The 283047-nt window shown below is 36.4% G+C and overlaps 1 protein-coding gene and 1 pseudogene across 1 annotated transcript; one reads left to right on the forward strand and one right to left on the reverse strand.

The window, feature by feature from the left end:
* Positions 1-247: 247 nt before the first annotated feature.
* Positions 248-229019, reverse strand: LOC150102040 (synergin gamma-like). Its single transcript, XM_090400155.1, has 13 exons — positions 228743-229019; positions 196139-196310; positions 189065-189198; positions 188256-188467; positions 173738-173890; positions 161575-161763; positions 141078-141316; positions 121069-121489; positions 105371-106531; positions 72880-72971; positions 30877-31033; positions 19190-19338; positions 248-2694 (listed from the first exon to the last, which is right to left on the reverse strand). The coding sequence occupies exons 1-13, from the start codon at positions 228757-228759 to the stop codon at positions 2455-2457; spliced, it is 3336 nt and encodes a 1111-aa protein (XP_090256281.1). The 5' UTR covers positions 228760-229019; the 3' UTR covers positions 248-2454.
* On the forward strand, positions 224276-224394 carry LOC150102041 (5S ribosomal RNA; annotated as a pseudogene).
* Positions 229020-283047: the final 54028 nt, after the last annotated feature.

Raw genomic sequence — 283047 nt, forward strand, 5'->3', positions numbered from 1 at the left:
CAGAACTGTTTATCAATAATAATATATAAGTATGTATGTATGAAATATAACCTGAATCAGAAGCTTAGCCGTGCATACTTTATTTTGGAACAAAGTGTTCTGATCACTTAAAATTCTGTCCCAAAATAAAGATTTTCATAACTCTCCATGAGCTTATGTATGTCATAATTGTAGCAAATAATGTTAATCATCTTGAAGAATTCACGTTTTCCAATATTAACTAAAATAGAAATCCTGAATGCCGAGGTTAAAAGAAAATAGTTTATATTTAAAACCATTCTAGAGGTAACAATTAATTACTATGGCAACAATGAAAACAGATATACATCAATCAAATCAAATAAAACAGATTATATTTAAAATAACTATTGAAATAACAACTGCTATGACAACAGCAGTAACAGGCATACGTTAATCAACAGACAAATGGCCATCTTTTATAAATAACCAATACTAATCTGGATACCAATTTAAATATCACTGATAACAAACATTAGAAGGCTTAGTTAGCTCTTTTATGAGTGACTGTCTTTTTTTCTCTTTAACTATAAACCCTTAAGTACTTTAACCTAAAATACTCTTCAAATAACAATCTTTCATTTATGTATAAAGAGGAAATATTCCTAACTTTTAAGTAAAATTGCCCATTTAACATAGTTATATTAATTATATTCTTTACAAAACTGAAATCATGATGTTGGCAAACCACATTTCAAAGTTAATTATTATACTGATGTTCAATGTCCATAAATTATCACTAGTTCTAAAAGAAAGTTGCCCTAAATTTTTAATTTTCTTGATTTTTTTTTAGAGCTAGGACAGAAGCTTCAAGGTGGGAATAAGCAGCTCAAAGAACAGCCATTTCAATTAAAAACAGCAGCAGATACCTGATTATCTTGATATATATATACACATTAACAGCAACAATAATAAAAAGAAAAAAGTACCAATTCTTTTTGTTACAGCATTTCACTTAATAAATATGTATATAAATAGCAGTAGATGACTGCCAGATTATCTTGAATACATACACACATTAATAGCAACAATTAAAAAAAAAAAAAAACTACCAATTCTTTTTGAAAGAGCAGTAAATTAATAAATATGCATATTTCTAAATATATACAAAATTACTAATTTGAAACATTTGAGCTCCAGATTCCTAGAGGTTATGTGGTGAAATCATTTGTTATAATCTAGAGTATATAACTGAAAAACAAAATCTTAGCAAAGAATGGAATGAAGTATATTATACTTTTAATTAATGTTAACATGGCGAAAATGAGATCACATAACTGACAAGCATTTAAAATGCAAATCAGATAAAAGAAATATTATATGCATTGGAAATGAGTGATGTAATTTCATAAATTAATAATATGCTTAAATGAGATTAAATGTAGGCATTCCATATCCTTTAGTCCAGGATATGGAATGCCTACATAAATTATGAGAAAATAGTAATAAGTTAATTTGTTGCTAAATTTTCTTTTATTTTTCAAATTTAAACTTATTAATCTGCATATTTTTTCTAGATTTATTGCCATTTTACTTTTCTAAGTTTAAAAATTTTAAACTTAGGAGATGATAAGCAAGTTATTTAAGAGACTAACAAAAATATTTCCATTCTTCAGTTTTCAGTAAAGGACAGTTAATATGTACTGACTGATAAGGTGAATCTTCATCCATAAATGTTCTTCATAATTTGATGCAAATGATGCACTCTGCATCACATCTTTTGATGCTTAATGATTTAGATGAGATACAGAAATTTGTTTTGAACATTTCAAACCAATGATTTAACCTGGAGGTAGAAATTATTTGGAATAATATAAGACTAAAATTATAAAGATTTTAAAAATATGTAAATCCCAGATCTAGCTCATTAACAGTAATAATACAGTTAAATATTGCAAAATACTTTTTTGAACTGTACATGTTTATGAATTACATATATTAACTGTTACAGACAACTACGGTTTGCACAGGAAAATGAATACAGCACATCACAAAATTAAAATTAATGTGAAATATACAGATCTTCAGAGAAGTTGAAACACTATCGTTGATTCAAATTCTTTAAAAGTTACATTTCCATAATTCTATACAAACTGATATAAATAGTCACAGGATTTGTTAATTCTGCAACAATGACTATATAAAGTCCTCTATTAGAAATATTCTGTGTTTGTCTTTAAAAACTAATTCACAGCATTCTGAATAAAGAAGACACAATGATTAAGGATCTATTAAATTTTATCTATGAAATTTAACATTAGATCAATAATCATTCTGATAATTAAACTCAGTCTGTTTAAATGAATTCACAAACATCAACCAAAGATACATCCATTAAAATGGGATGGTTTTGATTCTAGAATGTGTACTGTTTAATTTACACATGTAAACAAAATTTATATTCAAAGGACAACATCACAAATAACATTGTATGAACTAAAGTAACTGTGGTAGTGGAAGTGCAGGTAATAAAGGATCAACACAATTGACCCAAAGATTGGCACAAGTGGCATGATATTGACGTCCACCATAAGTCAGTTTGTAATAGTCTTCATCTTTATCAAAACTCTTACTTCTGACATCTACACTAAGGAGACATACACCACATGCTTGAGTTGTATTTTCTGGATCAGAACGTAACACTCCACTTGAGAAATCCAGTGCAGTCTCTTCTGGCTAAAGAACAACAAGTGTATATATGATAGTTAAATTATCAAAAATACGGTATACTTTAACTTCAACTTGCGTTGAAATATACATACATGTCAACTTCAAAGAATGAAAGATTTGAAAATTGTCCTATTTCAAATTTTGATAAATTTGGAGTTTTGCTGATCCTTTAATAATTTTTTTTTAAATTCCTTCTTTTCTTTTTTATGTACAATTTTATTTGTGAAACACAAACAATGTAAGGAAACCTCAATTTTTTCCTAATATTTTTATTACTGACAATTTTATTTGGGGAGCATTATAATTACAAGAGATTAAACCATTAGCAAAACCTCATAGAAAAATATGCACATCAGACTTTATGTGGCATCTAACTATGAAAGATTAAAAAAAACCTGTTGTACATTAGTAATGTATGTGTACTAAAAGCTTATATAATTCATAACACCAGCTGCAGACACCAAACATGGAACTTTTTCAAGCCATTTCAAATAAGGAGGGTTATGGTATCAAACTGGGGAATGAAATTCATTTATTACCTATAGAGAGTAACAAAACATTCATATGCATGGTGAGATTTAAACTCATGGTTCAGTGATTAGAAATGCAGAAGCAGTGTCCATTGAGCTAAGCAAGCTGCGATATGAACTAGGCCAACATAATAACAAAAATATTTAGAACAATTTAGCACAAGCCAAAATTAGGATTTATTGATTTACTACTTGTTATAAGGACATCTTCAATAGGGAGGGGGAGAGAGAGAGAGTTACAAAAAAAGTAAAGCTACATTCAAAAGGTAATGTGCATCACGTGTTTACAACTCCATTCTTGATTCATCTACCTACTACCATCATCACTGCAATGAGAGAAGTAATAATCACATATTCACAATCACTATATACTGAATTATGTTCTCACAGAAGGTTTAAATTTCCTATTATCTTCTTTATTAATAGGAAAGAAGAGGAATTCAGAAGTGAGAACAGCTGATAAACAGAAAAGGAAATGCCAGCTATTCTTGATGATCTAAATAGCAAAAGATGAATAACAACCATACAGAAATGTTTTAGGAAAATCTGAAGTAAAGATCACAGTATGCACCCGAGATTTCTATTTAGGACACTGACTAAATTAAAGATGAAAAGAAATTATAATCTTCTTCAATCTTTTATATCCAAATGCAAGTCAACAAAGTTTGCATGCGAAGTTTCTTCAAGACTAGTCTACTAATATATAGAGGCTAATGCCTTCACTTTAATTGCTTAGTATCCCATAATAAAACCACACATCCTTTTGGATGTGTATGATGCTATGTAGTAGTAGCATTATGGAAGTGCTACTACTCAGACCTATTTCGACCTTAGTGACAGTCAGACTCAGAAGAGATACCAAGGTTGAAGTAAGCAGAAATCATATATATCCCATATACAAGTAGTGAAAATGTGTAACAAGTTATTAAAATATTCAGGATTAAAGCTAGGCATTGAAAGTATTATTTTGAACTGGGTTATAAATTAAATTAAAGATGCCAAGAATTATTATTATTATTATCCTAAGACCCCCCCCCTCCCAAGGAGTCAAAGAATCATCTAGGAAGTCCCTTTGTCATGCATGCAGCTCATCATACGAGGGTGGTCTGAAAAGTTCTTGGCCTAACAATGAAAAAACTATTAAAAAATTACAAAAAAAAAAATTTATAACTTCAAAATTATTTTTATTTTTCGACATAATCTCCCTTAAGACTAATACATTTATTCCAGCGATGCTCCATTATCCTGTCCCTATAGTGATTCTCAGTAAGATTTACAAAATACCCCTCTACAGCTGCAATCACCTCTTGATTCGAAGAAAAATGCTGACTATCGAGAAAGAGTTTAAGTTTTGGGAAGAGATGGAAGTCATAGGGAGCCAAATCTGGGGAATAGGGTACATATACCAAGAATTCATAGTGCAGATCCCTTAATTTTCCCATTGCCAAAATACCTTTGTGGGAAGGTGCATTATCCTGATGAAAGTTGATTTTTTTCTTCTGCAAACCGGGTCTTTTCTTATGAATTTTTTTGTCGTCTGGTTAAAAGATCAGAATAATATTCCCTGGTTATTGTTTTATCCTTTTCAAGATAATTAATAAAAAAATGCCTTTAGCATCCCAAAACACAGATGCCATGACCTGCTGATGGAACCGACTTTGTCTTCTTTGGCACTGAACAACCAGCTTCTGTCCACTGTTTTGACTGCGGTTTGGATTCTGGTGTGTAATGGTGAATCAAAGTCTCATCCATAGTAATAAATCGACACACAAAATCAGTTTTATTCTAACAAAAATAATTAAAATAATTATTAAAACAAGAATAATTAAAATGCTCCAAGCACTGTTGAGAGATTTTCATGCGAGTGCATTTTTGATCTGCTGTGAGCAAGCTCGGTACCCATCTTGTGCAAAGCTTTTTCATTTGCAATTCTTCATGCAAAATATATCCTACACATTCTTTTGAAATGCCTACAGTCTCAGCAATTTCACACTTTGACTAGCCAGTCAGTCATCTAATACCATATTGTGCACTCGATCAATGATTTCTGGTGTTGTTACAATTTTTGGACATCCTTCACGTGGATCATCTTCAAGGCTGGTACGGCTTCGTTTAAACTTGGCAGTCCATTTCTTAATTATCAAAAACGAAGAAGAGTTCCCATAAACTTTTATGAACTATGAACAAATTTCTTTTGGTGTTAAATCTTCTTTTACAAAGAATTTTATAACTGCACAATACTCACTTTTATCCATTTCAAGTGATCCAGACAACAATTTTGCTTCAGACAGCTGTATAAAAAAAAACTACTTGATAGAATGACTTGCAATTTCACATGGTTGCTTATAACAGATGTACCGACTTAGAAAAAAAAATCTTGCCAATAGTGTTACCATCTATGGTTGAGGCCAAGATCTTTTCAGACCACCTCTCGTACCTTGCCTTACACACATTCAAATTCTCTGCAGACATCACACTCTCAGGCAATGCATTCCAATCATTCACAACTCTCTGTACAAAAAAACCTGCTTCTCACTACCTTGCTCATATTCTCCTTATACCAGGGATGGCCTCTCATTCTTCCCCGATCTCCAACCATTTTATGAAAAACCTCTTCAACATTAATCCTATAGCAACCCCTTTACACCAACTTGTACATCTCTATCATATCTTCTCCTCTTCCTCCTATCCATCAGACTCTGTAAATTGTATCTTCTCAACTTTTCTTTATAATCAATATTCCAGAGATCAGAAATTACCTTAGTCAATCATCTCTGGACCATTTCCAACTTTCTCTTTATCCTTTTGAAAACCAGACAACCAAATCTGTGCACAGTAGTCCATATGTGAGCTTCCTTACAAAAAGGAACCCAAACCTCCTTACATCTACAAGTCAGTGTCCTCCACATCATTCCCACAATTCGTTGTGTTGTACTCAAAATTTTGGTCATGTGTTCTCTAAATTTTAGATCCCATCACCCCAAGATCTCTTGCTAACTCCACCTCCAACAATATATCCTCACCAAGTATAAATTCTACATCCCATCTTTGTTTCCCAAATATTAAAACTTTACATTTTGCAACAATGAACTGGTATCCCCACTCCCATGCCCATTCACTCAATCTATTACTATTATTATGGGCAACTCCAGGGAGTCATTAGACTCATTGAGGGAGGCCCCAAATCATATTCATCACAACTATTCGACATTCATACAGTATCTATCATATCTCGCCTTAAACTCATTCACTGTCACAGCATCCACCACAGATTCAGGGAGCGCATTCCATTCATTCACTACTCTAAAAGTAAAGAACCCAGCTCTAACACCTTTACTTTTACTAACCACACTTTTGCCCAGTTTCCATGGATGTCCCCTAGTCCTCCCACAACCAGCCCTGTTCTCAAAAATATCCTCTGAATTAATTTTATAGAAACCCTTCGGTAATTTGAATGTCTCAATCATATCTCCCTTCCTCCGCCTATCAACCAATTTTTGCAACCCACAAATCCTCAACCTGTTCTCATAAGGTTCATTCCACAGACCTGGAATCATCTTGGTCACTCGCCTCTGGATCCTCTCCACCTCCTCCCGATCAAGAAGAAACCTAGGTGACCAAATCTGAGCACAGTAGTCGAGATGGGGTCTTATCAAGGCTCGATACAGAGGAACAATAACCCGCTTGTCTCTGCATGTCAACGTATTCTTCAGCAACCAAGTGATTTGATGAGCTGATTTGGCCACTTTTGCAATGTGTCCCCTAAATTTCAATTCCTTATCCACCAACACTCCTAAATCTCATGCCTCATCAATTTCCTGGAGCACGGTTCCACCAATACAGTAAACTGCCGCCAATCTTTTCACCCCAAAATGCATAACCTTACATTTTGCCACATTAAATTGACATCCATTCTCCTTAGCCCAGACCTCCAATCTATCCAAATCATCCTGCGAAATTTTGACGTCGTCTGCATTCACTATTGCCCTACCCAATTTCGCATCATCTGCAAACAAATGAACTGTTCCTCTCAGATCCTTTCCTATATCATTTATGAACAAATTAAACAGCAGTGGTCCAAGAACAGATCCTTGTGGCACACCACTAGTCACAGGCCGTCTTGTGGACTCTACTCCTGAGTAAACCACTCTCTGATATCTCTCCGTCAACCACCCTCCTATCCATCTCACCAACCCTATGTCCATCCCCATATGCTGCAATTTACTGATTAGAATTCCATGTGGTATCCTGTCAAAGGCCTTAGCAAGGTCCAGTAGAATCACTGTAAACCATTACCCTTATCCAGTTCAGCTGTCACTGTGTTATAATACGTGAGCAAGTTACTGAGGCATGACCTACCCTTCACAAAACCATGCTGTCCCCAATACAGTATCCAATTTTCCTCTATCCAATCTTGTATTTTCCTCTTGACTATTTTCTCTAAGACCTTGATAATGATTCCTGTTATGCTGATTGGCCAGTAATTTTCAACAGCAGCCTTGGAACCACCTTTGTGCAGCGGAACTATTTTCCCCTCTTTCCACCCCCTTGGGACTGACCCAGTCCTGAGGCTTAAATTAATCAAAATGGTCAAGGGCACTGACAATTCTTTAGCCGCTTTACGTACGACACGAGCTGGTATACCATCCAATCCCACAGATGTATTGACTTTGAGGTTCTGTAATAGACTAGTTACCTCTACTTCATTCATCACAATTCCAGTATAAGCTGTTGGTTCTTCCATTCCTGCAAAGTCACCACCTGGATAATATACTCTTGCAATGTGCTTGCTCAGTAATTCCACAATATCGACTAATTCGGTTACCTCCCTACCCTCAGCATTTTTTAAGATCATTCTACCATGAGCATTTTTCCTTTTACTTGCAACATATTGAAAAAACTGTTTGGGATTCTCTTTAGCCTGCGTGGCCAATTCTGTCAGCCATGTTTCACTAATACCAACAACCTGTGGCCTGGAAGTGCCAACCATGGCCAAAAACTCTTCCTTCTTGTTCCTAATACTCCTGGCATTAGTGTACATGAATCGCAGAAGCCCATTTGTCCCATCCCTACTTTGATGCCTTATACTAACTATCCCATTCTGATTTGTTGTCCGTCGTACTCGCTCGGGCATAATACTCATTCATACACTTAACTGCCTCCCTAAAGTCTGCATATCTACTCCCCCCCCCCCTTAATAAATCTAGTTTCCCTGAGTCTGCACATCCACTTCCACATCATTCATCAATACTTTTTCAAGTCTCCGTACACCAACTCCATTCAAATGTAACCCATCCATCTTATATAAGTCCTTTCGCCCATCTAACTCATTCCACACATCCACAAATTCCACACCATTCTCCATGCATAACCCACGCATAAAGTCATTGGCAATTATGGCCGTCCTTCTAAACACTTCGCTGTCATACCGCGGTAAGATACTCACCATCCTAACTCTCTCACTCTTCTCTTTTGCAACCTCAAATAACTCCCTCACATCCTCTATCATTTCCATTTTGTCCTCTTTCAAATCATTCATTCCTGCCACGATTATCATCTCTTTCACCCTCTGTTTTTGCAGTCGATTAGATTCGCTGACGTCCTTTATGTTCGCACCTGGCTGGTACGACTTCGTTCAACTCTCAATTATTACACCTCTTAATAGCGAATCCCCATACAGCACTCGCTCCTTCATTTTATTGACGTTTACGAACATTCTATTATTTGCCGTCACAGACTTCCGCCGGTTATTTGTCGGTACATTCAACACACATTTTTCCATACGCTCCAGTTGTCTTTTAGCTCTGTGTATCACACCGTTCAAACAGGCAATTTCGCTACTCGTATTTATCTCACCATTTTCATTATCGATCAAATCATCCATTCTTTCTGTATTTCTACATTCATTTACACTTTCAGCGACGCTCTCACACCTATCTGGCACTACCATGCAATTCTCTAGCACACCACCATTTTCTACATTCTGACTATCGTTAACGATGTCACTCTTGACACACGAAACACGCTTGAAATCCTCATTCTCTTTACACTTTCTGCACATATTAACTCCACTATCACTTTCTAACCAGACTCCCACCGCTCTTCGCAAGGCATACATCTCACAGACAGAACATTGCATAAATTTGTTTACATCAAAACTCTTAAACAAACATGGCGACCTGGCCGCCATTTTTTTCTTTATCAGTGCCATGTGTACGCTATCTTATCTTAAAAATAATAATTAAAATAACAGAAAACATGCAAAAATTTCACAGATACACCAAGAAACAAAAAGCAAACAATACTACTTAAAATTCTAGTAAAATATCTAATGTTAACACAAAATACTACTAATCTTTTCAGGAGCTCTCGACAAGCCGACGATCTAATCAGTGCGACACCAGATTTCTATTTTCTATCACCAGAATCTATTTAAGTCTTCTTGTAAGGCAACATCTGCTCTACTCCTCATAATTTATCCCAATTTGTATCATCTGCAAACATATTGGGGAAGATATCCCCATCAAAATCTTCCCCAATATCATTAACACACAGGTTAAACAGCAATGGCCCTAAAACAGTCCCCTGGTCACACCGCTAACGACTTTCCTCTTCTGGGATATTGCTCCCTCATATAACTTGGTGATACCTATGAGATAGCAATCACCAGTACAATGCACTAGTCTAATATCCAACACCATTAGCTGTGGTTTGACTATCAACTTATCATGCAGTAATCTATAAAAAGCATTTGCAAAATCCAAGTATACTACTATTATATTAGTATATAAAGTTCCCAAGAAATTATATTCTTCTTTTAATCCTTTATCTAAGAGTAAGCAAAAAAAGTCTGTGTGTGAAATAACTTCACGACTGGGCACCTCGTATATAGAGGCTAATGACTTCGCATCACTTGCTTTAGTATCCCATAATGCAAAGCACATATGCTTATGGACATGCATGCATGCTTACACTTGAATAAATGATTAAACCAATAGTATAATTTCTTGGTATCTTTAATTTATAGTATAACCAAGTGGGAAAAACTTTGAACATCTATCTCTAATCCAGAGTATTTTAGTGATAAGGTGTGACACCTTTTGGCTACTTGTATATGGAAATATGACTTCTGCATTACTTCAACCTTGGTGTCACTTCTGTCTGGCTCCCATTGATGCCCTTTTGTATGGAAGTGGCTGCTTCCACTGAGATATGAGCAGCTCTGCCCAGTGACAGGTTTTTGCATGTCTCTGAGTGGAGCCACTGCTGAGTTTCCTGTCCTGGAGTGATTTGATTCAGGTCAGGAGCTTAGTAGTGACCGTTAGGGTCACTGAGATTCAGAGTGTTCATGTAGATCACTCAGAGTTTTTGGAGAGGTATCCCCGCACTTAAGTATACCTCAATAAAGGTTGAGACCAGTCTGGGTAGTGACCCTTCCCATAATGCATAGCATTATATATGTGCAGAAAGCTTACTTATCTCTTCTTTAAATTCTCACCAAATATTTCTTTCTCTGGGATTGATTTTGTACTCTCTCTATGTTGAAAGTTTTTCCACTTGGTTATACTATAAATTAAAGATGCCAAGAAATTTTATTCTTGGTTTAATCCTTTCTCCAAGTGTAAGCAAACAAAGTTTGTGCTTGAAACAACTGGGCAACTCATATATAGAGGCTAATGACTTCATCATTTGCTTCGGTATCCATAGGTCGAAACTGGTCTGGGTAGCGACCCATCCCATAATGTTTAGCATTATACATGTCCGTAAGGATATGTGCTTTGCATTATGGGATACAAAGGCAAGTGAAGTGAAGTCTTTATATATGAGTTGCGCTGCCCAGTCGTGAAGTTATTTGACATGCAAACTTTGTTTGCTTACACTTGGATAAAGGATTAAACCAGGAATTTCTCAGAATCCAAGTGGAAAAACTTTCACAATGTTTAATCCTTTATTCAAGTGGAAGCAAACAAACATGAAGTATCTTCACAACTAGACTACTTATACAGAGCTAAAGACGTCACATACTAAGGCAAGTGATGTAAAGTCGTTAATGTCTATACACAAGTAGCCTAGTCATGATGATACTTCATGTACAAACTTTGTTTGCTTACATTTGAATAAAGGATTAAACAAGAACACAATTTCTTGGCATATTTAATTTAATTTAAACCAAGTGAAAAAACTTTCAACAACTGGCTCTAATCCAGAGTATTTTAATAATAAAGTGATTTGCCTTTTCACTACTTGTACATGGAAAATATATGAACTACATTATTTCAACTTTGGTACCGCTACACCTTAATGGTACCCAGGGTCAGTCCGAGAGTATCTGATGCCCCTAGGCAAAGAAAATTTAGGCACCCCTATACATTGTCTCTTTATATATATTTTGTCATACTCACACAAGCACACGTACACCTACACATGTGGATATTTATAAAAATAATATCATTATGAACATTAAAAATATTTATTAATCAAAACCAATACATTTTTATACATATACGATTACTCTTCTGGATAGCAAGAAAATTATTACATCTTAAATAAGTCTTAGTACTCCTAGGCGATTGCCTAGGTTCACCTAATGATAAAACCGGTCCTGACGGTACCTCAACAAAGGTCAAAACTGTCTGGGTAGTGACTCTTCCTATTTATGCATAGAATTATACACACCTGAAAGGATGTGTGTTTTGCATTATGGGATGCTAAGGCAATTAATGTGAAGTCATTAGCCTTTATATACAAGTAGTGTGGTTGTGAGGATATTTCACCTGCAATTGGATAAAGGATTAAACAAGAATATAACTTTTTATAATATAACTTGACCTCTTTAATTAAATTTATAACAAACTGAAAAATCTTTCAATAAGGACATGGACTAGTCACTGTCAGCACTAGGTTTCAACATTAAGGATGTTGGACATTGGCTTGTGCCAATAAACCAACCATCCATGTAAATGTATCCACTTCCTTACATTGGAACATGGTGCTAGCAATGACTACTCCACGTCCTTGTTGAAAGTTTTTTCAATTGGGTACAGCAATACACAAGGTATTAATAAATAGTCAGGGATAAATTAGTAACCAGTGCCATAAACACTGATCTCCATACCATCCTTCAGTGGGACAAGGATAACCTAGTCACCTTCAATGTCGCCAAAAAGCAGCCTTGCCTTTTCTCTTGCAAAAGAGATCTCAGCTCACCTTCCCTCATCCTCAGTAATATATACACCACCAGAGAGGATGAACTCTCTCTCATTTGTTTCTTAAAACTTACATTATTGACATTTGTTATACTGACATGTTCTTCCAATCCCTCTTAGAACAAGCACATCACATCAAAAGCTTCCTCAGTTTCTAAAAAACTAGGCATTATTTTCTGTTCAAGAAGCTATTTTACACCCACCTAGCTATTAACCCTATATAAATTCCAAATCCATCCATTCTTAGAATACAGTACAAACATTTATGTCTTAAATGCATGACTTCAGCAATACATTACTATCATAACTGACAGTGTCTCATTCTGGCCAATTTTGTGGAATGTAAAACTCAAGCCTCAAGGAGGGAAGAACCTGCCAACTCCATACTCACTAAACCACGAGCTCACTACCTGTTGGTGTCCGATGCCTCCTTCACTATCTTCTTCCATCTTTCTTTGTCCAGTGCACAGTGTTGCAGTTTCTGCAAACATATTTCAAACTAGTCCTTTATGTCATCCATCCATTCTCTGTATGGCTGGATGACATACCTCTTCTGTTTACACCATCCATTATACCAAACATGAATGTCTTTATCTTCTGGTCCTCACTCATTCTGCAGATGTGCCCAAATAACTGCAGCTTCTGTTGTATAATCTTCTGCATTTGATACTCCTTAGCTTGTATCTTCAGATAGAGCTCTTCATTTGTGATTTTCTGTATCCATCCTATTCTTAGAATCTTCCTGTAACAAGCTCTTTCAAATGCCAAAATTCTTTTTCTTGATTCCTTATTTATTACCCACGTTTCAGATCTATACAGTAAATCGCAAAAGATGCATGTTTCTAGTACTCTTAGTTTTGTTTGCAGGCTGATCACTTTACTTTTCCAGATGTTATCCATGGCCTTAAGATTTGTTCTTCCCTTTGCAATCGTCTTTTTTACAGTCGAAATCATACGTCATTTTACTTCCCAAATATGCATATTGTTCTACATTTTTTATATCAATTCCATCCACTTGTATCTTTTGTTTCATATTCTTCTCACCAAATACCACTGTCTTTGTTTGTTCCAATTTCATAACAAGCCCAAATCTCTTCCCTTTCTCATTTAACAGTTTCACAGTTTTTTTGTAGTTCTCTTTTGTCTTCTTCAATAATAACAATGTCATCTGCAAATTTCAGATTGTTAATTCTCATCACATGTACTGATATTCCTTTTGCATCTTCCTTCATTTCATCCGTTGCTCTTTCCAAATGTGCGATGAAAATGCTTGATGATATTGGGTTCCACTGCTTGTTCTAATTGCTTGTAGTTTTCTGTCAATTCCATAGGATTCTAGCACTGCTAATGTCCCTTTCTGTTCGATGCTGTCAAATGCTTTCTGGAAATCAACAAAGCAAGTACATATGTTTTTGTTTATTCTTCTAGCTTTCTCTGCTATTAACTGCATTGTCAAAATCTGTTGAACTGTACTTCTATCTTTCCTAAATCCTACTTGCTCATCTGCAAGGTATGCTTCCACTTGTGTTCTCAATCTTTCTGTCAGTATCATCATCATACCAAGGTGACTTATCAAAGCAAATTGTTCTATAATTTTTACATTCTAGTTTATTTCTTTTTTTATATAATGTCACTAATATTGATTTCACCCATTCCTCTGGCATTTTCCCTTCCTTCCATACCATATTAGATAGTTGGTGCATTTATATAACCATACCTTTGCCACCATATTTAATCACTTCTCTAGTGATGTTATCATTACCAGAACTCTTGTTGTGTTTCAACTGTCCTATTGCTTTTTCTACCTCTCCTCTTAAAATGTCCACATCGTACTCATTACCTGGTGGCGATATCTACTTCAATTCTTCAATCAGTTTCCCAACCTCTATCTAAATCTAGTTTTCCTTCATATAATTCACTAGAGTATCTTGTCCACCACTGTACAATTTTATCTTTATTCATCAACACTGCCTTTTTCATCTTTAAATGTGATCTGTTTTGATTGCACCTTTTATTAATGGTTCTGATCATTGTACACTTCCCTAGTTCTATGCTCTCCATAGTGCTGTTCTATATTATTGCATTGGGCTTCTAACCAGTTTATCTTATCCATTCCGATTACTTTACACTTTCTTCTATACTGCTTATTTGTTTGTTCTGATGTATCCCTTCTTATCTTCAACGTTCTCTTCTTAAACACTAACCTCAGTGTTTCTTGTCTATCCACTTCTTCTTGATCTTATCTTCTTCTGGTACTGTTTCTTTAACTGCGTATTCTATCACCTTCATTACTCCTTTCACTCTTAGATTTGAATATTTTCTTTGTCCACACTGGAACTTCTTCCTATTTCTGCTTTACTCATTCTTGCCGTATCTCTTCATTCTGATGATGGGGTTTATATTTTCTTTTTAATTTCAATTTGATATTTGCAATGACTAAACTATGATCTGACCTTGAAAACTATACACTGATGTTATCTATCTTCTTTTAATCGTAATCATATCAATCATGTTCTTGGTTTTGCCATCATTTGATCGCCATGTACATTTTCTACACTCCTTTTGCTGGAATCCTCTGTTACAGATCATCATCTCGTGGTCCACAGCAAATTCTAACATTTTTCACCTCTTTCATTTCTTTCTGCAAAACCATATTTTCCCACGACACTTTCCCAACCATCATTTTCTATTCCAGTCTCCTTCAATAACTAGTATATCTTGCTTTGGTATTGTTTCTATTGTCTCTGTCAGATCTTTGTAAAATAACTCGATATCCTCATCTGTGCTGTCAAGATGTGGGTGCATATATCTGGGACTATTGATATATTAAATGGCTTTGCTAGAAATCTCACTACTATGATTTGTTCATCGACTGGTTTGCAGCCTAACAGTGCCTTTCTAGCTTTTTTGTTAAGAAGAAAACCAACCTCCTGCTTTGTGCTTAGTGTCATGCCTTGACCATATGACTTCATGCAGTGCTAACAACTAAAATGGTTCTAAATTCAAACTACAGGGTGTAAACAGAACAAGAGAGTGATAAGTCATCATCATCATCAGATCATTGGAAAACCAATGTTGCAGCCTTATGTACCCACTAGGACATAAGGCTGCAATGCTGGTTTTCCATCTACCCCTGTCCCTCGCAGTTGATCTTCCTTTTTCTGTCCAGCTCGCCGCCTTAATTTCGGATTCCATCATTCTTCTCCAAATTAATTTTGGATGACCTTTAGTGTATCTCCCTTCTGGTGCCCAACTCAGTGCTATTTGGGGAATTCTGTTTATCCACATGTGAAGAACATGTCCAGTCATTTCCATCTCTTACGAATCTTTTCATCTATTGACTTGGAGAAAGTTTTCTTTAAAAGTTCCTCATTAGTGATTGAATTTGGCCAAAAGATTTTTAAAATTCTTCTTAAACATCTGTTTTGGAAAATGTCCAATTTATTACTTTGTGCCTTGGTAAGATTCAGAGTTTTAGAGCCATATAGCAGTACTACTTGCACACTAGATTTATATATATATTAATTTTCACTTTAACTGTAATATTTGATGCTTTCCATAATTTATTTAATGACGAAACAATTTTGTGCTTTAGCAATTCTTTGTAAAACGTCTTCATTGGTGTCACCTTGTTTATTTATTATTGATCCAATGCATCAACAACAACTTCAATTGTTTAACTTAATTTCTTTATTTGATTTTTCATTTATTCACATGACCTTGGGTTTCTTCTTGTTTATATGAAGAACCACAGTTTCTGTGCAGTGAGCAAAGTCATCAGTTTTTAGCTATAAGTCATTTAACTTGGAGGACAGCAACACTATGTGATCAGCAAAATCAAGGACTTCCAATGTGGATGTAAAGTCTCAATCTTTCCTCTCTTTTGATGATGGAGTTTTTCATAATCCAATCAATTAAGATTATAAATAATAGACCAGATAGAACACAACCCTGCCTAACTCCAGTTTCAATAATAAAGAAGTCTGTAAGTTTTCCATCTACTTTCATGCAAGACTTGTTGCCATTATACATATTCTTGATAATGTTGAAGAATTTATAAGGTATTCTTCTAATATTTTCCAAAGTTTCTTCTACTATTGAGTCAAATACTATACTAAAATCGATGATGTTTAAGCAAAGTGGGACTTGAAATTCTGTACATTGTTCAATCATGTTTCTAAGAGTGAATATTTGTTGGATGGTTCCACACCAGTTCAGAAACCTGCTTGTTCTTCTCTTCATTAATTTTTGATTTCTTTTTTAATCTATTCATTAAAATTTTTGTAAAAACTTTTGCAGGAATTGAAAGCAAACTTATTCCTCTCCAATTTTTGCACTTGGTCAAATCTCATTTTTTTGGGATTTTTGTGATTACTGCTTCTTTCCGTTGGCGAGGAATTTTTTCTGTCTTCCATATTTCATTATATAACCTTTGTAATTTGGTAGGAGTTGCATTAAGATCAACTTTTAAAATTTTGGCATTGATATTATCATTTCCACATGCTTTGTCAGATTTTAGTGCCTCGGAGAATCTTTGACTTTACTCGACGAAATCTCAACTTCGGAAATGTTCAAAGTGGGTATTACACTAGTTGTAATATTTTGCACCTGTTGAGACCCTGTCGATTTTGGAGTCAATTGTCAATAATTGTTTGTCTCTAATGGATGAAGGGGTTACTTTTTTGTTACCACTGATTTGTTTTATAATCTGGTAAAGTTGTCTAATTTGTCCATTTTCTGCAGCATGTTGTGCTTCTTTTGCTAATTCATTAATATATTTTCTCTTGTCAGCTCTTGCAGCTCTCTTTATGGTTTTATTTAGTTCATTATAACGACTGCTATATACCTTATATAATCGTTCTGAATTTGTATTATTCATTAATGATTTAATCTGTTTTTCTCTCTTTAATGACCTTCCAAGTTTCTGCAGTTAACCATTCTTTGTTTTGCTTTTTCCTTTGTTTACCAATTATTACACCTTCAGCAACTTCATTGTAGGTATTCCTGAAGTTTTTCCAATATTCTTCTACTCTGCCATTTCCTCCTGTTACATGTTGATTTTCCTCTATTTCTAATATACTGAATCTGTTCTTTATCTCCAAAGCAAACATTTCTCCTGTTTCTTTAATTTTTCAATATCAAATGCAGTTCTTGAACTTGTTTTCTTTCTTAATATACTTTGAAGTTTTAATTTCAACTTCATCACTAACAAGAAGTTGTCGGAACCAACATCTGCACCATGTTTGACTCTCACATCAAGCATGAATATTATGAATTTACTATTGATAGCAACATGGTCAATTTGGTTTCTTTTATTGCCATCTGGCAAGGTCTAAGTTAATTTATGTATCTCTTTATGCTTAAATTTACTTCTTCCTATGACAAAGCTGTTCATTTCACAAAAGGATACAAACATCATGCCACTTTCATTTAGGTCTCCACAAGCCTCAAAATCTAAGGAGTTTCTTCTTTTAGCATGACCTTTTACCCACTTTTGCATTAAGATCGCCAATGAGTACTATCATATTGTGTTTTGGAATAGAATTTATTACCTTCTGGAGTTGTTCATAAAAGCATTCTTTTATTTCTGCATCATTAGTAGGTGTGTAAACTTGAACAAAAGTTTGATAAATTTGGAATAGAACCTGCTTTTATAACTGTCTTGTTTACTGGTTCTCATTTCATCAGGCTTTTGGTTACTTCTGGGTCAATATTAGCATAACTCCTTTTTCATATATATATATATATATATATATATATATATATATATACATTATCCACCACCAGGCCAGGCTAGATAACAGTCTTCTGAGGTCTTGCAAGTCACGTCTGTCACCAGGAGCATTTGTTCATCCAGATTTGTAGTTTCTCTAATTGGATAATTTTTTACAGGGAGGGGTGATTAACCTTTTGCCCAACCCCAGAAGAGGACCTGGGTCTCCATTTACTGCCTCTTACGATATGCAGGAGTGCAGTTGGGGTATTCTACTACCTGCCCCAACATGGGGGAAGAGTGATAAGTCAGTTCCCACTTAAGTTGTGATAAAATAAATCTACAAAAGTGTCATTAATATACTATAACCAGGCATATGATTGTCAGAAACACCTTGAAACTCTCTCTCTCTAGTCATACAGGTGGGCATTTTACATCCTTAATGAAATGTTTATTTTTATATAAAAAATAAAAATATAATTAAACTCATGATGAAGATAATTAAATTACTGTTTTCAGTTTTATATTTATGACACAAGTAAGAGTCTAAATCAACTTTTTCTTACTGGCTGTAATTGATGCAACCAAGTTTAGCAAAAAATACTCCTGATGAAGTAAAATTATTACTGAAGGATAAGGTAAAGAAATATTTTCATATTTTCCAACCTGGTTGCTAACTGATTACATACTTGCTCTCCAGCCAACAAGTGAAGTGATGGGTTTGAATCCTGCTGTACGCATTAATGTTTGTGATTGTCTTTAGGAAGGTGAAGTAGCTTGAAAAAGTTCCACGTCTGGTCTCTAGAGCAGTGCTTCCGGACTATGTAAAAATAAATAAAATATTACAAAAAATATATAAAATTGATAAAAATGGAAAAAAAATTCTTAGCCTACCCATATTATAGGTTTACTAACAACGTTTTGTGGGTGGTACCACACACACACACACGAGTTATTTTTTAATAAACTGCATTCCTACTTCTACCTTAATTTTTTTTTCTTTCAATATTACATAAGCATAGAGATATTTTAGTACAACAAAGAAAACTAACCAATAATGAGGAACCAGCAAAAAACACTGTTAAACTATTCCAAGCTTGATCAGTATCCTTCAGTATTTGTTGTAATTTATCATTCTGCTTTCCTGCCGAATGGGATGCTTGTGAGATTCTGCACGCTACTCGATACACTTCTATTAAATCTGAAACAAACCATTTGTTAAATATTTTAATTAATCTTGTTGTTTATTTTTTGACGGTATATATTAGAACACAGAATAATAAGTAAATAATTATTTATCGACTTATTGCTGATATTTTGCTGGTGTTATAACCAGCATCTTCAGAGCACAAAAACACAGTTTGTCACAATACGCGAAACTATAACAAAACTATAACAAAATTTGTTATAGTCTCGCCTATTGTGACAAACTGTGTTTTTGTGCTCTGAAGATGCTGGTTATAACACCAGTGAAATATCAGCAATAAGTCAATAAATAATTATTTACTTATTATTCTGTGTTCTAATATATACCATCAAAAAATAAACAACAAGTACGACGAACACGTCTTTCTACATGTTTAATTAATCTTATTTAATCAATGTGTCTAAAATTATTCAGAGATTATATCTTAAATATGAAAATAACATTGGAGTAATCAACACATGAAATATCAATGAAAAAGTATCATTGAATAAGTATCAGATTGACACAAGGTGTGACCTTTTTAAGCAATAAATACAAAATGTTATATTCAGACAATTACAATCACAGAAAAGGAGTAGTTACAGTATTGAACACACACTAAATATGAGGATAATTGTCATGAATGGCATTTAATATCAAGTAGAGTGATGCAGGCAAATATCAGAATGGGGAATTGGACAAAAAAAAAAAAGACTTATTTGTGCCTATAATCCCCCAGAAGATTCTACTAAGGATGAAGAGGAGAAGATTTTTGAGGCATCAGAGAAGACAGCTGACACAAAGGAAAGAGAAAAGTTAGTCTTTGTTGGAGATAAAAACAACAGGGTAGGAAAATGCATTACCAAATGCAAATGGAATTTGCATTTGGTAATGCATTTTCAATCATGGAATTGAAATGGAAGTGACAATGGTGGAAAAATACACTGAAAATGCTATGAAAGTGAGAATCAAAAGGGTGGGTCAGGTCATGAGATTGAAGTGATGAACAGAACAGAAAATATGCATGAAAATGTGTGCGATGTAATGGCAGGATTGAAAGAGAGGTTAAAAGTGACACAATTGAGAGAGAGAGCATAAAAGGATTGATCGAAAGAATAGTAGTACGACAGATGTAAAGAATGAATTGGTTATAATGAGGGAGAAGCTCAGTTATGCAGAGTGATACACAGGATGAAGTGAGAGCTGCAAAGAATGCAAAAACATCTGGTGAGTGGGTCAGCTGATATCAGAAAGAAAGAAGTGTGAGAAAGAGAAATGAATGCTTGACTAAGAGATAAGGAAAATTCAAGGAGCGAGTCTTATGACAATTCTATCGTAAGAAGCGTGAGTGGCAAGAGACTGACAAAATCATGCTTCCTGGATGCAAAAATTAATTATGTTAGTGAGGCTATTAGAGAGCAAAAGGGTAAAGCGAAAGAGTTGATTGTTTTGGCAGGAACAAATGATTTGAAAGAAGAAAAGTATGGCATGAGGGAGGACATGAATGAACTACTGGAAGTAGCAAAAGAAAAGAGTAAGAAAGTTAAGATAGCGAGTCTGTTGCCATGGTATGACAGAGCAGAGCTGAGAAGGAGGGCCATAATAGTGAATGAGTCAATGCATAGGTTATGCAGAAGGGATAACGTTGAGTTTGTGGACCAAGTAAAGGACAAGAAGTCCAATCAATCCATCGTGCCAGAACAGTTAATATCCTGTACAGCCTGCTGAGGGTATATGTCAGGAATATGATGATGATGAAGAAACACATACAATATCTAAGTTGATCATAACAATGGAAGGGCCTAGAAGATTCCACATTTTGTTTTTAAAATCAAAAATGTTTTTTTATAAATTTTATAAAAATGTTTTTATATAAGTTCAAGATCTTCTAGTAGAAGTAGCAAGTAAATTAGATAAGCAGGATATCTTATACAGTTAACAATTGGTCTTAATGGAATACCAGGTTTATTATGAACTTTGAGTAAAATATAATCTAGGTGAAAGAACACACAAGGTTTCAGGAATCAATAACAGAATTAAGTGTATTCATCTGGCTATAAGTAGAATACTCTCTGAGTAATACTTTTTTTTTTTTAATCATATTCTCTTTTATTATTATTATTATTATTACGGGCAACTCCAGGGAGTCATTAGACTCATCGAGGGAGGCCCCAAATCATTTTCATCACAACTATTTGACATTCATACAGTATCTATCATACCTCGCCTTAAACTCATTCACTGTCACAGCATCCACCACAGACTCCGGGAGCGCATTCCACTCATTCACTACTCTAAAAGTAAAGAACCCAGCTCTAACACCTTTACTAACCACACTTTTGCCCAGTTTCCATGGATGTCCCCTAGTCCTCCCACAACCAGCCCTGTTCTCAAAAATATCTTCTGAATTAATTTTATAGAAACCCTTCAGTAATTTGAATGTCTCAATCATATCTCCCCTCCTCCGCCTATCAAGCAATTTTTGCAACCCACAAATCCTCAACCTGTTCTCATACGGTTCATTCCACAGACCTGCTATCATCTTGGTCACTCGCCTCTGGATCCTCTCCACCTCCTCCCCATCAAGAAGAAACCTAGGTGACCAAATCTGAGCACAGTAGTCGAGATGAGGTCTTATCAAGGCTCGATACAGAGGAACAATAACCTGCTTGTCGACGTATTCTTCAGCAACCAAGTGATTTGATGAGCTGATTTGGCCACTTTTGCAATGTGTCCCCTAAATTTCAATTCCTTATCCACCAACACTCCTAAATCTCGTGCCTCATCAATTTCCTGGAGCACGGTTCCACCAATGCAGTAAACTGCCTCCCATCTTTTCACCCCAAAATGCATAACCTTACATTTTGCCACATTAAATTGACATCCATTCTCCCTAGCCCAGACCTCCAATCTATCCAAATCAATCTTGAACTTTTATCTTGAACAACAGTCTTTTCTTTCTGTTTTAATAATAATAAAATTGTTGTTTTTCTTCAGACTTCAGAACTTTAAATTCAGAAAAATAAAAAATAAAGATTAGGATGAGGTTTAGCATTGAAAAGATGTTTTAGGAGATGATGATGATGAGGGTTACCCATCCCTCCCCCACAAAAAAAAAAATCTTGCACAGGAAGCTTGTCAGAGCAATTGGACGATAGTTTATTGGGGATTTTGAATCCTTCTCTAGCTTAGAAAAGGCAACAATAATTGCCTCTTATCAGGTAACTGGAAACACATTCTCATAGAAAATTCTGTTGAATAGGTACAGCAGTTGATCGATGGGAGACTGCAACATTTGTGCAAAGCAGATTTTATTTCTTGTTTTGTGATAGGCCTGTTGTAATCTTACATACCACTCAGAGTACAGAATGTGTTATTTTTACATTTTTTGGAAGAATTCTACGGATAAGAAGATATTATTGATGTTTTGGAAAAATGTACATCCACTATGTTCATGGATAAAAAGTGATGGGATGGTATATATGCCTTTCATTTTCAGGATTTCATCCAAGGCTAATGTTCTAAAAAAATTATGTATTGAATCCAGGATTCCTTTTGGTTCTGATAGTAGATGTGTCTTGCTCAGGCATGTCTGAAAGATGATGTTTGCTGTGGTATCTGCAGAAGATACTTCAAGTTCTGTTCTGAGATTCTCTGGCTGCTGTGCAATTCACACTGTGCCATGATTTAGGGAAAAGTAGAAACCAATTGATGTTTTATAACCTGCAGTTACAGAAGGTTGTCTAATACATTCTGTCGCATGCATCACAAATAGTAGAAGAGCTGACTCAATCAGCTTGCTTACTTTTGCATTGTGATATCAGTGATGTAGTACATAACCCATGCAAGAAAAGTGGATATCATGAGGAAATGATCACTCTCAAATAAATTGTCATCAGTTGCACACTTAAACAGTGGGAAAAGGGAGGGTGAGAAGACAGTCAATGGTAATGAATGTTTGGGTAACATATGGAAGGTGTTTCAGAGAATGAGACTGTTGTTGAGCATATGCTCTACAACCCTTACTTTGATATCAGTTCAGGCACCATCCCACAGCTGTGTCCGTTTAAATCATCCATTTAAAGTAAAGGACTGCTAACTGCAATATAATGTCATCAAGTTATTTTGAGCAATATTTGTGCCAGGAAATAAGTAAATACAGAATACTGTTATAAGAGATCCAAAAGAGTCGCATGGCAACTACATCTGTTTGTATGAAGTGTAACTTGCTGGAATGGAATATGGTTGTAGTCTATGAGAATGATGCCCAAGAGACTGCTCCACCCATAGACTTTTAGATTATGATCTCACCAAATCTCAGATCAAAAAATTGAAGTCTACTCAGAAAGGTCTTCATGGTCTCCTTAAATCACAATAAAACTCAAACCCTTCAATTTTCATCTCCCCCAGATATATGGTTACCAAAAATACACAAACCCAATTCCCCCTAAAACCAATAACAGATGTTACAGATTTCCCCATGCTATAAATGAGCAAAACAGCAAGCTCTCTTACCTGATCTTTCTTAGATGATGTTCCTAAAAACTCTTATTAAAAACTTCTATTGAATTGAGAATCAATATTTCTTTAAATGACACCTTATTGCTTATAAAGGAAGTTTTTCTTCCTGATCTGTTTTCCTTTGCTATACATTCTGACTTGTTGGAGACCACACTCCTACCAGGCACGTCCCCCAGGTGGCAGATGGGGAAAACCCAAATGGGTTGCTTTGAATAAAGAGCTGTGGACCAAAGGATGTAGCAGAGGCATGGCAAGCTGGTTACATTATTATGCCAGTAACTTCCATGAGCCAGAGAAAGTCTACAAACCGAGATAGTGCTACTGCGTACGGGACAGCCGACGTGCCTACTCGAAGACCACATAGAGTAGGTGAGAAATCAGCAATGTGGTCAGCCAAGGACGTGAAACACATAGCCACCCTCAGCATAAGATCATTATACTGACCTGCAATTAGTTGCAATTAGTTCAGGCAAATTTTAAAAGACTGAAATGGGGTATTTTAGGTTTATCAGAGACACATTGGTGTGGAGATGGATTCATGGATTTACCAGTAGGAAGACTATACTTCTCAGGAAGAAAAGATAACATACACAGAGGAGTTGCATTATTGAGAAGAAACTTACACACTCAGTAATTGAAATAAAACCAGTGTCTCTTAGAATACTCACAGCCAAACTACAAGCTAAAGAAAAAGGTCAAACAATTAAAATAATCCAAATATATGCACCAGACAGTAACCATTCAGAGGAAGAAATAGAAAATTTCTATGAAGAACTAAAACAGGAAATAGAGAATTCCAAAAATAGAGAACTCGTGATAGTGATGAGAGATTTTAACACTAAAATAGGACAGTTCACAGCAGACAAAAAAGATGTGATGGGGAAATTTAGATACGGAGAGCTTAACGACAGAGGAGAACAATTACTCCTCTTCTGTAAAGCAAAGATCTAATGATTGCAAACACATTGTTCTATCAATGCCCTAATAATAAATATACATGGACATCCCCAGATGATAATATATATAAAACTGCATAGACTATATCATCATAAACAAACAATGGAAAAAATCAGTAAATAACGTACAAACATTAAGAGGCTTTGATTTCGACACTGACCACGAAATATTAACTGCCAGCGAAGATAAAATTCAACAGGAAAACAATATCATAAAAGAAGAAAACATCAGCCTATCAAAACTAAAAGATAGCTCAAGCAGAAGTCGATTTTTAGAACAGATGTACTTGAAATTAAAATCCTCCATCTTCCAGAACAGCGGAAAATACTGGGAAGAAGGAAAAGAAACAGTATTATCAATTACAAAAGACACTCTAGGTACCAAACCCAAAATAAACAAACAGTGGATAACCCAAGAAATCGTAGCTACAATAGAAGAGAAAAGAGAGGTCAAGATACTTGTAAACCAATAAAACAATGAAGAGAATAGAGAAAAATACAGAGCACTAAAAAATAAAGTTGATAACCTATGCAAAAAAGCCAAAGAAAAATGGTTAGAAGAAAAAGCTGAGAAATGTCAAGAAGCATACCAACCAAACAACCCAAAAGTCTTTCATGACACTAAGAGAAATTACAAAGGAATTCTCAGCAAAAGCAGTAACAGTGATAAACAACAAGATGACCGAAACCAGGAATATTGAAGATATAAGAAAAATCTGGTCAAACCATTTTAAGACTATCTTTCACCAAGAAAACAAAACTACAATGCCAACAATAGAAGAAAATAATGACCACCCAAAAATTTTACAAGAAGTTAGATATGCAATAAAACAGATGAAAAACAATAAAGCACTAAATCAAGCACTGATACTATCCCTACTGAACTGTGGTCATATGGAGGCAGTACATCAATAGAATATTTAACAATCCTATTCAATAAAATACTACAAACAGGAGAGATTCCAGATGACTGGAGAACTGGAAAGATCATCCCAATATACAAGAAAGGAGACAAAAGAAACTGCAGAAATTACAGACCAATCAATTTACTCTCCCACACCTACAAAATATTCGTAAGAATTATACAAAATAGATTAAAAAACACCTATGAAGAACTGATAGGCATAGAACAAGCTGGTTTCTGAGGAAACTATTCTACAATAGACCAGATTTTCACATTCCACCAACTAGCAGAGCTCAGCTAGGAAGACCATAAAGAACTATATTGTTGTTTTGTGGACTTTGATAGCATCAATATAAACAACATAGAGAAATCCTTCTTAAAGTTCTACTAGAAAAAGCAATAGACAAATATATAATACAGTTTCCGATAAAATATTACTCTAAGACAAATGCAATAACTGAAAAGGATACACTCAGAATAGAACCCATAGAGATCCAAAAAGGAGTAATGCAAGGATGCCCATTATCCCCATGCCTATTCAACATATATCTAGACGAAGTTGTAAAGAAGGCAACAGACAATATGCTTGAAATCAATGTCAATGGTTTAAACATAAATAATATCAAATATGCGGATGATCTCGTCCTTATTGCAAGAACCCCTAAATGAACTACAAAGGTTAATAAACAAGCTAAACAAAACCTATAAAACATATGACATGACAATAAATATACAAAAGACAAAAGTGATGAAAATAGGGAGGAACAGAACTACCATCTCAGTCACCCTAAATGGAGAACAAATAGAACAAGTAGACAACTTCATATATCTTGGATCAAAACTAACAGAAACAATAGATGAACTCAAAACAATCAAACACAGAATAGTGATAGGATGGACAACCATGGGAAAATTACAGAAAATCTGGAAAACAAACAAGATATCTAAGCAAGTCAAAATCAAATTATATGAATTAATAATTATACCAAGAGTCATTTATGGAGCAGAAGAGTGGACAGTTAAGAAAAGAGAGGAGAAAAAACTGCTGGCATTTGAAATGAAATGCTTAAGAAAAATAAAATACTACAAGAACACATTAGATAGAAAAGAAAACAAACAGCATAGTCAGACAAGAATTATAGTATAAAAAGACAATAATAGAAAAAATTAGAAAACAACAACTGAGATGGTTTGGCAACACTGCACACATGGACGTAGACAGACTTCCTAACGTCCTAATCAGTACTTTCCCAACTGAAAAAAAGAAGACCCAGAAGACCAAGATTACCTGGCTGAAATCAATAAAGAACATCTCCGGATGTAGAACATATAAGGAACTTTTTCGAACAGCATGGAAGAGAGAAGACTAGAAGATCCTGCTCTAAAGAAAACTCAACCCGTCTTAGACGGAAGAGAAGAAGAATGCATTCTGAATATTTCTCTTGGAAACACAAAATTTATAAGCTGAGGGTACCTCTATAAGTTCTCACCTCCCCCATTGCCAATTTTTTTATGGAATATTTTGAAAAACAAGATCTTAACTCATATCCTTTCAAACCTTCTATCTGCTTAAGATATATGGATGATGTTTTCCATGTGACCTCATGGCCCATTAGATATATTAGACTTTCCTCTCTCACCTCAATCGAGTTTACAATGGAAAATTTACAATGCAAGGCATTGGATCCCAATGATGGTGGTCTGGAAGATAAGATAGTAAAAGACTCAGAAGAAGTACAGCAAAGAATACCAGAAGAAAAGCATAGAAAAAGAACAAGAATGAAAATGGCCAGTACTATTAGGAGGTCCTCTCCACCTCATACAGATGCCTCACATGGAGGGAATTTGCCAATGCATGCTTCTTCATTCTCCCTTGTACCCTATGGCCTACAGCACCCAGTGTTTCATTTCATTGGCTTCTATCTCACAAACAAAAAGAGGAGCACGTCAATGATGTGCTCCTCTTTTTGGCTTCAATTTTTTTGTTATTATTAGTAAAATCTGTTTAGCTCAGTCTTGTTTCCTCTTTGAAAATACTACACCTTTGGCAACCAAAAAAATTAAGATATTTTGGTCACATGTGTCTTTGTCCATTTTTGCTGATGTCTAAATTTGGGGAAACAAACTGGGCATCCTTCACTGCATGCTTCAAAGAAAAAAATTAGCACCACTACCAACTATGAACACTACCAAGAGGATGCAGAACACAATATGTTGATAAGATGAATAACAGGCAAAGTAAAGCATATAAATAATATCAGAAATTATATGGAAAAGATTGTTTCTCAAGTGGCACTATGATAATCTGAACCACTGCAATGGCAGAAGCCAGATTTGAAGAGTAAATGGAATAAAACTGAAACATTGGACATATGATTCACAGTATAAAACCTTATCAAGTATAAAACCTTATCAGAAGATTAAATACACCTACAAGCTATTATTAGAATAACTGTTCTGACAGTAAATGAGCACTTGCAAACATCTGAATGATTACACATCCAATGTATGGACAAAATCAAGCCAGAGTATCATATCACACAGAGCTTTTTTTATCTTCTACAGAACCATCCAGTGAAAGCAGCAATAACCAAGTTAGAAATGGCAAAGATCACTTCACGCTAACAACGAGCTACAGGTGTCAATGCCAGAACAGCAACCACCTGGCAAAAGTCTTTTCACTTGGTTAGAAATGAAATTAAACTTGCCAAGTTTGCCTATGAAGTATCTTCACAATTAGGCCACTTGTATATAGAGGCTAATGGCTTAAATTGCCATAGTATCCCATAATATAAAGCACACCTCCTTCAAGAAGTATATTGCTATGCATTATGGGAAGGGTCACTACCCAGATCAGTTTTGACCTTTATCAAGGTCTTATCAATGGGATACTCAGACGAGATACCAAGTTGAATAATGCAGAAGTCATATTTCCCATACACAAGTAGTTGAAAGGTGTATTCACCTTATTATTAAAATACTCTGGAACAGAGATAGTTGCAGAAAGTTTAAAAAGTTTTCTACAACCTCCTTAATTTTCTTATGCCACATCAGCAACTGCAAAATCTCCACCTAGATGATACACCCTTGCAAAATGATCACTTATTAATTATTTCTTCTGCCTCTATTACCTTCCTACCATTGGCAATGATTCAAGTTATTTCTTCCATAATCGTTTTTACTCATTACATAAGAAAAAAATATTTTCTGGATTTATTTGGCCTGCTTAGCCAATTTTCTCTCATAACCTGATTTAGCCTTTCTTACTATACTAGTCATCACCTGCCTACACTTTGTACTGAACACGAGTAATGTGATTATCTTTTTCTTTATATTTGCTCCTCAATGTTCATTTTTTTTTCTTTCTCTGTAGCTCTTTATACTCTTACTCAATCACTTCACCTCACTTGGTTCAGGCTTCTCTATGAATGCTATCACATGCCATTCTAGTCTATGAATAAAATACTGACCTGCAGGTTATATACTCCCCCCCCCCTAGTGTAAAATTCTGGTACTGTTGCTCTATTTCTTCAGAATCCTGTTGACAATGGTGATATCCCCTGTAATTTTCAGATTCATTTTTGTATACTGGAATGATTAGCAATTCTTTCCATTCTGCAGAGATCTATTCTTTTTCCCATATTAAATTTATCATGAATGAGTGGTTAATTCACTTCCCCCCATATTTTATGAGTTCGGCTACTATTTCATCAGTACCCAGTGCCTTGTTGTCTTTGAGCTGCTTTACACTTTTTTCTACTTCAGCTAGTGAAAGTTTAAATATATTTGGGTGACAAGTATGATAAATATTCTGGTTAAATGATTCAGCAGATTCATCACAATTTAAGAGCTTTTTAAAGTACTCTCTCCACTTGTTTGCTATTTCAACTCTAGTGGCTAGTGTTGATCGATTGCTATTGTTGTTTTTATATGTGGGCCTGTTTTTTTGGTTTTTAATTTCATGGAAAAATTTTCTAGTATTATTTATTGTGAAGTATTTCTGGATTTCTTTAATCTGTTCAAGTAAAAATTTTCTTTTCTGTTGTCCGAACACAGTGAGTAAAAATATACATGCATATGAAAAAAAGAGACAAGTCATCTGCGAACCTGAGTTGACTTTTTATTCTTGATTTGGCCAAACTTTATGGCAAAAGAGGCATTTCAGAAGTCCTATGTAAATATGAGCAACACAATCCGGGATTGATGGTGAGACTTCCAAAATGAGTGATCAAGTTTTCTAATTACATTTAACTGAATTATCTATGATTTACTCAAATGCAAGTGACTGAAGTACTGCTTCTTCATGGTAATATTACATTTACTTTATGCAAACATTAACATTTCAATCTATTTTAATAAGCTTGTAATGGACAAAAAAATAATATTATACTTGTGATTTTACTACAGAACAATTTATTTACATTTCATCTCTGTCTATTACTAATCACATTAACTAAAAATAATTTTAAATGAAAGAATTCTCCATTATGGAGAATTTATTTATTTAAAACTATATATTAAAGATTTAAAATAATAAATAAATAATCAGCTAACATCTTTTATTCCCTTATAGGGAGTAGGTGAGGCCTTTTAACACAATCTATCTTCTGGAGACTGAGTGGGCAGTTCAATCTCCACTAATAGCCAATTAGAGATAGCAGGCCCAGGACTATCACTAATTATAAGTGGCAATTGATGAAGAGACAGGCAAGCAAGTGCTGCTATCTCTTGGTACCTAACACTAATGGGATATGTTACTGTCTGAAATAATGTGGGCTCTATGGTCGATTTTCTGTTTATGGGGAAAAAAATCTGAGTTTCCAGAAGAAAAAACCAGTGCCAGAGATCAACTAACTCAGGAACTGGTCGAATAAAGGCTTAGAAAAAGTACTTCCAGATGTGACCAGGCTTGAACTTAAATCCATCTTCAGGCGGCATAGCACAAAGGATGCAAGCACCACTTTCACTGAGCAACGTTGGCCTATATTAAAGATTTTAAAAATCCAATAACAGTACATGAATAATGGATTTAAATAGGAATTTCTAACAAATATCTTTTAATGACATTTAAATTAAGTAGAGAAAAGTGTTTAAGGCATCTAAAATATTCATTCATTACAGGTAATTTGAAACTTACTGTAATATATATATATACACACACATTTAGCTTACTTTTTACATAACCAGAACCTTCTTCAGTACTTAAGACTTCAGTGCCTACAGTACTACTACTCATTTGGTTGAATATAGAAGTGGCATTTTGAAGTAAATCATGGCAGCTCTGAAGACACTTTAGCCATTCACTGATATGTTGATCTTCATCTCGAGTCTATGAATTTATAAAATAAATTTTAAAAAGGTAACTGATTTTGAAAAGTGCTAACTCTGAAGAGTTGATTTATTGATGAAATTTAAGTATAGAAGTTTAATAAAGATATTTACTACCTCATAATTAGATGAATTTTTACATAACAGTGGCAGCTCAGTATTTTTGTAGCAAAATTATTATATTTCACTTATAAAACAGTTATTTCACTCCACATCATCTACCCAGATTAATAATAAAATATTAGAAATTGAAAAGAAAAAAAAAGATCTTTTATACTGAACTATTATTAAAATCTTAGCTTATTACAATTTTTTAACAAAACTGCTGCAGTGCAAAAAATTACTGGTCACTATCATCATCAAATTCTTCCTATGTTGCCCTCTGGGGATGGACAGGATCAATTTTCCTCCAAATTAGTGTTGTCTGGGACCCTAATACTATTGTCACCTATATTTTAAGCATATTTAACTGCATTAATCCACCTACATTTTAGTCTTCCTCTGAGTCTTTTTCCTGTCATCTTGACACAAACTTGTTCTGATAGTCTTTCCTCTCCTATTCCATCTAAGTGACTCCTATTATTGTATGTTCGGCAAAAATGCTGGGTTTAATGAATGCTATGCCTGTTCTGTCAAACAGTGACAACAGAAAAATTTTCCCATAGAAAAGACATGCAGAAACTGACCGTCTGTGAGACTGGTTGAGGAGTATGCATTTATGAAAGAGAGGATCATCAAATAGACAAACTGTTATGCTCTACTGGTTAGTGTTTTAAAGAGGGGGGGAAGGAATGGGAAAGTGTGAATGTATCTGCCTGTGTGGATGGACATCCTGTATACCGAAAAGGGCAGATTACAACTGGATAGGCATGTTACCAAGGCATCTAGAAAGACTAATCTATCATTAGTTTCTTTCTCGATAATAAAATTCTAATATTTTATTATTGAGGTGAGAGAGGAAGGAGTAATGTGTTTGGGCCATAAGGCCAAATGGAGAACACATCATCCACATATCTTAACAAGAAAGAAAGTTTGAGAGGGGCTGAGCTAAGAGCTTGTTTTTCAAAATATTCCATAAAAAAATAGCAATGGGCGAGTTGAGAACCCACAGAGGTATCCCTGCTTATAAATTTTGTGATTTCAAAAGAAATATTCAAAATGGATAGCAAAGGAAAATGGATCAGTAATATCAGGAGGAAAAACTTGTTTAATAAATGATAAGATGTCCTTTTAAGGGAATATTGGTGAAAAGTGAAGTGATATCGAAGTTAGTCAAAATATCCTCATTGTTTTAATATTAAATTCTCAAGAGAAGTTTTAAAATGGACAGTTTTTTTTTTAAATAGATATATAGGAAGCATTATGACTAATGAGGGGGTTAAAAGAGCCTGCTACCTGTTTTGCTAATTTATAGCATGGGAAATGTGTAGCATCTACTATAGGTCTTAGAGGGAGAGAGAGGGGGGGGGGGGAATTGGGTTTGTGTATTTTTATAACACACAAAATAAGAATATATTGTTGGTTACTGCCTGGTGATCCAGAGGAAGATGTGGAAGCCATGCATCAGAACATTGTGCTAATCTTTTGATGCCATGGATCAGAAGATTAGCACAATGAGTACAGGCCAGGCAGTTATCATGGGCGACTTTAATTAGAAGGTGGAAAGGACACACGGCAAAATATAAATGGAATTTATACAGTTACTAAGGGATAATTACCTGAAACATCATGTGTTGGAGGAGACCAGGGATTTCAAACTATTGAGTTTGGTAATAGCATCAAAAGATTCATATATAACAACAACAGCAACTTTACCTCTTTGGGAAAAGTGACCAGGCAGTCTTTTCCTGGGAGATTGCTTGCTTAATGTGGAACTACAAAGCTAGCAATAATGACCAACTTGGAGCACTGCATTGTCATAAGAAGCTAGATGGAATGAATGTCATTACTGCATGAGAAGTGGTCAGGGATTCTTTAAGCAGAGCAGTATCAGACTGCATATCCAGTGTCAGGAGGATAAACTGAGTAGGGATTAATTAGATGAGTAGCAATATAAAGCAGGAACTGCAAAAAAAAAAAAAAAGAAAAGAAAGCATTGTGAAAGGAATAAACAAAAATGTGATCAGCATGCTCATGAGCAGTATAAAGCAAAAGCAAGAAGAATAACAAGTATGGTAAGGAAGGCCAAATCAGATTTTGAGAGAAAATTAGCTAAGCAGGCCAAACTAAATCAAAAAAAGTTTTTTTTCCTAAGTAGCAAGAAAGAGAAAGAGTGATTATGGGAAGAATAGCTTTGCTCAGTGCTGATGGTTGGAAGTGACAGAGTGACAGAAGTGGCAGAAAAGTTACTTGCATGGTGATTGCTTAGTAATTAACTTAATTACTAAGCGTAATTACTAAATTAACTTAACCAGAGTAAATGAGGATAGATGAACTGATGGTACTCAACACACCGAAAAATATCAATGTGAATACAGCTGTGGAACTGGAAGGTATGTGTGCTATGAGAATGTGAAATGCAAAAAAAAAAAAAAAAAAAAAAAAAAAAAAAAAAAAAAAAAAAAAAATGCAAGAGAAATGGCATTGCTTCTGAGTAAGTTGTCTCAAAAAGTTGTCAATCTAAGTCTCAGCTCTGGCAAGGTTCCAAGAGAACAGAAAGAGGGTAAGATTGTTCCAATTGCATCAAGGTAGCTCCAAGACAGAAGAAGCAAATTACAGATTAAATCAATTAGTATCTCTGGAGTGATGGTTAAAGTATTGGAAAAGTTAATTAAAAGTAAACTTCAGGAATGGGTGAATAAGAATATGATACTCTATAGGGAACAATCTGGTTTTGTAAATAGTAGGACATGCCTTAGTTATTTTATTCACATTTTACAATAAGGGGTTAGCAGAATTGAATAAAGGAAATGGCTGCACCATGACATTGCCAAACTTTGTGAAGGTGTTTGACATAATACTGCATGGGAAATTATGACAAAAATTGGAGCAAATGGGATTAGATATGAGGTTGGTGGCATGGATAAGGATAGCTGACAGACAGACAGACATTAGAAGGTGGTGTATGGTGGAATGGAATCAAGATAGGAGTGACTAGTAGAGTACCCCATGGCTCTGTAATAGTGCCACTACTCTAATTTTTATATTAATGATATAGTGGAAGATTTAAGGAAAGGGGGAGGAGATATTGAGTTGTTTGTTGATGATGCAAAACTGGGGAGAGCAATAGTTGATAAAGGTGATGTACATATTCTACAGCATGATTAAAATAAATTGGCAGTGTGAGTAAAGGACAATGATTATTAATTTAATGTTGCAAAATGTAAGGTAATGCACTTTGTGATGAAAAGATCACATACTTTGTATCAAGAATTTATTTGGCTAGGGATCTGAGAGTGATGGTGGATAGAGATTTGAAGTTCAGAGGAAATAATAGCTCAAAGGATGTTGGATGTTGAAAGAACACACTGACAAGTAATTCACCTGGATTTCTTGGAGATCAGGAGATGGTGGAGAGAATTTGAAGAAGAGTGACCAAGCTGGTGATAGGTCTGTGGGATGTTCCCAATGAGGACAAACTGAAGATGTGTGGATTGCAGAATTTAGTTGAGAGGCAGAGGAAAGGGAGACATGATAGAAACTTATAAGTTATTAAAGGAATTCTATAATGACACAAAAGATATATTTCAATACATGAGGGATATGGGGAGAACAATAGATCACCCTGGAAGTTGTGTAAGATTGTGGTTAGTAAGGGTGTGCAGACCGGGTTCTTTGCATGGAGAGTGATGAATGAGTTGATTGAATTGCTAGAGGTAGTTGTGAGTGCCCTAATGGTGAATAAGTTAAAGGAGATGTGTGATACGTATTGTATGACTAATAGTTAGTGTGAATCTCCCATAGTGAGTCTCGGGTCCATCAAGATACCCATAGGATAGCCACTAGAGGACTATATAGCATGTAGTGTCTGAGGATAGCTCCTGACCAGAAGTGATATTTTGAGTAAAAATTGATGAATTTGCATAGTATTGTTTACTTTTAGTATTTTGACGTGTCTGGGTGATTTTTGTGTGTTTTTTGAGTATTTTAATAGTAAATTGATAGATCGATTATATGTGCACATGGCTCCCATAAAGAAGAATACAAAGATGGCGTCCAGGTCACCATATTTGTCTGAAAATCTTAACTTAAAAGACTTGATTCAATGTACCGTTTGTGAAATGTATACATCGAGGAGGGCAGTTGGAGTCTGGTAAAACAACGATTGTGGAGTGAATGTGTGCAAAAAGTGTAAAGAATGTGAGGATTTAAAGAGTGTTTCAGGTCGTGTGAGTGATAACATTGTCGAAAGTGAGAATCTAGATGACAGCGATATTCGAGGTATGAATGAGGATATTTGCGAGGTAGTACCTGATAGCTGTGAGAGTGGCATTGTAAGAGAGAATGAAGTTAAGCATACAGAACGATTGAATGAATCATCGGAAAATAAAAATGATGACACTGACGCAATGAGTGAAATAGCTCTATTACACGGAGCAATACATGGAGCAAACCAGCAACTGGAACATTGGCAAAAATTTTTAACAAGCATACCGAGTAATAATCGGCAAAAGTATGATAGAAAAAATAAGGGTATGATAGTGAGTATAAACAAAATGAAAGACCGTGTGTTGAGATTCCCTAGCAAGAGGTGCATTAGTTGAGAGTTTAACAAAATCATACCAACCTGGTGCGACCGCAAAGAATGGAAACGAGTCAATTAGAATGCAAAAACAGCGGGTGAAGGAATTGATAGTGGTAGCGGGTACAAATGATTTGAAAGGAAACAAAAAGGCTATGAGTGAGGATGTGAAGAAATTGCTTGAGGTAGCAAAAGAAAAGAGAGAGTTAGGATGGCGAGTCTGTTGCCACGGCATGACAGTGAAGAGGATAGAAGGAGGGCCATAATTGCTAATGACTTTATGCGTGAATTATGTTTGATGAGTAGTATGGAATTTGTGGATATGTGGTATGAGTTCGATGGGTGAAAGGATTTATATAAAATGGATGGATTACATTTGAATGGATTTGGTGTGCGGAGACTTGAAGAGGTGTTGTCGAATGTGGTGGAAGTGAATGTACAGAAACAGGGAAACTAGTTATTAAGGGAGGGAGGTAGATATGTAGATTTTAGGGAGAGAGTTGAGTGTGTGAATGTGTGTAATATGCAGAAGCGAGTAGGAAAGACCACAAATCAGAATGGGATAGTTAGTATAAGGCATCAAAATAGGGATGGGACAAATCCGCTTCTTCAGTTCATGTATACAAATGCCAGAAGTATTAGGAAGAAGGAATAATTTTTGGCCTTGGTTGGCACTTCCAGACCACAGGTTATTGGCATTAGTGAAACATGGCTGACAGAAGATGACACAGCTAGTGGGATTGAATGTGAGGGGTATGGTGTGTTCAGGAGAGACAGGGAAAATAAAATGGGGGGAGGTGTGTTATTGATGATAGCAGATGAGCTACAGCCAAGGAGAATAGAAGTAGAACTGCAGGATAGAGATAAGAGCACATTTGAGGCTATTTGGTGTGAGATTGAAACTAGCAGAACAAAATATACAGTTGGGTGCTGCTATAGACCAGGTGATGGAATAGATGGTGGAGATAGTATGCATAAGCAAATATAAGAAATGAGTGGAAGGAGGGTAATTATAATGGGATATTTCAACTATGGTAAAATCGATTGGAAGAAGGAGAGGACACATGGAAGGAAGGAATTGGATTTTATGCGGTTATTAAGGAATAACTATCTGTGACAGCATGTAATGGAAAATACTAGGGGTCACAGAGTGCTTGATCTAGTAAGTGCATCTGAGAATTTGGCTGTAACGAATATGACCACGTTGCCACCAACTGGTGAGAGCGATCATAGGGTCATGACTTGGGAGGTGGCTAAAGGTGTGGAATTTACAATTAAGACAGGGTACATGTGGAATTATCGGGCTGGTAAGTATGACAAGCTGAGGAGTTTGATTGGTACAGTGCCATGGCATGTAAAACTGCAAGGGCTAGAAGTTGACAGTGCATGACCATTAAGAAGTGTTTGCATGAAGAAATGCTGACTGTATACCTAGAGTCCAAATAATAAATCAATTGGAGTTAAATGGATGAATAACACCATTAAGCTTGAGCTGCAAAAAAAGAAACAACTATGGAGGGAATTTAAGGAGAAGGGTGACTGGCAGACACATGAACAGTATAAAGCCCAGGCCAGAAGGGTAACAAGTGTGGTAAGAAAAGCAAAAAAGGATTACGAAAGAACATTGGCCATGCAGGCTGAAGACAATTGTAAAGTTTTTTCGATATGTTGCAAGTAGAAGAAAAAATGTATATGGCAGAATGATTTTAAAGAATGCCGATGGTAGGGAGGTAACTGAATCAGTTGATATGGTTGAATTACTGAGCGAGCACTTTGCAAGAGTATATCATACAGGTGGTGACAATCCAGAAATGAATGAATCAAAAGTTTATATGGGAATTGTGGTGAATGAGGTGGAGATGAGTAGTCTATTACAAAACTTTAATGTCAATACGTCTGTGGGATTGGATGGTATACCAGCTTGTGTCGTACGTGAAGCGGCTAAAGAATTGTCACTACCCTTGACCATTCTGTATAATCTGAGTCTCGGGTCTGGGTTAGTCCCGAGGGGATGGAAAGAGGGGAAAATAGTTCCATTGCATAAAGGAGGTTCCAACACTGCTGTTGTAAATTACCACCCGATTAGCATATCAGGAATTGTTGTCAAAGTCTTGGAGAAACTAGTCAAGAGAAGAATACAGGATTAGATAGATGAAAATGGGGGACAAAATGATTTGTGAAGGGTAGATCATGCCTCAGTAATTTGCTCACGTTTTATAACACAGTGACGGCTGAACTGGATAAGGGTAATGGGTTTCAGTGATTCTACTGGACCTTGCCAAGGCCTTTGATAGGATACCACATGGAACTCTAATCAGTGAACTGGAGTAGATGGGTTAAAGATACCAAGCAATTTTAAACCTGGTTTTACTCCATTTTTCCCAAGTAAGCAAACAGACAAAATGTCAAGTTTGCACCTGTAGGCGCAAACTTGACATTTTGTCTGTTTGCTTACTTGGGAAAAATGGGGTAAAACCAGGTTTAAAATTGCTTGGTATCTTTAACATAACTATACCCAAGTTAAAAATACTTTCTACTGGAGTAGATGGGGTTGGATATAGGGTTGGTGAGATGGATAGGAGGGTGGTTGATGGAGAGATACCAGAGAGTAGTTTATTCAGGAGTGGAGTCCAAAAGACAGCTTGTAACTAGTGGTGTGCCGCAGGGTTCTGTTCTTGGACCACTACTTTTCAATTTGTTCATTAACAATATAGGAAAAGACCTGAGAGGAAGTGTTCACTTGTTTGCTGATGATGCAAAGTTGGGTAGAGCAATTGTGAGTGCACAGGATGTCAAAGTGTTGCAGGATGATTTGGATAGTTTGGAGGACTGGGCTAAGGAAAATGGATGTCAATTTAATGTGGCAAAGTGTAAGGTTATGCATTTTAGAGTGAAAAGATTAGCACCAGTATATCACACTGGTGGAACCATACTCAAGGAGATTGATGAGGCCAGGGATTTGGGAGTGTTGGTGAATAGGGAGTTGAAGTTTAGGGGGCACATTGCAAAAGTGGCTAAAACAGCTCATTAAATCACTTGGTTACTGAACAATACTTTAACAAGCAGAGACAAACAAGTTATTGTTTCTCTATATCGAGCCCTGATAAGACCCCATCTAGACTACTGTGCCCAGATATGGATGCCAGGGTTTCTTCTTGATGGGGAGGAGGTGGAGAGGATCCAGAGACGAGTGACCAAGATGGTGGCAGGTCTGTGGAATGAACCTTATGAGAACAGATTTAAGATTTGTGGGTTGCAAAAATTGGTTGATAGGCAGAAAAGGGGTGATATGATTGAGACATTCAAATTACTGAAGGATTTCTATAAGATTAACCCAGAAGATATTTTTGAGAATAGGGCTGGTGGTGGGAGGACTAGGGGCCATACATGGAAGCTGGGCAAAAATGTGGTTAACAGGGGTGTTAGAGCTAGGTTCTTTACTTGGAGAGTGGTAAATGAGTGGAATAAGCTGCCAGAGTCTGTTGTGGGTGCTATGACCGTGAATGAGTTTAAGGCAAGGTATGATAGTTACTGTGTGAAAGACGAATAGTTGTTCTTGACATGATGTTAGGGCCTCCCTCGATGAGTCTGTCGACTCCTTGGAGTTGCCCGTAATAATAATAATAATGTGTATGGATAAAAATGGTCCACAATCCATGAAGTTGCTATCAATTATGTGGATGCAACTCTCAATTTGTAGCTGATGAGCACCACAGTCTCAATCAAGTGTATAACGATGAAACTGTATGACATTGACCGTGAATGTCATTAACACAGAGGATGAAGACCAACAAGATTCAGACATTCTAAGAATAGAGTTACTATCCTACAATGTTACTCAAACACACAGCAGACATTCAGACATCAGCCACTGGTGACAGAAAAAACTAAATGCCCTATGTCCTTGAAAAGCAAAAGAATTTACCTTGGAATATACAATGCAAATGAAAATGGCATTACCAGTGATGTTAGTTAGAATAGATTGAAAAATGTTTCTTGTTGTGCCTGGAGCTTGAGCCCACTACAGATCTGTAGGCCTACCAGAAGACTGCAAAATTCTTCTAATTTTGCAGAACTGTTCAGCTCACCCAAGAGCTGAACACCTATGTAAGAAAAATGACTATACAGTGTTGCAGTAAATATTAACATCAAATTGTACATTCCATGTCCAATTTCAAGGATTGTTACACTCTATGAAGGCTAATCAGCACTTTTAGTAAAATGTCTGTTAGACGTAAATGACCTAAGCCTGTAGAGACATTTGTTAAAGAATTTAACACACAAAAAAAAACAAAAAAAAAACAGGTTTTCTTGTTCACTGCCAGTGGCTGGAAGAAGATACAATCGCCAACACTAATGAAATGCTGGTATCAAATTGTAGTCTATCCTGACTTCTCTTAATGAAATGTTGGTAATAACTTTACAGGATTTAAGGCACCAAAAGGGAAAGCAATTGTTCATGAGTTGGTTGAATATGAGAAAAGTGTTACAGGACCTGCTGTTTTTAATAAAGAAAATCTTGCTGAATGAATAAACACTGACAAAGAAACACCTGCTGTTCATTGCCATACTGACTTGGAAATTATAGACACTGCCCTGAATACTGCTTTAAAAAAAAATTTAAGATGAAACAGATGTATATGAAACCCTTACTATTGAGAAGCTAATTGTGTTTGACTGGGGAATTAATGAAAAAGGCAAGGAGCAATTCAGTTTCATGATGAAACAAGTGCTAATAAATTGTTGTTTGATTTATGAAAAATTATACAAGCACATTAAACAATCACTTGTATGCAATGTTTCAAAATATAGCTAAGAAAAATGTTAGAGCAGTAGGTTTACATCCAATAATTCTATGACTTTGACTACTGATCTACCCCCCCCCCCCCCGTGCAACATCACAGATCGATGACAAATTAGCTACGAAACAGACAGTGATTCTGACAGCCCTCGACTTCCGAGATTAGTACTATATTCCCAGTGAAGTTCTAAATTTTGTCATTCTGGGAATGGTATGATAGTTTCAACATTTTTTTTTCATTAAGTACAGCAATTAATAAATCTGTTTTCATTTATGTTGTACTATACTGATAAACCTGTATCATTTCTATTTGTACTAATATATTTATTTCATTAAAATCATTTAATGCAAATTTAATTTACATTTAATGGGTTCATTGTACGAAGGAGATGGATACATAGTAGTATACTTAGATTTTGCAAAGGTTTTGATGGATTGCATGATAAGTTGTAGTCAAACTAGAGCAGATGGGGTTGGATATTAGATTAGTGCAGCGTTTCTCAACCTTCCTAAGCCCAAGAACCAGTAAAATGCCTAAAACAATTCTGCGGACCACTAAGTTACAGAGGTATAGCTGGGGGGGGGGAACACCCCCTGGCGGAACCTTTTTTGGCATTTATGAAATCTTGCCATACTGTCTATAAAACAGCAACTGAGTGATGAAATAGACTTCAACAATGTCATCGACAATTTTGCGAACAGAAAGCGAGAAAACTAACATTTTAGAATGTTGGAATTAAAGTTTTACTTCAAAAATAAACATAGTGTTTTCATTTATTTCCCTATATGTCGCTTTGAGTTTTTGTAATTTTTTTTAAAAAACCTATTTAGGAATTACCAACATTTCGGAAAAACTGTGCCATTTATAACATAATAAATCTAAAAGCATGTTTTGAAAGATATGGCAACATAGTTAATTAAATTGGAAGTAAACGATTAAAAGTATCATCATTAAAGTTTTAATTTTTAATAAACAAATAAATAGGATGATATATTTATGTTACTACTTACTTTTGATGAGATGGTTGAGCTTCTCAGCCCTTGCAGAGTTGCTGGATATCTGGCTCAATATTAGTCAACTTCAGTCGAAGATCGACACACACACACAAAGACAATTTCTGTATTTTGTTTTTATTTGTAGAAAACTGCAGGACGATTTTCAATGCTTCTTCAGATAATTCTGGAAATTCATTTCTCATTGAGACGAGATCCAAAATCGAGCAAAACCAAGATCACGGAATTGCATTTTAGGCCAACTGTCCCTTGAAAGCTCAATTAACTGTTCCTTTTTCGATAATGAAAGGTCGTTCTCGTAACTGCAAGCCTGAAATGGATCGCGAACCCACAGAAATTTCTTATAAAAGTTATTCGGAAAATATGTTTCAAAATTCCGTTTTAGATTTGTGAGGTGGTCACAAACCTTTTCCACAAACTCAGAATGAACAAAAATATTATTTTCCACTAAAAAGGATTCCAATGTTGGAAAAGATGCAAACTGTCTGTCTTTTACATAATTAATCATAAAACTAGTTTTTTCTTGAATGCCTTTATTTTGTCGTAGGCATCAAGAACAGTTAAAAAAATTTCCCTAAAGGGAGAGATTTAGTTCATTTAATTTCGTAAAAATGTCTGAAAGATAGGATAGTGTTGATAACCATGCTTCGTCAACAAGGAGTGATGCAAAATCAGAATTACGTTCATTTACAAATAATAAAACTACATGCCTTAACTGAAATAACCTTGTTAGTGCTTTGCCCCTGGAAAGCCAGTGAATATCAGAATGAAGCAAAAGTTGTGTATATTCACTGCCCATTTCAACGCAGAGTACTGAAAATAACCTGTTATTTAACGGTCGAGTTTCAATAAAATTAATTAGCTTGACAGCATTGTATAGCACAGTTTTAAATTCTGGTAGCATTCCTTTGGAAGCTAATGCTTCCCTGTGTATGAAACAATATACCCTATTCATTTCCGGAGCCACTTCCTTGACCATAGAAACAACCCCCGAACTATGCCTACCTGTAAGAGCACGAGCTCCATCCGAAACAGAAGCCTATACATTTTTCCCACTGGATCCCTTTGTGTATTATGTAATTAATGAGAGTGTGAAATATTTCTTCTCCGGTTGTTCGGGGTGACAAAGTTCTACAAAACAGAATATCATCATGAATGTTGTTATCGTGCGTATATCTTATGTAGCATATTAGCTGCGCATCATTTGTAACATCGGTAGTCTCATCTATTTGTAACGCATAATAAGGGCTCTTCTTAACTCTTGCGATTAACTGAGATTCTATGTCACCTGCCATATCATTAATTCTGTGACCGACAGTGTCATTTGAAAGAGAAATCAAATCAACATCTTTTAGTAACTTGTTGCCAAACATAATTTTTACCACATCTTTTATAGCTGGAAGTAGTAAATTTTCCCCGATAGAATGAGGTTTCCCTGTTTTCGCTATGCACAAACTTAAGAGATAGGATGCTTCCAGTGCTTTGCTATTAATGGAACCCATGGCTGAAATTATATCTTTCCCATGATTTAATGTCCCTAAGCATTGCTGAAAAAATTCAATTGGCTGATTTTTCACATCACAATGTTTAGTTTCTAAATGTCGTCAGAGTTTCGCAGGTTTCATGCACTTATTCAACAACACTTCATAACACGAAACACATTGAGGTTTCTGTTCACTTTCAACTCCACAAAAAGTAAACCCGAATTCCAAGTATGAACTGTTATATTTCCTACTGTAATTTTTTCTTTGAATTGCTTGTTTTTTCTCTTTAATAGTATCAGATTTACTGGCCGTTACAACACATTTTGCTATTCTTTTCAAAGTCTTAGTTCTAAGCCACTTTTCCATTATTAAAAAAATGTTTCCGAAAAATATATAAATATATAAATACTGGGGCTCAAGACATACTTTGTTCAAGTATCACTTAGCACTTATGAAGATATACTGAGCCTTGGTTGAAGGAAACCTTCAATAATAAAAATCAATACACAACAAGCAATTGGTTGAAATGTGGATAACACATGTTCACTTCAAATCTGACAAAACAGCAAGGGAAGGTGGAAGCAATTACAAATTTGGCGGCAGAATGACGAATAATAAAAGAGGGCTGAAGTGAAAAATAATATAGTTTGATTGCTTCCGCCTTTGAACATTCTGAGCCTTTTTTTTTTTTTTTTTTGTCTCCATTTGATTTCAATAATTTTTACTTATTCAATTTTAATTTGTTTTGTTTGGATAATTAAAAAAAATATATTCATTTAATTAATTTAAGTCTGCCTGCGGACTGGACCACCTGTCCCATTGTCACGGACCACAGGTTGAGAAACACTGGACTAGTGCAGTGGATTGGAGAGTGGCTATCTGATATGTATCAGCAAGTTGTGTATGGGGAGCAATATCCCGAAAGAGGAAAGTCACTAGTGGTGTGCCTCGGGAGGGGGGGGGGGGAGTCTGTTTTAGGGCCATTGCTGTTTAACCTGTATATTAATGATACTGGAGAAGATGTGTGGCCTCACAAGAAGACTTGAAAAGATTGCATGAATGGGCACAGGAGTGGGGATGCCAGTTCAGTGTTGCAAAATGTAAGGTTTTAAAATTAGGAAAACAAAGATGGGACATAGAATTTATGTTTGGTGGGGATATATTGACAGAGGTGGAGGAAATAAGAGATATTGGGGTGATGGTAGATAAGGATCTAAAATTTTAGAGTACATGTTGCCAAAATTATGAGGACAATTAATTCTAGGAATGACGCAGAAGACACTGACTTGTAGAAGTAAAGAGATTCTGGTTCCACGGTATAAGGCATTGATTAAGCCAAACATGGACTACTGTGAACAGATTTGGTTATCTGGTTTTCGAAAGGATGAAGAGGTGTTGGAAAGGATCCCAAGTCAATTGACTAAGGTAATTTCTGATCTCTGGAATGTTGAATATGAAGAAAGGCTGAAAAGATGCACTTTACAGTCTAGTTGATATGAGGACGACAGGTGATATGCTAGACATACAAGTTGGTAAGGGGTTACTATAGGATTAATGTTGAAGAGATTTTTCATAAAATGGTGGGAGATCAGGGAAGAACAAGAGGTCATCCTTAGAAACTGTATAAGGAGGGTGTGAGCAAGGGAGTGAGAAGCAGATTTTTTGCATGGAGAGTTGTGGTGTCTGCAGAGAATTTGAAGGTGTTTAAGGCATGGGATGATGAACTGTGTGTATGACAAAGGGACCCCCTAGATGAGTCTGATTCCATGGGGTCTTAGAAGAATAATAATAATATTACGTGACCTTCATTGGTCTGGCAAAACAACTAATCCAGCAGGGCTGGAACCACCAAGGATGCCAGAAAATCAATACTGTGCATGTATTATTACTCAACTTATGAGATTGCTAATTACATTTCTCTTTAAATTCCCTATGAAAGATACTTATTTTTTTTACAGCTACTGCTTGATGATTCCATTCCATTCCAATGAGGAATTATTATTTTCTAGATCAGCAGTAAATTTTATATTAGGATGTTGGATGTTTAGATGATGAAGAAAATCTGTGAGAGATGTGTGCCCGTGATTCCAAATAATGAATATATCATCAACATATCGTTTCCAAACTTTTGGTTTAAATGAGAAGGAAGATATGGCTTTCGTTTCAAAATCTTCAAGGAAGATGTTAGCTAGAACTGGGGACAAAGGATTGCCCATTGCCAGGCCTTGTTTTTGTTGGTAAGCGGAGTCCTGATATCTGAAATAACCAGAATGAATGCAATGTTTTAATAAAGTAAACATTTTTTTTGATAATTTGTCCTTTAGTAATGTAAGTACCTCATCCGTAGGAACGTTAGTAAATAAAGATATAATGTCAAAACTTGCTAGAATGTCATTTTCATTGATGGGAAGATCTTTTATATGCGAAACAAAATCTGTGGTGTTTTTGATGAAAGATGAAGATTTATTGGAGAAACACTTGAGGTACTTTGCTAGATATTTTGAAAGTTTATACATAGGTGAGTCAATTCCTTCTACAATTGGGCAAAGAGGGATGTTTTCTTTATGTATTTTGGGAACTCCATAGATGCGTGGGATAAGAGGATGTAGAGAGCGTAAAGAGAGGCGAACATTATGAGGAAGTTCACTCGCAGTCTTTAACAAGATGTTTGTATAGTTTTGTAATTCTCTTGTAGGATCTTCCTGAAGAATTGAATATGTCGAACTATCTCCAAATAATTGAAGCATTTTGTTGTGGTAATCTTCGGAGTTGAGGATGACTGTGGAATTGCCTTTATCCGCAGGTAAAATAATAATGTTACTGTTCTGTTTTAGATTTTTTAGGGCTTGTCTTTCAGCCAGAGAAATATTATCTGTTGGAGGTTTAGCATTATTTATAATGAAAATCGATTCAATATGAAGAAGTTTCGCCAAATGATTAGAAATGAGTGAATTTGCCTTTTCTATTTTTGTAAGGAGAGATTCTTTAGGGATAAATTTTGGTGAGGGAATGAAATTGAGACCTTTGCTAAGAATATCCGTTTCCACATCCATTAAAATATGAGAAGATTTGTTCACTACAACTTTTTCAGGAGTAATACAGGCTTCACTATGACCAGATCTGTTTTGTATCCTTTTTAGATTAAATTTCCTGATAAGAGTATATTTATTCTTGTTATACAAACTGGAAATTACAGGTAAAAATTGCCACACAACTTGAAAAAAATACGTTTTTTATGTATCAATTATGTGTGGCAATTTTTACCTGTAATTTCCAGTTTGTTTAGATACTTCAATGTTTATTAATATTCTTTTCCTTTAAGAATACCCGTGGAAGACTGTTATAAGCCGAAACTAGTCGCATTATTCTTATTAAAATTTTTAAGTTATCTTGGTTTTTAGTCATTAAATCTATGTTTTTAAAAAATATATATATATATATATATACACATTACAATGTCTCCAAGGGTCCAATGGTATCCGAGCATCTTGTAATGATTGTCCCATTCAGATTTGAGACTTGATAAATTATATTCAGTGCTTGTCACTTTTTGATCATTCATGCAATTGAATGGTGTCTGCATACACATTTTCACCAACCCATCCCCCCTTCCATCCTAATAGCCAGAGCTTTCTGATTTTGGACTTTTCTCTCACTGAACACTTTTTCCAGACAAGTACCTCCAAATCAATTCAAGTGCAATTTGAAGGACTCATAAGTCCTTTTGACCATCAAATTCATTCTATTCCTCCTGCACTAACCTTCAGTTTCTGAAGATTATCTTCAGAAACTGTAATTACCACCTGGTCATCAGCAAAGAGAAATATGTTTAAGGATAGTTAATACCTAAATGGGTTTTTTTTTTTCTCTATTCCATTTAAATAAATATTAAACAGAGTTACATGCCTAATTTGTTTATTTCTCTCCAAGATAATAAGAGTTCAGAGTTCAAAAATTGTATCTGTACTTCATTATCTTCACATATGCACAGTGCTTTTTTTGAGATGGTAGGCAACAGTATGGCATACTAGCACCTTTGTTAACAGTGACTTGACATACAAATGTAGTATCATTTTATTCAGTTTTTTCTGCTAGAAAAGAATGTGTACCACCACCTTATTCTTTTCCAAAACAAACACTGTATATATGTATAATATAATTGGTATTCATCTTTCTTGTAAGATGTTAAATAAAACACTTCTTTTTATCTTATCGAATACCTTTTTAAAAATCAATAAACGTGATGTACATTTCTAGATTGGACTCTTCTTTTTTTTATTATTAATTTTAGACAGAAAGCTGAAATACGAACATCCCTTTCTAAAACCATTCTGTGCTTCTTGGAATAAAGTTTTCAGAATATTTTGTACTTTATTATTTAATATTCTGCTATATATTTCATAACAGGAATTCTGAATGCTTATACCTCTATAATATTTAGGGTTATTCCCTTTTATTTTTATGAATAGAAATTACTACTACTCTTTTCCATTCTTCTGGTGGATTTCTCATTGAATAAACTTTATTTAAAAATAAGGGATCTATTTCTAAATTTTCTTCCTGTATATTTATATAATTCTGAATTTTAATTTATCTTCTTGGGGCAATTTACATCTTTTTTTGATACTTTTAAATTAATTTCTTATTCTTTGATTGTTATATCTTCATCACTTTCATTATCTATTTGCCAGATTTTGTATTTATTTTGTAATCAATATCAGTCCATATTTCTGAAAGAAAATTTAGAAATTATAATATTTTTTTAGTTACTGTTTATTTTTTCTCTAATATTTGAACAAGGATGCTTTAAAATTTTATATGTACTGGGTCTTATTTCATATATATCACATTTCTAAGTTAGATGTAAATCTGTTTCACAATTGCCTATGCTCGCACTTTTCTCTTAGCTAAGGTTCTTATTCTTTTGTTTTCTATTCCATCTTCAAATTTAACCATTTATGGTAGGTCTCTTTCTTTCTTTTTTTTTGATTATTTCTCATTAATTGTAGCAATTAATGAGAGTTTTAAGAGTTTCTCTCAGAAATCAATCAAATCTTAATAAATATGGTTGCATTAAGCTTCCTAAGATTTGGGAAACACATCATCAGAGATCCCACCTTACATTCCAGGCCACCTACAACCGCCCTTAGAGGGCGCTCCTCCACCTAGATAGGACTTTATAGAGTCACCCATGTGGTTGGGCTAAGTATCGTGTGGTATTTGTGTAGATGTTACATTAGTTTTTTTGTAATCTCTGAAGATGTCTCAGTGACTGAGACGAAATATAGGAAGTATTAAATTCTGTTTTAATCCTTTCTCAGTGCTATATACAATAAATTAAGCCTTCTTCATGATGTCCTCACAGCACTTAAGCCTCTACACACTGATTCTTTCATTTAAAATGAAGTAATCTATAATTGATTTCCATCCTCTTTGCTAGCTATGTATATTTATAGAAGGAATTCATTATTTTAAGATTATACACTACTACAAAATTATTAATTTTTTAATATTTTTGTTGATAGTATTTTTCTCCACAGATTCCAATTCTATTATTAATTTTTGTTTTTATAATTCTTGAATTTAAGTCTTCTGCTAATATTACACAGTCATTTTTGTTTCCTTATTATATATGTTTCATAATTGTTCATACAATTCAACTATCATCTTCTATTCCCTCTTCTGAAGTATATGATCCAATTATTGTTAGGCAGCCTGTTTATTTTTAATGTAACTATTATTATCTGTCCAATATTTGTAGTAATTTATCTAGTTTGAAACAGATTTATGGTGCAAAAATCATAATGCCTGCCAGTGCCATCTGGTCTCTAATGACTCCACTATATGTTATATAGTTCTAAATAAAAATTTAGAAATTGTTGTTTTCTTAGTTTCCATGGCTCCTTTTAATAACTTTTTTGTTTCAGTAATTATTGCAATTTTAAATCCTGCTGTATTTAATATTTTATCTACCTAGTCTAGCCATAAATACTGTTACAACTTGAACAACATAAATCTTTAATCTATCAACGATTTTGTTTGTATGTGCTTTCAACACATACAAACCACGTGTATAACGTACATATAGAGCACTTGATGTTCAAAATGTCCCTGTTTTGCCTTCATGCATACCCGAAATCTGTGAGCCCACATATCGATGGCAGTACACATAACATCCAAAGAAACGCTGCCACTACTTGCTCCATATCAACCTTCAGGCTGGCGATGCAGGGGTGTCATTTCTCGAAGGCTACTCTCTCAAGCTTCAACCACAATTTAAATTCCAACAGATTCAGACTAGGACTTCAAGACAGGCACTCAGACAGTGATATATGGTCAGGCACATTTGCCTCCAACCACTGTTGTGGTCCCCCACCTTGTGTGCAGGTGCTGAGTTCTGTTGGAAGGTCCACTGTCTACCATGAAACATGTTGTTCAGGGGCCATACCACAGATTCCACCATGGTGTATTGATACACTTTGATAGAGGTTTTGATCCCTTTCTTGCAGAAATCCAACTTGGATATCCCCGATACGTCACCCCCCCGCACACACTAAACATCACTAATTTGCCGGCGAAGGTTGGTCGATTGGTAGAGCCTCTGCTACTAATGGCTCACTTAAGTAAGTTTGAGCGCGGTTAGTAGTTGGAAGGGGGCCAATCGTTCGATGCTGTCGGCACACTCTCCCTCGATGAGTCTTTGGACTCCCTGGAGGTGTCAAAAAAAAAAAAAAATAATAATAATAATAATGTGGGATGATGACCTCTCTGGGGTCCTGAGTGCTATGGCATGTGCTGTGCAATAACCGATTATCATCACATAAGACTTTTATGTGGTGATAATCATCTCATTTGTGAAAAGGATATCTATGTATCTGTTGTTTGGATACCACCTTGATTTTATCACCCTTTGCTGCATATGTTGTGGTGTTAGGAAGTGTCAGTAGAACAACGATAGGCTCAACCCCAGGTTATCAGTTAATACATGTGACATTGTTCTTTGCAAAATGTTCATCTTTCATAACATCATTTTGTGTTCTTACAAGATTACAGTGGAAGCATGCCTTCACAGCCATCACAAGCTGTTGCATCCTAACACAGCGTAGTCGACCTGTTCTCTGGCAGTCAGATACATTTTCTGCATTATTATAAGTCAATAGTCAAATACACAATCATCTCACCGATCCCAAATGTTTTTAGCATTCCAACCTTGTGAAGTGCTAAAACAGCTACACTGTTTTGATAATCTCTCCAATGCATGTTAACCCATACAACTAGACAATACTCTCTCTCTCTCTCTCTAATGATAAACACAAGAATGTTGGCTGTGCACAAAACCACTAATGGAACCAGGCTCACACAATCCTATGGGCAGCACACAAGTGTGCAGAAGTTGTAACAGTAATGGCAAGACTGTAATTCTATTTCTTCATAAGATATTCCTCTGATATTCCAAGTTGCAATAGTCAATATATTTTGTAATTTCTATTTTTGTTCTGCTGTCCATTCTGGGTTCATTTTCAAGAGTCCATCCAAATGTTCTTCTGTTGTAGCATAAGAGCAATGGTAAAGATCGTCATGTCAGGTTACTAGCCTGGCGATAGGTAGTTTAGTGGTAGGGCTGCTACCTTAAGGCCTCTGGACATGCTTTCCTCCAAATTTAAATGCATAGGAGAAATAGGATATATAGCTGCATTTCCTTCAACTTAAGATTTATACTTGAACTGGCAATACTTGGTCACCAGTCTCCTTTATGAAAACAGGTGGGTCATAGCACAAGAAGGCAGGGTTGGCAGTTAATCAAATGTGGCTATGTTCTGTGCATCTTCCACCCTTAAGACCTACCATTATTTAGTTGATGACATAAATTTGGACTTAAGAAGGAAATATAAGAGAAGTGAACAATTTGGTAAGCTAGAGGTCTCCAGGAAGTCAAAGACTCATACCTTTAAAGTCACTCACACTAAATGCGCTAACTATTTCAACAATCAAAATGTTCTATGCATTTAGAACATATATATCACTTGCTTTTCATTAACACACAACATTATCACTAATTTACAAAAGCTTGATACTATCTCATTATTAACTTCACAGTTCCTCATTGGAAATTAGCTAAAGATTATTATTTATTATTATGATTAACCGAGACCTCCAGAACATTCCTTTAGCAAATGTGATGATATTCCATCTATCCCTATTGACAAATTCTTATCCAGGTTATGCAACAGATCTTCAATGACATTTTCATGCACCTCTAACTCTTCATTCAATGTGGCAGTAGCACTGTGCACCATGTTACACCTGGTTAATATATCTTAGCAAAGTGAAAACAATCTCATTAGATTCTGACATTAGAATATCATCTGCATTCAGTAAAGTTATTCTTCCTCATTCGTTTTATCATTTGCTTATGGAATAACGATAAAATTCTTTTGGATTGCCTTTAGCCTGCATAGCCAATTTCTTTTCATACTCAGATTTAGCTCTCAGCACAATACTCATTACTTTTCTGGCCTGTGCTTTATATATTTCATAACTCCGCTCAGAGCCTGCATAGCTAAGTCGGTACAGACAAAGCCTTTTGGTTAGAAAGACCTGATTTGATTTAATTCCCATCCATAATGTGAGGAACCTTTATCTGATCTGTTTCGACTAAAGGTGCGTCAGTCGGTCTTATACAGAAGTAGAGGATTTTTTCACCTGGAAACTGATTTTTCAGGATAAATTTTTCCTCAGAATAGGCAAACTGGCCCCCACAAACACACATGGATCTACGGTCATAAATGCTTGCCCTTAGGGGATGCAGCAGAGGAGTGACAAACTGGTTGTATTAATTAGTCGCAAACCCCTGATTAGGGGATTAAACCCATCCTAAGGGAAGGAAAGAAAATTCCTCCCACTTTTATTCCCAATATATTCTTTCCATATCATCTCTTCTTGTGAATCTCTTGCTTAACAAGGTTGCTCATTCATTTCACTCCAAACCTATTAATTCTTTGAACACTAGGGATACATTCAGATACCACCTCATTTGAGCACTTTTTCAAAGATTCCCAGGCATTACTGACATTCGATAACTGATACCAGGGACGAAAGATAGTATTCTCCTAAGTTGATCATAACTTCCAGCTTTTTAGTTCTGCATGTAATCTATTCTAATGGGAACATCAATATAATTAGATACTTCCCAAGAAAAGGCAGCATGATCACTGTTACCAACTGGTGGTAAAAAAGTCATATTCTTAACAAAGACCACTTCTGACACTATGAACGAATCCAACACTCTTTGATCTTGAGTTCCTTCTCTCACATGGTGCTTTGCAACAATTCAATAAATTCCTCTTCATTCTTATCATGTGATTTCTCATCTAACCAATCAATGTTTGGATAATTAAAGTCACATATAATGATCACTCGTTTAGTACCCATAAGGGTAAATTGGTGATGCATTTCTTCATCCCCTGCAACTGAGCTTCCAGATCTGTAGCAATAGCCCAACTTATATTTCATTCTGTTAGCCTCCACTTCACACCAGATAGCCTCAACCTCACTTCTGAGACATTGTTACTGTCATTGTTTTCTTGCATTTCTACACTAACTGAACTTAAGTCATCTAATATCATTTGAGCTTACATTTTCTGTAGTTCGCACATGAAATAAATAAAATAAATTAGTAGTATTTTCCCTCCTAATCTTTTCTGTCATTCCTAAAAATAATGTAACCATTACATTCAATCCCAGCTACCAGATCTGATTCTGATAGCCGGGTTTCACTAATACTAACAATCTTAGGCTACATCATATTCAAAAAAGCAACGAATTCAAACCCTTTGTTTCTGATGCTTCTGGCATTTGTGTATAGACATTTCCACCCTTTCACCAGATGCATATATAAGATGCACATAAAATTTTTTCTGAGATTACTGAACTTAATTCAGTAGTTTATTCCACATCATTTCTGGCTCTCCTTAATTGCTTGCCTCTTCATTTGTTGGCATCTCTGTTACCCAGCGATCACTGTTCTAAAAACTAACTACTAATGCACTTGTCCATTATGAGATTCAAAGCAAAACTCTAATGACAACATGGCTGCTATTACTACAGCACTTGCACAGTGAACACTACTATAAAAAAACATACATGTTGCATTATTTCTGTGTACATTCGTTAGGATTACAACATACAGTAAGTAAATTTACTACTTAAATACATTTAAGTAGTAAATTTTATGCTACCTTAAAACCACTTGGCAGTTATGATTATACTAATGTACACAACTGCAAACACATACATATATTTTTAAAGATTACTTTATCATATGACAAAAAAGTAATTGCCAATTAATGAAATCTTCACTTAGTATATATAATACTGTAAAAAACGAACATATTAATTACAATTATTTGAGATTTTTACAATAGATTATAGTCTTTTATTTTTTCTTTCTTTTTTTTTCGAAAAAAAAATTCAACGAATGAAAACACATGCATTATTATTATTATATGAGTATCTCCATGAAGTTAGAAGATCCTATAAAACTGCTAACAACACTCGTACACAATTTCCACAAGTGATTCCTTGTTCTCTCCGTTCCTGCCCTGTGCTGAAAAACAAGTAATCCGTGTCAATCCTATAAAATCCTTTAATAACTTACATGCTCCTACCATAACTCCCCTCTTACTCCTAGTTGTAAGAGGGCGAGTTATGTCAGTTAGTTTTTTGAGGCCACAGACCTTTAAACTATTCTCAATGGGAGCATTCCACAGACCTGCTACAATCGTCACTTGCCTTTGAATCCTCTCTGCCACTTCTCCATTACCAAGAAATTCAAGTGACCAGATCTGCACAAAAGTCCAGATGTGGCCTTATTTTGTCTTATGAAGGGGAACAATAACTTCACTATGTTCTTCAACAACCATAATTTGATGTGCTGTTTTCGCTACCTTCGCAATATGTCCAATAAACTTCAACTCCCTTGTTCATAATCACAAAGTCCCTGGCATCATCAACTTCCCGTAGTTCAGTTCCATCAATATAGAACATAACATGTGATCTCATCCTTACACTTGGCAACATTTTTCTTTGTCCATACTATCAGTGTATTTAAATCATCCTGCAAAGATCTCTACATCACCTTCATTAACTATGGCTCTTCCTAGTTGTGATTCATCAGCAAACAAGTAGATGTTTCTAGTCAAATTGTATCCTATATCAGAGCTGTCCAACCTTAGGTAATCCAAGAGCCGCATTAAAAAAAAAAAAGATTTATCTGAGAGCAGCATCACAATGTGAATCTAGTAATTTGGTGAGCAGCAGTAACACAACCTCGAAAGCTGAACAAACAAACAACACTAATTGTGCACTAACGTTCCCCTTAAGTGCTTGGAGCATGCATGTTGGAACAATACAGTGTAAGAATGCTTCTTTGACACATCTAATATTTGAAAAACACGTGGGTATATAGATGTAAAAACACCAAATAAAATTACCAACATCAAGATTACCGATTAGTGATAGAAATAAGAGATCTAATATGCATTCGATTCAAACTGTTATTTTATTTTTTCACTTGTGAAAATTAAAACCCACAGGCAGGCAGCACAAAATCACACTTTGGACAGCTGTCCTATATTATTGATGTACAAATTAAACAACAGAGGACCACATCGCCTGCCTTCTCCTGGACTCAACTCCTCTATAAACCATTCTTTGATATCTGTCTGTCCACCAACCTCTAATACAAATCACCAGCATCAGATCCTTACATAAATCCCTGCAACTATAATCATCCTTAGTCAATTAAGTCTCACTAATTCCTAGAATTTTGGGCCAAGCTGTACTAACAAATGTCAAAAATTCCTCACACTTAGCCAAAAACTGTCATACTCCCCTTCTTTCCACAACCTTCTTGTGTGATATTAGACCACTCTGCAACAATTTACTTTCTGACAACATTTAATTCTGAATGCAAAGAGATTGATTTTAGTACAATTAACAGCAGACCCTATCATCTGCCTCCCTAGCAAAGCCCATTTTCCTGTTTTTGCATATTTATTTATTCTATCCATTTTCAATAGATGTTCCAAGTGCAAAATCCATTTATGTACAAATCATGTTGGAAGTTTAACAGAATATTTACAGCACTGGGAAAGGATTAAAACTAATTTTAATGCTTCCAAAATTTTGTCTGTCATTGAGACATCTTCAGGGATTACAAATAACTTTTTAAACAACACACTCAAATACAAGGGTGGTCTGAAAAGTTCTCGGCTTCAACCATAGATGGCAACACTATCGGCAAGATATTTTTCCCCCCTAAGTTGGTACATCTGTCATAAGCATCCATGTGAAATTGCAAGTCATTATATCAAGTAGTTTGTTTTATACAGCTGTCTGAAGCAAAATTGTTGTCTGTATCCCTTGAAATGGATAAAACTGAGTATCGTGCGGTTATAATATTCTTTGTAAAAGAAGGTTTAATACCAAAAGAAATTCATTCGAAGTTCATAAAAGTTTATGGGCACTCTTCTCCTTTGTTTTCAACAATTAAGAAATCGGCTGCCGAGTTGAAAAGTGGCTGCACTAGCCTTGAAGATGATCCATGTGAAGGAAGTCCAAAAAAAAGTATAACACAAGAAATCATTGATCAAGTGCCCGATATGGCATTGGATGACCAGCAAATCAAGTGCATGAAATTACTGAGATTATAGGCATTTCAAAAGAACATGTAGGATATTTTGCATGAAGAATTGCAAATGAAAAAGCTTTGCGCAAGATGGCCTGCTCACAGCAGATCGAAAACGCACTCGCATGAAAATCTCTGAACAGTGCTTGGAGTGTTTAACAAGAATAAAACTGATTTTGTGCATCCAATGATTACTATGGATGAGACTTGGATTCACCATTACACACCAGAATCCAAACAGCAGTTTAAACAGTGGACAGAAGCTGGTTATTCAGTGCCAAAGAAGAAAAAGTCGGTTCCATCAGCAGGAAAGGTCATGGCATCGGTGTTTTGGGATACTAAAGGCATTCTGTTTATTAATTATCTTGAAAATGGTAAAACAATAACCATGGAATATTATTCCAATCTTTTAACCAGACTAGATGAAAAAATTCATGAGAAAAGATCCAGTTTGCAGAAGAAAAAATCATCTTTCATCAGGATCTGTCCACAAAGGTGTTTTGGCAATGGAAAAATTAAGGGATCAGCATTATGTATTATTGAAACATCCACCCTAGTCCCCAGATTTGGCTCCCTCTGACTTCTATCACTCCCCACAACTAAAACTCTTCCTCGCTGGTCAGTGTTTTTCTTAGAATCATTGCAATCTACAGATTGCAGCTGTAGAGGAGTATTTTGCAGATCTTATTGAGAACTACTATAGGGATGTGATAATGATGCTGGAGCATCGCTGGAATAAATGTATTAATCTTAAGGGAGATTATGTTGAAAAATAAAAATAATTTGAAATTATAAATTCGTTTTTTCATTGTTAGGCCGAGAACTTTTCAGACCACCCTCATACAATACAATACTCCGTGTGTTGAGGCTTAAGTGCTGTGAAGAATTCATGTTGGAGGTTTAATGGAATATTATCAGCACTGAGAAAGGATTAAAACTAATTTTAATACTTCCAATATTTTGTCTTCATCACAGAGACATCTTCAGGAATTAAAAAAAACTTTTTGTAACAACATACACACACACAAAATAATACAATAGTGAGTGAAACTAAAGTCCTATGTAGGTGGTGCACCCTCTATGGACATTTGCAGGTGGCCTAGGATGTAAAGAGGGATCTCTGATAATTAATGTTTCCCAAATTTTGAGAAGTTTAATGCAACCGTATTTGTTTAAATTCGATTGATTCCTGAGTGCAGATGCAGATTCAAAGAATAGCCTTTCTTTTTTGAATTTACTATGGTGGGGCATGGTGGTTTTTTCCAGGAGATCCTGTGTGTTGTATCCAAAACATGAGACTGCAAGGCCAAATTGACCATAATCATGATTGCAGATGTATGACTTGTGTTCTTCTAACTGGATATAGTCAATTTGACATATTCAATCTCTTCTAAAAGTCTCAGCGAAGATGCCGTTGGTGCCCAAGTCTGATGTAATTTGCTGTTTCTGGAGCTAAGTGACAGATTCCGCGTTCGATGTTGTACATAATATCCAATACCGGAACTTCTTTAAATGCAAAGGCAAAATTATGTCCGAGGCTTAGGGCACTAACGGCATCTTCGTTGAGACTTCTAGAAGATAGGTCAATCTATCTTCTAAAATTCTCAGCAAAGATGCCGTTAGTGCCCTAAGCCCCGGACATAATTTTGCCGTCGCATCTTGAGAAGTTCTGGTATTGGATATTATGTAGAACATCGAACGTGGAATCTGTCACTTAGCTCCAGAAACAGCCAATAACATCAGACTTGACATAGCTAACATCCTCTCCCGGTCGTCACCCCCAAAAAATAATTTATCTTCCAGACAACTCTCTGCCCTCAGAAAATTACAGAAAGAAAAAAGTATTGTCGTCACCAGAGCTGATAAGGGTAATGCCACAGTCGTTCTTAACACCTCAGAATATAATTGGAAAATGGATATTATTCTCTTGATCACTCTACCTACATACCACTTGAACATGATCCTACAAAAACTCAAGTTAAAAAACCTACTTAAAAAAGTGTCCTCCTGACATTACAAAAAAAACTCAAACCATTCAGTTCTCGTCCCCCCCCCCATATACATGGTTTACCAAAAATCCACAAACCTAATTTTCCCTAAGACCTATAGTAGATGCAACCAATGCTCCTTGCTACAAAGTGTCACAGCAGCTAGCTAACTCTTTGACCCCCCTTCCTCACTGGTCTTACCACATCTCATGTAAAAAACTCTTCCTACTTTAAAAACTTAATTGAAAATCTTACTTTAAATAATACAGACATATTGGTCAGCTTTGACATCATCTCATTGTTTACCAATATTCTCCTAACTGACACCTTAACACTCTTAAAAAACGTTTTTCCTTCTGATATCTTAGAGCTCTGTTCCTTTGCCATAAACTCTGGTTATTTTTCTTGGAAGAACAAAATGTATAAAAAGATAAGAGGGAATTGCTATGGGTTCCCCACATCTCACCAATTTTCACATGGAAAATTTTGAAAAACGAGCCATAGACTCTTCCCCTCTAAAACCTTCTATCTGGCCTCATGGCCCAGACACATTAGATTCCTTCCTCAGTCACCTCAATAGTCTACATCCAAGAATCCAGTTTACGATGGAAAAGGAAAATAACAATAGTTTTTCCCTTCCTAGACACCTTAGTAACATGCCTTTCTAATGGTAGTCTTTCTTTCTCTGTATAGAGAAAACCTACTCATACAGGCAGATACATTCACAAACTCTTCCACCACCACCCCTCTCAGCAATATGGCATTATTAAAACTTTTACCAATAGGGCCCACAATCTTTGTTCCGGTGAAACTGCCCTTTCAACCGAACTCAAACACATACACAACACCTTAATTTCCAATGGCTACAGTGACTACAGAATTAAAAAAATAATCAAGTCCTTCCTGATTCCCCGACTGTCTCTTCAGAAGGACTTCAGAAATGCCAACACCATACCTTACATCCGTGACACATCAGAAAAAATAGCCAGATCATTAAAAAAGTACAACCTCCATACAGCTTTCAAGCCCCACCATAAACTTGCTACCCTTATCCATTCCAACAAAGACCAGCTCCCTCCTCTCTCAGTGCCTGGAGTATACAGAGTACCTTGTGCCTGTAAACTGGCTTACTTCAGACAGACAGGTAGAACAGCAACCATCCGGTTAGAAGAACACAAGTCATACATCTGCAATCACGATTATGGTCAATCTGGCCTTGCATACCATGTTTTGGATACAGCCCACAGGATCTCCTGGAAAAAACCACCATGCCCCACCATAGTAAATTCAAAAAAGAAAGACTATTATTTGAATCTGCATCTGCACTCAGGAATCAATCGAATTTAAACAAATATGGTTGCATTAAACTTCCCAAAATTTGGGAAACATTAAATATCAGAGATCCCTCTTTACATCCTAGGCCACCTGCAAATGCCCATAGAGGGTGCACCACCTAGATAGGACTTTAGTTTCACTTACAATTGTATTATTTTGTGCGAGTGTTGTTACAAAAAGTTTATTTGTAATCCCTGAAGATGTCTCTGTGATGGAGATGAAATACTGGAAGTATTAAAATTAGTTTTAATCCTTTCTCAGTGTTGATAATATTCCATTAAACCTCCAACATGAACAATACAATACTAAGTGAAACACGTGGGTTACTCTTAAAGTTCTATCTAGGTGGTGCACCCTCTATGAGTGTTTGTAGGTGGCATGGGATGTAAAGTTGGATCTCTGATAATTAATGTTTCCCAAAATTTGGGAAGTTTTATGCAACATATTCATTTAAATTTGGTTGATTTCTGAGTGCCGCTGCAGATTCTAAAAGCAGTCTTTCTTTTCTGAATTTACTATGGTGGTTTTTCTCCAGGAGATCCTGTGGGCTGTATCCAAAACATGGTCTACAAGGCTAGATTGACCATGGTCGTGATTGCAGATGTACGATTTGTTTTCTTCAATCTGGATGTTTGTGATCTGCCTGTATGTCTGAAGTAAGCTAGCTTGCAAGAACAGGGTACTCTATATACTCCAGACACTGATTGAGGAGGGAGCTGATCTTTGGTGGAACGGATCAGGGTAGTAAGTTTATTTTAGGGGCTTAAATGCTGTGTGGAGGTTGTACTTTTTTTAAGGACCTGGCTATTTTTTCTGATCTGCCATGGATGTAGGTATGGTGATGGCATTTCTGAAGAGATGGATAGGGAATGGGAGAGGAACTGATTATTTTTTTAATTTTGTAATCGCTGTTGCCATGGAAAGGAAGGTGTTGTGTATGTGGAACAAAGCTTGTGGGCTCTACGAGGTCTGACACAGAAAAAACGAGACTGTGCCTCTATCTCACTTTATTTAACAGATTGAGAAAATCAACAATGATCTCCTACAAAATAGTTCCCTTTTGAGTTGACACACAGCTGCATACCATGCTGCCAATGTTCAAAGCAATTCTGCAGATAATATTCTGAAAGGTTGTTGAGGATCTCCATCGTTTTTGCTTTCACATCTTCTAAAAACAAAAAATGGGTTCCTTTGAGCACCGACTTGATCTTTGGGAAGTAATGTGTATCTCTTCCATTCACAGGGATCCAGGACTGGCAAATAGGGTGGTTGCTCAAACACAGTGATGTTGTGATTAGCTAAAAACTGCTTCACAGACAAAGCGTTGTGGGCTGGCATGTTGTCTTGGTTCAAAATACAACCGTTTCTCCACAATTCTGGTCATTTCCTTTTTACACGTTTGCACAATTTCATCAAGACCCCAATGTAAAACTGCTGATGTACGATCTGGCTGCTGGGAACCCACTATGCCATTACAATACCCTGTATACCGAAGAAAACAATCAACATGGCCTTGAACTTCAAACAACTCACGTATACTTTTTTCTTTTTGTCTTGGAGATGTTGCTGACTTCCACTGCATTGATTGTTGCTTGGTTTCTGGATCATACGTAAATATCCAAGTTTCATCAAAAGTAATTACTGAATTCAACAAATCTGGTTCATCCTTAATGCATTTCAAAACATCCAAACACAGTTCCTTTTGTTCATCTGACAACATTTTTGCACAAACCTTTTTCATTTTCAATTCATCTCTTAAAATGCACTGATCACTTCCATGTCCAAATTAACTTTCTCAGCAACAGCTCGAACACCCAACTTTCGGTCTTTTCGAATTACATCTTGCACTTTTTTAATGTTCTCACTGGTAATTGCTGTGTGTGGGCAGCCTGGGCAATCAATATATTTTACGCATTCTCTACCTTCCGAAAATTGTTTGTGCCATTCAAAAAACACATACATGCACTCTTCACCATAAGCATCATCATCAAATTCCTGCCATGTACCCTCAAGGGGTGTACAGGATATGATAGTACTACATGAAAAAAATTATATCATTATTAATTTCCTATCTACAATTTTCCTCCAAATCAGTCTGTTACTTGTCAAGACTCCAACATTATCAGATCTTATATTTCTATCGTCTAAAGCATTTTGTACTGTATCAATCCACCTATATCTTGGTCTTCCTCTGGATCGTTTTGCTGCCAACCTGGCAGAGAACACTTGTTTTGCTAATCTTTCCTCGCCCATTCTGTTTAAGTGACCATACCACCTAAGATTAGCTCTGCTAAGGCATTCCTGGATGCTGACAATGTCAAGTTCTTTCCTAATATCCTCGTTTTTAATATGATATTGCCATTGATGCCATCTGACCCAGCACTCAGATCCATAAGTTAAAACTGGTTTGAACACTGTCTTGTACACAGCTAATTTAGTGTTCTGACTGATTTCTCTCTTATTCCATATGAATTTATTCAATTGACTTCCCACCATACCAGCTTTACTGATTCTGTTGTCAATTTCTATATTTAATTTAACATCTTCAGTAAAAATCGTGCCTAAATAGCTGAAATGTTTTACTTGTTCCACAGGTTCTCCATTCACAACACAGTTGACATTTTCAATGATTCTGCCTATTTTCATTGTCTTTGTCTTTTTATTGCTGACTTTCATACCATATCTATTACAACAGCTATTCAATTTAGTCAGAGAATCTTGCAGACTTGTAGCAGATTTATTTAGAAGTATAACATCATCCGCATAAAGCAAAGAGCTGACATTAACATCTCCAATTTTGATATCATGTTTAATACCACTTTCCTTCATAGCGTGATCCATATAGATAATGAATAACAGAGGGGATAATGTACATCCTTGTCTCACACCAGATTTAACATTAAACCATCTTTCTGTACTTCTTTCAATTCTAACTGCTGACTTACAACTCAAATAAAGACTAAGTATTGCTTGATATAATGCCCCATTGACATCATATAACTGAAGCGTATTGAATAGCTTCTCTCTTGGCACCTTGTCATATGCCTTTTCCAGATCGATAAAACTTAAATGCAGATCTTTGTTATATTCCCATGCTTTCTCGACTATTTGTCATAAAGTGAAGATCTGATCCTGACAGCCTCTATTTGGCCTGAATCCAGCTTGTTCTTCACCAAGCTTTTCTTCCACAATTCTTCTCAACCATTTCTCAAGTATACTTGCATAGATCTTGCCAGGAACACTCAGTAGGGAAATACCTCTGTAATTCTCACATGCAGTTTTATTTCCCTTTTTATAAATGGGTACTATGAGAGCTCTACTTCAATCATCGGGAATTCGTCCCTCTGTCCAGGCTTTCTGAACTATGCAGTGCAGCCACTGTAAGACTCTTATACCACCATACTTCAGCATTTCTGGTCGAATATCATCTACTCCTGCTGCCTTTCCACATTTCAAGCCTTTGATGGCTTTTTCTACTTCTAGTATGGATATGTATTCCTGACTGCATGCCTGGTCAGTGTTTTTTTACCACTGTGCTGTCATCACTGCTTGTTTCATTTAGCAGTTTTTCAAAGTAATTACTCCATACTTCAAGGATATCTTTTTCTCCCATTTTCATGTCACCTTTATCATCTCTAATTCCTTTTACAGCACTCTTTCCTTCATTCTTAAGCTTCTTCAACAACCTCCAGAATATTTTGCCACCTACTTGATATTTATTTTCTATTTTCTTGCCAAAGTCCTCCCATGACTTTTGTTTAGCTAGTTTTACACATTGTTTAGCATTCTTGCATTTGTCTCTATATTCTCTAAGAGCACAAGCTGACTTATTTGACAGGAACTTTTGGTATGCTTTCTTCTTTTCCTTCACTGCCTCTTTAACTTCCTGTGTCCACCAGGGAGTTCTGATTTTTTTATCCTTACAGATAAAAAAATCAGATGCCTCACCACATGCCTCTCTGGCAGAATCAATCAATGTTTTCTTCAGAGTTTGCCACTGAATCTCCAAGTTTTGATTCCTGTTCTCAAACTCTTTCATTTTTTCTTCAATAATCTTTGTGTATTTTAGCTTACAGTTCACATCTGAGAGCTGCTCAACTTTTATTCCCTTTAAAACTTTCTTACATGTTATTCTTTTCAATATGAAATTCAATTTTATCCTGCTCAAGACTAAATAGTGATCGCTTCCAATTTCAAATCCTCTGTACACTCTGGTGTCCTGCACCAGGGAGAAAACATCACTATCCACAATAACATAGTCAATGAGACTTTTCTTATTCCTAGCCTCTTCTCTCCATGTGAATTTGTGCACATTTTTATGTTGGAACATGGTGTTAGTAATAACCAGTCCATGTCCTGAGCAGAAATCCAACAGATATTTGCCATTATTATTAGCTTTGCTCTTTTCTCCAAATTTTCCCAAAATATTTTTGTATGTCTCACAATCATTTCTTACTCTGCTATTTAGATCCCCAACAAGGACCAACTTTTCCTTTTTCATTGTGTCAGTTGCTTTTTCAAAAGCCTCAAAAAATTCCTCCACTTCTACCTAGTAGAACCTTCTGTGGGACCATAGGCACAAATAAGTCTCATTGTCCAGTTCCCATTCTCATTTGCCCACATTACTCTATTTGAGACTGACTGCCATTCAAGAAGATTAGCCTCATATTTTGTGTTGAATACTATGGCTACTCCTTCTTTTCCTTGATTGTCATTGCCTGAATATAACATTTTGTATTTATTGCTCAGAAAGATCTCACCAGTTTTGGTCTTTTTTGTTTCAGTCACCTCTACTATGTCGATCTGGTACTTATCTAATTCCTCAGCTAGCTTCATTTCTTTGCCATTCAGGCTTCTTACGTTGATAGTACCGATCTTTAACTCTGGTGATGTTGAGTTGGGGTTTATTTTCAGATTTGTTCCAGTAGCTGACTTTTCGCTGTTCACCCTGGTTCCCTGGCGAAAACAACGGGGACCTTGTTTAACCGGGCGACGCCCCAGCCGGCATGAAATTTTGTCATGTTGTACCATCATTCTATATTTTGTTTTAACCAATAAGAATACAATTTGGTCGGCTAAATCCCAAATTGCCAGCCCATCCTTGTCCGTTCAGTATCCAAGTAGATACTCAACAGGGTGCACCACGAGAAGGTGAGGATTGGACATTAGGTCAGAAGCCCTGGTCGGTTCTCCGCATTCCTTTAAAGGCTATGTGGAGGTCTCCTCTCAGTTATACAGCTTTGACCCTTAAGCTCCCCTGACCCTTAAGCCTCAGTCAATAATCGAAAGTTTCTGCCGTGGATTTCTTCAGTTTCACAAGAAACTTGATGTTAACTCGCTGTTCACTTTTGAACTCCAACATTTTCTGGCCAAGGGTAAGAAAACATCTGAACATATTTGAACATGCGTCCACTCATACTGAGTAAAGCGATGGAGTTGAGCCTTGTCTCACATTGACAAATAGATGGTTATAAAACAGGTTCTATAACCATCTATTTGTGTCTCTCCCCTCCCACTCGCCATTTCCAAGCTATAGAGTTAGTCTTGTGTTTTTTTGTGTAGGACCTCGTATTGGTTAGAGTTTGAATGCCATATTGTTGAGAGGGGTGGTGGCAGGAGAGTTTATGAATGAATCTGCCTCTCTCAGTGCCTGGAATATATATAGAGAGTACCCTTTTCCTGCAAGCTAGCTTACTTTGCAGAGACAGGCAAATCAGCAACCATCAAGATAGAACACAAATCGTACATCTGCAATCACGACTATGGTCAATTTGGCCTTGCAGACCATGTTTTGGATACAACCTACAGGATCTCTTTGAGAAAAACCACCATGCTCCACCACAGTAAATTCAAAAAAGAAAGATTGTTTTTAGAATCTGCAGCGCCACTCAGAAATAAACCGAATTTAAATAAATATGGTAAGACCATATTTATTTAAATATAGGGCATAAGCACTTATGATATTTTGACATTAACTCAATTAAATTACAATTATTTTCACAACCTGACTCGTTCTGTTGCTTATTTGTGTTATACAGTTTCTCTTTAGAGAACTTGGTACATAACCATATGATCTTTTAATTATTATTATGGCTTTGCTGCTTAAATTTTTCTAACAAATCAGATTGATATTCTAATTTATTGTTAGATTTTTCTTTCTTATTATTTGGAGTGGGAAAACCTCCATCCTTTAATATTATATTTAAAATTTCTCCTAAACATATTAAACAATCATTCCTAAATTAATATAATAAAAAGGGAATAAGCATGAAATTTGGAAGAAGAGGATACTGTGGAGGCAGCGCAAGATGAATCATGGTGGCAATCAATCGAGTGAGAACTATAAAGAGCAGGTCAGGAAGGTGACTCAGTTGGTAAAAATAGCAAAACTATAGTATGAGCAAAAATTAGCAAATCAGGTCAAGGAAAACCCTAGAGTTTTTTTGGATATCTGGCAAGAAGAAGGAAGAATGATTATGGTGAGATAATGGTAATGGAGGAAAACGGCAGAATGGTAACTGCTGCAGAAGATATTGTTGAGGTATTCAGTGAACAATTTATAAGGATGTTTCATCTTCATCAGGGTGAAACCATGAGACACTCAAGTGTAGAGGACATAGGAGAGGATGGCTTAATTGTGAGTGAGCTTAACTGTGAGGTTATATGAGGAAATTAATAAGCTTAATGTCAATAAGGTGAAAGGATTTGTTTCAGGGAATAGAGAATGGAAAGAAGGTAAAATTTATTCCACTGCATAAAGGTAGTGATAAGGCTGTGGCTACAAATTATATGCCAATCTGTATATCTGAATTGTGGTTTAGGTCTTGAAAGGATTGGTGAGAACTAGGAGATACAGAAATGGATTGATAACAGCAGTATTCTCTGTAGTTGTCAGCAAGGGTTTGCTAAAGGGAGATCATGTTTTGCAACTTCTTATGCACTATAATAGGGTGACAAATGTCTTGGGCAAGGAACATGCATATTATGGTATACCTAGACATTACAAAAGCTTTCAACAGACTGCCACATGATAAGCTGTTAAATAAACTGAAATGGATGGGATTGAATAACAGACTAGTGAGTTGGATCTGTGACTGTCTGTCAGATACAGATAGGTATCAGGAAGTTGCATATGGGGGTGCACAAAAGAGGAAACTCTCCAATACAGAGTCTGCATTAGGGCCATTGTTGTTCGATTTGTATATTAATGATAATGGGATTGGTTTAACAGGTGATATGCAACTGTTTGCAGATGAAGCAAAATTGGTGAGAGCAATGCAGAGTCAAACAGATGTTATGTCCCTACAGGACTTAAATAGGTTCAATGAATGGGCAGGTAAAAGGAAAGGTCAGTTCAATGTTGCAAAGAGTAAGGTTTTGAAATTTGTTAACAAATAAGTATATGCTTGGTGAGGAAACCTTAAAAGAGGTAGAGCAGATGCGAGATCAGGGAACGGTGGCGGAACAAGGACCTGAAATTCAGAGGCCACATTGCACAACTATCACATTAAATAATTAAAGGCAATGATGCAGAGGACCTTGACATGCAGAAATAAAGAGGTTATGATTCCAGGCTACAAGGCCTTGATCAGGCCTCATATGGATTATTGTGCTTGGTCACAATAATTGCTAACATATCATGATGATATGTTAGCAAGGGTTCAGAGAAAATTCATAAAGGTTGTAAGTGATCTTTGGAATTGTGTAGTATGAAGATAGATTGAAAGAATGTAAATTACAAATCCTCATGAATAGGAGGGGGGGGGGAGGATATGGCTCAGTCATATCCTCCCCATATCCTAACTCATATCATATGAGTTAGTCAGGAATTATCAGATTAGCATGAAACAAACTTTTTACAGAATACATGCACTGAAACAATTTAAGACACAGTTGAATGAGCTTTGTGTCTGATAGAGTGTGCCTCTCACAATAAGTCCATGATTCCATGTAGGTCAGATGTTAATAGTAATAATAATAATCTCAACCTCTCAAGCTATTGAAATGCATATTTAGTATTTTAGTTGGATTCTTTATATCTTTTACACTGGACACTACCATGGGCAAGGTGCATCATGCCATGTAACAAATCACGTGTTTATAGCTGGTATAAATTGGAGGAACATGATGCTCCCAAGTTAGTGCAACTATGTCTGGATGAAATGGCTGTGAGAAGGGAACCGACAGAGTTTGAAAGAGGTGTTGTAACATGATGACACATTGCAGGTCTATCTGTTTTGCAAATTGTTGACAAATTGCGCCATTCCAGGTCAACAATCAGTGATACCATACTGAGATGGAAGTGCAGAGAGTCAACTGAAGTGATACTAGTAGTGAATGACCTACTACACTCACCAAACATGACCATAGGGTGCTACGAATAATATGTAAAAATAGCAATTTGTTGGCCAACGTTGAATGTGGAGTTCCAGGCATCAACTGGAATGTGAATCTGCACAAAAACATTCAGAACCAAGGCTTACAACATGAGTTTCCATGTTAAGACAATAATATGCAAGCTACACATTACCTGAACCAGTGCCATAACGAGGGTGTGGCTAAAGAGGCACCCACCACGGGTGCAACTAGGTTTGGGGCGCAAAACGTGTAACATTTTTGGGTTGGGGGGGGGCACAAGTTAGACACTTGCTACAGGTGCTTCATACCCTCGTTATGTTACTGACCTGAACCAACATGCAGCGTTGTCGTCATAGGTGCAAAGAGATGCACAGTGAGACATGGAAGCTTGGAAAGCTGTGTTATGGAGTGACGAACTACATCCTCTATCTAGCAGATGGATGGGTGTGGTGGACAGATGGTGAACGTCTCTTACCAGTATGCATAACCCCAGTTATGAAATTTGGTGGTAGCAGTGTGATGATATGGTCCTGTTTTCGTGGTTTTGGCCTCAGACTTCTATTCATGGTGACATGAACACTGACTCAAAGGTATCTGTTTCTCAAACTGTGGTACATTATGTTATTTTTGGTGGTACAATTTTTACGCAAAATATTTAAATAAATGTTCAGAAAAATGTATTTTAGTATTGCAACAAATAAAACGAACAAATAAATTTTATTGCAGTTTTATGTGAATTTTCGGATGCAAAGTCTCATTAATATGTCATAAGGGTTTTCATATTTAATATTTATTTTGAAACAGTATTTTATGGTGATACATATATTTTTTGATTCTTATTTAAGTGGTACAAAATTTAAAAAGTTTGAGAATCCCTGCTCTAGACAATGCAATGCTTTCTACTTTGTGGCATTTTTATGGAACCAACCACTGTCTCTTTCATCAAGACAATGCAACTTATCATAAGGGTGCTGCTGCTGATCTAACTGCATAGTTTGTGGACATGAATGTACCACATTTGAATCTGAATCCACGAAGCCCAGTTTCAACCCTATTGAATATCTGTAGGATGAACAGAAGGGTCGGGTGAGGCAAGGGACATCCTCCCCACAACAGTCCAGGATCTGATTTACATGCCTACAGGAAGAATTTTCCAAAATTTCCATTGATTGCCATGGTACGCTTATGGAACTCATACACCATAGGATTGCTGCGGTCATCATAGTGAAAGGAATTCCAACATCTTATTAAAGTTACTTTTTTCCAAGCAGTATATTTCAAAATTTACTGGAGATAGCTTTTCTAATATCCTGTAACGACTTGAATTTTTTTACTAACCTTTCTAAGACTAATCTTATTATCTAAAAGTACTAAATCACCGGACTGAGATTCTTATATTTTCTAAATCTATTTATGAATGCTCTTGTTTTCTGGGAAAGACATCTACTAATTTCTGCTATAAGCTCATGAACAACTTAATTTTCTACTACATTCATCAACATATGAGAAATCTGAGTTTGCACGTGTAGGTGTTGACTCGTATGGAAAGTTAGGATCAAAATCATATTACAAAAGCAGTTTTTCTTTTATAGCAGAATGAAATGCAAGTGCTACCTGCAGTGGACAATCCACAACAGTGGGTCATCCTCCAAGCAAATAAAACTTGTGGCAAGTAATTGTCCCAGTCAGACGTTTTAGCATTAGCTAGCTTAAAAAGTTTGTTTTAAAGTCTTAATTAACCTTTTGCACTTACTTTCACGATGATAAGGTGTAGTCATATTTAACAGCTCACATGCAACATTTTAATTCTGCTGTAAAGTTTGCTTCTTGATCAGATAAAAGTGTTTGAGGTACCATATTTTGAAATCATCCCCGACAAGAAGGGGGTGGAGGAGGCAAGATTCCCTGGGCAAACAGTTTTAAGGCCCAGGCATAAGTTTTTTTTTCTTGGTAAATGAAAATAACAATAAATTAATTGAAATGATAATGTATTATACAGCATGAAAAAACATCAACTAGTCACTGTTGACAATGGCCGCATCATGACAGCTTATCTTAATTTCATTAAATTTAATATTTTGAACCTCTCGGTTTCTGGAAGTAATAATTTTAAAATACATTCATTCCTTTGAGTGCATACTTTTGAGTTTAAAGTATTGATCGCAATACATTATAGAAACAAAATTCCTCAAGAAATAAATAACAATTGATGGGGAAGAACAAATATTAAAACTTTAATTTTGGATTTAAAAGGATTTAGAGAAAAACAGAGTGATATTAATGAAAGCAAACTTATTGCTGACAACTTCGAAATAAATTTAATGAATTTTTCAGGAAAAAAAGTAAAATTAGAAAAAAAAAAAAATCAAGAATGTAATGTTACTGAAGATTGCTTTAAAAAAGTCAAGTGTTATATAAAATTTTAGACAGTAATATCAAAAACTTATCTTGCCATTATGAAGCAGGAAATGAACACTGTAATTTATTTGGATTTTATGGAATTATATGCATCGACAATAGTAAATTGAGAGTAGTTGCTAAAAGTTTAACTAATAAATATGCTTGTGATATTTCCAAAGAAATAATACATTTAAAAGCTATACATTCTGCAAATTTCAGAGAAAATCAACTACCCATTTGAGTTAATTATTCCTGTTTTACTAACGTTAATGACCTAAATATTCAACCTCCTTTATAAAGAAATGACATTTTGAACATTTTAATGGTAAATTAACTTCAGCTAATCTAGAAATAACTTTCAATGAGATATTTCTGAGATGTTAGGTCCTTTAAGTATATAAGCAAGTCATCTTGAAAACAGATAATTCCTTTACCTAATATATCTGATAAAACAGAGCTCATTAATGACTGAAAAGACATGGCAGAGTTTCTAGCTCCTTGAAGAAGGCATTATTGGTACTTCTGCTATCTTGTTGCAAAGGCAAAATATTTTTCTATCTTCCTTCCTTAATGGAATCTGAAAATATCCAGAGTTTAAATCTAGCTTAGTGAAGTATTCTGCTCCTAAACTAATCAGTAATTCTTCAATTTTACAGAGGGGTTTTATCATCATCATCAAATTCCTGCCATGTACCCTCAAGGGGTGTACAGGATATGACAGTACTACATGAAACTTTATTAATTTCTCTTAGATCTAAAAGTTCCATTCGATTTTTCTATAATTCCTGCTTTCATACTCTTATAGCAACAGAAATGTTCTGCATATTTCACTGGAATTTGATACTGTTTTATGTAGCTTGATGTCTGAGTAGTAAGTTGTACAGAATTCTCAATTGCATTAGTACAAGACAGACACAATATCTTCAGTGAAAACATTAGAGAATAATTTAAAAGCACACTCAAAAAATGTGTTTATTAGCTTCTTATCTTTGGATGTAGTTGCCAATTGCATTGCAACTACATCCAAAGATAAGATGACATGTAAATATAAGGAAGTCATTTTGCTTCTTAACAAGGCCTTGATAAGGTTGTATCAAGTGCTTTTGTGCAGATCTAAACTCCTAGGCTTCCTTTTATTTTCTCTAAATCTTCTTTATCATCTGTGTTTGTTGCTTCAATTTCAAGCATTGTGTTTTGTTTGGCATCAGAAACTTCAGAGTATATACTTAAATCTTGCATTTTGTGAACAGAATGTTTATTAAGACTATATTTCAGTCCACAAAGAGAAAGAATACCATTGAAGAAATTACAGGCAAACTGATTACTCTTCGGGCAATCAAGACCAGGAGATTAGATCTGCACAAAAGCACTTGATACAACCTTGTCGAGGCCTTGTTAAGAAGCAAAATGACTTCCTTATACTTACATGTCAAAGTTTGTTTCAGTATTGCAATTATTCTCTGAGTTGTATTTGCAATCTTTGCTATATAGCACTTCAACTTCCTATCTACTAAAACTCCAAGATTTAGTCTGGTCTCCTAGTCTGGTTAGTTTCTTGTTGCATAATCCCATCAATACAATATGAAACTGGATACCCCATTATACCAAAGCACATAACTTTATATTTATTAACATTGAAATGACAGACATTTTCACATTTTGCAGAATGATTTGAATAGGCTGGCAACAATTCCAGCCTATTCAAATCATTCTTCAGGTACTGCACATCATCTGTATGTTACTGTTGAATCATTCCCAATGTCATTAATGTAAGAGTGAATAACAATGGACCAAGGACTGATCCATGTGGTACACCACTAGTCACCATAAATCTTACAGACTCATATTCCCATATAGCACCCATACATCCTCCAAATCACTTCTGTAGCACAATTAGAAGAACAACAGCATATTTCACTCTTTGAATGGAAAGAACCGAGTTTGATTCTCATAATGACGAGAAGAATCATTATATGGGCTTTTTCAATTGAAGGTGAGTTAGCCAATTGCATACAGGGGGGGGGGGGGGTAGCAGTTTTTCTCTCCCGGAAACTAATTTTTTTCATTTAGCATACAGGCAAAATTGGCCAGGAGAATACACACAATCTACAGACAAAAATACAATTGGTGGGAGGCAGTAGATTGCAATGGGTAGTAGTAGCAGCATTGTATGTAGTTAGTGGAGGAAGTTGTGGAAACTGAGTTGTGAACAGTACTCTCCCACGATGAGTCCTTGGAGGCATCAGTAATAATAATAATACCACTTTTTGATATGTCAGTCAACTACTCTTATTCAAGTTAATATTTTATAATCAAATTATTTGATGATAATTAATCCTGCCAAAAGCCTTAGCAGAGTCCAAAAGTGTCACGGTGTATCCATTCCCCTTCGTCTGACTCAATCACAACGTTATTATAAACTGTGAACAAGTTGCTCAAACATAATCTTCCCTTAGTAAATCCATGCTGTTCATTGCAAAGTAAAGATTCTTTGTCAACCTATTTCTCTTACTAACTCTTCCAGAATCCTCACCATGACTCCAGAGATACTGAGGTTGATAGATACAAAGATATATGTTACTGGTTGTGCAAGACCTCTTACTCTGAGTCATGACTCAACAGGAGGTACAGGGCAGCGAATCTGCAAATGGAGACTGGCCAATGTCATAGAATCAGTATTAGTACTTCTCCTCTCACTTATAACCAACAACTATTTATTGGTTTGCCAATAGTTATTCTGAAAACTTTTGATAACATGTTGATAACTTATAGGGCTTGTGCACGACCATTAGGTGGTTTTCACAAGCTTTGTAAGTTATCAAAATGCTATCATGTTCATGAACTTGAAATTCTTTAGCATAAATATTAGTTTGCTATTCTTGGACAAGAATTATTCTTTTTCACTAAATTCTTAGTATAACCACCAAGCATATATATATATATATATATATATATATATATTATTATTATTTCTCTGTTATAAGTATTTTATTTATGTTATAATACCTTTTAACTAATAATCCTCTAAATTTTATTTTATTTATTATGATATTTTTTAACTGTAGTCATCCAAATTTTATTTTTGACTATATACATACCTGGATGTCATTTCTAATTAGGCTGTATCTATCATTCAGAGGTAAAGAAATTGTGGGCTGGTAAACAACATCAACATTTGAAGTGTTTGACTCTATTAAGAGAATTCAAAGAAAAATCAAAATTAGAAAAATATTTCCTTTACATTTTTTCTCCTATTTAAAAGAAAGATGTAATCAACTGTCTTAAATCTGAATTATGAACAATTTTATGGGATACAATCCACTATAATTTTTTGTTCAACTTTAAATGGTAACCAATTTACATGGATGTTTAATGTAAAAAGAAAAACTGTTTTAGACATATAATTACTTTTGTTCTTTAGTCAAATAATATTAACTTTATGAAAAGCAAAGAAATACAAAAAAAATTACAAAAAGTGGCAGCCTAATATCAAGAGTGGGGAAAAAAAAAAAGATAAGATATAAGATTTACATGTATTCACATACATAGATATGGCTGACTGATTCATATACAGGCAGCCCTCGGTTTTACGCCTCAGTTCCATTACTGAAAAAATTGACGTAAACCGAATCAGCGTAAAACGAACCCAATTTTAAAATGGGAGGTATGAAGTTATGTTCCGCGCAGTCAAAAAATATGCACATGAAGTATGTGTAACATTATTATATTTAAAGCTTTGAACAGATATAATATATATTTGTTAAAATAAAATGATTAATAACGAAAACAAAACAAAATTATATACAAAAAATATGAAACTTCAAAAAGATAGTACATATTTCTGTGTTGAAGTTCCTGGTTTCGGATCACCTGCATTTTTTTTTTTAAAGTATCCATGTTGACTGCCTAGATTTTCTTTTTCTTTCTTTAAGGAGTTCAGTGTAAGGTCGAATAGATGCGATTACACTCCTTTTTACATTCGCACTCCGTTCCCAATCGTGGTTCATTTTGCAGGGTTCAAAATGTTCAAGAATACGCTGTAAATCGGCCGTTTTCATATCTCTCAGAGAGATATGAAAACGGCCGATTCACTAAATCTCTAAAGACTTCTGTCACATCTTCAGCTGTAATATCGTACAATCCCACCTCTCGCGCAAGCTTGGTAACATTTTCAATAACATTCTCCACTTGCTCTAATTCCTCGAAGTCGTGCATAAATGCTGGAAGAAGTTTTCGCCATGTTCCTTTTAAACACTTTGCTGACACATCATTCCAAGTTGCCTCGATATTGTTAATGCCCTTCAAAATATCGAATGACCGCCAATAGTCTTTAATAGTTTTTCCTGAAGTCCAAGACTCTTACCATTTCCATAAATGTTATATGGAGGTAATAGGCTTTGAAAGATTGATATAATCCCCTGATCCATCGGTTGCTAAAGCAATGTTGTGTTTGGGGGCATGTAAACAACCTTGACATCCAATGGTGTTCTTACTTCAGCAAGATTTTGAGGATGTCCAGGGACATTATCCAAGAGAAGCAATGCCTTGGCTGGCAAATCATTTTCATTACAGAAGCAAAGCACGGTAGGACAAAAATAATTTGTGTACCAATCTATAAAAATGTTGTGTAACCCAAGCTTTCTTGTTCCATTTCCAATAGACTGGCAGCATGGCTTTTAGACCCTTGAAGGCATGTGGTGTCTGTGAATGGTACACCAACATTGGTTTAAACTTCAAAGTTCCAGAGACATTTGCACCCAACAAAAGCTTAAGTCTATCTTTTGCAGGTTTAAAACCTGGAGCGGAACGTTCTTCACAGGAAATGAAGGTGTGTGATGGCAATTTTTTCCAGTAGAGCCCAGTCTCATCAACATTAAAAATGAGATCAGGAGGATAACTTCCTTGTTCTACACAGTCCTGAAATTCTTCAGGAAAAGCAGCCGCTGCCGCAACATCTGCACTTGCCGCCTCATCACATAATTTGACACTATGGCACTTACTTCAAGACTTAAATCTCATGAACCAACCTTTGCTTCCTAAAAAGGTTTCTTCACTTCCATCTGTCTTTTTAAGATCCTCTAAAATTGTTTTTGCTTTCCCAGTTATAACAGCCTGCGTCAGATTAATGTTTTTCTGATTCAAGTCATCCACCCATAATGATAATAAATTTTCCATTTTTCATGAAGTTTACCCCTACTATAACTTAGTTGTTTTGCATTTAATGTTGCCATAGATTGTTGAGCAGACTGTTTTATTCTATCTGCATTTTTCCTAATTGTAGTAACAGTCGATGGAGGTAAGTTCATACTTCTTCAGACATTAGCACGTGTCTGCCCATCTTCCATTCTTCGAATCACCTCCATCTTCTTTTCAAGTGTGATTGATTTCCGCACCTTCTTAACACCAAGTTCTGCTAATTTTTCTGCACTTCTATTATCAGACATGGTATGTAATTATGTACTTTATCAATTTAAATACGTATGTACATAAAAAAAATTAAATAGAACAATTAGGTAGATTCAACATTAAAACTAGGTTTCATACATATACATCACAGTAGGTCACTAACACTCAAACACTAGAGTGCCTGCTAGCGTCGTTTCTCAGTCAACCACACTACAGTAAGAAAGCATGCGCAGGCAACAGGCGTTATTGTGAATCGGCGTAAATTGAACCAGCATAAACCAGGGCTGCCTGTACTCAGAGAAATAATAATTATAAATTAATAGGTATTGGCAATAAATACCAACATTGTCACTCCTGAAACATTAAAATTTGCCTGTGATGCAGGTAATTTTAACTAATTGTATATACTAAATACCAAAAGGACATCCATACTGTTCCATCATTTACAGCTTACTTAAGAAAACTGTGAATGATAGAGCAGTATGGCTTTGATAGAATTCAGCTACGAGTAATACTTAAAAAATCGGTCAGTGCAAGGATTTCCTCATCACAATGTGACGTGTATTTGTGGTTGACCACTGTTCGGTGAGAGAGAGAGCTTTATTCACATACGTGATTGCACCACCACAAAGAGCAAGATCATACAGATATATGGCTACTGCACAAGCACCATTTCTGATTTTGCACCAAACCATTTCTCTTGACAAATGTTTTTTGCCACTGGTCATTTCTTTAAAACAGCATTTTGCAAATCAGGTGCGAGTCACAAATTTTTGAATTTTACTTTTATTTCTAATTTTTATAAAATTAGAAATAAAACTTAGTATGTTGTCTACCATTACATGCGAAATAGAACAAATTAATTTGATGTTTTGCAAGTCACTAAAGTCAACCTTTAATGTGTACCAAGATATCTACATTAATATATTATGTGATTTTTTTAAATCCACATATTAAAAGGAGCACTGAAAATGATAATGGAATGATTTAAAGCAGCGCACTGTTTCGTAAACTAAGTACCCAAGGATTGCAAGAGTAGCATTTCAAAGCTTTTTATAAGCTTTCAAGCATAAAAAAAAAAAGTTTAAAATTGTTCTAGATCTTTGAATATTTTTGTATATAGTAGTGATTTTTTTTTTTTTTAATTAACCTCCACAAATGAGAGATCACAAAACCTACTACACAACAGTTAAGGAAAAAGAAGGAATTCATTAAAAAGTTTCTTGAAAGGATGGGGTTGTACTTAATGAGGAAAACAGTATGGGGATGGCTGTTTCAGGGAAAAGAGGTAGATGGAATGCAGAAAAATCATGAGAAGGTAGTTTGATATATTTGGAGTAGAGCTGTGTATGGAGATTTACTACTGGCTGCTCATGTTCTCACAAGATTAAAGGAAAGAGGAAGAATAGTAGTGGCTAGTTATGTAGAAACAGAGAGTGCCTATGAGAAAGTGACTGGAGGGAGGAGTTAGGAGTTGAGCAGGAGAGAAGTCCAGTTGAATTTGGTTCCAATACACACACCAAGGGGCAGACAAAATTACCTTGCTATAGTCATTACTCACTACATCAGTGATAAGTTAAATCTACCTTCTATTTTTTTTTAATTCTCAATAACTCGATAAAAAAAATAGATAAAAAAACCCAACAAAAGTAGTAGAAAGAAAATAGTTTATACAAGCATATTCATAAAAATATAATTACATACCTAGATATTACTTGTATGAATATGCTTGTATAAACTATAATACATTTAAACACAATTTCAATCAATATTTTTATTTATGAATCCTAAAATTAATGTTTACTGTAAAGATTTCACTTTGATATTTCTCAAATTTCCCCTGAAAACAACATGAGACTTAACTTTCAACAAGTTAAAAGTATCATGTTTTCCAGTGCCAATATGTAAACATCTTTATTCTTCCACAATGTTGATACTGTAAGTAGGTAGAGTGAGAATGGTTCCCAAGGACAAGATTTTTTTTGTCTATTCAAAAAATTGGATATTCCAAGAACTACCTGAGCAATTAAGAATGTTTGCATAATTACCAAAATTTGCACAGTATATATGTGTAGTATGCTCACTACAAAAGTGAGCAATTGTATGGGAATATGTGTAAATTAAAATCATTTATTGCTTTTTGCTTATTATAGCAGTGATGTTGTTTCTGTGCTTGTTACCACAGCGTTTGACTATAGTTTTTATTTTTATTTTTTTTAACAAAAAATAATATGTTGTTTGGAAGTTGAGGCTATGGATGTAACATGTTTATGCCAGGATAAGATATGTAAAAGTCAGTCCAAAACAGAGAAACTGATCTTGATTGGAAATTGGAACATTATCAAAAGTAAGAGAGAGTAAGGTAATTTGTTTAGGGTTTCATGGTGCAAAGACTACTTAGTCATACTGCACCAATAAGGGTCACAGCCATATACAAGATAAAATATCTTGATAAATAAGCAAAAGCATAAACAAATATAGATAAGAATGCATAAAAAAGTAGGTGTAAGAAATGTATACAGAAACAAGTGTAAAAAAAAAGTTGAATAAAAGATAGGTGTAAAAAGGTCTATGAAAAAGAGTAAAAAGTCATCAAACATGTGGGATAAATAAAAATGGGAATATAGTGACTGATGCAGAGGACATAGTGGAATTGTTCAATGAACACTTTATTAGAGTATTTCATCCTGGAGAAGTCAGTTTTATTGCTAGAGGGATAGGGCAGGTTCGAGGTTTAGAGGTACAGGTTTCAGATACTGAGTACTCTGGATGTCAGTAAAGCTTTGAGACTGGATGGTACTTCATGAGTTTTTAAAGAATGTGCTAGGGAACTGACAGTGCCTTTAACCTGGCTTTTCAATGAAAGTCTGGCTGCAGGAAAGGTGCTCAGGGAATGGGAGGAAGGAAGTGTCTAATTATAGGCCAGTTTGTGTGTCATCAATAGTTGTTAAGATCTTGGAGAAAGTCGTGAGGGACCGTATACAGCACTGGGCAGATGAGGGTAATGTTATCTGTGAGAGTCAACATGGATTTGTGAAAGGGCGCTCTTGTTTTAGCAATATGCTAGCCTTTTATAATAAAGTTACAAGAACATTAGATGAGGGAAAGGCATATACTGCAATTTTCTTAGAAAAGGCATTTGACAGGGTGCCACATGATAAGCTGATATTTAAATTGCAGCACATGGGTCTGGATGTCAGATTGGTCAACTGGATTCAGGATTGGCTGTCTGATAGGTATCAGAGAGTTGTGTATGGTGGAGCAGTTTCAAGGAAGCAGAGGGTTACAAGTGGGATCCCACAGGGCTCAGTACTAGGACCTATATTGTTTAACCTTTATATCAATGACATTGCCAGTGGATTGCAAGGGGATATTCAGTTGTTTGCGGATGATGCCAAGCTGGGAAGGATTATTAGTAATAGTGCAGATGTGGTAGCCCTGCAAGAGGATTTGAATAAGCTAGATAGATGGGCAAATGAATGGGAGTGTCAGTTTAATGCAGCAAAATCTAAGGTTTGGGAAACATCGATGGGATGCTGCATACTCTATGGGAGGAGTTATACTGGAGGAAGTAGGGGAGACAAGAGATCTGGAGTTGATGATTGATAGAAACCTAAAATTTAGGGGACATATTGCAAAGGTGGTGAAGGTAACACAGAGGATTGCTGCAATTATGAGAAGGACACTGACCTACAGAGATAAAAGAGTTATCATTCCGTTGTATAAGTCTCTGATCAGACCACACTTAGACTATTGTTCTCAGATCTGGTCCCCAGGATTTGAAGGGGATAAATTAACTGTGGAAAGGGTACAAAGATGGATGACAAAGATGGTTTCAAGACTGTACAATTTTGGTTATGAGGATCGGCTGAGGGAATGTGGACTGCAGAGTTTGGTGGATAGAAGAAGGAGAGGTGATATGATTGAGACTTTTAAACTGTTGAGAGGTGGTTACAGGGCTGACACTGGGGAGTTCTTTCACTTGGTTGAACAGCGGGAAGGAGCGATGACAAGAGGCCATCCCTGGAAGTTACGAAAGGAAACTTGAGCAAGAGGGTGAGGAGTGGTTTCTTTGCATGGAGGGTGGTTGAACCGTGGAATGCATTGCCTGATGGAGTGGTAAGAGCGAGAACAGTCAATAAGTTTAAGGAGTGCTATGATAGACTTTGTGTTTCTTAGGGAGGGACCTCCCCTCAATGAGTCTTAACAGACTTTATGTTCTTAGGAAGGACCTCCCACAATGAGCCTTTTGACTCCATGGAGGCCTGAATAATAATAATAATAATAATAATAACATGGATAAAAAAAAGTGTTAAACCAGGTATTAAAAAGCTATGTATTAAAACATTGAATAAATAAAAAATAATAATAATGTAAACAGTCTATATATAATAAAAAAATATAGATTTTCTGTAAAAAAATAAATAAAAACAAACAAGACACGGTGAATCTGATAAAATCAGGCCTGAGTGTATATAGGGCTCAGATAGATTATTAATGTAGGTAAAATATTGACTACACTCATTGCTGGCCTGGTTGGCCAAGTGGTTAGCGTATCCGCTCTCCAGCCAAAACGCTGCAGGTTCGAATCCTGCTGTGGGAATGGATGTTTGTGATTGTCTGTGAAAATACTAGTAGTGGTGACAGGTGGTAGATGCCATTGATGTAGTTGTGGTTGATGGACTGAGACAGAGAGTTGTAGAGTAGGTGCCCTCCCTCGATGTGTCTTTGGACGCCCTGAAGGTGTCACAAAATAATAATAATTAATGAAATGAGGGCAGCAAATTACAACATGACTGATAGTCAGTCCAACACCTCAAACTCACACACAGTCATGTCATTATACCTCAAGGGAAAGGGGTGTGTAAGACTATTAACTTATGTAGAGCTGAGAAAGAACAACTTCTTTGTAGTCCATGCATAGACTAAACTGCCACAATTTAATTTCAAGCTTGATTCAATAAAGCTTATGTTATGATGGAGTTTGTCTTATGATCTGCGTGTAATTGCTGTAGGGTATAGGCAGAAGTTTGGGAAATTAGCTGACCTAGCTGCAGTATTTGCAGTCTTGTTTCCCTTAACACCCTACCGGCCGAGGTGGATAAATAGTGAGACCAAATTGCACTTCTTATCCATGTTATTTAATAGGTGTTACAGAATCATATCAAGATTTAGCTGGACAACTATAGATGTCCTGGCCAGTTGGGGGGTTAATTCCTACCTGGCTCGAGATCCAACAGAAGTGCACATCCAAATGCAGTTTCCGTTTCCATAACTGAGAAAGGACATGTTGGATTCAAGAGAGTTATATATATATAGTGCTCTCTTGAATCCAACATGTCCTTTCTCAGTTATGGAAACGGAAGACTTCTTATTGCCTGTAGGGAACTCTGTGAATCTGTATATGTTATGCTTCTTTGATATCGATGCAACGTCATGAAGGATGTAAGCTCTATAGCATACAGCCCACATTCCAGTGGGATCTAAGCAGATACTGTGCCATCTAAGAAGGTAGATATCATGGAGAAATGGTTACTTGCATACAAGTTGTCTTCAGTTACCCACTTGAACAGTGGGAAGAGGGAGGGTGGGTGAGATAGTTAGGTCAGTAGCAGTGGCATGTGGAAAGTGTTGCTTCTGGTGTTCAAGAGGGAGAGATAATTGTTGTCAAGCATATGCTCATGCTCAACTCTTCCTGTGATGTTTGATTGGCACTATCCCATAGAGTGTTGTGTCATTTAAATCCCCCTTCATTAAAAGTAAAAGGATAGTAACTACAATATAACATCATGAAGGTAGATGCAGCTGTTTTTAAAGAGTTCTGATTGAGAGTCGGATGGCAACTGCCTCTACGTTAGTATTAAGTGAGACTTGCTGGAAGGTGTGTGGTTACATACCAGAATGACACCTGCTCTGTGGGCAGGCCAATTTCTTATCCTGTCCTTACGAATGATAGTTATTTCAAAATGCTGGATCATTACTTGGTTTAGATGTTTCTTGCAGAAAGAAGCACACTGTATTTAAACTTAAATACAAAGATCTGTATTTAAGTTTTGTCGATTTGGAAAAGGCATATGATAAGGTGCCAAGAGAGAAGCTATTCAATATACTACAGTTATATGGTGTTAGTGGGGCATTATATCAAGCAATACTTAGTCTTTATTTGAGTTGTAAGTCAGCAGTTAGAATTGAAGGAAGTACAGGAAGTTGGTTTAATGTTAAATCTGGTGTGAGACAAGGATCACATTATGAAGGAAAGTGGTATTAAACATGAGCAAAATTGGTGATGTTAATATCAGCTCTTTGCTTTATGCGAATGATGTTATACTTCTAAATAAATCTGCTACAAGTCTGCAAGATTCTCTGACTAAATTGAATAACTGTTGTAATATATATGGTATGAAGGTCAGCAATAAAAAGACAAAGACAATGAAAATAGGCAGAATCATTGAAAATGTCAACTGTGTTGTGAATGGAGAACCTGTGGAACAAGTAAATCGTTTCAGCTACTTAGGCACGATTTTTAGTGAAGATGGTAAATTAAAAATGGAAATAGACAACAGAATCAGCAAAGCTGGTATGGTGGGAAGTCAATTGAATAAATTCATATGGAATAAGAGAGAAATTAGTCGGAACACTAAATTAGCTGTATACAAGACAGTGTTCAAACCAATTTTAACTTATGGATCTGAGAGCTGGGTCAGAAGTAAAACACTTGACCAAAGACTAGAGACCGCAGATATGAGAGTCCTGAGAAAGATTAGAGGCATGAACAGATGGCATCAATGGCAATATCATATTAAAAACAAGGATATTAGGAAAGAACTTGACATTGTCAGCATCCAGGAATGCGTTATCAGAGCTAACCTCAGGTGGTATGGTCACTTAAACAGAATGGGCGAGGAAAGATTAGCAAAACAAGTGTTCTCTGCCAGGTTGGCAGGAAAACGACCCAGAGGAAGACCAAGATATAGGTGGATTGATACAGTACAAAGTGCCTTAGACGATAGAACTATAAGATCTGATAATGTTGGAGTCTTGACAAGTAACAGACTGATTTGGTGGAAAATTGCAGATAGGAAGTTAGTAATGATGTAAATTTTTCATGTAGTACTATCATATCCTGTATACCCCTTGAGGGTACATGGCAGGAATTTGATGATGATGATGAGAAGCACACTGGTACATATTTCTGCAAGAGCCTTGATGTGATTGATGTTTTGTCAGAATCTGCAACAATTCAAGTAAAGAATGTTTTCATTATTTCTTTTTGGTTGTATCATCTGTCTTCCTATGTTCAGAGGCTTTATTTTTATTAGTCTTGGATTTTTTCTTTTTCAAGGATTGTGGTCAGCTAGTGTCCATTTTTCTTCATCAGGAAAAATATCCAAGACATAGTCATATTGGACTCGCTCTAGTGCACTAGGTATACTGATTGTTTTATTTTAGTGTAGTCATGACAGTGCCTGCCCCTATCTCCACACTGCTATATTCAGACTCCTTCAGGAACAACCTGGCAGTGTAGGTGCAGCAGCAGGATTATTTGCCAGGTGATAAGGAAGCTTTTCAAAGTGTTAAACAGGTTCAATGCAAAGTACTACCTAGTAGCCAGCCTGCAGAAACTGTTTTACATCTGTATTCTCAAATGAAGGAGGTGCTAACTTCTTAATAGCAGTGGAGAGAGAGAGAGAGAAAGAGAGACAACTTAACAAGTCATTACCCACACTGCATGTGAAAAAAAAGTGGTATTAGAAACAATATACTGTATCCCAGATACAAAACAAGCCGGGTTTTTTTCACAGGGTGATGAGTCATCTACCATCATCTAGAGTTGTGAATGGCATTTCCTCTAAGTAGAGAACAGATTGCTATTATTCCAGGTAATTTCATCCCATTCACCCCATCCCCCTCCCATGAAATGTTGTATTGTAAATATATCATAAAATGAATACTCTGGAAATTTTTGGTCTCTTGGACAAATACTTTGTCCAAGAGACCAAAAATAGAACTTTTACAAGCCACTTCATGTCTTCAATAATCATGGTGGCAGCCTCAGATCTACCTATGGGATATTTCAATAAATCAGTAGAAAATCTTTTAGATTGAAGTTTTGATCTACAGCAAAGTTTAATGCACTTTCAGTTGATGAAGTGGCCCCTCACAATTGCATGCAAAGCAACATTTCATTTTGAAACCTTGCTTTGCTATAGCCAAAGCAAGATAGCCAAAGCTATAGCCTTTTTTTGCTATAGCTTTTTTTTTTTGCTAGAGCAAACTCAATAGGAATCTCGGGAATAGTTTCTTATGGTGGACAGTTTGCTGTAACGAACATTTTTTTAGTATAGCATTGTGCTTACAAGACTTATGTCAGGACTTTTCAGTAGTCTGTTAAAGTGACTCCCTATAGCACAGTTACCTAATATATATTAGAGTCAACTGTGGATCTTTACATAGCTGTGTTCCTTTTAATAAATAACTGTTGTTCTAGCTGATGTGGGAAAGTGTACTGCTTGTATCTTATACTGAATATTACAGTACAAGAAAGCAAGGTCTAGTTTGTGTTTCATCTGTTTTTTAAAACCTCCTTTAGTCTTGTTAGCAGATACCATCATGATGCCGTTTCTGAGAAGGGCAACTATGTTTATTAGAGGCTGAACTGGAAAAATTCTACATTTGGTCTTCAGAGCAAATTTCCAGATTAACTTACTTCAACCATGGTCTAATAACAATGTGTTTTCAACAACCTTTCATGGAAAACTATAAAATATTGATTTTTATATTTAAAAAAAAATATAAAAACAAACAAGACATGGTGAATCTGATAAAATCAGGCCTGAGTGTATAAGGCTCAGATAGATTATTAATGCAGGTAAAATATTGACTACACTCATTGCCGGCCTGGTTGGCCAAGAGTATCCGCTCTCCAGCCAAAAGGCTGCAGGTTCGAATCCTGCTGTGGGAATGGATGTTTGTGATTGTCTGTGAAAATGACTTGAAATTGTGATTGTCTGTGAACTGAAATGACTTCTCACCTAAAGGTGATGTCATTTCAGTTTTTTTGTGACAAAAGTTACCTTCCCTAAGACAACTGCAGTAGTCACTTTTGTAACTAAGATTTAATTTGTAACTAACATAAAATTTGGAGAAAAGAGCAAAGCTAATAATAAGGCAAATATCTGTTGGATTTCTACTCAGGATGGACTGGTTATTACTAACACATGTTCCAACATAAAAATGTTCATAAATTAACATGGAGAGAAGAGGTAAGGAACAAGAAAAGTCTCATTGACTATGTTATTGTTGATAGTAATGTTTTCTCACTGGTGCAGGATACTTGAGTGTACAGACTATTAAATTATTTAAGGAATTTACAATGTCTATTGGAATATAAATTAAAAGAAACTTTAATAAATACTTCCTATATTTCGGCAATGTCACATTGCCATCTTCATGTGAACATACAAATATGGCACATGCATGCCGGCATTACAAAAAGCAAATGAGGCAGAAGATAAGAAACTACTGTTGTTCCTAAAGTCCTAATGGTGCCCCCTAATGGGCTATAATGGGTTGTCTTGGCCTTTTGGCTGATGTTCTCATGATGTAAGCCTCCCAAATTTCGGGCAGTCTCATGCACCCAAATTTGTTGAGATTTGGAACGTTTTTTTAGAGCTGAGCCTGATTCTATGAATAATCTTTCGTACTTAAACTTGCAGTGGTGTATTACTTTGGCTTTCTTCCAATGTATTCTGTGGTGGGTATCTAGAGCATGGTCTGCAAGCCCAGAGTGGCTGTACTGGTGAAACTGGATGTAGTCTGTGTTCTGAAATGCTGATATTTGCTGTTCTGCCTGTTTGGCCAAAGTAGGACAGTTTACAGCTGCAAGGGACCAGGTATATCCCAGGTAGGTCTAGGGGAAGTGGTTGGTCTTTGGTAGAGCAGATAAGGGATGCCAACTTTTTATATGGTTTGTAACATGAAGTCAGGTCATATTTTTTAAGGATTTTGGTTATTTTTTCAGAGGTGCCTGGATGTAGGGAAGTGACAGATTTAGTGCAATCTTTATTGCAAAGGGGGAGGGAAGGGGGGGTTGTGGTTTACTGGTTTTAATATTTTTTTGGGATGGTTGTCATTGGCTAAGAAAGTATTCAGTATTACACACCATCACGTTCCAAACCTCAACATATTTGGGTGCATGAGACTGCCCCAAATTTGGGATACTTACATCATGAGAACATCAGCCCAATGACCAAGACAACCTAATATAGCCCACTAGGGGCCACCATTAGAACTTTAGGAACAACAGTAGTTTCTTATTTTTTGCCTCATTTGCTTTTTGTAGTGTCTGTGTGCACGTGCCATATTTGTATGTTCCCATGAAGATGGCAATGTGACATTGCCGAAACATAGATGGTATTTATTAAAGTTTCTTTTAATTTATATTCCAATATACGTTGTAAATTCCTTAAATAATTTAATAGTCGTGTTGCCAACGTAAAGCCTTTCTACAAGAATTAGAGCGTACAGAGGATTTGAAATTGGAAGTGATCACCATTTAAGTCTTGAGCAGGATAAAATGCCTGCTCAAGAATTTCAAATTAAAAAGAAGAACATGTAAGAAAGTTTTAAAGCGAATAAAAGTTGAGCAGCTCTCAGGTGTGAACTGCACACTAATATACACATTATTCAAGAAAAAATGAAAGAGTTTGAGAACAGGAACCAAACCTTGGAGATTCAGTGGCAATCCCTGAAGAAAACATTGATTGATTCAGCCAGAGAGGCATATGGTGAGGTTGTCTGCAAGGAGAGACAAATCAGAACCCTATGGTGGACACAGGAAGTTAGAGGCAGTAAAGGAAAGGAAGAAATCATATCAAAAGTTCCTTGCAAATAAGTCAGCTTGTGCTCTTAGAGAATACAGAAACAAATGTAAGAAAGCTCAACATTGTGTAAAACGAGCTAAACAAAAGTTATTGGAAGACTTTTGCAGGAACACAGAAAATACATATCAGGAAAGTGGCAAACTATTCTGGAGGCTGTTGAAAAAGCTCAGAAATGGAAGAAACAGTGCTGTAAAAGGAATTAGTGATGATAAAGGTGACATGAAAACTCGAGAAAAAGATATCCTTGATGTATGGAGTAATTGCTTCGAAAAATTGCTATATGAAACAAGCAGTGACAGCATAGTTGTAAAAAACACTCACCAGGCATGGAATCAGGAATACATACCAGAAGTAGAAAACGCAATCGAACGCCTGAAATGTGGAAAGGAGGAGATGATATTTGATGAAATTTTATTTGCAGCAGGAGATGATATTTGATGAGAATTTGCAAGGAACTTTTGATATGATTTCTTCCTTTCCTTTACTGCCTCTAACTTCCTATGTCCACCATAGAGTTCTGATTTGTCTCTCCTTGCAGACAACCTCACCACATGCCTCTCTGGCTGAATCAATCAATGTTTTCTTCAGGGATTGCCACTGAATCTCCAAGGTTTGGTTCCTGTTCTCAAACTCTTTCATTTTTTCTTGAATAATGTGTATATTAGTGTGCAGTTCACACCTGAGAGCTGCTCAACTTTTATTCGATTTAAAACTTTCTTACATGTTCTTCTTTTTAATTTGAAATTCTTGAGCAGGCATTTTATCCTGCTCAAGACTTAAATGATGATCACTTCCAATTTCAACCAGAAATGCTCAGGTATAGAGGTATAAAAGTCTTGCAGTGGCTTTGCTACACAGTTCAGAAGGCCTAGACATCATCATCATCAAATTCCTGCCATGTACCCTAAAGGGTTGTACAGGATATGATAGTACTACATGAAAAAATTACATCATTACTAACTTCCTATCTACAATTTTCCTCCAAATCAGTCTGTTACTTGTCAAGACTCCAACATTATCAGATCTTATATTTCTATCGTCTAAGGAACTTTGTACCGTATCAATCCACCTATATCTTGGTCTTCCTCTGGGTCGTTTTGCTGCCAACCTGGCAGAGAACACTTGTTTTGCCAATCTTTCCTGACCCATTCGGTTTAAATGACCATACCACCTGAGATTAGCTCTGCTAACGCATTCCTGGATGCTGACAATGTCAAGTTCTTTCCTAATATCCTCGTTTTTAATATGATATTGCCATTGATACCATCTGTTCACGCCTCTAATCTTTCTCAGGACTCTCATATCTGCGGTCTCTAGTCTTTGGTCAAGTGTTTTACTTCTGACCCAGCTCTCAGATCCATAAGTTAAAACTGGTTTGAACACTGTCTTGTATACAGCTAATTTAGTGTTCCGACTTATTTCTCTCTTATTCCATATGAATTTATTCAATTGACTTCCCACCATACCAGCTTTGCTGATTCTGTTGTCTATTTCCATATTTAATTTACCATCTTCACTAAAAATCGTGCCTAAGTAGCTGAAATGATTTACTTGTTCCACAGTTCTCCATTCACAACACAGTTGACATTTTCAATGATTCTGCCTATTTTCATTGTCTTTGTCTTTTTATTGCTGACCTTCATACCATATCTATTATAACAGCTATTCAATTTAGTCAGAGAATCTTGCAGACTTGTAGCGGATTTATTTAGAAGTATAACATCATCCGCATAAAGCAAAGAGCTGACATTAAAATCACCAATTTTGCTCATGTTTAATACCACTTTCCTTCATAATGTGATCCATATAGATAATGAATAACAGAGGGGATAATGTACATCCTTGTCTCGCACCCGATTTAACATTAAACCACCTTCCAGTACTTCCTTCAATTCTAACTGCTGACTTACAACTCAAATAAAGACTAAGTATTGCTTGATATAATGCCCCATTGACACCATATAAATGCAGCGTATTGAATAGCTTCTCTCTTGGCACCTTGTCATATGCCTTTTCCAAATCGACAAAACTTAAATACAGATCTTTGTTATATTCCCATGCTTTCTCGACTATTTGTCGTAAAGTGAAGATCTGATCCTGACAGCCTCTATTTGGCCTGAATGCAGCTTGTTCTTCACCAAGCTTTTCTTCCAAAATTCTTCTCAACCGTTTCTCAAGTATACTTGCATAGATCTTGCCAGGAACACTCAGTAGGGAAATACCTCTGTAATTGTCACATTCAGTTTTATTTTCCTTTTTATATATGGGTACTATGAGAGCTCTACTCCAATCATCGAGAATTCGTCCCTCTGTCCAAGCTTTCTGAAGTAAGAATTCCAGATGATTGGAATAGAGCTCTCATAGTACCCATATACAAGAAAGGAAAATAAAACAATAGAAGAATTGTAAGTGGAGGTTTCTGTAGTTTAGAAGTTCATAAGGCATATTCCGATAATTGGACCACGTTTTTTTTTTAAGCTACAAGCACAATAAAGAAATAAGTAAGCGGAAAACTCTTCTTGAAGATTCTAATACCTATAGACCTTTAGACAGAGATCCCACATGGCATGCTCACAATAAAACCAATGATCTAATTAAAAAGAAGCCTAATTGGACTGAAGAACTTGAAAGAACTCTACAATTAAAATACCCATTAGTTCCAAGAATTTATGGTGTACCAAAAATACATAAGATAGGTATTCCTTTATGACCGATAGTGGATGGAAGAGACTCGCCAACCTCTAATTTAGCAAAACATCTCACCAACATGATTTTACCTCACACAGGAAAAACATCTTTCATCAAGAGCAGTGCACATTTTATTGAGAAGGTAAAAGATATTTACATTGGACCTTCAGACATCTTAGCAAGTTTGGATGTTATCAGCCTATTTACAAATGTTCCAAGAAACGAAACTGAATCTCCTTGAAGGCCTTTTTCCTCCGGACATCGTAGATCTTTATAAACATTGTATAAATAATACTTTTTTTCATGTATCAAGAAAAATTTTGGGAACAAAAAGAAGGATTGGCTATGGGCTCTTCCCTCTCTCTGGCATTAGCTAACCTATTTATAGAAATTTTTGAAAATAATGCTTTAATCAATTATCATAGAAAACCAAAAATTTTGGCTACGCTATGTAGATGATATTTTCATCACATGGCCAGGATCAACAGATGAACTCGTTGCTTTCAAAAATTTACCTGAATAATTTACATAAGAATATAAAATTTACTTTAGAACAAGAAGAACTTAGAAAAGGAAGTTTTCTAACTTCCTTTTCTTGAGATCCTATTAGAAGTCAATGAAAAAGATAATAAACTTTTTTTCTCGATACATAGAAAACCCACCAACATAGGAAGATTTCTTAATGCAGCCTCACACTACCACCCTTCGCAAAAAATAGGTCTAATAAAAACCCTGAGGAACAGAGCTTATAATATTTCCAGCACAGAAAAACAGAGAAATGAAGAATTGGAATATTTAACACAGATCCTTAAAAAAAATGGTTATGAACCCAAGATTATCAAAAAAATCCTCCACACACCTCCTACAAGCATCTCACAGACGCTATCACGCTTCCATATATCAAGAATGTTACAGACAAGATGGCGAAATTACTAAACAAACATAACATCAAAGTAGCATTTCTGCTGCTGGAAAAAATTTTCAAAATTTCTATATCCCCCGAAACCTCCACATCATCCTTTAAAAAAACCAGGTGTTTATAAAATTTATTGCTCTTGCGGTATCTGCTATGTAGGACAGACAGGAAGATCTGGGGAAATATGCATGAACGAACACCAAAAGGACAGTGGGGAGGGGGATTTCGGGGAAATACTTAGTATTTTTTCTATCCTATGAGGATTACAGCCATTGGACATCTGAAAAGATATCTAGAGTGTTTAATAAACATCAGCTATGCACCATATTTAAACCTTATGTCAAATTGGCAACTATTTATAGATTTTATTAGATCATAGACTTTTGTGTGTGTGTATATATATATATATATATATATATATATATATATATATATATATATATATAAAAGCCTTATTAGTTTTAACTTAAAGAGGCAGTGAAGGAAAAGAAGAAAGCATATCAAAAGTTCCTAGCAAATAAGTCAGTTTTTGCTCTTAGAGAATACAGAGACAAATGTAAGAAAGCAAAACACTGCGTAAAACTAGCTAAACAAAAGTCATGGGAGGACTTTGGCAAGAACATAGAAAATAAATATCAAGAGTGCTGTAAAAGGAGTTAGAGATGATAAAGGTGACATGAAAATGGAAGAAAAAGATATCCTTGAAGTATGGAGTAATTACTATCACGCAGTGAGAGCACAGTGGTAAAAAACACTCAACAGGCATACAGTCAGGAATACATATCCATACTTGAAGTAGAAAAACCCATCAAAAGCCTTGAAATGTGGAAAGGCAGCAGGAGTAGATGATATTCGACCAGAAATGCTGAAGTATGGTGGTATAAAAGTCTTACAGTGGCTGCACTGCATAGTTCAGAAAGACAGGACAGAGGGATGAATTCCCGATGATTGGAGTAGAGCTCTAATAGTACCCATATATAAAAAGGGAAATAAAACTGAATGTGGGAATTACAGAGGTATTTCCCTACTCAGTGTTCCTGGCAATATCTATGCACGTATACTTAAGAAACGGTTGAGAAGAATTGTGGAAGAAAAGCTTGGTGAAGAACAAGCTGGATTCAGGCCAAATAGAGGCCGTCAGGATCAGATCTTCACTTTACGACAAATAGTTGAGAAAGCATGGAAATATAACAAAGATCTGTATTTAAGTTTTGTCAATCTGGAAAGGGCATATGACAAGGTGCCAAGAGAGAAGCTATTCAATACGCTACAGTTATATGGTGTCAATGGGGCATTATATCAAGCAATACTTAGTCTTTATTTGAGTTGTAAATCAGCAGTTAGAATTGAAGTACAGGAAGATGGTTTAATGTTAAATCTGGTGTGAGACAAGGATGTACATTATCCCCTCTGTTATTCATTATCTATGAATAACAGAGGGGATAATTATTATTCATTATTGTTATTCATTATCAATGGATCACATTATGAAGGAAAGTGGTATTAAACATGATATCAGAATTGGAGATGTTAATGTCAGCTCTTTGCTTTATGCGGACAATGTTATACTTCTAAATAAATCCGTTACAAGTTTGCAAAATTCCCTAACTAAATTGAACAACTGTTGTAATAGACATGGTATGAAGGTCAACATTAAAAAGACAAAGACAATGAAAATAGGTAGAATTGTTGAAAATGTGAACTGTGTTGTGAACGGGGAACCTGTGGAACAAGTAAAACATTTCAGTTACTTAGGCACGATTTTTACTGAAGATGGTAAATTAAATATGCAAATAGACAACAGAATCAACAAAGCTGGTATGGTAGGCAGTCAACTGAATAAATTCATATGGAATAAGAGAGAAATTAGTCAGAACACTAAATTAGCTATACACGACAGTGTTCAAACCAGTTTTAACTTATGGATCTGAGCGCTGGGTCAGAAGTAAAACACTTGACCAAAGACTAGAGACCGCAGATATGAGAGTCCTGAGAAAGATTATAGGTGTGAACAGATGGCATCAATGGCAATATGATATTAAAAACAAGGATATTAGGAAAGAACTTGACATTGTCAGCATCCAGGAATGCGTTAGCAGAGCTAATCTCAGGGATATGGTCACTTAAACAGAATTGGCGAGGAAAGACTGCCAAAATTTAATTTTACCCTTAATTTGGTGTAGAGCTTCTTATCATTCTCTCTGTTCCAAAATAGCTGCCAGTAGGACAAGAGTTTTAATCTAATAATCAGTGTATGGGACAGGCTGAAGGTGAATGTTTGAGAAATGAGTTGGCCTCCCTGCAGATCTGATGGCTCATTTACCTTAATCCCAACATGGCATGGAATTTAACAGAAGCATAGTCCAATCCTTTTAAAGCTGCATCAAAGTGCAGTTTCCATAACTGAAAGAGGAGGTGTTGAATTTGAGAGTACAAGATGTTGCTGTAGCTCTAGTCTTCTTATTGCCTAAAGAGAACTTTGCAAGTCTGAGTATATTATGCACCTATTGTAGCAATGGAATCTGATGTATTTTAGTGCAAGTTCTATCACATATAGCTCTGCTGTAAAGTCGTTACATCCTAGTTGGTGGGATTTATGAAGATATAATGTTGTCTGGAAAGATGGTAGAATATCCAACTAGTGCCTCTGATTTTCAGTCATCTGTGTAGACAGGTACAAAATTAGAGTACTAATTTATAAAAATATAAATAGAACTTATTTATATAGAAATCACAGAACTTATAAAAATAAGTTCTATGAGCTTTGAATAGCTGCTGGCAGATGACAACAGGAGTGGAAAATTTTGACAGTCTGCTGAAGGAAAGCTAAATGCTTGAATGTATGATGGCCATAGTGGAAGAGTCAGTTTGTGGTGTCTGAGCTATGTTGTCTATTGGTATTTCTAGAACTCGTAAGAGAAGCTTTTATCTGCAAACTAAACAGTTTTATGGCAGTCTGTTGAGTGTTGGAGAGATTCTTGAATTGTGATTGAAAGATAGCTGGATATATATGGAATGCTCTGGCAGGGATTTTATTTTAGTTACACATAACAGAGACAGCTGTTGGAATTTAAGCGACAATGGTGGTTCATTTGCCTCAGCATACAGACTAGGAATAGGTGGTGTTCCTTGGCCTCGCATAGGCCAAGGAACATCAGTAATGAATCATTGAGGCATATCCTATTTCCTTGTTATTTGAGCTAGGATTATAGGAATTAAAAAGCTGTTGCATGGTCATTTACATTCTGGCATCTCAGAACTCATTTCTAGAATTCTTAAGAAATACAATTTAGTGGCTATTTTTCTTCATATCAACAAATTATCAGTATAGTTTCCATCTTAAAAACAGTCTCTTTTAATTCTTCGTGTGTCTACCAAGTTCCTTGTGACTGTCATTGTTCTTACTTTGGACAAACTGGATGCTCTGGAGAAAAAAGAATACAAGAACACCAATCTTATATTAGCAACACAAATCTGGCTTAGCACAGAACAGAATAGATACAGACCACAATGTGTTATGGTCTGAAACACGCTTACTTCATCGATGTTGGTATAAATTTGAATGCTTGTTTAAAGAAAGCATTGAGGCCTTACTTGAAAGAGGAGGTGTTGAATTTGAGAATATTCACCATCTGAACATAAACTGGAATGACTGCTTCTCTCTATCTAAGAGGTCTTATTTTAATCACACATCAATAAGTTATTTTTTTAAATAGGCTAACGAATAACCAATAATGTAATATTTCCTGTTATGCCACTGCATGATTTTATGTATAACATCATGCAGATCTTACTTTTTCAAATCAATCTATTGTTTGTGTTCCACTTTGTAATTACTTGTCAGTACTGATGATGGCCTCTAATATATTGGCCTTAAATAAATGGTATCACTTATCCCTTATGTTCTTTCATGTTAATTGAAAAGTATTGAAGAAAAGTATTGTAATCTCTAGTGTTAGACAGTGTTTACTTGAACTTCTCTGAGCATTTCAGAAAATTAAACAGTTGCTTTACCTATCATGCTAAAAGAAGTCATTGTCCTACATAACTTAATAGTGACTGAACACAAACACGTTGACAAAGGCAAATCATCATCCATACTACCTGAGATTAGCCCTGGTAATCAAAGGTGGTATATGATCACTTAAAAAAAAGAATGGGAAAAGTCAACAAAATAGGTGTCTAATACTGGATGGCAGAAGGAAGACCAAACTCTACATTGTTTGAAGCAGTTAGAAGTACCTTAGAAGTCCAAAATATAAGATATGAGAATACACTCATGCCTCACTATACGGCCGATATATGTTCGTGGAAAATCAGCCGCAAAGTGAAATGCTGTATAACGAATCATTTATTTCCATATAAGGCCGTATAAATTCGGCCTTATACGGTAAGATCCATTACAATTTTATAAAAAAACAGAAAATCATTGGGTTTCTGGTTGAAAATGCATTTTTTATTTCATTTAAAATATCATTTACATTAGTTATTAATAAAAACAAAAATATAATTCTATAATACTAATAAAATAAAACAAAATAAAACACAAATAACAAATGAACGTTTTTTTTTTAATTTTCGAATCAGTCTAATGACGAATTGCATCACTTCATTAGCGTCACCATCTGTTGTTGTCTGAGGACCCGGACTTGTCAAAAAAATTTAAAAAATTTGTCCAACGTTTGTTGTATTGAGTCCCTTTTCTTTTCTTTTTGCAATTCTTTGTAGCAGTTAATAACTGTGTTAATGCCGCGAGAAACTTTGGCGCTGTATTCTTCATTAGGATTGTTTTGAAATAGGATGTTTATTCCTTACTCGTATAGCAGAGTATATAAGTTCTTTTCGCTATACCCTTTGGTATCTATTTGGTCTAGCTACTCACTGATGAAGCCTCAAAAAAGGCTGAAACCAGTCTGGGTAGTGACCTCCCACCATAATGTAATAACAGCATACATTTCCTAGGAAATGTGTTTTTACATTATGGAAAATACCAAGAATAGCGATCAGAACTTTACCACCTTTGCTGCGAGTTGCCCGAGATTGTACTACGTACTAAGACTACTTGCATTAGCTCACGCTAGTAATCGCCAAAACTTTTATAGTTTACTATATTCGGCATGAAACTCTCTGATTCCAATCTTTGAGTTTCTTATTCGGTTTTAAAACAATGTGCGATTTAATATCCCCTTAATTTAAATAATGTTTATTCCTTGTTCGAAATGAGTAAGCACATTCGATAAATTCTTTGAGGTTAATTTCTAACTGTATTAATTCCTCATTAGAAAGTGGTTCTCTATCAGCATCTAGCAAATCAATTATTACTATTATTACGGGCAACTCCAGGGAGTCATTGGACTCATCGAGGGAGGCCCCAAATCATATTCATCACAACTATTTGACATTCATACAGTATCTATCATTAGGATTGTTTTGAAATAGGATGTTTTGAAATGAGTAAGCGCATTCGATAAATCCTTTGAGGTTAATTTCTAACTGTATTAATTCCTCATTAGAAAGTGGTTCTCTATCAGCATCTAGCAAATCAATTATTACTATTATTACGGGCAACTCCAGGGAGTCATTGGACTCATCGAGGGAGGCCCCAAATCATATTCATCACAACTATTTGACATTCATACAGTATCTATCATACCTCGCCTTAAACTCATTCACTGTCACAGCATCCACCACAGACTCAGGGAGCGCATTCCACTCATTCACTACTCTAAAAGTAAAGAACCCAGCTCTAACACCTTTACTAACCACACTTTTGCCCAGTTTCCATGGATGTCCCCTACTCCTCCCACAACCAGCCCTGTTCTCAAAAATATCTTCTGAATCAATTTTATAGAAACCCTTCAGTAATTTGAATGTCTCAATCATATCTCCCCTCCTCCGCCTATCAACCAATTTTTGCAACCCACAAATCCTCAACCTGTTTTCATACGGTTCATTCCACAGACCTGCTATCATCTTGGTCACTCGCCTCTGGATCCTCTCCACCTCCTCCCCATCAAGAAGAAACCTAGGTGACCAAATCTGAGCACAGTAGTCTAGATGGGGTCTTATCAAGGCTCGATACAGAGGAACAATAACCTGCTTGTCTCTGCTTGTCATCGTATTCTTCAGCAACCAAGTGATTTGATGAGCTGTTTTGGTCACTTTTGCAATGTGTCCCCTAAATTTCAATTCCTTATCTACCAACACTCCTAAATCTCGTGCCTCATCAATTTCCTGGAGCACGGTTCCACCAATGCAGTAAACTGCCGCCAATCTTTTCACTCCAAAATGCATAACCTTACATTTTGCCACATTAAACTGACATCCATTCTCCTTAGCCCAGACCTCCAATCTATCCAAATCATCCTGCAAAATTTTGACGTCATCTGCATTCACTATTGCCCTACCCAACTTCGCATCATCCGCAAACAAATGAACTGTTCCTCTCAGATCATTTCCTATATCATTTATGAACAAATTAAACAGCAGTGGTCCAAGAACAGATCCTTGTGGCACACCACTAGTCACAGGCCGTCTTGTGAACTCTACTCCCGAGTAAACCACTCTCTGATATCTCTCCGTCAACCACCCTCCTACCCATCTCACCAACCCTATGTCCATTCCCATATGCTGCAATTTACTGATTAGAATTCCATGTGGAATCCTGTCAAAGGCCTTGGCAAGGTCCAGTAGAATCACCGTAAACCCATTACCCTTATCCAGTTCAGCCGTCACTGTGTTATAATACGTGAGCAAGTTACTGAGGCATGACCTACCCTTCACAAAACCATGCTGTCCCCGATACAGTATCCCATTTTCTTCTATCCAATCTTGTATTTTCCTCTTGACTATTTTCTCTAAAACCTTGACAATGATTCCTGATATGCTAATCGGTCGGTAATTTACTACAGCAGTCTTGGAACCACCTTTATGCAGTGGAACTATTTTCCCCTCTTTCCACCCGCTCGGGACTAACCCAGACCCGAGACTCAAATTAAACAAAATGGTCAAGGGTACTGACAATTCTTTAGCTGCTTCTCGTACAACACGAGCTGGTATACCATCCAATCCCACAGATGTATTGACATTGAGGTTATGCAATAGACTACTCACCTCCACTTCATTAACCACAATTCCCGTATAATCTACTGGTTTATTCGTTTCTGCAATGTCACCACCTGGATGATATACTTTTGCAAAGTGCTCACTCAGTAACTCAACTATCTCAACTGATTCAGTTACCTCCCTACCATCGGCATTCTTTAAAATAAATCTGCCATGTACATTTTTCCTTTTACTTGCTACATATCTAAAAAACTGTTTAGGATTCTCTTTAGCCTGCATAGCCAATGTTCTTTCGTAATCCTTTTTTGCTTTTCTTACCACACTCGTCACCCTTCTGGCCTGTGCTTTATACCGTTCATGTGCCTGCCGGTCACCCTTCTCCTTAAATTCCCTCCATAGTTGTTTCTTTTTTTGCAGCTCAAGCTTAATGGTGTTATTCATCCATTTAACCCCTACTTGATTTATTATTCGGACTCTAGGTATACAGTCAGCCATTGCTTCTTGCAAGCACTTCTTAACTACCTCCCATGCACTATCAACTTCTAGTCCTTGCAGTTGTACATGCCATGGCACTGAACCAATCAAACTCCTAAGCTTGTCATACTTTCCAGCCCGATAATTCCACATGTACCCTGTCTTAATTGAAAATTCTACACCTTTAGCCACCTCCCAAGTTAAGACCCTATGATCACTCTCACCGATTGGTGGCAATGTGGTCATATTTGTTACAGCCAAATCCTCAGATGTAATTACTAGGTCAAGTACTCTCTGACCCCTAGTATTTTCCATTACATGCTGTCGCAGATAGTTATCCCTTAATAACGGCATAAAATCCAGTTCCTTCCTCCCTTGTGTCCTCTCCTCACTCCAATCAATGCGACCATAGTTGAAATCTCCCATAATAATCACCCTCCTTCCACCCATTTCTTCTATTTGCTTGTGCATACTGTCACCACCATCTTTTCCATCACCTGGTCTATAGCAGCACCCAATTGTATATTTAGTTCTGCTAGCCACAATCTCACACCAAATGGCCTCGAATGTGCTCTTTTCTCTATCCTGCAATTCAACTTCTATTCTCCTTGGCTGGAGCTCATCAGCTATCATCAACAATACTCCTCCCCCCATTTTATTCTCTCTGTCATTCCTGAACACACTATACCCATCACATTCAATCCCACTAGTTATATCATCTACAGTCAGCCATGTTTCACTAATACCTATAACCTGTGGTCTGGAAGTGCCAACCATGGCCAAAAACTCTTCCTTCTTGTTCCTAATACTCCTAGTATTAGTGTACATGAATTTAAGACCCCCATTAGCCCCAACCCTACCTTGATGCCTTATATTAACTATCCCACTCAGATTTGTTGTCCTTATTTGCTCTGGCATATTATATTCATTCTTATATTCAACTGCCTCCATAAGGACTGTATCTCTACTCCCCCCCCCCTAACAAATCTAGTTTCCCTGAATTTGCACATCCACTACATTCAGCAACACTTTCTCAAGTCTTCTTACACCGTAACTATTCAAATGCAAGCCATCCATCTTATATAGATCCTTTCGCCCATCAAACTCACTCCACACATCCACAAATTCCACACCACTCGTCATACATAACCCACGCATAAAGTCATTTGCAATTATAGCCCTCCTTTTAAACATTTCACTGTCATACCGTGGCAAAAGACTAATCATTCTAACTCTCTCACTCTTTTCTTTTGCTACCTCAAACAATTCATTCAGGTCTTCTATCATTTCCATTTTATCTCCTTTCAAATCATTCGTACCTGCCACAACAATCATTTCTTTCACCCTTTCCTAATGGTGTTATTCCATCACGGAATGTAATTACATCACGTTCTTCCACATCCTCAAAACCAAGTTCATTTGCTAGGTTCAATATATTTTGTCTAATTTCAGAAAGGGGTTCAAATTCAGAATCATTACTTGTAATGCATTCTGGCCAATTTTTTTCCCACACATGGTTCATTGTGGTTGATTTCAACTCATTCCATGATTTGCTAATGTTGTCCACAACATCTTTGATGTTGAATTTTTTCCAGAACTCTTTAATTGACGATTCACCATCGGTTTCATTTATAAGTTTTCGAAAGGTTCTTTGTAAATAACATGCCTTCAAAGTAGCTATTGCACCCTGATCCATTGGCTGGATTAGGGCCGTTGTTTTTTTTAGGTAGATATTCAATCTCCACATCTTCAGAAAAGTTAACTGGATGCCCTGGAGCATTATCCAATAGGAGCAAAAATGTTTTACTTAAATTTTTCTCCTGCAAGTATTTTTTGACATCAGGGCAAAAATAATTTTTGAACCAATCTTCGAAGAGTATTTTGGCCATCCAAGCTTTTTTGTTGGACCTCCAAATGACGGGCAATTGTTTCTTGTCCAATCCTTTTAAAGCTCTTGGATTTTCAGAAGCATATACCAAAAACAGTTTCAGCTTAAAATCCCCTGCTGCATTGCACCAAGCAGCAAAGTTAATCTCGCTTTGGACACCTTATATATCCAAGATGCAGCCCTTTCGTTCTTTGAAATGTAAGTTCTTTAAGGCATTCGTTTCCAATAAAGTGCTGTTTCGTCCACATTAAAAACTAGTTGAAGAATGTATCCACCTCTTTCAATAATTGATTTCAAAATGTTTGGATAGGCTAGAGCTTCATCGGCATCGGCACTAACTGCTTCACCTTTCATTTTAATATTATGCAAATTATGGTGATTTTTAAATTTTTCAAACCAACCGCGGCTTGCTAGAAAAGTTTCATCTGCCGGGCCTTCACTAGTATCTTCACTCTTCAAAAATACTTTTCACCTTATCCTGGATAGTCATTTGGCTCATTGGCATCCTCCGTTGATTGTTGTCTTCAATCCATATGTTTAATAATTTTTCCATTCTTTCCATATTGCTACTTCTTTGGCATGTTAATTTTGAAACACTTAAAGTGCAGCTGACTGTGAATGTGCATTAATTTTTTCTTTGTTAGTGGGAATTTTTTGAACCCATAGATTTCACAAGCCCAAATGCTTTACATAACTGGTAATTAGTTCACGGAATTAACAACGTATATAAAGTATATTAATTAAAGGTAACTTTAATGAATAACTTCTATATTTCGGCAACATCACGTTGCCATCTTCAGGAACATAAACATATGGTATGTGCACGCAGGCACTAACAAAAGCAAATGAGGAAGAAAGCAAGAAACTAATATTGTTCCTAAAGTCCTAATGGTGTTCTCTGGCAGGCTAATTTGGTTGTCTTGGCAGTTGGGCTGAAGTTCTCATAATGTAAGTCTCCCAAATTTGGGGTAGTTTCATGCACCCAAATTTGTTGAGGTTAGGAATGTTTTTTAGAGCTGCTGATGATTCCTTGAATAATCTTTCGTATTTAAACTTGCTGCGGTGTATTATTTTTGTTTTCTTCCAACAAATTCTATGGTGGGTATCGTATCTAAGGCATGGTCTGCCGCCCAGAGCGGCTGTACTGGTGAAACCGGATGTAGTCTTTGTGTTCTGAAATCCTGATATTTGCTGTTCTGCCTGTTTGGCCAAAGTAGGACAATTTGCTGCTGCAAGGGACCTGGTATACACCAGGTAGGTCTAGGGGAAGTGGTTGGTCTTTGGTAGAGCGGATAAGGGATGCCAACTTTTTATATGGTCTGTAACAAGAAGTAAGGTCATATTTTTTGAGGATATTGGTTATTTTCTCAGAGGTGCCCTGGATGTAGGGAATGGTGATAGATTTGGTGTAATCCTTATTGTGGAGGGGGGGTTGTGGTTTACTGGTTTTAGTATTTTTTGGATTGTTTTGGGGTTATAGCCATTGGCTAAGAAAGTGTTGAGGATGTGGTTTAGTTCAGTAGTTAGGGCCTTGTCATAAAAACACTATATAACAGGGCAAAATTAATCTGCTCAGATGACACTCAGCAGAATACACTCGGCCATGATCTTTGGACGATACTTTATGGCATCTCATGCGCATCGGCAAGAAAAGAATTCGAAAAAATACGAAGTCGGCACTTGAAAAAATACGAAAACCTGATAAAGAATTCTACTTCCTTACCACAGCCACCACTCAACACTGTAGTTAACCTCTCGTCGGTAGTTTTAAAGTCTGAAGCACTCACCGCACTTGCACGTGGTCACAATTTCGCCCTAGCTCCTAAAAGAATACCTGCTGATGAAATCATGATCTAAATAGAACGTGGGATTCGCAACCTTCCTAACCATATCGCCAACAACGTCAGACTGGATGTAGTTGGTGTTCTCACTAAAGCCAAACCTCCAAAAACCAACTTATCCAAAGACGAATATGCAGCCCTACAAGAAATGAAGAATAACAAAAAAAAATAGTAATCACCAAAGCAGATAAGGGAAACGCCACTGTGGTGCTCAATCAAAAGGACTACAAAGGCAAGCTTAATGCTTTAGTACTAGACTGTACTACTTACCTCCCTATTGAATATAATCCTACCAGCTCTCAGATTAGAACTCTCCACAGACTCCTTAAGAAAGTCACTTCTTGGCCTGTGGAGGTCACTAACAAACTAAAACCTTATAACTCTAAACCCCCCCCCGATTATATGGACTCCCAAAAATACATAAACAAAATGTGCCATTACATCCCATAGTGGATGGCATTGATTCCCCCACATATAAATTAGCCAAACATTTAGCCAAAACGCTCACACTATACTGGCAACACACCATCACACATAAAAAATTCAGCCCACTTTAAAGCCAGCATAGAAAACCTCTCACTCCAACACACTGACATGATAACTAATATTTAAGGAATTGACAGCGTATACTAGAAATATAAATTAAATAAACTTTAATATATACTTTCCGATATTTCGGCGAAGTCACGTTGCCATCTTCTTGGGAACTTATTACAAAGACAAGTGCACACAAGTACTACATAACAGCAAATGAGAACTGAAGCTAGGAAGCTAACGTTTTCCTAAAGTCCTGGTGGTGCCCCCTGGCGGGCTATATTGGTGGTTCTTGGCCTTTGGGCTGAAGTTCTGATAATTGTTTCCCAAATTTGGGGCAGTCTCATGCGTCCAAATTTGTTGAAGTTTGGCATGTTCCTAATTCACTCCTCTCCTTCCTAACACACTTAAACAACCAACACCCTAGAATCAAGTTCACCCTGGAAAAAGAGGAAAACAATAAACTCCCCTTCCTAGACACACTAGTCACCCGCCAACCTGATGGAACCTTGGTTTTCTCAGTTTATAGAAAACCCACCCATACAGGCAGATACATTCACCAACAATCCCATCACCCCCCTCACAACAATACGGAGTTATTAAAACACTATTCAACAGGGCAAAAATAATCTGTTCAAATGATCAAGCCCTAACCACTGAACTAAATCACATCCATGACACTTTCTCAGCCAATGGCTACCCCCCCCCCCCAAAAAAAAAATCCAGAGAATACTTAACCCAGTGATCCACAACCCACCACCCCTTCCCCTTCACAAAAAAGATTACTCTAAATCCATCACTATTCCCTACATTCGAGGCACCTCAGAAAAAATCAACAAAATCTTAAGAAAACACGACTTAACCACTTGTTATAGACCACATAGAAAATTGGCATCCCTTATCCACTCCACTAAAGACCAACCCCTCCCGCTAGACCCTACCTGGTGTATACCAGGTCCCTTGCAGCTGTAAATTGTCTTACTTTGGCCAAACAGGCAGGACAGCAAATATCAGAATCTTAGAACACAAGGATTACATCCGATTTCACCAGTACAGCCACTCTGGGCTTGCAGACCATGCTCTGGATACTCGCCACAGAATAAGATGGAAGAAAGCCACAGTCATACACTGCAGCAAGTTCAAGTATGAAAGACTATTCATGGAATCAGCCTCAGCCCTTAGGAACATGCCAAACCTCAACAAATTTGGATGCATGAGACTGTCCCAAATTTGGGAAACAATTATCAGAACTTCAGCCCAAAGGCCAAGAACCACCAATATAGCCCGGCAGGGGCACCACCAGGACTTTAGGAAAACGTTAGCTTCCTAGCTTCAGTTCTCATTTGCTGTTATGTAGTACTTGTGTGCACTTGTCTTTGTAATAAGTTCCCAAGAAGATGGCAACGTGACGTTCGCCGAAATATCGGAAAGTATATATTAAAGTTTATTTAATTTATAGTTCTAGTATACGCTGTCAATTCCTTAAATATTAGTTATCATGTTTAACCAGCATATAAGCCTCTCAACAAGAACAACACACTGACATAATGGTCAGTTTTGACGTCTCCTCCCTATTCACTGATGTCCCACTCAAAGAAACCCTAGAGCTCATCCAAGTCAAGTTTCCTCCCGATATCTCAGCCCTATTTCAGTTCACAATGAACTCAGGCTATTTAGTTTGGCAAGGAAAGTTCTACAAACAGATAGAGGGGACAGTCATGGGTTCACCACTTTCCCCACCCTTGGCCAATTTCTTTATGGAGACCTTTGAAGAGAAAGCCTTAAACTCCGCCCCACAAAAACCCACTATTTGGCTTTGTTATGTGGATGATGTGTTCACTATTTGGCCACATGGCTCAGACACACTCCACTCCTTCCTAACACACTTAAACAACCAACACCCCAGAGTCCAGTTCACCTTAGAAAAAGAAGAGAACAACATCCTCCCCTTCCTAGACACTTTAATCACTCGCCAGCTTGATGGATCTTTGGTTTTTCTCTGTTTACAGAAAACCCACCCATACTGGCAGATACATTCACCAGCAATTCCCCCCCCACCTCACAACAATATGGGGTTATAAAAACACTATATAACAGGGCAAAATTAATCTGCTCAGATGACAAGGCCCTAACTACTGAACTAAACCACATCCTCAACACTTTCTTAGCCAATGGCTATAACCCCAAAACAATCCAAAAAATACTAAAACCAGTAAACCACAACCACCCTCCACAATAAAGATTACACCAAATCTATCACCATCCCCTACATCCGGGGCACCTCTGAGAAAATAACCAATATCCTCAAAAAATATGACCTTACTTCTTGTTACAGACCATATAAAAAGTTGGCATCCTTTATCCACTCTACCAAAGACCAACCACTTTCCCTAGACCTACCTGGTGTATACCAGGTCCCTTGCAGCTGCAAATTGTCCTACTTTGGCCAAACAGGCAGAACAGCAAATATTATGAGAACTTCAGCCCAACTGCCAAGACAACCAAATTAGCCTGCTAGAAGGCACCATTAGGACTTTAGGAACAATATTAGTTTCTTGCTTTCTTCCTCATTTGCTTTTGTTAAGGCCTGCATGCACATACCATATCTTTATGTTCCTGAAGATGGCAACATGACGTTGCCGAAATATAGGTTATTCATTAAAGTTACCTTTAATTAATATACTTTATATGCGTTGTTAATTCCGTAAACTAATTACCAGTTATGTATGACCAACGTATAAGCCTTGCTACCAGAACAAATGCTTTACATATATCAACAATTTTTTCAGAAGCTTCAAAAGACGCAAAACATCTAGTTTGGTCTCTAGTGAGACAGATTTTCAGCTTCTTTTTTTAACTCCATCACTCTCCAAATTTAAAGAACGTTTCGGGCTCATGTTTCCCCCAAATACATACTGGATTCTATTTAAAAAACAAAAAATAATAACAGTTATAATGCACACACTTTATAGCAACACGAATAAATACACACTTTAATATGTATTTACATACAAATGCATATTATGTACTTATCAACAATCTTTATAGTTGAAACATAACACAAGAAGAAACAAACACTTCTACTTTTGATACTGAGGATTTACCTAATTTACTAAACTGATCACTAAAGGCATCTACTCATGAGCATGTTTACAGAAGGTGGGGATGAATTATGTGCTACGCGAAGATTGCAGGACTACAAGATGACACAAGTAGCATTCCTGTGTGGAGCGGTGCGGCCGGCCTAGAACACATGACAAAAGACATACTAGGGGATTTCCCGACTTTTGGGCCGTATATTGAAAAATTGCAGGCCGTAAATCGAAACTTAGCCATAATTACACAAGGCTGTTATAAAGATACACTAATACCTCTCTATATGGCCCACTATAAAGAGGGGCCGTATAGAGAGGTATTAGTGTATTGGAATCTTGACAGATAATAGACTAACGTTGAGGAAAATTTGTTTTTATACATCAAAACTATGTATAAAACTGTATTAACATTCTGAATAACTAAGAGAAGAGTATGTCAGAACATACTTCTTATATTAACAACAAAGGTTTTATTCATTACCACATAAAATATAATAAAAAGTAATCAGAGATTATGGCTTGATTCTTCGTGAAGATACTAGGAAGACATTTTTTATTTCAAATACCACCTTGGGATGCTATTTAGCATTTATATTTGACTAATGATTAAAACGTATAATGCATAAAATTATTTTCATGGAAGTATATTATTTATCTCAGTTTTTTAAGATTTAGATTATTTTATATAGATGCAACTATAAGAAAAATAATGTTTACATTTTAATTAAGTACACAGTATAGAAAAAACATAAAATTGCAAATGCTAACATTTATCAATGTAAGTTAAAAAGTCATTTACCATCCTCTGTGGATTTAGGAGCATCAAAAGAAGGTGAAGGAGAGTGAGATGACACATTTATATTTGTGGGTGTTGCTGTTTGCATCTCTCCAAATCCATCTTCATTATCTGTTCCTTCAAGGCTTGCTCCTCTGAGATCAAGACTAGGTACAGAACCATGACGACTTAGTGAAGATTTTGACTCTCCACTATGTCCACCACCATCAAATGTTCCCAATTCCAGACTAGACACTGACTGACTTTCAGCCAGAGAAATATTATCTTTGGGTTGACAGTGAAGAGCGATTTCGCCACTTTCAGGTTTAGTCTGACAACTAATAAATTCATTAAATTCTTCATCATTTCCCCCTTTAGATGATGGTACAGAAGTTATAATAGAAGGTGCTGATAGAAAATTTGTAAAATCATCAAGATCCTCCTCCTCAGTATTAAATTCTACTTTATCAAAGTTAGCAAAGTTTGGCATTGGCTCAGATTCTGAGATAGTAGAAGGCATGAAACTGGAAAAATCATCTTTTACATTAACATCATTATTTGCACCTAAAAAATCTCCAAATTCATCATCATTATCACCACTTGATGGGAAGTCTGTAGGAACAGTAAAAGATTCAAATTTTTTAAATGCAGAATATTTATCTCCTGATGAGTTGCTCTGTACAGTTGTGGCAATTTGGTTCTCTATCTTCTCAGTATTTGATTCTAATTGAGTAAGATCTTTTGTATGTAATTCATTTTTTACCTCATTCTCTGTATCTTCTTTTAATTTAGGAATAGCAGATTCTTTGGACAAAACCCCCCATTCTGCAGCTTTATCTTCTTGTACCATCCTGAACACCATGTATTTGTCTTCATCTGGAGACATTAGATCAGAAGGCACATCTCCAGCATTCTTGTCATCAGACAATTGTTGTGATTCGACAGGTTTAAGGCTTGTTGGAAATTGAGATATAGGCACAGAACTTGATGATATAACATTCTGAGTTGGAGCCTGTTGAAAATCAGAAAAATCATCATCATCTTCTTGACTAGGATGTGAAGTACTGCCAGACAATGACATAGATGAAAGAGAAGCTGACAAGGCTGATGATACAGGTATCCTAACAGCTGGTGGAGTGGCTGATTTAAAGTCATCAAAATCATCATCTGTTGCATTCTGATTACCTATGAGAGAAATAAGAATTTGTTCATTACCTCTATTTATTTTTAGTTTTTTATTTAGTTTTTAGATTCATTTATTTTGTTCGTATGTATGTTTTGTTATATTTGTATGTACATAAAAGGGTGAGTCAGGAAGGACAAATTTCGATTTCATATTTGAAAACTAAAATTTATCAAGGCATTTTAAATTCTGGTATATATTGGATAACTGTTTGTATGCATAAACATACTATGTAAAATTACATGAAATTAAAGTGCCAAATTATATGAAAATATATGACAAAAAATCTATTATTTTTAACAATGCTAAAAAGTGATATTCTTGCTATACATTGTGTAATACTACAGCACTATATACAAAAAAGCTCATGGACTAGTTGTTATATAAAAACGGTGTATATATAATGCTTGGAAAGAAGTCCATAGACACTATAGTGTCTATGGACTTCTTTCCAAGCATTATATATACACCGTTTATATACATTATATATGGATGTTTGTGGAAGAACAAACATCCACAGCACATAGCATCCACCTTAATGAGATGTAGGAACTTCTTTCACTGAGATGACTGCAACAATCCTACAGGGCATACTTTCCACAAGTGTACGATAGTAATCAAGGGGAATTCTGGACCATTCTTCCTGTAGGCATGTAATGAGGTCCTGGACTGTTGTGGGGCAATGTCCCTTGACCTCACCCGATGTTCCAATTCATCCCATAGATGTTCAATGGGGTTGAGATCAGGACTATGTGGGGGCCAGTCAAGTGTAATAATGTTTATGTCCACAAACCATGCAGTTATAGCAGCAACTTTATGATACAGTGCATTGTCTTGTTGAAAAAGACAATGGTCAGTTCTGCAGATATATCACAAAGTAAGAAGCATTGCATTGTCCAGAATGTTCAGATATTTTTGGATTTCAATGTTTGAGGCCAAACCAGGAAAAACAGGACCATACCATCACACCACCACCACTACCTCCAAAATTCATATCAGGGGTTATGCACTCTGGTAGGATATGTGCACCAGGAATCTGCTATACCCATATCCGTCCATCTGCTCGATAGAGAATGAACTGTGATTTGTCACTCCATAACACAGCTTTTCAAACTTCCATGTCCCATTATACATGCTCATGGTATGAGTGAAGATGATGCTGCATGTTGGTTTGGGTAATGTTGTGTTGTGCTTGCATATTGTGAGCCTTGGGCCTGAATATTTTGGTATAGAATGGTGTTCCAGTCAATGCTCAGAACTCTATATTCAACGTGTTGGCCAACGAATGGCAGTTTTACATATTATCATATCATATCATCATGGTCACAATCAGTGAGTGTGGTGGGTCGTATATTCAGTGTGTTGGCCAACGAATGGCAGTTTTTACATATTATCATATCATATCATTATGGTCACAATCAGTGAGTGTGGTGGGTCGTACATTACATGGTAGCATTAACTGTATGCAAGTACCATAGCACTTTATGGTAGCACTTGCAGTTGAGTCTGCACTTCCATCTCAGTATGGTATCACTGATACTTGCACTAGGATGTCCCAATTTGTCAACAATTTGCCGAACAGATAGGCTTGCAACATAGCATTCCATCACAATGCCTCTTTCAAACTCTGTCAGTTCCCTTCTTGCAGCCATTTCACACAGACACAGTTGCCCTGACTTGACCACATCATATTCCTCCAATTTATACTGGCTACAAACACATGACTCGTTAAATGGAATGATGCATTTTGCCAATGGGATGTCCATTAACTTCTTGCCAAGCAGTGTATGTGTGTGTGTGTGTGTGTAATATTGATATATAAAATTATAATCCCAAATTTTGAAACAATGGTAAATAGTTCTAAATATGGCTAATATGCAAGGAGGATAGCAGACATACTTTTGGAAATATAGTAATACCCAGTCTTACAACACTTTACTTTATGATGATATGCTTCTATATTTTTCAGTTATGATCAATGCCCATTGATACAACACTGTATTCACTCATACAACGATTTTAGCAACGTGACCCCCCCCCTCTGTGTTTTGGTATTTCACTGTGAATTATGAACCGTATAAGATTATTATTTCATTGTTGTTAATAATGGCAAATAAAATTCAAAATAAGAGTGCTGTTGCAGGGGCACGCCAAGGGTATTTGCCACCTGGGTGCAAACTTTTATCGGCTGCCCCTAATACTTCATTGTATAATCCAAATTAGATATTAGCTACATAAAATGCCACCCTATCAATGTTGCTGCCTGAGTGCGGTGCACCCTCGGGTTGGCACAGCCCTGTGCTGTTGCTTCCAGTAAAAAGAAGACATATACACCTATTACATTAGATACTCTAAGATCAAACTGATTAAATTTAGTGATTATGGCATGCCAAACACTGAGACAAGCTGCAGGCTTAATTTACTTCGCACTACTTTTGTTACAAACAAAGAATTCTTATGTAGTGTAGTGAAAAGTGCTCCACTAGCCTATACTATAGTTATCTGTAAATGTGACAATCTTATTGCTGAACTGGAAAAACTTAATAGTGTAGACTGATAACCAATCTGGTTGGCAAACAGTTTCCTTAAACCAAGCTATTCAGAATAACTTTTTCGTTTGTGAAAATTATTCTAAATTTTCCATTTTGCCATTTGCATATATCTGACACAAATAAATGCTTTGTTTATGTCATGTATGCACAATATATAAATAATTTTTAAGTTTTTAAAGCTATATTCGCTATATGATAGTCTGGAACCGAACGTGTTGTATAACCAAGGTATACCTGTATGATAAGTGCGATAAAATTATTATAATCTTTTAATGTAAATCCAATCCATAAAAAGATTGTAAATCTATAATACATTCATATTAATACCATGAAAAATTAATTAAATGCAGAATTATAAATCTAGGGCTTCTTCACACAGATCTTCAAATAACATTAAGGAGATTACAATGAATTACCAGACAATGGTTGCTATCCAATTATAGAAAGCTGTAGGTAAGACTGAAGGATGGCAATTAGTGAGCACACCTTGATGCCAGACATGTTTCACCAAACCTTTCCAAAGCATATGTCCAATGGTTCATGATTGAAAATAATGGAATCCTTACTGGTGGTTAATGATTAAATGTTAGTGTTTTAAGTATTTTGTTGATTGGACTTTCTCCATTATTCTAGAAAGAACTGAGGTGATGGAAATCAGTGATAGTTGAATATTAATTCAGCTAGGGACATGTGGGGAGGTTGTCTGTAAGGATAGAAAAATCAGAACCTCGTGGTGTACTTATGAATTTAAAGAAGCAGTCAAAGAAAAGAAGAAAGCATGTCAAAAGCTCCTGGAAAGTAAGTCAGCTTATGTCCTTAGAGAATATAAAGAAAAGTTTGAATATATATTGTTTCCATGGACTGGGATAAGTGATAGCCAAGTATAAAACATTGTGAGACAATGGAGGAGAGGTGTTAGTTCTGGAGCACAATGTTTGAGTAGAACTGAAAACTCCTAATGAATAAGTCGACAGATGCTTAAAAGAAAAATGTAAGAGAGGTAAGTGCAAAAGTAGTGACACAAAAGTTATGGGAAGATTTTGTAAGAATATAGAAGATATCAAGAGGATGCAAAAGGTTCTCAGTTTTTTTGCTTAAAAAAATTGTAAATCAATTTTTGCAAAAAAACTTAGAAATGGAGGAAAGAGCAGTGTCAAAGAAATCAAAGATGATAAGTGTGACATGTAAACTGAATATAAAGATACTCTACATGTCTGGAGTAATTACTACGAATGACTGTTGAATGAATACAATAGTTGAAGAGAATGATATACTTGGTCAGATGTTCCTATAGATCTGGTAATGTGGAAGGTAGAGACCATGACATGTATAAGCAAATTAGCAACTGGAAAGTAAAGAAAATGATTTTCTCAAGTTTTTGAGAGACAACTACCTCAGAAGGCATGTAACAGAGGAGACACAAGGATTGAGGATCTTGGATTTGATCATCTCATCAGATGATATCATTATAAATGAGGTGTCAAATCTTCTGTCAGTTGGTGAGAGTAAGCTGGAAGAGATTAGTGAAGATTTCTTTGAGGAAAGGGTATATATATGTGGATTATATATACCCTTCTCATAATCACTATAAGGCTAATGATTATGAGAAGCTCAGGAGACAGTTTGCAGATGTAGCGTGGAATGAGGAGCTGAGTGGAAAGGAGATCAATGTTGCTTGGGTGCTTCAAGAACTATCTAGTAGAAGCAATGCCTGGGGTCAGAAAGTTAAATAAGGTAGGTGTAAAATGGATGAATGAAGAGATCAGGCAAGGGCTGTGATTCACTTGGTAAGGGTAGCAAAAGTTCAGTATGAGCAGAAGTTAGCTAATGGAGCAAAAAAAAAAAAAAATAAATAAAATCTAGGGAGTTCTTTCGATATGTGCCCAGCAAATAAATAATGATTATGGTAGGATAACATTGATTGGAGAAAATGGCATAAGGATAACTGTTGTAGAGGATATAGTTGAGAGCTGAGATATTTAATGAGCAATCCATAAAGGTCTTTCATCCTTGTGAATATGATATAATGGAGAGTTGAGAACAGTGGATGAAGAGGACACTCTGACTATGAGTGAGCAAGAGGTATATGGGAAATCGAGCAAACCTGGTGTTAATAAGGCAGTGGTACTTGTTGATATATAACCACATATTTTGAAGGACTGTGCCAGAGAGATGACATCTGCCTTGGCATATTTGTTTAATATGAGTCTTACATTGGCTAAAGTTCCCAAAGGAGTAGAAGGAAGGCAAGATGGTTTTGCTTCATAAGGGAGGTGATAGAATTCAATCATCAAATTATAGGCCGATCTACAAGCCAGGTATTGGTAAAGGCTAGTGAGAACCAGGATCCAGAATTGGGTTGAAAACAGGTATTATCTTTGATGGACAGCATGGATTTGCCTAAAGGGAGATCATGTTTTAATAAATTACTTATTTATTATAATAAGGTCACAGTCACATTGGACAAGGGAGATGAATACATAGTAGTATACTTAGATTTTGCAAAGGATTCTGATAGATTACCATATGATAAGTTGATAGACAAACTAGAGCAGATGGGGGTTGGATATTAGACTAACCCACTGGATTGGAGATTGGCTATCTGACAGATATCAGATAGCAATGGACCTCAAAATTCAGTTGAGGGCCATTGCTGTTTAACCTGTATGTTAATGACATTGGGAAAGATATGAATGGAGATATTCAGTTCTTTTTAGATGATGCAAATTTGGGAAGAACTATGAGAAGTAGAGCACATGTTGTGGTCTTACGATGTGAATACTGAGTGAATGGCACATGAGTGGGGATGCCAGTTCAATGTTGCAAACATAAGGTTTTAAAATTTGGAAAACAAAGATGGGTTTTTGAATTTACACTTGGTAAGAATATCTATATTGTTGGAGTTGGATGAAATAAGAGATCTTGAAGTAATAGTGGATGAGGATCTCAAATTTAGAGGATGAATTGTCAAAATTGCGAGGACAGCACAATGAATTCTGGCAATGATACAGAGGACATTGACTTTTAGAAGTAAAGAGATTCAGGTTCCATTGTATAAGGCCTTGATGAGGCCACATAAGGACTACTATGCATAGATTTAGTCACCTGGTTTTCAAAAGGATGAAGAAATATTGAAAATGATCCAGAGGTGATTGACTAAGGTAGTTTCTGGTTAAAGATACCAAGAAATTATAAACTTGGTTTAATCCTTACACTTGGATAAAAGATTAAACGAAGTTTATAATTTCTTGGTATCTTTAATTTATAGTATAACCAAGTGAAAAAACTTCCAACAAATTTCTCTAATCCAGAGTAGTTTCTGGTCTTTGGAATGTTGACTATGAAGAAAGGCTAAGATGATGCAATTTACAAAGTAGGTGGATAGGAGGAAGAGGGGGTGATATGATAGAGACGTACAAGTTGGTAAGGAGTTGTTATAGAAGGTTAAAGAGGGTTTTCATAAAAAAGGTGGGAGAAGAACAAGAGGTCATTCCTGCAAGCTGTATAAGGAGGATGTGAGCAAGGGAGAAGCAGGTTTTTTGCGTGGAGAGTTGTGAATAATTGGAATGCATTGCCTTAGAGTGGTGTCTGCAGAGAATTTGAACATATTTAAGGCAATTTTGGAGATCTCCTGTTCAGATCTCCAAAATTTGTTGGAGATCTGAACAGCAGAGTAGGAAATGAATCCCACCAAGCATATAGGAACAGTATAATGAGCTGTGTGTGTGTGTGTGTGTGTGTGTGTATGAACAAAGGGACCTCCAGCAGCAAGCATTTGACTTCATGGGGGGGAGTAGGGGGAAGTCATCGGATAATAATAAATCTGTATTCTATTTTTTTTTTTTTGTATTTACATATTCATATTTATGTATTTGTTTTTAGATGCAGCTGTCCTAAGAAACCAGCCTAATTTAAACGATATATATAGATGCAAGAAACTTCCCGAAACAGGAGAAACATTAATTCTTTGAGATCCCAATTTACAACTGAGGCCTCTACAGATGTCCACTTAGATGACATTAGTCACATATCCATGTGTTTCATTCAGTACTGTGTTGCCTTTGTGTGTGTGTGTGTGTGTGTGTGTGTTACAAGTGTTAGTTTGTATTCCTTGAAGGTGTCCCTGTGACCAAGACAAAATCTTGAAAGAATTAAAACTATATAAAAAAAAAATTCACTCATTTCAAATCTTTAATCCAAAATTTAGTGTTTGTTACATGATAATGACATCATGGTGAGATTTGATGTCACTTCTTTATTTACCAATATTCCCCTTTCTGACACTTTACTGAAAGATGCTTTCCCTTCCACACCTGACATCACTGATCTTTTCAATTTTGCTATGTGTTACTTCACTTAAAAAAAAACACCATATATAAACAGAGAGTACCAGCCACACTCTCCTCCCTCCCCCCCAAACAATTTTTATATGGAACATCTTGAAAAAAATGTTCTCAATACTGCCACTCTCACACTTTCTAAGACCAACTGATGATGTGTTTTCTATTTAGCCACATGGCTCAGATACAATTAGTCTCTTTCCTCAACAGCCATCACCCCAGAATTCAGTTCACTTAAAAAGAAAATAACAATAACAGCTTGCCTTTTCTAGATACTATATAATCATACATCTTTCCAATGACACCCTTTCTTTCTCACTTTACAGAAAACTCACTCCCACACACATAGGTAAATACATACAAACTGGGTAATGCTAAATGAGCAAGAGCAATTGCTGGCAGCCAGACCCATCTTAATGATCTCCAGGCTATAGACACATGAAATCACAAACTATACAATCACCAAACGGTCCTTTTCAGGACTACAAGAAAAGAAAACTGGGTGTTAATTTCCAGATTTGCCAACTCAACATTGAAGGAATCAGCTTTGCTAAAAGTTAATATCTCTCAAAAATCCTTCGAGAAAATGATATAGACATAGCTGTTATTCAAGAGATGCACACAGATAATGAACAACAATTGAAATCTAGAGAAAAAATTGCAGGGTACGATATATTAGGAGCTACACATAACCAAGCTCATGGCTGTGCAACTTACATACACAATAATATAGAGAATGCTCACTTAATATCAGCACAAATTAATCAGAATATACACACTATCATAGCCAAAATTGAAGATCTCACAGTGGTTAACATCTATAAACCTCTGCTGGTAGAATGACCACCTGAAGTAATTCCCATATTTCCACATCTCACTATTTACATAGGAGATTTTAATAGTCATCACACAATATGGAAGTACAATAATAATGATGGAAATGGTGAAGCATTAGCAAACTGGGCTGAGCAAAACAATCTTAGCTTAATATTTGATGCAAAGGACAAAGGAACTCTTAAGGCTGCAGCATGAAAGAGGGAATACAACCCAGACCTCAGTGCTTTGTTACCCAAAATTTGCACAATCAGCCGACAAACACAACAAGATGAGTCCTTGAAGATTTTCCACACAGCCAACATTGTCCAGTACTGGTAGAAGTAGGAATACAAATACCAATAATATGGTCCATTCCATGACCAAGATGGAATTTTAGAAAAGCGAACTGGCAGGATTTTTCACAAGAACTGGATACCACCTGTGAGTGAAAACTACAACAGATTCATTGGAGAAGTCATATCACCAGCGAAAAAGCATATCCCAAGGGGTTTCCGAAAGGAATACATACCTGGCCGGATTAAAGACCGTGTATACCAAGTCTATTTAGAATCTGGCGACTGTGACATAGCTGACGAATTACTCCAGCAGCTTGATAACGAATGCAGAGAAAAATTCTTTGCAGAACACATGGAAATAGTGAATCTTGTCAACATTTCTTCAGGCAACAAAATTGGCAGAGTGCAGCAACAGCATTACAATTGTTTAGGTAGTAAAGCACCATGAGCAAAGCATGTTGGGGCAAGGTTAGTGCCATCACTGTGAATGATATTAACAATCAGACGAAGGGAATCGCAAGAAAGGAAAAATCTCATGTTAATTTTTTTAAACCCTCATGACACCTGCTAAGTTGAGTGATATGCAAATTCCATGCATTTGGTGTTTACAACGTCCCTGGTGATAAAGTTTGGAATCCCCCCCACTCCTCAAGTTATACTTCCACATGATGCACAATGTATTCTTGCAAAGTTCTGCAGCATTTGGATCACTGGATGTTCCACAAAGCCTTAAACAGGGATACTTTAATTTTGATCACCTGTATAATTTGTGTACTGCATTCAAACCTCATCTTAGTTACCTTGGATAGAACATTATCTTTCAAAAGACATCTGGAGAATCTCTCTTTAAAGATCAGAACCCATAATAACATCATACAAAAACTGTGTAGTTCTACATGGGGTTCTTCTGCTATTACACTGTGATACTCCACGTTGGTCTTAGTCTACTCCGCAGCAGAATACTGTTCACCAGTATGGCTAAACAGTTCTCATACCAAGAAAATCGACACACAAATAAATGCAGCGATGAGGACAATAACAGGTTGTGTCAAATCCACTCTCCTCTACTGGCTTCCAACTTTGAGCAATACTGCACCACCAAACCTGCGCAGACAAAATGCTCTAATAAAAGAATACAAAAAAATAAACAGCAATCCCCTGTTGCCAATACATGAAGATCTCCCATATATAAATATGAATAGCCTTAAATCCTGATGGCCTCCACTAATACTGGCTGAAGAACTAGTAAATAGCAATTTCAATGTTAATTTGAAATGACTAGAAACTTGGAAAGAAAAATTGTCAGACTTAAACAAGTATATCCTTCCCAACCAAAATCCGAAAGGGATTGAGCTTCCACGTCATCTATGAAAAAGCCTAAATAGGATATGCACAGGACATGGTATCTGCGCAGACAGCTTATACAAGTGGGGAAGATCACCTACACCCCAACGACTGTGGGGCCATAAACCAAACCATCTGGCACATTGTGGAGGACTGCAGAATAAGAGCCTATCTAGTGACCTGAGAGACTTTTTTGAGGCAGATCCTTCAGCTCTTGATTGGCTATCTGAACTAGACTTAAAATTTTAGATTTTTTTTTTTTTTTACCTAATATTTGTATATGTGCATTATTTGTCTCATTTTTATTGTCTGCACAAATAATATGTATTTATATATTCTGATGTCATGTGTCTTTATTATGCCATACGCTAAATAAATAAATAAATAACCTCATCTTAACCTGACTGCTCTAATCTGTTTTCTTAAGGATAATCCCTCTCTGTTCCATGTGTTTACAAGGTTCCTTGTTCTTGCAAATTATCACATTATGGACAAACTGGGATATTTGCTAACATCCACCTTGAACACAAGGAATAAATCCACTGCCATAAATATGGTCAGTCAGGTATAGCTGACTGAATATCAAATGGGAAAAAATTACTATGCTCCACCAAAACAAATACAAACTTGAAAGCCTTTTTTAGAATTTTAGAATCTCTTTTTAAAATCTGCAGCAGATTTATAGCAAAATGACCAAATCTAAATAAATATGAATGGATTTGAGAAACTAATTCTTAGGTCTCCCACTCAACAGCTAAGGCTAGCCAACAACTTTAAGTTTTAATGAACAAATATGGCAATTCTATTAGTGATGTGCATTTGATAAGTGTGTGATAAAATCTTGCTCTTCTGGTGTGACGATTCAATTCGTTAAGAAAAGAGATTAATGTGATAGAATTAATAATTTTGGTCAGAATAAAGTATTTAAAATGCAAAAAGTACAGATTTGTAGAGGATATGAAAGAGAAACTAGAAGCGTTAGAGATGACACAGTGTTCAACTCAAAACAAAATTCAGGTCGCATCCTAAGCTGTGGGTCAATTTTTTTTAAAGATTTAAACTGACAGGACAAGGTTATGAAAAATAATATGAAGCCTGAATCAACAAAAAAGCATGCATAATAACATGTGAAAATCAATATGAATTATTACATTCAAATGATCAAAATAAATCTGCTAATGCTTTTTATTCCCAACTAACATTTGAAAACTAGGTAGTAACTAATCTCCACACTATGTCACTCAGAGAAGCTGGTCCAAGACTATCAATGATTTTAAATGGAATCAGTAGGCAACTGCTGTAATCTGGTGGTCCCTATAAATCATCATCAAATTCCTGCCATGTACCCTCAAGGGGTGTACAGGATATGATAGTACTACATGAAAAAATTACATCATTACTAACTTCCTATCTACAATTTTCTTCCAAATCAGTCTGTTACTTGTCAGGACTCCAACATTATCAGATCTTATATTTCTATTGTCTAAGGCACTTTGTACCATATCAATCCACTATTTCTTCATCTTCCTATGGGTCGTTTTGCTGCCAACCAGGCAGAGAACACTTGTTCTGCTAATCTTTCTTTGCCCATTCTGTTTAAGTGACCATACCACCTGAGATTAGCTCTGCTAACACATTCCAGGATGTTGACAATGTCAAGTTGTTTCCTAATATCCTCGTTTTTAATATGATATTGCAATTGATGCTATCTGTTCATGCCTATAATCTTTCTCAGGATTCTCATATCTGCAGACTCTAGTCTTTGGTCAAGTGTTTTACTTCTGACCCAGCTCTCAGATCCATAAGTTAAAACTGGTCTGAACACTATCTTGTATACAGCTAATTTAGTGTTCCGACTGTTCTCTCTTATTCCATATGAGTTTATTCAATTGACTTCCTACCATACCAGCTTTGCTGATTCTGTTGTCTATTTCTATATTTAATTTACCATCTTCAGTAAAAATCGTGCCTAAGTAGCTGAAATGTTGCACTTGTTCCACAGGTTCTCCATTCACAACACAGTTGACATTTTCAATGATTCTGCATATTTTCATTGTCTTTGTCTTTTTATTGCTGACCTTCATACCATATCTATTACATCAGCCTATTCAATTTAGTCAGAGAATCTTGCAGACTTGTAGCGGATTTATTTAGAAGTATAACATCATCCGCATAAAGCAAAGAGCTAACATAACATCTCCAATTTTGATATCATGTTTAATACCACTTTCCTTCATAATGTAATCCATATAGATAATGAATAACAGAGGGGATAATGTACATCCTTGTCTCACACCAGATTTAACATTAAACCATCTTTCTGTACTTCCTTCAATTCTAACTGCTGACTTGCAACTCAAATAAAGACTGAGTATTGCTTGATATAATGCCCCATTCACACCATATAACTGTAGTATATTGAACAACTTCTCTCTTGGCACCTTGTTATAGCCTTTTCCAAATCGCCAAAACTTAAATACAGATCTCTGTTATATTCCCATGCTTTCTCGACTATTTGTCGTAAAGTGAAGATCTGATCCTGACAGCCTCTATTTGGCCTGAATGCAGCTTGTTCTTCACCAAGCTTTTCTTCCACAATTCTTCTCAACCGTTTCTCAAGTATACTTGCACAGATCTTGCCAGGAACACTCAGTAGGGAAATACCTCTGTAACTGACACAATCAGTTTTATTTCCCTTTTTATACACGGGTACTATGAGAGCTCTACTCCAATCATCGGGAATTCGTCCCTCTGTCCAGGCTTCTGAACTATGCAGTGCAGCCACTATAAGACTCTTATACCACCATACTTCAGCATTTCTGGTCGAATATCATCTACTCCTGCTGCCTTTCCACATTTCAAGCCTTTGATGGCTTTTTCTACTTCAAGTATGGATATGTATTCCTGACTGCATGCCTGGTCAGTGTTTTTTACCACTGAGCTGTCATCACTGCTTGTTTCATTTAGCAGTTTTTCAAAGTAATTACTCCATACTTCAAGGATATCTTTTTCTCCCATTTTCATGTCACCTTTATCATCTCTAACTTCTTTTACAGCACTCTTTTCTCCATTCCTAAGCTTCTTCAACAACCTCCAGAATATTTTGCCACCTCCTTGATATTTATTTTCTATTTTCTTGCCAAAGTCCTCCCATGACTTTTGTTTAGCTAGTTTTACACAATGTTTAGCATTCTTGCATTTGTCTCTGTATTCTTTAAGAGCACAAGCTGACTTATTTGACAGGAACTTTTGATATGCTTTCTTCTTTTCCTTCACTGCCTCTTTAACTTCCTGTGTCCACCAGGGAGTTCTGATTTTTTTATCCTTGCAGACAACCTCACCACATGCCTCTCTGGCAGAATCAATCAATGTTTTCTTCAGAGTTTGCCATCGAATCTCCAAGGTTTGATTCCTGTTCTCAAACTCTTTCATTTTTTCTTCAATAATCTTTGTGTATTTTAGTCTTCAGTTCACATCTGAGAGCTGTCAACTTTTATTCGCTTTAAAACTTTCTTACGTGTTATTCTTTTCAATATGAAATTCAATTTTATCTTGCTCAAGACTAAAATAGTGTTCACTTCCAATTTCAAATCCTCTGTACACTCTGGTGTCCTGCACCAGGGAGAAAACATTACTATCAACAATAACACAGTCAATGAGACTTTTCTTATTCCTTGCCTCTTCTCTCCATGTGAATTTGTGCACATTTTTATGTTGGAACATGGTGTTAGTAATAACTAGTCCATGTCCTGAGCAGAAATCCAACAGATATTTGCCATTATTATTAGCTTTGCTCTTTTCTCCAAATTTTCCCAAAATATTTTTGTATGTCTCACAATCATTTCCTACTCTGCTATTTAGATCTCCAACAAGGACCAACTTTTCCTTTTTCATTGTGTCAGTTGCTTTTTCTAAAGCCTCAAAAAATTCCTCCACTTCTACCTTAGTAGAACCTTCTGTGGGACCATAGGTACAAATAAGTCTCATTGTCCCTATTCATGTTCCCCATTCTGATATTTGCCCACATGACTCTACTTGAGACTGCCTGCCATTCAAGAAGATTAGCCTCGTATTTTGTGTTGAATACTGTGGCTACTCCTTTTCCTTGATTGTCATTGCCTGAATATAACATTTTGTATTTATTGCTCAGAGCAACCTCACCAGTTTTTGTCTTTTTTGTTTTAGTCACCCCTATTATGTTGATCTGGTACTTATCTAATTCCTCAGCTAGCTCCATTTCTTTGCCATTCAGGCTTCTTACATTGATAGTACCGATCTTTAACTCTGGTGATGTTGAGTTGGGGTTTGTTTTCAGATTTGTTCCAGTAGCTGACTTTTCGCTATCCGCCCTGGTTCCCTGGCGAAAACAACGGGGGCCTTGTTTAACTGGGCGGCGCCCCAGCCGGCATGAAATTTTGTCATGTCGTACCATCATTTTTTATTTTGGTTTAACCAATAACAATACAATTTGGTCGGCTAAATCCCAAATTGCCAGCCCATCCTCGTTCGTTCAGTATCCAAGTAGATACCCAACAGGGTGCACCACGAGAAGGTGAGGATTGGACATTGGGTAAGAAGCCCTGGTCAGGTCTCTGCATTGCTTTAAAGGCTATGTGGAGGTCTCCTCTCAGTTATACAGCTTTGACCTTTAAGCACCCTGGTCCCTATATATTATTATCTTTAGTAACATGATGGACAGCCAATTTTATATGAGTTGCAGGATTAAAAACTTGCGTTTCCAGTAGGGAGAACCCCACCTTTCCTGTGCCAGAGATCAACTAACTCGGGAACTGGTCAAAGAATGGTTAAGAAAAACTTCTAGTCAGTAACTAGAATCGAATATAAGACCTGAGAAAGCAAGGGATGTTGTGGAATTTTTTTTTATTTTTATTTTTTATTAATAAGAGCAAGGTGTTGAATTGTCAGTGAATGGAACACATAAATTATGTTGTTAATGGAAGGAATATTAAGGATTTTAAGGTTCAGTATAATAAGTATGTTATGAATTGAGTGAACCTCCCATAATAATAATAATAATAATAATAATAATAATAATAATAATAATACAGAGTGCATAAAGATAACACATCTCATTTTACACACATCTGAAGAACAATTTATTAACCATTAAAACCAAATATTTAAAATTTTCAATTTCAATATATTGTATTATATAAGACTTGAATCTCACCTAGTTCTTGAACAGGAGACTGAAAAGCTGTCCAACCTGATTCAGAAGGTACACTGTCACCTATGCTTGAAGGTAATACCGTTTCACATGATTGATGAGAAACTGGAATTGAAGTTTTAGCTTCAGATGCTCTGAAAATATCAGAAGATGGTGCAAGAATGGATGATGCAGCACCTGCAAATGACCATACTGCATCACCAGAAGAAATTAATGCAGATGCTTTTACTGGACCACAGTTCAGTAAAAGGGCTTTGTCAGTTTGATCTGATGGAATAGTGGCTTCAGGCATGTTGACTGAACTGGGAGGTGCAACACTCTGTCCAAAATTTTCTGAAGTAGAATGGTTCAAATAATGAAAAACTGGAACCGGTGGCTGGGGTAGAGAAAATAGGATATCTGTAGAAGTAACAGGATGACCTGCCTGATTAAAAATATAAATAAATAAAACAATTAAAACGGAATTTTATTTTCAGATTACAAAACAAACAGCTGTTAAAATATTTCACATCATTATATTTAATCTAATAAAAATAGATATGAAAGACAAGGACATGATAAAGGTTATCAAGAAAGCTGTGAAACTGTTATGCTAATTGAACCTACACAGAAATGAACATCTATGTCTAATAAAAACACTATTAGACATTAGAGTCTAATAGTAATGTAATAATAATGATAGAAGTTAGAAATTATGTGTATAAGCATGAAAGTTGATCAGTTGAGATCAAAGTGTTTGTGAACAGAGAGTTGAGTAGTGTGAGAGATGAGAATAGGAATGCAAGCTGGAAGAGGAAACAGGGATACTATGGAAGATACAGTGTAAGGAGAATGGATTCTTCATGTATAGGGATGATCAGTACTGGAATGGGATGTCTGGGATGCACAGGGAGTAGCTGAATCTGGGGAATATTAGAGTAATAGGTTATGAAGTTGAGTGGACAGTAGGTGTGGAGTAGTCACAGATGAGGGATGGTTATAGAAGTGGTTATAGTTATAGACCAAGAAATTACTATGCTTCTTTTTTTTTTTATTATTCATAGGTTTCTGTGGAGACAGAGCATGTAGTTGGCTTCCTATAGACCGAGAAATTGAGTATGTTTTGTTCTGATATTTCAACTAATGTATCCAACTAGTGATAGAGATTACTGAAATTCCACCAAGAGAGATAAAAGAAACCAAGAACTACAGTATCTTAATTCTGTTCTTCCAAAAAATATGTCTACAACAGAACATTAGTAAAAAAAAATTCTATTTCAATCCCCAAATTAATTAGAAGAACAAAAACATCCAAGAACACAATGGAGCAGTGATTCTTCCATATATATATATATATATATATATATATACAATCAACCACATATAAAACAGCAAGATGCTTTGCCAAGAAAACTTAAAAGTCACCTTTACCCACTCAACAATATCTGAACATCTGAAGCCTCATAAACCTCCACATCTGCCACTTAAAAAACCAAGTGTCTACAAGATCAGTTGCAATTGTGGTATACACTACATAAGACAGACTGGCAGATCAGGTGAGATATGCCAATCTGAACACTTCAGGGAGGTTGAGAATGAAAAAAACACAAATCAGGACTGTCAGCTCACACACAATGGAAACAAAACACCAAGTAGAATGGCAACAAACTGAAATGCTGCATGTTGATGACCATTTTTACTCAAGAGTGCTCAAAGAATCAGCTGAAATGATGAAGCATCCACTAGAGCATAACAAAAACCAAGAGATGATTTTACATCAAGTCTGGTCTCCCTTAATCCATCACAATACACTTGTATCTACCAGAAGTATGTTACAACAACCCACAAATCAGCAGCCAGCACAACAGCAACTGCATTCTTTTCATTGTTTAAATGTTTTCAAATATTTTTCACTAGAAATATTAACTGCTATTGCTTGCTTTCTAGTTTTTAGTTTATTCACGTTATTTCCTGATGAAGTGAAACAAAGTATTTCATGAAACTAGGCGAAATAAAAATAGTTTCTATTTGACATCTTTGTTCATGGTTTTATACTGGAAGAAACAGTTCTAAAAAGTACTATGTTTATTTATAAATACTAGGAGTATCAGAAATAAGGGAGACAATAGCATTGCATTGATTGAATTTGTCAGAAAATAATTGAAATAAGTGAAACATGGTTGAATGAAAATGATATTCTTGACTGAAACAAGAAGGTACGATGTTTTTCACGAAGATAGGGAAGACAAGAAAAGGGGGGGATGTTTCTGATGATAACAGGTGAATTATGTTCGCACAAGGTTGAGATTCAATGGGAAAATAGTGGCAGTGGTTTTGAAGTGATGTGAGGTTGAGGATGATAGGATGAGATATTCATTTGGGTGTTACTATAGGCCAGGGAATGTGGAAGGGTGAAGATAAAGAAATGTATAGATAAACTGTTTTGGTGAGCAAGAGAAGGGCAGTCATTATGGAGAGCAATCTTAATTAGGATAATATTGACTAAAATGAAGAGATAACATCAAGCAATAAAGAGAATGAATTTCTTGAATTCTTAAGAGAACTAGCTTAGGCAATATATAATAGAAGGCACAAGGGACTGAGCGTCTTAGATCTGATCACATCAAAGAATGAGACTGTGAATGGAGTGTTTAATTTGCCCCAAGTTAGTGATAGTGACAATGAGGTGATGATTACCTGGGTTGCAGCAAGTCATATGAGAACTTTTGTAAGCAAGGGCTTAATGCCAGTAATTATAAAAAACTTAAGAAAAAAATTGGGAGCTCAAGCATGGATAGAAGAGTTGGATAGAAAGGAGCCAGATGTTGCTTAGGCACCGATCAAGAGATATGTGATAAGATACAGCAGCAATGCTGTGTATTCCAAAGGTGAAAAGGCTAAATAAGATAGGAGTGAAATGAATGAGTGAATGAAGAGATTAAGCATGAAATCTGGAAAAATGCACCATAGAGACAAAACGATGAATATTGGTAATAATCAGTTGCATGAAGAGTACAAAAAGCAGGCCAAAAAGGTTACTCAGTTGGTAGATAACAAGAAGTGCAATATGAGCAGAAATTAGCAGTCCAATCAAGAAAACTCCTAGTGAGTTCTTTCAATATGTGACAATTAGAAGAAAGAATGACTATGGGAGGATGATGTTAGCAAATGACAATGGTAGATTGGTAACTAGTGCTGCAGAGGATACAGCTGAGGTATTCAGCAAGCAGTTTATCAGGATGTCTTGTTTTCATGAATGTGGTATGAGAAACTTGAATGTAGAGGGTGTAGTGGAGAAGCAAATAGTAATGAGAGAGCATGAGACACAAGGAATTAAGTATACCTGAGGTAAATAAGACAGCAGAACTTGCCAGTATATCACTGTGTTTGGAAGGAATGGGAATTAACAGCACCCTTGCGCATCTGTTCAACATGAGTCTTACAACAGGGTAAGTCCAATAGGAGTAAAAAGAGGGTAAAATTGTTCCACTTCACAGAGGAGGAGGGGGGAGGGGAATAAGGCTGAGGCTACAAAACAAAAGTATAGGCCAAACTGTGTGTCTTGGTTTGTGGTTAGATAGATTAGTGGGGGACTATGATTTAGAAATGGGTTAATAATAGGTATTCTCTGTAATGGCTGACACTGGTTTATTAAGGGAGATTATGTTTTAGCAATCTGCTTACATATTACAAGGTAATAAATTCACTGGATAAGGGTAAGGAGGTGTACATACAGTTGTACACTTGGATTTTTCAAGGGCATTTGGTAGATTGCAACATGAGCTAGTAACTAAAGCGAAACAGATGGGATTAAATAAGAGACTGCTGAGGTGGATAGCTGACTGGCTGTCACATAGGTGTTGGTGGGGTTGTGTATGGAAAAGGTCACTAGTGAGTGCTACAGGAATTTGTATTGAGGCCATTATTGTACTATTGTTTAATTTGGGTGTCAATAATATTGGGATGAGTTTAACTGGAGATATGCAACTGTTTACAGATGATGCAAAGTTGGGAAGAACTATGAGAAGCAGAACAGATATTGTGCCCTGGCCTAATAAGGAGGATCTCAACAGACTGTGTGAGTGGGCAAGAGAGTGGAATAATCAATTTAATGTTGCAAAATGTAAAGTCTTCAAATATGGTAGGCAAGAGTGGAATGTAGAGTACATAATGGAGAGATTTTGAAGGAGGTGGAAGAGATGAGAGATCTGGGAAAGAGGGTGGACAGAGATTTGAAGTTTAGCAAGGCACAGTGCTAAATTGTGAGGACATCATGACAGATTTGGCAATGAGGAGGAAGACCTTTAAATGCAGAAGTAAAAACAGGTTACAGTTCCCTTGTATAAGGCTTTGATCAGATCACATATGGACAGACTACTGTGCAAAGATCTGGTGTCCTGGTTTTCAAGGGGATGAGAATATTTTTGAGAGGGGGTCCAAATAAGAGTCACTTAGCTGGTTTCAGGTGTATGGAATGCAGGATATAAAGACAGATTGAGGGAATGCAATTTGCAAAGCTTTGTGAATAGAAAAAGTGGGGATATGATTGAGATGCACATGTGGGTGAAGAGTTGTTACCAGATTGAAGAGTAGAACAAGATGCCACCCCTGGAAGCTCTATAAGGAAGGTATGATTAAGGGAGTATGGAGAGTGACTGCTAACTGAAATGCATTACCTGAGAGTGGTTGTTAAGTGGAATGCATTGCCTGAGTGTAGTGAATGCAGAAACTAAATGATCCGTTTGCATGAGTGGATCTCCTGCAATGAGCCTTTTGACTCCTTGACATGATGCTTCAAATAATTGTTTATTGGTTAATAATAACAATAATTTATTGTTATTATTGTTAATAATAACAATAAATTATCTGCAACAGGATTTCATGGAAGAAACAAAGTTCTGGCAGTGTGAGATCTGGTGAGCAGAGAATTTCTATATAACCAAAATAACCCACTTTGACTCTGACTGGAGGGAGTGAACATGCTCTCTTCACCTAGGAGGTGGATAAGCAGATGAAATTTTCAATTAAGAAGGGGTATAAAAGGAACTGTAAAGCTGATAATTATGACAAACTCAAGAGGCAATTTGAAGCTGTGTCATTTTAAGAAATTGTATGGGAAGGATGCTTGTAATATATGAGAAATGATCAAAGAATATTTAAGGAAATATAGGGTTAGAAGGATAAATCAGGTGGGCATTAAACAGATGCATAGTATCATTAAATAGAAATTGCAAAAGAAGAAAATGTTATGGAAAGTATATAAGGAGAGTGGTAAGGAAGACAAAATCATATGGAGAGAAAATTAACTAAAGAAATCCCAAAGAGTTCTGCTAGTTGTGAAAGAATGATATGGAAGGAGAACTTTAATGAATACTGATGGCAAGGAAGTAACATAACCAGAAGAAATGGTTGAATTACTGTGCGATAACTTTGCAAGTGTATATCATCCAGGTGGAGATAATGCAATCCCTGACTGTGATAGGGATTGATATGAGAATAGAGGTAGATGAAAGGTAAAAGCTAGATAACTTGAGCCTTTTGCATAGCTTGTAAGGACTGCGGAGAACACTAGAGCTTCTGATTCAATGTTCAATCCTCACTTCTCATGGTGAGAACAATTATTAGGTATTTGTTTGAATAATGTGAGACTTGGATTACCAAATTATACATTTTGTGTTGATTTAAAATGATGTACCATCATGAAGTAATGATGACGTGGTGGCCGGGGTAATGTCTGTTAACCAATACACCTGAAGTTTTCATCAACCAGGGTGAACAGTGAAATGTCAATTGAAAAAACCCACTATCTGCAAAACTAAACAGGGCTACCATCAATGTGAAAAGCATCAATGTACAAGAAGTGAAACTAAGGTATTATAGGAGTGTGATGCATACATTATTGGTGTTGCTAAAACTAAAACGACCAAAACAGGTGAGATACTGTTATATAAACTAAGCCTTGTATACTGGCAAAAGTAATCAGAGAAAGGAAGGAGTAGCTTTAACAGTCAACACTAAACATGAAAATAAATTTATTGAATGGTAAGTAATTTCAAGTAGAGCGATGTAAACAAATTTCAAAATGGGAAATTTCACAAAGATTTATATGCACTTATTTGGAACAATAGAAAGTTCTAATGAGAAGAAATAAAATAACTTTTTGAGCTGCTGAAGAGGACAGCTGACAAAGAAAAAGGTATAGCTGATTCTCGTTGGAGATCTAAACAGAAGAGCAGGAAGCAAATATCAGACATACAGAAATGTTTTGGGAAAATTTGAAGAAAAAGGCAAAGAAAATAAATAATGGTAAGTACCTGCTGAATTTCTTTTCAGGACAGGGACTAGCCATTACACACATCATGTTCCAACTCATGTTGAAATATGGTATGAAAAGACAATGATATATGCTACACTGTCATTCATCCATACAGATCATATTATGAAAATAGGTATCATTAAACCTGACATTCAAAGTGGAAACATCCAACCCAGCTGCTTGCTTTAAATAAATCCAGTACAACTGGGTGTACTGGATTTATTTAAAGAACTAAAGAAGTACAACTTCAGTGCTCTTTAACTGAGTTGAATCACTGCTGTAACTAGTTTAGGTAAGAAAATCAGCAATAAAAAGATGAAAATTATAAAAAAAGTCACAAAACTAGTCAGCTACATTCTCAATAGAGAACAAAACAGAACAAGTGGAATACTGCAGACATTCACGTATACAATTTTTAAGTGCAGATGGTAAATTAAATTTGGAAATGGATAACAGAATAAACAAAGCTGTCATGGTGTGGCAGGAAGTTGAATAAATGCAGACAGAATAAGTAAAAAATTAGCCAAAATATTAACCAGCAGTATACGACGTTGGAGTCTTGACAAGTAACAGACTGATTTGGAGGAAAATTGTAGATAGGAAGTTAGTAATGATGTAATTTTTTCATGTAGTACTGTAATATCCTGTACACCCCTTGAGGGTACATGGCAGGAATTTGATGATGATGATGATGATGATGAGTATACGACAGTGTTCAAATCAATTTTAACTTATGAATCTGAGAGTTGGGGTAGAAATAAAACAGATGAGAAATCACAGACATGAGAGTTTGGAGAAAAATTAGAGGAGTGAATAGATGACATCAATGAAATAATCATATTAAAAATAAAGGTATTAGAATTCATAGCTGTGAGCAACCTAATCTAATCTGGGATGTACTTGAGTACATCTCAACACTCGAGGTAGAAATAGTTATCAAAAACCTGAAAGAGCAGCAAAGATGATACTGTTTAAATTTGAACTGAAAAGTTTAAGGTCTATCAAGTCACTTATGTTTGTAATAGCATACATTGAATAAATAGGAAATTTTTGGTTTGCCTTCAAGAAAAAGTAAGCAAGTCTAACTTCTTGAATGGCAGGCAGTCTCAAGTAGAGTCATGTGGGCAAATATCAGAATAGGGAACATGAATGGGGACAATGAGACTTATTTGTACCTATGGTCCCACAGAAGGTTCTACTAAGATAGAAGTGGAGGAATTTTTTGAGGCTTTAGAGAAAGTAACTGATACAATGAAAAAGGAAAAGTTGGTCCTTGTTGGGGATATAAATAGCAGAGTAGGAAATGATTGTCAGACATACAAAAATATTTTGGGAAAATTTGGAGAAAAGAGCAAAGCTAATAATAATGACAAATATCTGTTGGATTTCTGCTCGGGACATGGACTGGTTATTACTAACACCATGTTCCAACATAAAAATGTGCACAAATTCACATGGAGAGAAGAGGCAAGGAATAAGAAAAGTCTCACTGACTAGGTTATTGTTGAGAGTGATGTTTTCTCCATGGTGCAGGCCGTACAGAGCGTACAGAGGATTTGAAACTGGAAGTGTTACTATTTAGTCTTGAGCAAGATAAAATTGAATTTCATATTGAAAACAATAACATTTAAGTAAGTTTTAAAGCAAATAAAAGTTGAGCAGCTCTCAGATAAGAACTGTAGACTAAAATACACAAAGATTATTGAAGAAAAAATCAAAGAGTTTGAGAACAGGAACCAAACCTTGGAGATTCAGTGGCAAGCATTGAAGAAAACCCTGATTGATTCAGCCAGAGAGGCATGTGGTGAGGTTATCTACAAGGATAGAAAAATCAGAACTCCATGATGTACACATGAAGTTAAAGAAACAGTGAAAGAAAAGAAGAAAGCATTTCAAAAGTTCCTGGCAAATAAGTAAGCTTTTGCTTTTAGAGAATACAGAGACAAATGCAAGAAAGCTAAACATTGTGTAAAACTAGCTAAACAAAAGTCATGGGAGGACTTTGGCAAGAAAATAGAAAATAAATATCAAGAAGGTGGCAAAATATTCTGGAGGTTATTGATGAAGTTTAGAAATAGAGAAAAGAGTGCTGTAAAAGGAGTAAGAGATGATAAAGGTTACATGAAAATGAATATGACAAGATGCCAAGAGAGAAGCTATTCAATACGCAACAGTTATATGGTATCAATGGGGCATTATACAAAGCAATACTTAGTCTTTATTTGAGCTGTAAGTCAGCAGTTAGAATTGAAGGAAGTACAAGAAAATGGTTTAATGTTAAATCTGGTGTGAGACAATAATGTACATTATCCCCTCTGTTATTCATTATCTATATGGATTACATTATGAAGGAAAGTGGTATTAAACATGATATCAAAATTGGAGATTTTAATGTCAGCTCTTTGCTTTATGCGGACAATGTTATACTTCTGAATAAATCCACTACAAGATTTCCAGACTAAATTGAATAACTGTTGTAATAGATATGGAATGAAAGACAAAGACAATGAAAATAGGTAGAATCATTAAAAATGTCAACTGCGTTGTGAACGGAGTACCTGTAAAACAAACAAAACATTTCAGCTACTTAGGCACGATTTTTAGTGAAGTTGATAAATTAAATATGGAAATAGACAACAGAATCAACAATGCTGGTATGATAGGAAGTCAATTGAATAAATTCATATGGAATAAGAGAGAAATTAGTCGGAACACTAAATTAGCTGTATACAAGACAGTGTTCAAACCAGTTTTAACTTATGGATCTGAGAGCTGGGTCAGAAGTAAAACACTTGACCAAAGACTAGATATAATAGTCCTGAGAAAGATTAGAGGAGTGAACAGATGGCATTAATGGCAATATCATATTAAAAACGAGGATATTAGGAAAGAACTTGACATTGTCAGCATCCAGGAATGCATTAGCAGAGCTAATTTCAGGTGGAATGGTCACTTAAACAGAATGGGCAAGGAAAGATTAGCAAAACAAGTGTTCTCTGCAAGGTTGGCAGGAAAACGACCCAGAGAAGACCAAGATACAGGTGGATTGATATGGTACAAAGTCCCTTAGACAATAGAAATATCAGATCTGATAATGTTGGCGCCTTGACAAGTAACAGACTGATTTGGAGGAAAACTGTAGATAGGAAGTTAGCAATGATGTAAATTTTTCATGTAGTACTATCATATCCTGTATACCCCCCTTGAGGGTACATGACAGGAATTTGATGATGATGATGATGAGAGAAAGAATTGCAGCACTAGAGCAGAATTGTCCAAGATTAACCAGGATTAATGTAATATACATAATGAACTAACCACATTACTGCTGTCCAAGCTTTGGAATAACATAGACACTATCACATACAATAAAGCTACAATTATGGCCGAAAATAAAAAACGCAGCCTAATTAAAAAATTATATTCTCTTTTAAAAGGAAAAGAAAACCAAAGGAAACATTTAGATCAATCCAAAGTAGTAATTAACCTTTCCTCAAGAGTTCTAACGAAAGATGAAACTAATCTTCTTATGAAAGGGTTTAATTATGCTGTAATGCTTCGACAAATCCCGAAAATCGATATCGTAGCTCAAATTGAAAAAGGTATAAGAAATGTATCAGGAGATGTAGCAGACCTGATCCGCATTTAAAGTACAGCACTACTATTAAATTAAAAATTACCACCAAAAAACAGAATTCGCAGCCCTTAATAAACTCAAATCAGATAAAAACATAGTCATAATAAAAGAAGACAAACAAAGGCAATGCAACAGTGATTTTGAACTCAGAAGATTATAACAACAAAATGAAAAGCCTCCGTTCAGATTCCAATACCTACACTACATTAGGCAGAGACCCCCACTTGGCGAACTCAGAACAAAACTAATGAACTTATCTAAATCTGATAATCTGAGAGCTACTCAACTTTTATTTGCTTTAAAACTTTCTTACATGTTATTCTTTTCAATATGAAATTCAATTTCATCCTGCTCAAGACTAAATAGTGATCGATTCCAATTTCAAATCCTCTGTACACTGGTGTCCTGCACCAGGGAGAAAACATCACTATCAACAATAACATAGTCAATGAGACTTTTCTTATTCCTTGCCTCTCTCCATGTGAATTTGTGCACATTTTTATGTTGGAACATGGTGTTAGTAATAACTAGTCCATGTCTGAGCAGAAATCCAACAAGTATTTGCCATTATTATTAGCATTGCTCTTTTCTCCAAATTTTCCCAAAATATTTTTGTATGTCTGACAATCATTTCCTACTCTGCTATTTAGATCTCCAACAAGGACCAACTTTTCCTTTTTCATTGTGTCAGTTGCTTTTTCTAAAGCCTCAAAAAATTCCTCCACTTCTACCTTAGTAGAACCTTCTGTGGGACCATAGGTACAAATAAGTCTCATTGTCCCTATTCATGTTCCCCATTCTGATATTTGCCCACATGACTCTACTTGAGACTGCCTGCCATTCAAGAAGATTAGCCTCGTATTTTGTGTTGAATACTATGGCTACTCCTTTTCCTTGATGATCATTGCCTGAATATATCATTTTGTATTTATTGCTCAGAAAGATCTCACCAGTTTTTGTTTCATTCACCCCAGTTACGTCAATCTGCTACTTATCTAATTCTTCAGCTAGCTCCATTTCTTTGCCATTCAGGCTTCTTATGTTGATAGTACCGATCTTTAACTCTGGTGATGTTGAATTGGGGTGTGCTTTCAGATTTGTCCCAGTAGCTGACTTTTCGCTGTTCACCCTGGTTCCCTGGTGAAAACATCGGGGGCCTTGTTTAACCGGGCGACGCCCCAGCTGGCATGAAATTTTGTCATGTTGTACCATCATTTTCTATATTAGTTTAAGCCAATAAGAATACAATTTGGTCAGCTAAATCCCAAATTGCCAGCCCATCCTCATTCGTTTAGTATCCAGGTAGATACCCAACAGGGTGCACCACGAAAAGGTGAGGATTGGACATTAGGTCAAAAGCCCTGGTCGGTTCTCTGCATTCCTTTAAAGGCTATGTGGAGGTCTCCTCTCAGTTATACAGCTTTGACCCTTAAACACCCCATTCTTTCTCTCAATATAGCTAATTCCGTTCTTTTGTATATTCTGTTAGCTTTATTTTAGTGGAAAGCGCGTTTTATTTTTATGAATTTGAGCACAATTTCATTGTCTCTATAACGGATTAAAAATATCAAACAATTGATAAAGTTCTGCTTTTTAATGCGTAATTTCTCAAATTGTGAAACTTTACACCAATTTAACACACCGCGAGCTTCTATATTCATGTGTAGGTTTCTGTGGTTGAGAAGTTCAATAAAAATATTCCGGTTTTGTGACCCCATGTTTATTAGAGAACTGTTTTTAAAAAAACTAAACAAGTACTAAAAAATAACCCGACGAGTTTATTTATGGCAATGTAGACTGGAATGATGAGATAGCAACTGGAAGTAAAGAAAATAAGTTTCTTGAGTTTTTGAGGAATAACTACCTCAGACAGTATATAATGGAGGGTACATGAGAATTGAGGGTCTTAGATTTGGTCATCTCATCAGAGAATGTAATTATAAATGAAGTGTCAAATCACCCACCAATCGGTGAGAGTGACCATGAGGTGATTACCTGGGTGATTGCCAGCAGTGTGAGGACCTGTGTAAGAAAAGGGTATATGTGGAACTACAAAGGGGGGGTGATTATGAAGAGCTCAGGAGACAGCTTGCAGGTGTAGCAGGGAATGAGGAGTTAGCTGGAAAAGAGATCAATGCAACTTGGGGGATTTTCAAAAACTATCTAGCAGATGCAATGTCTAAATGTATTCCAAGGGTGAGAAGGTTAAATAAGGTAGGTGAGAAATGAATGAATAAAGAGATTAAGCATGCGATACAGAGAAAAAGGGCGTTATGAAGGCAGCATAAGAGAAGTGGAAATAACCAATTCCATGAGGACTAGAAAGACCAGGCAAGGTGGGTGACTTGGTTGGTGAGGGTAGCTAAAGAGAGAACAGCAGCTAGCTAATGAAGCCAAAAAGAATCCTAAGGAGTTCTTTCGATATGTAGCCATCATCAACTGTTCTCAATCTCTCCATGAAGTCACATTCACAAGATTGAAAGATACTTAATGAGCAGTTTATAAAGGTCTTTCAATCTTGTGAATGTGACTTCATGGAGAGATTGAGAGCAGTTGATGATGGGAAAGAGAGACTGACTGTAAGTGAGCAAGAGGTGTATGGGGAGTTGAGCAAACTAGATGTAAATAAGGCTGTGGGACTTGATAATATATCACCATGTATTCTGAAGGAATGTGACAGTTGATGCCGGCCTTGACATATTTTTTTAATATGAGTCTTGCACTGGGTCAAGTTCCGAAGGAGGACAAGATTGTGCCACTTCATAAAGGAGGTGATAAAACTCAAGCATCAAACTATAGGCCTATAGTTTGATGCTTGAGTTCATAAAGGTCTTGAGTTTGATGCTTGAGTTAACTACAATACCTGTGTATCAGGTATTGTAGTTAAGTTGTTGGAGAAGTTTGTGAGACCTAGGATTCAGAATTGGACTGACAACAATGGTATTATCTTTCATGGACAGCATGGATTTACTAAAGGGAGGTCATGATTTAGTAATCTACTTATCACAATAAGGTGACTGCTTCCATGGACAGAGGAGAAGGATACAGTAATATACTTAGATTTCGCAAAGGCTTTTGATAGATTACCGCATGATAAGTTGATAGTCAAACTAGAGCGGATGGGGTTGGATATTAGATTGGTGCATTGGATTGGAGACTGGCTATCTGATAGGTATCAACAAGTTGTGTATTGGGGGGAGCAATATCCAGGAAAAAGAAAGTCACTAGTGGAGTGCCTCAGGGGTCTGTTTTAGGGCCATTACTGTTTAACTTGTATATTAATGATATAGGTGAAGATTTGGATGGAGATATTCAGTTGTTTGCAGATGATGCAAAGTTTGGATGAACCATGGAGAGTCGAGAAGATATGGCCCTACAAGAAGGCTTGAATAAATTGAGTGATTAGGCACGGGAATGGGGATGCGAGTTCAATGTTGCAAAATGTAAGGTTTTAAAATTTGGGAAACAAAGATGGGATGCAGAATTTATGCTTGCTGAGGATATATACTGTCAGAGGAGGAGGAAATAAGAGATCTGGGAGTGATAGTGGATAAGGATCTGAAATTTAGGGGACACATACCCAAAATTCTGAAGACAACACTGACTTGTAGAAGTAGGGAGATTCTTGTTCCATTGTAAAGGGCTTTGATTAGGCCACACATGGACTATTTTACCCAGAGATGTTGGAAAGGGTCCAGAGGCGACTGACTAAGGTAGTTTCTAACCTCTGGAATGTCGAATATGAGGAAAGATTGAGAAGATGCAACTTGCAGAGTCTGGTGGACAGGAGGAAGAGGGGGAGATATGATAGAGACCTACAAGTTATTAAGGGGTTGTTATATGATCAATGCTGGAGAGGATCTACAGAAAATAGTGGGAGATCAGAGGAGAACCAGAGATCATCCCTGGAAACTGTATAAAGAGGGTGTGAGTAAGGGAGTGAGAAGCAGGTTTTTTTCATGCAGATTTGTGAATGATTGGAATGCTTTGCCTGAGAGTGTGGTGTCTGCAGAGAATTTGAGTGTGTTTAAAGCACGGTATGATGAGCTGTGTGTATAATAAAACATGTAAAATAAAATGTGTGTATAATAGCAAACCTCTACATGGAAAATTTTCAAAATTTTTCACGTAGAGGTTTGCTAGAGCTGGTGAGAGGGGTGAACTCATTGCTAGTCCTTCTTTTTGTTCCCAGAATTTGTATTGGTAAAGGAAGAATGTATTTTTTATGCAATGTTTGTAGAGCTGTACAATGTCTGGTGGAAAGAGATTTTCCAGGATGTTTACTGTTTCATTTCTTGGAATATTTGTAAAAAGGCTGACAACATCTAAACTCGCTAATATGTCTGAGGGATCTATGTGTATATCTCTTGCTTTTTCTATGAAGTCTGTGCTGTTCAAGGATGTAACAGATAAAAGTGACTTTCCTGCCACTTGAAAAAATATCAAGATCTCTTTATCCTCCGAAACCCCCATCACCCAATGAAAAAAAACCAGGGGTTTATAATATTCATTGTTCCTGTGGCATCTGCTACATGGACCAGACAGGGAGATTGGGAGAAATCCGCATGAGTGAACATCAAAAGGACATACAAAAGAAGAGAGAACATAAACCTGGCTTAGCATATCACACAGCTTCTATCAGTCATGATGTACTCTGGGATAGAACTAATGTCCTATATTGATAAGAATTGTTTCACAAGAAAATTCAAAGAGGCAGCAAATATGATTAAAATTCCTACACAATGCAACAAAAACCAAGGTTTGATTTTAAATCAAGTTTGGTCATCGTTTATTAAAAATTTACCCACTTCAGACCACAGACAGAGTGAGCGTGAACCACAGAATGCGACAACAAATAGCATTATCTCCAACTAACATGCATTAACGGTTGTATAGATCTGTTGTTCATTTTTTTAATGAACTTTTTTGATGTTCATAATACCAACAAATGAACTTGTTTTTCATAATTTCTTATAGTTTGTGCTTTAAACTGTTAGTTCTCTTTAGCCCTGAAGATGTTAGTCTTATGACTAACGAAACTTGTCGGGTTATTTTTTAGTACTTGTTTAGTTTTTTAAAAACAGTTCTCCAATAAACATGTGGTCAGAAAACCGGAATATTTCTATTGAACTTCTCAACCACAGAAACCTATGCATGAATAACTTTTGTTTTTTCTTTATTTTAAGACCTATCTTCTTGCTTCCTATGTTCAGTATATTTATCATTTCCTGTAGGTTTTGTGCTGATTCTGTAATTAATACAATATCATCTGCATATCTTAAATCGGTTAATATTTCACTCTTTATTGTCATGCCTTTGGAACTCCAGTTAATTTTTTTGAATCATCTCCTGAAGGTGCTGCTGTAAAAATTTTGGATATAAATATACGGATCCCGTTGCTTTCTATTTGTTGTCTTATAGTTGTGTTCCATTTTTTATATATTTCTTTTAACAGTTCCACATATTCACTTGGTATGGATTGATTTTCTAGAGTTTCTATTATTGCAGAAGTTTTTATGCTGCCAATTTTTCATAATCTATAAATGCTAAACAGAGAGGTTTTTGATATTCTGTTGTTTTTTTTCCCCATGATTTGCTTCATTGCATGTATGTAGTTGATTGTACTATATCCTTTTCAGAATCTAGTCTGCTCTACTGGTTGTTTTAAATCCAGAACAGGTATTATTCTGTTAGTTATTGTTTTTATAAGCATTTTATACAGAACTGATAAGTTAATTGGTCTGTAATTTTTGGCTTCTTCTTTATTCCCTTTTTCATAAATTAATGTTAATATTGCATTTTCTAGATTGTAGGTATTTTTGCTTTATCAATACATCAGTTGATAAGGTTTGTTAGATGTTTTATTAATCTTTGCCAGCAATCTTTAACTCAATTTGGATTTCATCTTCTCGTGGATCTTTTCCATTTTTCATTTGGATATAGCTTCATGTACTTCTTTATAGGTTATTCTGCATGGTTTTATCTGATTCGTTTTTATAAAGTTCTTTGTAAAATTCTTCCAGTCTTTTGATAATTCCTTTTGGATTTTTTGTTATCATCATCACGAACCATGGGCTCACTGCCCGTTGGTGTCCGATGCCTCCTTCACTATCTTCTTCCACCTTCCTTTGTCCAGTGCACAGTGTCACAGTTTCTACACACCCATTCCACACCAGTCCTTTATATCATCTATCCATTCTCTGTATGGTCTACCTCTTTTGTTTAAACCATCCAAAATACTAAACATAAATGTCTTTATCTCCAGGTCCACACTCATTCTACAGATGTGTCCAAATAATTGCATTTGGACACATTTCATTTTATAATCTTCTGCATTCGATTCTCTTTTGGTCGTATCTTCTGATAGAGCTCTTCATTTGTGATTTCTGTACCCATCCTATTCTTAGAATCTTCCTGTAACAAGTTCTTTCAAATGCCAAAATTCTTTTTCTTGATTCCTTATTTATTATCCATGTTTCAGATCCATACAGTACACCGCTAAAGATGCATGTTTCTAGTACCTTTAATTTTTTATTTGCAGGCTGATTCACTTTACTTTTCCAGATGTTACCCATGGCCTTCAGATTTGTTCTTCCCTTTGCAATCCTGATCTTTATTTCTTTTTTACAGTCCAAATCATATGTCATTTTACTTTCCAAATATGCATATTGTTCTATATTTTCTATATCAATTCCATCCACTTATATCTTTTGTTTCATGTTCTTCTCACCAAATACCATTGTCTTTGTTTTTTCCAAGTTCATAACAAGTCCAAATCTCTTCCCTTCCTCATTTAACAGTTTCAGTGTTTTTTGTAGTTCTCTTTTGTCTTCTTCTTCAATAATAACAATGTCATCTGCAAATCTCAGATTGTTAATTCTCATTCCATGTACAGATATTCCTTCAATTTGTCCATTGCTCTTTCTAAATGTGCGATGCAAATGCTTGGTGATATTCGGTCCCCCTGTCTAGTACCTCTGCTTGTTCTAAACCATTTCCTCAAATCATCATCTATTCTAATTGCTGCAACTGCATTCTGATAAACATCTTTTAATATAGCTATTAGTTTTTTTTATCAATTCCATAGGATTCCAGAACTGCTAATGTGACTTTCTGGTCAATACTGTCAAATGCTTTCTGAAACTCAACCAAGCAAGTATATATGTTTTTGTTTTTTCTTCTAGCTTTCTCTGCTATTAACCTCATTGTCAAAATTTGTTGAATTATAGTTCTATCCTTCCTAAATCCTGCTTGCTCGTCTGCAAGGTATGCTTCCAATCGGGGTTCTCAATCTTTCTGTTCAATATCATCATCATCACTTGACCAAGGTGACTTGTCAAGGCAATTGTTCTTTAATTTTTACATTCTAGCTTTTTTTTCCTTTCTTGTATAATGTCACTAATATTGATTTCACCCACTCCTCTGGCATTTTCCCTTCTTTCCATACCATATTACATAGTTTGTGCATTTCTGTAACCATACTTTCACCACCTTACCGGCCATTATGGATCAAATACACATCCTCATACACTTCGTATCCATCATATATTTCAATGTAATATCAACAGTATTACAATTTTAATATGCACTTCGCATCCATGATAATCTTGATGTCTATAAACGTCTTGGCCGGTACCATGGTTAATCATTTCTCCAGTGATTTACTGTTACCAGGACTCTTGTTGTGTTTTAGCCGTCCTATTGCTTTTTCTACCTCCCCTCTTAAAATGTTCATATCATGCTCATTATCTGGTGGTGATATCTGCTTCAATTCTTCAGTCAGTTTACCAATGCTATCTAAATCTAGTTTTTCTTCATATAACTCACTAAAGTATCTTGTCCACAGCTGTACAATTTTTTTTGATTCATCAATACTTTGCCTTTTTCATCTTTAATTGTGGTCTGTTTTGGTTGCCACTTTCTATTAATGGTTCTGATCATTGTGTATACCTCCCTTGTTTTATACTCTCATCACAGCTCATCATACACATCAATGTGTATATCTTTTACTTTTTCTATGAAGTCTGTGCTGTTCAAGAATGTAACAGATAAATTAGCCAGAGTACTCCATAGTACTGCTCTATATTGTTGCATCGGGCTTCTAACCATTTCACCTTATCCATTCTGACTGCTTTTTTCATCTCATTACACTTTCTTCTATATTGCTCCTCTACTTGTTCTGATGTATCCCTTCTTATCTTTAACATTCTTTTCTCCGGCACTAACTTCAGTGTTTCTTGTCTAATCCATTTCTTCTTGATCTTCTCTTCTTCTTCAACTGCATCGTCTATCACCTTCATTACTCTTTTCACTCTTACATTCGAGTTTTTTTCTTTCTCCACACTTTTAAGTTTCTCTTCTAACACTGTTCTGTACCTTCTTCCTATTTGTGCTTCACTTATTCTTGCTGTATCTCTTCTATTCTGATTTTGGGGTTTATATTTCTTTTTTAATTTCAACTTGATGTTTGCAATTACTAAACTATGGTCCGAGTCTATATCAGCTCCTTGAAAAGTTCGACACTGCTGTAATGATGTTATCCATCTTCTTTTAATCGTAATCATATCAATCATGTTCTTGGTTTTCCCATCATTTTATTGCTACGTCCATTTTCTACACTCCTTTTGTTGGAATCTTGTGTTACAGATCATCATCTCGTGGTCCACAGCAAATTCTAACAATTTTTCACCTCGTTCATTTCTTTCTCCGAAACCATATTTTCCCATGACTCTTTCCCAACCATATTATCTATTCCAATTTTGGCATTCCAATCTCCTTTAATAATTAGCACATCTTGCTTTGGTATTGTTTCTATCGTCTCTGTCAGATCTTTGTAAAATAAGTCAATATCCTCATCTGTGCTGTCAGATGTGGGTGCATATATCTGGACTATTGTTATGTTAAATGGTTTTGCCTGAAATCTTGCTACTATGATTCATTCATTGAACTGGTTTGTAGTCTAACAGTGCCTCTCGAGCTCTTTTGTTATGAAGGAAGCCAACTCCTGCTTCGTGCTTGGTGTCATGTCCTGATCATATTACTTCGCATCCATTGAGCTCTCCAGATGATGTCCATCACATCTCTGCCAATCCTAGTATATCACACCGATATCTCTTCATTTCCTCAAGAAGTAATTCTAATTTTCCTGACATCCAGAGTGTCCGCACATTCCATGTTCCTACTGATAACAGTTCTGTTAGTTTCAGTTTCTGTTTCCTTTCGGTATCCCACTTTTCGATCCAACCCTGATTGCTCGATTGGTACCGGATCGCTTGTTGATCCAGGTGACGTCCGAGCCGGCATGTTTTACCTGTTGATCCTATAGGCATCAGATAACAATCATGTTTTTTCTTTACAGTCAGACAAACCCTTTTTGTTACCGGACCATTATTTTCTTTTATTGCTACTAAGGTCTGCAATCATCAGGCTTCTTCTTAGATTTTTCTTCTTTTATTTTTCTAGTGTTATAAGCTCCAGATGATAGTTTTGCATAATTTTGAGTATTCTATTTTTGAAGTAGAGTTTTTATCTTGTTTCAAATCTCTTCTCTTTTTCATCATTAGGGTTAGGGAAGAAAATTGAAAATGAAAATATCTTAATAGAATTTATAAAAGCCAACAGACTCTATATCATGAACACATTCTTTAAAAAAATGTCCAAAAAAGAAAAGGACATGAAGAAGTCCAAACAGAGAAGTCAGAAATGAAATAAACTATATCTCTTCAACAGGAAATATATCAGTCATAAATCAGTTCAGAACAGAAAGTGATCATAGACTAGTAAGTTATGCTGCCCATCAAATCACAAAGAAAGAGATTAGTACTTTCAACCAAAAAATTTGACCATAAGACAATAATTGAAAATAAAAAGAATATAGAAACACAAAAAAAATAAAAAATTACTGAAGAGGATGTTGATAAACTAAATCAAGCAATAACAGATAATAGTAACATCTGCAAATAATTTTAAGAGTACATCAGCAAAGAATAAAGAAATTTTTGTGATATTTAATGTTTTCTCCTGGCTTTGCATAGTTGGGTATGCAAAGTTGGATATTACATTAAGAAGATATTTACTCACCTGAGCTACAGCTATCAGTGCAAGCACACTATACATCTCCCCTTGAGTAAGTTGACCAGGAGTTGTCTGATTACAAAGTTCCCAGATATGTCCTAATACCTCTCGAGAGAGACCAGAAGAAATTAAGATTGGGCAAAGCAAATTAGTATCTGGAACAGAGCTTCCTTCACTTGTTACAAGCAGTTCTACTTGGTGATACACTGGTGGAATTGACTCTTTGATACACCATGAAGGAAATCCTAAAGAATCAAGAAACAGAATGAATAAAAGCCATAACACAATCAATAAAAAGGTTGAAGCAGAATAAATTAACAATCCAAATACATTATCAACAATATTAATTAAGCATAATCATTTTCTTAGCTCTATTTTTAACCAATTCAGAGAAGGCCTAAAAAATCAATACTAAAAAAGCTATTTTGGGAGGGATGAAATCACTTTACTAATCCAGCTACTTAAGATCTCTATATGCTTGAAGTGATAATTTCTTGAAAATAAATTATTTTAAAAAGTCAGTCACAATAAAATACATTGGGTTAAGATCATGGCTCACTCTGTATTCTTCAGATACTTTAGTTTAGGTAATGGTAACTAAGTTTCCAGAAAGAAAACCTTTGCAATCTCTGTATATGTTATAATAAATTTAGTTTAATCCTTTATCCAAGTGTAAGCAAACAAAGTTTGTGCCTGAAAATATCTTCAGGACTAAGGTAAGGTGGTAGATACCTTGGCATGCAAAGCACAGCTCCTTGCAGACATGTATACTGCTATGCATTAAGGGAAGGGCCACTACTCACTCTGTATATGTGTTAACTTACTTTCAAATGTAAAAGTCTCATAAAGGTTTTTCATATCCTTAAGTATTTCCAACAAAGAACATATCATTCTTTCTTCAAGATATGCTAGTGGTCAACTATACAAAACCCAAAAAAGGGCCAAAGCAATATTTGTTATATTGCATAATCTGTTATACTGAATTTCAAAAGTTTATTATTCACTTAGTTAGATTATAATAAATTTAGTTTAATCCTTTATACAAGTGTGAGCAAACAAAGTTTGCGCCTGAAAATATCTTCAGGACTGGGGTAAGGTAGTACAACACCGGGCAACTCATAACAACTTGGTCCACCTTTGCTGCTACGAGTTGCCTGGTGTTATACTACCTTACCCCAGTCCTGAAGACATTTTCAGGCGCAAACTTTGTTTGCCTCACGCTTGGATAAAGGATTAAACTAAATTTATTATGCTGAATTTCCTTTAGAACAGCATCATGTTCTAAATTGGAGAACTTTTCGGTGGCTTGTTATAATAAGTCTGTGAGAATGTTTGCCCCAGAGAGAGTCAATTGCATATTTAAAAAAGGATTCACAGTTCACATGTATAATCTTCTTCCCCTTGTGCCTTATCCCTTCTATTTGGGGTCAGCCTTTTAAATGATACGACTTTACGTGTGCAATCCCAATTGACTTTTTGCAGAGCCTGATGTTGAGGGGGAGGAGGTATTTTTTTTGTCTGTAACAGTGTGTATTCATGGGGTTGGTTTACCTGTTCTGAGGAATGAAAACCCCAAGCTTCCAGAACTAAAAACCCTCCATCTCTGTATGAGACCGGATAACTCACCTTTAATTGAAAGAAACCAGATAAAAGGTTCCTCATGTCATGCACAGGAATCGAAACCAGGTTGTTCCAACCAAAGGGCTTTGTCTATACCAACAGCTATAGAGGCTCTCTATTTCACATATATAATGACTTCTTAAAAAACACACTGTATTATATGAATTCATTTAATAATCAATTATTTTTTTGTGTGACCTCCACATGCCTTTTAAGGAATGCAGAAAACCAACCACGGCTTCTGACCTACCGTCTCATGGTGCACTATGGCAGTATCTGGATAGATACTGAATGAATGAGGACAGGCTGCCAATATGGAATTTAGCCAATCAAATTGTATTCTTATTACCTTAAACCAATAGAACATTATGGTACAATGACAGAATTTCATGCTGGCTGGGATTTCACCCAGCCAGCATGAAAACTGTTTTTGTAAAGGAACCAAGTCAAAACTGTGAAAAGTCAACTAGAACAAATCCCAACTCAACATCAGCAGAGTTCAAGATTGGCATTATCAACATAAGAAGCATTAACAGAAAAGAAATGGAACTAGCAGAAAGATTGGATTAGTACCAGATCAACATATGGTGTTACTGACACAAAGAAGAAAAAAAAAGCAGGTGAGATTCTTCTAAGCAACAAACAGAAGATGTCAAACTCTTGCAGTAACGATTGGGAAAAGAAGGAATAGCTATAGGTTTCAACATTAAATATGAGGATAATTTTCTTGAATGATAGGCAATATCAAGTAGAGTGATGTGGGCAAATATCAGAATAGTGAACTGGATAATAAGATTTATTTGTGCCCATGGTCCCACAGAAGGTTCTACTAAGGAAGAAATGGAGGAGATTTTTGAGACATCAGAGAAGGCCACTGATACAAAGAATAAGGAAATTTTGATCCTTGATAGAGATCTAAACAGTACAGCATAAAATGCTTACCAGACATAGAAATGTTTTGGGAAAATTTTGGAGAAAAAGGCAAATCTAATAATATTGGAAAGTACCTACTGGAGTTTTGTTCAGGACACAGGAGTATAAAGAGAATATGAAATAAGAAGTTATCACCATTTAATTTTTAGCAGGATAAAACTGAATATCATGTTGAAAAGAATGCAGTCCTTACATATATCTATATGTACGTATGTATCAATAATAGGGAACTATGCCATGTCATAAGTCCCAATGCCTATGACACAACAGTGCCACATGTAGACAAGAATTTCCTAATGTGTTTTTTGCAGACCTCAGGTTGCAATCATTGGAGGAAAATAACATGGGAAAGACCATTCCAAAGTGCAGATGTGTAAGGAATGAAAGAGGAGGATGAGAAGTTGGTTCAATTTGGAGATGATCTATATATGGGCATTGACCAGCAGCTGCCGATGCTTGTATATGATTAGATGAAAGTTAAGGAATGGTAATGGTCAGTTCAATGGAGCAGTGCCCATGGAAATAACTACAGAAAAGACAATGCATTAACATCTATGGGGAAAGTGACTGGAGGAAGTTATTGAGAAAGGAATCATGAATTGAGTGAAATACTTTATTCTGAATATAATCAAGCATTCTGAGGAAGATACTAGGTGCATCATCCCAAATGTGAGAACAATAATCTAAGGTTGAGAGATTTGAACTTTATAGTGTCAGCAGTTTAGTAGGAAAAAAGTGCTGTTTAGAACAAAAATTAATAAAGCTTGTTGGATGCTATGGATTTGATGTGCTTGTGTCAGGATAAGCTAGATGTGAAAAATCAACCCCAGAAGAGAAAACTGATCCTTGATGAGCAGAATATTGTCGAGAGAGAGAGAGAGAGAGAGAGAGAGAAGCATGGTCTTTCTTCTGAGAAATGAAACAGGATTGCATTTTGGTATTAAAATTGACCACATTATCTTCACCCTACTTGAAAAATGGTAAGATCAGTGTTTGAGGCATTGAAAATGAAAAAGAGTAGTAGTAGTAAATACTGTCATTAGCAAAAGCTATGAGTAGGATTAGATGTCAAGGAGAGATCACTGAAGCATTGAAAGAATAATGCATATGAAAGCAGAAAGCCCTGAAGTATACCATCATTTATTAAAAAGTGATGAAAGAAAACCATCCACCTCGACCACCTGCAATGAATGATTAGAGAGGAAGTTGACAGTCCATTTGTAAAGAGAAATAGGAATACCATAAGATGGTAGTTTGGTAAGAAGGCCAGGATGCTAAAATGCCGAGAAATATCATGAGTGAACCACTTGAGTTTCTCCAAACTTTTCTATGGCCTGCCTGTATTCAAAGATGGGTGAGGTTGGATAGGAGATCAGCTATGGAATGAGAATGGCAGAATCAATATTGGTGATCACTAAGTAACTGGTGAGTCTCTGAGTAGTGAAGCAGTTGGCTGTTGATGAATTTTTCAATGATTTTTAAGAGTACTGAAGTCAGAGCAGTAGAGTGATAGTTTGATAGCTGAGTTTTTTTGGAGCGTGGGAAACAGGTTGGATACAAACTTGCTTCCAAGATGTTGAATAGATGCCAAATGAGTATGACAGCTTGAAGAAGAATGACATGAGATGGATGTGAGTTATGGATCACAGGCTTCTAGTATGACTGGAGGAATACCTTCAAGACCAGGAGACTTATTGGTGTCAAAGCTACTGAGTACTTTTCTGATGTCCTTCTAACAAAATTTCAGCGGAGGCATACTATAAACAGTTTAGGAAATAATGGGAGATTTGCTTTGGTTATGTATACAAGAGATGGGGGGGGGGGGGGAAATGATCCCAGGAGGCAGCAGGTCTGCCTGCCTTATCTTTAGAAAATGTTAAAGATAAGTCAGGCAGACCTATCTCTTGGCATCAGATATCATACCTGTTTTAAAATAGGTATGTCAAGTATCAAAGGCATCCTCAGGGATGCCTTTGATACTAAGGTAATACCAACAATGGAACACAAAATGAAATGAAGTAATTATTTTAAAAAATGTCCTCTACAGCATAAGCAGACAGTCTGCATATCCCCACTTTTTTAAAAAAGTCTTTTATTGCATTTTATTTTGTATTCCATTTTTAATGTAGTGAAGATGCATGCCTTTAATAAATTTAGATTAATCTTTTACCCAAGTGTAAGCAAACAAAGTTTGCACCTGAAAATATCTTCAGGACTGAGGTAAGGTGGTACAACATGCATGCCTTTGATACTAAAGTGAAAATTTTACACTGATTAAAATTATTTTCATATAAGTTTGAGTTTCCATTTTTAATTTCTACAAAAAATGTTATCACTGTACCATCAAGATGTGAGAGAGGGAAATATCGAAGGACAGGAGTCATGTCCCACAGCTTTTTCAAGGCTGTAGGACACAAACAGAACTTGACTGCCATAAAAGAGATGCTCAGTGCATTTTTGAAAATTATGGAGACAATTACTGTGTTTGAATAAAAACTTTAGTTTAATATAACTAAAATCTTAAATTAAACTTATTTATTAGATATATTAATAGTTATATTAAACTAAAGTTTTTATTCAAACATGGTAGTTGTCTCCATAATTTTCAAAAATGCATTCGGATCACCGTGTAAGCTTAAAAGAAAAGATGCTCAGTGCATTTGGCTGTTACAACATCTGCTTGGATTTTTTTTTCTTCCCCACCTCCCCCCAGCTGTTCTGAGTTGTAGTTTTTGATATTGAGCCACTGGGCACATACCGAACTTTTCACTCGGACTGCTTTGGCACAACTGTTAGGAGACCTGAGTTTGGATAAGGGTCAAGAGTTTTGAGTGGAGTGGAGTATTCCTACTCATCCCAGTAGGAATAATTTCTGTTATTAGATCAGAGCAGGTAGGATCAAAACAGCAGAAGTAATAATCAGACCATGAAAACTTGGCAGAGAAATCTCAAAGGTCATCCCAAGTACCACTGTTGTAGTGCAACAGGAAATGAGGTTGAGATTGACTGGAAGAAGGACAAACTGTAGAATAGGAAATATGGACAAGGTGAAGACAGACATACCAAAAGGAAGATAACATCAATAGTGTATCTGGATGGAGAGCTGGTTAAGAAAAGGTCCAGGGTGTAGGGAGAATGATGAGGATTATCTGGAATTCTAGTGGGTTGGTGAACATTTTGTGTTGATTGCTCATAGCAAAGAATTCAACTTCTCTTTTAGCTTGGTCTGTGAAAAGGTCTTTGCCAATTTGAATTGTGGACGTTGAAATCGCCATGAAAGATTATTTCACTGTTAGTTTCCATGCAGCTGTTTTGAGAGACAAAAAACCTGAGTTTCCTGGGAAGGGAAGCTCTCCAGCTCCATATCAGAATGTTTAATTCACCTTTAATTGAAAAGTCATGATAAAGGGTCTTTGATGTGAAGAAGGATTTGAGGCATACAGGATTCAAACCCAGCAAAATTTCTAACCAAAGGACTCTGCTGAAAACAACTGAGCTACAGAATTTCAAATCAGTTAATATTTTAAAAAAGTAATTAAAATAAAAAATAATCATGAAATGCTTTAGCTATTTTGTGTGCTGCATGCATTTTTGCATACAAAACCTAGTAATTACTAATACACTAATATGTTTATTACTAATTTACTTATTTATTACTGATATACTAATTCATTTATTATTCATTACCATTTTCTTTTATATTAACTATTGCTTCTTTATGTAGAATGGGAAAACAGATATAAAATCTAACACTCCAAAACTTCCATAAGAATATCAAGTAGGTCCTACTTAAGTTTTTTGACCTCCTTGAATAACATCAAGCAGGACAAAAAAAACAGTTAGTTTTTTTTCTTTTCTTTTTGTTCGAGAAACTGAGCCAAATTTACTTCTTCATTTCTGCCATCAGACTTTAGACCATTTTATATTACAAACTCTTGTGTGTATTATTTGGCTAGGAAATATTGATATTGACTCCTATTCTGTTAATTTCCAATCTTCTCTTTCATGTCAGTTACATTGTCTGCTATGTCTGTAAAATGAATATACTCACTTCGCCAGTTTTCCTGTTTTCCAGATGATAAACCAGAGTTTCTGGGAGGAAAAATTCTCTATATTAGAAAATAACCTTAAAAGTTCTTCTCAGACAAGAAGAGGTTTGATCCTGGATCATTCCAAAATTAAAGGAAATTTACATACAAGGTTTTTCTTTTATTTTGTGCAAATGTGTGTGTGTGTTGAAAATTTATTTATCACTAGGTTAGACTATAATAGATTTAGTTTAATCCTTTATCCCAGTGAGAGCAAACAAAGTTTGCGCCTGAAAATATCTTCAGGACTAAATATAGTGTTGTACTATCTTATCCAGTAAGTAGTGCAACACCAAGGCAACTCGTGGCAAAGGTGGAACAAGCTACCAGGCACTTCTAAGAGCAGGTAGGATCAAAACAGTCAAAACTTGGTGTTGCACTACTTACTGGATAAGATAGTACAACACTATATTTAGTCCTGAAGATATTTTCAGGCGCAAACTTTGTTTGCTCTCACTGGGATAAAGGATTAAACTAAATCTATTATAGTGTGTGTGTGTGTGTGTGTGTGTATACTATGGAACAATAAGAAACATTTCTTGAATTCTGTGCCAAATCCCTGCATCAAAATAAACTCATACTGGCAATGTGAGGGTATGCAAGAATTTGAAAGCGACAAAAATTACATTAAGTCAATAAAATGCTCTGAAGGAATTGTGATCTGGCATTATCATCGTCATCAAATTCCTGATATATACCCTCAAGGGGTGTACAGGATATGATAGTACTACATGAAAAACTACATCATTACTAACTTCCCATCTACAATTTTCCTCCAAATCAGTCTGTTATCTGTCAAATCTCCAGCATTATCAGATCTTATATTTCTATCGTCTAAGGCATTTCTTACCGTATCAATCCACCCATATCTTGGTCGTCCTCTGGGTCTTTTTCCTGCCAACTTCGCAGAGAACACTTGTTTTGCTAATCTTTCCTCTCCATTCTGTTTAAGTGATCATACCACTTGAGATTAGCTCTGCTAACACATTCCTAGATGCTGATAATGTCGAGTTCTTTCTTAATATCCTCGTTTTTAATATGATATTGCCATTGATGCCATCTGTTCATATCCCTAATCTTTCTCAGGACTCTCATATCTGTGGTGACTAGTCTTCGGTCAAGTGTTTTACTTCTGACCCAGCTCTCAGATCCAAAAGTTAAAATTGACTTGAATAGGTCTTGTATACTGCTAATTTTGTGTTTTGGCTAATTTCTCTCTTATTCCATATAAATTTATTCAATTGATTTCCTACCATACCAGCTTTGTTGATTCTGTTGTCTATCTCCATATTTAATTTACCATCTTCACTAAAAATCATGCCTAAGTAGCTGAAATGTTTTACTTGTTCTATAGGTTCTCTATTCACAATGCAGTTGATATTTTCAATGTTTCTGCCTATTTTCATTGTCTTTGTCTTTTTAATGCAGACCTTCATACTATATCTTTTACAACAGTTATTCACTTTAGTCAGGGAATCTTGCAGACTTGTAGCGGATTTATTTAGATAACAACATCACCCAATTGATAAGTGAATACAGCACTGCTCCTACTGTACAAACTGATGATTATCACTATCAATAACAATAAATGGGGGAAAAAGAAGAAATGGTGAAGAGGAGAATTCAAGAAGATAAAACAAAAGGTGGAATACATGGAGATCTTTGTTAAGTATGTCGAAACAAACAATGAGTCTATAAACATGTAAAATTAATGTATTTCATTTATATAACAAAAAAAAAAAAGATGCAGTAAGAAGTAATTAATGCTTCTGTAATTAAGAAATCTTTATTAGATTCAGAGGCCTTTGCTTTGATAACCCCAAATCTACCCCACATTCCTCAGTTCCTCATTCAACAGGTATGTTTGGTAAAACATTCTCAGTATGTCATATTAGAAGACAAACATAACTGTTACAAAGTGATGTTCTAAACCTAAAATTTACACATTTGGTTAGTTTTTATATTTAAAAAAAAGAAAAGAAAAGAAACCTTTCTGACAGCATTAAATTGACTATGTGGCTTAAATTTCTGTAATTAATCTTTTAATAATTAAAATTCTATAAATACATATCAATTCTTTGTCTTCTTCTCCCTTCTATGAGTTAGGCCTACTGGACTATTACAGAGCTATCTAAAGTCCTTCTAAGTCGTATCCGTTCTGAGGATAAGGTAACTAGCTCTATGCCTCCCAGTATATTCTATGGTTATCACTATCAACACACTAGCTGTGTGTGTTCATGGGGTTTGCCTGCTTGCGGGAGGAAAAATCTCGCTGTCCATGCTCCTTTCTTAGGCACATGGTTGTGAAGTACATAACCACCAGGCTAACCACACGGACTATAAACACATCAATGTGTCAAGTTACACAGGAAAATTTCATCACATGCAATATTTGACCAGAGGAGTGCACATTAATCTTTTAATAATGAAATTAATAATGAATAATCTTTTAATAATTAAAATTCTATAAGTACATCAATGGTGTAAAGTTATACAGGGAAATGTCATCACATGCAATGTCTGACCAGTGTGCACATGTATACACTGGTCAAAAATGAAGTGCATACAGAAAATGTTTGCTTTTAGAAATTCTAATTTATAGTTAATAATTTTTTGCACAACCTACAAAAATAAATTATATGATAAATCATATGTTGCCTATTTTATTGTAATTTCTCCAATGTTGCAGAATATTTAAACTTGCCAAGAAATTATATTCTTGTTTAATCCTTTATCCAAGCATAGGTAAACACAGTTTGCATGTGAAGTATCTTCGCATCAATTGCCTTAGTATTCTATAATATTTGGTTAGAGAGTTTACTGTCTATACAGTACAGTCACTTGAACTTGTACAAACGATGATGGACTTTTGTAACTATGCAGATTTAAGCAAATTTAGTGCTTGCAATTTTACAAGTTATAGCTACATATGAGAAATATAACACCAGCAATTTTAGTGTGTTAAACCCTCAAAATATCACTGTCAAAATTAAAGCAGAAAAAAGCTGCAAACTCATTTAAATTTGAGCAGCTGGACAAATGTGATAGTTTGTTGTTTGTTTATAAACTGCATGTATATGCAGTATTTGAGTAGCTGAAGGAGTAAGCATTTAGATTGCTCGTATAGAAATATTTAACATGCAATGTACAATTTTTGTTAAAGGATCTTATCACCAATTTTAGGCATATCAAATTAAAAGTTTGTGGCTTGTCACTTTTGCTATTGTGAGCACAGGCTACCATACAGATGGAGTCTGAGAGTGGAAACTTGTGAACAAAATGTTTTTCATGCACACATGGGTTGGCAAAAATTAGAGGGAATACTGATCACATGATAATTTAAATCTTTTATATTTGCTTAAATGCAATTACAGAGAATTCTATTTGATAGATAGGCTATTAATTAGCATCAACCTGCAAAATACAAGACTGTAGAAAAGTAAGTTATCGCAGCTAGTATCTGTGACGACTTGCTGATCTGTAACTGAAGTCTGAATTGAATGAGTGAAGTGGAACTTCACTCATTCAATTCAGACTTCTAGGGAAGTAAACCTTGTCTGATCTGTCAAATATTTTGAGATATTCAGCAATATTTTGAAAAAGCTAAATAAATGTTGCTATACATGTAGTCTATTTCCTTTCTTTTAGAATAAAACTACCAGAGTGTACTACTTCTTTTCAGCCATTTTCTGTCCACTGCTGAAGTTCACCAATTATTCTCAACAAAATTTGACAATTCATTACTCCACCTTCTTTTAGGATGTCTTCAGCCTTGTTTCCCTTCTTTTGGAAACCAGTTTGTTAGTATGGTGGTCCATTGCTCATTATCTCTTCTGGATAGACGTCCAGCCCATTTCCATTTTAGTCACTTGTGGTGAAGAATGATGTCAGTGATATGAGTATGGCTTCTTATCTAGGTGTTTCACTTCTTATCTTTTAATGTAATGCCTAGCATCAGCCTCTCCATTTTTCTTTGAGTTGTTGCTAGTTTATTTGTCAGTGCTTTTGTTAGAGACCAAGTTTCACAATCATATGCGATGACTGGAAGTATACACTGGTTAAATGTGTTCCTATTTAAACAGAGTGGGACATCATTGTTTTGAAAAATGCTTTTCAATTTTCTGAATGCACTCCAGGCAAGTTGAACTCTTCTATTTATTTCCTTTTGGAGTCCACAGTTTAGATCAGGGGTCGGCAACTGGAAGCCCACATGCAGCCCAAACGTGCATTTTTGGTGGCCAATAAAAGGTTGACCATACTTACATGGCATGTAGCCTGCATGTTGAATTATTTAAATAATACATTTTATAATATGAATAATAAATTAAAAATAATTTTATACCTACACTTTGTGATATTACCTGCAACTTGGAAATACCAACAAAAGGAAGCTTTTGTTGGTATTATTGAAGATTTACAAACAGAAGTTTCAACAAGGATTTGTTGATTTTCGTAAAAATAACATCGAAATGTGATTATGTTTGAACCCTTTTAATGTCGACATTGATGATGTACCAAGCCAACTACAGACGGAAGAATTACAACAGAATGAAACTTTAAAGAACGCATTTTCATTAAAAAATATCCAAAAAATTTGAAGTATTAATCAGTTTCACAAAGAAGATGATAGTCGCATTTGGAAGCACATACATTTGCGAATAAGCATTTTCTGCCAAGAGTTTTAGAAAAAATAAATTTTCTTCTCGACTGACTGATGAACATTTGCATGCTTCGATTCGAATTTGCACCTCAGGTTATAAAGTGGATATAGATAATTTGGCTAAGAGAAAACAATCACAAAAGTCATAATAAGCAGGGAGACACACATATTGTGATACATAACTATATTACTTTGCTTTTACGTGATAATAACTTTTCACTGAGTTTCATATCTCGTACTTTAAATATTTCTGTTTTTTTTTTTTTTTTTTTTTTTTTAATTGATAACTAAAGTATTTTTTTCACTCACTATTTTCTCTTAATTAACTCTTGTGGCCCAATTATTAAAAACAAAAGTTAAATGTGGTCCGCTAGTCTGAAAAGGTTGCCGATCCCTGGTTTTGACCAATGAGATGACCTAAATATGTATATGAAGAGACTCCTTCCAAGAAATTGTTTTCTATTATTATGTTTTTTGGTGTTACAAAATGATTAAACATGATTTTACTTTTTTCTGTTTATTTTTAGGCCAACTTTTCTGCTTTCATGATATAGGTCTTCTATCGTTATTTTAAGGTCTTTTGGAGTGTTTGCAAAAATTATGATATCATCTGCATATCTTAAGCGTGTTAAGTTTCTATTATTAATTTTCATACCAAAGTTTGTCCAGTTTATATTGTTAAATATTTCTTGAAGGACTACTGTAAAGATTTTGGGTGATAGAGAGGCTCCTTGTCGGACACCTTTTTCAATTGATATTTTATTGCTACTGGTGTGAAGTTGGATTGTTGCAGTGTGGTATATTTCCTGGAGGAGGTCCATATATTCTCCAGGAACTCCCTGATTCTGGAGTGTTATGATTACCATTAGTTTTGATGGAATCAAATTCTTTTTCTCTGTTTAGCCTTTCAATAAAGGCTAAACAGAGAGGCAATTGGTTTTCTTCTGCTTTTTCTATTATTTGTTTTACTGCATGAATATGATCAATTGTGTTAAAGCCTTTATGGAATCCTGCTTGTTCTGCAGGTTGATTTGAGTCTAGAAGAAGGGTTAACCTGTTTGTTATTACTTCTGTGAGAATTTTATACAGATTAGAGAGAATACTAATTGGTCTATAGTTCTTTACTTCTTCCTTGTCTCCTTTTTTAAATAACAGTATTAGAGTAGCATTTTTCCAGTTTTCTGATATTTTCCCTCTTCTAGGCACAATATACAGAACGGTATGCTTCCATCGCTTTCAATAAAACAGCTGATAGTATAAAAGATATATTTCGTGATTACACCACATTTTTTATTATTCAGTTATACGAAACACTGAAATAATAGTTCCCGATAAGTTTCGTAAATCGTAGGATTTACATCTTCAGGGGGTAAATAGTATAACTTAAAGTTTAAACAAGAGAATTAATAAATACAAATCATAACTGTCTGGCTATTCATAAACTCAAATAACAGAATGCAGATATAAAACGTTATTGACATTGAACAATACTGGACGATGTCACGTGTTCATGTTCATACAGTCCGAGCTCAGATTGAGGTAGATTTTTTATTAGAGCTGACCACACTTGATTAATTATTAATTAATTCTCTTGTTTAAACTTTAAGTTATACTATTTACCCCCTGAAGATGTAAATCCTATGATTTACGAAACTTGTCAGGAACTATTATTTCAGTATTTTGTATAACTGAATAATAAAAAATGTGGTGTAATCACCGAAATATATCTTTTGAACCAATTAGCCACAGAAGTCTATGCCTGCAACAGCTGATAGTATATCATACACAAAGAAAAGTTGCTTAGAAACTCATTTCGTCCATCGGATTTTCCCTTCCTCTACCATCTTCCGTAGTCCCCCCCCCCTGCATAAACAATCAGCTCACCTTGGCAATGCTTCTAATTCACTGCTGCTTTCAATTGATGTCCCTATCACTCCACAAACTGATAACTACTCTCTCTCTCTCTCTCTCATGCTAAATTTTCTAGTCAACATACCTAAAAGTGAGGCCAACCTTCTTGGGAGTCTTCAACATTCAAACTCAAACTGGCTTCCATTTTCGCACTGAAGCATCTGCCATCAGCAAATCTGACACAGATTGTCAACCTCCCTTCCAGCATACCTGACAACCACCTCCAATCTGCAAACACAATGTTTCTTCCTAATCAGCTCCTCTTCCAAATACTGTGGATGTCATTTCTCCTTTTAGTAACTCAGGCCATAACTTCATAAAAGTCTTCTTTGCCATGGAATCTTCACCTAACACTTCAGTCTTGTGTCCTTTGGCATGATAAGGGACATCACCTCTGTTTGATGACATCACCTATTTGGATGACCTCTGTGACTTCAACTCCTCCTCCTTTCCATGGTTTGAGTACTGCTTTGGTTCTCCTGATATAAACATCTAGTCAGGCTGAATGACAGAAATTATCCTCACAGGAATGAAGGCTTTCTTCCCTCATTCCACCCAAAGTACCTGGCCACCACAAGCTATGGTTCTCAAAAAGTGGGCCAACAAAGAAAAACAAAAAAATTCAGTATATCATATCATAAGTGGATCAAGACCAAACCCCCAGTGCTCACTCCACCTATATTGAAGCTCACAATAGCTGTAAAATAATCAATATCCAAATCGGATTTTAAAAAGGCCAAATGCTGCAAACTTGCCTTCTGTCCAAATGGCAATCTATTCTTCTGGTCCCATACCAAGACCATTGGGCACAACTTTTGTCCATCCATCTTCTGGTCCCATACCAAGACCATTGGGCACAACTTTTGTCCATCCATCCATCCATGTTTCAGCAATTCTCACATTCAGATGGTACCATAGTCACCTCAGCAAAAGACAAAACCAAACCTCCAGTGCTCACTCCACCTATATTGCAGCTAACAACAGCTGTAAATTGGAAGAGAAGGTTCATGCCAGTAAGTCATTATCAATCTTCTCTTCCAATTCCTGCTTTGATCACATGGGTAAAGTTCTCCCCACTCTACCAAGAACTGCTTACTCTATGTCATCAATAGTCTTCTGCCAAAAAAGAAATGTAAAGAGTCACTGATAACCTGAACAATGATAAGTCATCCACTCCTCATGGTCTCCCACCTATTGCATTAAAAACTTATGCCCAGAACTAATACCTATCCTATATCGCCTCTTCAATCTCTTCTGTTCAACTGGCATCTACTTACAGCATGGAAACAGGTCCAAATCCAGCTTATTAGAAAGAAAGGTGATAAAAGTCAGATGCCAAACTACTGTCTAATTGTTCTCACTTCTTCTCTCTCTAAAGCTATGGAGAAGGTCACTAACTCCCACCACCTGGAGACTTACCAACTAATCAGTGACTAGCAATATGAATTCTGCCTCTCTGGATCTACAGCTGTCTAGCCTTCACCACGCATCTCTGGAGACTCATGTCATGGAAAAATTCAGAGAAGCTCATACAGTTGCCCTTGACATTTCAAATGCATTTGATAAGGTTTGGCACAGGAACCTACTTAGCAAACTGCCATGCTATGGTCTGCTTTCCACCTTCTGCAACTGGATAACCAACTTTCTCTCTGGTCACTCACTATGTATAATGGCAGATGGTTTCCTCTCTTCAGATTTCCATGCCAATGTAGGAGAACCCCAAGGTTTTGTACTTTCACCCACTCTTTTCCTCTTGTATATAAATGACCTATTCTCATAAACTTCAAATCCTATTCATAGTTTAACAGATGACAGTACACTCCATTTCTCCTTTTTGTTTGGCAAACCTTACAGTGCTCAATTGTCAGAACTCTCATGATCTACCATGATCAATGTTCTCAACTCTGATTTCCTAGCTATATTTCAGTGAGGCAAGGACAACCTCTCACAAGAAAGAGCTCACATCCCTTTCCCCTACTTTTGATAATAATCAGATATCCAAATATGATCAGATTTCCTTTCTTGGATTGACCTACACTTCTACCCTTTCCAGCTGAAGGTATAGGTCAGTGTAGCTAAAATACATTTTAAAATGCCAAAGAACTGTGCACTTTTCTGCAGACACTACTTCCCACCTTTATAACCCAACACAAATTCCAAATCTGTCCAACCATGGAATATTGTTCACATATTTGGGGTGGTGCATCAAAATTCTTTCTAAGATTGTAGACAGGGAGTTGAAGTTTAGAGGGAATATTGCAAAGGTAGCCAAAACAGCACCTCAAATTACATGATTGTTCCCCTTTATATAGGGGAACAATAACTTCCCCTATATAAAGCTTTAATAAGGCCACATCTGGACTACTGTATGCAGATCCGAACACAGATTCCATGGAGATGAAGTGGTGGAGAGGATCCAGAGACAAGTGACAAAGTTTGTGGCAGGTCTATGAAATACTTCCTATGAGAACAGACTGATAGTTTGTAGGATTCAAAAACTAGTTGATAGGCAAAATAAGATGAGCCATGATAGAGGCACATCAGCATATCTTGAAAGGATACTGGAACATCAAAAGTAAGTGAGAGTGATATAGTATCTTCATGCTGGTAATAATACAGGACTGAGCTTTAATAGCACTGAAATTTGCTAAGTTGTCATCCCTGACAATGGTGAGGAGATCAGTATTTAAGTCACCAGTTATGGAAGATCATAAGGTTTCAATAATTTCAGTGCCTCAGAGATTCTTGAATAAATAAGAGAAATGGAGGATACTGTCATCCGAAGTCAGAGACGAAGAGAGAGAGAGAAAGAGAGAGAGAGAAGGTAGTTGATGTAAAGAAGGAAGTTTTTTTTTGGGAGGGGGGTTACAGAACCTTGTGTTCAAAGGTGGGTAAGATTAGCAATGAAGTCTGTTGTAGAATTGTGTTGGTGATTGCTAATTAATCAATGAGTCTACAAGCAATGAAAAACCTTGCTGTGGATGACCTTTCGATCACTTTTGAGAATACTGAATCAAGAGTAAAGGGACGATAGTTTGTTGGCTGACCTCTCTTTTTAGGGATGGGCTAGATAAAGGTTAGCTTTCGTGCTTTTGGGTAGATTTCAGGTGAGTATGACAACTTACACAGGTGATACAGGATGGATGTTAATTCTGGAGCAGAGGTTTTGAACACAAGTGGAGGAATACCATCCGGAGAAGGGGTATTAATCAGTATCAATAGGATTTGCCCAATGTCCTGGAGAAAGATCAGAGGAGGCATGCAATGGGCAGTTTGTGGTAGTGCAGGAGGTGATTTGCTTTAGTCATCTAAACAAGAGTTGGAGGATAATACTGATGCAAATAAGTCTACCATATCATTGGGCGAGGTTACAACGGTACCACCAGGATAGGGGAAGAAAGAGAAATGGACACAAGGAAGGGCAGAAGTTATACCCAACCACCTTAGTGCAGGAAGGCTGAACTGATAGTTATGAAAAAGGCAAACTTATTGAACTTCATTCTTACGAAGACTGCTTTGGAACTGTTGATAACCTTTTTCTTTCTTTTTTTTGCACTCGTTTTTTGGGGTAGAGGGTAGTTGTTGAAAGTTTTTCCAACAACTTTCAACAACAAACAAAGTTTTTGGTTTAATCCTTTATCCAAGTGTAAGCAAACAAAGTTTGTGCCTGAAGTATTTTCAAGACTGGGGCAACTTGTGGTAAAGATGGTATAACTTCACATCACTTGCCTCAGTATCCCATCCCATAATGCAAAGCACATCTCCTTGCGAACATGTATAATGCTATGCATTATTATGGGAAGGATCACTACCCAGACCGATTTCGACCTTTATTGAGGTCTTATCAGCAGGAGCCAGACCCAGAATTGATACCAAGTTTAAAGTAATGCAGAAGTCATATTTTTATATACGAGCTGCCATAAAGTGTCCCAACTTATTATTATAATAGTGATATGAAGTCATACCACCTTTATACCACGAGCTGCCCCAGTCCTGAAAATACTTCAGGTGCAAACTTTGTTTTACACTTAGATAAATGATTAAACCAAGTATATAATTTCTTGGTATCTTTAATTTACAGTATAACCAAGTGGAAAAATTTTCATCAACTAACTATCTCTAATCCAAAGTATTATATTATAATAATAAGAGGGTCAAAGCTGTATAACTAAGAGGAGACCTCCACATAGCCTTTAAAGGAATGCAGAGAACCGACCAGGGCTTCTGACCTAATGTCCAAGCCTCACCTTCTCGTGGTGCACCCTGTTGGGTATCTACCTGGATACTGAACGAACAAGGATGGGCTGACAATTTGGGATTTAGCCGACCAAATTGTATTCTTATTGGCTTAAACCAATAACAATACAATTTGGGATTTAGCCGACCAAACTGTATTCTTATTGGCTTAAACCAATATACAAAATGATGGTACAACATCACAAAATTTCACATTGGCTGGGGCTTTGCCCGGTTAAACAAGGCCCTTGTTGTTTTCGCCAGGGAACCAGGGCGAACAGCGAAAAGTCAGCTACTGGAACAAATCTGAAAACACACCCCAACTCAACATCACCAGAGTTAAAGATCGGTACTATACTATCAACATAAGAAGCCTGAATGGCAAAGAAATGGAGCTAGCTGAGGAATTAGATAAGTACCAGATCAACATAATAGGGGTGACTAAAACAAAAAAGACAAAAACTGGTGAGGTTGCTCTGAGCAATAAATACAAAATGTTATATTCAGGCAATGACAATCAAGGAAAAGAAGGAGTAGTCATAGTATTCAACACAAAATACAAGGCTAATCTTCTTGAATGGCAGGCAGTCTCAAGTAGAATGATGTGGGCAAATATCAGAATGGGGAATTAGACAATGACACTTATTTGTGCCTGTGGTCCCACAGAAGGTTCTACTAAGGTAGAAGTGGAGGAATTTTTTGATGATTTAGAGAAAGCAACTAACACAATGAAAAAGGAAAAGTTGGTACTTGTTGGGGATCTAAATAGCAGAGTAGGAAATGATTGTCAGACATACAAAAATGCTTTGGGAAAATTTGTAGAAAAGAGCAAAGCTAATAATAATGGCAAATACCTGTTGGATTTCTGCTCAGGATATGGACTGGTTATTACTAACACAATGTTCCAACATAAAAATATGCACAAATTCACATGGAGAGAAGAGGCAAGGAATAAGAAAAGTCTCATTGACTATGTTAAATGTTTTACTTTTAAATAAATCAGCTACAAGTCTGCAAGATTCCCTGACTAAATTGAATAACTGTTGTAATAGATATGGCATGAAGGTCAGCAATAACAAGACAAAGACAATGGAAATAGCCAGAAGCATTGAAAATGTCAACTGCGTTGTGAATGGAGAATCTGTGGAACAAGTAAAACATTTCAGCTATTTAAGCACGATTTTTAGTGAAAAAAAAAAATCTGAGTATGATAAATTAAATATGGAAATAGGCAACAGAATCAACAAAGCTGGTATGGTAGGAAGTCAAGTGAATAAATTTATATGTATGGAATAAGAGAGAAATTGGTGCAAACACTAAATAGCTATAAAGACAATGTTCAAACCAATTTTAAGAAAATACTTGACCAAAGACTGGAGACTGCAGATATGAAAGTCCTGAGAAAGATTAGGGGCTAGACCAAGCATGTCAAACTCAAAGGCTAACATGGGCCCAAATAAATGATGTTTAAGTTTATGTGGGCCACAAAAAACAAAAACTTCAATTTTCATAAAAACGCAGGTTTATTTTGAAAAGTACAGCATAAAAAAAGAACAAGGACAACGATAAAATTAATGTTTTCTCCCTGACACTTGGCATCTCTTCTCTGCTACTATCTTTCCTACTTCGGGGGAAATCTTGTTCGCAGTGATTACTTTCAAAACTGAAAAAGGAAATGCATGCAACATGGCTAGATGTAGTAATCACTTTCATCGGCAAATGTTTGGCTGGGCCGCAAAAATATTCGTCGCGGGCCGAGAGTTTGACACCCATGGGCTAGACAGATGGCATTAATGGCAATATCATATTAAAAACAAGGAAATTAGGAAAGAATTTTATATTGTTAGCATCCAGGAATGTGTTAGCAGAGCTAATCTCAGGTTATATGGTTCACTTAAACAGAGTGTTCTCTGCCAGGTTGGTAGGAAAAAGATCCAGAGGGAGACCAAGATATAGGTGGATTGATACAATAAAAAGTGCCTTAGAAGATAGAAATATAAGATCTGACAATGTTGTAGTTGACAGGTAACAGATTGATTTAGAGGGAAACTGTAGATAGGAACTCAATAATGATGTAAATTTTTCATCTAGTACTATCATATCCTGTACACCCCTTGAGGGTACATGTCAGGAATTTGATGATGATACCTCCAATAGTTCCCCATATATGGGGACCTTAAGAAGAGGGCAACTGATTGTTGATATGATAGCAAAAATGAAAATGCATAAACATTGAGTAAAGAAAGTACAGAAGTTTCCAAATGGCAGATTTTGCACTCAAAGAAACTTCAATGTTTTTTTCCTTCTAATTTTCAAACAATAGTTAAAAGTTAGTTCAAAAGGTTTCAAAACAAAGAATTCAATACTCTCAACACTTCAATGAGAAACTGATGAAAAACAATGACTGATTCAGCCAGAGAAGTACATGAAGCTGTCTGCATGTTCAGAGAAATTAGTATTATTGCATATTAAGTATTATTAGTAGTATTACTGCACTTAGAGAAATAAGTCCTTGCATTTTGGGGTATTCATAGTGAAGAATTTATGGAGAGACAACACATGTGTTAGAATAATTACTTTACTTATAATTAGGAAGTAACAATTGATGTTTAGACCTCTGTATTGAGGTCATCATCATCTTAAAAAAATAAATATATAAATAAAAATTTTCACCAGAGGCCAGGCTAGGATAAACTCTAAACAAACATTCAGATTCATCTCACTTTTGTGTAGTGTCATGTAGTTTGTGTTCTGTACATATGATGATGATGACCTCAATATAGAGGTCGAAACGTCGACTGTTATTTTCTTAATTATAAGTAAAGTAATTATTCTAACACATGTATTGTCTCCCCAATAAATTCTTCACTATGAATGCTGACCATTGTGTAACCTTAAAAGAAAGCAATTTGGGGTAGTCTGCATTTATATATGTGTATACACATGTGTGTGTTTGAAAATAATTTTGCTGAGTTTGACCTTTGAGAAACAGTGCTTTGAATGCTTTATATAATATAAGAAATGATGGGTAATGACTAACTGAAAATCTACTTACTTGCCTTTGGAACTATAAACACATCATCTAATCCTTTCACATTTTTCCAGTCTCTAGATTTCTCACTGGAAGCAAAAGTTGTAGTTTGCTGAAATGCTGGTTTGATATCTTTGACTAAAGGCTTCTGAAAAGTTTTAGCTTTCTGTGGTCCAGTAAAATCTGAACATTCCAGCATCATGCTATCTAAAGCTATAGAAAAAAAAAAAATTATGATTAGAAAGCAATAATTTAAAACATATTTTTTAAAAGGAAGGATAATAACATCCATCTGCTTTATATACCAAAGAGGTAAAAATATTCGTTATTTCTAAAAATTTTCAAAAGTGATAACTTACAAAGTTAAATAAAATTCATCAAGAGTTGTCCTAATATTGTACTACATAAAAGGCAAACTCCAAAGCATTCTCAGGTACCTTTTATTCATATGTTTAATTAAGGGACTCACACTGGCCAGATCAATTTTGAAATATCGTTTTTTAATGAAGACCAGACAAAAACTCAGAATTCTAAAGCAATTATGGTCGAAAGTTATATTTTTTTGTAAGTGAAGTGTTGATTATTGTGAAAACTGAACAATGAATGTCCCTTAAAAGTTTCAACTTAGCAACTTTTACACTTCTACTAGCCTTATTAAATCATTTTAACTTTTAAAGTTCAATGCATTTGCTAAATAGGCACCTGCAAAGTTTCATAGGGTGTTTTGTATTTTATTGGGGTAATATATTTTGTTGTGATCAAAGACAAAATAGTGGTGAGTGAAATTATTACAACAGACAGTTTTTAAGTCAAATGTAGCAAGCAGTGCAGATTTCTCTATGATGATTTTTTTGTTGGGAATATAATGTGAATGTCAGGAGAGTGGTGGAAGATGTGTATATTGAGATGATGAATAAGAGAAATGAGAAAGTGCAATCTTCTAATGAATTGTGAGGATGAACTGAGGCATCAGTGATGGACAAAGAGTAGAAATTAGCGAGTAGCTTAAGTTTGCAAGTGGTAGCAAGCAGAAGTGTGAAAAAGATTATGTGCTGGTAAAGAAGAGTTTGAATTAAAGTGAGAAAGAGAGTGCAATATGATCAAGAATCTGGTTGCTAAGAAAAAAAGAGGATATGATTGATGAAAAGGAAAGAACAACTGCTGAAAGAAAGAAGACACAAGTGTTGAGAAGAAACAGTATGCATAATGACAATTAAGGAAGTGCATTTAAAATGAATGAAATTAACGGGATAATTCATTACACTGATGGTAAAAATTTAAACAAGTTAACATCTCCAGGGAAATCATCTCATAAAAATTGCAGTTTCTTGGAGCATGTTTGCAAACAGATGATTTCCTTAAGGACCATCAGTACAGAGTACTTCACCTGGAAGAATATTATACAACCAAATACAAGAAACAGCCATAGGAGTCCTATTTCACTGGCTTTAGCTGATTACTTTATGGAACATCTGAAAACCAACTTTTCAGCACCCTTTTTCTTCAACTCATATCTGCCTTCATTTTGTGGATGATATTCACAGTATGGTCCCATTCTGAAGCAGATTTACTTCAATTTTTGGACAAATTAAACCCCTTATATACCCACATCAAGTTCACTATTGAACAAGAGTCCAAAAACAATCTTCCCTTAATGGATACCTTAATAACACTACAGGCAATACTGAATTTTCCATTTATTGGAAACATTCCTTCAATGGCAGGTACATCCACCTAACTTCACATCACCACTTATCACAAAAGACAGATATTATCAAGAGTCTTGTTCAAAGTGCTTGCAAAATTTATAATTCGGAGTCTCTTCTATTAGAAGAATTTAATAAAATAAAAATCTCATTGGCCTTTATCAAGTAATGCAAGTTGACCGTTATTTAAGGTGTGGCTAGATAGGTTGATCACATGAACATTGCTTGCATGTGGTTGGTCGCTCCTCCTCTCGCTTGTTTGTTGTTCACTGTTGGAATTATTTGATGGGGAAGCGAGATCCTGATTGGTTAGATTTGTATGATTGACATTTTAATTTTGACGTTTTAAAATATGAGATTTAGCCTTAAGTTTTTCTTTATTACATTCCAGAATATGTTTAGCTCAATTATCAGTGATTCTTTCAAGCACATTTAAAATATCTGCATTCATATAACTAGAGAGTTCAGATTATAAATTTAAAACTTGTTTTTGGGTCATCGCTAGATTTCTGCAGGCTGCTTGAATGATAAAGGCCTAAACTTCACAGTAGCACCTAGAACTGTTAATAAACTGGATGTTACATACCACATAGAAAGAGGCATTAAATCTCTTCCAAATAATATAGATGATAAAGTTTGTTTAGAAACCAGCAATGTTTTGAATAAAAAGAAAACCATATGTAGCAATTTGACAAAAACAGAACTAGCAGCAATCAAGTCATTAAAAGCTAATCAAAATATAATTATAACAAAAGCGGACAAAGGTAATGCCACGGTCATCCTTGACAGATCAACTTACAACTAGTCTCTGATAACAGCACCTATCAGCTTGTGAACTATAATCTGACCAACAGGATAATAAAGAAAAAAACTGTAAAATTACTTAAGTCTGTCACCTCTTGGCCATCAGACACTGTTAGAAAACTAATACCTCATTACACTCGTTCTCCCAGAATATACGGTGTTCTCAAGATACACAAACATAACTCTGCTTCAGCCGATGGTTGAGGTAATAGACAGCCCTAATTATCACCTAGCCAAGAAATTAGAGTCAACATTCAAGGAGTGTTGCAGTAAGCCTATACACACCGGCCAATATACACATGCTAACTCATATCACCACCCTTCGCAAAAATTTGAAGTCCTCAACACCCTCAAAAAACAGAGCTAACAATTTGCTCTAATGAACAAACTATTAAACAAGAATTAAAAATTATTAGCAATACATTTATAAATAACAGATATAATAAAAATACTATTAATAAAATTCTTCAAAAAACTTCATCCAAAAATAATATAGATTACAGTAAAACCATAACACTCCCATATATTAAAAGGTTATCAGAAAAAATTAATAGAATACTACGGCACTATAATCTTAATGCCACTTTTAAACCACCTTTAAAATTAAAAAACATATTCAACACCTCTAAGGATCCCCCCCCCTTGGCACACCCTGGAGTTTATTGCATCTACTGCACCTGTAACTTACCATATATTGGGGAAATATAAGGTAAGTTACAGGTGCAGGTAAGTTACTGGACGTACAAATCCCTATCCGTAAAAAAGAACACAAACAACACATTAAATATAATAATTTTGGTGAAGCAGGCCTCTCAGATCACGCTCTTAACACCCTACATGAATTGATTGGAAAAGTACTTGTTCTTTGTCATACAAAAACTTGGTATGGAAATTAAAAAAGGCCTGTGAAATTTTGATTAACCACCCCTAATCTTAATAATAATGGGAGGCTTAAAAATCCCAAGAATTTGGCTGGCACACATTCAGCCTACTTAGTTTCCAGCAAACCCTGATTTTAGGACTCGAAGGAATTTTCATTTTTTATTGGCCACTATCCATACCAGTTGCAATTTAGATGTATATTTATATAAGTAATTTTATTTTCTATTTATTTATTTATCTATTATTACTCTCCAGCTTAATTAACTTTGTAATCTAAAAGATAATAATAACAACAGGACTCTAGCTGATGTAGTGAAGTTTTTTTTTTTTTAAACACCAGAGGTAAGCCAAATAGTTTTAACGGTTGATCAGTAACTTTAGCATGCCATGTAGATTGTAGTGCAGTTTATGGAAGTTTTTTCACTTGGCTATGCTATTAATTATATATTGGGTTTTATCCTTTATCCAAGTGTTAGCAAACAAAGTTTGCACCTGAAGTACTATAAGGACTCATGTTAAAGGGGGTATAAAGGATAAAACCCAATATATAATTAGTAGCATAGCCAAGTGAAAAAACTTCCATAAACTTATCTCTAATCCAGAGAATTTTAATAATAGGGTGTGACACTCTTTGGCAACTCGTATAGGTAAATATGACTTCTCCATTACTTCCACTTTAGTATCACCACCTCTGGGTCTGGTTCCCACTGATGAGACCTCAATAAAGGTCGAAACCGGTCTGGGTAGAGGCCCTTCCCTTAATGCATAGCATTATACATGTCCACAAGGAGATGTGCTTTGCATTATGGGAGATACTAAGGCAAGTGATGAGAACTCATATCACCTTTACCATGAGTTGCCCCAGTCCTGAAAGTACTTCAGGTGCAAACTTTGTTTGCTAACACTTGGATGAAGGATAAAACCCAATATATAATTGTAGTGCAGTTTGTTTCTTTGTATATATATGTATACTCCAGAACACGACCTAAATGTGAAAGTTGAAACGCCGAGTGTATATTTTGGTTTATATTAAACTAAAGTTTTACTCTAACACGGTAGATGTATCCATAAGTTTCATAATGTCATCAATTTCTAATTATAGATCTCTGTAAAATCTCTTAATGTCTTCATCTACACTCTACACAGTGGGTGCATATACTTGAATGGTTGTGATATTAAATGGCTGGGCACTGAATCTTGCAACCAGTATCCTTTCACTAACTGGTTTGTATCCTATCATTGTGACAAGCCTTGTTACTTAGCAGGAAATCTATGCCTGCTTCATGCTTACTTTCATTTCCTGACCAGAGAACTCTTCCACCATTTGTTTCTCCCGACAGTGCCCATCTCATTTCTGAAATACCCAAGATGTCCATCTGTATTTCTTTATGAAGCAACTGCAATTTTCCAGTTGCAGATAGTGTATGGACATTTCGTGTACCTATTGATACCCCATCCCTTACAGGCTTGAGTTTGATTTTTTTGTCTTTGTTTTCAGCAGCTGATTTTTCGATCCAACCCTGATTGCTCGATTGGGGACGTGGACCTTGTTTGACCGGGCAACGTCCGAGCCAGCACGAGTCTTTTCTCTTGTTCTTTGGCATCAGATTTCAATCATATTTTCTTTTTACTGTCAGTACATTGACACTTATCTGACAAACCCTCAGTCTTCCTTGAAGAGCTTGGGAGAGAGAGATGTAAAAAGGAGCATATAGGTTGTCAAATTATATTCCTGTTAATCCTTTACCCAAGTGTAAATAAACAATTATTGTGTGTAAAATATCTTACAGAATAGGCTATTTATTTTTAGAGGTTGGTGACTTCACATCAATTACTAAACTAAAAGTTTATCCACTGCCTAAAGGACTACTACTAAACTCAAATGAGTAGTAAGAATTACATGTTGGTAGTTCATGGCAATTTGTTTAACAGCATTGATTCATAACACAACACTTCTCACAGTACACAAACAGACAATTCAGATAACAGTAAAACCAATTTAAAAAATAGTTGACAGACAAAAGAAAGAACTAGAGTCCTATTGGGCCAGGGAATGCAGAGAATACTGATGGTGAAATGTTTAGGCAACTTAGTTGGGCATGTAAAAAGAAGGTGATCCTGATGGGAGACTTTAATTACAGGAATATAGACTGGAAGGAGAAGATTGTGTATGGGAACAAGGAAAGCAAGTTTGTGGAATTTCTGAGAGATAAGTATCTTAGGCAGCACGTGATTGAAGAAACTAGAGGCTTTAATGTTTTGGAAATTTTTGGTGATAACGTCACAAGATGTAGTTGTTAATGAAGTGTTGACACTGATGCCAGTATGGTGAGAATGATCATGAGATACTTTTTTGGGGAAGTGATGAAACAAGAAAAGATCACTTTTTTACACTGGATCATTTACATCAGCATATATCATACTGGTGTAAATGATCCGGTGCAATATATAGAAGAGAGGCAAGTATTAGGAGAATTGGAAGTGGAAGAAACAGAGGTGTATCAGATGTTGGTTGGGTTAGATGTGAATAAGGCTGTGGGAATGGATGACATATCACCACATATTCTTAAGGAATGTGCACCACAGTTGGCTATGCCCTTGACCTGGTTATTTAATGAAAGTCTTGCAGTGGGCAGGGTTCCTAAGGAGTGGAAAGAAGGCAAAATAGTACCACCCCACAAGAATGGTTCTATGACAGAAGTCTCCAACTATGGGCCAGTCCGTATAACTGTGGTTGTGGTCAAGATGTTGGAGAGATTGGTAAGGAATAGAATACAGGATTGGGTGGATGGACATAGCATTCTTTATGATGGTCAGCATGGATTTGTAAAGATTAGGTCCTGTTTTAGTAATTTACTTGCATTTTATGATAAGGTGACAAGTGTGTTAGATAATGGAGAATCATATACAGTGATATTCTTAGACTTTGCAAAAGCATTTGATAGATTACTACATGATAAGTTGGTGTACAAGCTGCAGAGGATGGGAATAGATAATATATTGGTTAGATGAATCAGAGACTGGATCTCTGAATGATAATAGCAGGTTGTGAACGATACCAACAGGTTGTGGAGCAGTGTCTCAAAAAAGGAGGGTAACCAGTGGCATGCTCCAGGGTTCTGTTCTTGGGCCCCTGCTGTTTAACTTGTTTGTAAATGATATACCATGTGGACTGATTGGGGATCTTCAGTTATTTGCTGATGATGCAAAGTTGGGAAGAATTATAAGCAGCACTGCTAATGTTAAATCCCTTCAGGAAGATTTGAATAGACTTCTTACTTGGACAGAGTTGGGTTGTAGTCTTAATATCAATAAGTGCAAGGTGTTGCATTTTGGAGTGCAGAAATATAAGACTGTGTACTATATCGATGGTGATGTACTGCAGGAAATGGATGAGATTAGAGATTTGGGAGTGATGGTTGACAGAAGACTGAAGTTTAGAAGGCATATTGCTAGTGTTGCAAGGGCTGCACATTATAGTGTTGTTATGATAAGAAGTACTCTAAAATCTTACATTTTATGCCTGGATAAGGAAGTGGTTGTGCACTGTATAAGGCACTGGTCAGACCACACTTAGGCTATTGTGCTCAGATCTGGTCACCTGGTTTTCAATGTGATGTGGAGACATTGGAGAGAATCTAGAGACGAGTGAGTAAAACAACATCAGGAGTTTGGAATGCTGCTATGGAGAGAGGTTGATGAAATGTGGATTGCAGAGTTTGGTGGATAGAAGGAAGAGAGGCAAGAGGATTTTATCAGATTAATCTAGAAGGGATTATAAAAAGAGTAGAAGGTGAGAGGGAAAGAACCAGAGGTCATTCCTGGAAGTTGTGTAAAAGTGTAGTGAAGAAGGGTGTGAGGAGTAGATTTTTTACATGGAGAATTGTCAGTGAATGGAACACATTACCAGAGTGTGTTGTTAATGCAAGGAGTATTAAGGATTCTAAGATTCTATATGTTGTCAGTTGAATGAACCTCCCATGATGAGTCTGTCGACTCCACGGAGGATGTAATAATAATAGAGTATTAATATGATCTTAAAATGTCTCCCAGATTTTTAGTAAATTGATAAAGCCATACTTGATGTTCAGGGAATGTTTTAAAGCTGCTGCTGCTGCTGATTCCAAAAACACTCTCTCTCTCTCTCTCTTTCTCTGACTTATGATTTCTCTGTAGCACTTTTGTTTTCTTAAATTTGATCCTGTGTAAAAGAGTATCCAAGGCATAGTTTGCTATGCCTGACTTGCCATAATGATGATGCCAAATGTATTTTTATGTTCTTCCAGGCAGATGTCAACAGTTCATAGTAAGCCAGGTCACAAATACAGGGCACTTCATACATGCCTGGACGTGATAAAGGAGAGAATTTGCTCTTAGGTGAACAGATGAGAGTTGCCAATTTGATATATGGTTTAAATGTGGTAAGGAGTTGATATTTATTAAGCACTAAATATCTTTTCAGCTGTACCCTGAATATATGGGATTGTAACAGTTCTGCTGTAGTCTTGTGTATTAGGCAATGAAAGAGATTTTCAAGATGTATTTAGTATTATTTTGTCTATTCTTTGGGGATTATAGTCATTGGCTAAAAAAAAAAGTGTGATACAAGGGAGTGATTGAGTTCAGTGGTAAGAGCACTGTCATCTCTTCTGATGACAATGTTATTAGGATACCATATTGTTGAACTGGATGATGGTGTAATTGTTTGTGCAAATATCTCTCTGTATGTGTAGGTTTTCTATGGAAACCTGTATATGGAAATATGACATATGCATGACTTGATCCTTGGTATCACCTCTGGGTCTGGCTCCCACTGATGAGACCTCAATAAAGGCTTGAAAAAAAAAAAAAAAAAAAAAAAAAAAAAACATGGTTACATATTATTTCTGGAAAATTTTCCATGTTACTCCTCTAAATAGAGGAGTAACATGCCAATGACACCATAAAAGGAGTACTCCTAAACAAAAATAGGCAAAATAGCCATAAAAATTAAAACATATTTAGTCTTATATACATAGCATTAATTAACATGTTATAAATTTCCAAACTTTTATTGTTGTAGACATAAAAAAAGAAAAGTGTTTGCACCTAGAGGACACATTATATTTTATTCCCTCAAGAAAGGTACTATTAGCCACTTCAAGAGGAACAATATATTAATCTGTGTGTTACCAAAACAACTTCAACAAATTCCTTTTCAAGAGGAACTGGAATCATTACACTCCGCCATTTCTCTATCAATGTACTTGTAATCTGGAAAAGGACGGTCTTGATGGCCCTGAAAGGGAATATTTTTGTTTCCATACTGTTCAATATTTATATATCTTGAGCTGTATGGAATGACTTAAAACAAGGCTGAATGCACAAAGCAGTTTTACATTCTGGAGACCAGATTGTCTCCTTTCTGATTTTTTTAAAGCAGGCATGACATTTGCGTGCAGCATTTATTTATTTATTTATTTCGTGAGTGGTAAAGTATCCGAGAAATAGAGTTAGCAGAGTTCAACTACAGAAGTCTGGAAAGATTGCGTTTTTCCCGCTTGCTGAAGAAGGACCATAAACTTGTAGCAATACTTTGGCAATTTCTACTCTGTAATCTAGATAGTTATGGTAGACATATATTTTCTTGTACAGGAGGAAACTGTTCTGAATAATAAAATCCAATATATGTCCAAACACTTTTTTGTAATTTTTTTATGCTGTTTCCTCATTATAGAGTAAAATCTACTAATTACATCCATAGTGTCGGTATATGCACACACAGATGGGTTTGTCTTTCTTGAAACCATGCTTCTCTACAGATTCCACTGATGGATTGCACAGGGAAGAGAGCAGAAAAACAACTTTTTTTGTCTTTCCAATTTAATGCAAAAACTTTCCCTCGCTGCTAAGCTCAGATTTCAACCTTCGACAGCTTTCCTGATGCCAGATCTGGAGGATGTCTCGGTTTTTTGCATTTAGGTATAATAATAATCTGTACGATGTGCATGTGTGTGATAGTTTTGGGAGGGGGGGGTAGCTATCAAAGGTGAAATACAATTTTAATTCTATTATGAAAATTTTGGAAATAAAATTTCATTTTGATGCATGCACCTACATGTTTTGAATGATAACCTGTAGGGAAAGCATCATTACTTCAAAACTGCCACATAATATCAAAATCAGTAAAAAATATGTACATAACAGTTGACTTCATAACTGCTGTTTATTTCGATTTGTAGTCAGTGATTAGGGGAAACCAAGAATGTTGAAGTGCAAAGAACTACAGATTATGTTATAAAGATTACACATTACATGAGATTCAAGATTTACGTATGAATTCTATAAAGCAAAATCGTAAAAGTGCGAACCTTCATGCAATCTGTGAACTAACCTTCAAACTAAGATTATGAATAAATAAAGAAAATTTAGAAAATAAAGAATTAATTTGAAAAAGATGGAGGCTGTATTTATTTTAAGACTCAGATTTTCATAAATTTATAAAATAATTATTTGACAAAAATAATTATCTTGAATCAAGTTCTGGGAGAATAAAATGTATTAGTGACTAAGATAATTAGCAAAAAAATTGATAGTGACATTGATCTTCCAAAGATAATAATAAGTGAAGAAAGTATGAAAGGATCTCTTATTTTGCACTAGCATTATATTAAATATTAATATAATTATCGTATAATTATATTATACGATAAAACAAGCAGCAAAAATAAATATAACTTGTAGGTATTAGTCTAATATAACTTCGATTCTAGTTACCGAGCAAATGGCAAGCAACTGTGTTTCTTGTTATAGGCAACTGAACATAGCTACATATGCAAGGTAATCTGATTAAGCATTATCAGCATGAAGGATTATCACACCTTCTAATGGACATGATGGCCAAATTGCACTTCATATCCATGTTCTTTCAACAGGTGGTCTGAATCGTATCCAGGATTTCCCAGACTTATATATGTCCTGGCCAGATGGGAAGTTAATGATAATGTAAACTTAATCATGTAGTGCTGTCATGGTAACCTGAACACCCCTTGGGGTTACATATCAGAAAACTGATGATGCAGTAAATCCGTTTTGTCATTTATTAATTATCATGCCTTACGTTCCTATATATCAAGTTATAAATTAAATGTAGTCTTATTCATGCATAGGTTTCTGTGGTTAAGAAGTTCATAGAAATATTACGGTTTTGTGACCACATGTTTATTAGAGAACTGTTTATAAAAAACTAAACAAGTACTAAAAATAACCCAACAAGTTTCGTTAGTCATAAGATTAACATCTTCAGGGGTAAAGAGAACTAACAGTTTAAAGCACAAACTATAAGAAATTACGAAAAAACAAGTTCATTTGTTGGTATTATGAACATCCAAAAAGTTTGTTAAAAAACCGAATAACAGATCAATACGACCGTTAATGCATGTTAGTTGGAGACAATGCTATTTGTTGTCGCATTCTGTGGTTCTTGCTCGCTCTACCCATGGTCTGAAGTGGGTAAATTTTTAATAAACGATAGATGTAGTCTTGATTGTTAAGCTGAGCATTATCCAAGTTAAGGGGAAATTAACTAAGGGTTTTTGGAGGGGAGAAAAACAGACAAAATTGTGTTTTTAAAGCATGAAAGGTGACATGATAGGTTGTAATCATCACATCAAAGAATGGTATGGAAAGATCAGAGTTTAGGGCACTGAGACTAAATCTTGATGCTGTTTTGACAAGGTTTCTCATGAGCAGTGAAAATACTATCATTAGCAAAACTGTGAGTAGGGTGTGTGCTGTGAATCAAAGTCGTTTCTATATATGAGGAAGGGGATGGATGAAATCAACCAGAAGCCTTTCTGGCATTCTATCTATCCCAATGGCTTTAACAGGCCTTTAAGGCCCACAACCTTCCAAGCATGCTTGGATTTCGTAACCGAAATTCGAGGATAGAATGGTCACTCCTATGCCTCAAGGTATTCTTGGCTGTATCCCTGTGAGTTCATGGGGCCGGTTTGTCTGCTTGCGGGATGAAAAACACCAGATAAACTGGCGGAAAAAACCCTACTGCCCGCGCCCAAGACCGGCTAACTTGGCTATGGCTGAGGAAGATCCTTCAGCTCCTCACGTCTCCGACGGGAATCGAACCTAGGACACTCCTTCCCCAGGCATATGGCTGCGAAGCGCAAAGCCACTAGGCTAACCGCGCGGACTTTCTGGCATTCTGGTTGTTCAATATTCTTTTGATGACTTCCTGACAGAATGTCATAGGAGGCCTTCTGTCAGAAAGTCATCAGCAAGTTGGAAGTGCTTTATCTGTCATCTCTGCAGGAGTTCGGAAAAAAAAATATTGCCAGAAGGTCAGCTTTATTTTTAGGTGATACTGCCATCTGGATGAGAGAGGCAGTAGCACAAATGGCTAGAAATTGCACCCAACAGCATTTGCAAAGGACTAGAAGCTATGACTGCCATTGGAATGCTAATGATTGGTTTGCAAATCTTGTGGAATTGAGTATAGGCTGTGTATAAAGTTGGAGTTTTTATCTCAAGTCATATAATATGATGTTTAAAACACCCTGGCATACCTCTTGGGAAACAACTGCTTGGATATATTGAACAATAATTTTGAACAGCTTTGAAGACAAATGCTGTTTTGATAAAATGCCTAGATACTCTCAGGATTATAATATAATTTAATAACGGAGAGGGACAGGGGAATGAAATATATGAAACAAACTAAATGCAAGCAGAAATTAGAAAGCAATTGAAAATTCAGCCAAATTCTTCAAAAGCAACATTTCTAACTTTTGAGCTCCTACCTTTCTTGTCTTTAACTTTACCCAATTCACCATCTTCAATTGTGGAAACAAAAGACTGGTTCTCTTTCTGGTTATCCTGCTGAGAAATGGACACTGACAAGCACAGAGAATCAAGCGATGAACTGGCATTTCCCTTCACTTTTGACATAGCAGCTTTTAGAAATGAAAATTTTATTTATGTTTTCATAAAGGAATAATGTATACATACATTTTTTTTTAAATCACAGATTATTCTGATTTTAGATAACTGAAAAAATAAAATAGCATACTTATTAAAATAATTAAGTGATTTATATGAATACTATTCATATAAATAAAAACTCTTTGTTTTAATTATAAATTTACTCAAATACATATTTTTTTTTACTAAATACAGTAATCTTAGGAAAATGGAAGCATGCAAAAAATTTCAACTTGTGCATTATCAATAATTAAAACCATCATTTGTCATTTTCAAAAACTGCTCTTCATAAAGAAAATGGAAAAAGTGATCCTTGTTGGAGATCTGAACAGCTAAGTAGGAAATGAATCTCACCAAGCATTTAGGAACATTTTGGGAAAATTTGAAGAAAAGGGCAAAGCTAATAATAATATTGGTAACTATTTACTGGACTCTGCTCAGGAAATGGACTAGTCATTACTAACACCCTGTTTCAACATAAAGATGTGCACAAGTTCACATGGAGAGAAGAGACGAGAAATAAGAAAAGCCTCATTAACTATGTCATTGTTGACATAGTACATTCACGCATCCTGAACGAACATGAAGATATCATGATACAAGAGTGTACAGAGGATTTGAAACTGGAAGCGACCATTACTTAGTATTAAGGAGGATAAAAAATGGATATCACATTGAAAAGAACAGTATGTAAGAAACTACATACTGTTCCTTAAAAAAAATTAAAGTTGAGCGGCTTTTATAAGTAAATTGTAGACTCGACTATACAAACATTATTGAAGAAAAATAAAAAAAAATTTAAAACAAGAACCAAATCTAGGAGTCTCAGTGGCATACTCTGAAGAAGACACTGACTGATTCTGCTAGGGAGGTATGTGGTGAAGTTGTCTGCAAGGATAAATAAATACAACATCATGGCGGACACAAGAAATTAAAGAAGTCCTGGAAAAGAAGAAAGCATACCAAAATTTCCTAGCAAATAAGTCAGGAGATGCCTTAAAAGATACAGATAAAAATTGTGTGGAAAAGCAGCTAAACAAAAGTCATGGGAAGACTTTGGTAAGAATATAGAAAATAAATATCAGGAAGGTAGCAAAATGTTTTGAGGCTATTGAAAAAGAAGCTTAGAAATGGATGGAGAAAGAGTACTGTAAAAGGAATCAAAGATGATAAAGGTGACATGAAAACTGAAGATAAGGATATCCTAGATGTCTGGAGTAATTACTTTGAAAGACTGTTAAATGAACCAAGCAGTGATAGAACCTACTAGAAAATTTTCAAGAGGAATGAAAAGAGGAGTACATATCAATACTTAGGTAGAAAAAGCATTAAAAATTTGAAATGTGGAAAGGCAGCTGGAGTAGATGATATTTGACCAGAAATGCTTAAGTATAGAGGTATAAAAGTTGTGCAGTGGCTACACTGCATAATTCAGAGGACCTGGTCAGAAGGTCAAATTCCCAATGACTGGAATAGAGGTCTCGTAGTATCCATCTATAAAAAAGGAGATAAAGCTGAATGTGAGAATTACAGAGGAATTTCTCTATTAAATATTCCAGGTAAGATTTATGCAAGCATACTTGAAAAGAGGTTGAGAAATATTGTGGAAGAGAAACCTGGAGAAGAACAAGCTGGGTTCAGGTCAAATAGAGGATGCGAAAGATTAGATTTTCAATTTAATACAAATAATTGAGAAACCATGAGAATATGACAAAGATCTACTTAAGTTTTGTAGTTCCAGAAATGACAAGGTGCCCGGAGAAAAGTTTCCAAAACACTACAATTATATGGAGTGAATGGGAAAATCATATAGAGCAAAACATAGTCTATATTTAAGGTGTTAGTCAGCAGCTAGAAGTGAACAAAATACAAGAAGAAGGTTTGATGTAAAATCAGGGGTAAGACAAGGATACACATTATCTCCACTCTTATTTATCATCTATATGGATCACATCATGAAAGAAAGTGGCATCAAGCCTGATATTAAAATTGGAGATGTCAAACTTAACTCTTTGCTTTATGCAGATGATGTTATACTCCTAAACACATCTAGTGCAAGTCTCCAGGATTCACTAACTAAACTGAATAACAGCTGTAACAAATTTGTCATGAGAATCAACCATAAAAAAGACCAAAACTATGAAAATAGGCAGGGGCATAAAAAACTTCAGCTGCATCCTATAGATCCTATAGAACAAGTAAAATATTTTAGATATTTAGGCACAGTTTTTAGTGAAGATGGCAGGTTAAATCTGGAAATAGACAACAGAATAAGCAAAGCTGGTATGGTGAATGGCCAGCTGAATAAATTTATATGGAATAAGAGAAAAATTAGCCAAAACACCAAACCAGCAGTATACAAGACAGTGTTTAAACCAATTTTAAGTTATAAATCCAAGAGTTAAAGACTAGAGACTACAGATATGAGGGTTCTGAGAAAAATTAGAGGAGTGAACTGATGACATAAATGGCAGAATCATATTAAAAATGAAGATATTAGAAAGCAACTTGACACTATTAGTAATCAAGAATGTGTAAGTAGAGCTAATCTAAGGTGATATGTTCACTTAAATAGAATGGGTGAAGAAAGGTTAGCAACACAGGTGTTTGATGTCAAGATGTGGAAAGAGACCCAGAGGAAGACCAAGGTCTAGGTGGATTTATTCAGTCAGAACTGCTTTAGAAGAGCAAAACGTTAGATATGACAATATTGAAGTGCTTACAAATAAATGACTAATTGGGAGGAAAACTGTTGATAGGAGATTAATGATAATGTAAACTTATTCATGTAGCGCTGTCATAGTAACCTGAACACTGCTTGGGGGTGCATATCAGAAAATTGATGATGCTCATTATCCCAGGCAGATACACTAATATTGAATTTCTTTCTTCTTTTTATACCTAAGAAAAATACTTAAGAAAAATCTGACTAATAAAAAGAAATCATATAGGCTTAGATCTGAAAAGCATACCGACTAGAACCATCTGTATCCAAAGGATGAAGGGGGGGGGGGGGGGAAGATCAATTTGAGTATTATCACTGGGAAAATATTCAGTAGGAATTGTACATTCTTGACATTTTGAGGGTGTTTGATTAGGTCCAGCATAGAGGCCTGCAGTTAACATCTTATGATCTACTTTCTATCTATGCTTTGTAAGTGAGATCAATATGCCTCAAGGTACACAGCTTCTTCTCCACAGATTTTCCCACAAATGCTCAAGTACCAAATGGCTTTGTATTTTTACCCACTCTCTTCCTTATATAAACAAACGACCTCTCGCTCATCTCAAACTTTGCTGATGATGGTACACTCCATTTTTTATTTGAAAATCATGTAGTGCACAATCACTTAAAGCTTCAAGATCGTCTATAGCCAATGCTGTTAATTCTGATTTCCTTTCTATTCTTTGGTGGGGTAAGGATAACTTTGAAAACTTCAGTGCTATCAACACAGACACAACACACCTGTTTTATTTCTCAAGAAAAATATCGCTTCACTTCCCCTTTGGTAATACTAAGGGGAAGTAAAGTGAGATATCTAAGCATGACAAGGTTTCTCTTCTTCTAGACTTTTCAGCTCTTCTAGCCTTCCTGGAACACATCTCAGTTATAGCTTCTTCAGCATTCAAAAGTAGATGTGCTTTTTCTGCTGACATACTTTTCATCTGTAACTGCTAACACTCTATAAATTTCACAATCGCCCAACTTTGAAATACCACTAACACATTTGGGATGACATATAAATCCTCTCAAAGAAAGCCTGATGCTATTTGGAAGAGAGCAATCAATGAAGATGACCCCCCCCACATACCAATCTTCATTGATTGCTCTCTTATCATCATAGACATTTGTTTCAGCCTTTTTCTTCTATCGAGATTTTCATGGACAATAGTCTGCTGAAGTGGCCACCATCATTACTTCACTTTCTTTCCAGACTAAGAACATTTACAATCCAGCTTTAAATTTGCTTCTCTTCGTCCTCTTTTATTTATAACTGTACAACTTTCTGCTGTTCAAGGAAATTATCAACAGATTCCTTCTTTCTTCTTAACCTCTTATCCATACACACAACACTGCAGCAGGCTTACATCACACTGCTATAGGTTTAAAACCTTGTGTGCAGGTTGATATTAAAAAATAAAAAATTATGCTCAAACAGCTTCATGAACTTTCTCTGTGGTCCAAACAAGCATATCTTGCTTGATAATATAGCCAGATTAAAAAAAAAAGTCACTTGTTCCTTGATGTTTCTTCCTAATGTTAAAATTATGTGAGAGAAATAAAGATAGAGAATTCGAATGAAAATAAACATGTCTGATATTTTTTTGAACAATTATGTGGTTGATGATCCCCTTAAGACAAGATGTTCAGAAAAATACTCTCCAAAAAACTGCACCCCTATACTTCAACTTATGCAGTGCTTTCTTCCTACCATCTTCTTTCGACAGATGACAATCCTTTATTGTTGACTATATCACAGTCATTTCAAAATCAACTAATATAGTATTATCTTCAATTCCTGATATGTAACTTCGGACATAAGGATACTATTACAGTGCTACAGTAGATGCTCACCACAGTGAACAACACTATAATGAAATGATGCACTATAATCAAATACAGAACAGTCCTGGCCTAAGTCTCATGAAATAAGGCTATTTTAAGCTCAACATTACCAACAGTAAAAGCTGAAACTATTATAACAACTGATATCATAATCGAGAGAGAGAGAGAGGAATATCCAGAAATATAACAGAAGAAAATGGCAGGAAATATAACAAAAGAAAATCATGGAACAGAACAAAGGAAATGTTTTGAAATCATTCATTCAGGATAGAGCACAAAAAACTGGAAGGAACCACATAAAGCACACCATTCCTTAGATAAAAGTCATCTTAGAATGCATCTCAAAAGACCTAAAAAAAATTTTTAATTTCAAACCAATAAATAAGATTTCCTTGATCCTACCTTCCACAAAAGACAAACTTTCAAACTTGGCTCACCCATTAGAATACCAGATTCCATTCCTGCAATCCCTATATTAGCCAGACTCGTTATACCGTAGTCATCCAACAATCAGAACATGTGGAATACATCTGTTTCTTCCAGGGTGAGAAATCTAGCATTGCAAAACATGCAGTTCCTATTAGCCACTATCCTATGAGCAACACAAAAATTCTTCACACCAATTCTTTCAAATTCAAGAAACTCTTCAAAGAAGTATGAAGCTGTTAGAAATCAACCCCATCTTAATCAGAATGACAGCCTGAAAAGTTCCAAATTCTGGGAAATAGTGACTCTGAACACTCACCAATTATCCTACCTTCAAATTGCAATACAATATGTATCTGTATTGAGTACACATATTCATGTAGTGCTGTCACAAAAAGTGCTTTTGAATAACACACAGACATATATATGTATGTATAATTATACAAATATTCACAGGCATGTGTACATGGATATTCATTTTTCTTACAAACTGCTTATGAAATTGCAAGATGCAATTGAATGTTAGTACTAATGTTATCAAATTCCTGATATGTACCCTCAGGGAGTGTACAAGATGGACTTGATAATTTTATTGTTAAAACTTTTCTATGCAACACACATTATCTTGAAAAAACCAGCTTTGCCCTCCTTTGTCTTTCAGCTATGTTTGCTTCCAGCTGTTAATGACTAAGTCCGAAGTTCCTGCAGTCCTAATAGTGCGCATGTGACTAGCTAAACAGCAGAAGAAGAAGAAGACAAGCACTTTGTGACCATTACTCATTTCTTTCTTGCTTCAAGTAACTTCAGTAGCACATTGTTCATTTCATTCTGTTGATGTGATGAGATATTCATGAAATATTAGTGATTTATATTAAATTCTGTACTTCATCATATAATTTATATCAATAGTCAGATAATTATGTCTTATAATTATGTTAGTATTCTTCTTCTTCAACCTTTTGGTTCTGTCCACTGGTGGACGAAGGTCTCCCCCATGATTTTCCAGACAACTCGGTTTTCTGCCTCTCCATCCATCTCACTCCTGCAATTTGTTCCAGTTCATCCCCCCACCTTCTTGGTCTTCCTCTTTATCTTGCTTCATCCATTGGTCTCCACTCTGTTGTTTTTCTAGTCCATCTCCCATCACTGCATCTGTTGGTATTAACAAACAAAAATGAAGAACTTTTATAAATTTGAAGTTATAGTTAAATAATTTTCCTGCACTATGAAAAGAACTTTATTGTTGTTTCAAGCACAGCACTACAAACAGTAATGGTGTCATATGATGGTTGACTGAGAGAAAGTTACTCCATTGCATTTCTGAGCAAGCATGACTGCAAAAAGAATGTTAATGGGACATTGCTAAGCATTCAGCTGTTAAAAGGAAGGAAATGAACACTGCAGGAGAAAAGTTGATGTTTCTGTGTCTTCAATGCATGAAGACTAAACAGAAATTAGAAGAGTTAGAAATGGAAAACAGAGAAGATATCCTTTAAAAGTGAGTTCAGCAAAGTTTCTGGTAACCATTAATCCATATAGGATTAATACGGTTAAAGATGAAAAGAACTTTATTGTGTGCCAGTTCATAGAGAAATGGGCCAAGTACAGTATATTGCTTTATTTAGGATTCTCATCTTAACAGCAATTTGTTAGTGTTGACATGTTTTAGCTATTTGGCTCAGAATTTTTCAAATTGAAGACAATTTGTTCTGAAGTGATGAAACTGCTGATGTTTTAATAGTTTATTCTTTGTGGAGCTTGCTGTTACTTTCATATACAAAGTGAACCAAGTTATTGAAATCATCATCAAATTCCTGACATGTACCCTCAAGGGGTGTACAGGATATGATAGTACTAGATGAAAAATTTACATCATTACTAACTTCCTATCTATAATTTTTCTCCAAATCAGTCTGTTACTTGTCAAGACTCCAACATTATCAGATTTCATATTTCTGTCGTTTAAGGCACTTTGTACTGTATCAATCCACCTATATCTTGATCTTCCTCTGGGTCGTTATCCTGCCAACCTGGCAGAGAACAGTTGCTTTCCCAATCTTTCCTCGCCCATTCTGTGACCATACCACCTGAGATTAGCTTTGCTAACACATTCCTGGATGCTGACAATGTCTAATTCTTTTCTAATATCCTCGTTTTTAATATGATATTGCCATTGATGGCATCTGTTCACCCCTCTAATCTTTCTCAGGACTCTCATATCTGCGGTCTCTAGTCTTTGGTCAAGTGTTTTACTTCTGACCTAGCTCTCAGATCCATAAGTTAAAACTGGTTTGAACACCGTCTTGTATACAGCTAATTTAGTGTTCTGACTAATTTCTCGCTTATTCCATATGAATTTATTCAATTGACTCCCTACCATACCAGATTTGCTGATTCTGTTGTTCTATTTTCATATTTAATTTACCGTCTTCACTAAAAATCATGCCTAAGTAGCTGAAATGTTTTACTTGTTCCACAGGTTCTCCATTCACAACACAGTTGACATTTTCAATGATTCTGCCTATTTTCATTGTCTTTGTCTTTTTTATTGCTGATCTTCATACCATATCTATTACAACAGCTATTCAATTTAGTCAGAGACTCTTGCAGACTTGTAGCGGATTTATTTAGAAGTATAAGATCATCCGCATAAAGCAAAGAGCTGACATTAAAATCTCCAGTTTTGATATCATGTTTAATACCACTATCCCTCATAATGTGATCCATATAGATAATGAATAACAGAGGGGATAATGTACATCCTTGTCTCACACCAGATTTAACATTAAACCATCTTCCTGTACTTCCTTCAATTCTAACTGCTGACTTACAACTCAAATAAAGACTAAGTATTGCTTGATATAATGCCCCATTGAAACCATATAACTGTAGCGTATTGAATAGCTACTCTCTTGGCACCTTGTCATATGCCTTTTCTAGATCAACAAAACTTAAATGGAGATCTTTGTTATATTCCCATGCTTTCTCAACTATTTGACGTAAAGTGAAGATCTGATCCTGACAGCCTCTATTTGGCCTGAATCCAGCTTGTTCTTCACCAAGCTTTTTGTTCCACAATTTTTCTCAACCGTTTCTCAAGCATACTGGCATAAATCTTACCAGGAACACTGAGTAGGGAAATACCTCTGTAATTCCCACATTCAGTTTTATTTCATTTTTTATACATGGGTACTATGAGAGCTCTACTCCAATCATCAGGAATTCGTCCCTCTGTCCAGGCCTTCTGAACTATGCAGTGCAGCCACTGTAAGACTTTTATACCATCATACTTCAGCATTTCTGGTCGAATATCATCTACTCCTGTTGCCTTTCCACATTTCAAGCCTTTGATGGCTTTTTCTACTTCAAGCATGGATATGTATTCCTGACTGCATGCCTGTTGAGTGTTTTTTTACCACTGTGCTATCACTGCTTGTTTCATTTAGCAATTTTTCGAAATATTACTCCACACATCAAGGATATCTTTTTCTCCTGTTTTCATGTCACCTTTATCATCTCAACTTCTTTTACAGCCTCTTTCCCCATTTCAAAGCTTCTTCAACAACCTCCAGAATATCTTACCACCTTCTTGATATTTATTTTCTATGTTCTTGCCAAAGTCCTCCCATGACTTTTGTTCAGCTGGTTTTACACAGTGTTTAGCTTTCTTACATTTGTCTCTGTATTCTCTAAGAGCAAAAGCTGACTTATTTGCCAGGAACTTTTGATATGCTTTCTTCTTTTCCATCACTGCCTCTTTAACTTCCTGTGTCCACCATGGAGTTCTGATTTTTTTATCCTTGCAGACAACCTCACCACATGCCTCTCTGGCTGAATCAATCACGATTTTCTTCAAGGCTTGCCACTGAATCTCCAAGGTTTGGTTCCTGTTCTCAAACTGTTTCATTTTTTCTTCAATAATCTTTGTGTATTTTAGTCTACAATTCACATCTGAGATCTGCTCAACTTTTATTCACTTTAAAACGTTCTTACATGTTATTCTTTTCAATATGAAATTCAATTTTATCCTGCTCCAGACTAAATAGTGATCACTTCCAATTCCAAATCCTCTGTACACTCTGGTGTCCTGCACCAGAGAGAAAACATCACTATCAACAATAACATAGTCAATGAGACTTTTCTTATTCCTTGCCTCTTCTCTCCATGTGAATTTGTGCACATTTTTATGTTGGAACATGGTGTTAGTAATAACCAGTCCATGGCCTAAGCAGAAATCCAACAGGTATTTGCCATGATTATTAGCTTTGCTCTTTTCTCCAAATTTTCCCAAAATATTTTTGTATGTCTGACAGTCATTTCTTACTCTGCTATTTAGATCCCCAACAAGGACCAACTTTTCCTTTTTCATTCTGTCAGCTGCTTTTTCTAAAGCCTCAAAAAATTCCTCCACTTCTAGCTTAGTAGAACTTTCTGTGGGGCCATAGGTACAAATAAGTCTCATTGTCCAATTCCCCATTCTGATATTTGCCCACATCACTCTACTTGAGACTGCCTGCCATTCAAGAAGATTAGCCTTGTATTTTGTGTTGAATACTATGACTACTCCTTGATTGTCATTTCCTGAATATAACATTTTGTATTTATTGCTCAGAAAGTTCTCACCAGTTTTTGTATTTTTTGTTTCAGTCACCCCTATTATGTCGATCTGGTACTTATCTAATTCCTCAACTAGCTCGGGGGCCTTGTTTAACCGAGTGATGCCCCAGCCGGCATGAAATTTTGTCATGTTGTACCATCATTTTGTATATTGGTTTAAGCCAATAATAATATAATTTGGTTGGCTAAATCCCAAATTGTCAGCCCATCCCCGTTCGTTTAGTATCCAGATAGATATCCAACAGGGTGCACCATGAGAAGGTGAGGATTGGACATTAGGTCAGAAGCCCTAGTCGGTTCTCCGCATTTCTTTAAAGGTTATGTGGAGGTCTCCTCTCAGTTATACAGCTTTGACCCTTAAACACCTCAGTTATTGAAGTGTCTTGGATAAATTTTTTCTTCATATATTTTCTTCAGTGTTCTATAATTAAAAATATACTCCCCCATATATTGTTTGAGTATTATGATGCTGTCATACAAGAAGCAGTTTTTGTATTAGTGTTTCTTTTGTGTGAATTCAAAAAAGAATAAAATTCTGTGGAAGCAAGATACTGAAATTCTAAACGTTTTGACCATATAGGAAGATACAACTATTGCCTTATGATAATTGAAGATAAGCACAGCATAGATAGAGTATTTTTCATGCTGTTTGGAGTTGTGATGTGAAGAATATACTGGCACTTGTATAGTTATTTTTATGCTGTAGATTTTTTTTTTTTTTTTTTTTTGTAAATTAAGCATTTTTTTTGGTAATAAGGCATCTAAAGACTGAATCTCTTAATCAGTTAAGGGTTATTAAGGTTAATTGAAGGGACAGATTATAAGTATGATATCCTGGGATATGAATCTATGTGCAAGATTATTTTGTAGTCTAGATTTGGGTGTTTTCTTTTTATTCTGAAATTACAAGTTAAATCACTCCAAGTGGAGAGAATAATTTCCAAAAGGTATTATTATTAACAGCAAACCTCCATGGAGTCAAAGACTCATCACAGGAGGTACACACTGTTACACACAAAAAGCTCGTCAAGCCCTGCTTTAAACTGATTCAATGTATCTACATTCACCATGTCAGGCAATGAAATCCCACCTACCAACCACTCTCCATGCAAAGAACCTGTTCCTTATGCCCCTGCTCACACCCTCCTTAAACTGCTTCCAAGGATGTCTCCTTGTTCTACTCCATTCCACCATTCTATGAAAAATTTCTTCCACATTAATCAGGTAACAACCCTTTACCAACTTAAATGTCTCAATCATATTTTCCTCTCTTCCTCCTATTCACAAGGCTTTACAAACTGCACTCCCTCAATCTATCTTCATATCCCACATCCCAAAAACCAGTTACAAGCTTAGCCAGTCTTCTCTGAATCCTCTCCAGTATATCCTCATTGACAAGAAAAACCAGGGGGAAAATCTGTGCACAATAATCCATTCAATGCCTGGCCAAAACCTTATACAATGGAACCAAAACCTCTTTATTTCTGTCCATTAAGGTCCTCTGCATTATTGCCATAATATGATGTGACAACTTCACAACTTGTGCAATGTGACCTCTGAACTCCAGATCCTTATCCATCAGAACTCCAAGGTATCAATCTCAACTTTCTCCAAGAAGTGTATACTTTGCATCCCATTGTTGCCTACCAAATTTTAGTATCTTACACTTTGCAACACTGAACTGACAGTTCCATACTGTTGCCCACTCATACAATCTATTCAAGTCCTCCTGTATAGCCACAACATATGCATTATCAACCCACTTTTGTATCCTATCTCTCACCAACCTCTCCAATACCTTAACTACAACTTCAGATCAGCCTATTTTTGTAGCATTGGCCTTATCACTACCTTTTATGAAGTAGAACAATTTCACCTTTCTTGGAACATTCCCTCATGATATGTGGTGATATGTTTTTAAGTACCACTGCCTTACTGACATCTAGCTCACTTAACCTGCTCTTGCTTGTTCACCATTAAGTCTCCTCTCATTTCATTCTCTATACTTGAGCTTCTGATTTCCTCACTGAAGATGAAACATCCTGATGAACTGATAATTGAATACCTCAACTATGTCCTCTGCAGCAGTTACCAATCTTCCACTTTCATTCATTAACATCATACTTCTTTCTACTAGCCACATATTAAAAAACCTCCCAAGGGTTTTTCTTGATCTGATTTACTAATTTCTGCTCATACTGCACTTTTGATGCCATCACCAACACAGTCGCTCTCTGGCCTGCTCATTATACTCTTCATGAAACTCTTATGATTATTCATCTTGTTCTGCTTCCAAAATGCCTTCTTCCAGATTTCATGTTAAATCCCCTCATTCATCATTTTAAAATTTTTTATGGAATTTACCCTCATTCATCAATTTGACACCTACTTTATTCAGCCTTCTGACCTTCAGAATGCATTCACACATTGATTCTGCTTCTTTGGCAGTTCCCAAGCAGCATTTTATTTTCTTTCTGCTCAACTCCTCATTCCATGCTATAGCTCCAAGCTGTATCCTAAACTGAGGAGGAAATTCTTGTTTAAGTAAATTAATAATATCTGCCAAAGGAATGTTTGTGAAAAGAGATACTACATCAAGATAAATAAAATATCTGAAGGTTCTAAATGTAGATTATAAACTTTTTAATGAGGAATATAAATCTTACATCATTTACTGTGAACCAGAACAGTCTGGCCTAGCAGAACTATTTGTTCTGCTAGGCCAGACAATCTCGAACAGTTTTATTTGGAAGCTGAAACAGATCCAATGGCCTTCAGTTATCCTCTTTATGGGAAATATCATTATATTATTTTTATAGAAATTTCTGATTATTTTTTTATTTTTTATTTTTTTTAGAATTGGGAATTTTACTGACCATTTGTTGTCCTATTTAAATATAGTAGCACTTTTTTTGAAAAAGACTTTTTGATTATAATTTTATTCCATGTTCCATTTTCAATATACTGAAGATGCTATGATACAAAGGCAAAAATTTTACATCGATAAAATTTAAGTGTTTAATTTTTTAAATATCTCTTCCTGTCAACCTTCACCTCACACCACACTGCCTCAAAACCATTGTCACTATTTCCCTTTTTCATGTCCACCTTATATGGACATAATTCCCCTGCTGTCATCATCATCAGCAGCACCCCACCCTCCCTCTTCTTGTCCTTTCTATCCTTGCAAAAAATACTACACCCTTCCTTTTCTCTATTCCCATCATGATATCATCTTCATTCAACCATGTTTCACTTATTCCAACAATTTTTGGGCAAATAAACTCAGTCTGTAAAGCAATTTTATCTCCCTTATTTCTGATACTCCTGGCATTTATAAATAAACACAGCAGTTCACTTTTAAATCTATAACCAGTCCTGCCCAAGCCACTTGTTAGTTGTGATTTCCCCACCACACCTGCCCAATCACCACTTACCCCATATAAATCCTTAGTTTTAATTCTGCCAGCTCAAATTCCAGTGCATTTCATTCTTATGCTGATCATCCCCATACATACATTCACTACTACATTCAACATCTACTCTCCCTATGCCATTTTTTCTTTTCCAAAGGCTATAATATAATCTGGGTTTTGCAAAAACCTGACATAGTAGACATCCATAATATATTTGTGATTGAATCAGTTCTCTTGAATGTTGAATATGTCTGCTGTTTGACTGAGTACTAAGTATTATGGTTGGTCTCTAAAGGAAAATTGTAACCCTTAACTTACCCACAGAACTAATGTGATATAAGTTTATAACAAATTTAGTTTAATCCTTTATCCAAGTGTAAGCAAACAAAGTTTGTGCCTGAAGTATCTTCAGGACTGAGGCAACTCGTGGTAAAGCTCTCATCACTCCTTGTCTTAGTATCTCCTATTGTGCAAAGCACATCTCCTTGCGGACATGTATAATACTATGCATTAAGGGAAGTACCCTTCCACCCATGTTCCATTTTGACAAAATGGAACAAAGGTGGAAGCAATGGAGAAGTCATATTTACCTATACAAGTTGCCAAAAAGTGTCTCACCTTATTATTAAATTACTCTGGATTTAGAGAAAGATGTTGAAAGTTTTTTCCACTTGGTTAGACTATAATAAATTTAGTTTAATCCTATATCCAAGTGTAAGCAAACAAAGTTCGTACCTGAAGTATCTTCAGGACTTAGGCAACCCATGGTAAAGGTGGACCAAGATCTCATCACTCCTTGTCTTAGTATCTCCCATAATACAAAGCACATTCCCTTGCAGACATGTTCAATAAGTTTATAATCTTTTGTGGATTTGAATATCATAAAAGAAAAACACTAAGAATATAACATCAACAATTCTGAATAAAATTTACAGTGCACTTGCTTATGTGGAATATTTTATCACTATATTCAGAGGTTGTATATCCTGCAGAGCAACAAAGTAACCATAGTATAAATCATGATGACTACTTGATGATAAAATGCTATAATAATAATAATACTATTTAATAAAACAGTAGAAGTTAAATGTTGCAATGCTCTAATGGAAATAAGGAAAGTACTTGACCTTGGGTATCTTTTTATATTATATTATAAATATATTATTATATTTAATCACATTCAGATAACAGATAAATCATACAGGCCAGAAAGTGTTTGCCAAAAATTGTTTTGTCAAAAATTTTTCAGTTCTAAAACAATCATAGTTTGGTAAATGCTTAAACTTTAATTAATTCAACTAAAGAATTTACCTGATAAAGGTGACAGAGATCTAGAAGTCCTCCGTCCTTCCTTTTTCTGCTGAGACTTTCCTAGCATATTTTCAATCATGGAGTCAGCATTAACAGGTTTTCTTCCTGCCACTGTGAACTGTTTCAGTCTCTGCTGCTGAAGATGAAAGTTCCTTTCTTTCTGAAGTTTTCGTTGTTCCTCAAAAGTTTTTACTGCATCGGTAGGATGGATACTGCAAAATTTATATGTTAATGATGCATAAAATTCACCAGTCTACTGAACTAGGAACAGATATCACCAAAATATAAAAAGTCATGAAAAAAAGAAAAAGGATTACAGGAAACACTTGCAATTTAATAAAATCATTAGGGAAAAGATTTGCTTGCATTTGAGTGATGAATGCTGGATGGCTATATATTTAAATTCTAAGAGAAAAAATAAAACATTTTAATTTCTATAAGGTATTCATTTTTTTAATCAAGCAATTTTCAGATGATGCAGTACTTAGCAAATGAAATGTAGGTCAACATACTTCCTATTCAGTAAAAAAATCCTCTGCTTTGTTTTGCTGTGTGATATTTGTTTTGATTCCTTTGTTTACTGTATTTTAATGATAGTGTTGAAAATGATGATTCTCAGCTTCCAAACATCTTTAGAACTTAGGATCTTATGTGATTTTCTATGTGAATGGCATGAATACAGCATAAAGTATCACTTGACATCAAGAGTCTATGATAAAAAGAACACCTATATACAAAGAACAAGCATATACAACTTTCATAAATTTATAAATTAAAAGAGATTTATTTTTAAAGAAAGATCATCATACATTTTTCCTCCATGCTGCCCTTGCTGAACAGTGGGTATAACAGAAACACCAAATGATTCATGTGATATCTGGAAAGATGGTGGACTTGCAGATATACCTTGTGTAGCAATTGCCACTACTGGTCTAAAAGTTCCCTATATTGAATTAAAAAAAAAAAATTTAAAAAATGAAGTGTTCAATAACTTAAATGAAGAAATCTACATTTCTTAGTTAACTCTGAAAATCTCAATCCAAAAATCTGCTTTTTAATTTTTTTCTGATTTGTATTAATATGGAATGAATACACTTATTTTCGTTGTTTTTGTTTTTATTGAAGTTCCAAATATTAAAATTTATATGCAAAAGTGTCCATTTACTTAGGAAGTTATCTGTTTCCTGAATCAAGCAACAGTGCTTCAATCAAGTAAGAGACACAGAAATAAGCAATACTGCAGCAATATAAAGCAGCATTTGTCATTTGTACTAAATAAACTAATTATGATGATGAAAATGTAGTAAATTTGATCTGAGTAGAAAAATATAATATTGTACTAGATGGTAGCAGTTTTTTTGATGAGTTGAGAAAGAAAAAAAAAAGGAACTAAAAAAAAATATAATAATTATTATTTAAATTAAGGGGATATTTAATCCCCCATTATTTCAAAGCCGAATAAGAAACTTGAAGATAGAAATCAAAGAGTTTCATGCCGAATATAGCAAACTATAAAAGTTTGGCGAGTCCAAGCATAAGCAAATACCTGGTAGTACAATATCAGGCAACTTGCAATAAAGGTGGATAAAGCTACGATCGCTGTTCTTAGTATTAGCCCTAAAGTAAACACATCCCCTAGGAGATGTATGTTGTTTTACATTAAGGGAGACAGGTCACTACCCAGACCAGTTTCAATCTTTATTGAGGTCTCATCAGTCAGTAGGTTGACCAAATAATACCAAGATTGTAGTGATAATAGCTTTAATACTTTACAGTATGAGTTATTATTATTATTATTACCACGGGCTACTCCAGGAGTCCTTAGACTCATCGAGGGAGGCCCTAAACATCATGTTCATGCAGCTGTTCAACATTCTCACAGTATCTATCATACCTTGCCTTGAACTCGCTCACTGTCATAGCACCCACAACAGACTCTGGCAGCTTATTCCACTCATTTACCACTCTAAAAGTAAAGAACCCAGCTCTAACACCCCTGCTAACCACGCTCTTTCCCAGCTTCCATGGGTGTCCCCTAGTTCTCCCACCACCAGTCCTGATTTCAAAAATATCATCTGAATTAATCCTATAGAATCCTTTTAGCAATTTGAATGTCTCAATCATGTCTCCCCTTTTCCGCCTATCAACTAGTTTCTGCAACCCACAAATCTTCAACCTGTTCTCATATGGTTCATTCCATAGACCTGCTATCATCTTAGTCACTCGCCTCTGGATCCTCTCAACCTCCTCCCCATCAAGAAGGAACCGAGGTGACCAAATCTGGGCACAGTAGTCGAGATGAGGTCTTATCAGGGCTCGGTACAGAGGTACAATAACTTGTTTTTCTCTGCTCGTCAAGGTATTTTTCAACAACCAAGTGAGTTGATGAGCTGATTTAGCTACTTTCGCAATGTGCCCCCTAAACTTCATCTCCCTATCCACCAACACTCCCAAGTCCCTGGCCTCATCAATCTCTTGGAGTACAGTTCCACCAAAAAAGTGCACAAATAAATTAATGAAAGAAAGAGCCAAAAGGCTTCACTTCGGCGATGTAAAAATTATTTAAATTAAGGGGATATTTAATTGTGAGTTTCCCGGTATTGTACTATCAGGTATTTGCTTATGCTTGGACTCGCCGAACTTTTATAGTTTGCTATATTTGGCATGAAACTCTTTGATTTCTATCTTAGAGTTTCTTATTCGGCTTTGAAATAATGTGGGATTAAATATCCCCATAATTTAAATAATTTTTACATCACCGAAGTGAAGCCTTTTGGCTCTTTATTTCATTAATAATAATTATTATTATTGAAGACAAACAAAAACAAAACTGAGACACAGAGGACAAATGCATGAAGAAAGATTACATTTTGGGCAATTCTGTTGAGAGAAATGAGGAATCTCAATAAAGCACCAGTTGAATTTAAAAGTTGTCTGAAGAAAATTCAAAATATGGAAGAAACTAATAAGGTCGATAGATGATAGATACAAATGATTTATGATCTGAGAGGCAATCAGACATTGTTGAAAGAGGATTTTAATATTTTTAGATACTGAAGTGATAAGAAAAAAATAAATTTTAAAAATGTACAGGGTATTCAGTATTCTACTAACATTTGGTCAAATGACAGAATGTCCCAAATCTGAAATTAAATAATACAGACTACAGATATCGGTTCAAGAATAAGATATCAGATAGATGGTATATATTTGAGTATGTGAGGTAACAGGCACTTGAAAAATCACTGAAATAAAGAGCCAAAAGGCTTCACTTTGGCGATGTAAAATTATTCAAATCAAGTGGATATTGAATCCAACATTATTTCAAAGCCAAATTATCCACTTAATTTGAATAATTTTGCATCGCTGAAGTGAAGCCTTTTGTGATGTGACACCTCTTGGCAATTTGCATGATAAAGTATAACCTCTGCATCACTACAACCTGAGTATTTACAATTTGGGTCTGCCTACTCACTGATGAGACCTCAACAAGGACGAAACCAGTCTGGGTAGCAATCCCCCCCCCCCAATGTATAACATCATACATCTCCTAGGAGATGTGTTTTACATTATGGGAAAATACTAAGGATAGTGATCAGAGCTTAACCCACCTTTACTATGAGTTGCCTCTGTCATGAAAGGTTTGCTTACGCTTGGATCCGCCAAAACGTTTATAGTTTCTATCTATATTCGGCATGAAACTCTTGTAGTTTCTCTTTTTGGCTTTGAAATAATGTTGGATTCAATATCCACTTAACTTGAAAAATCTATTCATTAGAAAATGGGCTATTCATTCAGGATAAGATATTCAAAGGATAAGTTATGCCAACTTATCCTTTGAATATCTTCTTTCTTCCATTAGCACAATGGAAGAAAGAAAGATATGAGAGAGAGAGAGAGATGAACAAAATTGATAAGGGGAATCAATATCAGAAAAATATTAGTGACCGTCTTCTCATTCCATAAGAAGCAGTCCTCAAGATCATCTAAGAAAGCTATGTAAAAGGTCAGTTAGGGAAGAGTTAAAAAGATGTTTCTGTAGGAGTATGCCATTTACTGCTTGAAATGGTGAAAATAGGATGATGAGTCTAGTCTTAAAAATTTGTGCATTCATCCTAACCACTACCAATTCAAGCAATAAATGTCATTTTTCAAACATCTTCTCAAGTATTCCTAACTAACTTTTTACATAAGCTTTCATAAGAGAAAAGATCAGTCCTCTGTAATCAGGTATAAAAAAACATCTTAATTATTTAACACAAAGTTGAAATCCAGTTTTTTAAGCTTTAGTTTGAGAATACAGTCCTGTGTAATTACTGGAAGGTTGATGCAGTTTTAGGGAAAAAAAAAAAAAAAAATCTGGTCCTTACAACCTCCCCCCCCCCTAATTTTCCCTTCAACAATTTTTGTTACTCAATAGGGAAATTCTTCTGTAGTTCTTACATTGTTTTATTTTCTTTCTAATGAATGTGTACCAGTGAGAGCTCTAATTCAATCATTCAAAATTTAACTTTCAGACTAGGATTTCTAAATGAATCCTGGGTTTGGTGGAGATAAAGAATCTTTAGAGAGTTAGCAAAGAAGAATTACAAATGTGATATTGGAATTAGAATGCTGGCCTGGTTGGCCGAGTGATTAGCGTATCCGCTCTCCAGCCAAAACGCTGCTGGTTCGAACTCCATCATGGGCATGGATGTTTGTGATTGTATTGTAAAAATACTAGTGGTGGTTGTTGGCAGTAGATGCCAAGGTTGGTGGAGACAGAGAGTTGTGGAGTAGGTACCCTCCCTTGATGAGTCTTTGGACTCCCTGGAGGTGTTACATAATAATAGAATGCAGATGATGAGGACAAGAGAGAGTATGAGGACTGTAGACTCATAAACATGAGAAAGGAGGGGGGGTGATAGGAACATCCATGGAAGTTAATTTTTTGAGTGGTTAAGAAAATGGCAAGAGTTCAATTTTGCTCTCATGGAGCAGTGAATAAGTGTAACGTCCGTTGAAGGTGAGTGCTTCTAGTGTGAATGAGTTTAAGATAAGGGTATGATAGCCGGTGTAGCTTCCCTCAGAATTCTTGATTCTCTGGATAAATTAAATCATAAAGAATACAATTTTTCAGCTAAAGTCCTAAATTGCCAGCCCATTCTTATTTATTATCCAAATGAATATTGTACTGGTGAATATTTTCCTAATATCAATAATGGATAATGGATCAAAAGCCACTGTTGGCTCAGCATTTTGCTGAGCCAACTGTCTGTAGTGATAATCAAATGTACCTCACACGTGCAAGGTCCCCAGTTCGATCCCGGGAGGAAACAAGGGGAAGAATTTATTAACAATGCCATTTTTATGCTTTACACCAATAGCTGGAGTATCCACAATAAAGGAGAGGAATTGATGGCGCTGATAGCATCAGCCTGGCCAAAGATTATTGGGATCACTGAGACGTGGTTGACAGAAGATATAACAACAGGAATAGAAGTAGCAGGGTACAGCATTTTCAGCAGGATAGGAAGGGAAAGCATGGTGGTGGAGTACCGCTTATGATAAGTGACGATTTATGTCCTCTAAGAGTGGAGGCTTTGGAAGGCAGTGACACTAATGATTTTGAAAGCATATGGTGTGAGGTGGAGGTGGGCAGAAGAGGATATTTAGTGGGATGTTGCTATAGACCAAGGAGCACAGAGGGTGGGGACCAGGAGATGTTTAGACAGTTGAGCTGGGCAAGTGCAAGAAGAATGATTGTTATGATTTTAACTACAGCAGTATAAATTGGGGAGAGGAAGATGCATGTAGGAATAAGGGAATGGAATTTCTAGAATTCTTGAGGGCCAAATGTCTTAGGCAACATGTAACAGAGGGAACAAGAGGTTCAAGAGTTTTGGATTTGGTCATAGCAGCAGAAGAGTTGATAATAACTGAGATGACATCTCTCCAGTTGGAGAGAGTGACCATATGGTTTTGACTTGGAAAATGAATAGACATGCAGGAATATCAAAGAGACAGGAACGTATGTGGAATTATAAAGCATGTGATTATAATAGTCTTAGACGTGAACTTGGAGAAGTTTCATGGAGAGAGGAATTGGAAGGCTGGGATATCATTAGTGCTTGGGAAATTGTGAGGGAATATTTGTTAGCAGCAATGGTAAGCTGTATTCCACGAGTGAAGAAGAGGACACAATCTGGAGTAGAGTGGATGACAAACAATATTAAACAGGAACTGCATGCGAAAAAGAGGCTATGGAAGAGATATAAGGAGATAGGTGAAGAGCAGATGCATGAAGAATATAAGACATGGGCCAGGAGAGTGACTAGTATGGCAAGGAAGGCGAAACTGGAATATGAGAAGAGACTGGCCCTAAGATCCAAAGAAAATCCTAGGGAATTTTTTAGCTATATGGCTAGTAGGAGAAATGACTGTAGAAGATTAACATTGTGGGATAAAAACAGGAATAGAGTGACTGATGCAGAGGACATAGTGGAATTGTTCAATGAACACCTTATTGGAGTATTTCATCCTGGAGGGGTAAATTTTAATACTAGAGATAGGCCAGGTTCGAGGTTTAGAAGTGCAGGAAGAGAGTGTGTGTTTCCCTGGAAGTTATGAAAGGAAACTGTGAGCAAGAGAATGAGGAGTGGTTTCTTTGCATGGAGGGTGGTTGAACCATGGAATGCATTGCCTGATTAAGTGGTAAGAGTGAGAACAGTCAATGAGTTTAAGGAGTGGTACGATAGACTGTGTTTCCTTAGAGGGACCTCCTGCGATGAGTTTTTTTGACTTTGACTGCATGGAGGCCGGCATAATAACAATAATTATGAATAGGTTTTAAAGAAAAAGACCATCTTTGGTCTCTGGAATTGGGTTCTCGATTACTCTTACCTTGAACTCAGTTGCACTACTTTATAGCCAGTCTGGTTGTCTGAGTGGTTAGCATATCCGCTCTCCAGCCAAAAGGCTGTAGGTTCAAATCCCACCATGCGCATGGATGTTTGTGATTGCCTGTGAAAATACTAGTGGTGGTGGTCAGGAGTAGATAGTGTTGGTGAAGATGCAGTTCGTTGTAGTTGGTGGATTGAGTGATGGAGACAGAGTTGTAGAGCAAGTGCCTCCCTCGTTGAGTCCATGGACTCCCTGGAGGTGTCATGTAATAATAATAATCTATTATGTTGCCGATTTTCAAAGATTATGCTAGCATTTATTGAGTAAAAATTGATCTTGCATCTCATTCAGTTAGCTAAAAGCAGTACCCCTTGGCCGAATGGACAGTGATAGGCACATGGACTATGGATCTAGATTATGCCTTGGAATAGACATATTTTCACTGTTTTTTTTAATAATGATTTTTGGATTTATTTAATATAACAGAATTTGAACTGATATTTTTGGTAAATGAGATCTATACAGTATTCAGTTATTCGGTATCCAAGTGAATTCCTAATATCAATAGTGCATTTCAGAATGGGATAGTAACACATGAAGGTGATGTTTGGATAATGGATCAAAAGCCACAGTTGGCTCAACATTTTTTAAACAAGTTATGAATACGTTTTAAAGAAAAAGACCATTTTTGGTCTCTGGAGTTGGGTTCTTGATTGTTCTAATTGCCCTAATCCTACAGATATTTCTCTCTCAAATATAGCTTATGAACATTTTTATCATTTTCAATCAGGGAAAATTTCTATTTCATAAATATCAGAAAATATCCTATTACACAGTTTATTAATAAATTCTTTTATGGAGAGATCTAATCAATAAAAATATCCAAACAATGATCTTACACTCTATGCTAACTTTTAAAAATGTTTTTAAAAACTAATAAAACCACACAGTTTAATCATGATTAAATTTTTTAAGATTATTTAATTTCTGATAAAACTTACTGGTGATGGACCAGGGTAAGCTACAGATGATGGAACAAATCCTGATTGAGGTGGCACCATACATCCATATGCAGATGGAGAGGATGCTGGGATGTTAAATACAGATTGGGATCTTGCTGGAATAGACCCAGACATCACATAAGGCATATCAGCATTGCCACTGCCTGGTGGTCTATATTAAAAGAATAACATTTCAAAGTAATCACTCAGAGAAGAAAAATATATATTATTATTATTACATGGGCAACTGAGAGTCGATAGACTCATTTTGAGGAAGGTCCTAAACATTATGCCAAGCACTATTCAATATTCATGCAATATCTTTCATACTTCACTTTGAACTCATTCACAGTCGTGGCTCCCTCAACACTCTGGCTACCAATTCCACTCATTCACCATTCTACGAGCAAAAAAATCTAGTCTTCACACTCTTGCTCAATTTCCAATGATGACCCCTAGTTCTCCACCACCAGACCTGTTCTGAAAAATTCCCTCTTTATCAACTTTGTAAAAACTTTTTAGTAATTTGTACATCTCAATCATATCATTCCTTTTTGCTCAAAGTATATATATACATACAGTATATATATATCTTTTATATGAAAGTAAGTATATATCTTTCTTTTATGTTAAAAAAAAAAAAAATCCATCACAATAAGACTTTCTTCAGACTATAAAAGTCTGATTAATAAAGAAAAAAAATATACTTAAAAATCCCTGTAGCCATGCTATCAATTGACTATCCATCCCCATCCTGCTCAATTTCCACAGTAGTTTTTCATGTGATATCCTATCAAACACTTGGACAAAATCCATAAAAATTACTGTATAAGCATCTCCTATGTCCAATACATCATTAGTCACACTATTATAAAATGTAACCAGGTTACTTAAGCAACACCTCCCCTTAAATCCATGCTGCACTCTCAAAAGATTTCCATTCTCAATCCCAGTTTGCATTCTATCACTAACCAGTCTCTTAACCTTCACCACTACACCTGATATACACACTGGCTTACATATGGACACCAAAGACCTGGAATGTTTCTTCTGCAGTAGTGATATTTTTTTCATAAAAAAAATACTCTGGGAATGTTCCAGTTGCCAAACTTGTGTTGAACAGCCAAGTCAAGAGCGCTGTTAATTCTTTGTCACATTTCCTTAGTATATGTGATGATATTCAATCAGTCCCACAGCTTTATTAATGTTAAACTTACTTAAAATTCTAAACATTTTGCATTTCTGAACTGTCAGCCTTTTATCCTCTGTCCTATTGTTATTCAACAATAGTAGCCCCAACTTCAAAACACAAAATACACTAAAAAATAACACTCTCTGAACATTTCTGCTACATCTTCTGAAAAGGTGACCTGTGGTGCATCTCCAGCAACTACAAGCAATCGCCCATATTCAACTTTTCTTCTACTAGCCATATAAGTGCAGAATTCTCTAGATTTTGCCATCTCAATGACACCTTTCATATGCCAATTTCTTCTTCCTCACTATACGAGAGACTTTAGACTTACGCCTTAGAATTCTCATGCTGCTGAGAAGTATCATGTTCTTCCTACATCATCTATGACAGCTCAGCAGCTCCTGCATAATTCTATAATTCAACCATCTCACCCTTATTTTATTTATTCTCCAAATCTTAGGAATACAATTTCACATTGCATTAACTGATTTCGAATTAAGTCCCTAGCATTGTTGATCTCTTCCTCACACCCTTTCAACTGATCAAGCCACAGCAGGTTCAACAATCTGTTTCCTTAATTTATCATCATCTCCTGCTTTGTAATTCCTCAAATCTGTTTTGTTTCATGAAGTTTACACCTGTTAGCCACTTCCCAAGTCAAAACCACACATGATCGCTCTCCCCAGTTGGTGAGGGACAGGAAGCTGATAAACACTATCATCAACTTCCTGTCCCTACCACTCATCTGCATTTATCATTTTAGAATTATCTCCCTCTACATTTCTTGGCCTGTTAAAATACTCCACTAAATATCTAAAATGCATGCTTACCAATCTTACACCAGATATCCTTGAAGCCAGTGTCACAATTTCCCAAGATCATCATCAATGTCAATATCCCTCTTACCTGTTTTTTTTAACCAAAAAAAAAAAAAAAAAACTATCGTATTATATTCCTATGAGAACATCCTCTGCTCACTACATCTTACTGACCTCAGCAGTTTGTGGACTGACTAATTTTATCCACGCCAAAAACTCTACTCCTTTATTTCTAATACTTCTTAGTGTATAAGCACAGTAGCTTTCCCATTCCCCTTTTCCTTCACATAATTCCTCACTTTTGACTCTGTTGCTCTCACTGAAACCTGCATCCTTATCTTGCAGTAAGGGTTAGTCAACTGGTAGAGCCTCTGCTACTACTGGCTCACAAAAAAAGTTAAGCAAGTTTGAGTGCGGTTAGTAGTTGGAAGGGATCAATTGTTCGATGCTGTTGGCATACCCTCCCTCGATGAGTCTTTGGACTCCCTGGAGGAGTCTAATAATAATAATAATTCCTTCATCATTTATCCCATACCGATCCCGATAGTTTTCACTAGCAGTCATACTGTCTAATTTTTGTTTACACACCATGACAATAATATATTTTGTGAGAGGGCTACATGGTGTGTAGTGTTTTCAGAGAGCTCCTGAAAGCTAAGTATAATTTTGAGTGAAAATTGGAATATTGGTTTAAATCTTAACGTAGTATTGTTTATTTTTGGTAGCTTATTGTGTCTGTGTGATTTTGGTGTGAATTCTGTTTTTATTTAACTTAGTATTTTAAAGATACGTTTCATAGAATAGCACATGGTGCCAATGCGACGAAGAATAATGGCATCCAAAAATATGATGCCTTTAATCAAAAACTTTAATGTGAGCGAGTTTGTCCAATGTAATGTGTGGGACATATGCTTTCCTGAAAGAGGCTGGAGTTTGGATGGAAAGCGATAGTGGTGGGAGAATGTGCAGAAAGTGTAATGAAAGTGAGAAATTGAAGTATGTGTCAGGTAGTAAGATTGTTGTGGTGGAAGAAAGCCAGAATGTGAGTGAAAATAGTGGCTTGATAGGGAATTATGATGTCATACAAGATGGCAATGAGAGCGGTGATCAAAGAGCGAGTGAAAGCAATTATACAGAGAGAGAAAATGGTTTAAATGATGAAAAAAATAAATTATTTGTAAGGAGTGAGATTGAGCAGTTACGCGGAGTGATACACAGCGCACAGCGGCAGGTGGAGCACTTGCAAAACTCATTCCAGAATGCCTCGGTTAACAGAAATAAGCAAGTATTTGAAAGGAAAAATAAGCGTAAGAGAGGGAGAGTTTCAGAAATGAAGGAAAGAATGTTGTACGGTGACTCGTTATTAAGAGGTGTGATAGATGGGAGTTTAACTAAATCGTACTTACCGGGTGTGAAATTTAAGGATGTAAGTGAGAGTATTAGAGAGCAAAAACAGAGGGTGAAAGAATTGATAGTTGTGGCGAGTACGAATGATTTGAAAGGAGATAAATTTTTTATGAAAGAGGACTTAAAAGTATTGTTAAAGGTAGCGAAAGAAAAGAGTGACAGAGTTAGGATGGGGAGTCTGTTGCTGCGGTACGACAGAGAGGAGTTTAGAAGGAGGACCATAATCACAAATGACTTTATGCGTAGGTTATGCAGACGATGTGGTGTGGAATTTGTGGACATGTGGAATGAGTTTGATGGACGAAAGGATTTATACAAGATGGATGGCCTGCATTTGAATGGATTTGGTGTGCCGAGACTGGAAAAAGTGTTGCTGAATGAAGTGAAAATGGATGTGCAGAACCAGGGAAACTAGAACTACCAAGGAGGAGGGGAAAGTGGATATGCGGATATCAGTGAGACAGTCGAGTGTAAGAATGTATATAATGTACCCAAGCTAGTACTAAGGACAAGTAATCGGAATGGGATAGTTAGAATAATACATCAAGATAGGGGTGGGACAAAGGGACCTCTGTATTTCATGTATACTAATGCCAGGAGTATTAGGAACAAGAAGGAAGAATTCTTCCTGGACACAGGTTATTGGCATTAGTGAAATATGGCTGACGGGAGATGATATAGTTAGTGGGATAGAATTCTCTCTGTTTAGGAGGAACAGAGAGAATAAAATGGGGGGGGGGAGGGGAGTGTTATTGATGATAGCTGATGAACTGCAGCCAAGGAGAATTGAAGTTGTATTGCAGGGTAGTGAAAAGAGCTCATTTGAGGCTATTTGATGTGAGATTGAGACTGGTAGAACAAACTATACAGTTGGGCGATGCTATAGACCAGGTGATGGAATAGATGGTGGAGATAGTATGCATAAGCAAATAGATGCAATGAGTGGAAGGAGGGTAATTATTATGGGGGATTTCAACTATGGTAACACTGATTGGAAGGAGGAGAGGACACATGTGAGGAAGGAATTGGATTTTATGCGGTTATTAAGGGATAACTATCTGAGAGAGCAGGTAATTGAAAATACTAGGGGTTTAAGAGTGCTTGACCTGGTAATAGCATCTCAGAATTTGACTGTAATGATAAATGATAAATAAGACCGTGTTGCCACCTATTGGTGAGAGTGATCATAAGGTCCTGGGAGGTGGCTAAAGGTGTGGAATTTTCAATTAAGACAGGGTATATGTGGAATTACCATGCTGGCAAGTATGACACGCTTAGGAGACTGCTTGGTTCAGTGCCTTGGCATGTAAAACTGCAAGGGCTGGATGTCGATAGAGCATGGGAAGTGGTCAAGGAGCATTTACGGGAGATTGTGGCTGATTGTATACCTAGGGTCCGAATAGTAAAACAAGTAGGGGTTAAATGGATGAATAACACTATTAAGCTTGAGCTGCAAAAAAAAAAGAAACAACTGTGGAAGGAATTTAAAGAGAAAGGTGACCTGCAGACACACAAACGGCATAAAGTGCAGGCCAGAAGGGTAACGAGTGTGGTAAAAAAAGCAAAAGTGGATTATGAAAGGAAACTAGCTATGCAAACTAAAGAGAATCCCAAACAGTTCTTTCAATAGGCTGCAAGCAAAAAAAAAAAAACTGTACACAGCAGAATGATTTTAAGGAATGCCGATGGGAAGGAGGTCACTGAATCAGTCGATATAGTGGAATTACTGAGTGAGCACTTTGCAAGAGAATATCATCCAGGTGGTGACATTGAAAGAATGAAGGAACCATTAGTTTATACGGGAATTGTTATGAATGAAGTGGAGGTGAATGGTCTATTACAGAACCTTAATGTGAATACATCTGTGGGATTGGATGGTATACCAGTACGGCTCTTACGTGAAGCAGCTAAAGAATTATCAGTGCCCTGGACCATGTTGTTTAATCTGAGTCTCAGGTCTAGTTAGTCCCAAAGGTGTGGAAAGAGGGGAAAATAGTTCCACTGCATAAAGGAGGATCCAAGACTACTGTTGCAAATTACCGACCGATCAGCATATCAGGAGTCGTTGTCAAGGGAAAAATACAGGAATGGATTAATGAAAATGAGATACTGTATGGGGGGGGGGGGGTAGCATGGCTTTGTGAAGGGTAGATCATGCCTCAGTAACTTGCTCAAGTTTTATAACACAGTGACAGCTGAACTGGGCAAGGGTAATGGGTTTACAGTGATACCGCTGGACCTGGCTAAGGCCTTTGACAGGATACCACATGGAATTCTAATCTGTAAACTGCAACATATGGGAATGGATATAGGGTTGGTGAGATGGATAGGTGGGTGGTTGATGGAGAGATATCAGAGAGTAGTTTATTCAGGAGTAGAGTCCAAAAGACAGCCTGTGACTAGTGGTGTGCCACAGGGTTCTGTTCTTGGACCACTGCTGTTCAATTTATTCATTAACGATATAGGGAAGGATCTAAGAGGAATAGTTCATTTGTTTGCTGATGATGCAAAGTTGGGTAGGGCAATAGTGAATGCAGAAGATGTCAAAATCTTGCAGGATGATTTGGATAGATTGGAGTTCTAGGCTAAGGAGAATGGATGTCAATTTAATGTGGAAAAATGTAAGGTTTTGCATTTTGGGGTGAAATGATTAGCAGCAGTATATCACATTGGTGGAACTGTACTCCAGGAGATTGAGGCCAGAGATTTGGGAGTGTTGGTGGATAGAAAATTGAAGTTTAGGGAACACATCGCAAAAGTGGCAAAATCAGATCATCAAATCACTTGGTTGCTGAAAAACACTTTAATGAGCAGAGACAAACAGGTTATTGTTCCTCTGTATTGAGCCTTGATAAGACCCAATCTAGACTACTGTGCCCAGATTTGGTCAGTGTTGGTTTCACCTAGGTTTCTTCTTGATGGGGAAGAGGTTGAGAGGATCCAGAGGCAGGTGACCAAGATGATAGCAGGTGTATGGAATGAACCTTATGAGAACAGTATAATAAATTTAGTTTAATCCTTTATCCAAGTGTGAGCAAACAAAGTTTGCGCCTGAAAGTATCTTCAGGACTGAGGTAAGGTGGTACAACACCAGGAAACTCGTTGCAAAGGTGGAGCAAGCTACCAACACTCCTGTCTCAGTATCTCCTATAATGCAAAACACATCTCCTTGCGGATATGTCTAATGTTATGCATTAAGGGAAGGGCCACTACCCAGACTAGTTTCAACCTTTATTGAGGTCTCTTCAGTGGGAGCCAGGCCCAAGCTGAGATACCAGGCAGAAGCATTTGCAGGTCATCTCTACCTATAGGAGTTGCCAAATGGTGTGCCACCCTTTGCATTATAGGAGATACTGAGACAGGAGTGTTGGTATCTTGCTCCACCTTTGCAACGAGTTGTCCTGGTGTTGTACCACCTTACCCCAGTCCTGAAGATACTTTCAGGCGCAAACTTTGTTTGCTCACACTTGGATAAAGGATTAAACTAAATTTATTATACTCTAACCAAGTGAAAAATAAACTTTCAACTTATGAGAACAGGTTGAAGATTTGTGGATTGCAGAAATTGGTTGATAGGTGGAAGAGGGGGAGATATGATTGAGACATTCAAATTGCTGAAGGGATTCTTTACTTTTAGAGTGGTAAATGAGTGGAATAAGCTGCCAGAGTCTGTTGTGGTGCTATGACAGTGAATGAGTTCAAGGCATAATAATATTTGAAGAGAGCGCTATAGAGATACAAAAAAATCTACTAGCTAGAAAAAAAAATTTTTATTCACCCAAGGTCTGTTTTATATAAGTATTGTTATAAGTGATGTTTTAAAAAAACTAAATTAAATGATGACAAAACAAAATAATACATTCTTTAATTCTCGCTATATGTTATATGTAATTATACAGAAATGCATTTTCCTTTGATGTAGATTTAAAATGTATTACACAACAACAACAACTCATCACAACTCAGTTTGTGTTTTCTTTGGTTTATTGTTCATAATGAATGGTGAACTGACATAAATGTATAGGTACCACTCTATGTGGAGCCTGATTCACTTTTCACAATTCACTCAGTCACACACCTGGACTATTGTTCTCAAATTTGGTATACCCATGACCATGATTTGAAGGGAATAAATGAACCGTGGAAAGAAAGCAGAGGTGAATAATAAAGATGATGTCAGCACTGTACGATGTTAGTTATGAGAATAGGCTGAGGGAATGTGGACTGCAGAGTTTGGTAGATAGGAGAGGTGATATGATTGAGACTTTTAAACTGTTCAGAAGTAGTTATAGGATTGACACTAAGGAGTGAAACAGGGAAAAGGAGCGAGGACAAGGGGTCATCCCTGGAAGTTATGAGCAAGAGGGTAAGGAGTGGTTTCTTTGCATGAAGGGCAGTCGAACCGTGGAATGCACTGCCTGATAGAGTGGCGAGAGGAAGAACAGTCAATGGGTTCAAGGAGTGGTATGATATATGATAAACTTTGTGTTTTCTAGGGTGAGCCTCCCATGATCAGTCTTGTAACTCTATAGAGGTCTGAATCATAATAATAATCCAGTCTTTCACTTGTCTTTGAAAACTAATTGGACTTTTTAAATAATAATATTGAAAAGCATTTTTGTTAGGTAAAAGTTTCAAGCATTCAATTACACTAAGCTAATTTATGTTGTGAATTGAATGAAAATAAGCTTAGGACAATACTATATGGACCGAGTTATGCATCCCTTGACGAAGCAGCAAATTAATGTTTTTGGAAAAAAAATCGTGTTTTGTAAAATTTTCTTAGGAACATATTCCGTTTGGCATTTAGTTCTTTGAAAGAAAACTGTGAAAATATAGACTCCTGTTGGTCTCAATTTTTTTATAGGCTGGTTACATCATTATGTAACCAACTAGTAAATCAATATATCATCATCATTCTATATGAAAGACTATAAAAAAAAATCATTAAAAATTCAACCTGCTGTATCTTCTTCCTTCAACAGCTGTTCTGCTATCACTGTAAAAACTAAATGACATGAATATATGCTATCATGTTCCAAAATTCTCTCTCCCCCCCACCTCTCTTAATGCATGTTATAGTATACACTGGTGTAGAAATGCTAAGGACAAACTACATTTTTACCTGTATATGAAAAAATTTTCATGACTACAGCCAAATGTGGACATAAATTTATTGCCAGCATACTAATTAAATTATATTACACAAAAAAATGCATTATATATTTCTCACAAATTAAACTGCAATACATTTTTGGCAAAAGTTATAAATTTCCTAAGGACATAGTTAAGGAATTAACGTACAATGCTTACGGAACACTATGTGAAGAGACATTTCAGTATGAAATATGTCCACCCTGAATTGTGATGCAGTTCACACAGTGTAGTACCAAGTGATTCGGTTCTTGAGGCAAACTGGCCCATTCCTCCTTCAAAGGAAGGATAAGGCATTGCTTGTTTTCTGGAGGGGAATTTTGGGCAGTAGAGCATCTCGATATTGCATCCAAAATGTGTTCCATGGGACTAAGATCTGGGGAACATGCCAACATCTACTTGACCTAAAAACAAAAACCTGGCTAACTAATTTCTTCTTTTCAATAATAAATGACTCCCAAAATTATCAAAGATAATAACCTTGCCAAAACCCAACAAGTTAACTGGATGACCCTAACAACTACTATCCTATAGCACTGTTCGACACTCCTTACAAATTTTTTGAAAGGATTATCCTTTCTGGGATTTTTCCAAAAATAGAAGTCATCTTATCTAATGAATAGGTTGGGTTTAGGTCTGGTAGAAGCTGCTATGACCAGATCCTGGTCTTCACAACCCACATGGAAGCTGGGTGGCAAAAGGGTTTAAAAAATCTTTATAGACCTAACATCAGCTTATGATAATGTATGGAAGAAAAGCTCACTGTATAAAACAGCCAAAATAATCAATTGCCAAAAAAATAAAACTTCTAGAACAAATATTATCAAATTGGAAAATAAAGGCTTATCTGAAAGCAAAATATTTTACAAAAAATGTTTTGTAAAATGTTTATTTTAATTATGCCTACCATGAGTAGGCATAATTAAAATAATTATAATACCTGATATAAACTCAGGTAAAATATTTTATTAGCGTAGATTTTTGCCTCAGTATCATAGGCATCTTCAGTACAAGAACACATAATGACAACTGAATATTAACATGGATTGGATGGAGTAGATTGGAAATTGGCTGTCTGATATTATTATTATTATTCAGGCCTCCATGGAGTCGAAACACTCATCGTGGGAGATCCTTCCTAAGAACATAAAGTCTGTCAAGACTCATCGAGGGGAGGTCCCCCCCCTCCAAGAAACACAAAGTCTATCACACCACTCCTTAAACTCACCGACCGTTCTCGCTCTCACCACTCCATCAGGCAATGCATTCCACGATTCAACCACCCGCCACGCAAAGAAACCACTCCTCACAGTTTCCATTAGTAACTTCCAGGGATGGCCTCTTGTCTTCACTCCTTCCCGCTGTTCAACCAAGCGAAAGAACTCCCCAGTGTCAACCCTGTAACTACCTCTCAACAGTTTAAAAGTCTCAATCACATCACCTCTCCTTCTTCTATCCACCAAACTCTGCAGTCCACATTCCCTCAGCCAATCCTCGTACAGTCCTGAAACCATCTTTGTCATCCATGTTTGTATCCTTTCCACAGTTAATTTATCCCCTTCAAATCCTGGAGACCAAATCTGAGAACAATGGTCAAAGTGTAGTCTGATCAGAGACTTATACAATGGAATGATAACCCTCTTATCTCTGCAGGTCAGTGTCCTTCTCATAATTGCAGCAATCCTCTGTGTTACCTTCACCACCTTTGCAATATGACCCCTAAACTTCAGGTTTCTATCAATCATCAATCCCAGATCTCTTGTCTCCCCTACTTCCTCCAGTATAACTCCTCCCATAGAGTATGCAGCATCCCATCGATGTTTCCCAAAACTCAAGACCTTAGATTTTGCTGCATTAAACTGACACTCCCATTCATTTGCCCATCTATCTAGCTTATTCAAATCCTCTTGAGGGGCTACCACATCTGCACTATTACTAATAATCCTTCCCAGCTTCGCATCATCCGCAAACAACTGAACATCCCCTTGCAATCAACTGGCAATGTCATTGATATAAAGGTTAAACAATATAGGTCCTAGTACTGAGCCCTGTGGGACCCCACTTGTAACCCTCTGTCTCCTTGAAACTGCTCCACCATACACAACTCTCTGATACCTATCAGACAGCCAATCCTGAATCCAGTTGACCAATCTGACATCCAGACCCCTGTACTGCAACTTAAATATCAGCTTATCATGTGGCACTCTGTCAAATGCCTTTGCTAAGTCTAAGAAAATTGCAGTATATGCCTTTCCCTCATCTAATGTTCTTGGAACTTGATTATAAAAGGCTAGCATATTGCTAAAACAAGAGTGCCATTTCACAAATCCATGTTGACTCTCACAGATAACATTACCCTCATCTGCCCAATGTTGTATACGGTCCCTCACTACTTTCTCCAAAATCTTAACAACTACTGATGACACACAGACTGGCCAATAATTAGACACTTCCAGTCTGTTACCACCCTTATGAAATGGCACTATCTTACCTTCCTTCCATTCCCTGGGCACCTTTGCCGAAGCCAGACTTTCATTGAAAAGCCAGGTTAAAGGCACTGTCAGTTCCCTGGCACATTCTCTCAAAACTCGTGGTGAAATACCATCCAGTCCCAAAGCTTTACTGACATCCAGAGTACTCAGTATCTGAAACACACTCTCCTCCAGTACCTCTAAACCTCGAACCAGCCCTATCCCTCTAGCATTAAAACTCACTCCTCTAGGATGAAATACTCCAATAAAGTGTTCATTGAACAATTTCACTATGTCCTCTGCATCAGTCACTTTATTCCCATTTTTATCCCACAATATCATTCTTCCACAGTCATTTCTCCTCCTACTGGCCACATAGCTAAAAAATTCCCTAGGATTTTCTTTGGATCTTAGGGCCAACCTCCTCTCATATTCCAGTTTCGCTTTCTGTACCACACTAGTCACTCTTCTGGCCTGTGTCTTATATTCTTCATGCATCCTCTCTTTACCTGTCTCCTTATATCTCTTCCATAGCTTCTTTTTCGCATGCAATTCCTGTTTAATATTGTTTGTCATCCACTTTACTCCAAATTGTGTCCTCTTCTTCACTCGTGGTATACAACTTACCATTGCTGCTAACAAATATTCTTTCACAATTTCCCACGCACTAATGATATCCCGGCCTTCCAATTCCTCCCTCCATGAAACTTCCCGAAGTTGACGTCCAAGACTATTATAATCACCTGCTTTATAATTCCACATAAGTTCCCGTCTCTTTGATACTCCTGCATGTCTATTCATTTTCCAAGTCAAAACCATGTGGTCACTCTCTCCAACTGATGGGAGAGATGTCATCTCAGTTATTATCAACTCTTCTGATGCTATAACCAAATCCAAAACTCTTGAACCTCTTGTTCCCTCTGTTACATGTTGTCTAAGACATTTGTCCCTCAAAAATTCTAGAAATTCCATTCCCCTATTGCTACATGCATCTTCTTCTCTCCAATTTATACTACTGTAGTTAAAATCTCCCATAACAATCATTCTTCTTGCACTTGCCAAACTCAGCTGTCTAAACATCTTCTGGTCCCCATCCTCTGTGCTCCTTGGTCTGTAGCAACACCCCCACTAAATATCCTGTCTTGCATACCTCTACCTCACACCATATGCTCTTAAAATCATTTGTCTCACTTCCTTCAAAAGCCTCCACTCTTAGAGGACATAGGTCATCACTTATCATAAGCAATACCCCACTACCACGCCCTTCCCTCCTATCCTGAAGAAAAATGCTATATCCACCGACTTCTATTCCTGTTATTATATCCCCTTCTGTCAACTACGTCTCAGTGATCCCAATAATTTTTGGCCAGGCTGATGCTATCTGCACCACCAATTCCTCTCCCTTATTCCAGATACTCCTGGAATTAGTATAAAGCATATAAATGCCATTGTTTCTATACCCAGCATTATCCCTTCTAGACTCCACTGGGCTCAGTGCTACCTGACATCGTCTCCCTTCTCCCAAGTATCCATTTCCACAAGAGGCCACTCCTGCTATCATCCTCCCTGGGACACACTGACTCGTTCAGAACAGCAATTTCTCCAGATGCCTATGTCCTTCCTCATTCAAATATAAGCGGTCTCTCGCATACAAATCCTCTCTTTCCTCAAACGTACTCCAAGCATCCACATATACCAGTCCTCTCTTGTCACACATTCTCGCTATTATGCCATTCAATATCACCGCTCTTCTGCTCAGTTCATCATTATCATACCTAGGTAACACGCACACTATTTTTCCGTACAGCCTCAAGCAAAAATCTCATATTTCTCGCTGCCCGACTTACATTATCACTCAAATCATTTGTTCCTAACATCACAATCATCTCATCCACCCTTTCACCTCTCTTAATTGCCATAGCCACCCTTTCTATTGTTCCTCCTGGCAAACACTCCGCACGCATCCTATCTTGAACACCACAGATCATTGAGTCGCCATACATTATACCTCTTATCATTCTCTCTCTCTCTCCTATTGTTTCCATTCTCTCCTCTTCTTTCATTCCCATAGGTCTCTTTCATTCCCTCTCTTCTACTGCTATTCTCTCTTCTAGCATTCCCATACCTCTCTCTCCTACTGTTTCCATTCTCCCCTCTTCTAGCACTCCCGTACATCTGTCTCATTCCCTTCTCCTACTGTTTCCATTTTCTCCACTTCTAGCACTTCCATATCCCTCTCTCATTCCATCTCTCCTATTGTTTCCATCCTCTCATCTTCTAGCATTCCCATCTCTCTCTCTCATTCCATTCTCTCCTCTTCTAGCACTTTCATATCTCTCTCTCTCATTCCATCTCTCCATCTTTCCATCCTCTTGTCTGCTAGCATTCCCATACCTCTCTCTCATTCCCTCTCTTCTACTGTTTCCGTTCTCTCCTCTTCTAGCACCCACATACCTCTCACTCGTTCCCTCTCTTCTGTTTCCTTTCTCTCCTCTTCTAACACTCCCAAATTTTTCTCTCTCTCCCCCACTGATTCGGCTTGCATTTATCTCTTCCATTCTCCTAATCTTATCTTTCATACTTCTGCTCTCATTCACAAGACATTCCACCTCCTCTTTCAGCTCATCTATCTCCCTCTGCAGGTCAGTCACTCTTAATCTAAATTCACTCTCCCAAACAAAACCATCTTCTAAACTTTCACAGTCACTCACGCCTTCCACACTATCAACTATTATTTTCTCATTCATATATATATTTTTTTCATTCTCTCCTATTGCACTACTTGTCTTCCTACATTCATTCCCCATTCCTGGAGAAACAAGTTCGGATATTGATAATTCGAATACACTTATTTCCTCCCACTGCCTGCATTTTGCACACATACGCTCTCTGCTCTTTCACAAACCACATATCTAATTCCCGAGACGCATACATGCCGCAAGTACTGCATGCCACAAAGTCCCTTATGATATTTCTTAAAATAGAGTTCTTAAATGGCGGAGGACTAGGCGATACGCCACTTGCAACTGCAGCTGAATCCGCCATCATTCCTTACTGCCAAGTAGCGTAATCGTTAATTATTCAATTAATAAATTCCGTTAAATAAATAAGAAAAAAAAAGCACAAACAATTACAAGCAAAACAAAACATTTAAGTACACTAAATAAAATGAAATATAACTAAATACAGTAATGAAAACTTAGCTTCGTTTTGTCTTCCACCGTTATGCATTCGATTCTGACGGTAACCAAAATATATTATATCGCGACAGCAACTAAAATCTAAAAAACAACCACTGTAGTATACTCGTATTCAGAGAAACAATTTAGCACTCAAAAACATAGAAAAACGGGGAAAAAACAGACTATTCACCGATTAAAAATCACTTTCTTCTGCACAGCTCAAATTCACCGCCCCGTGCTCAAAAATATCAAAAGGTTGTGTATTGTAGGGAGCAATATCAGGGAGAAGGAAAGTTACATGTGAGGTTCCACAGGGGTTTTTATACCAGTACCATTATTATCCTGCCTTTATATCAATGATAGAAAGGCTGGGAAGATGGTGGTGCTGTGACATGTGACTGGAAGTTGATTTAGCTGTAAACTTTGATTTTAGTAAAACGTTCTTGTTGTGGAGTATTGTTTATATATATATATATATATATATATTATGGTGTTCAGGGTAAGGAAACTGAACATTGTTAATGTTCAATTGCCATTACGTGTTCCTGTACTGAAGATGCCTATGATACTTAGGCGAAAATTCTACACCAATAAAATATAAATACAAAATTAATAATGGAAAAACTCACGTAAAAAGATTATTTAATAGTATAATTTTCACCTTTAATTTTTATTAAAACCAATAAAATATATTATGTGAGTTTATATCTCGTATCATAGTTATCTCAGAACTGTAGTCCTGGCTCTGGTCTTCCCAATGGCAAGGTATTTTTCATCAGTTTGGAGACAAAGTCACTGCACATATCTGTGAACATACAGCCTAACATAACAATGAAAATTATCTCTGGTAATTTAAGATCTACTCCTTTCCTATGGTTGCCTGTTCTTTCCCACATCACTCCTCCATGCTTCAGAAGAAAAGAAGCTACCATAAAAGAAACAAAATCAGAAATGGCATGAACCTTTCTACACATCAAGATATCTCTCCAGCTTGCTGCCTTACTCTAGATCTCCCACCTGGCTTGTGGAAATACAGTAAAAACTCTGGAATGAAGTATAATTACCTGATCACAGATCCAACTGTCACACCTTGGGAGCCAGATAAACAGATTAAGGACCAGACAAGGCCATTGAGCCCACTTACATTTGTGGAGAATTTCATAGTCTCTCCCTTTTGCATGTGTGCGGTACTCTGCAGACTATGCACCATATCACTGATGACTGCTCCACACAATGCTTCCCTGGAGGCTTCAGGAACTTGCATTTACTCCAAAATAGGGCCATCAATGGGTTAAATGAGCTGTCAAACTGTATATAGCTTTGCTCATTAATTTCTTGTATTTTTACTCATCCGTTAAATAAATAAAAATAAATTACCTTGCTAGATGCAACAGGGGCTGCATCTAGCAGGGTAATTTATTGGTTAAGTCACCAATGTCATAGTGGAATGTTTAATGAATACTTTATTAGGATAATTCATTCTGGTAAAGTTGGTTTTATTCATAGAGGAAGGGATTGAAGTGAGAAGTGGATGCATTTAAATTACTATGTGCTCGGAATGAAATTTCACCATTTGTTTTAAAAGAATATGCTAAAGAACTAATAGCACCACTGACCTGGCTGTTTATGAAAACCTTGCAATTGGACATGTCCTAGGAAAGTGAAGAGGAGTAAGACAGTGCCAATACATAAGGATGACTGTGAATGAAGGTATCAAAAACTATAGACCAGTTTGTATTAATTCTGTGGTGATAGTGTTTAAGATTTCTGGATTTTGCAAAAGCATTTGAGAGGATTTCACATGGCAAGTTATTAAGTTGCAACATATAGTTCAGATATCAGGTTGATGGAATGGATTGGAAATTGGCTGTCTAATTATCAAAGGGTTGTGTATGGTGGGGAGCAATATCAGAGAGAAGGAAAGCTACCCAAAGAGTTCCACAGGGTTCTATACTGGGACCATTACTATCCAGCTTTATATCAATGACAGAAAAAATGTGAAGATGGTGCTGTGACATGTGGCTGGAAGTTGATTTAGTGCTGTAAACTTCATGTTTTTAGTAAAACATTCTTGTTGTGGTGTGTTTTTTTTTTTATATTATGATGATTAGGGTAAGCATGGAGTTTCTGGGAAAACCCTATAACTCGAATTTTGCTGAAAATGGAGTTAATGTGATCTGCATATGTAAAATTTTATGCTCTATCGTCTGGTAAAATCCTCTTTCTCCTGTGAGGTATAGTGTTGGAGTTGGTCAATTTTCACGAAGTCCAAAAATGACATTTATAGTCAGGGAATATCTGATTATTTCACAATAATGCAAGAATTAAACTGGCTATTATGCAATAAAAAATATAATTTGTATCTCAGTTATTTTTTTTTATTCTTGGATTGGTGCTTGAGCAGGTCGTCTTCAATAGGTAAGTCGTCCTATATCAGTTATGTTTTTCTAATTATGTATAAGATGATATCACTGAAGATCTGTAAAATAATGAAGGTGCGATAGCAAAAATGTCCCAGTCATACAAGTAAGAAAATGGGTACTAATTATGGCAGTATAATAGTCATTGTGCTCCCTTCCATCAGTTGTAAAATCTCTACTTACAGATTTTCCTTTCCATTCTTTATATAGGGTTGTTATTTATAAACTTAAATCCTTATGTCCAATTTCCAATGACAGCGCTTTGGAAAAACCATAATTTCTAAAGTTAAAATCATCATCATCATCAAATTCTGACATTTACCCTCACGGGGTGTACAGAATATGATAGTACTACATGAAAAATTTACATCATTACTAACTTTCTACCTACAATTTTCTGCCAAATCAATCTGTTACCTGTCAAAGCTACAACATTGCCAGATCTCTTATTTATATATCTACCTTCTAAGGCACTTTTTATCGTATCAATTCACCTATATCTTGGTCTTCCTCTGGGTCTTTTTCCTGCCAACCTGGCAGAGAACACTTGTTTGGCTAATTTTTCTCGCCCATTCTGTTTAAGTGACCATACCCCCTGAGATTAGCTCTGCTAATGCATTCCTGGATGCTGACAATGTCAAGTTCTTTCCTAATATCCTCATTTTTAATATGATATTGCCATTGATGCTATTTGTTCATGCCCCTAATCTTTTCACTCTCATATCTCCGGTCTCTAGTCTTTGGTCAAGTGTTTTACTTCTGACCCGGCTCTCAGATCCATAAGTTACAATTGGTTTGAACACTGTCTTGTATACAGCTAATTTAATGTTTTGGCTAATTTCTCTCTTATTCCATATAAATTTATTCAGTTGACTTCCTACCATACCAGTTTTGTTTATTCTGTTGTCTATTTCCATATTTAATTTACCATTTTCACTAAAAATCGTGCCTAAGTAGCTGAAATGTTTTACTTGTTTTATAGGTTCTCCATTCACAATGCAGCTGATATTTTCAATGCTTCTGCCTATTTTCATTATCTTTGTCTTGTTATTGCTGACCTTCAAACCATATCTATCACAACAGTCATTCAATTTAGTCAGGGAATCTTGCAGACTCGTAGCGGATTTATTTAGAAGTATAATATCGTCCGCATAAAGCAAAGAGCTGACATTAACACCATCAATTTTGATATCATGTTTAATACCACTTTCATTCATAATGTAATCCATATTGATAACGTACATCCTTGTCTGACACCAGATTTAACATTAAACCATCTTCCTGTACTTCCTTCAATTCTAGCTGCTGACTTACATTTCAAATAAAGACTAAGTATTGCTTGATATGGGGGTAAGGGATAATTTTCTTTACAGGGAATTATTCCAGGTTAAAGATATGCGCAATACATCTCTATTACAGACACCTAGCCTCTTCTTTACCAAGACCGCACTGAGTGGCGAAGAGTCACATCCTTCCAGAGGTGCCCCCGTTTTCACAGAACAGTGCAGATCTAGACTGGGAAGTCAAAAAATATTCCAGAGGAAGGCAATGGCAAACCACCTCTGTACCTTGCCAAGAACATTCCATGAACATGCCAAAAATGAGAAAGTACGATATGGTGCTGGATGGTAAGACCCCGGGCATCCAACATGCAACTGGGGAAGAACAGAGGGCTTCCACAAGTAGAACTAGTTTTTATGATATAATAAATTTAGTTTAATCCTTTCTCCAAGTGTAAGCAAACAAAGTTTGCGCCTGAAAGTATCTTCAGGAGTGGGTTAAGGTGGAACAACACTGGGCAACTCGTTGCAAAGGTGAAGCAAGCTAACATCACTCCTATCATAAATAGTTTTTATGATGTGTCCAGGTCAAACCCGGAAGGAAGCTTGGTCACGGATGTTGCTGGTTGGAAAAGGGAGGCTCCCTGTTTCACAAAAAAAACCACAGGATTGGAACGTGGAATGTTAGAAGTATGAACCAAGATAAGCTGGAAATAATAAAGATGGAAATGGAGCACAAGAAGCTGGATATATTGGGAATAAGTAAAACAGATGGACAGGAATGGCCATTTTCAGTCAGTAGACTATATGGTACATTACTCAGGACATGAGACAAGTCGAAAAAATGGTGTTCTTTCTTACTCAGGAAAAAGATGGCTAGGTATGTATTGGGTTATAATCCAGTGAGTGACAGAATAATTTCTCTCGGAGTGAGTGGACATCCAATGAATATGACCATCATTCAGGTTTACGCACCTACTACAGAGGCATCAGAAGAAGACATTGAAGAATTTTATGGCAAGTTACATGATAGATGCAGCACCAAAACGAGATTTATGGCTACTTATTGGAGATTGGAATGCAAAAGTGGGAGAGAATGAGGAACAAGGAATAACCAGTCATTTTGATTTAGGTATTCGTGATACTGCAGGGAAGAGACTATTTGAGTTTTGTGCAGAGAATTCTTTGTTTGTTGCTAACACCTGGTTAAAACAGCACAAAAGAAGATTGTACACATGGATATCACCTGATGGACAACACAGAAATCAAATTGACTATATACTTTTTTTATTATTTCGGGCAACTCCAAGGAGTCGACAGACTCATTGAGGGAGGCCCTAACATCATGTCAAACACAACTATTCGACATTCACACAGTATCTATCATACCTCACCTTGAACTCATTCATGGTCATAGCACCCACAACAGACTCTGGCAGCTTATTCCACTCAATTACCACTCTCCAAGTAAAAAACCTAGCTCTAACAACCGTGTTAACCACATTCTTGCCCAGCTTCCATGTATGGCCCCTAGTCCTCCCACCACCAGTCCTATTCTCAAAAATATCTTCTGGATTAATCTTATAGAAATCCTTCAGTAATTTGAATGTCTCAATCATATCACCCCTTTTCTGCCTATCAACCAATTTTTGCAACCCACAAATCTTCAATCTGTTCTCATAAGGTTCATTCCACAGACCTGCCACCATCTTGGTCACTCGTCTCTGGATCCTCTCCACCTTCTCCCCATCAAGAAGAAACCCTGGCGCCCATATCTGGGCACAGTAGTCCAGATGGAGTCTTATCAGGGCTCAATATAGAGGAACAATAACTTGTTTGTCTCTGCTTGTTAAAGTATTTTTTCGGTAACCAAGTGATTTGATGAGCTGATTTAGCCACTTTTGCGATGTGCCCCATAAACTTCAACTCCCTATCCACCAACACTTCCAAATCCCTGGCCTCATCAATCTCTTGGAGTATGGTTCCACCAATGTGATATACTGCTGCTAATCTTTTCACTCCAAAATGCATAACCTTACACTTTGCCACATTAAATTGACATCCATTTTCCTTAGCCCAGTCCTCTAAACTATCGAAATCATCCTGCAAAATTTTGACAACCTGTGCACTCACAATTGCTCTACCTAACTTTGCATCTACCTAACAAACAGATGCACAGTTCCTCTCGGATCCTTTCCTATATCGTTAATGAACAAATTAAACAGTAGTGATCCAAGAGCAGAACCCTGCGGCACACCACTAGTCACAGGCTGTCTTTTGGACTCTACTCCTGAATAAACCACTCTCTGATATCTCTCCAAAGATATAGTGCTATAGTCATCCAAGGTCTAAGATTAGGGATATAACTGAGCCTGTGAAGTTGCAGAAGTATAGAGTGAGTGAGATTACTGTAGTAGTGGGAATGAATGATCTAGGTAGTGAAAGATTTTCTATGAGACAGGATTTGAAAGAATTGATGATAGCAGTGAATAGAGAGAGCAAGAGTGGAAAGACCATGAGTGTGCTACCAAAAACTGGTGATGAATTTTACAGAAGAGTGATTAAAGCAAATAGTATGATGTCAAAATTGTAAAAACTTTTGTAAAGAAATGAAACTGAATAATCATTTTATGAATGTCTGGAATGAGTTCAATAAAAGAAAGGAACTTTTAAGAGTGATGGTTCACACTTAAACAGATTGGGCATGTGCCATTTAGAACATTCATTGATAAAGGATAGAATAAATGGTTAACACAGGGGTATGTTAGAGAAGTGGGTATGTTAGAGAAGCTGGTGATAGAGTCAAATGTTATAATATTAAGATCAATAATCTCTGTGAATTATTATCATTTATTCATTTATTTATTCATTGGAAGTTTTTTCCACTTGGTTAGACTGTAATAAATTTAGTTTAATCCTTTATCCAAGTGTAAGCAAACAAAGATTGCGCCTGAAATATCTTCAGGACTGAGGCAACTTGTAGTAAAAGTGGACCAAGCTCTCATCAGCACTGTCTCAGTATCTCCCATAATGCAAAGCACATCTCCTTGTGGACATGTATAATGGTATACATTAAGGGAAGGGCCACTACCCAAACTGGTTTCGACCTTTATTGAGGTCTCATCAGTGGGAGCCAGGCTCAGAAGTGGTTATACTAAAGTAGAAGAAATGGAGAGGTCATATTTACCTATACGAGTTGCCAAAAGATGTACCACCTTATTATTAAATTACTCTAGATTAGAGAAAGATTTTGGAAGTTTTTTTCACTTGGTTAGACTATAATAAATTTAGTTTAATCCTTTATCCAAGTGTAAGCAAATAAAGTTTGCACCTGAAGTATCAATAAAGGTCGAAACCGGTCTGGGTAGTGGCCCTTCCCTTAATGCATAGCATTATACATGTCTGCAAGGAGATGTGCTTTGCATTATGGGAGATACTGAGACGGGTGATGAGAGCTTGGTCCATCTTTACTATGAGTTGCCTCAGTCCTGAAGATACTTCAGGCGCAAACTTTGTTTGCTTACACTTGGATTTGTTTGTTTACACCACTTCTGGGTCTGGCTCCCACTGACAAGACCTGAATAAAGGTCAAAACCGGTCTGGGTAGTGGCCCTTCCCTTAATGCATAGCATTATACATGTCTGCAAGGGGATGTGCTTTGCATTATGGGAGATACTGAGACAGGGGTGCTGAGAGCTTGGTTCACCTTTACTACGAGTGGCCTCAGTCCTGAAGATACTTCAGGCGCAAACTTTGTTTGCTTACACTTGGATAAAGGATTAAACTAAATTTATTACTATTTATTTATTCTTATGGCAAAAAGAATACAAAGCAACTAGGTCAATGTCTATTCCAAAAAGCCAATCCAGGGCCTCATCTATCACCTCGTGAATGTCTTGGAGGTTACCATGAAATTGCCACCTTGGGCAGTCATTCACAATATGAGTGATCGTCTGGGCTGAGGGGGGGTGGGGGAAACAGTCACAATAGGGGTGGTCTGACAGTTTCCATTTGTGTAGTAGTTAGCCACATGCCCTAGTTAGTTCTGATCCTGTTGACAGATGACTAAATCTTCCTAGAAATAGCAAAACCAGACTGAAGAAAGAGCAAAACCAGAATCTTCAACCAGGAAGTCATTTGTTTGGAAATTGTTGGACCAGTGTTCTCTCCACATGTTAGATGTTGATGGTAAGACAGCTGAAGATAATTCATCCACGGACCAGAAAGGGTTTCTTGATTTTAGTCCAAGACTAGGTGGATTTTTGAGAGTCTGGTGAAGGGGCAGGAGCAGGTTGCTCATTACTTTATTAACTCTAAATTGAGGCTTGTCTTCTCCATATATTTAGTGAAGCAATATTAGATAGGACAGGCAGCCATGGGATAGGGGACACAGTATTCTGCTGCAGAGAATGCGAGGACTAGTGCAGATGACCTTAGGACTTCTGCCCCACAACCCCTGGTTGTTCCAGCAAGCCTTGAAATGATATTAATGTTTTCTCGTTTTAATTTTGTTGTACAGGTTGGTGATGTGCCTTTTACAGGTTAGGCTTCTGTCCAGGCTCACTCCAAGATATTTTAGGTGAGGCTCATGTTCTACCATCTTGCTGCAGAAAGAGCGGTTCATATTCAACATTCCAGAGATCAGAAACTACCTTAGTCAATTTCCTCTAGACACTTTCCAACATCTCTTCATCTTTTGAAAACCAGGTGATCAAATCTGTGCACAGTAATCCATATGTGGTCTAAGACCTTATGCAATGGAACAAGAATTTCCTTACTTCTAAAAGTCAGTGTCCTTTGCATTATTCTCAGAATTCATTGTTGTCCTCACAATTTCGGCAATGTTGCTTCTAAATTTTAAATCCTTATCCACCATCACCCCAAGACCTCTTATATCCTCCACCTCCAACAGTATATCCCCACCAAGTGTAAATTCTACATCCCATCTTTGTTTCCCAAATTTTAATACCTTACATTTTTGAACAATGTTAGATTAAATATTATCAGTAATAATAAATTTAGTTTAATCCTTTATCCAAGTGTGTGCAAACAAAGTTTGCGCCTGAAAGTATCTTCAGGACTGGGGTAAAGTGGTACAACACCGGGCGACTCCTTGCAAAGGTGGAGCAAGCTACCAACACTCCTATCTCAGTATCTCCCATAATGCAAAACACATCTCCATGCAGATATGTATAATGCTATGCATTAAGGGAAGGGCCACTACCTAGACTAGTTTCAACCTTTATTGAGGTCTCTTCAGTGGGAGCCAGGCCCAAGTGAAGATACCAAGGCAGAAGCATTAGCAAGGTCATCTCCTCCTATAGGAGCTGCCAAACGGTGTGCCACCTTTTTATTAAATTACTCTGGATTTAGAGAAAGATGTCAAAAGTTTATTTTTCACTTGGTCAGACTATAATAAATTTAGTATAATCCTTTATCCAAGTGTGTGCAAACGAAGTTTGCGCCTGAAAGTATCTTCAGGACTACCACTGAAGAGACCTCAATAAAGGTCGAAACTAGTCTGGGTAGTGGCCTTTCCCTTAATGCATAACATTATACATATCCGCAAGGAGATGTGTTTTGCATTATGGGAGATACTGAGATAGGAGTGTTGGTAGCTTGCTCCACCTTTGCAAGGAGTTGCCCGGTGTTGTACCACTTTACCCCAGTCCTGAAGATACTTTCAGGCGCAAACTTTGTTTGCACACACTTGGATAAAGGATTAAACTAAATTTATTATAGTCTGACCAAGTGAAAAATAAACTTTCAATAAATATTATCAGAAAGTAAATTATGCACAGAGTGGGCTAATTCACACACACAACACACATAGCAGTTATAGGATGAATGGAGTTTTGCAGTTTATGTATACTAATGCCAGAAGTATTCGGAATAAGTGTGAGGAATTTCTGGCATTATTTAGTACAACTTGGCCAAAAATTATAGGAATTAGTGAAACTTGGTTGACGAAGTTATAGGGATAGAATCTAAAAGGATACGGTGTTTCCAAGGAGGAGAGGAGACAGAATGGGGAAAGGGACTTTACTAATGACAGTCAAAGAATTGAAGCCAAAAATAGTAGAAATGCCTCAAGAGGACAAGCATACAGAGGGCCATTCATTTGAGGCTATTTGGTGTGAGATAGGGATCAACAGAATGAAATATATAATTGGATGATGCTATAAACCAGGGGATATAAGGGAGAACGTAGATGGCATGCACTGGCAAATTTACATGATGAGTGCAGATGTAGTAGTTATTATTGGAAATTTTAACTATGCGAACATAGATTGGGAGAAGGAACGGTCAAGAGCATTGTTCCCTCTAATTTTTTGCTGTGAGTGTACACAGAAATTTGCGTGTGTGCAAAATTTGCCTTCTTTTGAAAAGTACGTGCGCACCCATACAAATCACCGTACTGATCATTTAAGCAAAAAAGTTAAAAGATTTTAGTTCACTCTTTACCTTCTGGTGTCAATGGGACGTCAGCCTGGTCACCCCAACTCCACCACCGTGTTCCTGCACACGGCAGTAGCCTCCCCAGTAAACAGTCAGAAATCGCGATTCACAAGCCTTCAGCAGGACTCGATCCGGGGACTTCGCACATGCGAGGCCAACACGATACTGACTGTACTAGATAGGATTCTAAGTGTGTGTATTATTACCATCACCAAGTAAGTTGTGTGACATCAATCAGAGAGCTAACATAAATATTTTATGTGTTTAATATTGATCTGATTAGAAGAAATAAAGTAAAAAAAAAAAATGATAACACTAGTAACTGATTGCTTTTAATTAAATTTTCTAACTTTGCAAATAACTCTAAACATACATAAAAAAATATTCCCATTACTAATTCTCACCTTGTTAAACATTCATAATAAGTCCGTTATTAATTCTCATCTTGTTTAGTTCTAGCTTCTATCTCTTTATTTTTTCTCTCTTCTGTCTTTGGCATTCACCCATTCTTTATACACACTATCTAAATTAATTGAATTTCCATATAATTGGTAACTTTTCACTCTCCTTAGCATATCCAAATGACATTCTCCTAAACGGTTTCTAAGTTGGTTTTTTATTTGATTCATTAGACTAAAACCTCGCTCACAGTCTGTACTAAATGCAAGGAAGGTTCCTCCAATATCTATCAACTTTGCCAAATCACAAAACTGCTCATTTTGAAGAGCAAATACAACCATTTGTGTAAAATTTTATATCATTTTGCATTTAATTTTTTCTTGTACAGAAAATTTGAAATCATTAAATTGACTAATTATTTCTGTAGTATCATCCAGAAAATCATATTTAAGACAAAGGGCATTAACATGTTCACTACCAAATGAGAAATCACAATGTGAAATAGAGGAGATATTAGATACTGACCATTCTTGTATCTCATTCTCAGGGAATCTATCCTCTAAATGTGCACAACATAAACAATTTATAAAATTTAATAGGGGCCTAGTATCTACTGGTTCAGTCTCTTCTTGTTTAAGTAAAGCATTTACTCTGTCACTCCAGCAAGCGTCACCTTCTAAATATTGATTCCTGATTTTGTTAATCTTCCCTCTGGCAAAATGATGACTGTCTAGTGGTGTAAGGTTACTCCTTTGTAAGATTTTGCACAGGGAAGCCATTTCTTCAAAAACATCACTTAAAACAGCTACTTTGAATGTCACGTTAGTTAATTTATTGTGACAATAATTAACCATGGGATCATTTGATTTGTCTTTTTCAAAATATGTGATCAGTCCCTCATAGTTTCTTATTATTGCCTGTAATGCAAAATGTCTGGATAGCCGCCGCACTTCATTGAGTAGTCTGAAGGCAATAGCTTCATTTTCAGATGCCTTGACAATTTCTTTAAATTCATGTCTTTTCACTCTGGAACAAGAAAAGAGTGTGTACACTGTTCTCATTAATGTATCAATATCTCTGATTAGTTTAATTTCCTTCCATGTATCACAGATCCCCAGATCCTCACAGTGAGCTACACAGTGTTGCTGGACAAGATGTGGAACTTCTAATTCAAGTTTTGCAGCGACACCATTAACTTTGCCCAGCATCACTGTGGCTCCATCAGAAATAAACATCACCATTTTTTGGAGATCAAGTTTCTTTTCTTGATAAAACTGTTTAATAGCTAACACAATGGAGGAGGCATCACATGCCTGCAACTGAATTATTCTGCCAAAATATGTTTTATATTCATTACAATCTTTAGGTCTAAACTTAAAATAGAGAATGGGACATTTGTTAACAGTTATATCAGTGCTTTCATCAATGGTTAAGGTGTGGAAATTTGCAGATGCAATTTGCTCAAACATGTCATTTTCAACAATTAAATTGATTGTTTCCAGAAATTCAAATGCATAATTTTTGCTTCACCAGCTGTCTGGGAGTTGAACATACTTTTCCATATGTTCATTAATATGTTGAACTGAAAGTAAAGAGTTATTCATCTTAACAACTAATAAGACACTGTCAATAAGAACTTTAATCTGCTCTGGGTTTGATCGTTTTCTCTCTCAGTCATCTGAACTTTCATGTAGCATATGCCGTACTCCTGTAGCTAGCTGGCAATGAACAATTTTGTTGCCTAAGTTTGTGTACACCATCCAGATGTATTTCACTTGTCAAATGGCGTTTCAAAAAGTCCAACTTCCAAGTGACATCAAACTTCTTCCCATTAACAAAATCCCCAGCAACCTTTGCATCATGACAATAAATACAAACAACACCAATTGTAGCATCATACATAAATATTTCACGCAGCTGAATGTTTATCAACTCGTGAGCTTTTGGCGTAGCAGTTTTCACTATTTCATCTAGCCATTCACTTTTAAAGCAGCTAGCAGTTCGTTTTCGCCTCACACCTTTTGCTTCCTTCGAATTTGACATGGTGCATCAGTTTTTTGCAATTTTGTTATTTGAAGAATGTTTTTTTTTTTGTTTTTATAAATTTACAAATGTACACTATTCACTGAATAACTTGGCAAGGCAAAAGCTGAACCAACACTAAACATTGCAGAGGGCAACACAAGAGCTAAGAGATATGCCTAGAGGATAGATTTAATTAACTTGGTTGTATCTCAATGCGTGTACACGAATGTTATTATTTAGTCTACTATTTTCTTTTTAAAAATTAGAGAATTTTGAAACGCCACAATATTTTTAATTGTATTCTAATTTAAGTTTTTAAAAGTATTTAATTATTTTTATTAAAATTATGAAACCATTGTTTTAATTTGTCATGATCTTAAACTAATTTGATCAGCCAATCACGTTTAGGAATTTTCCACGAGTCAGTCCTGAGATGTAAACAAACCGCGTGCCATTCTATATGCTACTTAAAAATTACACATTTAAGCCACACTCCTTTCACTTTGGCATCAAATTGCTAGCCTCAAATATGGTTACTGTTAATAATTTATAAGTTTTGTGCAACTTCGAGAATGTAATAAAAAATGCGAGGTTATAGGCTTGAGTGTTGCCGAGTTACGTATTTTTTTAAAGAATTTATAGGTTAATGTTTAGGTGGAACTTCTTTAATTAATAAATTTTGATTTCATCTTGAAAATCTAGTCTGAGCATATTTTTTGCTTTCTGTGCTAGTTGTAAAACATGTGCACAGCTTAGTGGGAACATTGGTCAAGAGGAAGGAAGGAAGGAAGAAAATAGAGTTTATGCAGTTGCTAAGAGATAATTATCTGAGACAGCATGTTTTAAAGCAGATAAGAAGTTTGAAAGTGTTGGAAGGATCGAAGACCATATCAATAACCAATTTAGCCACACTGCGTCCAGTTGGGAAAAGCGAGCATGTTATCTTGACCTAGGTGACTGTCAGAAGTGCAGAAACTGAGAAGTCAGCTTCAGCAATGTCATGGCATGAGAATTTGGAAGGGAGATATGTTGATATTGCATGGGAGGCTGTTAAGGGGTTTTTAAGGAAAGCAGTATCAGACTGCATACCCAGAGTCAGGAGGATAAATCAAGTAGGAGTATGATGGATGAATAGTATTAAGCAGAAGTTGTAGATAAAGAAAAGGTTCTGGAGGGAGTATAAAGAAAAAGGTGATCAGCATAACATGAGCAACACAAGCAAGAAAGGTGACCTATACGGTAAAGAATGCCAAAGCTAATTATGAGAGGAAGCTAGCTTGTGAGTATTAAGGGGTTCTTTCATATGTAGCAGTAACAGGAGGAATATGTCAGCGGCCACATCAGTTTGGAAGCACCAGTTCTCGTCTGATCACTGAAGTTAAGCAAACCTGGGCCCAGTTAGTACTTGGTAGGGTGCGCACCTGGGAACCCTGGGTGCTGCTGGCGTTAATTATTTTTTTGCCGGCCTGGTTGGCCGAGTGGTTAGCATATCCACTCTCCATCCAAAAAGGCTGCAGTTCGAATCCCACCTTGGGCATGGATGTTTGTGAATGTCTGTGAAAATAGTGGTGGTGGTCGGCGGTAGATGGCGCTGGTGGGTGTGGATAAAGGTAGTTGCAGTTAGTGGAGTGGTGGAGACAAAGAGTTATAGAGCAGGTACCCTCCCTCGATGAGTCTCTGGACTCCCTGAAATGGTGGTGGTGAAAATAGTGTTGGTGGTGTTATGTAATAATAATAATAACTATGGAAGGATGACTTTAAAAAGTGCTGATGGTCAAACAGTTGGGTTACTAAGTGATCCTTTTGTAAAGGTGTACCATCTTGATTGTGATACTGCCGTGCCAGATGTGTCACTGACTAATGATAGACTAGAAATGGAAGAACAGAAGTGCTTCTTATTATACCGTAGAACCTTAATGTGAACTCTTTCATAAGGTTAGATGAAATATGAGCCCATGTGTTACAAGAATGTGCAAGAGAAATAGCACCTCCTCTGACTAAGCTGTTTAATTTAAGCCTCAATTCTGGTAAGGTTCCAATAGAGCAGAAAGAGAGAAACTAATTCCACTGCATGAAGAAGGCTCCAAGACAGAAGTAGCAAATTATAGGCCAATCAGTATATCAGGAATGGTTGTTATTAAAGTTTTGGAGAAGTTGATAAAAATAAGAATATGATACTTTATAAGATGCAACATGGTTCTGTAAGGGGTAGGTCTTGCCTTAGTAATTTACTTACATTCTATAATAAATTAACAGCGGAGTTGGATAAAAGAAATGCTTACTTGGTGATACTGCTGGGCTTTACAAAGGTATTTGACAGGATTGCATGTGGAACTTTGTCACATAAATTGGAGCAAATTGGAATGGACCTGAAGCTCATGATTTGGATTAGAGGGTGGTTGATGAACAGCTATAAAAAAGTGGTTTATGGAGGTGTTGAGTACCAGGAGAATGCAAGTAACTAGTAGTGTACCTCGATGCTCAGTACTTGATCCTTTGTTGTCTAATTTGTACATTTAATGATACTGGAAATAATTTGACAGGAAATATCCACTTATTTGCTGATGATGCAAAACTGGGAAGAGCCATAGTCAATGAAGGTAATGTAGATAACATGCAGGATGACTTAAACATGCTGGTCAGTGTGGGCAAAGTTAAATGGTTGCCGGTTTAATGCGGCTAATGTAAGGTAATACATTTTGGGAGGATGAGATCACATGCTGTGTACTATATTGATGAAAATGAACTGCAAGAAGTTGACAAAGCAAGGGGGCTTGGGATGATTGTGAATACAGAAGGGAAGTTTAGAGGACATATTGCAAAGGCAGCCAAAACAGTACGTTATATTGCCAGTCGAGTGTTCAGCATATCCGCTCTCCAGCCAAAAGGCTGCAGTTCGAATCCCGCCGTGGGCGTGGATGTTTGCGAGTGTCTGTGGAAATGGTGGTGGTGGTGGTGGTGGTGGTTGGCAGTAGATGACATTGGTGTAGTTGTGGTCAGTTGGTAGATTGAGTGGTGGGGACAGAGTTGTCGAGCAGGTGCCCTCCCTCGATGAGTCCTTGGACTCCCTGGAGGTGTCAGGTAATAATATTGATCCTTTGTGTTCCAGAAAGGTAACTAGTGTGGTAAGAAAAGCAAAAGCATATTATGAAAGGAAATTAGCAACCCAAGCTAAAGAGAATCCCAAAACAGTTCTTTTGATATGCTGCAAGTAAAAGAAAAAATATATATGCCAGAATGATTTTAAGGAATGCCGATGGTAGGGAGGTTTGAATCAGTTGAAATAGTAGAATTACTAAGCGAGCACTTTGCAAAAGTATATCATCCAGGTGGTGATATTGCAGGAATGAGAGAACCAATAGCTTATACAGGAATTGAGGTGAATGAAATGGAGGTGAATAGTATATTACAAAACCTTACTGTGAATACATTAACATCTGTGGGATTGGATGGTACACCAGCTCGGGTCTTACGTGAAGCAGCAAAAGAATTGTCAGTACCCTTGGCCATTTTGTTTAATTTCAGTCTCAGGTCTGGGTTAGTCCCGAGGGGGTGGAAAGAGGGGAAAATAGTTCCATTATATAAAGGAGGCTCCAAGACTGCTGTTGCAAATTACTGACTGATCCGCATATCAGGAGTCATTGTCAAGGTTTTGGAGAAAGTAGTCAAGAGCAAAATACAGGAATGGATAGATGATAATGGGATCCTGTATGAGGGACAGCATGCTTTTGTGAAGGGTATATCATGCCTCAGTAACTTGCTCACGTTTTATAACACAGTGACAGGTGAACTGGATAAGGGTGATTAATGGGTTTACAGTGATACTGCTGGATTTTGCTAAGGCCTTGACAGGATACCACATGGAATTCTAATCAGTAAACTGCAGCATATGGGGATGGATATAAGGTTGGTGAGATGGATAGGAGGGTGGTTAATGGAGAGATATTAGAGTAGTTTACTTAAGGAGTAGAGTCCAAGAGAAGGCCTGTGACTAGTGGTGTGCTGCAGGGTTCTGTTCTTGGATCACTGCGATTTAATTTGTTCATTAATGATATAGGAAAGGATCTGAGAGGAACTATTCATTTGTTTGCTGATGATGCAAAGTTGGGTAGAGCAATAGTGAATGCACCTGATGTCAAAATTTTGCAGGATGATTTGGATAGATTGGAAGACTGGGCTAAGGAGAATGGATGTCAGTTTAATGTGGCAAAGTGTAAGGTTATACATTTTGGGGTGAAATGATTAGCAGCAGTATACAACATTGGTGGAACTGTATTCCAGGAGGTTGCCGAAGCCAGAGATTTGGGTGTGTTCATGGATAGGAAGTTGAAGTTTAAAGGGCACATTGTAAAAGTGGCTACAACTCTCCGTCTCCACCACTCAACCACCAACTATGGCGAACCACATCATCTACACAATCACCATCTACTGCCCACCACCACTAGTATTTTCACAGACAATCACAAACATCCATGCCTACAGCAGGATTCGAACTCGCAGCCGTTTGGCTGTAGAGCGGATACACTAACCATTGGCCAACCAAGCAGGAAAATATTTCAAAATGTACATTTAAAGCTAGATTAAATTAGTCATTTTTATATTATGTTTCAACTATGATTATTGCAGATTTTGCATAGTTATGTTTGCAATTGTCTTTGACTTAATGTTCCAGATTTGGGAAGTTTTTCGTTTGGTGGAACTGGCAGGGGGGGGTGCAAGGACAAGGGGGCCATCCCTGAAAGTTATGAAAGGAAGTTGTGAGTTGTGAGCAAGAGGGTAAGGAGTGGTTTCTTTGAATGGAGGTTGGCTGAACCATGGAATGCATTGTCTGGTAGAGTGGTGAGAACATGGACAGTCAATAGATTCAAGAAGTGGTATGATACTGTTTTCTAGGTTACTATGATGAGTCTTGTGACTCCAGCAAATTAAGAGAAACCAGATGTGAAAGGGATTTTCAACTGAAAGGGAATGAGCCACTCTCATATGGATGTAGCAGGTTATTACTCTCCCAAAACAAGAAAACCAGATAGAGAGCACATGCAATTAAACAATACATATGCAGTGTAAATTAGTTATGAATGCCATACAAGGTAGATCAGTTGTTGTGTAAAGCCCACATTTGCTTTTAGATGTCATCTGTGATTCTGGATCAGTTCTGCATACATACCTAAACTTCGACAGTTCATAAAATACTAAAAGATTTCTGAATGCTGGGTAATTCCTTCCTAAGTCTCTGAACCTTGTGTTTATCCAATATCCATTTCTCTCTTCCAGAACAAACACAAAATACATTTAATCAGTCAAAGATATAAAAGATGTGTGTGTGTGTGAGAGAGAGAGAGAGAGCACGAAGATGGACTATTGTAATTCAGTCCATGTTGTGAGCTGCTGTAATTCGGCATTTGAACACTTTACTGCCATTAAAGCCAGAATTTAATCATCATCAGAACTTCATCAGTCTTCTATTTTTTTTTTTTTATGGCAAGGGAAAAAAAATTTTTAAAAGACAATACATACCTATGCAACTCCTACAAATGCTATGCGCGTATACATATACTCCTAAATGACTACATTAATCTGAAGATATGCAGTGTTCTAATAAAGAAGGGTCATTTAATAAACATAAAAACAATTTCCACTTTTCAAAAAAAAAAAAAAATGCATTTCCAAATATCTGTTTTGTTTTCTTTATTTACTCCAAAATACACATCACTTTACACCGATTTGCTTAATGAAGTCCAGTATTTCTTTACTCAATACTTTTACGATACGTTTATTATCTGTAGTCACTTACCTTATACTATGCGCCATGATTCATATCTAATGTGATACCTGGTATATCATAATGCAATTTCGTGCAAAATGCCGGGAAAGCATATGTTGCAACATTATCAATGCAACATCACTTGATTCTTTTCATTTTAAAAAGGATTCTTGCATCTTCTTTTAAACGCAGTTGATTGTCAAGTGGAAGTAATATTCAAAAGCCAACGCAAATTCATATATAAATATAAAACTACAGGAAGAATCAGGCAAATTGAGTCGAAAAAAAATTACTAAAAAGAACCCACTGCACAGTTCACTGGGAGAGTTCAAATCAGCATTAACAGCTGATAAGCCCTGACCATAATTCAATATTATATATTATATAGAAGTGAGAAATTATGATAGTTTTAAGACAGATTTTACGAAATGAACTATATACTGTAATGGTTATAATAATAATAATAATAATAATAATAATAATAATAATAATAATAATAATAATAAAAGATGAAAATGAGAAATTTAACTTAATGTCGAGTAAGTAATAATAATAATAATAATCGTGGTTGTTATTATTATGGCACCCTGTAAAATATCAATATCAAGAATTACAGAATGCTGCAGTTTTGAATTTTACGGATTGCTCTCTCATACGACAACAAGCTTTCCATTGCTATATTAAAAGCATGGAAATTCTTTTAGGTCGCACCAGAGCTTCTGTTGAACCCATCTAAGCTCTGGAAGGGAGAGAGAGAGAGAGAGAGAGAGAGAGAGAGAAAAAGAAAGAAAGAGTGAGTAAAATTCGGACGCTGACGACAGATTAGAGCCGAATTCAGACTTTCACCGACAACACTTAGTGTTTACATTTTATACCTCAACAGTGAGTATTTTTGTTGTTGTTGTTGTTGTTATTATTATTATTATTATTATTATTATTATTATTATTATTATTATTATTATTAATAGTCGAGTATATTCATGAGGTTTAGAGACTCGTCTCGGGTGGGGGGGTTCACACTTATCATTAATCATACAATACTTATTTATCCTTGAACTCACTGATAATGCGCTCGGATCCACTCTGACAATCCATTGTACCCATTCACCACTCTACAAGCAGAAAAAAAAAAAACCCTACTCCACAAGCCTCACTGACCAAATCTTCACTCTTCAGGAACAACCTCTTGTTCCCTCCCTTCTTGTCATATAGTGACTTTGCAGGACTTATGCATATATCTTCTGCACAAATCCCGCAAAATCCCTTTAGTAACTTTATAAAGGTTTTGATCATCATTGCAGATTGGATTAACTACTCAAATCACGAGTGGCAATCAAGTTTCTCAGAAGCGAAGTTAATAAGCCATGAGAGGACATGGACATGGATTCCTGAATCTAACACAAAAGAGAAAATGACATATTTATATCATATCTTTTCTCCTACACTACACTTTATAATAACCCTAAAGCCTTCAATGTACTCTCAGAGGCAGCATATCCTATACCTGTTCATATGGTCACATGCCTATAGATCCTTTCTGCTACTACATATCTCCGAGTAACTAAGGTGACTCTCTCTCTCTCTCTCTCTCACACACACACACACACACACACACACACACACACACACACACACACACACACACACACACACACACACACACACACACACACACACACACACACACACACACACACACACACACACACACACACACACACACACACACACACACACACACACACACACACACACACAAAGAGAGAGTGCATGCGCAGTATTTGAGATGAAATCATACCAAAACCTTGTAAAGAAAGATAACAGCCCTCTTTCCTGTTTGCTATGTTATGTTCTTCAGTATCCTGTTTGTTATGTTGGGTACGTCAATATCCAGATGATATGATGATCTATACTGTTTACTTTTTGCAAATGTTGCTCTAACATTCAACTCTCTATCCATGTAGTAAATTTCCATGTCCTAATTAACCAAGCCTAACCTACCTTAGACTTTTTTTCACGTTATGTTAAACCAGCTGTCAGTGTATTTAAATTATCCTGCAGAATCTCCACATTGCCTTTGTTTGTTATCGATATATTAATTATTGCACATCAGCCAACAACTGCATATTTTCCCTTAATACATTACCAATAACACACAAATTAAATTGCGACAGTCTAAATACAAAGCCCTTCACCACAAAGCTAGTAGTGCAGCTTCTCCGATTCAGTTGTCCAATTTGCTAATGCTTGATAATTGTACATCGGCCATCCACTTATACATATCACTTGGAATAAAAGGATGTCTCTTTTTTATGTGACTCCCAACTACGAAAGCTATTTTTGAAAACCAAACATTTTTATTAATGTTATATGTGTAGCTCAGTGGAGGTGATGCTTGCATCCTCTACAGTAGGCCGCCCAAAGGTAGACTTCAGTAAAGTCAAGTCGTCGAGTGGAGCAACTTTTCCTAAGCTTATCTTCGACCAGTTACCGTGTTAGTCGATCTCTGGCACAGGCAAGCGAATTTTTCTCCCAGAAACTCTGTTTTTATCGTCGTGTAAACTCAAGAAAATCGACAATAGAACCCACATCATTCCAGACAGTAACATATTCTGTTAGGGTTAGATACTAAGAGATGGCAGCACTTGTTTTCCAGTCTCTTCTTCGGTGTGCCTATAATTAGTGATAGACATAGGCCAGCTATCTCTGACTGGCTACAGGTGGAGATTGAACTGCTGACTCAGTCTACAAAAAAAAAAAAGCTAGAAAAGGCTTAAAAGTATTGCCTACTCCCTATAAGAGAATAAAAGGCATTACCGATTTTTTTATTTTTTCATTTATTCTTTATAGACCAAAGATAGAACTTCAGACCTTTTCTCACACTATTGATTAAATTCATCTTGTGTTAACGACAGTCATGAACATTCAGACCAGAACTGAATTTAAGGTTGTTATTGCATGTAATATATAACTTTTAAGTGGCCTACCCTCTGGTGGATAAATTTTAGGTTTTCTATAGCAAAGCAAATGTCCATGAAATATGAGGCCCTAACCTGTAGCTTCCAGAGCTTTGCACCCAGACCCTGTTGTTAAAGAGCAGATATGTAACCGTTCATCCAATCATGCAGGGAAGGGTTTCATATTTCTCTATCTTCTTCAATTTATATAACCTTATAGCACACGTACACCATGTGGTATACTGTTGAATACTTTTAAAGTTCAGCAGTATGAGTGTGTTATTCTTTATTCAACTCTACTGCTACTTTATTATCTCCCCAGCCTGGTCGGTCGAGTTATTAGCTCTCCAACTAACATTCTGTGTTTCTAAAGCTCGCCGTGAGTACGCCGTAAGCTCACGTACCTTTACAATGAGATGTCCTGGTGTTGCACCACCTTTAGACTTGAACTATGTTCAGGCGCAAACTTAACTGTTTGCCCACTTGGGATTAGGAGTAAAATAACCAAGTTTTTAAAATAACCCTAATACACACACACACACACACACACACACACACACACACACACACACACACACACACACACACACACACACACACACACACACACACACACACACACACACACACACACACACACACACACACACACACACACACACACACACACACACACACACACATATATATATATATATATAATAATGTATATTAGGGTTGCCAAGTAATTTTATAAACTTGGTTATTTTACTCCTAATCCCAAGTAAGCAAACAATTAAGTTTGCACCTGAACATAAAATTGGGATTAGGAGTCAAATAACCGAGTTTATAAAATTACTTGGTAACCCTAATATACATTATTCCCAAGGTAAAAAAACTTATTTACATCTATATCTCCTCTAGAGATTCTTATTTAAAATAAAACACCTTGTAGCAACTTGTATAGGTAAAGTTGATAAGGCTCTGTATTACTAAAACCTTGGTATTTAGGGTATAGCTACTCACGGAGGAGACCTCAAAAAAGGTTGAAACCGGTCTGGGTAGTGATCCCACCCATAATGTATTGCAGCATACATCTCTTAGTGAGATGTGCTTTACATTATGGAAAATATGGAAAATACTAAGAATAGTGATCAGAGCTTTACCCACTTTTATAATGCGTTACCCTGGTGTTGCACCACCTTTAGACTTGAACTTCGCTCAGGCGCAAACTTAACTGTTTGCTTACTTGAGATTATGAATAAAATAACCAAGTTTATATATATATATATCTATATATATATATATATATATATATATATATATATATATATATATATATATATATATATATATATATATATATATATATATATGTTCAAAGTTTTTTAACTCGGATTTACTATGTTAAAGATACCAAGCAATTTTATAAGCTATGTTTTAATCATTTTTCCCAAGTAAGCAAAAATACAAATAAGTCAAGTTTATGCCTGAACATAGTTCAAGTCTGAGGCAACTCGTGGTAAAGGTGAAGTAAGCTCCGTTCGCTTTCCTTAGTATTTCTCCCTAATGCAAAGCACATCCCCTTACGGAGATGTATTATGCTATGCATTAAAGGACAGGGCCACTACCCAGACCGGTTTTGACCTTTATTGAGGTCTCGTCAGTGGGAGCCAGACCAAAAAATGTCAACTTTGAATTAATGCACGGTTTAGAAATTTTATCTAAACAGGTTGCCACATGCTACTTTGACCTTATTAAATAAAAATCTCAGGATGAGAGTAAGATGTAGAAAGTTTTTTAACTTGGGTATACTATGTTAAAGATTCCAAGCAATTTTATAAGCTAGGTTTTAATCCATTTTCCCAAGTAAGCAGACAAACAAAAAAGTCAAGTTCGCACCTGAACGTAGTTGAGGTCTGAGGCAACTTATGGTAAAAGTGGCACGGAAAACGGGTTTTTCGTCCAGTAAATTCAAGAAAATCAACCGTAGAAACCACATTATTTCAGACAATACGGGTGTTAGGGTTAGGGACCACGAGATGGCGGCACTTGTTGAGCCGTCTCTCTTCACTGCGTGCCACTTAATTAGTGATAGCCTTGTGCGGGCTATCTGTGATTGGGTTCCAGTGGAGATTGAACTGCCCTCTCAGTCTCCAAAAGTTAGATAGGGCTAAAAACGGCCTCGCCTACTCCCTATACGGGAATAAAAAAGCGTTAGATGATTTTCTTATATATATATATATATAAGAAATATATATATATATATACTTATATATATATATATACTTATATATATATATATATATATATATATATATATATATATATATATATATATATATATATATATATATATATATATATATATATATTGTTGAAATTAGGATTTACTCGGGATGTATACATTTATAAAAATAAATTTAACTGACTAGAACCCGAGAAAGTATAACAAAAACCTTTAATACATCACAACTAGTTTCATCGGTGATCCGACTTCTTCAGGTGAGAAATAAAAACATAAGACATAAAATAACACGGTAAAAAATGAACTTTACAGCTTAATAAAAAGCAGAATAATAACAGTCATATTTGAAAAAACTTCGTTCTTTTCTGAGTCGACCAAAACCAAAACACAACCATCTGCATTTTCCTGGTGTTTATAAAGTTTTGTGCAACTGTGGTCGACCTTATTTTGGCCAGACAGACAAATCTGTTTCACTTCGTCTTGAGGAACATAGACGTGACATCTCCTACAGTAGAGCACGAGCGAGCGCCCTTTCCAGTCATGTCCTTTTCTCGGCAAACTCTAACCTTGAAGAACAGCCACATCAAGTTGATTGGGAACGCACTACTAATTTATATATTTGCAAGGATGAATTCGAAAGAAGAATCATCGAATCAAAAGAAATAGTTCTGGACCCTTCACATTTAAACAATAATCTTAGCTACAATTTACCCGATTCCCATAGCGCAGTAATCCAGTACTGGCGCTCAAAAATTAGCTGTCGCACACATTCTACTCATGCCAACGGTAGCACGCGGTCACCTATTCAAATATGACTGTTATTATTCTGCTTTTTATTAAGCTGTAAAGTTCATTTTTTACCGTGTTATTTTATGTCTTATGTTTTTATTTCTCACCTGAAGAAGTCGGATCACCGATGAAACTAGTTGTGATGTATTAAAGGTTTTTGTTATACTTTCTCGGGTTCTAGTCAGTTAAATTTATTTTTATAAATATATATATATATATATATATATATATATATATATATATAAGTATATATATATATATATAAGTATATATATATATATATATATATATATGTGTGTGTGTGTGTGTGTGTGTGTAGAAAGTATTTTACCTTGGGTATAATAAATGTCAAAGATACCAATCTATTTTAAACCTGGTTTTACTCCATTTCCCAAGAAAGCAAACAGACAAACAAGTCAAGTTTGCGCCTGCAAGTGTTGCAAGTCTAGCTGACCTTGCACGTGGTGCAAGACCAAGGCAACTCATGGTAAAAGCAGAATAAGCTCTGTTCACTAATCTTAATATTTACCCTTAATGCAAAGCACATCTCCTGGATGAGATGTATGATGCTTTGTATTAAAGGCAAGGGGCCACTACCGGTCGAAACCGGTAGTGACCGGTTTCGACCTTTATTGAGGTCTCATCAGTGGGAGCCAGGCTAGAAATACCAAGATTTTAGTAATACAGAGCTTATAAGTATTTTACCAGGACAAGTTACCATAACGTGTTTTAACCTTATTAAATAAAAATCTCAGGATGAGATATAGTTGCTTTGGTCTTGCACTACGTGCAGGGTCAGCTAGACTTGCAACACTTGCAGGCGCAAACTTGTTCTGGAAAAATACTTATAAGCTCTGTATTACTAAAATATTGGTATTTCTAGCCTGGCTCCCAATGATGAGACCACGATAGGGATCGGAACTGGTGGGGGCTGGCTTTGAGAGGCTCTGCTTGGGGATATGTTTTTGCCTGTCTCTGAGTAGGGCCATCGCTGATATTATGGCTCTGGCTGGTGATGGGGTGAGCCTGCCACTCGGTAGAGCCAACGCTGAGAAGTTCTTCTCGGTGACGGCATGAGCCTGTCACTGAGTGGAACAACGCTGAGTTGGACAGTTTTTCGGCCACTATGGAGTGGTCTAGGGATCGTCCTAATTTTTAGAGAAGTCTTTACTTAAATACACCTCAATGAAGGTTTGTAACATGTCAGGGTAGTGGCCCCTTGCCTTTAATACAAAGCATCATACATCTAATGCAGGAGATGTGCTTTGCATTAAGGGAAATATTAAGATTAGTGATCAGAGCTTATTCTACTTTTACCATGAGTTGCCTTGGTCTTGCACTATGTGCAGGGTCAGCTAGACTTGCAAAACTTGCAGGCACAAACATGACTTCTTTGTCTGTTTGGTTACTTGGGAAATGGAGTAAAACCGTATTCATATATATATATATATATATAAATGAATGTAGATGACTCTATACCGAGAAAGAAAAGTTTAATGTTAAAACACGACTAGTTTCGTTGAAATTCAACTTCTGCAGGTATCACAGGCAAAGAATTAAATAAAAAATAACAGAGACATGATAAAATGCATTAACAGATTTAGTATAAAACACACAAGTACATTTAAAAACAGGAATGCGTGCTTGAGTTACAAGTGAAGTTGACTACGAGCGTGAGCTGACACTCGTGTCAGCTCACGTGTGACAACGAGTGACAATAGTCAAAGTGAGATCTTATCAAGACCTTGTAAAGATGCAAAATAACATCCTTATCTTTACATGAGAACCTTCTTTTCAGCATTGCAATTATCTTTTGTGTTGTATTTGCAACCTTTGCCGCATGGCTCCTGAACTTCAACTCTAACACCAACATCCCTAGCTTCATGAGTTTCTTCTAGCATAATCCAACAACTATAATAGGACATTGGATATCTAATCAGCCAAAGTGAATGACTTTACATTTACTAACTTCGAACTGACATCCATTTTCCAATGCCCACAATTCCAGCTTAATTAAATTATTCTGCAAGTACTGCATATCAGCAGCATTCCAGATTACCTTTCCTATCTTTGATCATCAGGAAATAACCGTATGGCGCTTTTCAAATCCTTTCCAATATCATTAATGTATAGATTGAGTAACAGTGGGCCAAGCACCGATCCTTGTATGACACCACTTGTTACCGTAAATCTTGCGGACTCACATCCCCCATATAATTAACTTTTTTATATCTGTCAGTCAGCCATTTCCCTAATCTATGCTAATATACTATAATCCGAACCCATTTTCTCCAATTTATGCAACAGTCTAGATGCTGTATTCTGTGAAAAGCCTTAACAAAATCCAAAATTATTATGGTGTGTCCATCCCCCCCTTGTCTAGTTCAATGACAACATTGTTACAGAATGTTAGCAAGTTGCTAAAACATGATCTTTCCTTACTAAACCCATGTTGCTCATTGCAAACTAGAGATACCCTGTCAATCCAATTCTAAATGCGAGTCCTAACCAAAAAGAAAAAACATAGCTAACGCATTTTTGTTCTCGTATAGGGTGTAGTCCTATATAACTTCTGGAGACTGAGTGGCCACTTCAATCTCCACTGGTAGCCAATCAGAGATAGTTGGCTGAAGGCTATCCCTAATTAATCGGTACACAGTGAAGAAGGCTGCTACAAGTGCCTCCATCTCGTGGTCACTAATCCTAACACAATATTTTTTTAATGTCTGAAAATAGTGTTGGTTCGACGGCCGATTTTATTGCGTTTAGGGGACGAAAGACCATAGTTTCAGGGGAAAATAACCCACTTGACCATGCCAGAGATCGATTAACTCGGTAACCGGTCGAAAAAAGTCTTAGAAGATTTCCTCTAGTCAGCGACTAGATTTGAACCCCAAACCTTTCTTCATGCAGTCTGGCGTTAGACTGCAAACGCCACTTCTACTGAGCTACACGTAACGAGCCCTGACCAATGTTCCCAAAATCTTCACAACCACCACTCCTGAGATACTAATTGTTCGATAGTGAGATACATCGGTTCTTTGCACCACCCTTGTGCAAAGGAATTACCTTACATTCTTTCCTCTTCTGAAATTTATATTAAACAGCATGGTCAACAGAATAGTCAGTTTAACTGAACACACTTTTAGAACATGTGTTGATATCGTATCTGTCCCTATTGCTCTACACTTATTCAGTTTATGCAACAACTCTAATACCTTGTCCGCATACACCTGAGTGCCTTCATACTGTGAAGAGGTAGAAGTGAGCTCAAAGTTGCGTACACCAGTTTGATAGCTTTTAACAAAATGGACACTCATTAGTTGAAGAACTTCTTCTGCATCAAACCCTCACGCCATCTGCATTTAGAAGAGTTTTTCTTTCAGAATAACTATATAGGATATAGGATAGTAAAGGATCTGTATAGGAAATAGGAATAAGATATAGGAAAGGATCTGAGAGGAACAGTTCATTTGTTTGCGGATGATGCGAAGTTGGGTAGGGCAATAGTGAATGCAGATGACGTCAAAATTTTGCAGGATGATTTGGATAGATTGGAGGTCTGGGCTAAGGAGAATGGATGTCAGTTAAATGTGGCAAAATGTAAGGTTATGCATTTTAGGGTGAAAAGATTGGCGGCAGTTTACTGCATTGGTGGAACCCTGCTCCAGGAAATTGATGAGGCACGTGATTTAGGAGTGTTGGTAGATAAGGAATTGAAATTTAGGGAACACATTGCAAAAGTTACCAAAACAGCACATCAAATCACTTGGTTGCTGAAGAATACGTTGACAAGCAGAGACAAGCAGGTTATTGTTCCTCTGTATCGAGCCTTGATAAGACCCCATCTCGACTACTGTGCCCAGATTTGGTCAACTAAGTTTCTTCTTGATGGGGAGGAGGTGGAGAGGATCCAGAGGTGAGTGACCAAGATGATAGCAGGTCTGTGGAATGAAACTTATGAGAACAGGTTGAGGATTTGTGGGTTGCAAAATTTGGTTGATAGGCGGAGGAGGGGAGATATGATTGAGACATTCAAATTACTGAAAGATTTCTATAAAATTAATTCAGAAGATATATTTGAGAACAGGGCTGGCTGTAGGAGGGGACATCCATGGAAACTGGGCAAAAGTGTGGTTAGTAAAGGTGTTAGAGCTGGGTTCTTTACTTTTAGAGTAGTGAATGAGTGGAATGCGCTCCCTGAGTCTGTGGTGGATGCTGTGAGAGTGAATGAGTTTAAGGCGAGGTATGATAGATACTGTATGAATGTCGAATAGTTGTGATGAATATGATTTGGGGCCTCCCTCGATGAGTCTAATGACTCCCTGGAGTTGCCCAGGGAGTCATTTAATAGTAATAGTAATAATAGTAATAGAATCATTCTTTCTTTTACTTGCAGCATATCGATAGATTTCTTGTGGGTTTTCTTTAGCACGCAGAGCCAGTTTCTTTTCATACTCACACTTTGCTTTCTGTACAACAGTTGTGACAATTCTAGCTGCTACTTATAACTTTGGTAACAGACATCATTCTTATATACACAAATCTCTTCCTTAATTAGACCATAGATCCATTTGACTGCAACTCTATTTATTCTTCGAACTCTCAGGACGCATTCTGATATTGCACTATTAAAATATTGTTTAAATTCTAGCCATGCACTGTCGATATTCTTCCCATTCAGCAGTCGATTCCATTCCACTGACTCAGGATACTCCTCAGTTGGTCATAATTGCCTGATTTGTTAGTTCCGCATGTAACTATTTCTGAAATCAGCATTCATAAATTTAATTATTTCCCAAATTAGTATAATCACTGTCACCAACCAGAAACAGAATAGTTATGTCTTTAACTGAAACACCCTCGGATACAACAATCAAAACTAAAGTTCTTTGACCTGGAGTTCCTTCTGTTACATGGTGCTCGAGGAACTCTTCCCCCAATAGCTCAATAAATTCAATTTCATTCTTCTCATGAGTTTATATTGCTAACCAATCAATATTTGGATAATTAAAGTCTTCCATTATGATTACTCTTTTCGCCCTCATCTTTTTTATTTGGTGATGCATTTCTTCATCGCTAGCTACCAATCCACCCAGGTCTGTAACTCACTCATTATGTAATTGAACTTGTTAGATTCCATTTGCACTAAATGGCTACACACTCACTGCCGCATGAAGAATTCTTACTAGTACTGCAATGATTTGTCTCAACTCTAACTGGATTGAAGACATTTGATATCATTAGCAGCACGCTCCTCCCTCCACTCCTCTCTATCCTTCCTAAAAATACTGTGTCATTTACACTCAATACCAGATAACACCTCTGATTCTGACTAGGTCTCACTGAAGTCTACATTTCGAAGTCTTGACATATTGACCAAAGCAACAAACTCTACACTTTTGTTTCTGATATTCCTAGCATTTGTGTACAGATATAGCAATCTACTTGAATGGTCTTTTGTCTTTTGTATAATCTTGTCTGCAGGACATTGTTGGACAACTTGCAGATCTCTATTCTTCTCTAGTGCCTTATACATGTAGACATCTTTGCACGCGTTTGATGGGTCCGAACCGGATGAACACAAAGTCGAAATTGTTCTCGCCTTGTCAACATTTCCATGACAAAGCTTATTCCCGTAATTAATACAGTTATATAACATTGTCGCACTTACACTCAGATTCTCACCATCCCTCTCTAATTTTTTTTAATTTTAAAAGGGAGGAATTATTATTATAAATTAATAATTATTATAAGAAATAAATAAATAATTAGCTAACGCCTTTATATTCCCGATTGAGGGAGTAGGCGGGGCCGCATTAGTTGTATTTAACTTTTGGAGACAGAGTGTGCAGTTTAATCTCCACTGAATCCAATCAGAGATAGCTGGCACAAGGCTATCACTAATCAAGCAGCATGCAGTGGAGAGTGTCGCTTAATTAGTGATAGTGCGCCATCTTGTGGTCTTTAACCCTAGCACAATATATTTAAGGTCTGAAATGTGTGTTCTACGGTCGATTTTCTTGAGTTTACAGGGCGAAAAACCTGAATTCTATAAGAAAAAACCTGTTTACCATGCCCAAGATCGACTAACTCAGGAACTGCATGAAAAAACGCTTAGAATAATTTCTCTAGTCGCCAACTAGATTCGATAGCAAGTCTTGTTTTGTGTGGTCAAGTGCCGTGATTGCAAACGGGATGAAATTATATAATTAATAATTATTATATAATGTGGCTCAGTGGAAGTGGCGGATGGGTCCTCTGTGCTTGGTTGCTCAAAGTTAGACTTAGGTTCAAGTCTTGTCGCTGACTGGAGGAACTTTTTCTAAGCCTATGTTCGACTGGTTCCCGAGTTAGGCGATGTCAGGCACGGACAATCAGGTTTTTCATCCTGTAAACTCAAGAAAATCGTCCGTAGTACCTACATTATTTCAGAGAGGAACATATCCTGTTAGGGGTAGGCAGCAAGGGTAGGCTGCAATTGTTTCCTGGTCTCTTTTCATCATTAGCTGCCTTTAATTAGTAATAGACATAGTTTAGCTATCTCTGATTGGCTACCGGTGGAGATTGAACTGCCCTCTCAGGCTACAAAAGCTGGATAGGGTATAAAAGCCTCACCTACTCCCTATAAGGGAATAAAGGACTTTAGCTGATTGGTTTTTCATAATTAATGATTATTATGTAATCATTAATTAATATTTATTATATAATTATATAATTATTATTCTTATTCTGTGTAGATCGGAGACTGTGCAGCTCAGTGAATGTGGCGTTTGCACATCATAGCGCTTGACCCATGAAGGAAGACTTTTTTCGAAACTAGTCCGCGACAAGAAGAAATTTTTCTAAGCCATTTTTCAACCATTTCCTTACTTAGTTGATCTCTGACATGGGCAAGCGGGTTTTTTCTCCAAGAAACTCGGGTTTTTCGTCCGTAAACTACACTGTGTGCCTCTTAATTAGTGATAGCCTTAGGCCAGCTATCTCTGATTGGGTACCAGTGGAGATTGAACGGCCCAACCAGTCTCCAAAAGTTAGATAGGGCTGAAACGGTATCACCTACTCCCTGTATAGGAATTAAAAAAGATGTTAGCTGATTTTTTTTTAAAATCAATTAACAGAGTTCATTAAATAGAATATGAAATATTTGACTATTGAGAGTAGCATGTGGGTGACGATATCAAGATCAAGATAAAATAAGGAATCGTAACGTGATTGGTTGTTCGTTTGATGACGTCATTGTGGGCGTGGCGTAATGAGATTGGACTGTTTGGAATTTCCCTGGGGGTATATGTGTCAGTGATGTGAGCTCTTGTGTTTTGGTTCGCGTATGGAATTATTATTATTATTATTATTATTACTACGGGCTACTCCAGGGAGTCCTTAGACTCATCGAGGGAGACCCTAAACATCATGTTCACACAACTGTTCAACACTCTCACAGTATCTATCATACCTTGCCTTGAACTCGCTCACTGTCATAGCACCCACAACAGACTCTGGCAGCTAATTCCACTCATTTACCACTCTAAAAGTAAAGAACCCAGCTCTAACACCCCTGCTAACCATGCTCTTGCCCAGCTTCCATGGGTGTCCCCTAGTTCTCCCACCACCAGTCCTGATCTCAAAAATATCCTCTGAATTAATCCTATAGAATCCTTTTAGCAATTTGAATGTCTCAATCATATCTCCCCTTTTCCGCCTATCAACTAGTTTCTGCAACCCACAAATCTTCAACCTATTCTCATATGGTTCATTCCACAGACCTGCTATCATCTTAGTCACTCGCCTCTGGATCCTCTCCACCTCCTCCCCATCAAGAAGGAACCGAGGTGACCAAATCTGGGCAAAGTAGTCGAGATGAGGTCTTATCAGGGCTCGGAACAGAGGTACAATAACTTCTTGTCTCTGCTCGTCAAGGTATTTTTCAACAACCAAGTGAGTTGATGAGCTGATTTAGCTACTTTCGCAATGTGCCCCCTAAAGTTCATCTCCCTATCCACCAACACTCCCAAGTCCCTGGCCTCATCAATCTCTTGGAGTATAGTTCCACCAATGTGGTATACTGCTGCTAATCTTTTCACTCCGAAATGCATAACCTTACATTTTGTCACATTAAATTGACATCCATTCTCCTTAGTCCAGAACTCCAATCTATCTAAGTCATCTTGCAAGACTTTGACATCTTCTGCATTCACAATAGCCCTACCCAACTTTGCATCATCAGCGAACAAATGAACTGTCCCACTTAGACCCTTCCCTATATCGTTAATGAACAGATTAAACAGCAGTGGTCCAAGAACAGAACCCTGTGGCACACCACTAGTCACAGGCCGTCTTTTGGACTCTACTCCTGAATAAACTACTCTTTGATATCTCTCCATCAACCACCCAGCTATCCATCTCACCAACCCTATATCCATTCCTATATGTTGTAGTTTACGGATTAGAATTCCATGTGGTATCCTGTTAAACGCCTTTGCCAGGTCCAGCAGTATCACTGTAAACCCATTTCCCTTATCCAGTTCAGCCGTCACCTTGTTATAAAACTTGAGCAAATTACTGAGGCATGATCTGTAATTCCACATATACCTAGGCCAGCACGGTAATTCCACATATACCCTGTCTTAGTCACAAATTGCACACCTTTAGACACCTCCCAGGTCAAGACCTTATGATCACTCTCAGCAATAGGTGGCAACATGGTCATATTCATTACAGTCAAATTTTGAGATGCAATTACCAGGTCAAGCACTCTCACACCCCTAGTATTTTCAATTACATGCTGTTTCAGATAGTTATCCCTTAATAATTGAATAAAATCCATTTCCTTCCTCACATGTGTCCTCTCCTCCTTCCAATCAATGTTACCATAGTTGAAATCCCCCATAATAATTACCCTCCTTCCACTCATTTCATCAATTTGTTTATGCATACCATCTCCACCATCTATTCCATCACCTGGTCTATAGCAGCACCCAACTGTATATTTTATTCTGCCAGTGTCAATCTCACACCAAATAGCCTCAAATGAGCTCCTTTCACTATCCTGTAATACTTCAATTCTCCTTGGCTGCAGTTCATCAGCTATCATCAATAACACCCCTCCCCCAATTTTATTCTCTCTGTCCCTCCTAAACATACTATAACCTATACATTCTATCCCACTAACTATATCAACTTCTGTCAGCCATGTTTCACTAATGCCCATAACCTGTGGCCAGGAAGAGCCAATCAAGGCCAAAAATTCTTCCTTCTTGTTCCTAATACTCCTGGCATTAGTATACATGAATTGCAGTGATCCCTTTGTCCCACCCCTATCTTGATGCGTTATTCTAAATGTCCCATTCCCATTTTTTGTCCTTAGTGCTGGCTCAGCTACATTATATACATTTTTACACTCAACTGTCTCACTGATGTCTGGATATCCACTTCCCCCCTCCTTGGTAGTTCTAGTTTCCCTGGTTCTGCACATCCATTTTCACTTCATTCAGCAACACCTTTTCCAGTCTCCGCACACCAAGTCCATTCAAATGCAGGCCATCCATCTTGTATAAGTCCTTTCGCCCATCAAACTCATTCCACACGTCCACGAATTCCACACCACACCGTCCGCATAACCTGCACATAATGTCATTTACGATTATGGCCCTCCTTCTAAACTCCTCTCTGTCATACCGTGGTAACAGACTCACCATTCTAACTCTGTCACTCTTTTCTTTCGCTACCTTTAACAATACTTTCAAGTCCTCTCTCATAAAAAATTTATCACCTTTCAATTCATTCGTACCCGCCACAATTATTTTATTTATTATGGGTGATGATAGAGGTAAGGATTCGTGTTGTGATTGGTGGTGCACTTCTGACAAGATCAAGATCAAGATAAGATAAGGAATCGTGACGTGAATGTTTGTTGTTATCAGATGAATAAAAGTGACGTCATTTGTTAGTTGTAAATAAGTGACGTTATTGTTTTGAATGGAAAAGGCAGATATATTAGTGGATAAGGAATCGTAACGCGAATGTTTGTTGTTATCAGATGAATATAAGTGATGTCATTTGTTATTTGTAAATAAGTTACGTCACTTGTTAGTAGTAAATAAGTGATGTTGTTGTTTTGAATGGAAAGGGAGATATATTGGTGTATAAGGAATCGTGTCGTGATTGGTGAGAAACTTCTGATCAGATCGAGATCAAGATAAGATAAGGAATCGTGACATGAATGTTTGTTGTTATAGAGTTTAGAATGTTTGGAATTTCTCTGGGGCCCTCGTCTGTCAGGGACATCACGTGGTATGTTTGGTTCGCTTTAGCTTTGTGGGTAATATTTAGAGATACGAATCGTGACGTTATGTGTTTGGAAATTTCAGAGGAACATATGTCTCTCAGTGATATCACATGGTGTTTTGGTTTGCCTATGGAATTGTAGGTGATGTTTCTGAGATAAGATATCTTGGAATTTTCCCAGGGTGACACATATCTGTCATTGACGTCATGTTTTGTCTTTGGCTGTCTATAGATGGGTGTACTAATTTCCAATACATTTTGGGGAAATACCCCAAAATGTATTGGAAATTAGTACACCCATCTATAGTACACCCATCATTAGTACACACAGAGTAGAGTCTTTATGGCAGTAGTGTTGAGCTATTTAATGAATAATTTAATTATATGTTCGTGTCTCTCAAACACACACTTTTTTTTTCCATAGGTCATCCGTATTTTGTTCTATATGCGTATTCTAATTCAAATTGATATTTTATTCATTATTCATCCGAATATTTTGATTTGCCTATTTATTAGATATGTCTAATTAAGATCTTAAAGTTCAATAAATAAATTAGTTAACAAATCGTGTGTGAATTCATGGCGATTTCAAAAGTGATCTTACTTAGCCACTTCACCGGCCATATTGAATCAAATATGCATCTTCACACGCTTCGTATCCATCGTGTATTTCAATGTAATATCATTGGTATTGCAATTTTAATATGCACTTCACATCCATTATAAACTTCACGTCTATAGACGTCTTGGCCGGTAGCGTAAAACCTCAACGACACTGTTCTTTTAAGTTTACACATTTATTTCACAGATATTATTTACAATGCAATATGCAGAAATGGGAATTTACAGATATCACCCATGCATATGGTGTGTTTTTGTCGTAATATTTCTTTGATGAGGCATGTGTGATTGCCTGATTGTGTTACTGCTTCCCAGATGAGTGTGACAATTTCCACGTACACTAATATTAGCAGCACTGCTATAAAAGCAAGTATCTGCCACTTTTACGATAATTTTTGATTTTCGCCTGCAAAGAAAAAAAACTTATTGTTAGTAATGGAAAGGTTAGCAGATTACTATAATCCTAATACAGTAGTTAGTTTTGGAAGTATCAAAACTTTACAGAAACATACAAATTTGCCACATGAAACCGTGAAACGTTGGTTAGCAACACATTCTACATATGTGAGACAAAATCCATTAGAAGAAAGTTTAAACACAATCAAATCAAAGTCCCGACACTTTTACACACTTTTCAATGTGATTTGGCAGATATATCATCCCATGCAAAAGAGAATGGCGGTGTATGTTTCCTTCTGGTATGCATTGATTGTTTTTCCCGATTTGCGTGGGTTTGAACGCTGAAGAAGAAATCAGCAGACAATGTTGTTAATGCTTTCGAATCTACTTTTAAAGAGGAAGTGCCATGTTACATAAACACTGATCAAGGAAAAGAGTTTTGCAACAAGAAAGTTCGTGCATTGTTTAAGAACCGTAATATTCATTTCTACTCGACCAGCAGCGAAATGAAAGCACCCATTGCAGAAAGATTTATCAGAACATTAAAAACAAAGATCTACAAATGGATGACGTATATTAAAGTAAAAGTTATACGAAAGTTTTTTCGCCCCTTGTACATACTTATAACCTCACACCACACCGCACTATCGGTATGGCTCCTTCTGAAGTTAACCTTCACAACGAGGATCGTGTTTGGAAATATTTATACGGAACACATGAGGAGACTACAAAACCAAAATTTCAAGTAGGTGATAGTGTGGTTTTAAGTGATGATACCCACAAATCTAGAAAAGGTATTGGGGTAACTGGACATTAGAATTGTTCACTATTGCTCAGGTTATTGATAGAAACCCTGTAGTATATAGAGTTTGCAGTCGGGACGGAGAGATAGTGGAGGGAACTTTCTATGAACCTCAACTGCAAAAGGCTGATATACCCAATGAACTTCCGGAAGACGTGTATCTAATGGAACAAGTACTTAAACACCGCAAACAGAAAGGAAAGCTTCAGTATTTTGTTAAGTGGATCGGTTATCCTTCATCCTATAATTCTTGGGTTCGTAGCGAAGATGTTTTACTTAACCCTTCCCAGTAACGCTAGTACGAAAATATTTCCTATGAACACGTAAACGACATTTCAAGTGGAAATATCACACGAGATCAGACTTAAAGGTAAATGGGAAGTTGCTCTTGCCGAAAGTCATCTTCCGGGAGAATTTAATAACATCGATTCCGGTTACGATGAGTTTCATGTGATACATGCAGTTGGAGGAGGAGTCAACACTATCGACAACAACATCACAGGAAATAAAGTTTTCGAAAAGTCTAAAGAAGGAGTTTAGAAAGTGTACAAGATTCCCCATGGTAGTTACAATTCACCCTCTGAATTTCTTCAAGCAGTGTTTGATGTGAGTTCTGTGATTACTGGAAAAAGAACCCGAATAACACCATTTCTCTGACAGTCCCAAATGTTCACAACGTGTTGTTTCCCAATGAGGCCTCGGGATTGGGCCTTCTACTGGGTTTTAATCAGATTGGTGTTAAAACAGAAAGGTACAATCACAGAGAAATATCCACTTGATATAAAGAGGGGTGTAACCGCATTTTTTGTTTATTCTGATTTAATCCAAGAACAGATAGTCGGTGATACATGTGCACCATTGTTACGAGTTGTTCAGTGCAGCACCAAGTGTTCCTTCGTTTTTGCTCAACTTGATTTTTATCCGTTACGAAAACAAACATTTCAGTCAACATCGAAATTCGTTCTGACAGTGGCGAGTTGTTCCACTTTCGTGGCCGCAAGACAATAGTTAAATTACAGTTCCGACAAGTGAAGAATGACTGATTATCTCAGATATTACACGATGCAGGCAGGTGGGGCTCAAATGTTTACGGGGTCCCAATTCAGCGTCGGTACGGATTAGGTAGCATTTTCAGCAGTGCCTTCTCCTTTCTAAGTCCACTTTTAAAACCTGCAGCTCAGTTTGTCGGTCATCAAACCTTAAAAGCCGGTCAGCATATGATGGGAAATGTATTGGAAGGGGTACCTGTACGTCGAGCATTTATAAACAGAGCATCAGAAGCTGGGATAACCATTGCTGAAAAGGCTCAGAGCCAATTACTTCAGAGAGGTCAAGGAAGCAAGAAGGAAAAAACGAATTCTAAAAAGCGCAAACGAGATGACATCTTTTGCTCAGGATATGATGTCAGAGTTAGATCTTTTTTCCCACCCTCGTGTCAACATGTGTGTGGAACGACGTTCTTATATCACCTACCAACCAATATCCAGTACTGACAGTCAATTCCTGTGAAGTTTTGTATATCAGGTACATCTGAAGAATATTTGGATTTGGGAAAATCATACCTACGCGTTCTTGTGCGCATCACTGACAATGATGGTAAACCTATCGAAGATTCTTCAGTTGGTGTTGTGAATAATTTTTTCCATTCCCTGTTCATTCAAATTGACTTTTTTCTCCAAGATAAACTAGTGAATGTGGCATCAGACACGTATCCTTATAGGGCTTATATTGAAAACCTACTAAATTATGACAGAGATGCTAAAAACAGTCAAGTGACTAATGAACTAATTGTTAAAAATGATGTGGCTAATGTTAGTTATATGTTTACCAAAAGTGAATGTGGGATGCTTAGACGACAAGATCGAATTAACCACTCGAAAAGTGTCGAGATGCTTGGACGAATACACGTTGACATCAAGCATCAAGACCGGTACTCGCTCAACAACGTTAGTGTTCCTGTTCGTATGGTTCGCAGTTCCCCAGAATTTTGTTTACTGACTTCGAATGCTGATTCTAAGGCTAAAGTGCAAATTGAAGAAGCTACATGTTTTGTCCGCAAAGTCAAAATAAATCCAAAGATTCAACTGGCTGACCTGTCTAATTTTTCGATTCCCAAGGGTATGTCAGATGCCACACGAGACAATCTGTATCTAGGTGAAATACCATCTAGATTAATTATTGGACTGGTCGCTAGTGATGGCTTTAACACTTTCATTGCCAAGCTGAAAATTGGAATTTCGTGTGGTGGCCAATTTTTTTTTATTTAGTTAGCGACGTCCACGCGATAACGCGTGATCGGCCGTTTGGCGAGAGCTCGTATCGCGCGATATCGCGTGATTGGCAATGAACCTATTAACGTCACTTTCAACAGAAATTCATTTAATTTTTATCATTACAATCTGAGTTTTCTTGTAGTGACGGTTGACGGTATTCAGTATCCCTCACAACATTTGATTCCGAAAACTTCAAAGAAAGGCATTACAGCAGATGTTACATATCACTGTTCACATCGCTAGGCAAACGGAACAGAGACTGTGGTAATGATATTTCTTATGAGGAATACGTAAAGGGAAACCTTCTCTATGGATTTGACTTATCGCCAGATCAAAATGCCATTGCCCGTCATGTCAGCCTATTAAGAAGAGGAGGTATGCGACTCGAAGTTAAATTTGCTCAACCTCTTCCTGAAAATATCACAGTGGTTCTTTATGCAGAAATTGAGTGTAGGTTATCAGTAACAAAAGATCGTTCTGTGTTACTGGACTATGAACACGGAACAATTAGTAAACATACTAAAGTTAGAACCCACCACAAGAAAAGTGGGTTTAGGAGTTTGTGCTTGTGATGAATTGCCACAACATCCGATCACAAAACAACAGTCGATGTTCCTCGTGAACACAGATCCGACTTGGTTGTCAGGACAACATTGGCAAGCTATCTATATTAAAGACAAACACGGCGATTTTTTCGATAGCTTCGGTCGTCCACCCGAAAACGATATTGTTAACTTTCTGAATATCAACACTAGTAAATTGCATTATAATACTCTAGCTGCACAAGTTAAGGAATCTGTCGCGTGTGGTTTGCACTGTGTATATTTTTTAATATTGAGATGTCGTGGTCTTTCTACACAAAATATTATTAGCCAATGTTATTCTAAGGATTTGTGGTTAAATGATATTATAGTAACTTATGCTGTTACAGATCATTTACTGAAAATAAAAAATAATTTAAAAAAAAAATTGTGTTTTTTCGCTTACCATTTTTTCCACACCAGTTTCTTATTCCTACGCAGCTTTCGGGAAGATAAAAATATGAACTTGGTATTGTTTCTTCGAGCTCTTCTGCGAGCAGGGAGTGGACTGGAAGCATTTTCCGCAGTGGGACTACTGGCTGACATTGATGGTTGATGGGAATGGTTCTGGGTATTCGGTTTGTTCAGTTAAGGTTCTGGGTGTGGCAGTCTATGTTCCTGTTGCTCTCCTTCAGTGTGAGCCAATTGGTTTTTCAAACCTAAATACTTTGCAGAACATTTAAATAATCTTTTACTTTTTCAGCTGCATGTTTATTTCTTATTTTTAAAATGACACTCATTTCATCATCCAGTGTGTACAATTCAGGCTACTCTGGTGATTGGAGTAGCGTAAATTTTTTAAAGATATTCATTTTCAATGATACTGCCTAATAATGGGAACAGTGCTCCCCCGTGCTGTAAAACCAGTTTTCTTCTAGTAATGAAGGGAAGCGATTTGTTACTTAGTGCTCTTATAATTTTTTTTCCTTCGTAGGCGTGACTTCTGGTTATGCTTTAGTGGAATATTTCCACATAAAACATTTTTGCAGATTTCACAGAGTGTGGTGATTTGGCTGGAAGTGCAACGTTTTTAAGCATCGTTTGCTTGTTTGGGAGAGGAATGAGATAAGTACTTGATGAGATATTCATAGCGTTTGAGTCTATCAGCCATTCAGGGATAAACACTGTATTGGATACTTCTCCTGGCAAAATCCGTGATCTTTATCTTAAAATATCAGGTTTTTCCTGTCTAAAGTCTAAAACTAAATATGAGTGGGGTTCCCATGTTGCATCTTTATAAATCTGAACTAATAAGTTCGTTTGTGCTGGAAATACTTGGAAAGCTAAATGAGAAAACTGTAAAGAGTCTCGGGGATTTTTAAAAGCAGTAACATAATGGCTATTGAGAGAAATTGTACGAAAATGTGCACCTTTAGAGAATAAATTTTGTGTTAGTAGAATGACACTGAGGTTACGGTTATGTGAACGTTTTATGAAAACATCAGCTATTTCCGTGCTGTCCCTAGCCTGCTGAACCAAATCATCAGATTAGAATCAAATTCAGGTAACTTCAAACCATTCACGAATTCTATGTTGGTAAATTTTTTAAATTTATCCCGATTTTCACTGTAACAGTAAACAATTCGCTGCGGTCGTGGTTTGATTAGATGATTAAATGTATGAGAGTCAACAACACGAATGTTGTTTTTCCTGACTGAGAAGCTCCCGAAATAATGCATTTAAATGGATGTATGAACATATCGAAAATGATAACATAATTAGACTGTGATTATTTTTATATAATCAGAGATCATGTAAAAAGAAATAGATACTTGTTTTTAATATCAAAAAATCTCCCCATTAAGATTTTTTTTTAATCACAGTCACCATGTAATCATGCTAAGGCGAATTTTTTCTTTTTAAGTTCAAAGAAATAAAAAAAAAAGCTATTGTGGAATAATAGTAACAATAACATTGTTGTCAAAACTGTACAAGAGAAGGGTGGCACTGCAAATTATAGTGTTGGGAAACAATCATGGATTTCTACCTACCAGGTGGAATGTTGTTTAGTTTTCTGTCCCATAGATGGCATCTTTTGCTTATGGGGTATGTGAGTGTAAGGAATTCTCCTTTAAAATACCCATAGGGAAAAGTGCATGTGTCTGTTGACACTATGCGCTTCGCAAAAGTGTATCCAAATCTTTTTGTTACAGAGGTCGTTTTGAGTTGACAGCTCCCATTGTCTCTGTGGACAGAAAATGGTACAGGAATTTGGATGTTTTGTGGCTCACCCCTTACTGCTCCTATCATAGATTCCAGATTAATATCAGTGGCTGCAGGAGAATTTAAAGTAATGCCTTTACATTTGGTCACAATCTTACCCCCCCCCGCGTCTGCAGGAATAAGATTTAGGCCTGTGGTAACAAACTCAACTATAAAGTCACCGTCGAGTTCGTCGCCTAGCTCCCCAAGGTAGTGATCAGTGGACGCTGAGTATTCGTCCGGTTTTTCACTGAAAATGACAGTATCAGTATCTGTGTATAAAAGCCATCTTTGCAAAGGTTCCATGACCTCTTATAACTTTATCCTACCGTAGGCAGCTGCGAATGAGGAGAGGACAGCCTTCCCTTTCCTATTTTAAGGCTTTGTGCATTCAATATGAGAGTAGGCAACCATCATCTGCTCTTCTGAAACTAACCTGGCATCTTGGATAACTTTACTGTTATCCAAAATCGTTCTACTAGCTCTTCATAAGAGGAAATCACCTGGGTCTGAGTTCTTAGCAGTCTCATACCAAGCATTCCCCATAGGGAATTCAAACAAAGCTTAGCAAGTGAACGTTTACCAGGATTTTTACTAATGTGTTCACTATTTAACATAACACCTTCTCTTAGCAAAACTCATCCATAAAAGACTGTAGGTTTTGACCTTCCAACCATCCAGATGCTTCCTGTTTCAGCTTCAGAAAGGTATCAATGTAGTGAGCAAAGAAGTTTTCTTCACCTTCCAATTTTTGAGAAAAATGCCACACCTCGTAAAATTCTAAAACTTTATAACTGCAAGCACGTGCTAAATCTAATTCTGGAGTGCACCAATAACCTGTAAAAGATCGGTCTGTATGAGAGCATAATGGGACCATATTGGAAGCACATTTTCCACACAGGGGAAGATTAATTTTTCGTTAACTTTGATGGGCAAAACCGGTAAAAAGAGATCGGTAGGTGCTTCCATTTGGTATTTGCCATGCAAATACCAAAGTATATCCCAGGAGGAGTAGTCAAAATTGTCGAGAATAACTTCGGGATGCCCCATAGGAAATACCTGGTATTTCATTGCCCATGGATAAAGGCTATTGAAGTCCAAATAGCGAATAACATCGCCAGTCTGACTGAATTGTGATACATTTTGTAGCAGTCAGTTCTGCCACCATGCAGAGAACTATGAGGCAGAATGGGATCTGGAATATTAAGAGCAACAATAAAGTTTTTCAAGGCTGTGTTTTCAGAAATTTCTGTATTAAACTAACATTCCCAAATTGAGATCACATCGGATCCTTTGCTACGAAAATAGTTTTTGCAATCCTTTGTTTGCTCAAAAAGGTGATCATGTTTGTATTTCTATATGGTTGGTAAGTATTTGCCCTATAGCAATCTTGACATCCATGGTAAAAGTGACCATAATGTTCATATAATAAGCTTCCACATTTCCAATCGACAAAATAAGGTCCGATGCAGACTTCACCCCCACAGAACATGCACGTTGTATGGTTATGTTGTTCTGTTGTTCTTGCCATTTGAACCAAGCCAAAGCCTTTCGACATTGCACGTTTGCCCCTATATAACCCCGAGCAGGAAGTATGGCCAAAGTGTTAGGTTTCAAAAAGTTTTGGAGAAATACTCTCAAACATATTCCTGCAATAGTAATGTCATTGAGAAAGGGATCAATCTGGGTGAGCTGTATGAAGAGAGTGCGAAAAGTGTTGCAACTGTCATGCAAAGCACGCACGTCATCTTTCTTATAAGCTAAAAGTTCCTCTTTCAGGCAATGTTCACTGTCTAGCCGATTTTCTTACCAAGTCTCGAACTCTGTACAAGTTTCGTTGTTCATAAATTCTGGCTAGAAATATGACTTTTCAGGGATGACTCTGCGATAATGCAGAGAATTGGATGTGTGAAACTTATGAGGAAAGTAACCCTTAGGAACTTCTGGGAGAGCGAACATGGCTGGTAGTTTCCTAAGAGTGACAAAAATGTAGGAAAAACTGTCAAGAAATATGATGTTTAAAGGGTCATAATAGATAGCAAGTATCTTCGATCCATCAAACACTACATGGGGTTGGATTTTTTTTGCAAAAAGATATTACATTATAAAATGCCTCAAAACCACGAAAAGTGTGTGCAATCACACGAATATTTCGTATTTTGGTTTGACAGTCCAAAAGATCTTACCATTTCAATCCCTTTTCATGATATTGTTGACAGAAAACAACTCGTCTAGGAATTGACCCACACAGTTTTCACACCAGAAATCACTTTCGTGACTACCAAAATCAGCTATACATAAAACAGGAACATAACAATGATTTTTAGCAATAGTCTCTGTATCAAAAAAAGTCACAGAAATTTGCTTATTTGAGACCTCCGATTTTTGCACAAATCACAACTGTTTTGGGTGAACTAATTTGCAGTGGGGCAGAAATTTTCCGGTGGACAGACGTGGCTTTTATGTGTAGAGAAAGTAGTTAAATACTGTCCACAACGATGGAATTTTGAACAAATATTATTTTGTAAGTGCAAATTCAGATATTCATTGCCAAAGAAAAATCTATTGCATGACTCACACAAAAGAAGGTTCTGCACACTATGATTGGCATTTGTGCGGCAGCGGGTACACTCATTTTTACATCTATGCATTTGCATATGGATAGATTCTTTGAATGTTTTCAAACAGCTGGAGAAATAATAGACACTCCCAAACAGAGTTGGCACACTACGTACAAATCATAATGCTGTTTGTGATATAAAAGACAAATATGTTTGCATGCATTTGGCCTCCAAAACATCACAGAAAAATTTGCATCTGCCGAAAAAATTACGATTTTGTATTCCAGAGTCAAATGTTTTTGAAAGAGACCTGCTTCTAGAATACCACAAGAAATGAGCAGAACTGCTGCAATTTTGTGGAGAGCTAAAGCCCTCTTTGTTTGTAATTTTTTATGATCTAAACGCACTTGTCTGTATGTTGCAACATTATCAGTGTGTCAAAAAACACCCAGAACAAGTGGTCCAGCCATGCAAAGATTGTCTTTGTTGTTAATTTCCACAACAGCTCTTTTGATTTTCATAAATTCATCCAGGCTAAGCAGCGTTCTTCTTTTTACATTGGTTCTTCCACCACCATTATTACAGATGATAATCAGTACGACATCGATAACGATATCATTTGCCATAAGAAACTGACATTTCGATTGGGCGAAAGCATAAAGTGCATCAACTATCCTTTGGATAGTTAGTTCAGAAAGCAACATAAAGGGTAAGTTAATATTGCTTTCTAAACTGGATGCACTAACGTCCAACCAAACATGAGGAAAAAAAGTTCCTGAACACGATAAATCCTGAATGATCTGATTAAGTGTATCTTGAAACATTTCAAAAAATACTCTGGTGAGAAGAGTTTAAGATCACGAAATCGAATTTGATACTCCAACTGATGAGTTTGATACTTGATAGAATTACGTGACTGGCCCACCGAAAGAGTATAAAAATCCCAGTAGAGTGAGGGCTCAATAGTAAAAGTAGAGACTTTAGTTTCACATCCAGAAACTGAATGTAAATTATATAATTTTTTTTGGTGGGGGGGGGGGGTCGCGACTTCCTCCAGTTACACCAGCGATTGTTACATGAGTGTTTGTTACACGATTGTTATGTGGTGTTACATGTAACACCACGTCCTGTGGTTTGTTCATTTTCTCCTGTCAGATCAACCTCTACAAAAATGGGGTGATGATTAAAAATATTCCCATGCCATCACCAAAACGAATAATGGATGATCTCTATTAAAAAAAATACTTTGAAGATTTCAGAAATATTGTTTAGAAATAAAAATCATAATCATCCTAAGGTGATTTTGCAATTTCAATACTGCATGAGGCTTTCACTAACACCATTTTACTAAACATCAACCCTCAATATCTTTCCCAATCACTAAGAACCACACACACACACACACACACACACACACACACACACACACACACACACACACACACACACACACACACACACACACACACACACACACACACACACACACACACACACACACACACACACACATATACATGTGGTTGATATTAAAAAGAAAGAAAAAAGAAAAACCTTCAGTGTTTAGTGTTTTTTCTTTTTTCTTTCTTTTATAATGTCACCTGATGAAGGCTGTTACAGGATGAAACTAGTCGTGTTTTTATATTAAAACATTTTTACTTAAATCTGGGTTCTAGTCATTCAATTCTTCATGAAAATATGTATGCTAACCGAGTTAATGATCATTCTTTCAAATATATATATATATAATGACTAATGGACATTTCACTTAACACAAAACAGTTTGAAGTATTTTCATCAATATGTTTGTAATTTCCAGTGCAAAACCACCTTATAAAGTTATATATTAAAAACTTAGACATTAAAAAATTACTTTCTAGATTTTAAATAAATGTTACTCCTCATAAAGTGTTTTTGCAATATCGACATTATGCGATGCTTTCCCCAACACAATTTTACTAAACATCACCCCTCAAAATCATACGTTAAAAAAATTACTTCCTCGATTTCAGATAAATGTTACTCATCATAATGTGTTTTTGAAATTTCGATACTACGTGATACTTTCACTAACACATTTTTACTAAATAACAACTCTCAATATCTTTTCCTAATCACTAACAACCAAACAAAATGTGTATATATATATATATATATACATTTTTATTATATATATTCATTTTATATATATTCACTTAATAAAAAAACATTTTGAAGTATTTTCAAGAACATGTTTTTAATTCCATTGCAAAAAACCTTATAACCTAATATTAAAACATAGACATTAAAAAATAACTTCCCATTTGTCCAGAACAACTCATTTTGGAACTACGAAATTCTGACTGCATGTAGATTTTCCAAACACGGTACTTGAAAACATAGGGACTGCATGAACCATTACTACCTATTTATAAAATATCAGAACCAATGGAAAACCAGTAATGAGAACATATGACAGCGATAAACTTAGTTCACAGCAATCACATGAAGTCAAATTCCAAATCATGGTTACCCACAATAGTGTAAACAAATCGTACATCACATTGAAAAAATACGTGATAATAACGAGGTCAAATTGCAAACCTTTGTAACCCAACAATAGTGTTATCAATTCCTGTATCACCTCGCTACAATTAGTCACAACAGAATGCATGAGTAATACACAACCCTGGGAAAATATATCTTTGAAGAAACCGTGATACGTCTATGAAAGGAAGTGATTCGAATAAATTAGTTCTCATCATCAAATGAGATCAATTGCAAACGTTTGCTACCCAACAGTAGTGTAATCAATTCCTGTATCACCTCGAAACAATTAGCCATATAAGTAAGCATGAGTAATACAGAACCCTGGGAAAAATTTTACCTTTGAAGAAACCGCGATACGTTTTATTTTACTCAGTTAATCTGGTTATAATGTATAGTTAACTGAATTTTAAAGTAAAATACAAAATAACCAATCATTTGAAAAAAAAATCCGCATTGAGAGATAGGAAATTACTGATCGCTGGCAGATATATTTAGCCAGAAAAAGACACCTGCTGTGAATATATGTTAGCCCCAGTAACCTATAATGAAAAAGTCAACTGCATTTTCAGACTTATGCTTGTGTTCTGTGCTGTGAATATATGTTAAAAATCAACAATTTGGAATATTCCGAAAACCTAGATAGTACCATGATGTTTCCATTCTGGAAAGAAATGTAAGTTAATTTTTTTTAACTTAAACATAATAATTGATAATTGTAATTTCAATAATCACTGCTCGTAGGTTTTGGTAAGTGTAATTCTAAAACTGAATAGTTTTTTTTACATAAGAATAATCATAGGGTACATATTAGAGTATCAACATGGATACATTTGTGACTTTTCGTGTCTAATGTGTATGTGTGTGTTTGAGGGACACCAGCATATAAATAAATTATTCAGAAAATCCTAATCACTGCCGCCATCACGACTCTACTCTAAGCATTCCCACCCTTTAACAGGAAAGAAATACCCCAAAATGTATTGGAAATTAGTACACCTATCTATAGACAACCAAAGACAAAACATGACGACAATTGCGGATATGTATCACCCTGGGAAAATTCTAAGATATCTTATCTCAAAAACATCGCCCACATTTCCTAGGAAAACCAAAACACCATGCAATATCAGAGAGAGACTTTTGTTCCCCTGAAATTTCCAAACACATAACGTCATGATTCTTATCTCTAAATACCCACAATGCAATAAGGGATCCAACACACCACGTGATGTCCCTGAGAGACGAGGGCCGCAGCGAAATTCCAAACATTCCAAACTGTATAACAACAAACATTCGCATCACGATTCCTTATCTTATCTTGATCTTGATCTGGTAAGAAGTGCCCCACCAATCATGATATGATTCCTTATCCACTAATATATCTCCCTTTTCCATTCAAAACAATAACGTCACTTATTTACAACTAACAAATGACGTCACTTATATTCATCTGATAACAACAAACATTCACGTCACAATTCCTTATCTTATCTTGATCTTGATCTCGTCAGAAGTGCACCACTAATCGCAACACGAATCCTTACCTCTACCATCACCCATAATTCCATGTGTAAGTCAAAACTCAAGAGCTCACATCACTGACACATATGCCCCCAGGGAAATTCCAAACATTCCACTCATGACGCCACGCCCAGAATGACGTCATCAAATTAACAACCAATCACGTCACGATTCCCTTATCTTATCTTGATCTTGATCTGGTCACTAGTGACCCACATACTACTGTCGAGTTGAATTTGGGCCTTATACAAAAGTTCAAGAATCGGCTGCCTATTGTCGTAAAATATGAGATGTCTCTTGAGGTGCAGATTTTCTGGAGCTGAGATAGTGTTATATCTGAGTGGTTCAATTTTTCCAAATGTTTATTAAACGTTCTTTGTATTGCTTCTAGCACTACTATGACAAGTGGAATGTTCTGGCTTTCTAGCTCATAAGTCATTGAATTTTAATTACAAACTTTATATACTTGTTCAGATTATCATTCACTTCTATTGTACTGTACTGTTCCATGGTATTGCTGCATCCATGAACAGCACTTCTTGTTCGACTACAGTAATGTAGGGCATATTATGTTTATGATATCTATCTATCTTCCTATCTAATTTTTCGGCTTCTGTGATTATATTGCAATTTTGTTCTCCTTGTACTCTGTTTTGAATTATTACATTCAGTACATTTCTTTGTGAACTTCAGTTAAAAACATTTCTTTGCATTCCTCGAATTAATCATTCAACGTATGCATTTCCTCTTTATTCTGCTTCATTTGCAAAATACCACATCATCAACTTTTTCTATCTATGCATAACCGATCCACATCACCGCATGGGTCCAAGACATGATTGGCTAACTCTTGTGTTTTACGAAGAAGTGCATAAAAATCAGCTTGTGTCTGGTCAATTATCCCTTTTGTGAATCTGATCACACAGATGACCCATTCATGAGTTGCTGTTACAGTGCTGCCTCAATTCAGCTTGGACTTTAGAAAATTTCGAACTCTTTTCAGATATTCGCACAATGTTTTCTTTTTGACGTCTGAACTTGAATGATGTTTGCATCAAGAATTCCTAGATATTTCGAAGATTCGTGTTGTTGAAAGTTTTTAATTTTTTTCCCATCTGCAAAAGTGAGTCCTTTTTGCATGTTATTTTCCTCGACCTATGGAGAGGGTTGCACATTTTACGTCCAAATTTCATGCAAATGTCTTCATATCTCTTTTAAGTAATCTGTTAATCGTGACTGATATGGCATTTTAATGTTTTCTTCTGTAATAGATATACTTTGTATACTTGTTCTGTTTGTTGTTTTTCTTATTTACTTCCTTTCTCCATTTTGCTACTCTTTCTATTTTAGAGACTACTAAATAATGATCTGAAAAAACTTCCTCTGTAAACATGCACATCTCTCACACGTGGAACTAGTTTCTGATTAGTAATAAAATAGCACAAGAGTAATAGTTCTTGACCATTGTTATTCATGAAAATTGTTCAGTAGGCAAATCATTTCAACCCTATCTATCTTTTTAGAAACTGATTGGACAGTTCATTCACCACTGGTAGCCAATGAGGGATAACTGACCGAAGCATATCACTAATCATTAGTTTGTATGCACAGGATGCAAACAGCACTTCATTGAGCCGCACAAATAATCACGAATTTTGTCATTTGTATTTATATTTCAATAATGTATTTACTACAAATATTTTATGACATATAATTTCATATAATGATTGTAATAATAATTCTATATAAATATTAAAGTTCGTTTTTAGTGGAGATCATGTCTACATATATACTATTAAAACAATTTTTATTACAACAAAAATTCACTTTACAAATTGCTGAGTATGTTCATTTTCGATAAACTTGTTCGTTTGTTCGGGTGGCATGTCTGCTGTCTTCCTCGAAGTTACAGCTGAGCTAATCTGAGGAAGATAATAGATGGCGGTGGTTTTGTAGTTTTGTTTCAGTATTCAAGTCCGCGCGGTTAGCCTAGAGGCTATGCGCTTCGCAACCATATGTCTGGAGAAGGAGTTTCCTGGGTTCGATTCCCGTCGCCGACGTGAGGAGCTTAAGAATCTTCCTCAGCCATAGCCAAGTAATATACAACACAAGTTAGCCGGTCTTGGACGTGGACGCAGAGTTTTTCCCCCCACTTTATCTGGGGTTTTTCATCCCACAAGCAGGCAAACTGGCCCCGTGAACACACGGAACTACAGCCATAAATACCTAAACCCCAATGAGGGGGCTCAACTCGCCCAAATAAGGACGGGGGAGAAAAGGGAGTTAATTCCATATGAATAAATAAATATAGTATTTATCAAGAGCCACGTGTAGATTTATGTGCTTACATGTATCTGCTTAGAAACAAATAATCATTTCATCTCATCTTCCTTTTCCCTCTTTTATCTTGCGTTGTCGAGGGTTTTATTAATCATCGGACCTCAAAACGTTCAGATGATAAGGTGGTCAGCCCTACGCCCCAGTATATCTGTCCTATGTCCGTAGTATTGAATTCTCAAGGTGGATTTGCCTGCTTTGCAGGATGGAAAACCCCAGGATAAACTGGCTAAAAAACTTCACTGTCCAGGGCTAACTTGGCTATGGCTGAGGAAGATCCTCCAGTTCCTCACGTCATGGACGGCAATCGAACCTAGGACACTCTTTCCCCAGGGATATGGTTGAGAAGTGCACAGCCAATAGGCTAACCGCGTGGACAAACAAATAATAATAATAATAATTTTAATATTTAAAAATTTTAATATTTGCCAACTGTTGTATATGGATGACCTGAAATCACATGGAAAATCTGCACAATAAACAGACTCTTTACTGAACACAGTTCGTATTTTCAGTCAGGTCATCAAAATTAAATTTGGTGTAGATCAGTGTTTCTCAACCTGTGGTCTGCGACGATGAGACAGGTGGCTGCAGGGAGACTTAAATTAATTAAATAAATATATTTTTTAATTATCCAAGCAAAACAAATTAAAATTGAATACATAAGTAAAAATTTTTGAAATCAAATGCAGACAAAAAAAAACAAATAGTGTCAGAATGTTCAATGGTGGAAGCAATAAAACTATATTGTTGTTCACTTCACCTTTTTTTTATTATTCGTCATTCAGCGACAGAATGACGAATAATAAAAGAGGGATGAAGTGAACAACAATATAGTTTTATTGCTTCCGGCTTCCCTTGCTGTTTTGTTAGATTTGAAGTGAACAGGTGTTATCCACATTTCAACCAATTACTTGTTGTTTATTGATGTTTATTATTGAAGGTTCCCTCCTTCAACAAATGCTCAGTATCTTCAGAAGTGCTAAATGATACTTGGACAAAGTGTGTCCTGAGTTAACCCCAGTAAGTATTTATAAATTTTTCGGAAACGTTTTTTAATAATGGAAAAGTGGCTTAGAACTAGGACTTTGAAAAGAAGAGCAAATGAAACAGCTGATGCTAACCCTAAATGTGATACACGTGTTGTACTGCGAGTAAATCTGATACTATTAAAGTAGAAGAAACAAGCAGTTCAAAGACAAAATACAGTAGGAAATATAACAGTTCATAATTATATGAAGAATCAAAGGCTTCAATTCGGCGACGTGAAATTATTTAAGTTAAGGGATATTAAATCCCACATTTTTTCATAGCCAAATAAGAAACTCAAAGAATTTCATGCCGAATATAGAAACAATATAAAGTTCGGCGAGTCCAAGCGTAAGCAAATACCTGGATAGTCCACCTGGTATGGATAAATACCCATTATAGGGTAAATACCAAGTACAGTGATCGGAGCTTGCCCTATGTTGCACTACCAGATGGACTATCCAGGTATTTGCTTACGCTTGGCTCGCCGAACTTTATATAGTTTCTATATTCGGCATGAAACTCTTTGAGTTTCTTATTCGGCTATGAAACAATATGGGATGTAATATCTTTTAACTTAAATAGTAACAGTACATATTTGCCATTCGAGGTTACTTGGTGTGGAGATGAAAGTGAACAGAAACCTCAACGTGTTTTGTGTTATGAAGTGTTGATGAACGAGTGCATGAAACCTGCAGAACTCCGACGACATTTACAAACTAAACATTGTGATGTGAAAAATAATCCAACTGAATTTTTTCAGCGATGCTTAGGGACAATAAATCATGGTAAATATATAGTTTCGGCCATGTGTTCCATTAATAGCAAGCCACTGGAAGATCCTATCTCTTAAGTTTGCCCATAACAAAAACAGGGAAACCTCATTCTATCGGGGAAAATTTGCTACTTCCAGCAATAAAAGATGTGATAAAAACTATGTTTGGCAACAAGTTACTAAAAGATGTTGATTTGATTCCTCTTTCAAATGACACTGTCGGTCGCAGAATTAATGATATGGTAGGTGACGCAGAATCTCAGTTAATCGAAAGAGTTAAGAAGAGCTCTTATTATACGTTACAAATAGACGAGACTACCGATATTTCAAATGATGCGCAGTTAACATGCTACGTAAGATATGCGCATAATAGCAACATTCATGATATTCTGTTTTGTAGAACTTTGCCATCCCGAACAACTGGAGAAGAATATTTCACACTCATAATAATTACATAATACACCAAGGAATCCAGTGGGAAAAATTTATAGGCTTCTTTTCGGATGCAGCTCTCGCCCCTACAGGCAGGCATAGTGGGTTTTTTTCCCTATGGTCAAGGAAGTAGCTCCGGATATGAATTGGGTACATTGTTTCATACATAGCCTCCAAAGAAAGGTCACCAGAATTTAAAACAGTGCTCTACAACTGTAAAGCTAGTTCATTTTATTAAAGCTCGACCGTTAAATAACAGGTTATTTTCAGTACTCTGCGATGAAATGGGCAGTGAATATATACTACTTTTGCTTCATTCTGAAATTCGCTGGCTTTCCAGGGGCAAAGTACTAACAAGGTTATTTCAATTAATGCACGAAGTTTTATTATTTGTAAATGAACGTAATTCTGATTTTGCATCACTCCTTGTTGACGAAGCATTGTTATTAACACTATCATATCTTTCAGACATTTTTTCGAAATTAAATGAACTAAATCTCGCCCTTCAGGGAAATTCTTTTACTGTCTTGATGCCTACGACAAAATAAAGGCATTCGAGAATAAACTGGTTTTATGGATTAATCATGCAAAAGATAGACAGTTTGCACCTTTTCCAACATTGGAATCCTTTTTACTGGAAAATGATATTTTTGTTGATTCTGTGTTTCTGGAAAAAGTTTGTGACCACCTCAAAAATCTGAAACGGAATTTTGGAAAATATTTTCCGAATAACTTTTATAAGAAATTTCTGTGGGTTCGCAATCCATTTCGCGATAACCTTTCGTTATCGAAAAAAGAATAGTTAATTGAACTTTCAAGTGACAGTGGGCTTAAAATGCTATTCCGTGATCTTGGCTTGGCTCGATTATGGATCTCGTCTTTAGTGAAAAGTTAATTTCTCGAAATATCTGAAGAAGCATTGAAAATCGTCATGCAGTTTTCTATAACCTGCCTCTGTGAGAAAGGATTTTCATCGCTTCTTCAAATAAAAACAAAATACAGAAATCGTCTTAGTGTGTGTGCCGATCTTCGACTGAAGTTGACCAATATAATGCCAGATATCCAGCAACTCTGCAAGGGCCAAGAAGCTCAACCATCTCATTCAAAGTAAGTAATAACATAATTATATCATATTATTTATTTGTTAAAAAATTAAAAACTAAAATTACAATTAAAACTTTGTTTAGTGATGATACACTTTTAATCGTTTACTTTCAATTTAATTAATTATGTTTCCATATGTATTCAAAACATGCTTTTAGATTTTTTATGATATACTGTATATGCTTTTCCTAAATGTTGGTAATTCCTACATAAGTTTTTTCAAAAATTTACAAAAATGTCCAAACAACTTATAGGGAAATAAATTAAAAATTGAAGTAAAATTTTAATTTCAACATTCTAAAATGTTATATTTCTTGCTTTTCTGTTCGCAAAATGTCGATGACATTGTCGAAGTCTATTTCATCACTCAGTTGCTGCTTTATAGGCAGTATGGCAAGATTTCTTAAACGCCAAAAAAGTGCCGCCCGGGGCGGATCGCTCCTCCCACCTCTTTAACTTAGTGGTCCGTAGAACTGTTTTAGACATTTTACTGGTCCTTGTGTTTAGAAAGGTTGAGAAATGCTGGTGTAGATAAATGCGCAATTTTTTATTTTAAGCGAAAAAAAAAATTAATGACACTAGCAATTTTAATTTTGATCAAGAGAAATATATAAAAGCAATTTCTTTTAACAAACATTATATATACTTAGGAATATTAGAAGCCAGTGGTATTCTCCACTCGAAAGTTAAACATTAGACAGCAGCAGAATACACCAAAAGAGCCAGAAATATTCTGAAAACAAAACTAAATGAATTAACCACCATTAGAGCAAATGGGCTATATCAGTGATCCGATACACAGCTGGCATAATAGATTGGACAAAAGAAGACCTGAACAAATTGGAGCACAAAAGTAGAAAATTAATGACTGTGCATCATGCATTGCATTCAGAAAGTGATGTTGACCGGTTGTATGGATGGGGTCTGCTGCAAGTGAGACAGACTGTGGAATAAGAAAAAGTTAATTCAATCAGCTTCAAGCAATTACACTAGAGGACCTTCTAAAGACAACAATAAACAAATCCGATTACAAAAAGGAAAAGCAAAATAACCGATATGTGCGCTGGAATATTAAACCTTTGCATGGCCTATTTCTTCGAGATATTAAGGAAACATTAACGTGAACAAGACGTGGAAATGGCAGAAATATGGATATATTAAAAAAGAAACAGAACGATTTATTCTAGCAGCTCAAGGCATTGCAAACTAATGCAATCAAAGCAAAAATTTTGAATATCGATAATAACAGTAAATGCAGGTTATGAATTCAGAAAAATGAGACTGTCAAACATTTAATCAGTGCCTGTAGCAAGATAGCTCAAACTGACTATAATTACCGCCATGATCAAGTGGCCAAAATAATTCATTTGCATGTATGCTAAAAATATGGCTTGCCTACTTCTTATAACTGGTGGAAGCAGAAAATAGAGTCAGTATTGCAAAATGAAACGGAAAAAATTCTCTGAGACTTTCGATTACAAACTGATTTGGAACACAATAGACCTGACTTCACAATTTTCGAACACGACAGGTTTGGATTATTGATATCGCAGTACCCAGTGATAACAACATTACCAACAAAGAACTGGAAAAAATTACGAAATATCGAGATCTGGCAATCGAAGTTGGACGTCTGTTTCCTAAACACACCGAAGTCATCCCAATAGTTATCGGTGCACTTGGTGCAAGAAGCTATTCAACTATTTACAGCAATTAATATCAACAAACTGACCCCATATAATCTATAAAAAAAACAGCATTTCTTTGAATTGTCCATATTTTACAACTCTACCTGAGAGACTATTCTTCGATTCTTGAGCAGAGTCTGAATTTTTTGTATCACCAGTCAAATTGTTATTTAAATGATATTATTTTGTTTTGACTGCGTATCAATAATGTGAATAATAATAATAATAATAATAATAATAATTTATATTGTTTTATTATTAATATTCATTATTATTGGCCGATGTTGTCCTGTGGACAATAGCCATTTCTTCATAGCGTTATTCTGTCTAAACAGACTCTTGTAAGTTTAAGCATTACTAACTAGAGGGAAACGTATATTAAGGTTTTTGTCGATCTGCTCCTGAGTTAGTCGTTCCCTAATTCCCCAAACAGGTTTAATCCAACTGAAAAACTTGACTGGAGCATACACAGTCTTTCAAATGCTGATATATGTTTTTAAGAGTAGGCACCACGAGATGGCCGTTGTTGGGCCTACGCTTACTCTCCTTTCCGAATGCAAATTAAATCACTATCGTCTTGGGAAACCTATTCTGTGATTGGCTATGGGTATAGCCTGGCTGCCATTTGTCTTCATAGTTAGTAAACTTACTCCCTTTGGAAATAAAATGCGTTAGCCGATTTATTCAATAATCATAACTGTTAAGCTGTTATTTGGATAAAGGCAGACCGGTTTGGCCGAGTGGTTAGCGTATCCACTCTCCAGCCAAAAGTCTGAGGTTCGAATCCCGAAGTGGGGATGGATGTTTGTGATTATCTGTGGAAATTCTATTGGTGTTAGTGGGCGGTAAATGGCGTTAGTATAGTTAGTTCTAGTTGGTGGAATGAGTGGTGGAGACAGAGCTGTAGAGTATGTATCCTCCCTCTATGAGTCTTTGAACTTCCTGCAGTTGTCAAGTAATAATAATAAAGTTTGTTTAACTTATTGAAGTTCGTATTTAATTTAAAAACAATTAAATCTGCTAATGCTATGTATCCTGAGTAAGTATTCTACCTCGATGAGTCCTTGGACTTCCTGGAGGTGCCAAGTAATAATAATAATAATAAGGAAGAATTTTATAACAAGCCAATAGGCTATTTTACCGGCGACATAAGTTAAGTTTAAGGGAGATGGTAAATCACGTATTATTCTACAGCCGGGTACGAAACTCGGATCGAAATCCATCAAACTCCTAGAGTTTCATGCCGAAAAAACTATCGGCGAGCCCAAGTGTAAGTAATAACTTGGGTAGTACAACACTACGGCAACTCAGAGCAAGCTCCACCTTTGCTCCGAGTTTCATAGGAATTCCTAGAGTTTCGGCATGAAACTCTAGGAGTTCGACGGATTCGATCCGAGTTTCGTACCCGGCTGTAGAATAACACGGGATTTACCATCTCCCTTAAACTTAACTTATGTCGCCGGTAAAATAGCCTTTTGGCTTGTTATAGTAGTAATAGCAATATATAAGTACACCAGTTTAGCAATTCGTTAGTAGAGGAAAATGTAAGTTCCGTTCACTTAAAACCTTGATATTCCAGGACGATCTACTCACTGATGAGACCTCAAAAAAGGGAATGAAACCGGTGGGGTGGGCTAATATGAGTTCGCTCTCTCTCTCTTAAGGTTTTTGCCTTAAGGGAGAAATTTGAGTCTCGGGGGGAAGGTGGTTTCCTGCACGACCAGGTGAGGGGCTTTGTCGGTGAATGCTTTTCTTCGGAATATGAGCGGTTCTGCTCGGTGGTTGTGGTGGTGGGTGGAAGACCATCACTGAATGGAGCCAACGCTGAGATGGACGGTCTTTCGCCCACTATTGAGTTGTCTAGGAATCATCCTAATTTTTAGAGCCGGCTTTACTTATACATAAAGTTGAAACCGGTCTGGCTAGTGATCTCTTCTCATAATGTAAAACAGTAATAATACATCTCCTAAGAGCTGCGTTTTACACTATATGAGAGAATATTAAGGACAGTGACGGAGTTTGCTCCACCTTTGCTCCGAGTTGCCCTGGTGTTGTACTACCCAAGTGATTACTTGCACTAGGGCTCGCCGATAGTTTTGTCGGCATGAAACTCTAGGAGTTCGATGGATTTCGATCCGAGTTTCGTACCCGGCTGTAGAATAATAGAATAATACGGGATTTATCAACTCCCTTAAACTTAATGAAGAATTTTGTTTAACTTATTGAGGTTCCTATTTAATTTTTTTAAAAAATTAAATCTGATTAGGTCGCAACGTTTAGTCCTAATTTTAAAGGCTAGTGGCAGCTAAACTCACTTCCAGTGATGTTAATTTATATCACCGAGGAGAGGAATGCAGATAATTTCCGCCATCGCGCAGTACCTAACACTATATATTATTAATTGAAATGAATTGAATTATATATAATGAATATTTTTTATTAGTTTATTTAAAACCCGTAAAGGAGAGATAATGCAACATCTTCAGGAGAAAATCATCTTTGGCCTTATCATAGACCTTCTATCTTTGGAACTGTATTAAGAAAGGCTAAGAAAAATTTCCTCTGGCGAATAAAATCAAACTTAGAACTTCTTTCTTCAGTTCTTTTTGTGGTGCTGGCTCTTTTCATGGGAACAATCCAACAGCTTATGGATAATATCATCTTAGAAAGGCACTATAGTTATTCATTTACGATTAAATTATCACTCTAAATCGACATCCATCTTTAAATTGATATCCATACCAGAACTTGCATCTATAACAGAACTTCGAGAATCAGTAGCAACCTAATCTGATGCCTATATATTTGCTGCAAACTGGTAATATGACTTTGGCACAAAATTTCTGGAAGATGCACAAGTGTATATCTTTTCATTCCAATTTAAACAACGTGTAAATTTCATTCTGAATTATCAGAGAATTACCGTCTGTAGCAATACAGGGTCAATTGGGCACATCTACCTGTATTGCACTGTTGACTCCAAATTGATCATTTCATCTCTGAGAACTGTACACCTAAACCTGCTGCTGGCTGCAATCAGAAAGAGAATATTTTATCTTCCACATGCTAATCTAGAAACTACCCAATCTCCAATCATATATTTGTTTTGTCAATGTGAAAACAGGGATATATAACTTTTTATCTTCGACGCACAAAAGAAGACTGCACAACACCTTCAGCTACAGAAGCAACTCATCCACTTCTTTCAGCTTTTAAACAGAAGCTGAGATGCTATCTCTATCATCAGCATCGCCATCACAATGATAAACAACACTTTTGAACTCTTTCATGAACAATTGAAAAAAGTAATTAATTTCTGGATGTGAGTTGCAACAGCATTACAGTGCAGGTTACGAACTAGTAGTAATATTATCCTCAGAAAAAAAGAAAAAGATGGCTGAAGATATTTTCCTGTCTTTTTTTTTAATGGACAAAAAAGGTATAACCAATTACCATAAAGGAGCTTTTTGTTTTATATCAATCGTGTAGTTATGATATTTCATAATCAATGCATAGCATCATACATCTCCTCAAGGAGATATGCTTTGCATTAAGGGTAAATACTAAGCGATCAGAGCTTATTCTACCTTTACCACGAGTTGCATAAGACTTGCACTACGTACGGAGTCTCCCAGATTTGCATACTTGCAGGCGCAAACTTGACTTACTTGTCTGTTTGCTTACTTGGGAAATGGATTAAATCCAAGTTTATATTTATATACATATAAAATAGCTTACTTTACCAAAAAAAGTTACCATACAAGTTGCATTAAGGGTAAATACTAACAATAGTGATCAGCGCTTATTCCATCTTCACCACGAGTTGCATAAGACATGCACTACGTGTATATATATATATATATATATATATATATATATATATATATATATATATATATATATATATATATATATATATATATATATATATATATATATATATACTGTATATTTGAAAGAGTGATCATTAACTCGGTTAGCATACATATTTTCATGAAGAATTGAATGACTAGAACCCAGATTTAAGTAAAAATGTTTTAATATAAAAACACGACTAGTTTCATCCTGTAACAGCCTTCATCAGGTGACGTTATAAAAGAAAGAAAAAAGAAAAAACACTAAACACTGAAGGTTTTTCTTTTTTCTTTCTTTTTAATATATATATATATATATATTAAAAAGAAATATATATATATTTCATATATATATATATATATGAAATATATATATATATATTTCATATATATATATGTGTGTGTGTGTGTGTGTGTGTGTGTGTGGTTCTTAGTGATTGGGAAAGATATTGAGGGTTGATGTTTAGTAAAATGGTGTTAGTGAAAGCCTCATGTAGTATTGAAATTGCAAAATCACCTTAGGATGATTATGATTTTTATTTCTAAACAATATTTCTGAAATCTTCAAAGTATTTTTTTTAATAGAGATCATCCATTATTCGTTTTGGTGATGGCATGGGAATATTTTTAATCATCACCCCATTTTTGTAGAGGTTGATCTGACAGGAGAAAATGAACAAACCACAGGACGTGGTGTTACATGTAACACCACATAACAATCGTGTAACAAACACTCATGTAACAATCGCTGGTGTAACTGGAGGAAGTCGCGACCCCCCACCAAAAAAAATTATATAATTTACATTCAGTTTCTGGATGTGAAACTAAAGTCTCTACTTTTACTATTGAGCTCTCACTCTACTGGGATTTTTATACTCTTTCGGTGGGCCAGTCACGTAATTCTATCAAGTATCAAACTCATCAGTTGGAGTATCAAATTCGATTTCGTCATCTTAAACTTTTCTCACCAGAGTATTTTTTGAAATGTTTCAAGATACACTTAATCAGATCATTCAGGATTTATCGAGTTGAGGAACTTTTTTTCCTCACGTTTGGTTGGACGTTAGTGCATCCAGTTTAGAAAGCAATATAAACTTACCCTTTATGTTGCTTTCTGAACTAACTATCCAAAGGATAGTTGATGCACTTTATGCTTTCGCCCAATCGAAATGTCAGTTTCTTATGGCAAATGATATTGTTATCGATGTCGTACTGATTAACATCTGTAATAATGGTGGTGGAAGAACCAATGTAAAAAGAAGAACGCTGCTTAGCCTGGATGAATTTATGAAAATCAAAAGAGCTGTTGTGGAAATTAACAACAAAGACAATCTTTGCATGGCTGGACCATTTGTTCTGGGTGTTTTTTGACACACTGATGATGTTGCAACATACAGATAAGTGCGTTTAGATCATAAAAAATTACAAACAAAGAGGGCTTTAACTGTCCACAAAATTGCAGCAGTTCTGCTCATTTCTTGTGGTATTCTAGAAGCAGGTCTCTTTCAAAAACATTTGACTCTGGAATACAAAATCGTAATTTTGTTGGCAGATGCAAATTTTTCTGTGATGTTTTGGAGGCCAAATGCATGCAAACATATCTGTCTTTTATATCACAAACAGCATTATGATTTGTATGTAGTGTGCCAACTCTGTTTTGGAATGTCTATTATTTCTCCAGCTGTTTGAAAACATTCAAAGAATCTATCCATATGCAAATGCATAGATGTAAAAATGAGTGTACCCGCTGCCGCACAAATGCCAATCATAGTGTGCAGAACCTTCTTTCGTGTGAGTCATGCAATAGATTTTTCTTTGGCAATGAATGTCTGAATTTGCACTTACAAAATAATATTTGTTCAAAATTCCATCGTTGTGGACAGTATTTAACTACTTTCTCTACACATAAAAGCCACGTCTGTCCACCTGAAAATTTCTGCCCCACTGCAAATTAGTTCACCCAATACAGTTGTGATTTGTGCAAAAATCGGTCTCAAATAAGCAAATTTCTGTGACTTTTTTTGATACAGAGACTATTGCTAAAAATCATTGTCATGTTCCTGTTTTATGTATAGCTGATTTTGGTAGTCACGAAAGTGATTTCTGGTGTGAAAACTGTGTGGGTCAATTCCTAGACGAGTTGTTTTCTGTCAACAATATCATGAAAAGGGATTGAAATGGTAAGATCTTTTGGACTGTCAAACCAAAATACGAAAATATTCGTGTGATTGCACACACTTTTCGTGGTTTTGAGGCATTTTATAATGGAATATCTTTTTGCAAAAAAAATCCAACCCCATGTAGTGTTTGATGGATCGAAGATACTTGCTATCTATTATGACCCTTTAAACATCATATTTCTTGATAGTTTTTCCTACATTTTTGTCACTCTTAGGAAACTACCAGCCATGTTCGCTCTCCCAGAAGTTCCTAAGGGTTACTTTCCTCATAAGTTTCACACATCCAATTCTCTGCATTATCGCAGAGTCATCCCTGAAAAGTCATATTTCTAGCCAGAATTTATGAACAACGAAACTTGTACAGAGTTCGAGACTTGGTAAGAAAATCGGCTAGACAGTGAACATTGCCTGAAAGAGGAACTTTTAGCTTATAAGAAAGATGACGTGCGTGCTTTGCATGACAGTTGCAACACTTTTCGCACTCTCTTCATACAGCTCACCCAGATTGATCCCTTTCTCAATCACATTACTATTGCAGGAATATGTTTGAGAGTATTTCTCCAAAACTTTTTGAAACCTAACACTTTGGCCATACTTCCTGCTCGGGGTTATATAGGGGCAAACGTGCAATGTCGAAAGGCTTTGGCTTGGTTCAAATGGCAAGAACAACAGAACAACATAACCATACAACGTGCATGTTCTGTGGGGGTGAAGTCTGCATCGGACCTTATTTTGTCGATGGGAAATGTGGAAGCTTATTATATGAACATTATGGTCACTTTTACCATGGATGTCAAGATTGCTATAGGACAAATACTTACCAACCATATAGAAATACAAACATGATCACCTTTTTGAGCAAACAAAGGATCTCAAAAACTATTTTCGTAGCAAAGGATCCGATGTGATCTCAATTTGGGAATGTTAGTTTAATACAGAAATTTCTGAAAACACAGCCTTGAAAAACTTTATTGTTGCTCTTAATATTCCAGATCCCATTCTGCCTCATAGTTCTCTGCATGGTGGCAGAACTGACTGCTACAAAATGTATCACAATTCAGTCAGACTGGCGATGTTATTCGCTATTTGGACTTCAATAGCCTTTATCCATGGGTAATGAAATACCAGGTATTTCCTATGGGGCAACCCGAAGTTATTATCGAAAATTTTGACTACTCCTCCTGGGATATACTTTGGTATTTGCCATGCAGAAGTGGAAGCACCTACCGATCTCTTTTTACCGGTTTTGCCCATCAAAGTTAACGAAAAATTAATCTTCCCCTGTGTGGAAAATGTGCTTCCAAAATAGTCCCATTATGCTCTCATACAGACCGATCTTTTACAGGTTATTGGTGCACTCCAGAATTAGATTTAGCACATGCTTGCAGTTATAAAGTTTTAGAATTTTACGAGGTGTGGCATTTTTCTCAAAAATTTGAAGGTGAAGAAAACTTCTTTGCTTACTACATTGATACCTTTCTGAAGCTGAAACAGGAAGCATCTGGATGGTTGGAAGGTCAAAACCTACAGTCTTTTATGGATGAGTTTTGCTAAGGGAAGGTGTTATGTTAAATAGTGAACACATTAGTAAAAATCCTGGTAAAGGTTCACTGGCTAAGCTTTGTTTGAATTCCCTATGGGGAATGCTTGGTATGAGACTGCTAAGAACTCAGACCCAGGTGATTTCCTCTTATGAAGACCTAGTAGAACGATTTCGGATAACAGTAAAGTTATCCAAGATGCCAGGTTAGTTTCAGAAAAGCAGATGGTGGTTGCCTACTCTCCTATTGAATGCACAAAGCCTTAAAATAGGAAAGGGAAGGCTGTCCTCTCCTCATTCACAGCTGCCTACGGTAGGATAAAGTTATATGAGGTCATGGAACCTTTGCAAAGATGGCTTTTATACACAGATACTGATACCGTCATTTTCAGTGAAAAACCGGACGAATACTCAGCGTCCACTGATCACTACCTTGGGGAGCTAGGCGACGAACTCGACGGTGACTTTATAGTTGAGTTTGTTACCACAGGCCTAAATCTTATTCCTACAGAACGCGGGGGGGGGTAAGATTGTGACCAAATGTAAAGGCATTACTTTAAATTCTCCTGCAACCACTGATATTAATCTGGAATCTATGATAGGAGCAGTAAGGGGTGAGCCACAAAACATCCAAATTCCTCTACCATTTTCTGTCCACAGAGACAATGGGAGCTGTCAACTCAAAACGACCTCTGTAACAAAAAGATTTCGATACACTTTTGCGAAGCGCATAGTGTCAACAGACACATGCACTTTTCCCTATGGGTATTTTAAAGGAGAATTCCTTACACTCACATACCCCATAAGCAAAAGATGCCATCTATGGGACAGAAAACTAAACAACATTCCACCTGGTAGGTAGAAATCCATGATTGTTTCCCAACACTATAATTTGCAGTGCCACCCTTCTCTTGTACAGTTTTGACAACAATGTTATTGTTACTATTATTCCACAATAGCTTTTTTTTTTCTTTCTTTGAATTTAAAAAGAAAAAATTCACCTTAGCATGATTACATGGTGACTGTGATTAAAAAAAAATCTTAATGGGTAGATTTTTTGATATTAAAAACAAGTATCTATTTCTTTTTACATGATCTCTGATTATATAAAAATAATCACAGTCTAATTATGTTATCATTTTCGATATATTCATACATCCATTTAAATGCATTATTTCGGGAGCTTCTCAGTCAGGAAAAACAACATTCGTGTTGTTGACTCTCATACATTTAATCAACTAATCAAACCACCACCGCGGCGAATTGTTTACTGTTACAGTGAAAATCGGGATAAATTTAAAAAATTTACCAACATAGAATTCGTGAATGGTTTGAAGTTACCTGAATTTGATTCTAATCTGATGATTTGGTTCACCAGGCTAGGGACAGCACAGAAATAGTTGATGTTTTCATAAAACGTTTACATAACCGTAACCTCAGTGTCATTCTACTAACACAAAATTTATTCTCTAAAGGTGCACATTTTCGTACAATTTCTCTCAATAGCCATTATGTTATTGCTTTTAAAAATCCCTTTTAAAAATGAATTTATGTTAGCCCCAGTAACCTATAATGAAAAAGTCAACTGCATTTTCAGACTTATGCTTGTGTTCTGTGCTGTGAATATATGTTAAAAATCAACAATTTGGAATATTCCGAAAACCTAGATAGTACCATGATGTTTCCATTCTGGAAAGAAATGTAAGTTAATTTTTTTTTTAACTTAAACATAATAATTGATAATTGTAATTTCAATAATAACTGCTCATAGGTTTTGGTAAGTGTAATTCTAAAACTGAATAGTTTTTTTTACATAAGAATAATCATAGGGTACATATTAGAGTATCAACATGGATACATTTGTGACTTTTCGTGTCTAATGTGTATGTTTGTGTTTGAGGGACACCAGCATATAAATAAATTATTCAGAAAATCCTAATCACTGCCGCCATCACGACTCTACTCTAAGCATTTCCACCCTTTAACAGGAAAGAAATACCCCAAAATGTATTGGAAATTAGTACACCTATCTATAGACAACCAAAGACAAAACATGACGACAATTGCGGATATGTATCACCCTGGGAAAATTCCAAGATATCTTATCTCAAAAACATCGCCCACATTTCCTAGGAAAACCAAAACACCATGCAATATCACAGAGATACTTATGTTCCCCTGAAATTTCCAAACACATAACGTTATGATTCTTATCTCTAAATATCACCCACAATGCACCACGTGATGTCCCTGAGAGACGAGGGCTGCAGCGAAATTCCAAACATTCCAAACTATATAACAACAACCATTCGCGCAACGATTCCTTATCTTATCTTGATCTTGATCTGGTAAGAAGTGCCCCACCAATCATGATATGATTCCTTATCCACTAATATATCTCCCTTTTCCATTCAAAACAATAACGTCACTTATTTACAACTAACAAATGACGTCACTTATATTCATCTGATAACAACAAACATTCACGTCACAATTCCTTATCTTATCTTGATCTTGATTTCGTCAGAAGTGCACCACCAATCGCAACATGAATCCTTACCTCTACCATCACCCATAATTATATATGCAAGTCAAAACTCAAGAGCTCACATCACTGACACATATGCCCCCCAGGGAAATTCCAAACATTCCACTCATGACGCCACGCCCACAATGACGTCATCAAATTAACAACCAATCACGTCACGATTCCCTTATCTTATCTTGATCTTGATCTATATATATATATATAGATCAAGATCAGATATATATATATATATATATATGTATATATATATATATATATATATATATATATATCAAAAATCAACTAACTGATTTTTGTTTTAGCCCTATCTAAATTTTTGGAGACTGAGTGGGGGGGCAGTTCAATCTTCACCGGTAGCAAATCAGAGATAGCTGGACCAAGACTATCGCTAATTATATATGGAATCGGTGAACACAGGCAACTGACGAGTGTCGCCCTCTCGTTGTCACTAATCCTAACACTATGTTACCGTCTGAAAATACAATGGGTTCTATGGTCGATTTTGTTGAGTTTACTGGACGAAAAGTCCGACTTTCAGGGATAAAAAAAACCCCACTTTCCCGTGTCAAAGATCGACTAACTCTGGAACTGGTCGAAAAAGGCTTAGTAAAAGTTCCTGTAGTCAGCGACTAGAATTGAAGTCACAACTCTCTCTCTCTCTCTCTCTCTCTCTCTCTCTCTCTCTCTCTCTCTTTCTCTCTCTCTTTGGGCGATTTAGAGGGGCATGCCACCTCCACTGATTGCAGTGACTGCAACAATCCTATGGGACATAGTCATACTTCCCACAAGAGAGCGATAGCGAGCAATAGAAATTTTGGATTATTATTCTTGTAGTCATGTAATGAGGTCCACGACTATTGTGAAGCATACGTGCTTAATCCTTACCCGACACTCCCGTTTATCCTACAGATGATGAATAGAGTTGAGGTCAGAGCTCTGTAGGGTCCAATCAAGTATGGTGACGTTCATGTCTAGAAACAATCAGTTACAGCAGATGCATCATAACACAGTGCAAGTGTTATAAGGCTTCTGACAGAGCTTCTTCCTGCGCTTCCATAGACAGAGGTCTGTGGCCAAATCAGGAAAAAAAGAGGACCATATCATCATACCAGCACCTCTGAGTTTTATAATTGGGAATACGCCATCTAGTAAGAGACGTTCACTAGGCATCCACCACACCCACACCTGTTCCTCTGCTTGTTTGAGGGAGTAACGTGATTCGTTGCTCTATAATCATCCTCTTCTGCAGCTTCTCCCACTTAAGCGGGGTCACTGTTGATGATGAGTCTCCTCCACATCCTCTTGTCTTGGGCTGTCACCACATCCAAGGTTTTCATCCTGAAGTCCTCTTCTACCAGCTCCTTCCATCTCTTCTTTGGCTACCCATGCTTCCTCCTTCCTAGCACATCCATCTGCATGACCCGTCTTCCCACATATTCGTCCTCCCTCCTCATCACATGACCAAACCTCTCAACCTTGCCTCCTGTATCTTCGCTCCTAAGTTCGTAACTTTCACTGTTCCCCTCACATAGTCATTTCTCAGACGATCCTTTCTGGTCACACCGCACATCCACCTAAGCATTCTCATCTCTGCTACTTCCATCCTGCTGATGTTATTTTTCCTCAGAACTACAGTATCCATAGCATACGTCATAGTTAATCTCACAATTGTCCTATAGATTTTGCCTTTCAGATTGATCCGCACCCTCTTATCGCATAACACTCCAGCCATCTCTCTCTCCAGTTCCTCCAACCCACTTGTATCCTGCATCCCACTTCCTTCTCAGCTCCTCCAGCTTAAGATCTGTCTCCTGGCCGCCGCCCACAGTGCAACACATATACTCTGTCTTACTGCTGCTCAGTTTCATACCTCTCTCTTCCAGTACTTTTCTCCATCTTTCCAGTTTAGTTCCCTCTTCTTCTTTTGAATCTGTAAACAGCAAGATGTCACTGCATACAACATTGTCCAAGGCGCATCTTCTCTCACCTCCTCCATCACCACCTCCATCACAATGTTAAATAAAAACGGACTTAATGCTGATCCTTGATGCAAGCCAACTGTTACTTGAAAACTTTCTGTCTGTCCCAGACAGGTCCGAACAGAACACTTGTCTTCACATTTCTGACATCTCCCGCATCAACCTGACATATTTCTCTCTTGAACCTTCTTCTCCCTCAGACACCTCCAGACTTCTTGCCTTGGCAATCTATCGCATGCTTTCTGCAGATCAATAAATGCCAGATGTAGCTCACGTTGTGCGCTCCCGTTGTGTCTCTCGAAACTTTTCAATCATCTGCCGTAACCCAAAGATAGCAACTGTTGTTGATCTACCAGGCATGAAGCCAAATTGTTCCTTTGCAATCTCCAGCTCCTCACTCAATCTTCCATCAAGAACCCTTTCTATGATTTTCATTGTGTGGGACATCAACTTTATTCCTCTGTAATTTTTACAGTCTTGTGCATCCCCTTTACCCTTGTAGATGGGGACAAGAGTACTCTCCCTCCATTCCTGGCGTATATTTTCCTGTTGGCAAACTTTCATGATCAGGTCCCACAGCAGGTCAATTCCCTCATCCCCTAGTACCTTCCATGCCTCCATTGGAATCCTGTCTGGGCCCACCGATTTTTCATTCCTCATCCTCTTCATGGCCTCCGTCACTTCCACTCTACTGATGTTCTGCACCATCTCCACAGAAGGCTGCCCATCTTCTCTGTGAGTCCTTGCATTTTTCTCATTCAAAAGTCCCTCAAAGTATATTCTCTATCTATTTCTTATGTCCACATCCCTCCATAATATTCTTCCTTCACGGACTTTGATCTGCCGTGGCTCTATAACTATCCATTTATATAAAATGGATGGTTTACATTTGACTGGATTTGATGTACGGAAACTTGAAAAAGTGTTGTGGAATGTAGTGGAAGTGAATGTGCAGAATCAGGGAAACTAGAGTTATTAAGAGGGGGGAAGTAGATATGCAGAGTTTAGGGAGACAGTTGAGTTTGTGAATGTGTGTGTAATATGCCCAAGCGAGTAGGAAAGACAACGAATCAGAATGGGATAGTTAGTATAAGGCATCAAAATAGGGATGGGAAAAATCGGCTTCTGCAATTCATGTATACTAATGCCAGAGGTATTAGGAACAAGAAGGAAGAATTTTTGGCCTTTGTTGGCACTTCCAGACCACAGGTTATTGGCATTAGTGAAACATGGCTGACAGATGACACAGCTAGTGGGATTGAATGTGAGGGGTACGGTGTGTTCAGGAGTGACAGGGAGAATAAACTGGGGGAGGTGTGTTATTGATGATAGCTAATGAGCTACAACCAAGGAGAATAGAAATGGAACTGCAGGATAGAGATAAGAGCACATTTGAGGCTATTTGGCGTGAGATCGAAACTAGGAGAACAAAATATACAGTTGGGTGCTGCTATTGACCAGGTGATGGAATAGATGGTGGAGATGGTATGCGTAAGCAAATAGAAGAAATGAGTGGAAGGAGAGTAATTATTTGGGGAGATTTCAACTATGCTAACATTGATTGGAAGGAGGAGTGGACACATGGGAGGAAGGAATTGGATTTTATGTGGTTATTAAGGGATAACTATCTGCGACAGCATGTAATGGAAAATACTAGGGGTCACTGAGTGCTTGACCTAGCAATTGCATCTGAGAATTTGGCAGTAACGAATATGACCACGTTGCCACCAATTGGTGAGAGTGATCATGGGGTCTTGACTTGGGAGGTGGCTAAAGGGGTAGAATTTACAATTAACACAGGGTATATGTGGAATTATCGGGCTGGTAAGTATGACAAGCTTAGGAGTCTGATTGGTTCAGTGCCATGGCATTTAGAACTGCAAGGGCTAGAAGCTGATAGTGCATGTGAGGCGGTTAAGAAGTGTTTGCATGAAGCAATGGCTGACTGCATACCTAGAGTCCGAATAATAAATCAAGTAGGGGTTAAACGGATGAATAACACCATTAAGCTTGAGCTGCAAAAAAAGAAACAACTATGGAGGGAATTTAAGGAGAAAGGTGACCTACAGGTACACGAACGGTATAAAGCGAAGGCCAGAAGAGTTATGTGTATGGTAAGAATAGCAAAAAAGGATTATGAAAGAACATTGGCCATGCAGGCTAAAGAGAATCCCAAACAGTTTTTTCGATATTTTGGAAGTAAAAGAAAAAATGTATATGGCAGAATGATTTTAAAGAATGCTGATGGTAGGGAGGTAACCGAATCAGTTGATATAGTAGAATTACTGAGCAAGCACTTTGCAAGAATAAATCATCCAGGTGGTGACATTGCAGAAATGAATGAACCAAAAGATTATATGAGAACTGTGGTGAATGAAGTGGAGGTGAGTAGTCTATTGCAAAACCCCAATGCCAATACATCTGTGGGATCGGATGGTATACCAGCTCGTGTTGTAAGTGAAGCAGCTAAAGAATTGTCAGTACCGTTGACCATTTTGTTTAATTTGAGTCTCGGGTCTGGGTTAGTCCCGAGGGGGTGTAAAGAGGAGAAAATAGTTCCACTGCATAAAGGAGATTCCAAGACTGCTGTTATAAATTACCGACCGATTAGCATATCAGGAATCATTGCCAAGGTCTTGAAGATTTTAGTCAAGAGAAGAATACAGTATTGGATAGATTTAAATGGGACACTGTATGGGGGACAACATGGTTTTGTGAAGGGTAGATCATGCCTCAGTAACTTACTCCCGTTTTGTAACACAGAGATGGCTGAACTGAATAAGGGTATTGGGTTTACAGTGATTCTACTGGACCTTGCCAATGCCTTTGACAGGATACCACATGGAACTCTAATCAGTAAACTCTAGGAGATGGGGATGGATATAGGGTTGGTGAGATGGATAGGAGGGTGGTTGATGGAGAGATACCAGAGAGTGGTTTATTCAACAGTTGAGTCCAAGAGACGGCTTGTCACTAGTGGTGTGCTGCAGGATTCTGATCTTGGACTACTACTTTTCAATTTATTCATTAACGATATAGGAAAGGATCTGAGAGGAAGTGTTCACTTATTTGTGGATGATGCAAAGTTGGGTAGAGCAATTGTGAGTGCACAGAATTTCAACATTTTGCAAGATGATTTGGATCGTTTGGAGGACTGGCTAAAGAAAATGGATGTCAATTTAATGTGGCGAAGTGTGAGGTTATGCATTTTGGGGGGAAACGTTTAGCAGCAGTATATCACATTGGTGGAACTGTACTCCAGGAGATCGATGTGGCCAGGGATTTGGGAGTGTTGGTGGATAGGGTGTTGAAGTTTAGGGGGTACATTGCAAAAGTGGCTAAAACAGCTCATCAAATCACTTGGTTACTGAAAAATACTTTAACACGTTCGCTGCCACGCTACTTTGGCATGGTCTGTTCCCCTACGCCGAGCAGTTTTCCTTCTTCAAGGTCAGTACGATAATCTCGTTACCGGAGGTAAACGTCCTACGAGTATACTCGTAGTTGGCTTGTACGGAGCATATACGGTCTATGAGAATACACAGTTTTGATGCTAGCCCCACAAGCCAAGCATTTTGGCTTCTTCAAGGTCACTACAATAATCTCGTTCCCGGCGGTAAGCGTCCTACGAGTATACTCGTAGCTGGCTTGTGAAGCAGGTTCACCTACTACGAGTATACTCGTAGTTGGCAGCGAACGTGTTAACGAGCAGAGACAAACAAGTTATTGTTTCTCCATATTGAGCCCTGATAAGACCATATGGACTACTGTGCCCAGGTATGGATGCCAGGGTTTCTTCTTGATGGGGAGGAGGTGGAGTAGATCCAGAGACCAGTGTCCAAGATGGTGGCAGGTCTTGGGAATGAACCTTATGAGAACAGATTTAAGATTTGTGGGTTGCAAAAATTAGTTGATAGGCGGAAAGGGGTGATATGATTAAGACATTCAAATTACTGACAGGTTTCTATAAGATTATTCCGGAAGATATTTTTGAGAACAGGACTGGTATTGGGAGGACTAGGGGCATACATGGAAGCTGGGCAAGAATGTGATCAGCAGGGGTGTTAGACCTTGGTTTTTTACTTGGAGAGTGGTGAATGAGTGGAATAAGCTGCCAGAGAGTCTGTTGTGAGTGTTATGACTGTGAATGAGTTCAAGGCGAGGTATGATAGATACTGTGTGAATGTCGAATAATTATTGTTCTTGACATGGTGTTAGGGCCACCCTCGATGAACCTGTCGACTCCTTGGAGTTGACCGAAATAATAATAATAATAATAATCATAATAATAATAATATCTGTTCCCAACCAGTGGTGCATGAGCTCCCAGGGGTACGTGCTGGGCCGTTCAGGCGTACACGAAAAATAATTAGTAATGGCGGAAAAACAAGTAAACTATTTTACACTATGAAAGGTACTGAACAAAAGTGTCAGTATTTAAAAACAGCTATTTTAAAAACAAGGGGTTCAATTTATAGATATGGGTTTAAAAGGGGGTATGCAACTGGAAAAAGGTTGGGAACCACTGCTCTATAACAGTTTTCCAAGAGCTTCTACGTCTCACTGTGCACGTTCTATGCAACACTGAAGATGCTGTATGTTGTTGGTGGTGTATGACTTGTATATTGCGGTCCTACCATGTAAACTGATGTTTCGAGTCTCGGTTGTGAATGTTTTTCTGCAGATTCGTGTTTCACTCGATACCGAGAAATCCGTACTCAACATTTCTGCTGATGAATGGAGGTTTTTATATTTTTTTGTTGCACCCTACAGTCATGCTCGGTGAGTGTGGTGGTTCTTCCGCTGAGGGTAGCTGTTGTAATTGACTCCCTGCGCTCCCATCTCAGTATGTATCACTCGATTTTTGACTGGGACGGCTAAATTTGTTAACAATTTGCAGAACAGTTTAACCTGCAACATGTTATCCTATCACAACGCCTCTTTTAAACTCCAGTTCTTTTTCCCATCGTTTTTCATTCGGACAGAGTTGTAGTGGCTTGGGAACATCATATCAAATCCTTCAATTTATACCGGCTTCAAACACGTGACGCGTTACATTACACGATGCACTTTGCCCATGTGGGTGTCCGTTTTCGTTTTTCCATGTAGTATATATAACA

The sequence above is a fragment of the Typopeltis vanoorti genome, chromosome 11 (assembly GCF_054136105.1).
Source record: "Typopeltis vanoorti isolate ZY-2024b chromosome 11, IOZ_Tvanoo_1.0, whole genome shotgun sequence".
Classification (NCBI taxonomy): domain Eukaryota; kingdom Metazoa; phylum Arthropoda; class Arachnida; order Uropygi; family Thelyphonidae; genus Typopeltis; species Typopeltis vanoorti.

What these genes read in the sequence shown, in the direction of transcription:
- LOC150102040 (XM_090400155.1), bottom strand. An exon ending in ATCTCTGTCACCTTTATCAG is followed by an intron (nt 173,891 to 188,255) that starts GTAAATTCTTTA and finishes CATTTCTAAAAG; the next exon opens with CTGCTATGTCAAAAGTGAAG. An exon ending in TTGCTGGTTCCTCATTATTG is followed by an intron (nt 2,695 to 19,189) that starts GTTAGTTTTCTT and finishes GTTGTTCTTTAG; the next exon opens with CCAGAAGAGACTGCACTGGA.